Source organism: Gopherus flavomarginatus, chromosome 8 (genome assembly GCF_025201925.1).
Source record: "Gopherus flavomarginatus isolate rGopFla2 chromosome 8, rGopFla2.mat.asm, whole genome shotgun sequence".
NCBI classification, from domain to species: domain Eukaryota; kingdom Metazoa; phylum Chordata; order Testudines; family Testudinidae; genus Gopherus; species Gopherus flavomarginatus.
In genome coordinates this window covers 64,058,281-64,346,638 of record NC_066624.1, presented here as the reverse complement: position 1 = coordinate 64,346,638, position 288,358 = coordinate 64,058,281, and the positions used below count along the sequence as shown (strand labels likewise).

Here is a 288,358-nt window from a genome sequence, read left to right as displayed (position 1 = left end):
CCACCAGGCCCAGGGTGCACAGTCTATAGGTTCCCGGTTGGCTGCCTTTGAGCCAAGGATGCCAAAGGCTTCCGCCAATGAGCCCATCCCTAGAGGTGCAGAGGAGGCACCGTGTCCCCTCCTCCCCCTCCGTGCCCCCAAATCGATTCCAACTCCAGTTCCTGAGGCAGAGGCAATCAGTGAAGCAGGGCATAGGACTTCCGATGAGCAGGAAGGTCAGGAGGACCCTCTCCCTGCCCTTGGCCTCTATGCCCTGACAAGGCCGTCACAGGCACCTCCATATCCGGGCCACCCCACCATAGACAGCTGTGCCCACCAGGGCCTTCTGCGTAGGATGGTGCGCAACATGGGCCTGCAGGCCGAGGAGGTGGTGGAATCGGAGGATCCAATGGTAGACATTTTGGCCCCGGAAGGTCTGTCGGGTTGCCTTGCCCCCCATTAAACTATTCAGGCCAATGCCAAGACCATTCCCCATACAGCCAAGAGTGTCAAGCACAAGTACTTCCTGCCCTCGAAGGGGTACAAATATCTCTCTACGCACCCGCAGCCCTGCTCTCTGGTGGTTGCGGCTGTGAACGAGAAAGAGAGGCAGGGGCAGCAGGACCTAGTACTCAAATCAAGAGGCCAAGCAACTGGACTTGTTTGGCTGTGAGGTGTACTCCCTGGGGGTGGGGGAGGGGCTCTAGCTCAGGATTGCCAATCAGCAGGCAATCCTGAGCCATTATAACTTCAACTCCTGGAACTCGATGCTCAAGTTCAAGGAGCTTGTGCCTCATGAGTCCAGGGAGGAGTTTGGGGTCATTGCAGAAGAGGGCAAGGCAATGGCACAGACCTCTTTACAGGTCTCAGTGGACACTGCAGACTTGGCGGTGCACACCTTGTCCTCAGGAGTTGCCATGAGGAGCACCTCCTGGCAACAAGCGTTGGGCCTATTGCTGGACGTTCAACAGATGATGCAGGACCTGCCCTTTGATGAGGGGTGCTTGTTTGCGGAACAGACTGACTCTAGGCTACATGGCCTAAAGGACTTGAGGGTGACCATGAAGTCCTTGGGTATGCACACTCCGGCAACCCAAAAGAAGTACAAGTCCCAGCAGCCGCAACAGCACTCCTACCCTCCTTGACTGAGGCAGGACTTTTACAGGTGGAGGGGACGTAACGGCAGAAGAAAGCCTTCCAACTCCCCCTCTGGGTGAGGCCAGGGCCTGACCAAACCATTGTCTGATTCCATGCAGGCCTTTTGAAGGGAAGCTTGAGGATGGCATACCAAACTTATCCTTGGATCCTTAAGCGCCTTTTAAATTTTTTTTACTTACCCCGGCTGCGGTCTGCTCTGGGGTCTTCCAGGGCCCTGCTCCCCTGACCAAAGCTCCGGCGGGAGTGCGGCTGCCCCACAGCCCGGCTATCCAAGCTGGAGCCCCAGCCGGAGCGCAGCAAGCCCCGCTCTCCCAGCTGGAGCCCCGGCCAGAGCGTGGCAAGCCCCGCAGCCCCGCCACCCCGGCCGGAGCCCCAGCCGGAGCGGGGCAAGCCGCCCCGCAACTCCGCCTTCCCGGCCGAAGCCCCGGCCGGAGCATGGCAGCCACCCCGCAACCCCGCCTTCCCGGCCGAAGCCCCGGCCGGAGCATGGCAAGCCGCCCGCGGCCCCGCTCTCCCAGCTGGAGCCTCGGCCGGAGCACAAGCCCTACCCTGCAGCCCTGCTCTCCTGGCTGGAGCTCTGGGCCCTTTAAATAACCCCGAAAGCCCTGGGATAGCGGGGGGCTCCGGGGGCTATTTAAATGGCCAGGGCTCCAGCTGCCTCTGCCACCCCATCCTTTAAATAGCCTCTGGAGCCCCCCCGCCCCCATGTATTCTCCAGGGCTCCCTCGGCTATTTAAAAGGTCTGGGGAGGTAGAAGCAGGGGAGCCCCAGGCCCTTTAAATAACCCCCAGAGCCCTGGGATAGTGGGAGCCTTGGGGGCTAATTAAAGGGTGGGGGCTCCAGCTGCCTCTGCTGCACCCCCTGCCCTGCCCTGCCCGCACCAGCCCTGCCTGCAACCAGCTCTGCACCCTGTGCCCACAGCCAGCCCCTGCCGAACCCCCTGCCCTGTCTCCAGCTAACCCCTGCCACGCACCTCTGTGGCCCTGCTCAAAGCCAGCCAGCCCCACACACAGCCCTGCCCGCACCAGCCCTGCCCACACCCAGCCCCGCAGCCCCTGCCCTGTCTCCAGCCAATCCCTGCTGCACTCCCCTGCCTGAAGCCAGCCAGTTCCACACTCCTCTGTCTCCAGCCCTTTCAACCCCTGCTGCATCCCCCTGTGGCCCTGCCTGAAGCCAGCCCACCTCGCACACCCGTCTCCAGCCAGCCCTGCACCCCTTGCCCTGTCTGCAGCTAGATCCTGCCTCCAACCAGCCCCATGTCCACTGCTGCCCTGCAGTTCCCAGGGCAGTAACCCTGCACATCTGCTTCAATGAGGGGGGCAGGGAGCAGCTGGGATCCACACATGTGCACACCCACAGGGAGTGGCAGGGACCCACACATGTGAAATGGCAGTCATTAATAAGCAATCAACAGCATATATGATGCAATGTACATAATATACAATTTTATTATTTATATAGTTATGGAAAGAAAATAATACATGGAAGAAATAAAAGGCTTTTTTTTTTTTTTTACACTTTTTTTTTTTTAGTCATCCCTGCCAGGGCCCCGCCGAAAATGTTCGAATTGGGCCCCGCACTTCCTAAAGCTGGCCCTGCTTCCCCACCCTTTGTGAATCATTTATCCCACTTCCATCACGCATGGTCCCAAATAACCTCAGACTGCTGGGTCCTTTGCATGGTGGAAGTAGGATACTCTCTCCAATTCTGCTCCTCTCCACCCTCCCACCCCCCTTCCCCATCCCTCTTCAGGGACCCCTCTCACGAGCAGCTCCTCATCCAGGAGGTGCAGGCACTCCTTGCCATGGGAGCGGTAGAGGAGGTTCCGCAGGAGCTAAGGGGCAAGGGTTCCTAATCCCCAAGGCCAAAGGGGTTCTCAGACCCATGCTGGACCTGCGTGGGCTCAACAAGTTCATGATAAAGTTGAAATTCCGCATGGCCTCCCTAGGCACTATTATCCCCTCCCTGGATCTGGGAGACTGGTATGCCACCCTCGACATGAAGAACGTGTACTTCCACATAGTGATTCATCCGGTGCACAGGCACTTCCTGTGCTTTGTCATCAACCATGAGCATTACCAGTTCACGGCCCTTCCATTCAGCCTCTCAACAGCCCCCCGACTGTTCACCAAGTGCATGTCGGTCATGGCTGCCTTCCTCTATCGACAGCAGGTGAAAGTATACCCCTACCTCAATGATTGGCTGGTCAGGAGCCGCACCAGGGCGCAGGTGCAGACTCAACTCCACCTGGTCAGGTGTATGTTCAGACGGCTGGGTCTCTTCCTCAACATGGAGTAGTCAATCCTAGAACCGACCCAGAGGATTGAATTCACTGGGACAGTGCTAGACTCTGTTCAGGTTCAGGCCCTCCTACCAGAGTCCCGTTTCCAAGCTATCACAGATATCATTCAAGGACTTCAGCGATTCCCAACCTCAACAGCAAGAGGGTGCATGAGTCTCCTCAGTCACATGACATCCTGCACTTACGTGACCCGGCACACCAGACTCCAGCTCAGGCCATTGCAGGCATGGCTCACTTTGGTCTACCGCCTGGGACACGACAGCTTGAATTCGGTGATCACAGTGCTAGGACAGGTTCTCACTTCCCTTTGCTGGTGGCTCGACCCCCCCCCCGAGCGGTGTGCGGAGGAATCCCTTTCCACAGTCCCTTGCCTTCCTTGTCCCTGGTTATGGACTCCTCAGCTATGGAGTGGAGAGCACATCTGAGGGACCTTCAGACACAGAGCCTGTGGTCACAGAATGAGCTCTCCCTTGGTATCAATGTCAGGGAGCTAATGGCAGTGCGCCTTGCCTACCAAGCCTTCCAGGCCCAACTGCAAGGTCGCTGTGTAGCAGTTCTAATGGACAATACTACCACCATGTTTTACATCAGCAAGCAAGGGGGAGCCTGTTCCTCCCCTCTATGCCAGGAGGCCCTTCATCTGTGGGAGTTCTGCATAGCCCACTCCATTCACCTGGAAGCATCCTTTCTACCTGGAATTCAGAACACACTGGTGGACTGCCTCAGCAGGTCCTTGCACACGCAGGAATGGACTCTCCGACTGGATGTCATACACCCCATCTTCCAAAGGTGGAGGTTTCCCCAGGTTCACCACCCAATGCAACAGGAAGTGCACATCATTCTGCTCCTTCCAGGGTCGCAGCCCGGGTTCCTTCATGGACGCATTCCTGCTACCTTGGAGGGGTTGCCTGCTCTGTGCTTTTCCTCTGTTCTCTCTTGTGCACAAAGTCCTGCTCAAAATTCACAAGGAGGGGGCAAAGGTGATTCTGATCGCTCCATCATGGCATCACCAGCTACGCTACTGGAGCTGTTGGTGGATGTACTGGTCACATTGCCTCTCCTCCCCGACCTACTCACTCAGGACCACGGTCGCCTCTGTCATCCCAACCTACAGTCCCTCCACCTCATGGCTTGGAAGCTTCATGGCTGAACCCCACAGAGCTTCTGTGCTCAGACCAAGTCAGACAGGACCTCCACTAGAACCACATATCTTGTGAAGTGGAAAAGATTTTCATGTTGGTGTGACCAGCGCCATGTCCCTTCCCTCCGCCCCTCCCCCCCAGGCGCTGGTATTGCTCATCTTAAAGTACCTCTTGCACCTGAAACAGCAAGGCCTAGGGGTGTCCTCCATAAGGATTCACCTCGCTGCCATTTTGGCCTTCCACCTTCACCAACCCCATGGTTGGTCACTTTCTCAAACGCTTGGACTGTTTATATCGTCAGATCCGTCAGCCTGTCCCTGTGTGGGACCTTAACCTGGCCCTTTCAAGGCTCATGGGGCCTCTGTTCGAACTGTTGGCCATGTGCTCCCTCTTGTATCTCTCCTGGAAGACAGCTTTCCGAGTCGCCATTACCTCGGCAAGACGTGTCTCTGAGCTAAAGGCCCTCACCTCGGAACCGCCTTACACGGCTTTCCACAAGGATAAGATGTCACTCAGACCGCACCCGGCCTTCCTCCCCAAGGTGGTGTCGAGCTTCCACACAAGCCAGGACATTTTCCTACCTGTCTTTTACCCGAAACCTCATGCTAGTCCCCAGGAGCAGCGGCTACATTCCCTCAATGTCCGAAGAGCCCTACCTTTCTACATCGAGCGCACTCAGCCATTCAGAAAATTGACCCAGCTATTTGTAGCGGTGGCGGACCAGATGAAAGGTCTCCCGGTCTCCTCTCAAATAGTATTCTCCTGGATCATGTCCTGCATCTGCACTTGCTATGAGCTGGCTGGGGTGCTGACCCCAGCTCTTACCGCATGCTCCACTAGTGCCCAGGCTTCGTCAGCAGCATTCTTGGCCCAGGTACTGCTCAAAGAAATCTGCAGGGCAGCAACTTAGTTCTTGTTATATACCTTCACCTCACACTACGCCATCGTCCAGCACATGCAGGGACGACGCGGCTTTCGGCAGAGCAGTGCTACACTCAGCATTCCTGAACTCCGACTCCACCGCCTAGGTAAGGCTTAGAATCATAGAATATCAGGGTTGGAAGGGACCTCAGGAGGTCATCTAGTCCAACCTCCTGCTCAAAGCAGGACCAATCCCCAACTAAATCATCCCAGCCAGGGCTTTGTCAAGCCTGACCTTTAAAAACTCCTAAGGAAGGAGATACCATCACCTCCCTAAGCAACCTATTCCAGTGCTTCACCAGTCTGAGTGAAAAAGTGTTTTCCTAATATCCAGCCTAAACCTCCCCAACTGCAACTTGAGACCATTACTCCTTCTGTCATCTGCTACCACTCAGAACAGTCTAGATCCATCCTCTTTGGAACCCCCTTTCAGGTAGTTGAAAGCGGCTATCCCCTTGTTCTTTCAGAGAGCTGCTCCCCACAGCCTAGTGTCTTGGGGCTTGGCAGCAGCAAGAGCCAGAAGCCCAGTCCTGGGGCATGGAGAGTAGCCCCAGTTGTAGCAGTGGCTGCTCCAGGAACTGCTACTCAGCACTAGATGAGGAGCAGGAGCGGCGCAGAGGTCTAGGGCCGATCGGGCAGTAGCGCACAGCCCTGCGCATTCTAGCTCTGCCAGCCAGAGCCTATGAAATGTGCAGGGTCAGCTGTGGACAGAGGTGAGAGTCCTGGGGTCCAGATCCCGCCTACACACAATGTTTAACACCCTGTCCCTGGGCTAGAGAGAGATGTGGGAAATGGAGGGGGAGAGAGTGAGGAACAGTGCATTACAGACACGGGAGTGATTGGAAACACTCGCAATCCCAAGAGCTCCAGTGAACAGGAGAAAGAGACAAACTGATGCCTTGATTATTTCAGAACGAAGTAAAAATGCTACTACCACGTTTGTGAGTGATCTATAAGGGAGGTGACAGTGGCTGTGGCTATCTGTTTTCTACAGGCACTGACACCACTAGCTTCCATGTTTGTTGGCTACAATCTGAATGGTGAAGTCAGGGATCTCTTATGCCCTTAATTCCCTCAAAATGGGGCCCTCCTACCCAACAAGATTGTCTCATGGAAAAAATAAATAGCTTTGTCCTCTGTTAGAGACCAGGGTCCTCTTGGGGAGCTGATAGAAATGTCTCTTTGCTTGTAATCAGCAGTTCCCAATGAGTGGTCAGATTTCAGCCGACTCCCAAGGACACCTCGGTAGCTGGGAGCCTGTGACTGAGGATGCGTTTGCAGGGGTATGGGAGGGACGTTTCCACTGTGGGATTCTTCCTCTATGCAAATGCACATGCATGATTTCTAGCTGAATAGGAAAATGGACACAAACTCAGTCACCTTATTCCAAGGCATCTGAACTATAGGAAGGCTGTTTTCCCAGACACAAGACATTTGATGTGTACTTTGTATAGTACTTCAGCACACACTTTATCTGCAGGTGGCCCGGTTGTGCCACTTGGGCACTAAATGGGCACAGAGTAGCCTAAAGTGTCATCCAAAGGAAAGCATTAGAAGCCTCGTGGAAAAGGCTCTGAGTTCACCTAGAAGCAATTAGAAAAAAGCATACCACCTCCCCTCCCTGGTACTTCTCAGAGCTGTGCATACTGATGGGAGAAGAGCCATTGCTGGGGAATTATCTGGAGCCAGTGCTGCCAGCCCAAAGGGGAGATAAGAATGGTGACCTTTCCCTCTGCTCAAATGCTGACATTTGATACAAAGAAACAATAAATGGGAAATGACTTTTTTTTTTTTTTTAACTGCAGTGAATTACAGAGGAAAGGAGGAAGGTGGCTCTGATACAATTCTAATGAAGGCTGTATCTTTCCCCTGCATTAGGCTGAATAATCACTCCTGCTAATTGTCAGGCAGGGTGGGAAAAGCAGCCAGCCCTTTCATGTTCAGGAAGTGGAGCGTTGTATGCTAATATGCTGCAGAAATGCCCGGGAATCAAAGAGAAGAAAAAAAAGTTCCTGCTATTTCTAGATTAAAGAGCTCGCAGTGCTGCCCTGCCCTTTTAGGCCCCATGTCCCTGCGTTAAAGGGCCAGCTCTTCCATCACATAGATTTCAGTGGAGGCATTTCAAAGATGTTTCTATTCAAATCCTTTAAATGTCTTCAGACCATAAGGCCTTTGTCATTGTGTGGCTGCTCCCTGGGGTGTAAGGGTCTTTGGTAACACATGTTCCTTCTCTTCCAGCTTCCCAACACCCCCCGTGAATTATTTTCTGACTAACGAGCCCTGGAGGCCTCCTGGCAGACAATGACTTTTGTTGATGGCAGTTCCCTCAGGAAGGCTGTATGGCCTAGGATCAACCACAGGATGGGGGCTCAAGATAGCTGGGTTCTGTTCCCAGCTCTTTCATTAACCTGTTAAGAGCCAAGTGCCAAGTCATGTCCCTTCCCTGTGCCTCACTTTCCCCTTTGTCTTGTCTGTTCAAACTCTGAGGTTCTTGGGCCAGAGACTGTCTCACTCTGTTTCTGTGTAGCCTCTAGCAGGGCTACTATGATACCAATTTGGTGAGACTTGCCAAAGGGTCATTCTGTGAAGACATCTGACCTAGCATATGTTTGCCCCGTGCCAGGCAACTGAGCTGGGCCTGACATGCCCCGTAGGAAGTCAGAGCAGTGCCAGAGATTAATGAAGGGGGATTCTCAGCACCTCCCACTAGAGTAGTGCCAAACTCATCTTTACCTTTCCTCCTGCTGGGAGGAGCAGGGGTTGCTCATTTATTTAACAGTGGTGCAGTGCTGACTGCCTGACATTTCAAGGAGCAAGGACCCATAGGCTTAACCTGCTAGATCAAAGTGCTGTCAGGCTGGCACTGCAATGGTTTCAGTCCAGCCTAGAGGGCAACCATGTCCTGATTCAGTCAGACAACACTGACTGACATGGTTGTATTTGTGAATAGCTGAAGGGAAACAAGGAACAGAAGCAATAGAAGTCGTATGATGAGTGGAACACTTTCTCTTATACCTTAGAGTGATTCTTATAAAAGGAGATATGAACTAAAAGGCAGACTGGCTCAGCAGCTGCAAGGTCAACTCCTTCCAGTGGGTCCTGAATCAGGAGGTCTTTGAGTTAATTATCCAAATGTTCAGACTTCCTTCTGAGTGATAGTCACAGTTTCCTTGGCAGAGAACTACCAGGTAGCCAGGTTCTTATATCAGTCCTATTAGCCATACTGGCAGTCAAGCCTCTCATTCTGCAATGGGCCTTACTGCTCAGGTTGAGAGCTCTGACAAGCCATCTCTTCGATCCCCTCATGTCAGTGTCAATGTTCTGTGTTCATCCACACTTGATTGGTGATAGCCACTTCTGTGATGGTCTATGGGGCTCCCCTCAGGCCTCCAGCTATCACCACTCTGTGGGCCAGAACCCATTGTCCTCTCCCTCTGCACTGCAAGTTTAGGGGTACAGTCCTCCTGCAATTCACTGGGACCATCTCAACAGGCCTAACCTTAGTCCTGCACCTGTAGGCCACTCTCAGGGACAGTGACAGGGTCACCAGTAACAAGCTGGCTTTCACAGAGCCAAGGCATTTATTTTAAAACAAAAGCATTTCAGAAATAAACGTAACTGGTCTACACAGATGCCATGTTAAGAGGTGTCACCTAGTGTCCACATGGAGCTCTGACAGGTTCACACCCACACCCTTCCAGCAGGATTAAACCCTCTTGGATACAGTCTCACGTAGTTTTGGATCTCTGACTCAGTCCAGGCTTCCCCCATGGTACAAGCTCTTGCTTTGTCACCTGGGTTTCTTGAACGTGGTCTGAACTAGCATATACAATTTCCCCAGGGCCTGGCACTTCTCTGGTGTTGGTGGCCTGGCATCTGCAGTAATTTGCCACCATGATTTTAGTTGCTTGGGGAAGCTCAGTAGCCCTCCATGGTGGAACAGGAATCCAGTAGCTCGCTCACAAAAAGACACACAACATTAAAAGCTACCAAAGTTTATGACTAAACTTGGTCCCTAAACTGTCTGGCATATCTAGTTGCCTTTTAGAAGTTTCCATACTTCCGGGGTCTCACCTTTATTACATGCCCTGCACCCCTCTCCCCCGAGAAATGGCGATAGCAATGGTACCTGACCCGAAGCCTAGGGGAGCCCACTGACACAGCTCTCAGCTGGTGCTGCTGCCCTTTTCTTGTAATTTACCATTTCATCTCCTTCTATAAACCTGGTGCCTAACAAGCCAGCATACACTAGTCATGTGCTAGTCCAGCTCTTCTTGGCTGGATCAGTAGGTGGCATTCTCAGGCTCCTGGTTATCCTGTAAACTGAAACCTTTGGGTATGAACTTGAGCGTTGGTGCTCCCACTCCCACCTCTTGCTCACGGTGTCAGATACCCTGGTGGTGGTTGCAGGTTTCGCATAAGCCTCACTTTAGACAGAGTGGGACAGCATGTAGGTCTGGCTCTCTGGGACAGGACTTTTAGCCTGTCTGGCTCTCTGTGACAATGCTTTTAACAGCACTAGGATCCCAAAATGCTGCTAGGGGACAATTTTCAGTCTTTCCCTCAGAGCCAAATGCCTTTTGCCTGAGGCCAGGTGCCATTGGGGGTCTGGCACTGGTCTTCTGAGGTTTCCATGCTGCCAAGTGCACACATCTGGCACCAAGCCCATGCTGCTCAGTTACAGGGACCCTTGCCTTTCCCCTACAGCCACTAGTGGGACATGGAAGCCTGGGGAAGTTTGGTAAACACCAAGGAGCACAAGGTTGTGATTTTTTTTTCTTCACAGGCTCGCCCTCAGCACCTGACCCTAGCCCAAGGTGGAAGGGGAACATATTCTAGTGTGTGAGTCAGGTTTTTTTTCCCATCCCGGTTAGTCTGTCTGGTGCTGGGGCCACAGGACTACCGTGCCTGGCCATGGTGCTGTTGGCTGACATGCGCCAAGGGCAGCAGGACCTGCCATCTGTTCAAGGGAAGACTTTCTTCCTAGGCCAATGGTACCCAAGGCCATGCCATCGATGTATACACACAAACTATGATTTCCAGCCTGGCTGTACCCACAGGACCATGCCCTCTAACACCAGAACATGCATGGAGGATGCCATATTTGGGGGGTGGGGGGGAGGCAGACCAGGTGCCTACAACAATGGCATCTTCCTCACCGCATGACCATGCATGCAACATAGACACAAGCCCACACGTTGCATGCAAGCGCTGCAGTGTCTCGCTCAGTCCAGATGTATTACTTAACCTGGCCTTACAGTTTGCTGGCCTCTAGGAGGTCTATTTTGGGATGCTTGCTAACAGCTAACACCATGCTATGACACTGCTGTTCCGCCTGACAAACCCAGACTATTTATTTTAAAATAGGTTTGACCCCAATCTTTTCCTAACTGCTGGTCTAATTGTTTTTAATGCTTAAGTTGTTCATGTCTCTGATGTTGTGCTCATCTCATTCCAATGACCAAAATGCATGTCACTGTGGCTGAAACTGCCTTGTCCAGTGCAATAGACTCATAGGTCAGAAGGGACCAATATGATCATCTAGTCTGACCTGCACAAGGCAAGCCACACAACCCTACCCATCCACTTTTATAACAACCCCTAACCTAGGACTGAGTTATTGAAATCCTCAAAATTGGTTTGAAGACCTCAAGCTGCAGAGAATCCACCAGCAAGCGACCCATGCCCCACGCTGCAGGGGAAGGCGAAAAACCTCCAGGGCCCCTGCCAATCCGCCCTGGAGGAAAATTCCTTCCCGACCCCAAATATGGCGATCAGCTAAACCCTGAGCATGTGGGCAAGACTCACCAGCCAGCACCCAAGAAGGAATTCTCTGCAGTAACTCAGTTCCCATCCCATCCAACATCTCCCCGCAGACCATTGAGCAGACCTATCTGGTGATAATCCAAGATCAATTGCCCAAATTAAACTATCCTATCATAACATCCCCTCCATATACTTATCAAGCTTAGTCTTAAAACCAGAAAAGTCTTTTGCCCCCACTACTTCCCTCGGAAGGCTGTTCCAGAACTTCACTCCCCTAATGGTTAGAAACCTTCGTCTAATTTCAAGTCTAAACTTCCTTATATCCAGTTTGTACCCATTCGTCCTCGTGGCTACATTAGTACTAAACTTAAATAATTCCTCTCCCTCCCTAATGTTAACCCCCCTGATATATTTATATAGAGCAAGCATATCCCCCCGCAGCCTTCTTTTGGCAAGGCTAAACAAGCCAAGCTCTTTGAGTCTCCTTTCATAAGGCAGGTTTTCCATTCCTCGGATCATCCTAGTAGCCCGTCTCTGGACCTGTTCCAGTTTGAATTCATCCTTCCTGAACATGGGACACCAGAACTGCACACAATACTCCAGATGGGGTCTCACCAGCGCCTTATATAACGGTACTAACACCTCCTTATCCTTGCTGGAAATACCTCGCCTGATGCAGCCTAAAATCGCATTTGCTTTTTTAACAGCCGTATCACATTGGCGGCTCATAGTCATCCTGCTATCAACCAATACCCCAAGGTCCTTCTCCTCCTCTGTCGCTTCCAACTGATGCGTCCCCAACGTATATCTAAAATTCTTATTATTAATCCCTAAGTGCATGACCTTGCACTTTTCACTATTGTATTTCATCCTATTACTATTACTGAGCCGTTATGTTGCCTTGAGGGGGACAGACGTGTACTGCCTGTGATGCTGGCAGACTAGGTGCCGCCTCATGCCAAAGGACCCTAGCTTAATTGCACACTGACAACTCCATAGCTGGAATCAGTTGGATCAACTGAGTGTTAGTGTTGTTAAAATAGGTATTAGAATTATAAGACTGGGTTTAGCCTTTAGGGAATATTTGTAAATTGCTGCATGCATTAGTCTCACTTATGAGTGCTGTAGCCCTTATTGTGAGGTAATATTTGAGCAGCTGTACTGTAAAATTCTGTGACCATATGACCAGACAGCAGAGCACCATTAAGAGGTGTGAAATGCTCATCAACAGACATTGTTACATCCAGCCCAACACAAATGGTCCATTGACCCCTCCCCCCGGGGCCACAAGCCAGTGTTGTTCTGCTTCCTCCCATCAGCTGACTACAGCGCAGGAGAGGGCATTAAGAATCACAAACAAAAGGAGCACATCAGCTGGATGCTGCTTGGACGCCAGAGGGCAGGGGGGCTTAGGCATAAGCAAGAGCTTCCCCCCACTGGTTAGCCCAAGAGGACCGGGGTTAGGGTACATCTCTACTCCAATCAGGCACCCAGGGCAGGCCCATATAATCTGAGGCTCAGGCTGTACTAACACTGCAGCTCTAGGCACATGTGCATTAAAGCCCCCCTTTCACCCCCCCTCCGCAGAATACAATGGTGACCATCGCTCTCCCTGCTCAGCTCACCTCACCCAAAAGGCACTGCAGAGCAGTGAATGGGGGCAGCGTTCACTCACAGCCTAGTGCTGTGCTGCTTCTGCTGACATTTCATTCAGAGGGCAGGACTGGACCCTCCCTGCTTTATAGACACCACCACTCACTGTGCTCCATTGCATCTGACTGACTTCAGCTATAGGTGGTGCAGGAAGCGCTGGGTGGAGAGAGGCAGTGACAAGTCAGTTTTGACAGAGAGTGAGGCAAAAATCATGGGACAAGAGTTAAAATGACTCTTTCTGCAAAGTTTGGGGAATATTTTAAATTTTGACATCAGTTTTCTTTGTCCTCAGTCACCAGTCAAGAGGGGTGGATGGGCTGGGGGAGAGGGAGGGTCAGTCAGAAAACAGTTATGCAGCAGCAGAGCGTGCGTGCGTGTGTGTGTGTGTAGACCTAAGATAGAAGTGTGCCAGAAATTAACTCACTGTCTTGACCCAAACAAGGTACAGCTGAGTTATTTCAGTCATGAGAGAGATCTTCACACCAAGCTCATGTCTTAAAGCAGAGGTGACAACAGCAGATGGGAAAGCAACCCTGAGGGCAGGGAGGAACAGCCTGGGGATGACAGAACCCCAATACCATGCGGGAGAGCAGTGGCATCCCCCTCTGCAATGCTGGATGCACTCTACTCACCCCATCTCAAACAGGAGAGCGCAGAAACAGACAGGTTCACAAATGAGTGAAAATGATTAGAAGCTCGGCCCCAAGTCCACATGACAAGCGATGGGATGGCTCTGCCAGCTGAGACCTGATCCCCAATGGCTGCATCACCATGTGCTGCCAGAGGGCCACAGGAAGCCACCTGGCCTACTTCCAGCCCTAAATGCCACATTTCTGACTTTCAAACACAGGTTTTTAAAGATTATTTTAACTACAACTCTCATGCAATATTTATGCTGAAGCTACACCTCTGTCCTCTGCTGTGTCTGCAAGTCTAGATAGGAAGTACCCAAGACCATCATAACTGAGGAAATAATTCTTAGCAAGTCATTTGGTGTCATTTCATTATAAACTTTTCCTCTGGGCTAAACGCAAGGTGGATGGAGTAATATTTACTCTTTGGTACTAATGTACCTTTCAAGCTACATGCCTCTGAACCCCACTTCTAAATGTAATCTGGTCTTTTTGATCGCCCTCACTGGCTGATTGCTGTACTTTGCATCTCTCCTGCCAGTCCTAAATAGCTGACTGGCAAAGCCAGTGGGCTGAAATAGAAAGTAATCTGCAGGTCACAAATGTCTCTCCATCATTTATTTCATTCAGAATTTTTAAGTCCAGAAGGTGTGTCAAGAATTTTTTTCATGGCCTCAGAGTGCAGCCACCAACTCTTGTTGGTGGCTGCTCTGGCAATTTTTCCTAAAACACTTAAGTAACTTTAGGAAAAACAAATATGCACATACACACGTCAAAATCATTGTAATTTATTTATGTAGGGTTTTTTTGAGACTTGGTAATAAAAATAATGTACAGTGTCTTTATTCTTTACTGGACCTACACAGAATAGCTTTGCACGTTCTTGTGGGGTTTTTTTTTTTTGGCAGTTTATTTATTTATTTTTAAGATTTGCTAGCTAGGAAGGCTGCTGCTGTGAAAACCATTGTGTATCACTTTTCACAGCAGACTTGCTAGCTGGGAGGCAGTGAAAAGTGATAACCAAACATACAAATATAGCTTTTCACAGCAGGCTTGCATAGCGCAGGCAAGCCAGAATTAAGCTGTGGATAGCAAGGTGGGTAAGGAGGCAGTGGGGCCAAGGATGATGATGGGGGTGAGCCCAGGACCGGAGCCTGAAGCCCACCCGCCACCCCCAGCTGGGGATGGAGCCTGTGGCCAGAGCCTGGTGTCCACCACCCCAGGGCTGAAGCCAGAAGCCCAAGCCCCACCACTCCTGGGTAGGTGGGGAACTCGCACCAGCTGCCTGCTGCTCTGGCATTTGTGGCTCCAGGGGAGGGCTGGGCCCAACTCCTGTTGGCAGCCCCAGGGGAGGAGCCACTGCTTCCTCCTCCGCCCCCTCCCCCCCTCATCACTTTCCAAGAGGCTGTGGCTGCAAGAAAAACCTCTAGGGGCCACATGTGAGAAACACTGGTATAGTCTGACCATTTACACAACACATGCCATAGAATGCCACCCAGTGATTCCTGCTTCAAGCCTATTAATTTAAATTATGCACAAGAAGTCAAAGAGGCATTTAGTCTCAATTTAAAAACAGTGATGTAGACTCCACCACGTCACTACATAAATTGTTCCAATAGTTAATTACAGTCCCTGCTAAAAAGATGTACCTACCTTTTGTCTGAGTCTGTCTAGCTTCAGCTTCCAACCATGGGACCTCGTTATGCCATGTTCTGCTAGATTAAAAAGATCTCTACTATTAGAAATCTCTTCCCCATGTAGGAACTTGTAGACTGTGATCAAGTTACTGCAACCTTCTCTTAGGGCTTGTCTACATTACACGGTAGATCGACAGGCAGTGATCGATCCAGGGGGCGTCGATTCGTGTCTAGTCAAGACACGATAAATTGACCACCGAGTGCTCTCCTGTCGACTCTGCTACTCCACCAGGGTGAGAGGCACAGGCGGAGTCGACAGGAGCATCAGCCCTCAACTTACCACAGTGAAGACACCGCAGTAAGTAGCTCTAGGTACGTCAGCTTCAGCTACGTTATTCACGCAGCTGAAATTATTCACGTAGCTGAAGTTGTGTAACTTAGATCGATCCCCCCCAGTGTAGACCAGGCCTTAGATAAACTAAATAGACTGAGTTTCTTTACTCTCGCACTATATGGAATAATTTCCAGACCTCAAATGATCTTGTGGCTGTTTTCTGAATCCTTTCCAATTTGTTAACATCCTTTTGGAAGCATGGCCACCAGTAGCCAATAAAGGGCTCCTTCATTTAAATTCAAGTCAGAACTTGTGTTGTTTAAACTTTCAGACAATGTGTGTGATCGAAGCTCCAATGCCACAAGGTACTGAAGCATGTGACTTCAACACAGCTACGTCTGTTCGGAAAGCTCGATGTCTTGCTGAATTGGGGTCAGAGTGACTGTTACTTTAAAACTGTGAAACACGTCACTCTAATATACAGGATACAGAGTTACTTAAGACAAGCTGTGCTTCAATGGTTTAGTATTTTATTAAAGAGGAAATACATACAGCTGAAATAGGACACGCGTCGGTTACTCAAATTAGAACATATAACTTTGATATCAGAAAGCTATTCTGTAAAAGAAATCTACCTAAATCTGTGCTTGTGCGAAAGAAAACAAATCACATTTATTTAAGAAAGTAGTATTTTTCTGAAGTAGTACACACAGAGCGATCTGTTCAGAGTCTGGTTCAAGAACTGAACATAAATTTGAGAAATGTGTTATAGAATTAGCTGTTAAAACATTTGCCAAAATCTTGCCCTTCCCAATCCGCAAGCACTCCACTAAAATCCATGGGGTTCTATAGGGTGTAATACAAACTAGGATTTAGCCCATTGTGCTTAAGACTTTTAAACAGATCATGGTAAAGAGACAGACACAGTAGTTACTAACAGTTTGGAAAGAGATGTGTCCTGACAATGATGATATGGACTCTGTGTCACCAGAGGATATTAAGTTAATCTTAGTCATGACTACCTGACTAATTTTCACTAGACACTATTACAGCCCTGCTGACAGCAGGCATGTTTGCGTAAGTTCAAAGGAAGAAGGGAGGTCTCCCCCTTCAGACGACGGAGGTCTCGGGTTGCCCTTTTCAATATTCTGTTCCTACCCCCAAAATATAATTTGTAATGATTTCCACTGTTCTCTCCAGCAGGGCCCCTCTGACAATGTTAGATCCCTGAAAATACACTTAGTCATCAACAGGAAGAACCCCTCCAGGGGGCTAAATCAGCTAGACGGGTCACAAGAAGACAGATTTTCAGATTCTTCAGTCTCAAATTACATTTGACTGATTATAATACAAATTCAATAGCATTAATTAAGTTAATGTTTTCTTCCACCTATGGAATTCATGAGAATGCATAAGACAGAACACTACCAAAGTAAAAACCTTGGTTACCCTACAAAGCTAAACCCCATATTAAAAAAAAAAATAAATCCCATTTAAATAGTTTTTTTCTACAATCTTCTTTAAATGCCAACCAAACAGCATGGTTCTTGAAGTGCCTGGTAAGACGGTATCTGCTCATGCACATGGGCTGAATTCCTCATCTATTTAACAAGCATTGCACTGTTTATACACTTCATCAAAACTATAAAACCTGTTAGTTCTCCTCTCAAAGTGTTATTTTAGTCAAAAAGTACATTACTTTATATAACATATCATGTTAAATTCCTACCACACACACTGTAGTCTAAGTATTTTCTAAAGGTGTCGATTACAAAGTGTATAAAAATTAGCAATAAGTCAGCATACAGTGGTAAAGATTCTTCCATTCTACAACATAGAGTAAGAGATTCTAGTATTGATAACTAAATCTGTACGTTTATATATCCTTATTCTCTCCAATAATTTTGAAAGGTAAATAGCAAACAAAAGAATTACAACAAGGCTATGTTTACAGTCAGAAGCAGAACTGTTGTTATAACTGTACCTAACTGGTTCAGTCATACAGAACTTTTCAAAGAACAACAATACATTTAGAGGTTGTCAAGGGACTGAAGCATGTCAGAAAAATGTTTATTTTACCATCTTGCTTAAGTGTGATTTAGAATCCATCAGTGTCTAACTGTTGAACTGATTAGAGAGTACCTCTTTATCATTCTCCAGCTAAAATACACACAGACAAACTAAGGTGTCACAGACTTGTATTTCTTAATAGCACAACTATTGGTAACTGTAACCCAGTATTGTTTAACAACTCTACAACAAATACATGTACACTGGGACTTTAAAGTCTTAGTTAAGGTAGAAAATCCTTGTTTATCAAGATTTTCATCTAATCAGTGCCAATAAATTTAAATTTGGAGGAAATAGCACAAAAACACTTGAGATCAAATTAGAAAGAAGGGCTTGAGGAAAAGTGTTAGACCAATTAATCATTTTCTGTCCTGCAACTCTTCACCCCAACCTGTTGTCTTTAGCATTTGCCTTAAAAACAGACAGATTCAGACCTGGTCTTAGCAATGGCAACAGTTTGGACCAATTAAACTAAATCCTAATCAAACCAAAGATGATGCAAATACTCAGACAGATAAAGGACAGAACTGAACTATTTGTTCATCTATCCCACTCCCCTTTTAATGCAGGATGGTTCTTCACAGAACATGTGTGTTATTTTGGAACCATTTCTGATTGAGCTCTCTCTCCTTTAGCTGTCACTTCACAGCTAAATCAGGAGTGGCCTTTTTTACAACCGAAATCTCCACCTAAAATAAAAACAAACAAAAACTAGTGTGTTCTTTTTTTGTTTACATCAGAAGAAAGAATGACTGGCTCTGGCTAGATTATATATTGGCAGCAAAACAATTCACTCATCAGTGGAGTTCAGCTCAGTCCCTGGCTTTTAAGTTAGCAGGAACTTAGCTATTGTGGATGCATTATGCATAGCCTGGAAGAGGGTAGGAGGCACTTTGCACTGCTCTCTTATCAGCTGGAAGAGGGGGAACTGATAGGGTTTGAAAGGAATCACAGAACACCCCTTCCTCCAGTGCAGATATCAGGGGAGCCTTTGGCAGGAGAACAGAGGAAGTACCTCGGATCTCCAAATTAGGTGCAGATGTATGTGTTTGTGAGACAGAAGAAGAGAATAAAGACTTCTCGGCCATCAGGCCAACTGCATAACCTTCCCCATGCTGCTCTGTAATACCCCCTGTGCTGTGAAAGTACATCATAAATCTCCCGACAGAAGAAAACAGCAGGAGGGTGCAATTCTTGTTACAATTAACTGCAAAGGAAGTGCCCCAGACTAAGATAAGGCCCACTTTGTCATAAAAGCCATATAATTTTTTTTTATCGTTGCTTAAATGTAGAAGTGGGAGATCCGATTAGTGAGGGAGCGCATTAAAATTAATTGGTAGAATTAGTTATTCAAATAGCTAACTCACTGATGTGCAAGTCTTGTTACTGCTCTTCTGTGAGGAGGCTGAAAAGTCTCAAGTGCACTGGAAAAAAGGACTTATCAGAAAGAAAACAAATATAAATGCTATAAAAGCAATATTGGTTAGTGTATGTGGGACTGATTCTAACACGGCGTGTCACACGCTGGTTTCTATAGTCTCGATCACTTCCAGTTCACACTGTGAGGGCGACAGACGGGGGCATTCGTCTGGCTCCCAACTGCTGTCTGGATTATAATCTTCTTCAGAACTTAGCTCTGCCCCCTCCTCAGTGTCCTCATCACATGACTCCATAAAGGGAACCCCAACAGCATTGATCCCAGAGTCCTCAGAGCTGGAAGGGGAAGAGCAGTGATCTATTTTTGGTTTATTGCTCTCTTCTGAAATTAAGGCATTGCGAACAGCAAGCTCCTCAGGCTTCACTTTATGGGGTGCAGCAGGAAGCTGCCGCTGGACATAGCACATCTTCCCATTGATGCATTTCACACGGTAATTGTCGATAAAGAGGTCGGAAATTGTGCAGTATCGTGGGGAGTCAGGGGGTAACGGCAGCTGGAAGACAGGTGCAAACTTCAAGAAGTGTTCAGTGAGTGAGACCGAGATCTGAATCGTGTTTGTGGATTCCCTAGGTTGGACAGGTATTTCGGTGCTTGGAAGCTGTTCCACAGGAGTCATTGGCTGATAGACATATTTACCTGTAAGGAATATAAAAATAACAGTTAAAAACCATAATTGCTACAAACAGATTATATCATCCTATTAGTAATATAGAAGAAAAATACATGGTGTTTCACCAAACTGGTTTAAAAAACAAAAGAAAGCAGTCAGAAAACTCCTATGAGGAATATTTCACATTAATCTTGTCCTTTAAACAGGGATCAGTCCTGACAGATATTTCCTTTGATGAACTGAATTATTTTAACATTAAATTAGTCTATTCTTTGTCAAAGTGAGTTCATTTTGTTAGTGTATTTGCATTTCCCTTTCTCTAGTCTCAAAACGGCCTCTGTGTAGGTAGTAGATGGAATTTTAAAGCAGAAAACAAGGGAACTCCAAAGCTCTGGGAGTGCCTATGGCATTTTGATTATCTGGCTATGTAATAAGAAAATAGAATTATGTTGGTTGTATAGAGGACTCCAGTGCTGAATTGAACAGGGAGTCTGTAAAGCTATGCTAAAGAAAGAAACAAGGAGAAAGAACTGAAAACCAGTACGTTGTTATGAAAGACAGAAATCTGAGACCACTTCAAAGGACCATAAATGCAGCATTTAGTTTACATAATTACCTTCTAAAAGGTTTAAGTCTTACTATGACTTTCACAAACTATAAAGCTCAATTACAGAACAGTTACAAGCACAAGGGTTACCTAAGAAGAAAAAAATAAGCTGTAAATTATTTAAATTTCTAATGTCAGAGCTGTAAGTAGGTAAAAACAAACCTCCCTTTTTGTACACATCTAATAGAATCCTTTGGGTATCCCAAGTGCTTTAGAACCTAGCAGAGCTACATAAGCACAAGTGAAGCAAAATAGTCATTCTGTGCTTAAGAGCAGCTCAGACTGCAACATCCACCATAGGTGGAGAAGGAACACTGTTTATCCTTCATCTTTGTTTCCCTAAAAGTACCCTGGACTCTAAGCTACCACAGCTGAGCTGTAGGGACATCCGCATAACTTTTGTTCTGAAGGAGTGCACTCCCTACCATGAGTAATGGACTGTGTGCACTCAGCCAAGCCTTGGTGTGCACTAAGAAGTTACAATCTTTTGATCCAGAGGCAAAGTACCATACGTGGTCATATACCAGAGTGAATGTTTAAGTGTGTAAGCAAGAACTTTAATATCAGAAACATGGATTTTTGTTGCAGTTCCCCTCATTAGCATCTTGCTCTTTTTGACTGTCTAGAAGTCTCCCAGTGCAAACATACAGCGCACATGTTGCGCAGAGCAGAGACTTAGGACTCTGTGTGAGAACAGTGTCAGACCATAGCAACCCCAACCGGCCAGGGCAGGGAGTGCCTAATATTGCCACCTCTAACAGACACAGAGCTGGATCTAGTGACACATCCAAGCTTATGCTCCAATACATCTGTTAGTCTATAAGGTGCCACAGGACACTTTGTTGCTTCATCCATGGTTTAGTAGGTCTTGCAAACAGTCTCCTACCTCTGTACAAGCTGGGAGTCATGAAGATTTATGTACATTTTTAAACTCTCAACTTGGCCTACATCCTGATCATCCTTTTCAAAAGCCCTAATGCATTACAAGGGTGTGAATTATCACAAGGAACAGTGTCACACCAAATTCTCCTCACTTCAACCCTGCCCTGGTACAGGGCTAGGCCAGGTACCAGCAGTGGAATTAATGACTGGATCGTTTGTAGCCATCCCAGCATTGAGTGTTGTGGAGTGTAAAATCAAATCCCAAGGCCAGAAGGGACCAGTGTGATCTAGTCTGACCTCCTATGTAACACAGGCCAGAGACCTTCCCCAGAATCATTCCTAGAGCAGATCCTTTAGAAAAACAGCCAAACTTGATTTTAAAATTGTCAGTGATGGAGAATCCACCAAAACCCTTGGTAAATTGCTCCAATGGTTAATTACTCTCACTGTTAAAAATTTAATGTTTTATTTCCAGTCTGAATTTGTCTAGCTTCAACTTCCAGCCATGGGATTGCGTCAGACCTTTCTCTGCTAGATTGAAGAGCCTGTTATTAAATATGTGTCCCCCATGTAGTTCAAATAACTCCTTAACCTTCTCTTTATTAAGCTAAGATTCAAAGAGCTCGATCTATTATCATTATATGGCATGTTTTCTAATCTTTTAATCATTCTTATGGCTCTTCTTTGAACCCTCTCCAATTTATCAACATCCTTCTTGAATTCTGGGCACCAGAACTGGCACAGGATTCCAGAAGCAGTCAAACCAGTGAACTAACAGACATTGGACATGGGCAGAGACAGGAAAGAGACTGAGACAGCTTCCTCCAGCATCCCACATTTGCTTCTCTTTGATCCTTCTCACAGGAAGGATATGTCCCACTCATAGATTTCACATATTTGTGTTGAGAATTGTACCTCCGATGGAAATCCTAATATATGATCAGATATATGAGGCCCCCAGACAGTGGGATGAGATACCCTGGATGAAATAAGGTTTTCCTGCTCACTGATTCTAGGGGCTTGTGGGCATTCCAGTGCAGCTATCCATTGCTCTCTTGCTGCTCCCTGCTGCTTTTTTTTGGAGAGGGGAAGAGGGGGACTTCCCTCTCTCTCTGCTCTCAAGAAAGATGGTTTCTTCCGACCACACAAACTCTGAGTCTAGCGCATTCAGCATTCCTGCCAGCAGTTTAGCATCAGCCAGACAGAAATTATGGTGAAACAAGCACTTCTGAATTGCCCCAGAGTCCACTGCCATGGGCTGCCAGTGAAAATACAATGGGCTTTTCAGAAGAGATCACAAGAGCCAGCCTGAAAGTGAAAAACTAGTTTTGAAAAAAAAAAAATTCTACATTGTTTTCATTTAGAAGAGATCCAATGGGGATTTCAAAAGTGTTTACACAATTCTACCCCTGATATTTGTCATTCAAAATGACCATCACACTTTTAGTTTACCTACAACCAGATTTTTGGTGAACAAAAATTTTCAATTGTGTGTTTAGTAGGGTTTAATTGTGAAAGGCACACATTTTTTTTCAAAAAACATTGATTTTTGGTGAAAAAATTCATTTTCAAAAAGGACTTTTTTTAAAAAAGAAACTTTTAATTTGAAAAATATTGGCTGGCTCCAGTTTACACACAGTAGGTTTTTGTTTGTTTTCTAAAACCAAACACACTAGAAAATCAGGAACAAAGGACACAATTTAAGCTGGTTATACCAAAGGAAATCCAGATTTAAAAAAACACCACCACACACTTGTACCCAGAAGTCTACCACCACTCACTGCAGTGTGTGTAATTCTGATAGACAATTCCATTGCGCCATCGTCTGCCCAAATAAAAACTGAGTGATGAAGTTTCCCAATGCACACACAAGCAAAATCAAACTGCTTTGTCTTGGTTATTTTTAGTTTTTTTCCCCCTCACAGAACAAGGACAGTGACTGCCCTTCGCTGAGTTTTCACTGCACACCTGGCTGGACATTTTACCATTCAGCAGGTTGAACTGATGGGAATACTGACTTTACATGAAGACCCCTGGAGAATTCGGAGTAGGTTCTCCCTGAGCTCTAACCCTTCTGGCCACTGACCCCAAATCGCTGGTTCAGCCATGGCTGTTAGATTGTCTTTCTGCTAGTCTCTGAGCCCAACTTTTCAAGTGTATTATGTCCCACATTTCCCTACTCCCACCATACCAAGGTCCCCGGACTTTGTTGCCTTTAGAAAGAGTACCAACACATTCATTGTTTTCTGCTGAACATGGGGAAGAGCTGCTGACAAATGACCATGGTGGGTTGGCCATTCCTGACAACGCTGTTTAACAACCTGATCAATGACATTGTACATGCCAGGAATCTCCATCTCCTGAGCCGTGTGCAGTATGGGGTCTGCTACTGAAAATGTGTTTCAATCCACCTGTCATAGGCAATGGGGGTGCCAGTAGCAGCTGTGAGGCTCAGGCTTTGATCTCTCTCAAGCAACCCCAGGAGCTCCTTTACTGCTACATTAGGAAGAGTCTCCTTCACCCATGTGCATGGCACTATGCACACCTGTGCATCAGTATCCCACTATGCCGCTGCTTTAACCCCATTCAAAAGGCATCGAATAGGGTTGCCAACTTTCTACTCAAACAAAACTGAACACCCTTGCCCTGCCCCAGCCCTCACCCCTCCACTGAGGCCCTGCCCCCCCCACTCACTCCATCCTCCCTTTCTTCTGTCACTCGCTCTCCCCACCCTCACTCGCTCATTTTCACCGGTTTGGCTCGGGGGATTGGGGTGCAGGAGGGGGTGATGGCTCTGGGATGGGACCAGAATTGAGGGGTTCAGGGTGCAGGAGCGAGATCTGGGCTGGGATAGGGGGTTGGGATGCAGGAGGGTGAGGGCTGCAGCTTGGGGTGTGGACTCTGGTGTGGAGCTGGGGATGAGGGATTTGGGGTCCAGGAGGGGGCTCTGGGCTACGGCTGAGAGGTTCAGAGTGTGGGAGGGGTCTCTGGGTTGGGGAAGGGGGTTGAGGTGTGAGGGGGATGTGAGGGCTCCGCCTGGCGGTGAAGACTCGGCGGTGGGGGTGGGCGTGGGGATGAGGGGTTTAGGCTGTGGTAGTGAGCTCTGGGTTGGGACCAAGGATTTTGGAGAGCAGTAGGGAGATCAGGGCTGGGGCAGGGAGTTAAGGTGCGGGGGTGTGTGAAGGCTCTGGCTATGGGTGCAGACTCTGGGATGGGGTTGGGAATGAGGGATTTGGGGTGATCTTGACAAACTGAAGAAAGAGTCTGAAATAAATAGGATGAAATTCAGTGCGGAACAATCAACTGCAGAAATACAAAATGGGAAATGATTGGCTACGAAGGAGTAGTGAAGAAAAGGATCTGGCAGTCATAGTGGATCGCAAACTAATTATGGAGTCAAAATGTAAAATGGTTGCAAAAAAAGAAAAAGAAAAAAAGAGGCAAACGTCATTTGGGGATGTGTTAAACAGGAGTGTTGTAAGTGTAATTCTTCCACTCTACTCAGCACCGATAAGGCCTCAGTTCTGGGCACCACACTTCATGAAAGATGTGGAAATTGGAGAAAGTTCAGCGGACAGCAACAAAAAAAAAGGATTACAAGATCTAGGAAAAACAGAGGTGAAAGTAAGCCAGTATGGGCCGGTACGGCATACCAGTAAGAAAGTGGCTGAAGCATTCAGTACAAATGGGTAAAATAGACTAGGTGTAACTGTTGTAATCACAGCCGACAGCACTTTAACTTGGCTGTGTAGTTGTGGCTCCAGTTCTGCCAGCTCTGTAATAAAACCACCTCTGCAAGGGAAATAGCTCCCAGCGCTGTAGCACTGTCTACGCTGCCACTTTACAGCACTGAAACTTGCATCGCTCTGGGGGGACAAGAAGCAATGGAGACAAGAAGCAATGGGGACAAGAAGCAATGGGTTTAAATTGCACCAAGGGAGGTTTAGGGAAATCTTCTTAACTGTCAGGGTAGTTTAGGACTAGAACAATTTACCTAGAGAGGTTGTGGAATCTCCGTTGTTGCAGATTTTTAAGAACAGGATAGAAAACCACCTGTCAGGGATGGTCTAGATAATACTTAATCCTGCCTCAGTGCAAGAGACTGAACTAGATGATCTAGAGAGGCCCCTTCCAGTCTGACATTTCTATGATTCTATGTCTAGTTCCAATAGTCTCATGGGTTTCTCAATTTCTTATTTATGGCAACTGTCTCTCGGTGGGATCTTTGGGCCTGGTTGGTCTCTTGAGGTCCCTTTGGAGCAACTGAGTGTAGTTTCCCTTCCAGTCCATTCCTTGGGGTATCATTATGATATCCAGATTAGTAGCGCTCTTCACTCCCACACCGCAAACAGTAGTTGCATTTATCACCTTTCCCCCCACTCTAGCAGTTGGGATGGCCTCACCTCTGAAGAGCTTTCTGTGGGATGGATTGGATTGGTCTCCTTCTGTCATGATGGGGTACCTTCAGAACCAGCTTGATAACAGCCATCTCCATTTGTAGCTCTTACTTCTGCTAGGCGTCTCTTCAGTTCTCCAATCTCATCCATTAAGTTGCTGACACAAGGGTTGGTTTTTTTAAATTGGTGCTGCTATCCCGTCAGTGTCTGGCTCTCCAACAACAAAGACCTGTTGTACTACATTGGGTCTGCAGCTCTTCCTCGTGCCTCTCTTGCTACTTTGTGTTTTTCTTCTTTTCCTGCCAGTTACAGAATTTAGTTTTTCCAAAAGAGCTTTACCTGTGACTGAGCTATCTTGGAGATAGTTCAGTCACAGGTTAAGAGATTGTAAAGTCTGAATGTTGTTATTCTGCAGCCCACTGGAGACTGAAAGAAGGAACACAATTTGCATGAGGAGTGGATCGTATTTCAGAGTGGAATCAGCTTCCTGTGACGCAAGCAGTACTTTCTGTCACAAATCCAAGGCAAGTACCAGAACATCCTGAGGTATATCTTTAGGACCCTGGGCAGCACTGGAAAGATTACGATACAATTCAGTTGCATCCTTCACTTCACAGTAGGATCTTAAAATTCTCAGCTTTGGTAATGTCATGGTACTATTTCCTTCCATCTAATTCCAAGGGCTTGTTCCAGGGGTAATGGCTTTAACCACTGCTTCCATTACATCAAAGTTCTGCATAGCTCCTTCATGATCTTGTTCCTATCTGCACTAGAAAAACTTCATTCAACTTTCCGATTCAAACAGCCAATCTGTCCTGTCATTTTGAACTCCATTTGTAGCAGGGGTGCACACTGCAGAGCTCTTACTGCTGTTTCTCTCCCGCTGGGATTGCATTCTCTCCCGTTTTCTTCCTTAGTGGCCGACTGATTAGGTCCAGTGACAGAGACTTGATTAATAGATCTAATTAGAGCTAACTAGGTCTTTCCTATAACTCTGCTTCAATTCTCTCCTGAAACATTTAAGTGATCACAAATAATGAGATCTTCAGTCTATAGCTGGTAAAACTGCCTCTCTAGCTGTATGCATATATTTTCCAGCTCAGCACTAGCCACCTTTTTTTCCTGTGCTCAGTACATCCCCTGCACTACACCTACTTGCAGGTGCTAGACGTATAGCTTTTTAGATTCTGTTCTCTGGAGGAGCTGTTTTCCAGCCTCAGGGACCAGAAGCTCACAGCCCCTCCTATCTGGCTTGCCAAAGTGTAAGTATTTCAAAACGTGGATCCTGTCCTTTGAAAACACAGAATACTTTATTATTTAGTCAGTACAAACATACAGCATATGCCTGTAACGGCTCCAAAATCATGGTGTTTGTCCCCATGCCACAGCAAGGGGACAGGGAATGTCTAAAAATTACCATCTCTGGGGACACATTGAACTTATTGGAAAAACCTCCAACCACTGTGCACTCCCCCTTTGGTGTGTGCCTTACAATTCCAGGAGTAGGGAACGCAGGGTATTATTGGAATGTGCATACTACACGTGGAATGTGAATGCGGTTCCCCCTTGTGTAGGCCAACACACCTTTTGTGTTTTCGTCTGGTGTCCTTGAATGATGCCCACATCTAAGCCAACTCCTTTGTCAGGCTCTTGCTCCATTCAGAGGACTTTCTGAACTACACGTGGTTTTCTTCACTTTGTTTGAGGAAAAAGATAGCATAGTCCTAAATAAGTATAGCCAAATAATGTCATATGATAAAAACCACGGTGAATGCTGTACAGCTTAATACGCTTAGAACGGGGACTGGAACATCAGGCAACACACATTCTATACCCGATTCAGTTTGACATTGGGCAAGTCAGTTAACATCTGAGAGCTAAAACCCACAGAGATAATACCCACCTTTACGTAAAGTACTTTGAGAGAATTACATCTCAGATATTATTGTTGGGATGGTGCCATTTTATTGTGAGTTACTGTGGCTGATATGAATGAATGTGCTAAGCATGAATTTGGTATGAATTGATACGTCTGAATTTGCTAAAGGATTCTGGGGGCAGGATTCTCTAAGCATCAGATAGTTGATGTGGAAATTTACTAATTACCATTACTAATGGAAGTGCTAAAATTGCACTTGAATGGTTAATAAAGGCTATATCTGTGTGTATGTTTCAACATCGACCTTTGGAATATATCAGCCGAGAACCAGCTCACCAAGTAAAGAAAATGTAAAAACATGCTATCAGTGAGCTTGGTACAGGCTGACCTGGGTCAAAATGACCCCTCTGAATGGCATCACACTAAGGGCTCAAGTGAATGTTTGATGAGAGGGTAAACATCAATTGATATTTCGTCTGTCTCCATTTTGCAGTCTCTTTCTAAAATATTAATTAGAGAAAACCAGTAATGAAATGCCCACAGGGCATACTTCTGGAACCTGTGACTCCTTTGAGAACAAAAGGTAAAAATGCTAAGCAGAGTAAATTAGTTAGCTCCCCAATTAACATCAGAAGAGGTCCATGATGCTGTAAGACAGAAGGCCTTGGGGTAACCAAAAGCCTGCTTCAGGGCACATTTGACAGACCAAGTACCTGAGAGGGGAGAAGAAGAGAAGACAAGAAGTCTCCATCTAGGACTGGTAGCTATACCTGCTTTGTTTGCCAATCAGGATATTGTGTAAGGCCAGCATTCTTACGGAGATTTTATGTTTGAGGAATTAAGGCTTATTAGGGAGATGTGTATTCTATAACCCTTACTGTTTTTGAGATTCCTTCTCAAATAAATTACTCAAATACTCAAATAAATTAAGCATACTGTTTTCAAATTTTCACTGGTACCAGTAACAATCCACCCAGCTGTGGGCCGTTAAAGATCCGTTTCAACAATTATTATATATGCAACATGTGATTCCTAGGACGGTAGTTACAGTATAATAATGAGTTGCCTGACTGATCTATGGTGTCAAAGATTCTGGGCAATCCCCAAGTATAAAGAGGTTTGGTTTGCACTGCCTGGGTTTCCTTTTCTAGCACTGTCATTGTTCAAATACAAGGGCCCAATCCTAAAGGGAATTCTTGGTCAAAAACGTTAAGGCTCCATTTTTGTTTGTAGATAACCAAAGAAGCTCTTTAGTCATGCATTTTTCCCTCATATTTTTTACTTTCAAAAAATTAAATTACATTACAAATTTCTACCCTTCCTTTATAATCTCCCCATTCTAAGCAGAGACTTCACAGCAGGATATTGTAAGGCTGACATATCTCAGAAAGATTTCTACAAACTACAGTGGTTATGATATGAAAACAACAAAGAAGGAATACTTTAGACGCCCCCATCTTTCTCTATACATGATTAAAAAGCCACCACAGGCTCCTCAATGCATTAACAAAGTGAGTTGTATTGTGGTGAAGGGACATGCTAGCCATTACTGATTTATGCTGTGAAGTTGTACCAATGTTGGTCCTCGGATATTAGAGAGACAAAGTAGGTGAGGCTTCTGTTGGTGAGAGAAACAAGCTTTCGCGCTTATCTCAGACATGAAGAAGAGCTCTGTGTAAGTTCTAAAGCTCGTCTCTCTCACCAACAGAAGCTGGTCCAATAAAAGATAGTACCTCACCCACCTTGTCTCTCTGATAGATTTATGTCAAACATGAAAGAAGAACTTCCTGTATAGGGCTTCTCTGTTGCCAAATGAGTTCTGCTGGGATCTGGAGGCAAGAGATGAACAGAAAAGGTTGGAAAATGCCTTAAGTTATGCAACAATTTGTATAAAAGTTGCTTTATGTTTCAACAGAAGGCTCTGTCTTTCTTCAGTCACAGTCCTTCACTTACTTTGGTTTCCAACACTCATTTTTCAACTCTGTTATTCTAATTTTCTTTTTTCTTGAAATTGGACTTGGTTTACAGACTTTATAAAGCTTGTGTATCCCTCCAGCTTAGGGAGGCTGAGAATATGGGGAAATATTGATCAACGCCTTGGCCAGGTAACCTGGGGTACAGAAGGATAGACCCTTCTCCTTTCCAGTGCCAGAGCACATGGGAGACATTTATACTTACACACCAAAAAGCCAGTGGTCAGTGCAAAAGCTGTAACTCTCAAGCTCGGTCCAAGGAAAACACTGTGAGGAATCCCAGAATTGGGAGCAGGGGGCTAGCTTCACAGCTGGCTGATGCCCCTTCCCAGCGGAGGGGACAGCCCCATTTTTTGTATCTGACTTTGGCTAGTAGGCTTCATTCTCTGGTTATTAGATGTTTGTTAGATTTCCAAGCCTTAGCTACGGATGTTGGGGTGGGCAGGAGAAAGAAGGAGAAACTGATGGAATAAGCAATAAAAAATAAGTCTGTGCAAGGAAATGTATAATGCAGGGAAAGGGAGAGAGCAAGAGAAGACTTACAGCGTGCTGGAATGTTTAGTTTGTTGGGGAAATTACTGTTCACTTTAGATGGGAAACAATGTCCTCAGCTTCAGGAGTTCTCTCTGACCATTGCTAACAAAGTGTTGAAAATCCACAGATTAGTGTTTCCATTGTGAACCTGACACAGTTTGATACATACATGGGCAGCTGATCAAAACTGCTGAATTCACATTAGTGTTTACATTTGGAGTCTTTTCTTTGCACTCAAATATAAAAAAAACAACACACACTCTATGGTACAAGATATATAAAGAAAAGTCTTGAATTTCCATCTATATGTTCAAAATAATAAAGTTTATAACTTTGTCAGAGTCAGTCAATGGTGGATTCTCTGTAACTTGGAAGTCATTAAATCATGATTTGACAACTTCAGTAACTCAGCCAGAGGTTATGGGTCTTTTACAGTAGTGGGTGAGTGAGGTTCTGTGCCCTGGAATGTACAAGAGGTCAGACTAGAGGATCTGACCTTAAAGTCTGAGTCAACAGCCTTGTTTTCCCATATATAGGAGAGGAGGTGCAGCAGTCTAAATTACTCTTCTGAAAGAAAAGCTGAGAAATCAAAATGAGAGTAGGGAACAGATCAGGTGTTATCTGAGATGTTTGCTGTTCGTTACTGCATGCTGCTAGCAATGGCATAATTCACAATATGTCTCTGAAATCTGCCACGCTGGCACTAATTTCAGGGTAGAAGGAAACAGTGGCTATTCTATTAACAGAGGATTACCAGCTATATTGTTTGACCTTGTAGTAGCTGAAAATACGTTCAAACATATCCCAAGACAAGCCATGAAGAGTAGCATAATGGAGAGTTGGAATCACCTTAGGCAAAAAACTCTACAAACCTTTATACAAAAACACACACCCAGATGAGCTCTGCATGTTATGAAAAATAAATCTTCTACATAAACTGATTTCTGCTGCTGTTACTGGCACCAGGAGCATATCTTTAAAAAACAGAGAATATATTTTATTTTTAAAAAGACAGCTAGTTTTAAGCCCAAATTGATTTTTTTTTAAATATACAGACAAATGAAACGTTTGTTTTACGTGATCAGTTCTCTCTGAGAAAGCCAAGGCCACCAAGCTCTGCAGCTAGGAAGGGTCAGTCAGGATGGAAATGATGAGAAGGTATACTCCCTGAACGAATCATGTACAAAAGCTGTGACAAGTAATGTTAGCCTCCTTACTCTAACGTAATGACTGTAAATGTAACCAACTAACAGTGCTATATGCCTACTGACAAAAACATATGGGAATTTCAAAGAAAATAACCTTCAACTTATTAAAAATATCACCTCACACAAAGCAGGAATGGTTGCATTGGAGGGCATCTCCTTTCTATGGAAAAGAAATCAACTAAAGCCTAATTTACGTCTTTCTATCTTAAAGGCCAGGACCATCAGTACTTATACCAAGGACACAGGGCCTAACCCAACTCCCACTGAAACAAATAGAATCTTTCCACTGACGTTAATACAAGTTGGATCAAACCCTTAGTGAGATGTTTTTCCCCACCTATCTTTAACAATTTATATATGTTTTAATCTGCCATTTAATGTATATTTTTAACTCATAATTACACAACGAGCTGAAGGATTCTGCTACAGAAAACACTTCCACTGATGAATGCTTGCTGTAACTTACAATGCTTGTCAAGATGCAGGTACTGAACCACGTAAATGCACAGGAAATAGCTTGTTGGAACACTTGCCATTTCTGCTTTTGTGGAAAATGTAGCTCTGCTAAGAAAAACCTGGGACACATCTAAGATGTGCTCTTCTCTCCTTTTGGTACTTGGCTTCTGGTCCAAAAGATGGAAAATAATCAGGAGCGTAGCTAGTGGGGTGCAGGGGAAACAGCTGCTTCCCCTCAGCACATTTTCCAAAAGCGGCGCCTTTTTGCACAGCCAGCACTGGGCTCCAGACTCAGAATCCGGAGCTGGGTTTTGCATGAGGTCGCCAGCTTGCTCTCAGCTCCGCCCCGTTCCCCCCGCATCCCCAGCCCTGCTCGCTTGCTGGCTCCGGGGCTGCCAGGAGTTCATCAATGTTCAGTTCATCCGGCATCTCTGCCTCCTGCAAGGAGACGGGGCTCAGGAGTGCGATGGGGGGTGATGCAGACTTCGGGGGTGGCCCGGGGCCTTGAGCAGCATGGACAGCCCTCCCCCTACACACACACTTCCCTGGAGCTGCCAGGTCTCTGCTGTAATCTCCTCCAAGCTGCTCTGTGCTGGGGAGCAGATCCCGTGCCAACCCTGCCTAGTCCCCATAGGAGAGCCACAGGCAAGGGGCCTCGTCTGCCTCAGCCTCACCCTGGGGCTCCCCTCCCCCCCACGGAGCCCGCAGGGTCTCCCAGTGCCACCCCTACTGAAAGCCGCCCTTGCCATCTTGGGGAACCTGGGGCCAGAGGGTTCCTAGCTCCCAAGGCCAGAAAGGACCATGTGCTCACCTCGGCCGACCCCCAGTCCCCACAGTAACTCCTAGGGCTGAGCTGCTGGGAACCAGCCACTCTTGCTCTGAACTGGCCAGTGATGGAGATTCCCCCCGCCCCCGTGGGAACAGCGCGGCACGGCTGTGAGGAGCCAAGGGCGAGGTGACACGGCCAGAGGAGCGAGAGAGGTACAGCATGGCCGGAGGAGCCATGGGGGGGGGGCAGCACTGTCCAGCCTGTGCATTCATGGGTGGAGGGCTCGGTGCACAGAGACTAAGGAGTTCGCTGGATTTGCAACAGATAAACAACTGGGGCGGGTGTGCAGGCTCCCTGAACCGGAAGCAGGGTGCGTGTGTGTGTGGGGATGTTCGTGAGGCTGGGTAGCTGCCTGTAGGGCATTTCTTGTGCTTGCGAATGGAAGAGTTGCCGCTAAGGGGTGAGGTATAGAGAGGGAGAGGTGGGACACAGCCCCTCTCCCCAACAGAGGGAGCAAGGAGAGGCAGCACAGCCAGCTGAGACAGAAGGGAAGAGGTGGGGCCAGAGTCTCTCCGCTTCTGGCCACACTGCTCTCCCTTAAGCCTTCGAAGCAGCTGCAGCTCCGGGGCTGGCAGGCTGCAGCCGTGCCGCTTGGCCCCACCCTCACGAGCAGGTTGTGGCCGTGCAGCCCGGGTGTTGGAGCACCGGCCCAGCCTGCTGGAACATGCTGCAGCTGCACAGCCCGGTCTGGCCTGCCGGAGCAGGCTGCGGCCACGCTGCCCTGCCTGCTGGAGCAGCTCCAGCCAGGTCAGAGACATCCTCCCCTGGCCCTCCCCATATAAGGGATGGGATGGGGAGAGTGTGGGGGTTCCGGGGTAGAGGTGGGGTCATGTGGGGGGTGGTTATAGAGGTTACTCCCCTGACTCCCAGCTTCTCCCCCCAAAAAAATTTCCCCACCAGTCGCTGTCCCAGCCCGTCAGGATAAGCAGCTGGCATGCCGGGACACTTTGTTTACTTAGGTTTACCTCCGAGCCTGCAGATGCTCGAGGTAAACAAACCATCTCAGACCACCAGCGGCTTAACCTGATGGCCCGGGAGCCAAAGTTTGCTGATCCCTGAATTATAATTATAAATTTTTCATTTTTACTTATCCATCTTGGGGGTTGGCTTATAAATGAACTGGCTTATGATCGAATATATACGGTATATCAAAACAATGTAATATTGGGCTGTTAAGAAGGTACCCCTCCTAATAGTACCCACCATCACCAGATAAGCAAGGAATCTCTTAAGATGGTTAAAGAAAATTTTGCTTGATGCCATTCTGCCTGGCAAGGAATCACTTAACAGTTGTGATTGTAAAATCTATACTTCTATTGTTTTGCCTTTATGGTCCCTACTCCTCTATTATTTATCTGTATTTTTTAATTGTCTGTTGCATAACTAATTTTGTAAGATTTAAATCAATTAAGGTGGTGAGGTATGATTGGTTAAAGAATTATTTTGCAATATGTTAGGATTGGTCAAAGAATTATTTTGTAATATTTTAGTTAAATGATTGGTTAAGGTATAGCTAAGCAGGACTCAAATTTCACTATATAAACTGGGGTCCACAAAGGAGACTAGCTGAAGAAAAAGGAGGAGGAAAGACCTGGAAGAAAGAAAAAGAAAAAAGAAGAAGTACTCACCTCAAAGACACAGCCTAAGATCAGAGTAGCTAAGACTCCTCTGCACGACCATGACGCACAACAAAGTTATAGACGAGACTGACCTTGCCTGGCCAACAGGGAAAGTCCACCTGCATGATCAGGATTGGTGAGCTTAGCATGTGTATTCTGCTTGGTAATTGTTAATAAATATAAGATAACGATATTACTGTGTAAGCCTCTTTCACCGGTCTAAGATCCTGCAAACCCGCAGAAGAGTACACCCTTAGCCCTAGGAACTGGATACGGGTGGATACTTAAATTGACCAGCTTTTGCCCTGAGCCCAAGATGGCAAAGGGTGGGATACCTAAATCAACCAGGTTAGGCCTTGAGCTCCCAGAAGGGTAAAGGTGGGGTGTCCTACAGTGTGTGGTTAACAGTGCCTCTTGAGTCCTTGATCGGCGATTTCTAGTTAACAGTACCTGTTCAACCCACACATGTACCTTATGCCTCCTAGTGGCAGACACCAAGGCTATACAAGGGTATGCGGGTGAACCACCCTCAGTTCTGTCTCTACCCAGTCATCCTTTAGCGAACAACTGAAGCAGAGGGGAAGAAGGGTGGGTAGTGGAGCAGCCACAGGGACACATCTCAAAAGAGCTACAGTTACTGCATAGGGTTAGTACATTTCCTTCTTCTTTCAATAGTGTCTCTATGAGTGCTCCACTTCAGGTGACTTCTGAGCAGTATCCTTGGGCCTAGAAGAAGGGTGCTTTAGAACAGGATCCAAAACTGAAGACAGTACTGCAGAGCCATACGCTGCATCTGATCTGAAAACACACTTGCGGCCGAGATAGGCCGAAGGGAAGCACTCAGTACTGAAAATGATCTTCGCCTATGGAGAACTTGAGGTACTTCCTGTGCAATGGGTGTATAGTTATATGGAAGGAGGCATCTCATAGGCAGAGGGATGAAAATAAATCCACTTTCTCTAGAGAAGGACTTATCGTTGCTAAAGTAAACATCCTGAACTTTTGAGGCTTCACAAACTTGTTCAGTTGTCTTAGAATTAAGATCAGCCTCCAGCCTCAGTACTTCTTTGGTACTAGGAAATATTTTGAGTAGAACCCCAAGTCCCTGTAAGGGGAAGGGACCAGTTCTATTGCTCCTAGCTGAAGAAGAGAGTCTACCTTCCTGCCTTATTAGAAGCTTGTGAAAGGATCAGGGAAGTGGGATGGAAGACAGGGAGTGCCAAAAACTGGATGGTGTAGCACAATGTTATGACATCCAAGAATCATTGGTCCATGGTGATCTGCTCCCTAGCCTGATGGAAATGGACAAGTCAGTCCCTAAAGGGCAGGACATGGGCTAAAGGACACAACTGTAAAATCAGAGGAGTAGGAGAATTTGAATCCTTGACCAACCCATCAAAACTGCTGTTTAGATGATGCCTGGGTGGTCGTGGCGGGCGGTTGGGCAGCCTCTTCCTCTGAAACCTCTCTCTCTCTCTCTCTCTGAGGAGTTCCCATGGGACTTTGGTACCCCAAGAACTGAGCACAGTGTGACCTCTGGGCAGTCAGTGACCTACTGAAACATTTCTTGCTCATGCATATGTAATCTGGGTTAAAATGTCTGACAAAAAAGGGAGCAAGCTTGTTGGTGGATAAATGAGATGAGGAAAACAGATGTGCTCACCTCACCAATGGTGTTGAGCCTTGTGATTAGGTGAACCCAGGGGGATGGAAGGCTGACTAAGCCAATTGGAGGGGAGATGAGAGGAGGACTGCTCTATCTGAAGGCAGCATGGGTGATCCCCTGCCTGGTGTGTTGCCTATTTTGCCCTGAAAAAGATTTGCCAAACTACTCTGGGAGACAACATATGGTCTTGGAAACACTGAGGGGGCCCCCTACACCATGGGGACTTTTCCCACATGAGTACTGCCTGTTCCTGCCACAGAGAGGTTGGCCCCTTGGGCAAATCAGCACCTTCATCACCTCACCCCACTTAAGCAGCTTCAGGCCTGCAATGCTTCATCATGGTATGTGGGTTCCTCTATGTTACAGAACCCACTAGTATGGAATAAACTGAATTTGTGAATCCAAAAAAATCAGCCCTGGAGATTGTTTCTTGCAAGTATATGCTGTTACTGATGTATCCTCTCCAAATCCATCCTCCCCTTCCTTTATATATTTCCTCTATATTTTACCCTTGTAAATAAAGTGTACATTGACTGCTGGTTCATCCATTATGGAGGTATCAGAAAAGTACATGTATGAGATATCAGGTTAGGCATAATGGTAAGTACTGGGTCAGGGATAATTGAAACCAGAGAGGCAGCTTGTGGGTGGAGGGATAAAGGATGTGCAATTGTACGTGGCTTAACTCTTCATTTCTTGACAATGTTCTTTTGCATTTCTTTTGCAACGTTACATTATGACTGTAGCAACCTTAACTACTTCACAACAACTTTTTTTGGATTAATGGAAATACAGAGTATGCCTGCTCTATGACAATATTCCTAGCTCTGACACTATGCTAGCTGAATTAATTGTGTCTAGAACTATTCCTTTGAAAGGAAAAAAAAATTTGCCTTGGGGCCTGAATGGAGGTTGTACCTACAAGCATATAGTACTGAACTGAATTTCCATCTGGGATACCTGACAGAGGAAGAGATCAAATTATGTCTCTTAAAAGCCTTGATATGAGTGAGTGAAATGTTAATCAGCGGCTTCCTTGAGAAGTGTCTCTGTGACGTGGTGTTGCCTCTTGCTGTTAAAGTGCTCTGTGTGGTTGTTCTCCTGAACACATTTGGATTCCGACTGCTCATTTTGTAAATTGTGTAGGCAACTTAACTAGCCTGTTATGAAACTGTAGCTTTCAAAAGCAAAACAACAGTTGTCTACCCATTTCCCACAAGGAAACTGCCTCTCAGTGTAGCTGGGCCCAACCCTTGCTTTGCTGTCAGATACCGTGAGAAAGTATGGCACTACCATTGAACTCCTTTTTTTTGATATCCATAAAAGGGGAATTCTTTCCCACCAATTCTACTAAATGAAATTTTTTTTTATTAAAATAACATTAAAAATCTAACTATGGATCCTGAATTTTGTTTCCATATATTTCTTTCCAACTTTTTTTGTAAAACCACTCTTATCCTTCATTCCTATTGTAATGCTGAACTTTCTCCTACGATTGCTTCCCACCATTTTCTTTCTTATTACTTATTTCCTTTTTCACCCCGTGTATTTTGCACCCTTTCAGTAATTTCATATTACCCCATAGTTTTGTTTCTTCTCTGCCCTCAGCTCTTCCTGCACTTGCTGTGTGTCTCACTCCCTGTTCTCTCACATAAATTCCTTCTATAGATTAATGTCTGGATCAAATACACTTGCAGAAAATCTCACACTTTTTCCTTGGGGTTTTATATGTCACTGCACTTTTGTCGTTTTTATCCTCCTTTTTATCTTCTTTTCAAGGCAAATCACATAGATCTTGGTTTAGAGATTCAAATCCTTATTGCTATGGGCTTCCATTAGAGCATGAGATGCTGCCTGTCCCCTAAGTTATCCCTCCAAGTCAGGAAGTAAGTAAATTCACAGCACTGAGGCGAAACCATAGCTGTCCCCTTCTGCATTGGTCAGGCCAGTGCACTTATACAATCTTATCTTCCTGTCCATGCTAGCCAGAGATGTACAGAAAACCAGGCTGCCAGGTATTGTAGAATATGGCAATGTTTCGCAAACTGTGGATCCTAACTCACCAGTGGGTCATGGGAAGGTTCTAGATGGGTAAATCCAGCCCTGGACGTGGTGACCAAACACTGGACCTAGACAAACATACACTTCTCCCGGCCAAGTGCAGAAGGGAGGCCTCCAGAGTGGTGGAGGTTGTTAGGAGAGCAAGCCCGCACTCACCTGCATTGATGGCTCCTGGCTCCCCATTCTAAGAGTTCTGACTTGGTGCACCACTCAGACATTGCAACCCCGTATCCCTGAGTGCAATGTCTGGAGCCGGTCCCAGCCCTGTGGGACAGGACCTGCCACTGCAGGGATGAGTGCAAGGCAGGCGTGCTTCCAACCCACCTCCCACCTGTCTTTCCCTCTGCATTGGGCCAGGATTAGGGTTGTCGGCCACACACACAAAAGACAAAACGCAGCTGGTGGGTTGCCTTAGTAAAAAACATGGGAAGCAGTGATTGTGTGCGTGCACACATGCAGGGCAGGAGGGGCACATGTTGTTGTAACTACAGAATTCTTTGCATTTCTAAATTACAAATATCCTTGTCCAGAAATCTGAGGCTTCACCACTGCTGAAACATACATTTCCAACTGAAAAGCAGCATACCACACTACTGGAGTAAACTACAACAGCTACTTGTACCTGAGGGACCATGCCTTGGGCCCATCACACTCCTGAAGGTGCTGTAAGGAAGGCACCAATCTTGAGGTAAGGATTGGTGGACATGACTTTCACAGAAGAATTTTACAGAATTTGAATAAATATTATCCTGACTGTCCACATTTAAATGAACACAATATATTTAATCATGCTGCTGAAATGCTGTGAACTAAGACTGCATTAGTGCAAATGAAACAGAATTTGAACATGACCATTTTGTGTTCATTGGCCCAATTAAGGAAAAGTAACTCACAGCATAAATGTTGAAAAGATTTTTCTTTTTTTAGAAATTTCACTGTTAATAATTGAAGATGTTAGTAGCAGTCATTAAAAAAATATGTGCTAGTATTTTAAAAAAACTTACAGGTTACACAAATTATTCTAGCACCAACAGTCCTTTATGCCCAATGAACAAACAATAGAAGTGCCTGTAACAACAAAATAGCAAGACTATTTATGGCATGGTGTATAATAAAAGTGGATATTACAACCAAATAGTAAGATTACTGGTTGCATGGTTAAAAAAATAATCTAACCTAGTTTATAAGGTCGTGTATATTGATAGAGTACTTTTCAAATATTAAAGAAACAGTTTTGAAAATTATGTAGTGACATTATTAAGCAATGTGAAGTACAGACATATCCAAAACAAAAGACCTGGTAGTAATGGGGGGACTTTAACAACCCAGATATCTATTGGAAATGTTCTTAGAATGGATTGGGGACAACTTTTTGTTTCAGAAAGTGGAGGAAGCAATCGGGGGGAAGCCATTTTAGACTTGATTCTGACCAACAGAGAGGAAATGGTTGCGAATCTGAAGATGGAAGACAATTTGGGTGAAAGTGATCATGAAATGATAGATTTCATGATTTTAAGGAAAGGAAGGAGTGAGAACAGCAGAAGAAGAAAAATGGCTTCAAAAAAGCAGATTTTAGCAAACTCAAAGAACTTGTAGGTTAGACCCCATGGAAAGAAAATCTAAGCGACAGAGAAGTTCAAGGAGAGATGGCAGTTTCTTAAAGAGACAGTATTGACGGCACCACTGCAAACTATCCCAATCCAAAGGAAAGACAGAAAGAACAGCCAGAGGCCATTATGGCTTCATCAGGAGCTCTTTAATGACCTGAAAAGGAATCCTGTAAGAAGTGGAAACATGGATGAATTGCTAAGGAAAACAAAAGAATAGCACAAGCACGTGGGGACAAAACCAGAAAGGCTAAGGCACAAAATGTCTTACACCTAGCAAGGGACAGAAAAGGTAATAGGAAGAGGTTCGTTAAATACCTTAGGACAGGGACAGTTAACAGGCGGACTGCAGGACAAATCCAGACTGCCAAACACTTTTGAATGAACCCCCAAATCTTCTCATTTACTTATCATCATCATCAGGTTTTTGTGTTATTTTCTCTGGAGTCTGAACCTTGGCTATACCTTGACCAAGAAATTTGGATCTTGACAAAAAATAATTGACTACCCCCGCTTTAGGAGCAAGAGAAAGACAAAAAAAAAGTGTTAGCCCTTTACTTAGTGGGGAAGGAGAGCTAATAACATCAAGAAGGCTGAGGTGTTTAATGCCCATTTTGCTTCAGTCCTTGCTAAAAAGGTTAATGGCGATCAGATACTCAACACAATTAATATTAACAAGAAGGTGGAAGGAATGAAAGCCATAATAGGGAAAGAACAGAATATTTAGATAAGTCCAATGTATTCAAGTTGGCAGGGCCTGATGAAATTCAACCTAGGATACTGAAGGAATCTTAACCATTAGCTATTATCTTTCAGATTCATGGAGGAAGGGAGAGGTCCTACAAGACTGGAAAAGGGCAAACATGGTACCTATCTTTGAAAAGGAGAACAAAGAGGATCTGGGGAATTATAGACAGGTCAGTCTAACTTTGATATCTAGAAAGATACTAGAACAAATGATTTAACCACCAATGTGTAAACAGCTAGAAGATAACAGGGGAAATTACTAGTTAAACTGGAGAAGATGGGGATTAAAATCAGGATTGAAAGGTGGATAAGTAACTAATTTAAAGAGCAACTACAGCAGGTCATACTGAAAGGTGACCTGTCAGGCTGGAGGGAGGTTACTAGTGGAGTTCCTTAAGGATCAGTCTTGAGACCAATCTTATTTAACATTTTTATTAATGACTTTGGCACAAAAAGTGGGAGTGTGCTAATAAAATTTGCAGATGACACAAAGTTGGGAGGTATTGCCAATATGGAGGAGGACTGGAATATCATACAAGAAGATCTATATCGCCTTGTAAACTGGAATAATAGAAATGGGATAAAATTTAATACTGCAAAGTGCAAGTTCATGCACTCAGAGATTAACAATGAGAGTTGTTGCTATAAATTTGGGACGTATCAGTTGGAAGCAACAGAGGAGGAGAAAGACCTGGGTGTATTGGTTGATCACAGGATGACTATGAGCTACCATTGTGATGCAGCTGTGAAAAAAGACTAATGCAGTCCTAGAATGCATCAGGCGAGATATTTCCAGTAGAGACAGGGAAGTGTTATTGCCGTTACACAAGGCAGTGGTGAGACCTCATCAGGAATAGTGTGTTCAAATCTGGTCTCCCACGTTTAAGAAAGATGAATTCAAATTGGAACAGGTACACAGAAGGGTTACTAACATGATCCGAGGAATGGAAACCCTAACTTATGAGGTGAGACTCAAAGAGCTTGGCTCATTTAGCCTAACCAAAAGAAGGCTGAGGGGAGATATGATTGCTCTCTACAAATCCATCAGAGGGATAAACACCACGGAGAAAAAGAAGTTAAGTGCCAGTGTGGACACAAGAACAAATGGATATAAACTGGCCATCAGCAAGTTTAGGCCTGGAATTAGATGAAGGTTTCTAACCATCAGAGGAGTGAAGTTCTGGAACAGCTTTTTGCAGTTAGGGCAAAAAAACCTAACATGCTTCAAGACTGAGCTTGATAAGTTTACGGAGCGGATGGGATGATGAGACTGCCTACAGTGGTATGCAGCTGATCTGTGACTGCTAGCAGCAACTATCTCCAATGGCCAGAGATGAGACTCTAGATGAGGAGGGCTCTGAGTTACTACAGAGAATTTTTTCCCAGGAGTCTGGATGGTGGGTCTTGCCCACATGCTCAGGGTCTAACTGATTGCCATGTTTTGGGTCAGGAAGGAATTTTCCTCCGGTCAGATTGGCAAAGACCCTGTGGGGCCTTCACCTTCCTCTAAAGCAGGGGCATGAGTCACTTGAAGGTTTAAACTGGTTGTCATAAACAGATAAGTAAGAGTTAATAGAACGGAAGTACTTCATATCTCTTTTGCCTGTAAAGGGTTAACAAGATCAGTGAGCCTGGCTGTCACCTGACCAGAGGACCAATCAGGGGACAGGATACTTTCAAATCTTGAGGGAGGGAAGTTTTTGTGTGTGCTGTTAGATTTTGGTGGTTGTTCTCTCTGGGTTCTGAGAGTGACCTGACGTGCAACCAGGTTTCTCTCCAATCTCCCTGATACAGGTACTTATAGATTCAAAATAGTAAGTACTAGGTGATAAGGCGAGTTAGGCTTATGTTTGTTTTCTTTATTTGCAAATGTGTATTTGGCTGGGAGGATTTTAATTTGTACTTGTATACTTAGGTGGGAGAGTGTTCCCAGTGTCTATAGCTAAAAGACCCTGTACCTATTCCATTTTAAATTTACAAAGATAATTTTTACTGTTTTTTTTTTTAATTACAAGCTTTTCTTGTTTAAGAACCTGATTGTTTGGGTTTTCTTCTGTTGTGAGACCCCAGGGGACGGGGTCTGGATTCACCAGGGAATTGGTGGGGAGAAAGGAGGGAAGGGGGAGAGAAAGGTTAATTTCTCTCTGTGTCAGGATTACTTTCCCTCTCAGGGAGAGTCTGGGAGAGGGATTGAGAAGGAGGGGGGAAGGTGAATTTTCCTCTCTGTTTAAGATTCAAGGAGTTTGAATCACAGTGATCTTCCAGGGTAACCCAGGGAGGGGAAGCCTGGGAGAGGCAACGGTGAGGGAAAGGGTTACTTTCCTTGTGTTAAGATCCAGAGAGTCTGGGTCTTGGGGGTCCCCGGGCAAGGTTTGGGGGGGACCAGAGGGTACCAGGCACTGGAATTCCTGGTTGGTGGCAGCGCTACAGGTTCTAAGCTGGTAATTGAGCTTAGAGGAATTCATGCTGGTACCCCATCTTTTGGACGCTAAGGTTCAGAGTGGGGGTTTATACCATGACACTGGTGTAAATGGCAGATTCTCTGTAACTTGAAATCTTTAAATCATGATTTGAGGACTTCAGCAACTCAGGCAGAGGTTATGAGTCTATTACAGGAATGGATGGGTGAGGTTCTGTGGACTAGATGATCATGATGGTCCCTTCTGACCTTAAAGTCTATGAGAAAAGCATAAATACTCTATCAAAGACTATCTGGTCTTTATACCACACATAAAGATCTGACATGGAATAGTAAGTATACATGTAGCAAAAATATACTGGCACCTGAAGCCCCATTCTGTCAAGACTTTAAAACTACAATTCTGTGGCGCCAGACTTTTCCTTTCTTAATATTTGTTTTTACCTCTCAAACCCTTTCCAGTAAGAGACTTTACATAATGTCCTTCAAATTAAGTAGTCTACGTTAACCCTATTAGCATAAAAAGTGTCAATTTAAATGGCATTCAGTGAGGCAAGTCAAGCTCAGTATAAAGGGCAGTATCAATAACATACACAAGTCCATTTAAATAGCATATAGTTTTTAGGCACTAATGCAAAAATAGTGGAAAACAAAACAAAACCATGCCTCAAACTAAAAATCGTAGAGCAATAGATATTCAAAGTCTTTGTTAAATGTGAATCTGAAAAGAGTTCACAGAAACTCCACCAGTAGCAGAGTTCTTATTCAGCCAGTATCAGAAAAGCCAAGAAAGGCTACAAAGAGCATCAGCTCATTATATAAGTTTTTTTTTTTTTAAAAAGCAGCCATCAACCTACTTCTTTATGGATTGCTCAGTTCCAAGAGCCTCTATTTACTCTACAGAGTTTGAAACAGATTGATTAAAACTTCATTCCTAGTAACAGCAGGGACTTTTCCAATGCCTGTAAGAGACAAAAAGTTCAGAGAGACAATTTCCTAACAATTGTACTCAACTTGTAATTGTGGAGTATTTCCAGCTGTCTGCAGAGCTACTTTCATCACAGTGGGGAAGCAGGTATTATTGAAGCAATCCTACCTTCTTAGAAAGTTTTGACTTCACATGCACCCACCTGCAAGCAGGCTCCCTTATATAGCTGAGCCTGTTTGTATTGCTGAACAAGAACTGAAGCCTACACAAGAGTCTGTGTGCGTGGCTGGTGTATGCAAATTCAACTATGATCAAGTATGCTGACAAATAAATCAGAGTGGTAGCACACACAAAGGAGGACAGTGCCAAAGTACAAACATTTAAAGAAAATGCCGGACTAAAGCTCTTAGAACCACTGAGGAGTTTTAGGCAGAGTTTGCAGAGTAAGGTCGTAACGGGCAAGGGAGTGACATTGCCAAGATGATAAAGTGGAATTTCAATACGTAGCCTTTAGAAATTATCATGGCTTCAACTTTAGCCTTGAAGAAAAATTAGTCTAGCGGGGGTGGGGGTCTGCTTTATATCTATCACCGTATCAGGGGCAAGGTTTTTATTCCTTCGAAGACTTAAATAAGAGCTATAGTCTAAACTGGGGGGCACATTTTCAAGAGCTCAGCACCCAAAACCTCCCATTCTGACACTTTTTGCCAGATTTTCAGAAGAGCTCAGCACAGTGGATACAGAGCTCTTCTGAAAATCTGGCTACTTATATTTTGGTGCCTGAATGGAAGGTGGGTCCTTTGAAATCCAAACACTCCTTGCATATTGGAATAGCAGATGAAAAACTATACATACCTTGGGACCAAGGAGCTATATTCTCAAACTATTTTTTCAAACAAAGATTGAGCTAACCAAACAATCCACCAAGAACTATAATTGGTCCACATTACACTGGAGTTTAGTCAGTGATCAGATAAAGCAACAGCCTCTTTGTGGAGGCTAAAACATTAGGAGCAAAATTTTGTGTTGATTTGTGTGGATGATGACAGCGGGTGGTGTAGTATGTATGTTTTTGAAGAACTGTTGCAGTTGGGTCAAGTAATCCATGTAGTCTTCCTTATACAATGAATGAAACTGCTGCATGTAAATTAACTGTAGAGTAAGGGTGGTGATATCCCAATGGTCAAGGCATTGGCATAGATACATGGCACAAACATATGCTTTGCTGTAGCTGTACAATGTACACCACACAGATATAACTCATAAAGTCAAAATGGCTGAAAACTTAAAAATGGGATGATAGACAGCCAATCTCAGTGATGACTGAACTTGAATATGCTGAACAAAAAGAGCTCTCAGCCATGCTTGTAGCTGTTTCCATCGCTTCACACTGAATCAGACATTTCAGATTTCAGAGTGACAGACAGATGACACTGCTGGAATCTTATATAAATCAAGCATATATAACACCTTTTAAATTGCCTAAACTAAAGAACAGATACACTAAAAACAATCCCTAGCTGCCACACTCAGACTGGCTTTGGGTGTGTGGGGAGGCAGAGAAAGAGTATGTACTTAATATGTGAGTACGCTAACATACTGAATGGAATACTGGCAAAACTTCATGAAGGGACATCTGGTATGTATTCCAAATTTACTTAGTTATCAGTAACTATCAGTAAAAACATAAAAAAAGATTTAAAATGCATAAATACTACAACATGGGGAGGGGGGGGCATATTTTCTAGACTACCTGAAAACAGATACATTAGCAGCAATTTTTTAGATTAATGTATATAAACTCACAATATGTAGTAGAAACAACAATGGAGCCTGAAATACACACCTTCAGAATTACACAGTTAAAGTTTATTTTACTTTTATCTCCAAGAAAAAATAAAATGCTGGTGTGTCTTACCAAGTCATTTGTATATTTCTGCTAAATCACAAGATTGTACTGATACAAGCCTGCAAGTCAGCATATGTAAATGAGCAGGAAATAAAATATAAATGTTTTAAGAAATAATCCCTCATGGACAAACCCAACTCTGTTTGGTGGTGGCTTGGGGAGAACAATGAGTTCTGGGATCAGCTACTGCCATGGGTGTTCAGGTTCTGTGGGGAGCTCCTGAAAGCTGTCCACAGTGCGTCCAGTAAGTCTAACACAGTGCCAGCTTTGAAAGCCTTGAGGGCACAAGCCTTCAGGGTGCTAGCCTCAAAACTCCCATGTGAGCCTGTCAGTGCAGATCACTCTGGCATAGGCCTGCCATTATGATACATCCTAGAGATGCAGTTTAACAGCCTCAAAACATCCAGCTGAGCCGACAAGACTCAGGATGCTTCAGGATCAATGTTCCCTCTAATCTTTTACATCCATGTGCACAATGAATGCTATGTGCACCAATATAGAGGTGATCTGTGGCAGTGGTGGGGCTGAAGGGTTCAGAGTGTGGGAGGGGGCTCAGGACTGGGGCAGAGGTTTGGGATGCAGGGGGGTGAGGGCTCTGGCTGGGGGTGCGGGCTCTGGGATGGGGCCAGGAATGAGGGGTTTGGGGTGCAGGCAGCTCCGGAGCTTGGGCAGAGGAGCCTCTCCCAGGACGCGGCAGTTCCGGGGCCGGGACTGGGGGAGAGGCGCCTCTCCCCATCTGCGCAGCCCTTGATAGCTTGCTGCGCGGCCATGCAGCTTAGAGGGAACTTAGTTCAGGTTGCACTGAAATCACGCGCTCTTGGGTTTATACTCCTCAAGTGAGCCTGATGGGGGAACCCTCAAATAGCTCGAAAGTACCAAATCTGTTCATTCCAGAAGGGGGAGTGTTGTACCCCATCTGTACTCCAAGTACAACAATGCCTATCACTCATTCCACTACAAGAGTGGTGGCACAATGTCACTTGCTGGAATCAAGGATTAGAATTTTGAGCTCTGATTAGAAGCATGGACTCAAGAGTGAATATCTTCTTCAATTAATACTCTAATTCTCCAGGGAGTTTTAGAAATTTGTTCCAGAATATGGAAAACTGACATCCGCTAAGGGGAAACAATCTTACTGCATTTTTCCTTTGGCAGTGCAAGTTCCCACCTGAAATATCCACAGCTCCATATATTGTCCAACAAGAAACCTATGGGAAGTCTCGATCTGGACCCACGAAAACACTCACTTAGCCTTTTGGTCACAGTTATATATGAGATGAATAGTTTTCCCAGGGCTCTTAAAGACCACCAGGCCATTGACTTTAGGGCACAGGGACACTCTCTGTGAGCCTGAGCTTCTCAAAGGCAGGAGACAGCAGGTGATGCAGTTTCACCTTCATACAGAGTAACTAATAGTTTTCATCTGGTGGGAAATGTTTTGGTGTATAATTCTCCCTTTCTTAGGAACTTTGGAGAAAAGTGAGTAACAATTTGTATTCAATACTGTAGCTGACAGAAGAATTAACCTTGCAATAGGCATTTGACTTTGCAGTGGGTAACTTGAATTTAAAGCCTGCTTTTTGCCTATTCCTACAAAGCAATATTAAGATTTTTGTAAACATATTTACAATTACCCAAATTCAAATTTAAGATATCAAAACTCAATGCAGAAGGTTCTTTTAAACCTATCAATGTTTCTCCACAGTCTGATAAATTCTGCATATATGGGCCATCTTGCAGCTATACAGATTTAATATTTTGTTCATATTGTGATTTTGCGACTAAACTTTCAAAGCAACTAACAGATGTGTTCTAGATCTAAAATGGTATACCAATATCAAAAGTAGTACAGTAGGAACAGTAGACATCTAGTAGTAGCCCTTAGAGTTGTATATGAGAATAGAAATAAGATGTCATTCTGTTTCATTTTTATTCTCTTTGGTAAAATTAAGTTACAATAACTATTCAAAATGAGATGAAAGGCCATTAATATGGGGAGAGAAGCAACCTTTATGCTACTCTAGGCATCAAGTTGTCTTTACAAACATTTTTATGATATTAACTGGTAAAAACTCCTCTTTTCTATTTCTTACAGGCTTTATATAGCATTCTTCACCCTAGCATCTAGGTGTTTCTGCACCATTACATCCAGATACACCATCTTAATTTTCAAATCCAATTTAATCCAGTTTATCATGTGAATTCTTCTTTGCACAAAGTACATGATCATGGTGAATAAGTATCTACATGGGAAGATTTCTGATCGTAGGGGACTCTTTAATATGGTAGACAAAGACCCAAACAAATTCAATGGCTTTAAAACTGAATTTAGACAAATTCAGACTAGAAATAAAATAAAATGGCCAGAAATTGGTCCCATAAAAGATATTATCTCACCAACCTTGTGCATGTCAGAAATAAAATGTACAATTTTAACAGGGAGAGTAATTAGATATTGAAACAATTCATCAAGGGATGTGGTGGATTCTCCCATTATCTGAAGTCTAAAAGAGATGCTCTAGTTCAACTACACATTATTATCTTGATGCAAGAATTCACTGGGTGAAATTCTACAGCCTGCATTATGCAGGTGGTCAAACTACATCAGGGGTCGGCAACCTACGGTATGCGTGCCAAACACGGCACGCAAGCCAATATTGAGTGGCATGCTGCTGCCTGCCGCGGACCCGGTCCCCAGCCCCGCTCAGCCCCCCCGCCCATCGCTCTTCCCTGCGGGGCAGGAGGCAGAAGCTCGGTCCTGCAGCAGCCAAGCTTCTCCCCTCCCCCGCTTCTTCCCCCAGTGTGCTGCTTTCCTGCCCCTCCTCCTCTCCTTCCCTGCGCCAATCAGCTGATGGCCCTTGCGAGGGGGAGGGGGAGGAGGAAGAGTGGCAGCATGCTGGCTGCTCTGTAGAGGAGGCAGAGAAGAGGTAGGGATGGGGCCTTGGGGAAGGGGATGGAATTGGGCATATCCCTTCCAGCCCCCAGCCATGAGCCGCTCAGGGCAGGGGGCTAGAAGCACACCCATGAGCCGAGCACCCCAGCCCTCTGCCCTGACCCCTGCACCTCACACACACCCTCAGCCTTCTGCCCTGAACCCTGAACCCCACACACACCTCCAGCCCTCTGCCCTGACCCTTGAAACCCCACACACACCCAGCCCTCTGCCCTGCACCCCCCACATGCTCCAGCCCTCTGCCCTTACCCCTGAACCCCCACACACCCCAGCCTTCTGCCCTACACCCCCCACACACCCCAGCCCTCTTCCCTGACCCTTGAACCCCCCACACACCCAGCGTTCTGCACTACACCCCCCACTGCCCTGACCCTGAATCCCCACTGCCCTCTGCCCTGCACCCCCACAGCCCCCATCCCTCTGCCCTGATCCCTGAACCCCCACACACACCCAGCCTTCTGCCCTGAACCCCCCCACACACCCAGCCTTCTGTTCTGACCCCCGAATCCCCACACACACCCAGCCTTCTGCCTTACACCCTCCACACACCCCAGCTGTCTGCCCTGACCTCTGAACCCCCCCCCCACACCCAGCCTTCTACCCTGACCCCCCCCCACATACACAGCCCTCAGCCCTGAACGCTGACCCTCCGCTCAAGGTCTGGAGTGCCGGCTGCCAGCCCCTTGCCAGTCGGTGTCCTGGCTGCAGGCCCCGCTCAGCCTGCTGCTAGCCTAGGTGAACAGAATCCCAGGCTGGCAGTGAGCTGAGCAGGCTGGCAATGCAAGATCAGCTTTTAATTTAATTTTAAATGAAGCTTCTTAAACATTTTGAAAACCTTGTTTACTTTACATACAACAATAGTTTAGTTATATGATATAGACTTACAGAAAGAGACCTTCTAAAAACGTTAAAATGTATGACTGGCACGTGAAACCTTAAATTAGAGTGAATAAATAAAGACTCGGCACACCACTTCTGAAAGGTTGCCAACCCCTGGACTACATGATCATATTGGGCTTGTCTAGCCTTAAACTTATGCGTCTACTTAGTTTATCAGAAGAGAAGAGGTGACAATCAGTCTTTAAACATACAGACAGGGAAAAGATATCTTAGACTCATAGACTTTAGGGTCAGAAGGGACCAATATGATCACCTAGTCTGACCTCCTGCACAAAGCAGGCCACAGAACCCTACCCATCCACTTTTGTTATAGAAGTGGATGGGTAGGGTTCTGTGGCCTGCTTTGTGAAGGAGGTCAGACTAGATGATCATACTGGTCTCTTCTGACCCTAAAGTCTATGAGTCTAAGATATTCAATGTTAGGGAGATCTATATTTCCTACATACATTCGCTATGCAGGAACAACTTCTGCTCACCTGGCAAGTTTAACAGACACAGAAATCAGATATGGAAGGGATCTTTTAAGTCATAATGTGTAGCTTACTAATGAAGGATTATTACCAACTGTATCTTGTCACAGAAGTGAGCCCTATATTTAAAGACTTAGGCAGCTTTCCATTATAAGCCTTATTTTTGTTGTCCCCCCTCACTCTTTTTATAGCTCAAGTCCCTTTGTGCTGCTAAAGCAGTATACAAAGACAAATTCTTAGCACTGAAAATGGCATGAGAAAGATCCGGGGAAAAGTCAAATTGGACCCAGTTTTCAAGAAATTAAACACCAGAAAGTGTGTGTGTAATGGGGATTGTTTGAAAAGGGAAATAAATTTCAAAATCTCTTTAGTATTTAAAAGAAGAGCAGCAAAAATATTTGATTATTGCTATAAAAAATGAGATTATAAATTATGACAAATTATGTACAAAAATGTTTGGTTACTCTAAAGATCTTTATCCAGCACAAACTAAAGCGGGAACAAAGTGGGAAATATCTCCCTTGCAGCTGAAACATCTTTGGCAATGAGTTCTTGAAGAAGTCTTTTTCACAGGCAACTCAAGTTACAGTTACCCAACATTTGCCATTATATATCCCTGCTTTCAGTTGTTTACAACTTTGCCAAACTTTACCATACCAGGTTGCCTCTGGTTTATTTATTTAACATTTCAGCAAAAACGGTTCAGCTGTTTCTGAAAACAATGTAAGAGGGCAATGTTTTCCTCATGTTAAAAAACTCTCACAACTGTTTCATGGAGAAATTCTAGCACTTCCATGCTTTGAAGCTGTGCCTTTTGCCATCCGTGTGAAAATCCATCTGAATTTTGCCAATTATAAACCCTCAAAAAAACCACAACCAAAAACAGTTTGCACATGCTCAGTAGAGGTTTGTTAAAGGCTGACAGCTAAATTCTCAGAAGATTCCATCTGCACTGAGCATGTTCCATCGTCACACAGCTCCTGTGTGCTGACTGGACTGAACACATATGATCTCCACAGAGTGACTGTGCATGCACCATTCCAGAGCTGCAAGGGCTGAGCAGGACATTTCCTGCAACTGCTCCTCCTGGCTGCCAGGGACCACTGTGGCACCGGACAGAAACAGAGCAGGGAGAACATCTCTCTTTCAGTGCCCACTTTGCTGGTACTCAGACACGCTAAGGGATGGAGATGGGTTTGGGGGAAGGTGTGGATAGGAGCAAGGAAGATAGGGCAGGATCAGGACCCGGGGGAGAGGCAGTGTTGCAGGAGAGCAGGGCATAGGCAAAAAGGCTACAACCACTAGAGAACACTTTCTTCCAGAATCTAGAATTTAACCCACTATCCCAAACTCTTACTATTCCCTCTGTTGTCAGCATATAGCTGTGTAACCCTGTGGCAAAAATGTACCTTCATCCTCTAGTGGGAGGGCCACTTAGAGCATAACAGCTTACTACTGCTATCAGTTAACCTATTAACTAAAGTGGCAGAGATCTGTGCTATACCTCTAAAGGTCGCAACCCTGCCAATGACCCGTATAGGAACTAATATGGTTCCACATGACGGAATTGTCTTTTCAGTTTGCATTTGTAAAAAGTTAGGAACTTACAGACAAAAATTACTATGTTAAAGTTGCAAAGTCAAGCACTCAAAGTGAGGAAATACCAGAATTAAGGTTGCCTGTGCAACCTCAATTTGCCCCCTACGTGTGTACACATTGTGATACACTCAGTAATTGGACGATTACATACTACTATGCTTCAGTCAATAGCTTGGCCAACTGAAATAAACAAAAACTTCTTAGTTTGGTGGGAGAGTTTGGCCTCCCTTGCCTCCAAAACAGTGTCTGGATCAGAGAGAGTTTGAAATGGGATTCACTCGCTCTTTGTAAAGAGAGAACCATGTTATTGCCAAGCTGTGACATGACTGGCTACACCTAAGTTCCTTCGCAACAACAGGGAATGGATCACTTGATGATTAACCTGTTCTGTTCATTCCCTCTGGGGCATCTGGCATTGGCACTGTCAGAAGACAGGATACTGGGCTAGATGGACCCAGTATGGTTGTTCTTATATTCCCAACCCAAAAGTGCTCAAAACTCTATTTTCACATAGCAGTGTTAAAATACCACTAAATATAAAAAGTATTCCTACTCCAGAGGAAAAAAAGAAATCTAATAAGCAGAATTATAGACAGGAAAAGGTGAAGCATTCATTCAAAGCAAGTGAAAATATTAACTAGATTGGAAAAGACTTGAAAAATCATGAAGGGGGAAGCTAGGCTAGAAGAGGATGATACACAACTGCACAAATAATTAATGTTTTGGTTTGATGGCCAACCACTCCCACCTCCCCCCCCAAAAAAAACAAGACTTGGTTTGTTTGGAACCCAAACTCATTTTCTTTTGTTTTTCTTGCCAAAATGAAAACCAAAAAAATTTTGTTCAGGTTGATTCGAATCAGCGTTTTCAAAACAAAATGTTGAAATGGTTCGTTTTGACGATGTACAATCTTCTTTTGACGTTTTCGAAAAAAGTCCTCGTTTTTTTCTTTGGCTGAAACTCTTTGCCAAATCTGCAAATAAGCTTTGGGCACCTTGAAACTGCATATTTCAGCAAATTTACTATTCACCAAAAAAAATGTGGCCAGCTCTACTGAAGAACACTTGTCACATTTAGCAAAAGGTCAATTCCACTAGCCAAGATCAGTAATAGGAATATTGTGACTGCAAACAAACCTGCACAAATTAGTCAAAAATTATTCCTTGGGGCTATAGTCAAGGAAACCTATACACAGACTTATTCCAGAACGGTGTTTGGTTATACTTAATATGAAGGATGATACTGAGTTTCCAAAATCAAGAGCAGGTCAGAAGGGAGATTAAGAACCTCAAAACCTTGGCTCACTCCCCCACCCAATGTCAATAACATTGATATAGTATAAAATGGAATAGGCTCACTTGAGACCAGAAGGAAGAAATGGAAAATACCAAGAGAGAGGAACTGTATAATAATGATTGCACGTGTATAACAACTATACAGTCAGAAAAATAAAAGTATTGTTCATCAAAAGTGATACATCTAGATTTCCAAAACTAAATTTTAAATTTAAATTTTGTTTAAGAAAGACTTCCACTTTCTTGAGCCATCATATATACTTTTCAGGATTGTCACTTTTTGCTCCTCCCTTTACACAAAACCTGCAGCTTGAACAGTGCTAGAGATAAAATGCCAAGTGTTTTATGCTGCAATTTATCAACCTTCATGGGCACAACCATTGTAAGAAAAAACAGTCTGAAAACCAGCAATGTTATTTTGATTGGGCAGAGTCTCATAAAGAGAAACAGTTTTACTATGATCAATAGACTGATCCCATTAGTATTTTAGGAGGAAGAAGAATCTTTAAAAATGCATTTATACAAAAATACAAAGAAAAAAGGTAAAGAAGCTGTAAGATAAAGGAAAACTACAGTGAATCTTCCTGTAAAACACAAAAGCTTCCTTTAATAGCATAAGCTGGGACATTAACATATTGTATTTTCTGTAGACGGAAAACAATCTATTTGCAAGGCTGGCTGAAAGTATCAAAAAACAGAACTGGGAAAGCAACTTTTCTGGCTCACGATAAACAAATAGTAACCAGGACCACCTGGAGTGGGGCAAAAGAGGCAGTTTGCACCTGCCCCCCAAAATGACAAAGGGATCTCTAGGCTAAATTTGAGCCAGAGGCATTGCGATCTGACGCACAGGGTCACAGATTGCAGCGCCACTCACATTTGGCCCAGATCCCACCATTGCAACCACTGGCTTCATCACACCAGGTCCCGAGGCAATCTGCCAAGCCAAGAGCCTGGATGTGGAAGTAGAGTCAGGAATACCATTCCCACCAGCAGTGGAGCTGGAGCTCAAGGAAAGACAGGACCAAGAGCAGCCCCTGGCCACATACAAGGCAGAGACCCACCATTCCAGTAGGACAGGCAGCATCTTCACAGGCCTCGGTCCTCTCTGACCCGCCCTTACTCTCCTTGGCCTCCCATCCCAGCAGGGAGGGAAGCAACCCCACAGACCTGGGCCTACTCTGTGCCCCTCATTCTCCTCCCCTCTTCTTAAACTCTTTCATCTCCATGGTAACGTTTTTTTTTGAAGGGTGAGGGGCCCTCAGTTTCACATTTTGTCCCAGGTTCCCAAAACCTTTGTGCGGCTCTGATGATGACTCCAGTTAAGATCCATCATATTTTTTGCTACTAGAGATGTGCTTGACTGGAGGGGTTGCGGGGAAATGTGCTTGCATATGTGATGGTTATGTCCAGGAATTAAATGCTCTGGGAAGGAAATTATTAGTGAGATTCATTTTATGACAAAATGCCAATTTTCTAGAGATCATAGGTGCCGACTCCATGGGTGCTCTGGGGCTGGCGCACCCACGGGGAAAAATTGGTGGGTGCAGCTCCCCGCCCTGCCCTAGCTCACCTCCGCCTCCATTCTGCCTCCTCCCCTGAGCACCCCACGGCTCTGCTTTTCCCCCTAGCTCCCAGCACTTGCCGCCGCAAAACAGCTGTTTTGTGGCAGCAAGCACTGGGAGGGAGGGGGGAGGAGGGAGAACGTGGTGCTCTCGGGGAAGAGGCGGGGCCAGGGTGGGGATTTGGGGAAGGATTTCAATGGGGCACAGAGGAGGCAGAGTTGGGGTGGGGACTTTGGGGGAAGGGTTGGACTGGGGGTGGGGCAGGGGCAAGAGGGGGCAGGGCAGAGATGGAGTGGGGCTGGGGGTTGAGCACTCACCGGCGCTAGAAAAAGTTGGCGCCTATGCTAGAGAGTCTCTGACCTGCTTACTTAATGCACCAATAAAATCAAACTGCACTTTACAGAGAACATTTTATTAATTATTTTTATTAGCAGCTGCTAAACTCTATTGCACATTATTGCACATGTGTGACCCACCCCCTCCTCCTAACATACTGTGGTAAAATATGGACTGTCCTTGTAATAGAAAAGTTTTCACACCACTTACATACCCAAGAGATGCACCAAGTAGAGTATAGGTTTTGACAAACTTGGTCTCCCTTTCTATCATACTCAGAGGAAGAGGGCTCCCCAGTCAGCAAACCAAAATCTTTAGCCAGGTTCTTGGAACATTAACCTGAGCCTTCATAAGTAATGTTAACTTTTTATTGTAACTTTGCCCCAAGTTAAAAAAAATAAATAAATGGCCCTGGCATACTGATAAAATTTACTTTTTGACCAGCCTCAGACAGATGCAAATTATACTGAAAAACTCACTAACTACACCAGTCAAAATGTGAGAGAAAGTGCAAAAAAGTAATATAATGCAAATGTTATCCACTTTCTTCTATATAGTTGGTGTTACTGACAGAATGTCTCCTCATTACCATACTTCAAAATGCAATTCCCCCCAAATTTATCCTTGGAATACCAAAAACTTTACATTTATAAAATAAAATTATTAATACTTTACAATTAAAGAATGCATGAGTAAGTTCAAACCAAGGTGTTCATTTCTGGACACCTAACTATGGAAAGCATTTATTTGGTCTTAATTCCCATCTTATATCAAGTTAAGGTGGAGATCCTTAAATATCACAAACACTCAGCAGTGATGTACTATGACTCTAAGCCTCACTGATTGATGCTTGCACTGTATAAGTATTTGTACATTTAATGAATTTTAAGACTAGAAGTCCAACCTCCACTAGCCATAGAATTTTACCCCACAATTCCTACATCCAGACCAACAATCCACTTTCGAAGTACAGCATGTTTTTTAGAAAGACACCCAGCCTTGATTTAAGGACTCAAAATGATGGAGAATTTACACGCCTCTAAGAAATCTGTTCTACTGGTTAATTACATTCACCCTTAAAAAAATGTTATTTCCAGTTTTCAACTGCTGAATTCAAACAGTGAATTGACAAAGGCAGTTGTTGAAGCAGATTGAAGCAGGCGGAGCACATGATACAAAGAAGAGGGACAGCTGTAGGGGTATGCTGCTTGCTCCCCAAGCTTTCAGCAGAGGGATGGCTACCCTAATTCCCTCCCTCTGCACACACCACACTGACTGACTTGCACATCTCAGTCCGAGTCTGCACGAGGCTCAGTTTTAAAATCTAGGCTCGATTCTCTGATCAGGGTCTTCAGTGGCTGGCCTAAAGTCCTTGTCCGGAGCACACAAGCACCACCCTGGGCCATCACTCGCACAGTACCATGGTGAAGAAAGGATAAGGACCACAGTCCAGCAACCACTTTTTCACTCATGGCCACCACCGGGGCTGAGCAGGCTCAGCCACATCAGGGAAGGGCACAAAGCCGTTCCTGGAGTGGGGCACAGCCAATATCTACCTCCTCAGCCTCCTCTGCCTGGATCAGCACCACGGTCAAGGGCACTGAATGCATCCCCAGCCCAAGCGCAGTGCCTCACCCCGGTGCCCATAGCTCTGACCCTGCACTAGCCAACTCCCACCCTGTGCCAGCCCTGACCCCCTCCCCAGCCCCACTCTGAGCCCAGCCCAACCCCACCCCTGCTCTACTCCAGTCCCAGCCCCCTTCCCCAGTCAACCATCTCCGCTGCCCCATACCATCCCCGCTCTAGCCATGGCCCCATCCCTGGCTAACCTCATGACAGCCCCGCTTCAAACCAAACAACCCCTTTCCCCCAAGCCAGCACCACTCTGGCTTCCTCCCTGGCCAACACTGCCCCCCGGGACAGCCCCCTCCCTGGCCAACACTCCCCCCCCCGGGACAGCCCCCTCCCTGGCCAACACTCCCCCCCCCGGGACAGCCCCCTCCCTGGCCAACACTCCCCCCCCCGGGACAGCCCCCTCCCTGGCCAACACTGCCCCCCGGGACAGCCCCCTCCCTGGCCAACACTCCCCCCCCCGGGACAGCCCCCTCCCTGGCCAACACTCCCCCCCCCGGGACAGCCCCCTCCCTGGCCAACACTCCCCCCCCCGGGACAGCCCCCTCCCTGGCCAACACTCCCCCCCCCGGGACAGCCCCCTCCCTGGCCAACACTCCCCCCCCCGGGACAGCCCCCTCCCTGGCCAACACTCCCCCCCCGGGACAGCCCCCTCCCTGGCCAACACCCCCCCGTGACAGCACCGCTCTAGCCCCCAACCAGCCCCACGCCAGCCACGCTCTCACCCCCGCCAATGGCGCTGGAACAATTTGTACGGTGGTGATGCTGAGCGCCATTGAACCAAACTGTAAACCCTGCATCTGACAGGAACTGCTTCAAGCAGGGGGCGCGGCCGCACCCCCCCCCTTAGTTCCAGCTCCGACCCGGCCCCGGGCCGGCCAACTGCCCCCCCGCCCAGCTCCGACCCCGGCCCCCCCGGCCCCGCGCCGGCCAACTCCCCCCCCCAGCTCCGACCCAGCCCCGCGCCCCCGCCCAGCTCCGACCCCGGCCCCCCCGGCCCCGCGCCGGCCAACTCCCCCCCAGCTCCGACCCGGCCCTCGCACTCACAGTGGCACCAGCCCAGGTGGCAGCACCAGTGCAGGCGGAAGCAGCGGCCGTGGCTGTGGGTGGCGCAGAGCGAGCGCCCGGCGCAGGGCTGGAAGTCGGGTCTCCCCGCGCAGCTGCGGGCCAGCGCCTGAGCCTCGTCCCGCTTCTCGCTCTTCCCGGCCGCCGCCCCGCTCATGGCGCCGCCGAGCCGGGCTGAGCCGAGCCGCCAACGGGGAGCGTCCCCCGCGCCACAGGGCAGCGAGCGCCGCGGGCAGAGCCCGGCCAGCCCGCCCGGCTCCGCCCAGTGCCCGCCCCGTCGCGCAGGGGCCCGGCCAGCAGGCACCTCCCCCGGCCGGCCGGCCAGTGCGGGGCGGGGCTGCGGCGCTCCGGACCGCGCCCGGGGGCTGCAGGCGGCGGGACCGCGACCCTGTCCGGGGGGGTCCAGCGCCCCCCGACCCCGATCGCAGCTGAGGAGCCTCTGATCACCCGCCAAAGCGACCCTGCCTCCCGCAACACGGCAGTTCCCCCACAGCTCTGCCTCCCCCGCGCCCCAGCATCTCTGCTGTCACCCCCCCCCTCCTCCACAGCTGGGCAGACTCTGCCTCCCCCCGCCACAGCGGCTTTGCCCCCCATGTACACAGCTGGGTGGGAGCCACTGCCCCCCACACGCCCTATCAAGTCACTAATGTGTGTTAAGCTGAGAGCCGGGCGGCCAGGATGTGCCCTGTGCGGGGCTTGGATGATCCGGATCCCTTTGTCCCTCTGACAAGGATGCTCCATTGCTGAGTCAGGGGCGGTTTGCTATGTAACCTACTGCTGAGTGGCCTATCCCTGGCCCCACGCGCCCCCTGCCCCCCACTCCTTGTACAGCTGAACAGCATCCCCCTCCCCGCTGCAGAAACACTGCTCCTTCTGCACCCTAGCAGCCCCCTTTCCTCCTCCAGCAAATTCATAATCAGAATGATCTGCTGGGATGACAAGACATAGCAGTGCTGGCAACGTGTAGAAAAACCCAGGCAACTGAGGTCTCTGGCAGAGGTAATTCAGCATCTTCCCAGGATAGATCATCACAGCAATATTTGGGTTTTATTCCCTTGTAGCCATTTGCCATTAATAGGTCTAATTTGATGGCAAATTATATTACACTATTTCTCCTTTCATCTTATTTCCCCTAGTATGAGAGCTTTTTTTCATTTGCTTCAGCGCCAAGTGTTATTTATTATTTTTATGTATTTATTTCTGGTAACTCAAGAAAATATCACTGGTATATTACTTCATATTGTGGACACTGGAGTAGAAAATATCTTTCCATTTCAGTTTCTTTTCTCATGGTGGTTGCACAGTCATTGCTCTTTGGGTTTGCATTGTGCTTTGTTGTTCCCAGTTTGTGGTCACTGATTCTGTATTTGGGAACAGTCCGCCTCATTTTCCTGAACTCACTGCAGTGAGTTGCTTGAGAGTTGTATGTAGAGATCTGTTAAAAGTCTGTCCTGTTTCTCATCTGTTCTCCCTTTCCACGATTTGTATAGAGGTTTTGCGTTTTGTCTGATGTTTTCAATATTCAGTCTGGAGTGAGCTTGTTTCCCTACACCCCACTTCTCGGCGCTGTAGTGATGCTGATGCCTGGATGTAGAAGCAGCATGTCTTCCCTTAGTTGTCATTTCTGGTTGTGAAGCACTTTATTTACTAAAAACCCACAGCTGACTCATGTCAGCTGAGTCTGGCTCATGGGGACTCTCCTTCTCCTACCCCCACCGTCCCAGAGCTCAGGCTCCAACCCGAGGCCTAAGATCTAAACCTCAATTAAACAGTCCCTTAGCCCAGCAGTTCTCAACTGGGAGTCTGCAGCACCCTGGAGGTCCATGAGCCCTTTCAGGAGGGCCGCAGAGACTCTTGGCTGAAAGCCGGTGCCCCAAGCACCAACCCACGCCAGCGCCCCTCCCCCAAGTTGGGAGCAGCACGGGGCTGAAGCCAGCGGTACCCTCCCAAGCTGGAAGTGGCTCAGGGCTGCAGCTGGCAAACCTTCCCCCCTCCACCCAAGGCAGGGGCAGCAGGGTGCTGAAGCTGGGAGCCCCAGTGTTCCTCCCTGCTGAAGCTGGAAGTCCCCCCGACCCATACACAGCCCCTAACTACCCCATTTGCACCCTGAGCTACTCCCCTGCCCACACACAGCCCCTAGCTTCCCCCTGCCTCCACCCCTCTGGCCGCTCACAGCCCCAGCTACTCCCTGCCTGCACCCTGAGCTACCCCCTTCATTTCATACAGCCCCTAGCTGCTCTCTCCCTGCACCCTGAGCGGTTTTCAAACTTTTTGAACTGAGTACCCCTTTGAGTTATATTTTTTGGTTGCATCCCCCCACAGCCCAGACAGGCTGAGTGGCCTCCTGAGTGAGTCAGGGGATGGAGGTGGCGCTCCCTCCCTGGACTCTGCTATGCGGAGATGGCTTGAGCCCCACCAGCCCTTACCCCCCACAAAATAGAAGTAAATCTATGCCTATGCCCAAGGGTCCCCGCCCGCCTCGGCCCGGAGCCCTGCACTTCCCTCTCTCCTGCCAGGCCCTGGGATGTTTATAGCATGCTGAGGGGAGGCCTCAGCAAGAAAAAGGTTGAGAACCCCTGCCTTAGCCCAAGCCCCATGAGCCCGGGTCAGCTGACATGGTCCAGCTGAGGGTATATATTGCAGTCTAGATGTATTATGGAACGAGTATATTCTGCTTTAGTTCATATGGTACTGGAAATTGAATATGTGGTGGTGTTAATTAGGAAGGGGAATTGTCCTAGTTCTGCTCTTAACAGCCATTGCTGGGCGAGTTCTGGTTTGTAAACACATTTGTTTGCAGAATGGTAGAGTTAGGGTTTCCATTGCCATTTTCTTCTGATAAGCGCAATTAGCTGTTAAGATTTGGCCCCAGACTTTGTACCTGAGTGGCAGAATTAGACTAGTGAATACTTTTATCTAGATTTTATTTTAAAATAGTTTAAGACCTCCTTGCCTTTCCTCTTCTAATGTTTTCATAGCTAGCTTGAAATTCTTTGTGATATTTATTATCAGGGCTAGCTATGTAACACTTCAGCATGTATTCAGCATCTCTGTTTCCAAAATAACATTTTAATTTGGCCTGGGGTTTTCTTGTTTTGTTTTTCTAATTATGATTTCATTCTTTTGTAGGATGACCTCTAGAGCCTATGTCTTGCAGTGTGCTTCTGGTGGGAATAAACTCCTTCATAGACAGTGTTGCATTGGCAAGAGTATAGTCAAGTCATCAGCGTATTTTTTAGTTGTTAGTCAGAATCCTGGGCCTGAGGACTGCTCTAGTAAAATGGACTATTGATAGAACTGATCAAACAGTTTATTTGGTCAATTTAGCCTTTTATTCTGTTCATGACTTGTCTGCAAACATAATTTTTATTAGATGTTCAAAATCATTTGATGAATAGCTTTCACTAATATATTTGAGTTTATAGATTGTTCAAATTGTCCCCAGCGAATATTCAGTTGATTATTAAATACCCAGACAAAAACTATTTTAACTCTATCTTAAGGCGAGACTACAGATCAGTAACTTAAGGGCAGACATGTTACTGGGATACAGTAGTTTACCTCAAAATGAAGCATTATAAACCCAGGAAACATAGAATTATGATTACACTTAAAAGAAATGCAAACATGTTAAGGTCTGGAAATTGCACAGTTTGTGGCTCTTTCCTGCACCCTTTTCAATTTTTCAACATACTTTTTAAAATATGGACCCCAGAACTGGATGTAGTGTTTCCATATCAGTCTCACCAATGCTGTACACAGAGGTAAAATCACCTCCCTACTCCTACTCTTCTCTTTCATGGACTCCATTAGCACTTTTTGTCACAGCATTGCACTAGAAACTCAAATTGTTTAACAATTGTGACCTCTAGATCAGGGTTTCTCAAACATGGGTCACCGCTTGTGTAGGGAAAGCCTCTGGTGGGCTGGGCTGGTATGTCTGCAGGTCTGGCTGATCGCGGCTCCTACTGGCTGCAGATCGCTGCTCTGGGCCAATGGGAGCTGCTGGAAGTGGCAGCCAGTAAGTCCCTTGCCCCGTGCCGCTTCCTGCAGCTCCCATTGGCCCGGAGCAGCAATCTGCTTGTCGGTGGCAAGCGGCGTCATCCAGAGGTGTTGCCGCCAAAATGCCGCTGAATTTTGGCAGATGCTTGACCGCCAGCCAGGACACGGACACATTTAGATGCCTCCGTGGGCGCACCACGTTGGGGACCCCTGGATTAAGGCAAAGAGCAACCTAGCACACTACTTTCAACAGTTCCCCAAAAAGAAACTACCCCACAAAACTAACAACAATGCAGCCTGTCTTCAAAGACTGAACAAGGCTCCCATTCTAAGAGAAAAACTTGTAACCATCTGGTGACTAAAACTCAGTGGTGGATGGAGCCTCCCATTTCAATGGGTGCATTCCTGGTCCATGGGCACCATCTCCTCCTCTTCACCACTAAATGACCACAGCAGCACCTTCTTCCCCAACCCTAATCCTGACCTGCTGAGGATGGGAGGCCCTGTGGAGGAGGCTGGAGAGTGAGCTCATCCTGCAGCAGCGGCTCCAGCCCGTGCCAGGTTGCATCACTCACAGCAGGGAACCAGGCCCAACCCTGTGAGACAGAAGCCCCTGCTGCAGGGTTTCTGTGGCTGTAGCTACACCCATGAATTCCTGCTAAAGCTGCCCTTGCTCCCACCATACCATATTAACTGACATCACCACAAACTCACCCTAGCTGGTCAGATTTCTGTCAATATCTGGAAGAAAATATAAAACCATTGCAGATAAAGTTTTCAAGTGACATAGATTGGTAGCAAGTGATAAATAACAATCAAGACAGGTGAGAGTGATCTGGATTGCTTGATAGTCTGTGCTCAACTAAACAACTTGCATTTTAAAAGGCAGGTCAGAATGTTGTGCATACTTATAGGATGAGGAATTGTATCCTGGAAAGCAGAGACTTTGTGGAAAAGTCTTAGGGGTTATTGTAGATTACTAACCAAACAAACTACCAAGAGATGTCAGATGTGGTGGATTCTCCATGACTGGAGTATTTAAATCAAGACTGGATGTCTCTCTAAAAGATACACTTGACAAGTACAAGGCTCCTTTTGGTGGGCTCAGTGCAAGAATTTTTCATGGCCTTGTTTTGTAGAAGGTCAGACTAGAGGGTTAAATGGTCTGTTTGGGTCTGAACTGTCTCTTGTGCATGTGTACACACACGCTGAAATTGAGGGTGTGTGGATGGGGAAAAGGGGAGGGAAAGTGCAGAACCAGGAATGTACTTGACACCTCTGCTCCTCAGGCACAATGGAGCTCTCTATAGCAAGGCTAGAAATCTTCAGGAGAAGATTGCAGGATATCTCCATGGATGTTTCATTGATATCTCTCAGGAGGATTCAAGGGACATCCATGTGTACATAACACTGTTCTGCATGGCCCCCTCTGCTTAACTCCAGAGGGGAATGAAGCAGATAGCAACTCTGCTTCTCTTGATTGTACCACTACCTCTTCTAGCACAAGTAAATTAATGAAAAGTTGAAAGCTGTGTCCTGCTAATTTGGTGGTGCCATCCCTGTAATGGAAAATTTATTTACACACTTATCTGAGGATCCTTCCTCTGCACCAGGCTCACCTGTGCTCGACTACCAGCACTGACTGGACTGTGCTGGAGTCAAAAACAGGTCCTGGTTCACTGTGCAGCTGGATCCCCTGGTCACCTGCCCCCCATACTCCTCCTCCTCACTGTTCAGAACAGGGGCCTGTGACTCAGGCTCCTTGGAGATATCTACAGTGGTGTGCAGGCTGCTGGTGGTGTCTCCTCGAAGTCTGGCATGAAGCTCTTTGTAAAAGAGGCAGGTCTGCGGCTCTGCACTGGATTGACTGTTGGTCTCCTTGCTGCAGGTCCTTGGTGCAACCCTTCCACTGTGTCCTCCAAGCAATCTGCTTGTAGATGTCGACATTTCTACGGCTGGTTCTAAGCTGTTTCTGCACAGCCTCTTCTCCCCCCAGCTCAGGATATCCAGTTTCTCCTGTCTGCTCCAAGCAGGAGCATGTCTGGAGCATGTAGCCAGCACGGTCAGCTGCGTGCAACAATGGAGAGCAGATAGAGGTGTGCTCACCAAGCTGGACAACCAGGAAAAGACATTTAAAAAATTGGTGGGGGTTTTAAATGTGGGGGGAGATGGGCTTTGGTCTATGTAACTCCTGGGCAGCAGCACTCACAGTTGTGATGAGAGCAGTCAGTATCAGGTATTGAGGGACAGCTGCTGGAGGACCGTTAGTGCAGAGATAATTAATGCAATATCTACACTTGTGCTACATCAACCTCTGTATATCAACCATGGCTCAACGCCACATGGGGAGGTGGTGTTACTATGGCTGCATAATGGGGCATTTACATTGGTGGAAGATAAATTTAAATGTAGACACATGCACAATTAGGTCAATACAAGGTGGCTTACATTGACCTAATTTTGTAATGTAGACCAGTCCTAAGAAACTCCACAAACCTCAGCACTTTCCATTTCAGGTGCAAGACACTCATCTTCAGCCTGCCTTTTGCCAGTACACAGGGCACACAAAATAAAATGTAATTAAATTTAAAAAATCCTTACAGTCTTCTATCTGAGGACAGGAAAAAAGAACCACACATATGGCAGATGCTAGTTATGTCTCTCAATGTACTGCTGGTAGTGTTCAGACCAGAGGTCGGCAACCTTTGAGAAGTGGTATGCTAACTCTTCATTAATTTAAGGTTATGCGTGCCAGTAAAAGGTTTTGTGTGCCAGACCGGCAGCGCGGGCAGCAGATGGAACTCCAGACCGGCAGCGGGCTGAGCCACTCATCCCGCTGCCAATCTGGCATTCTGTCCGCTGGCCCCTGCCAGCCAGGGTCCCAGCCACTGGCCTCGCTCAGTCTGGGTTCCATCCATCCAGGCCAGCAGAAGGCTGAGCAGGGCCAGCAGCCGGGACCCCAGCTGGCAAGGGGCCGGCAGCCAGAACCCAAGACTAGCAGTGGACTGAGCCGCTCATTCTGCTGCAGTTCTGGGGTTCCGTAATTCAGACCGGCAGTGGGCTGAGTGGGCTGGTGGCCAGGACCCTGGCTGGTAGCAGCGTTCCACTAAAAATCAGCCTGCATGCCCCCTTTGGCACATGTGCCACAGATTGCCGACCCCTGGTTCAGACCATGGAGATGTTCGTGGCATATAAATCTGAATAGAACAAAATGAGAGCTACTGAGTACTCAGGACTTTTGAAAATGTCTTAGGAGACTTACCTTTACACTCCGATTTTGAAAATCTTGGCTGTAGTTTCATAACCAGGGCCAATGTTTGGGCTCTTCAGAAAAGGTTTGTACATTCGTACTATTGTGCTTGATTAGCCAAAACTAGAAGGTTGCACATTTGGTAGCTTGCGTAGGCTGAGCACCTTGCACGCACCAGGCGCTTATTGCATCTCTCCATTCCTCCCACAAACTCCGTGTGTGCCGGCCCCTCCTATTTCAGGAACTCCTGGCAGCCTATTCCCTCATGCCAGGGGCTCTGTCACCCATTCCCACTTCCACTATGTGCTAGAGGTGCTGTGTTTCCTTTCCAGTCTCCCTCTCCTGCCAGGAGATCTGTATGTCCCCTATTTCTCCCTCCATTTTTTTTTCTTTCTTTGTAGGACAGGGGTTCTCAAACCAGGGGTTGGGACCCCTCAGGGGGTCGGCAAGCTGTCAACCTCCACCCCAAACCCTGCTTTGCCTCCAGCATTTATAATGGCGTTAAATATATAAAAAGTGTTTTTAATTTATAAGGGGGGGTCGCACTCAGAGAGGCTTGCTATGTGAAAGGAGTCACCAGTAAAAAAGTTTGAGAGCCACTGTTGTAGGAGATGTGTCATTCAAGATGTCACTGTTTTAAAACTCTCCGCCCTCCCTCCCAATAGCTGACATGGGGTGCATTGTTATGCTGGAAGGTGTTGATGGCTACCATCAACTGGTTCTTTTATCTATAAACAATCACAGGTGGCTGAAGCTGTTTGGTCTGCTAACCTGATGCCGGGGGCTCTGTGGGTGTCTACCCCTGGGAAACTGACCTGCAAAACCCTGATATCTGCTACCACTGGGCAAAAAAGTGACCAGTGTACATGTGGGGGAACAATGCAGCAACGCTTGATAATACAATGTAGGTGATGACAGAAAATGAAAATCAGCTTTATTAAAAATTAATGAAACAAAGCAGAGTCTGATTTCAGATACGTCTTGAAAAGCTGCTTTTTCTAAGAAGAGAATCCGTGTGTTCTGGAGCCATGAGGCTCAACCGCCAGCGACTGGGAGCTGTGCTCTTTGCACAAGAGCAAGAGGAGTCCTTACCCCTCAGGGCTAAGTTCAGAAAAGCAAATATTTCTCTTCCTGTTCTATCTGCTGGAGACTTCCCTCCCTGCCTGCAGCACCACTCCTATCTGCAGAGCTCTTGAGCACATTTACCTTCCATGGTGCCCTTTGTACACCTGAAACACTGAAGTGCCACAGAAAGGCTTTTCTCCTGTCACTTATAGTGCACAAAGCCCTCCATGCCTTCTGCGCTGAGCAGCTGCCAGCAGTCAGGCTAGAAAAGCAGGTGAGGAGTTCTGGAAACACACACACACCCTCCCGCTTGGAGAGGAGGAACTTTTGTCTGGAGGAAGAGGTTGGAGGGCAGGAAGGAGGGGGAAAGGATGTGATCTTCCAGCCACTAGCTAATAAGCAGGTCATAGTCTTCTATGATTGTGCTGTGTATATTCCTGTTATTTTGGGGGTGGAGGTAGGTGCTGAGTGCTATCCCTTGATGCTAGCCCTGAATGCTCTGTTCACTGCATCACAATTTATTTCCAAAATGCACAGTTCCATTTTGTACCATTCTCCTCTCCCTCCAGCCAATCCAAAATCCCACAAACGTGCACTCCGTGAAGAGACCATTATCTGGGACAGTCTAATCTGTTCCCCTTGGGAGGGGAAGGTCCATCGTGTAAATGAATCCTTAGTAAACTGGATGGTTCCCAGGCGGCTCTCCCACAGGGACTAGTTCCTACATTTTGCTTTTGGTCACTAGAGGGTTCTGTGGCAGGAACAAGAGATCTGTAGCTGCTGGGAGGCAGAGCTAGGTGAGGATACCTGTCTGCAGTGAATCTTCACTGGCTCTGTCTCCCCGAGCCAGGACCCCTGGCCTACCCTCCCACTTTCAACTGTCTCAAGAGCTGCCAGGAGTTGCTCCCTCCCTCACCAGAGGAATGAGGAGAGGCAGGCAGTTAAGAACACCAGCTGTTAGGATCCAGCAGTCAGGTGAGTGCAGCTTGTCAGGAAACAGTCAGCCAGAAGGGGTCTCCTACCAGCAGCTTGAGGGCATGTGTGGTGCACTAGTGAGATGGGAGGGATGGGTGCATTGTGAGCAGGGAAAGGAAAGCGACAGCAACTACCATTAGAGGGAGTAGTTACTCTGCTCAGCTGAGCCAGACATTATTCTTCAACCTGCTGTGCTTTGGGTTTGATTGGAACAGACATCACTGATTATGGCAGTGAGAGATACTTTTCACCACTAGACAAGTGGCTGAACGAGTAGAGCAGGCTGCAGGGACATCACAGCTTACTGCTCTGGTGTCCTGCATGGGACATCCACTCCTTCAAGGGTGGACTTCCCACGAACACCAATTTCTTCAGAAAAGCACTGGGTTGCATTCTGGGAATGTCAGGATGGGCCTCAGAATATTTTTGCAGTTTAGCCAGAATGCGAGGTAACCCAATGGTGGAAGCATAAAACATGGGGCCACCTCTGTGCTTTGGCCACCCATAGCCATGGATGTAGATTACATCAATATCTTCTGGGGCAGAAGCTATTCCATCATCTAAGATCTGGAAGCCCTCATTGATGAGGGTATACAGACAGCGCTCCAGGATTTCCTCCTCGTCTATGAAACGTGCCTTAATACGATGGGCATCTCTATACCCAATCAGGAAATTGTGAAGCCATGGATCTGGATTAGCTATTCTAGCCCCAGGTTTCTCATATTGGTACCAGCCCCTGCCAGTCTTCTGGCCATACCTTCCATTCTCACATAGAAGATCAGGCAGTGGGCTGTATCTCCTCCTGCCACGCAGGCGAGCAGGAGTTCCTGGAGCCAGTTCAGGTCCAGTCAGACCCTGCCCTTTCCGAGATCTCCAGCCCACATCAAGCCCAGCAAGATCTAACATTCGGAAGGGCCCCATATTGAAACCAAATCCCTCTAGAGCTTGATCTACTTCTTTTGGTTTACATCCTTCTTCTAGCAGAAAAACTGCCTGTTCAGCATAAGGAGCCATCATTCTGTTCCCAACAAATCCAAAGCAATTCCCTACTACAACCCCTATTTTGCCTATAGTTTTGGCTAAACCCATGGCAGTGGCAATGGTGATGGGCGACGTGTGACGACCATGGATTATTTCTACCAGTTTCATTACATGGGCAGGTGAGAAGAAGTGAGTACCAATGACATGGTGAGGGCGACTGGTGGCTGAAGCAATCTCATCAATATCCAGGGCAGAGGTGTTAGTGCACAAGAAGGACCCTGGCTTGCAGACTGCTGACAACTTATGGAAGATCTCCTTCTTCAGTGCCATGTCCTCAAACACAGCCTCAATAACTAGATCTGCATCCTGTAACACACTGAAGTCCACAGTGAACTGGAGAAGGGCGGGATCACAGGCATCTGGGCGTTGACCAATCCACTGCATTTTTGAAGCCTCACGTTCTAGAAGGGATGTCACAGCTCTTGCTCCTACCTCCAGCTGCTTCTGATCCTGCTCTAGAGCTACTACGGACATCTTGGCCTTCACCAGAGAAGTCACAATGCCTCGGCCCATTGTTCCCAGTCCTAGTGATAAAAGCAAGAGAGAAACAGAGACTGTAAGTACCAGGAATTGTTAAGTACACCTCTGCAAATAGGCTCCTTTGGTACTTCAAGCACGTAAAGTAGGTCTCTGTGCAAATAAACGGGGGAGTGTAGATGGGAAAAAAGTAAATGGAAAATTGGGGGGGAAACATTTTAATTCTGTCTTTGAGAGCACTCAGAGTGCTAATTGGAGCACTGTTTGAAAAATGAAGATGTAACAGCAAGCTAATGTCTATTCAAGGATGTAGAATCATTTTGCGGTGGTATCCAGAGCACATATATCCCTGCGTAATTTAAGTCGTTTCTCCAATTCATACATTATCATATGGGAGGTAGCTGGAGCAGGGTAGTAGAAATCAGGGAATCTGGATTCTATTTGCAGCTCTGCCATTGACTTCTAGTGTGACCCTTTGAAAGGCACTTTTGAGTACCTAAGTTCTCCAGCTGTAAATTAGCGCTATAGAACTTTCATCTATTTTTGGAACATGCATGCAGAAAACTGTCATACGTAAGCAAGAGGAAACAAACTAGAATTTAACCCTAGTGAAGTACAGAACTTGATCTTCCAGACTCTGTGCTACGTGGAATTTCAAACTCTAGAAATGGAATTTGGCATTTGATTTAAAATTAGAATATCAGCCAGGAAAATCATTAATTGTTACTGATACTCTTTTTAGAGTTTATGATATAACCAATGTAATTGAAGGGGAAGATGTGGCACATGTAGATGTATTTAAAAATTGTTTCCTATATCAGAAAGAGTATGAGAAGAAATTGTACAAGCAACCAGACAGACCAAGAATTTACAAAAGATTATTACAGCTATTGAAAAATGATATAATAAAGTGATAATGAAGCCATATAATCAACTTATTAAAGACTTTTCAGTAATTCAAGGAATTCTGTTTAAAGGCATAGGGTAGTAATTCCTTTAGTGTTAACAGCAGAGATATTGAAACATATACATGAGGGACATTTAGCCATAGAAAAAAGTAAAGGTAGAGAAAGAGAGGTTCTGTATTGACCACAAATGAACCAAAACATAGAGGTTTACATAAAAGAGAGTGACATACATCAAAAATGTAGAAATGCTCAGTCTAAACAGCCTATTACATTTATTCTAGAAAACAAGACTTTGGTCTAAAGTAGGTTTCCATCTATTTGAATATAAAAGACATGCTTATGCTATAGTTCTTGATTATTTTTTGCATTTTCCTGAAATTGCTATACTAGAAAACACTTGTGCCAAACAATTCATTAATAAAATTAAATCAGTTTTTGCATGGCATTCTCAATGTGGTAATGATTGATAATGGACTTCAATTTCACTGTCAAGAGATTAAGTTTTGCCATAGCATATGATTTCAAGCATATTACATCAAGTCCAGGTTACCCACAATCTACTGGGCTAACTGAAAATGCTGTTAAAATAATACAGATATTACAACAAATGTTAAATTTGGATAATGGGAGGGATAGCTCAGTGGTTTGAGCATTGGCCTGCTAAACCCAGGATTGTGAGTTCAACCCTTGAGGGGGCCATTTGGGGATTGGTCCTGCTTTGAGCAGGGGGTTGGACTTAGATGATCTTCCGAGGTCCCTTCCAACCCTAATAATCTATGATTCTATGATCCTCCAAAGGACAAAGCTGAAGGAGCAACTAGATGGGTAAGAGGAGAACCAGGTGAAGACAGAGTCCTGAGAGCTAAGGAAGGACAAAATTTCAAGAAGAGCATGGTTGATTGTGTTGAAGGAGTCTGACAGATCAAGGAGGAGAAGGATGGGATACTGGTTCTGGGCTTTGGCTAGGAAGAAGTCATATTACAGACTTTGGTGAGAGCAGTTTCAGTGGAGTGCAAGGGGTGGAAGCCAGATTGGAGAGGGTCTAGGACGGGGTGGGCAAACTAAGTCCCACGGGATTGCTGTCAGGGCTTTGGATCTGGCCTGTAAGATTGCCCGCAGCGGGGCTAAGACAGGCTCCCTGCTTCCCTAGCCCTGCGCCACTCCCGGAAGTGGCCAGCACCATGTCCCTGTAGCGCCTGCGGGAGAGGACTCCACGTGCTGACCTTGCCTGTGGCCAATGGGAGCTTTGGAGGAGGTACCCGCAGGGCAGTGCACAGAGCCCTCTGCTCCCCACTCCCTCAGAGGCTGCAGGGACATGGTGCCAGACACTTCTGGGAGTGGCCCAGGGCCAGGGCAGGCAGGGAGCCTGCCTTAGCCCCGTTGCACGCTGCAGCCACCCCGGGGTTGCTCAAGGTAAGCGGTGCCAACAGGGCCGGCTCAAGGCACCAGCTGACCAAGCATGTGCTTGGGGCAGCACCTTGGAGGAGTTTTTTGTTTGTTTTTGTTTCCACCAGGCAGTGCTTGGAGGGGGGAGGCATGTTTTGGCAGCGTGGCGCTCTGGGGGGGGGGGGCTTGGGCAGCGCAGCATTTGGAGGGGGCTTCGGGCGGCGTGGCGCTCCGGGAGGTGGGGCTTTGGGTGGCACAGCGCTTGGGGAGGCAGGGGCTTGGGTGGCGCTCGGGGGGTGGGGCTTGCGTGGCACTTGGGGGGCGGGGCTTGCGTGGCACTTGGGGGGGGTTACGGCAGGGTGGCGCTCTTTTTTTTTGCTTGGGATGGCAAAAAAGTTAGAGCTGGCCCTGGGTGCCAAGCCGGAGCCCACACCCCAACCCCCTGCTATGAGCCCCTTCCTGCAAACTGCACCACCTCCCACACCCCAACCCCCTGCCCCAGCCCTACATTCATGGCCCTGCATGCAATTTCCCCACCCAGTGTAGCCCTTGGGCCAAAAAGTTTGCCCACCCCTGGTTTAGGACATAACTCCAGGAGAGGAAGTCCAAACAGTGACGGTGAACAGCACAATCCATGAGCCTAGACATGAAAAGGAGCTAGGGGAAATAGGAGGAAAAAACCAAAAAGTGCCATAAACATGCTTTAGGCTCTCCTATCTTAAAAATCCTACCCTGGACCCCACTTGCCTCTCCAACTACTGCCCATCCCTCAACTCCTTTAGCTTGTCCTTTGGAGGATTCTCCTCATCCCTTCTCCAACTTCTTCTGGGGGTTCCACAGAGCTCTGTCTGAGGACCTCTCCTCTTCTCCCTCTGTACCTTATCTCATCCATAAACATAAATTCAACTATGCAGATGATTGTCAGGTCTACCTCTCCACTCCTGTCCAAAGTAAAATCTTGGCCTGTGTCATAAACAGATAGCTAAGGGTTAATGTCTCTTTCACCTGGAAAGGGGTAACAAACAACACCTGACCAGAGGACCAATCAGGAAACAAGACTTTTTCAAATCTGGGTGGAGGGAAGTTTTGGGTGTGAGTCCTTTGTTCTTGTTCTGTTCTCTTTCTGGGCTCTGAGAGTGATTTTTCTATCTCCAGGCTTTCTAATCTTCTGTTTCCAAGTTGTAAGTACGAGGATAGTAAGACAATAGGTTTCTATTGTTTTTTTGTATTTACATGTGTGTAGTTGCTGGAATGTGTTAAATTGTATTCTGTTTGGGGAAGGCTGTTTATTCAGTTTTTCTTTTAAGCAAGTGACCCTGTATATTGTCACCTTGATACAGAGACCATTTTATGTCCTTTTTCTTTCTTTTTATATAAAGCTTTCTTTTTAAGACCTGTTTGAGTGTTTTTCACTGGTTAAGGCTAAGAAACGCTTATGGATGTCTAGCCATCAGCTCAAAGAGAACATGGCTAGAACAGAGTTCTTAGTCTCCCTCCCAACCCTCTTTCTCAACCACTGTGGACACTACCACCATCCTGCCTGTCCCTCAGGCCTGTAATCTGGCTGTCATCTTCAACTCATACTGTTCTCTACATCCTCACACCCAGGCTACATTTAAATCTTGCAGACTCTTTCTACATAACATTGTTCAGAAACGGTCTTCCCTATCCATCCTCAATTCTAAAACTTGGGTTCAGACTCTCATCTTGCACCTTGATAACTGCAACATTATTTTCCCTGTTCTTGCCAAATGCCATCTTGGCCTACTCACATCCATTCAGAACTCTGCTGGAAAGATCAGTTCCCTAGCTTATTTCTTTGACTATGTCGCCCCTGCTTTTTGCATCCCTCCACTGGCTCCTGATTCTCTAGCACATCAGACATACGTTACATGTCTTCATTTTCGAGGCTGTTTATGGCCTAGCCCCACCCTACCATTCTCTTGTTTGCTATTGAAACGTTGATTCTTGCCTTCAACTAGTCCATGATGCCAGCCTCCATTGCTCATTTGTCAAATTTTCAAACAAACACCTTTGTGCTTTTTTCCATGCTGCTCCTCATGCTTGGGAGGAGCTCCCTGTAAACATCTACAAAACTAACTCAATATCCTCCTTCAAATACTTCATAAAAACTCTTCTTTGCTGCAATGCCTACAAAAAACTTGACAATGGTTGGGCTACTGGCCCACTGCCTATCACTCATATTGTCTCATTGTACTCCCCTGTCTTTCTCCATGTTTTGTCTCTTATACTTAGACTGTAAGCTCCTTGGGGAAGAGACAGTCTTGTTCTGGGTTTGCGCAGCACCTAGCACAATGACTAGGGCTCCTGCATGCTACAGTAATATAAATAAATCAAAAATAGTCTGAGAACCACATAAAAAGTAAAATGCCAGTGGAGTTTAAAGGTTTTTTTCATGTGCCATGCACTCCTATAAAGCAAAGGGGAACTCTGAATGTGAGCACTGTTAACATCCAGAATAAAGCCACAACTAGACAAGGTCTGCAGTAATTCTATCAAAATGATTTTTTTAAATCCAAAATCCAGGGGACTGGGTTTTCAAATGAAAGTCTATCAGCCAAACAAAGAAACACAAACCAAGGGGATTAAAAAATTAATCTAAAGCTGCTTTATGAAGAATGAGCTTGTTTTACTGATGACATAATTTCAGCCAAGTCTCCATAATGCAGGTCAAACAAGGTGGAGTATTTTTTCCACAAGCAGCCTGTCATCACTGATGTGGCTCTACCGCGTGTTATACATACAAACGTGCTACGCAAAACATTTCCTATCTTGACAACAAGAACAAAGATTTTGAAAATGTGTTTTCAAACACAGCCATTTTACTTCTGATGGGAAATATCAGCAGAACTCTTATTTATGCCTGTGTTGGCTCCAATGTTGGAAAAATAAGATCTGTAACATCATAATCAAAGTTAACATACCACTAAAATTTCATTTACATAACCAACAAAGGTAAAGTAATTTAAAATGATTGTACATGTCCTTCTGTCCATTCCCATAAACTTAATGCATACAGAATACAGATGTTAACACCAAAAACATGCTGCCAGCCTGCTGCCCCTCCTCCCACCTCCACCAGATCTTTCGTCAACAACTAGGGGTTTGAAAGTGGATTCGGCATCAGGACCTCAGATCTTCCACTGGTGAGCCACAAAGACTATATTTTGTCCTAGGCAGTGAGACATCCTTGTGGTACTTCATCCTCTAGGACGCAGACCTGAGCCCATGGATAAGACCTGAGCTTGCCAAGTTCATTTTTGGCCCAGAATAGTTGGTTACCACGTTACTATCTTCAATGGCCTGTATGAAAGGAAGTTTTCAGTAGCACGGTGGTAAGAGAAGTGGAAACATCTGGAGCCTTGTTACACTAGAATACCCAGGAGGGATAACACTTATGGGTTTTTTTCTAAAATTGAGTGGTCGAGACATGGGGAGACTTGGACATTCAGCAGGTTAAGAGGCGCATCTGCTGATGACACCATTAGATCCTCTTTGGTTGTAAGGCTGGTGATCTTGAGGAAGAATGTACACCTCTGCTCCAATATAACATGACCCAATATAACATGAATTCGGATATAACGCGGTAGAGCAGTGCTCCGGGGTGGGCTGGGAGGGGGCTGCATGCTCCAGCAGATCAAAGCAAGTTCGATATAACGCAGTTTCACCTATAACGCGGTAAGATTTTTTGGCTCCCGAGGACAGCGTTCTATCAGGGTAGAGGTGTATATGTGATGGAGTGTACTCCCCACACTTGCCCTGAGAGGGTAAATTAGGCCAATTAATCTACTGTATAGGCAGCACCTGGAGGAAACCCAGGAAGTGCTAGGGCCTAATTGGTTGATGAAGTCCAGCTGGGGGAGGAGCTGAGCTGGATTTATAAAACCAGGAAGTTGGCAACAGACAGGGCTGTAGGGAAGTAGGCTGCAGTCACTCCTTGAGAGAAGGGAGGTGTGTTAGCGGCTAGAGAGTAGTCCATAGTTACTTCCTGGGAGAAGGGAATTGGAAGGCTGGTGAACCCAGAGAAGGGGGACATGGCAAACGCCAGGTAGAGGACAGTGGACTGCCTGAGACAGTTTGTCCTGGAAAGACTTGATTACACACACTCAGACACACACGAGGAAGGGGAAACCATGTAATGACAGTCCTCCAGAGGAGGAGGCTGCAATTCCTGGAGCAAGAGGGGTCTGCAGGGTGAGAGGAAGACAGAAGAGACACCATCAAAGGAGGGTGCAATGTCTGGCTGGAGCTAATCCTCAGAACGACCAGGAGGAAGTGCCACCAGCAGTGAATGCACTCCGTCATGACAGTATAACAGAACAGAAAAATGGTAGAGAATCGTCAGGACTCTCTGGGGTGTGGAGGGACCTGGGGGAAAGAAGAAAAAGAAAAAGTAACTTCTGCTGAGATGGTCCAAAATGACTGAATCGCACCTCGAACTATGCAGTCTCCAGCATCAGAAACCCAGGGATGTGACCAGCAAACACTCCAAGTTGTATGGATTGGGGTGCTTCCTCGGAACTGTGTGCTCAGGGATTCAGGGCTGTCTTCTCTCATTTCCTCTTAGCTATCTCAATAATAATAAACCAAGCTCTTATCAGAACTGTCCTAGCATATTTCACACCCATTGCAATGCCAACAGCAGCAGGCTCATGTCTTCCTCAAAAATACAACCACCACATCAGATCTTCCCCCTTTCAGTTCTTTGCCATACAGCCAAAAACTACTCTTCTACCCACTTCATTATACAATAAATATGTACATGACAAATCCACTTGTTGGGCAGATTGAGCAAATCATGGTTTTCAGTTATTGATCAGTCATATAAGATACAACTAATATAGAGTGACTCCGTATATTACAGAAATAGGTACTAAATTCAAACTATATTAAATTGTAATCTGACTTTAAAAGTACAATTACATTAAAAATGCTACATCAGGGAAATGCTTTGTGGCATGTTCAGAATATGCAAGTATTGTTCCAGTGGTATGTTTAAAAGCATGCAGAACAAATGCTGGCAGACTGATGTAAATTGAGGCTGCTCCATTTCAATGATTATTTGGGGTTAATATTTCTGGTTGAAATTATTAATGTGACATAGCAGGTGAACAGTAGGGGCAAACAGGGGACTTCTGTATGGAGTTCACAGGAAGGTGCATGAGAGGTTCTCTTTCTAGGTACAGTTCTATGCTCAATAGTGTGATGGCCAGCAACAGATCAGTGATTGCAACCTGCAACAGATGGGGAATGTTTTTTTTCCTGCCTGAAGCCAGAAGGGACTTCCTGGGTACAAAGTGTGAGTTGGTGATTGCGCTGGAAGGAAAGATTTCTTGTTTGGAATTACAAAGACTGACACTGCAGAGCATCAGAGAGGATGTAGAGTACTGGAACAACCAGATTCAGGAAGCATCGTCACCCCAGAATTAAGGAAGAAATTAACTGGTGTCCAAAGAATGAGAGAGTGTGGAAATCAGAGAGTTAATAACCACCAGAGCAAGAGATCGAGCTGGCATTCTACTCTGTCGGAGGCAATGAGGACAGGCAAGCTGTAACTACCAGAGAGGACTGGAAGGAATTCCACACAGCTAAAATTATCCAATCAGCTTCTCAGCATGGGAACTGCAGAAAATGTCTCTGAAGAGACAGCTAGTCAAATGGAACAGGTGTATTGGACATTCCTGAGAATGGCTGCTCAGCTCAAGCTGGAAGACTATCAAGTGTACCTGTGAAGAGATCTCCAGCCATCCACAGAAGACAGATAATACCTAGATGGGAATGCTATGCAAAGGAGAATGGAAAGAACATTCTGCAAAGAACAGGCAGATAGCAGGATGGTGTGCTGCCTTACTGGAGCCAAGACATGCGACATCACTCTAAGATTGACTAGGCTTCTGAACTCAACAGGCAAGAATCCATTGGCCTCAATGACATTGTTTCACAGGATACCTTGCAGACTATAGACAACTTTACAGAACTCAGCATGGGGCTGAAGGAGAATATTCAAGTGATCTCTGAGACCTTTCCTGTCTCATGAGCAAAGAAAGATGGAAGTCAGACATTCCAGAGGTTAACTGCTGCCAGGGCAGTAATGTAAGATAGAGGGTTTTGGTTTCGTGGAACATTGAGCATTCATTTAGTACAAAATCAAGATGTCAAAGCACCAAGGGACATGAAAAGAATACATTCTTTAGTTGCCTATACACCAAAGCTAGGAGCCTGAGTAATGAACAAAAAGAATTGGAATTGTTCATTTATTAACATAAATTTGATGTAGACAGTGTCAGGGTTCCCTCCCCACTCTTAACTTTAAGGTAAAGGTGTGGGGACCCACATGAAAGACCTGCTAAGCTTATTTTTACCAGCTTAGGTTAAAACTTCCCCAGGGCACAAATTCTCCCTTGTACCTTGGATTAGGCAATGCTGCCACCACCAAGTGATTCAAACAAAGAATCAGGGAAAGGACTACTTGGAGTCCTATTTCCCCAAAATATCCCCCCAAACCCTACACCCCTTTTCCTGGGGGAGCTTGAGAATAAACAAGATGAGCAGAGACCAGCCTTGGGTTTTTAGGATACTAAAAAAACCAATCAGATTCTTAAAAAAAACAGAACTTTATTAGAAAGAAAAAAGGTGAAAAGAGTACCTCTGTAAGATTAGAATGGAAGATAATCTCACAGGCAATCAGATTCAAAACACAAAGGGTTTCCCTCTAGACAAAACCTTAAAGTTACAAAAAGAAAAAACAGGGATACACATTCCCCCCAGCACAGAGAAATTCACAAGTCAAAACAAAAGATAATCTAATGCATTTCCTTGCTAAATACTTACTAACTCTATAGGAGTTGGACTGCTTGCTTCTTTGATCTGTCTCCGGCAAAAGCCACATGGAACAGACAGACAAAGAACAGAGAAAACAAAGCCTCCCTCCCCCTCCAGATTTGAAAGTATCTTGTCCCCTTATTGGTCCTTTTGGTCAGGTGTCAGCCATGTTACCTGAGCTTCTGAACTCTTTACAGATAAAAGGATTTTTGTGCCTCTGTCTAGGAGGGATTTTATAGTACTGAATACAGGAAGGTTGTTACCCTTCCCTTTATATTTATGACAACAGTATTACTGAAACCAGGTGGGAAGATTTGCATGATTGGAATATTAAAATCAATGGTTATAATTGGGTTAGGAAGGGTCTAGTGGGCAAAAGTGGAGACGGAGAGTAACTCAGTCAAAAATGGTATTGCCTGTTTCTGAGTCTCTGACAATTAGGAAGTAAATTATCTTGAATGCTTGTTATCATATGGATCTATGGCTAAAACACAAGAGGGGTGTCTGCTACGGACACCAAATCACACTTGGAGATAGGATGACCAAAAAATAAGACCGATTGCCTACTGGGTCAGACCAATGGTCCATCTAGCCCAGTGACCTATCTTCCGATAGTGGCCAGTGCCAGATGCTTCAGAGGGAATGAACAGAACAGGGCAATTTATCAAGTGACAATCCTTGAGCACTAATCTATAATGTGCAGGGGGGAAAACCTGGGCTGTAATGAGGGTCTTCAATCTAAATGACATGTACTGGAGGTTTCCTGCTGCCAATACTAAAAATGTCACTGGAGTTTCTATAAGTTATAGATGACAATTTTCTAACTCAAATAGTATTGCATCCAATCCAGGGGGATTCTATATCAGACTTCACCTTGATAGATCATGAGGAATTGATCATAGAACTAAAAGTTAGTGGTTGCTTACGTGCAAGTAATCAATAAACTTGGTGGTTTAGAAAGGCCAGTTTCTAATGGAAACAATTATGAGCCAAAACAACTGCAAGAAAGAAGACATGTATATAAAATGGAAAAAGGGGAAATTGTTAGCAATGAATATAAACTAGAAGCTAGAAACTGTAGAAAATGGATAAGGGATGCAAAAGGACACTGTAACAGGGTCCACTCACCACTCTGGTGCCTCCTTGTGGGTAGCAATCAGCTCTTGTCTGGCCTACCACCCCCTTCCATTGGTCATTCTATTGGTTGCCCGCCGTAGCTGAGCTTCATCATCAATTAGCCTTATCAGTCAAGCCTAACTCTCCCCTCCAGTGTTAAGATTAACTAGCTTTTTCTGAGCCACCTTAACCCCTTCAGGGTTGGTGTAAAGTGCATTTCCCATCACAAACAAAAAGAGAATTCTATAGCCAAAAGAGTTAAGGACAATAAGAAGAGTATTTTTTAAAAAGTTTATCAGGAGCAAAAGGAACCTTAACAATGTTATGGAAGATGGAAATGGTAGAACTGTCAATAATAATAATGCAGAAAAGGCAGAAGTGTTCAATAAATATTTCCGTTCTGTATTTGGGAAAAAGCCAGATGATACGTTCATATCATATGATGATGGTGACTGTCTTTCCATTCCACTAATATTTCAGGAGGATGTTAAGCAGCAGCTACTAAAGTCAGACATTTTTAAATCAGCAGGTTCAGAAAACTTACATGCAAGAGTTTTAAGAGCCCTAGCCATGGAGCTCTTGGGACCATTAATATTGGTTTTAATAAGTCTTGGAATACCAGGGAACTTCTAAGTGGACTGGAAGTAAGCTAATGTTATGCCAAAATTTAAAAAGGTAAAAGGGATGACCTGAGTAATTATAGGCCTGTCAGTACGACATTGAACTTGGGCAAAATTATGCAATGATATGATGATGATACAGCACTCAGTTAATAATGAATTAAAAAACAGAATGAATGACAATGAACAGGGACTTAGGGAAAACAGATCTTGTCAGACCACCTTGATATCATTATTTTATGCGATAACAAGTTTGTTGATAAAGGTAACAGTGTTGATATTGTCACAGTTCAAGACAACTGCACCTGTATTCCACCGTTGCGATTCCCTGATGGCATCCACTTTTAGACTCCTGACTCCTCAGCCATGGTTTCTCTTGAGCAGAGACCTATGCCTCACTCCCTCCCTGACCAGGCATTTTCCAGGCTGTACAGTTCCCTCCCTGCATTCTAATATTCCCAGCAAGCCAGAGTGCCTAAACAGATCATGTGTATGCTTTGCTTTCTAGCCGAAAGGTATGAAAAGCTGTAATTGCCAGCAATTACAACTTACCACACAACTCTTTCTAAACACACACATTTATTCCTAAAGCATTACAGTGAAAACAGAGGTCACCTCAACTTCAACCTTAGGCTCTAGCAGGTGTCAGTTCTTCCAATCCTTCCACAGGGACCGTTCCCTCCCCTTTGAACAGAAGATCCTGTCCATTTGCTAGATCAGAAATAAGGTCCTGAATCAGTTTAAACTCTGGCTATTTATCCAAAATTCCTTTCTTTGTTGGTCTTTGGAGAATCCAGTTTGAACTAATATATGTGAGCCTCTCCAGATGGTGGTACTTCTTTGGAGATGTCGCAATCTGAGTGAATTTGCCTAATGACCCTCATTTGTTCTTAGATCTTGGAGGAGCTGTGGTTACTGTCCCTCATGAAATTACATACAATCCCTCCGCCACAAAGATACATCAACTGAATTCGGTAAGATCTCCCAAAGATATTGTAGGACATTGCCATTTCTGTCACAGTTGTAATATACTTAGACTCCTGTAAGGCATTTGATTTGGTACCTCACACATTTAGATTAAGAAACTACAATGATACAAAATCAATATTGCACATTTCAAATGGATTAGACTGGCTAACTGGCAGGTCTCAAAGTGTAATTGTAAATGAGGAAAGATCATCGAGCCGATGAGTTTCTAGTGAGGATCTGCAGGTATCCGGTTTTGACCCTATACTGTGTAACATTTTTATCAATGACCTGGAAGAAAACATAAAATCATCACTGATAAAGTTTGAAGATGAAGATTTGAAGATTTGGGGAGTGATAAATAATGAAGAGGACAAATCACTGATACAGATTGATTGGGATTGATTGGTAAACTGGGTGCAAGCAAACAGTATGTATTTCAATACAGCCAAATGTGAGGACAAACATCTAGGACAGTGGTTCTCAAACTGCTGATCTGGACTCCAAAGTGGATCATGACTCCGTTTTAATGGGGTCGCCAGGGCCATCATTAGACTTGCTGGGGCCTGGGGCTGAAGCTGAAGCCCCAGTCCCACCACCTATGGCCAAACCCAAAGCCCGAGGCCAAAGCCTGGGCTTCAGGCCTGGGCAGTGGGGAGGTTACAAGCCCCTACACCCGGGGCTGAAGCCCTTAGCTTTGCCCTCCTTCCCCGCCCCCCCCCGTCCCCCTGGGGCAGTGGGACTCAGGCTTTGTCCCCAGCTTGGGGCAGTGAGACTTGGGTGGGCTCAGGCTTCAGTCCTCTCTCCTGGGGTTGTGTAGTAATTTTTGTTGTCAGAAGGGGGCCGCAATGTCATGAAGTTTGAGAACCCCTGATCTAAGAACAAAGAATGTAGGCCATCATTCAGGATGGAGGACTCTCTTGGGAAGCAGTGACTCCGAAAAAGATTTTGGGGTCATGGTGGATAATCAGCTGAGCATGAGCTCCCAGCATGACACTGTGGCCAAAAGGCCTAATGTGATCCTTGGATGCATAAACCAGAATCTTGAGCAGGAGTACAGAGGTTATTTTACCTCTGAATTTGGCACTGTGGTGACTGCTGCTGGAATAGTGCATGCAGTTCTGATGTCCACAATTTAAGAAGGATGTTAATAAATTAGAGAGGGGTCATGAGAATGATTAAAGGATTAGAAAACATGGCTTATAGTGACAGACTCAAGGAGCTCAATCTGTTTAACAAAGATAAAGTTAAGCAGTGACCTGATCACAGTCTGTAAGTACCTACATGAGGAACAGAAATTTGATAATGGGCTCTTCAACTGAGCAGACAAAGATCTAACATGATCCAGTGGCAGGAAGTTGAACCTCAACGAGTTCTGACTAGAACTAAGGTGCAATTTTTAAAGTGAGGGTAATTAGCCATTGAACAATATACCAAGGGATGTAGTGGATTCTCCATTACTGGAACTTTTAAAAGGAAACTGGATGACTTTCTAGTAGATGTGCTCTAGGTCAACCACAGTATTTAGACTTGAAGAAGGAGCCACAGTTCAGGGCAATCGCATCAGTATTTCCCCTCCAGAGTCCAGCATAGGTACCCAGTCTCAGGCTTCTAGCGCCTCTGCTGTTGCCTTTCCTGGGTGGAGACAGGTGTCCCCCTCTCTTCTGACTGGGGTATTCCCAGGCTGTACAGTTGCCTGCCTTCACTGTATCATCCCTAGCACAATCTGCCCAAATAGACTTGCTTGGTTTCTCTTCAGAAACAGTTGTTAGGTATCACATACCACTTCCCACGCAAACCTGCTATGTTCGTAAGGTAACAAGCCTTACAGAGAAAATATATTAAAAACAATAAAAAGAATCTATATGCATGCTAAAAAGCTTATCAGAGTTAACCTCACTCCTAAGACAGGCTCTGGTAAGAGAAGACCTTCAGTATCCCACCCAAGGGGGATTCCTTGTGGTTACAAGTTAATCACAGCTTCAGCTCAGAACAATCATCCAGCCCTTCCAACCCTACCCTAAGGATTGGGGCCCTGCATGGTCCTGGAGTCCTGTCCATTTGCTGGATCAGGGAGAAGGCCCTGAGCCACTTAAAAACCAGACTATGTATCCGACCCTTTCTTTGTCAGTTGGTCCCTGGAGAAACCAGTTTGAACTAGTATATCTCTACAGAGGGTAGCTTCAAATGGTTGCTAATGGAGGAAGTACATTAGCATCCCCTTCTCAACTGGAGAAGGTACATACAATGCCACAAGAACACATACACTATTATATTTTTGATACAATCTACCCTAAAGGCGTTAACCCTCATTCAATAAGGTTTAATTTAACTCAGTAAAGTTTATCTTAATTCCTGAAGGTTTGTTCAGCATATTTCAGGACACCGTCAGTCTGTCACAGCAGGAATTAACTCAGAGAAGTCCAATGGCCTGTGCTATGCAGGGGGTCAGACTCCATTGATCACAGTGGCCCCTTCTGGCCATAAAAATCTATGAGCCGATGAATTTCCATGAAAGAGTGAGGTTTTGCAAATGACTCTTATCTAAGTGGGATTTATCCCCCAAACAGCAGAGAATCTCAAGTCTAAGCTCTGCTTCCTGTCACCTATTCCTTCTTACAAAAATGCAAAATGGGATAGGACAAATAATATTTACATGAATTCAATCATTTTGCTCAGCAATGAATAACAAGATAGACCCAATAGTACTCCATGCTGCTTGCATAAATGCCATCTCACCAGTGAAGGACCTCATGACAATTTAATATGAGCTTGTTGAGAGATTAAGATTTAAGTACAGATTTAAGTACAGTACTTAAAGTCCAAAGATTCATGTAGTAAATGACCATTCAATATATGACATTAATTAACTCAGCAAAACAAATGAGGAAAAGGGACAGTTCAAGAAACACCATCTGTAGCTTCTTCTGGCGGAGATGAGCTTGAAGAGGGCTCTGAGTGCACTGCAGGAAATGAAGATCCTGTATATGATAACCAGACGGGGAAAAACAGTGGCAACCTGACTGGATATCTCTAAAATTGAAATGGACACTTTCCCAGTTTTCTATTCTTATCTAGCCATTTTACACAGAGTGTAGCAATCAACATGCAGAGCAGAAGGTTGGTGGTGGTTTGTTTTTTTTTTAGATCTGTGCAGTGCATCAAAGGGTTTTATTTAAATTGCACTTATAAAAATTTAATGAAAGCATTATCTTCCCGGGGGTAGGGTGCAAAATGGCAAGCGTGGATCATGATGAGATGAAAGCTTCTTAAAATGCAGCTGTCAACAAAACATTTTTGTATTAATATATCTCTGACAAACACACACTCACTCTCTCTATACACACACACTCACAGATGACAAAACTGGACTAGAAGAAGAAGAATTTCATACAGATCTCTGTTTATAATATGGAATTAAGTAAGCTCTCAGGACAACACTATTTCAAAATGAAATCATCTATATATGAACTGAGTATGAATCTGTAGCTGAAGTGATATCAGGATAGCTGGAGGTAGGAGCACACAGAAATGATCTGATACTATGGGATCACCTCAATCCTCACTAGCAGAGGTTTATACTGTTACAAGCAGTTAGTACTAACAGTTTTCCTTCCTAGAATATACCAATCTTGTGTGTTTTAACTTGGGAGGCTGGAGGAGCTCTGCCTCCATGAAAGCGGGTATCCCTGGAGGGTATATGCAGAGGCACTGATGCCTCCAGAGGACTCTTCCTCAGGTCTTCCATCAAAGGTAAGATCTTACTGCAATGAGGCCTTTGGAAGGAATGGAGAGTAAATTAAGGGGGAAGCTGGGCAGCTTCAGGACTCCAAAGCAGCTCCCAGAACCCCGTTGTAGGAAGTCATTCAAGTTTCCTGGGGCTGCCATGGTCCTACAAGGTACTCAACATTATTCCATTGTTTCCTTTCCCAGCACTCCTGGGAAACGCCACACTTCTCCAATTCATTTAGACTGGCATTTGCCATGCTGGCAAGCAGGGCCAGCTCTAGGCACCAGCAAAACAAGCAGGTGCTTGGGGCAGCACATTTGCAGAGGGTGGCATTCAGGCCATCTTTTTTTTTTTTCCCCAGCTCACTTCCTCCCCTCTCACAACCCTCCAGAAGCGGAGCCACGGAGCAGCTGGTGATCCAGCATGAGAGCTGAGAACCCATGGGACTCTAGGAGCTGTAGTTCCTTGCCTAGCTCCCTGCCTATAGAGCCAGCCCTGGAGCGGGGAAAGAACTACATTTCCCAGCAATCCCTTGGCAGCTATCAACAGGAAAGGGAGGGGTAGGGAGTGAGGTAGCTGAGCCATGCTGCAGCTTGCTGTGAGTGGAAAGGGGTAGCACTGTGAATGGGGAACAAGTGTGCCCATGGAATAGAAGGCTTTGCCCCAGGTATCTCCTTCAGACTGGATTAGGGATACTGGTGTGACCTCACCTTGCAGCCCCTAAAGAAGGAATTGGGTGGACTAAATGGACAGTGCCCTTCTCTATCTGAAGCCTAGCAAGGGAGGTATGTGGATCCCACTAGAATTTAAAATGAAAAGTAAGGGAGGGGAGGCTCTGGACCTGGGCAGCTTTAGATACAGTACCAGGCACGTAGGAGGATTTCCACTTCTGAGCCATAGAAGCAGAAATTGACTTTTCCTTTCCAGATTTAGCTAATATTCAGAAAGGGAATCTAGCACCTGCCTTCCAGATTTGAACAACCTCAAAATTCAGGAGTGCTTAAGCTCAATTCAGGCAGCTGTTACTTCATTTCTCCCAAATCAAATATATGATCCATTGTAACTTACTGTAGAAAAAGTAGGATAAAATTGAGCAAGAAATGCTTCCCAGTGGTTTTTAGGATTGGAATTGCTATTTTCAACAGCCATTGCCTTTTTTTTTTTAAGTTTTATTTGTTTAAAAGGAAGACAGTGATATTGCATTGGCAAATTCCCCATAGAAAGAAAGAGTGAAACAAAAGAACTATAAAGGCACCTCAACTTTGCCTCATCTATGTAGGACAGTCTTATAATATGCACCCAGATATCCTCCAATCACACAAGCTGAAAATTGTTCCACTTTACTGCAGTTCTGTAACCATATGGGAACCAATCTTGTCTGTGTTCTGTGCACATCCAAAATTCCTGCTGAAAGACCCGCCCTGGGAGTGAGTTACCAGTGACCCAGGCCTAGGACAGCAGGATGGTGCAGGTTGCGGGGAGAGCCCAGGGCTGGGGCAGCAGGGAGGTGCGGGGAGGGCACTGGTGGGGGGAAAGGGGGAAGCCCAGCACTGGGGTGGTGAGGCGGAGGGGGAGAACCCAGGGCTGGGGCAGCAGGGGAGTGCAGGGGGGAGCCCAGGGCTGGGGTGCGGGGCAGCCAAAAATGTTTTTGCTTGGGGCAGCTAAAAACCTAGAGCCAGCCCTGCTGGCAAGCACACTGGATCTCACCAACTTACCTATCACAGCTACTTTTTGGATGGGCTGAGCTGAAGCAGTTTTCCAGGAAGCTCCAGAGGATGTTGTCCACTTCTGTGCTGCTCTCTGTGCGAAGAACACATACTGCAGTGCTTTGGCCTGGCCTGAGGGCAACAGGAAGTTAAACAACTCTCTCTCCTTCCGAATACCTTCTGTGAAGGGTAGCTGCACAGAGGCCTTGACTGCTTGGACACACATCTCTGGAGACAGACACCCCCGAGCCTGCTTTTTCACTTTCACAAGAGCCTCTCTGAGAATGGCATCCATGTTGGGCAGACTTTGAACCTGCTTCAGACTGAGTCTGCGAGAATTTAATGGCTGACCTGAGTGGGAGAGTTGAGAAATATAGTTACAGAACTGGCAAGCTTACCGTTTTCCTGGTAGACAACAGATTTTTTCTCCTTTCTACATGGAAGTCAATGCCTTCTGCTGGTTCGGTTGATGCTTGGTGTGTAAAAATTTCACGTGACACTGGAGAGTAATTTGTAAAACGTCTAAAACTCTTCTTCCATTTCCTGACTTCTCTCACAATTGTGATTCTCTAAATGCACAATCTCCAGATGTTCCAGCAAGGCAAAATTCCAAGCAAGCACTTCTCCTCAATTTCTGATGCTCACCGATTCAGGAGCATAAACCACCAAGCATGCAGTATTCTCTGTCTCCATCTCTCCATTTCCCATACCCCTTTGCTAACATCCGTTTCCAGTGTTGTAGTAGTAATTAGTTTGCAATTTACTTTACTACTCAGACACATCCCAGTTAGGGGTCTGGTCCACAGGGTGTTCATGTGAAAGATTTGGGAATGTCATTTGTTTCTGTATTAATTCTGACTTAACAGCATGAATTTCCCATGACACTTTTGGGAACATTCAACAGGATTACACTCTACCAGAGGGCAATAAATGAATAGCCAAGGGCAGTTTGTGTCTACACACCAGCAAGGGGCTAATCAGAGTCACACCAGTGCATAAGTTATTAAAAGACACTGGTTGCTATGGTGATGGCACAAAGGGATTTTAATTGACCAAAATAAGTTACATTTCAGGCACCCCCTCCAAAAATACAAACTCTTCAGGTCTTTATTTCATTTTCACTCACACAAACTCCCTGTGTTCTCAGGGGAAGTTTGCCTGATTAAAGATGGAGAGAAAAATAAAATAAGAACCTCAGGATCCATTCCATTCATGCTGCTAAGGATTCACATGGTGCTTTACAGCATCACAGCATTGTACAGACCATTAAGTAATTAGCCCTTCCAGCACCCTGAGACGTAATGCTGGACGTTGCCACACCAAACACAACAGAGTAGTTCACAGTGGGCTACCACTTATGATATCAGCTCAAAGACAGGAGCAGTTACAGACACCCACACCTGGCTGTGATCTCCTTGCCTGGTGCCCAGAGAAGCATAATAGTTCTGTGGTCTTCCACTGGAGTTTCTTAGCCCCTGCAGCATCAGCCCAACCAGAGGAGAGCATTTGCTTCAACGATGGCAGATTACTAGAATCTGCCCACCCAGCTGTTCCACTCTCATGGCATCATCTTAGCTATGACAAAGCTTGTGCAGCTGCCTTTCTGGCCTGTCAGCCTGAAGAGACAGAAAAGCAGTAGAGTAGTGCCCACTCCATATGAGCTGCTGAAATGCAGAAACACTAGTGGAGCCATAATGGCAGCTGCCCATCTCAGCTCCAGTTCTTCTTTCAAGCCAATAGAGCATTTGAGAAAAATACTAGGCACATGATAGATTGATTTCCTGGGCATGAGATACGTTAGACAGCCAGGAAACAAAGAGCTTTTTTTAAAAAAGTTCAAATTTATTTAGTGAAAACTTGTGAAGAATCCAAAAAGAGAAGGAAAAATACCTCCTGTGCAAGCAGCTCAGCTTTTCTTCAGAGTATATCTGAAGAAAGATTTCTGACTGAGATTGAACAGATTTTGGTTCAACCTTCCAAAACTGGATGGTTTCATTCTTCTCCAGCTTTATTCTTATTTATTCTCCTTTCCTGAATCTACAATTTTTACCTGCAAATCTGCAGTCCTCAATGTCAGGCCATATATACAGTGGGTTTTCATCTGCTACTCAAAACTGTACTTCGGGATTTGTGGGAGGATCTAATAACTGAAAACAACTGATACTGATGAGCTATACTAAGAGATTTTACATAAAATTTCTGTTGATTTGAGAAGGCCCATGGAAAGAGATGCTACCATATGCTATGGGAGACATTCAGCATAGCCCTAAGGCAGTGACTGTCACTTGTAGTTAGGAATATCGAGACTAAAGACCGGACAAATAAAGTTCTTTGCACTGGTGACAAAACATAAGTATTTAACACCCTGACAGTGCTGCTGGAACAATTTGTATAGTGGGGCTGCTGAGAACCATTGAACTAAACTGTAAACCCTGTATAAAATGGAAACCACTTCAAGCCAGAGGGTGCAGCAGCATCCCCAGCACCTTAGTTCTAGCACCTATGCAACCTGATCAGATTATCATAACAGAACTCCCTGCTTAGATTGTAAAATCTTTGGTATAGGGACCATTTTTTATTCTGTGTCTGTACAGAACCAAGCACAATGGGGCCTTGACTAGTCCTTGACTGGGGCTCGTAGTTACTATCACAATAAAAATAACGAAAACGATCAGCACCAAATTACTAACACAATGAGAAATAACGCAAATCCAAACCTGTGAGGGAGAGACCAGCCCAGGCCACTTCTGGCCTGGTAAGGAAAATAAGGGAAACGGGGACAAAGGGCAGCATTGTCAGCCACAGCTACCTGGAGGGCACAAGAACCCTCAGCCAATGAAAGCTAAGAAAGATATACATTACCAGCAGCTATATTCTAAGTGGTACCAATTAGAAGCCAAGGATGTAAAATGTCCCGATCTGTAAAATTTGCAACAACCATAACTATCATGCCATTAAAGTAAGAGAGATAGGTGCCTAAATTCTTGAAAAATTATTCGGCTCCACGTGCGAGACCCAACCCCGCAGTCTGGTTCCAACACAATGAACTTCCAGACAAGGGACTGAAGACCAGCTGCTAAGATTGGTCCCCACTCCCTAGGCCACCAGAGACAGGAAGCACATAAAAGGAAGGCAGTGCCCCCAATCCATCAGAGGGACAAATGCCGTCCCTTGCTCTCAATTGCTCACCTCTGATCAAGCCAGGAACACCACTAGTTGGCTCAAGAGGGCAGTATGTGCATCCCTCTTTGTCTAGAGCAGTAGGCAGCCACAGTGGTGAGCCTCAGATTGGGACTGAAAAGAGGCAAGGCTACTGGGAATATCCCCCGAGGATGGTTGAGAGATACAGTTGGTTTGTGCCTACCTCCAATGGTCACCACTGAAGAGTCAGGATCTGCCCAGTTACCCTGCAATTGTATCAGTGATACCCATAGGCACCCTTCTACTCAGACAGGAGACACACATCACCACACCTGGCAAATGGGCACTCAGACTTCCTCTTTCCCACCTACAGCCTGATGCCAGGAGGTGCTGCTTTGACCCAAATCTGCCTCAGGTTCTGCTTGGCTCCCAGTGTGGCTGGTCTTTGAAGAATATGTGCCTTCCTGCACTGAGAGCAAGCGAATAGCCAAGTGACAGTTGAATGTCAATTTTCTGGTGCCATCCAGTGGCCAGACTGTGTAATGCAGTGCTAAATTAGCAGCCGGGACCATTACTTAAAAAAAAGCAAACCAAAACAAAAAAAACCCCAGCCTCATGAAAGAACATTCCACTTATAAATTACAGCTTGCAGCTCTTCAAGAAATTCACCTATGTCTGTAGTTTTCAATGTAGTCTCTGTTCCTTTCTTATAATGGATATTTTCAGAAGTAAGTATATTTATTTTGGCTGAAAAAGCTAAGGCTTGAAGACTATGTTAATTTACATGACCTGCAGCATATAGTCTTGATTTTCACTGAATAAGTAAACGTGGAGTATTACTTCTGTAGATGGTATCTGTGTATTCTTATCCTTAAATACACAAAACTGTACCTGAGTAAGTGTCCTTCGCTAGATGAAGGATGTTCCTCCAACAGGGGAAGACTGTATAGACAATTCTGTTAAGCACATATTATATTAAACCAAGGAAGCCTTGCACAGTACCAACCATTGTGGATGAAGGATGTTCCTCCAACAGGTGAAGACTGTATAGACAATTCTGTTAAGCACATATTATATTAAACCAAGGAAGCCTTGCACAGTACCAACTTATCAGTATGAAATCTGAAAGACTGAGCTTTAGCCATAAAATCTACAGCATGAGCAGACAGCAAAGCTCTGAAGGAAAATAATCTCCAAGTTGACTTTTTGAAACTGATCTTCCATTTACTTGGCTAAATATCTGATCGAATATAGAAATTCTAGCAGTTCCACCACAAGTTATTTTACATAAGCAATTATCCAGCTTACATGTGAAAAAAGGTTCTTCACCAGTCCTATCAGAAAGTGTGCCTAGTGTTATATGCAAGGATAATGGACTCAAATCTTGGTATTTCTTATGCAACTTGGTTGTTGGTTCCCATAAGATACAAGAGCCAATTGGGAAGCACTCACAGAAATTTGAGCTCATAAGTTCAGACCAAGTAGCTGAGATGGCTGCATCTTTTTTTAAGGTGTTTGGCATGGATGCTGCTGGTCTGCCATAGTATGACAGACAAGTATACAAAGATCCATGTCATAAATCTATCCTATGATTTCTCTGTCAGCTCATTCTTTCATCTTGCTCAGGGATTATGCAGTTAAATAGTGTACTGACACATTTTCAGATTTCAGTGTTCTCCAACAAGGCTTGGTGGCAAATCCTCAGAGTAGGTGGGAAATCAGGGCTGACTTTGAAAATGCTGTCTGGGAAAAATAGACAGCTGAAGCAGATACCATGAAAGCTGTAAGGAAAGAGTACATAGCAGTTTAAAAAGCCCTGAGCTTCTTGCTATAATCCTTGTTTGTTACAGTATTCATGGAGTTAATTTTGTTAGTCATTGAGGATGAAATTGAAGTATAGAAATTTTCTAGTAATGACAATAGATATGTAAATCCCAAAAGCAAATGGCATCAAAGAACAGAATGTTGGATGATTCATCTAGTCCTGAGGTTCTCCTCTGAGGTCATGCTGGCTTTCACCATTCTCAGTCACTGCACAATGCATAACTAACTTGTCACAGAGAAGAAAATAAGCATTCTAATGTCTGGGGGTTTTATCTGATTTCAAATAATATTAAGCTGAAAACCAGAGTATTTGCCAAGTCTAGCAATGTGTCTACCAAAGTTACAGATCTCTGCTATAAACACTGGTATAGACCCTACACAGGGTCATCAACCTGGAGCATACTTCAGAGTGAATCCATTGCTTCTTGGAAAGACATTGCTGAGAAGGGTGAGAACTTCTCTAAAACATAGGGGAGGGACAAACATGGAACCTTCATCTAAAACAGGCAGGTGGGGTTGATGAGCAGAAGTTTCTTTGCTTTGCTTAGAACCAACAGCAAAGTATATTAACACATATCTCTAAGAGTTTTATATTTCCATAGAACTTGGTTGTCTGAACAAAAAAAGAGAGAGAAAGAAGGACTGCTTATGGAAATAATTGATTGTTGCGAAAGATAAAAATTGAAAAACTTAAAAATAACCTGAACACAGTGAGAGGGGAAAGTATCTATTGCAGGAGACCACTTCTGCTAGAGAGCTCTTGGACAAAATGTAGGTGAGAATGCTACAAAACACTGATCTTGAGAAAGAACCCATAAATTAAATAATGTTAAAAAATGGTGCATACAGTCAGGGCCAGTGCAAGGAAGTTTCGTGCCCTAGGCGAAACTTCCACCTTGTGTCCCCCCCGCCAGCCCTGGGGCGCCCCCCCACAACCCCCCCACCCCAGCTCACCTCTGCTCCACCTCCTTCCCGAGCTTGCTGCCCCCGCTCTAATTCTCCTCCCAAGCTTGTGGCACCAAACAGCTGATTGGCACTGCAAGCCTGGGAGGCGGGAGAAGTGGAGCAGCGACCACATGCTCGGGGAGGAACGCTGTAAAAAAAAATTGGGGGCAACTGCCTAGTTTGCCTTAATGGTAGCACTGGCCCTGCATACAGTCATCTAGAATTCTAGATTCACCCTTTGGACTAAGCTAGCTTTTGTTGGCATAGCTCTTGGCACAAGGCCCGAAGGTCCACTAGGAAAGAGGCTGCAGCAGGGCAAAGCGTCTGAGACCTTCTTTGTGCTGGGAAGAGGTGGAAGTGGACAAACACAATTCCTGAAGAAGGTGGGGTGTTGACAGAAAAGGTATGTGGCCAGGACAGCCAAGGAGCGTGCTGACTCAGTGATTCCTGGCTTGGCTCTCATGTGCAAAGCTCCGGCGGAGTTCATAGAATCATAGGACTGGAAGGGACCGTGAGAGGTCATCTAGTCCAGTCCGGTGCACTCATGGCAGGACTAAGTATTATCTAAAACCATTCCTGACTGGTGTTTGTCTAACCTGCTCTTAAAAATCTCCAGTGATGGAGATGTCACAACCTCCCTAGGCAATTTATTCCAGTGCTTAACAACCCTGACAGTTAGGAAGTTTTTCCTAATGTCCAACCTAAACTTCCTTTGCTGCAATTTAAGCCCATTGCTTCTTGTCCTATCCTCAGACGTTAAGAAAAACAATATTCTCCCTCCTCCTTGTAACAACCTTTTACATACTTGAAAACTGTTACCATGTCCCCTCTCAGTCTTCTCTTTTCCAGACTAAACAAACCCAGTTTTTTCAATCTTCCCTCATAGATCATGTTTTCTAGACCTTTAATCATTTTTGTTGCTCTTCTCTGGACTTTCTCCAATTTGTCCACATCCTTCCTGAAATGTGGTGCCCAGAACTGGACAATACTCCAGTTGAAGCCTAATCAGCGCAGAGTAGAGTAGAAGAATTACTTCTCATGCCTTGCTTACAACACTCCTGCTAATACATCCCAGAATGATGTCTGCTTTTTTTGCAACAGCGTTACTCTGTTGACTCATGTTTAGCTTGTGGTCCACTATGACCCCCAGATCCCTTTCCACAGTACTCCTTCCTAGGCAGTCATTTCCCATTTTGTATGTGTGCAACTGATTGTTCCTTCCTAAATGGAGTAATTTGCATTTGTCCTTATTGAATTTCATCCTATTTAGTTCAAACTGTTTCTCCAATTTGTCCAGATCATTTTGAATTTTAATCCTATCCTCCAAAGCACTTGCAACCCCGCCCAGCTTGGTATTATCCGCAAACTTTATAAGTGTACTCTCTCTGCCATTACTAAATCATTGATGAAGATATTGAACAGAACCGGACCCAGAACTGATCCCTGCAGGACTCCATTTGTTATGTCCTTCCAGCATGACTGTGAACCACTGATAACTACTCTTTGGGAATGTTTTTCCAACCAATTTTGCACCCACCTTATAGTAGCTCCATCTAGGTTGCGTTTCTCTAGTTTGTTTATGAGAAGGTCATGCAAGACGTATCAAAAGCTTTACTAAAGTCGAGATATACCACGTCTATCACTTCCTCCCTATCCACAAGACTTGTTACCCTGTCAAAGAAAGCTATCAGATTGGTTTGACACGATTTGTTCTTGACAAATCCATGCTGACTGTTACTTATCACCTTATTATCTTCTAGATGTTTGCAAAGTGATTGCTTAATTATTTGCTCCATTATCTTTCTGGGTACATAAGTTAAGATGACTGGTCTGTAATTTCCTGAGTTGTCCTTATTTCCCTTTTTATAGATTGGCACTATATTTGCCCTTTTCCAGTCTTCTGGAATCTCTCCCATCTTTCATGACTTTTCAAAGATAATTGCTAATGGCTCAGATATCTCCTCAGTCAGCTCCTTGGATGCATTTCATCAGGCCCTGGTGAGTGAAGACATCTATTTGTCTAGGTAATTTTTTAACTTGTTCTTTCCCTATTTTAGCCTCTTCTGACCCTATCTCATTTTCACTTCGATGCTCTCCTCAGAAGAGGCACCGAAGCAGAACAGTGGTGAAAACATTTCCTGCTTCAGTGAATTTGGCCTAGTGACCTTTAGGTTCTAAATGACCTCTTTATAGGATTGCCATATCTGATGTATTTCCCTTCTCCACAGCTCAGCCTCTTCTCAGACAATGGCAAAGTAACAACAGCTTATTGCTAAAAAAATGAAGAAATGGGCATTTAGAGACAGATTTATTGGGTCATTATGCCTGGCTGGGGTTTTGCCATTATCAAGAGTTCTTTTAGAGCAGCCAGTATTGATTATGCAGCCGAGCTGTGCACAGCAACAAGAAGCCTGGCTGTCCAAGAATGTATTTTATATGGAAAGTGTGCTTAGTCCTCTTATCAACCCAGAAAACCACCTGGAGAGGAAGCAGTGCTGTTCCTCAGGGGTATGGAAGGGTGTATGTTTAGTATGCATGAGCTATAGGGAATCTTTAACTGTATTTGGCCCCATCTCTCTGCCTCATCTGAATTTGTTGAGTGCTTTGACGCTCACCGGCATATTTTAGTTTTTCAGACATGCTTCAGGAAAAGAACTGCTCTCTATTTAAAGCTTGTTTTCTGTGGAATTCAAAACCCAGCAAAGATGCAGGAGATTGAAATGGTATTTGGAAAAGAGCAAGGGTGCTCTTTTCACAGCAGGCCTTCTTCCAGTTAGCACCAGCTGTTCTCCTTCTGGCCTGCTAACCTGACTAGGCTGAGCTGTTCCTCACCAATGGGCTCCTTGTCATTATTACACTTCCTCCCTTACCTGACACTTTGTTTGCCAAGTGGATTGCTGCATCAATTGTGTTTTCTTCCACGATTTCGTCAATGATGCCCAGCTTCAGCGCTTCAGCAGCCAGCACACGTTTCCCTGTAACGAAGAAATGAGGTGGCTTCAGCTTCCTCCTGTCAGAGATTTCATTTCATTCCATTTGATAAAACTTCTCTATTTGGCTGGCCTGAGATATGTTCCCAGTTGGGATGCATTAGTCACACCAGACAGGAACATGCACTGCTAACTAAATCATTAACTGGCTTTGCTCTGGAATGGCAAAAGCAGGTGTGCTGAGATAACACAGACTGGGAAAAAACAAAGGGGAGCTAGCAGTAAAAATTGAAGGCTGGGTATATCCTGTTCTGTCAGTTTTCTCCTGTTCTAATTAACTTTGAAGCTGATTATATACCTTATATTTCCCCAGTTGTGCTCTCTCAGCAAAGCAGGGTACTGAGGAGCAAAACCCCTTTCATTTAAAAGTCCCACTGTTTTATTACCTAAAGGTTTCAGTAATCTACTGTGTACAGACAAAATGGCAACTCCCTCTTACAAGAAAGAAAATGGTAATAAAATATCAAGATATATTTACAAAGCCATTCCTTTTGTCCCCCAGTTAGACCACAGCTAATTCCATTCTGCAAGAGATGCACAGGTATGAGCACATGCACACATGAATGTACCATATAGTGTCACACATAAGTATGCCTTGGGAGTGTCTGCAGACATTGTGTCTGTGCATTCACACATATATACAGTCTATTCTAACATTCTGGCTTTGTCTAAACCAGCATTTAAAGGTAAGACTGTGTTAGCTAGCTCAGGCTAACATCTTCAAAAACTCAAGTTAAGACAAGGCAAGTTGTTTTGAATCAACCAGATTAGCATGTGTTAAAATACAATTTGCATTGTCTGACTAGAGTTTTTGAAGATGTTCAGTAGATTGAGCTAGTTAAAATGATCCCGTGTCACATCTTTCCATCCTATTCTAAACAAAGCCAAAGAAATTTACCTGTGGTGATTAGGTCAAGTGCGGCTGGGACCCCAATCAGTCTGGGGAGTCTCTGGGTTCCTCCAGCACCTGGAAGTAGCCCAAGGGTGACCTCTGGAAGACCTACCCAGGCCTAGAGCCAAGTGAAGGTAAACAGAGGGTCTAATTAAAGAAAACAATAATTATATACTATATACAAAAGATGCACGCACAGCAGAACCACAGTCACACTCCATTCCTTCTAGCAAACTGCTCTGCGGAGCCCCAGAAAGGTGCAACTTGTGTTTTTCAGCAGTTTATAACTCTGCTAAATCTGGATACATTATAATGGGAAAAGTAAAAGAGACCCCCCCCCAACTCCACAAACATCACCTGCTAAGTTTCAGGTTCCAGTTTCAAAAGTAGGGACACATTAGAGCTCTTTCAAAGAAATTGTTAAAATAAAGTTCAACATTGGCAAAATTGCCTATTTCCCCCCAACCTAATTCCTGAGAACAGCTGGATTATTTTTGTTGAAACTTAAAAAAAACCAAACCACCATTCACATGATTAAAGTTTAGCAAATTATAAGCAACTGAAATTAGGTGATTATAATGGAAGTATTTGGTAATATTAACTAGGGGGGTGGCCACCTACTCTGCCTCTATTTGTAAACTTTCAAAAGAACTCTAATGCCACAACAAAGTAGTAGAAACTTGAAGTTTGGTAGGGATATAAACTTAGGTCACAGATCTGCCTTCAGTAGTTTGGTGAACACCTGTGATGATTTGATGAAATATGCCGGTTTAAAGGTGCTGTTTTTTCACTGGGCACTATTGGCACTCATACATTCATCAGCTGAATGGAAATTCAGGCTTTCAATATTCCATTGGTTTTCTACATGTGTGCATGAAAAATTTGAGTGGCCTTTTGCTTTTAATGTGTAGGTACATGTAGAATATGATCTGTGCGATTGTGTATGGGATGAGGCATGACTCCATCATGGGTAAGTATCCCAGTGTGCCACATGCCATCCTACAGTGCAGTGCCTTTTGGGAACTTCTTGCAATGTGTTGTGGGATAGAAATGACTCACCTAGGGATCTCTAGGAACTAGGAGTCAAGTTCCCAGCATGCACCTTTCTCCATCCCATAATGCCATCCATATCCTAAAATGATTGTGCTTTTTTTATTTCCATAAACCCACGCGGCCCTTTTCGCTGTCTGCCATCTCTGACAGAAACCTGGAGCCTGCAGACGTCTGTGCTATTCTCATGAGCACTGCAAATACAGGACACACAATTTTCATGTATTTGCAAATCCACAGGAAGTACTGCAACAATGGGGGACATGACGATTTCTTGGAGGACAGTTTGCTGAGGAACACAGTGAAATAATTCAAGGCTTTTGGTGGCATTCATGGAGCAGTTGCAGATGGTGGAGTGCTGCTTCTCGGCCTGTGAAACAAGCACTGGCTGGTGAGATTGTATCATAATGCAGGTTTGGGATGATGAGCAGTGGCTGCAGAACTTTCGATTGTGAAAGGCCAAATTTCTGAATTTGTGTGCTGAGCTCGCTGCAGCCCTCCAGTGCACGGACACCAGAATGAGAGCTGCACTGACAGTTGAGAAATGAGTGGCAATCACACTATGGAAGCTTACAATGCTGGATTGCTACTGGTCAGTGGGAAATCATTTTGGAGTTGGAAAATCTATAGCAGGGGCCATTGTCATGCAAGTGTGTAGGGCCATTAACCATCTCCTGCTATGCAGAACGGTGACTCTGGGCAATGTGCACAGGCCATCGTGGATGGACTTGCAGTTTGGGGTCCCTGAACTGTGGTGGTATGATAGATGGAACACACATCGCTATTTTGGCACCAGCCCACCTTAATACAGAATATATCAACAGAAAGGGCTATTTTACTATGGTTATGTAGCATTGGTGGATCACTGGGGATGCTTCACTGATATCTGTGTGGGCTGGTCAGAGAAGATGCACGATACTCGCATCACTAAGCACACAGGATGGTTCTGAAAACTGCAAGCAGGAACATTCTTTCCTGACCAGCGAATTACCATTGGTGCTGTTGAAATACCAATAGTGATTCTGGGAGACCCAGCCTACGTCTTGCTTCTCTAGCTCTTGAAACCAGATACCCGCTACCTCGACAGCACCAAAGAAAGATTCAACTACCAGCTCAGCAGGTGCAGAACAATGGTTGCATGTGCTTTGGTAGACTGAAGGGATGCTGACAGTGTTTACTCACATAGCGGCCTCTGATGTCCTGCATAATATCTGTGAGCCAAAAGGGGAAAAGCTGCTGCCAGGGTGGAGGTGGAGCAGCTGTGAGCAGACTTTGAACAGTCAGACACAAGGGCCATTACAAGAGCTCAATGTGGAGCTATATGGTTGAGGGAGGCTTTGAAAGAGCACTTTAATGATCACTCACAGTAGTGTTCTATGCTTGTGCAATCTCTGGACCTGGAGCTCCGGATGCTACTAAGAAATGTCTAGTGCTTGCTATGCATTTATAACTATTACTGTGTGTTTTACTGAAATCAGGAGTTCTGTGGTGCTGTACATTTACAAGTACTGTATGCTTTGAGTACCATTTCACATTCTCCAATATGTGTTGTGAACAGATAAAGATAGTTTTGCTTAAAAATATATAGAAATGTATTGAGTGGCAAAAACAGTGCAGAAAGACAATGAGCAAAACACAACAGGCAATGCAATACAAACTTTTAACACAGACTAACAGCATGGAACTTTAAAATTGGAAAAGCAGCAAACATACTTGTCCATTTCAGTGCACAAATGTAGTCCCTTGTGGCTACACATATACCAACTGTGGTTCTCACAGACCAGTGGATGTGAAGCTGTGGTTTTCCTGGCTGTCCCTAGATGAGAAGTGGTAGGGGCAGGGATGCAGGCTGTGATGCCACATGGTATGTTGGGGGGTGCAGGGAGCTGCTAGCATAGAGTTCTCTAAGGACTGCAAAGGGTGGGAAGTCTGGGACTTTTGGACCTGTAGGTCAACTAGGGTCTGCAGCATTTGGGACGTGCCACGTGTCCTGCGTAGTCCTCTTCCTTCTCCTCCTCATCAAGGTCAGGCGTTCTCATGGTGTGGAGGGGGCAAAGGTTGCAATGGCAGCAGCTGCTGATAAAAACAGATATATGTGTCATTGGAATTACAGTCACAAGAGAAAGGGGAAGATAAGGATGGGGAGTTGAAACTAATTCCCTTAAAAACTTTTTAAAAGACATACTTATTGACATGTCAGCTTTGGAGCACGTGCACAGCACCGCTCTCCAGCCCCAGCCATAGTCGGTATGCCCACCAGTGGTGAAGGGAGAGGAGTTGAAGGAATTTTGGTTTCATGAAACAATAAAATGTCGGTGCCTATTTCAATGGGTACAAGCACAGGGCAATGATACTGAGTATTAGAAGTATTTTTCACCAGTAGTGCTGGTTTTAGCTGATATCTCGCTCCTAAGGGTCACAAAGGCACAGTGAGCACAGCTGCTACTTGTGGCTCAAAGCTGCCCGGATCTGGATGTCACTAGCCTGTTTACTGCAGAGGTGCCAGCCAAACTCATCACAGAGTGGCATGGGAGAGTGTCCCACCACTGAGGAAGAAATAGGGCAGCCATCCCTAGAAACCTTTGGCAGAGGATCACAGAGTATCTCTATGAAAGTTTTATCAAGATTTTCCAAGAGGATGCAGCGTACGTAAACAAACTGCTCCGCATGAAGCCTCCCACCTAACCCAACAGGGGAATGAAAGCAAATACCAACTCAACCTCTGTGTGTTGTACCTCTACCTCTTCTTGTACATGTAAAATTGAAAAGTTGATATTCGTGCCTTGTGAACTTGGATATGGCCTGGTGCCGTCTTTAGATTTAAACACTGTAAGAAATAATGCATGCACACACTTACCAGAGGTTCCTTCCCCTTCATTGGCCTTGTCCGTGCTCAGCTGGTGGGACTGCCTAGACTGCGGTGAAGTCCTGAACAGGTCCTGGCTCATGGCATGGCTAGATCCTTCCACTGCATCTCCCCCCTTCCCTGCAACTCCTCTTCCTCCACCAGCTCCTCATTGTTTGGGTTCCTCCAGGGTATCCATGGTGGTCTGTGGGGTGCTGAGGGGATCTCTACCAAGTATGGCATGCAGCCAGTTGTAAGAGTGGCAGGTTTGCAGCACAGCACGAGATTGATAGTTGGTCTCCTTGTCTCTGTGATATGTCTGGTGCAATTCCTTTACTTTGACACTGCTGCTGATCCCTGTTGTACCCCTTTCCCTGCATCCCCAGTGCAAATATTTTTGCAGATGTCCACGGTTCTACAGCTGCTCCATAGCTGTGCTTGCACAGTTCTTCTCCCTATAGTCCCAGGAGATCCAATATCTCCTGTCTGCTCCAGGCAGGAGCAGGTCTAGCGTGTGCAGCCGGCATGGTTGGTTGGGCAGTTGCACACAACAAGAGAGAGCTATTAGGTGTGCTCATGAGGTGGGCAATCAGGAAAAGGCATTTCAGATATATGTGGGTAACTTTATAAGGGCTGGGGGGGCTTCTGGTCTTCGTGACACCTGGGCAGTGGAGTTTGCAACTGTGACCAGAGCAGACACTGTTGCAAGGAATGGGGCATAATGGGACAGCTGCTGGAGGATTGTTAGGATGGACCCATGTCATGCAGTGTCTACACTCGCACTGCATCCACCTCAGTAGGTTGACTATGGCTCTATGCCAGTCAGGGAGGTGGTTTTACTGTGTCATCGCAATGGGATACTTATGTTAGCTGGAGACAAATTTGTGTGTAGACAGATGCACAAATCGGTTGACACAAGGTGACTTAAGTTGACTTAACTTTGTAGCGCAGAGCAGGCCTAAGTCTCACTCTTCCTATGCACCTACTCCCTTACTCCCAAGGGTAGTGTAGAGAATGGGAGGAGGTGGGGATGACGCTGTTAAGTGGGATCCTCAGCAGGCAAATGACGCATTTAGTTATGAGCTCTTCCCTCTAGCCTTTCTTCTGCTCCCAGGAAGGTCATGCAGCAGCACTCTTATTAATTCAGCCTCAGGTTCCTCTGGGCTCCCTGTCCAGATCTTCCCATTTCCCCTTGCATTTAGAGCACCTCTAAGCACTTTACGCTGTGTAGGACCTTGTGTAGGAGGACATACCCTTCTAATACATTCGTTGCCCTTTCTTGGACTCTCGATGGTTAACAGCATGTTACCTGTGCATGTGCAACCCTGTAGTGACAGCCCAATGCCACCTCCAGTGCTCCTCCCAACGCCATGCCTTCAATGGCAGCCACCACTGGCTTTTCACTTCTCTCTATTAGATCAATTACTGATGTCAGACTGGGCCTGTCTCCTGCCTGAACGGAGGAAAACCCTCGAATGTCAGCACCTGAGGAAACACAGAGGAGCTTAACAAGACCATGAAACACTTGTCATTGCTTAGCACACCCTTCCTTCCAGACAATTAAGCATTAATACTGACAGACTATGGGCTCCTATTCAATCCTGAACTTGAAGGACAGCAGCCACAATGAACAGTTGTGTGGAGTAGGTTGGATGTGGTGAAGAAAGCAGTGAAAATAATCAAACCCACTCATGAGCACAGAGGATCCCTTGAGGAGAACCCTGATCTCAACCTTCTCTCTGGGCCTAGTCATAAAACCTTCGGGATAGATAAGCTACAACTAACTCCAAGGCTGGCATAATAATCACCATCAATATGAAGCTAGCACTGAAATTCCCAAAAATGTTTGGTTAAAGAAGAGGTCAGGCTGACAGTATGCAGTCCAGCTCACAGCTGAAGAGCAATATTACCCTCTCCATGAACATCCCACAGGTTACACACTCTGGAAGTGAACATGTAAGGGAACCAGACACTTAGTTCCCCACTGGATTCTCACTCCCCACAGGCCCCCGGCATGTGGGGTCTGCTCTTTCCCCACCTGTTGGGGAGACTCAGTGGTGGCTCAGCTGGGGAGAGACCCCTACTGCAGCAGCTGCCATCACAAGACACCTCTACCACAGCCTGAGAGTTTCGGGGGTAGTGACAGGTCTGTACGCAGACATAAAGCCACATGGCATAAAATAACATGGCAGCCGTGCATCAGGGAGAAGGTGAGGCTGTCCTGCCACACCCCACCTTCGGCATACAGCAGCTCTCAGTTCTGGCCCTGGATCCGTCCTCAGCCCAACTCCTGGGACTACTGGGGGCTCTCAATGCCAGTGAAAGTCACAACTTCAACAGTCTCGATTTGCAGCTCTGTAAAACAGCCCTTTCCATTTCAGGGCAAGAGGCAACACTATGATATGATGAGTCGATAGTTTCTCTTTGCAGATTACCTTGATGGGGCTACACTTAATTAGCTCCCTGCAGGGAGTGCCTCCCTGAGTTGATCTCAGATCATGATGAGAGTTACCCCTGCAATCACAGGCCACTGTCTGCCTCAGCAGAGCCTCTGCCTATGGGCAGTGTGTGAGATGCTCTCTAGGGGGCAGCAAGAGACTCTCTAGGCTAGTTATACTCAGGCCTCAGTGGTTCAGAAGCCAAATTAGTGATCAACATTACCCAAAAGAGCCAGAGTAATATGAGTTCATGGTTTCATTTACTATAGTACTGTGTATTCACATTCAAACAGTATGATGGGGAAATGTTTATATATTTATATATTTCTCACAGCAAAACTACTGACCAAGTAGTATTATTTTATCAACTGCAATTGGTTAATAACACAGTAAAAGCATCCCGATTGGTTAACCACTTAGATTGGTTAATAATTAAATCACACCATGTTTTAATACTATGTGCTGCAAAGAGCTGCAGGAGATACATTAAAGTGACACTTGCAGCTCTTGAGCCTCAGTCTGAGTATCGCTGCTCCAGGCAAAGGGTGAGGGATCCCATCTGCCCTTCCCAATTCCCTTGCCATCCAGTCCCACTCCACAGGACAGAAAATCCAGGCTGGGACGAAACTTCACGAGGAAACTTCCCAACGCACAAGGAAATTGAATATAAAACAGGAAACACCATGCTGGGAATTTTGAGTGCTGGGATTCTAGATTGGGGAAGCACCAAATGAGGAGAATGAACTTTTAGTTTAGTTGGAGGCTGATCTAAGCAGGTAGAAAGTACATGTAAAGATCTGAGTACCACCTAATGTCTGTAGAGCCCCAGTGGGATGAAAGACTTTGGAGAAGATCTGAAGACTATGTAACTGTTGCAAGGTCCTAGTTCCTGGAGACACCAATCTATAAGTGCTGAAGAACTAAAGAGATTTTTTTTTCTTTGTATTTAAATATTGTGTATTTTTCAGAGGTTGGAGTCAAAGTTTCTGCTTTATATATAGCCTCTATTCCTCACCCATGTTTGTAAACACTAATGTAAACAAATCCTATATTTAATGTTACACAGTGGGAGGGCTGACTACATGTGAAGATATAAAAAGAATCCTCTGTAGCCTAATTTGGTCTATCTATTAAAAACACTACATTAAAGACACATCTAGTCATTGTTGACTGTTACTGCTAGAATAATGTAAGCATAGTGAGACTACAGATCATGCTTCTACTCTAAAGGATCACAGAATTGTTCACCATGATACTTTTAATTACTGTGAGAAAATTCCCATGAGAGGCTGGAATAATTATTGACTCAACATGTGTGTATATACTAAATAAAGAGAGAATCTTACCTGCACTGAATGTCCCATTTGTCCCACAAATCACAACAGCTTTCACAGCAGGATCTATATCTGCTTTCTTCACTCCTTGCTCTAAAGCCCGAACAACTGCAGAGCTAAAATAAATCAGAGAACCATCAACTGATACTTACCCACACCGAAAATCTGAGGCATTCACATCTAGCCTCTTCCTCCTCTCCCCTCCTCTGTGAAGTCCCACAGGGCCCCTCTTCTTCTCTCCTCTTTCCAGGTGATCTCATTGACTCATGCTTACCACCTGTACACTAATGACTCACAGATCTACCTCTCCACTCTTGAGCAGCCTCCCTCCATCCAGTTCCACACCTCAGCTTCCCCCTCTGGTTTCTTCATCAACTTAAACCACGATGGAACTCCTGATCTTTCCTCCCAAGTCCTCCTCACTCCCTCTGCTCTGTCTGTACCATTGATCCGGTCAATCAGGACTGCAACCTGGGGGCCCTCTGGAAGCATATGTGCTATCTCTCCCCTCAACCACATGGGCTTGGGTAAAGAAACCGAGGGGAGAAGACCGCCAGAGACTGAAGCCAGCAAGACCAGCTTAAGCAGGGACCTGTGGACGCTGGTAATGACATCAATATTTTGGACAGTTTTGATGGGGCTCTCTCTCCCCTGTCCTGTTTGGCTGTTTGCTGCAAGCCCTCCTTCACAGTGTCCTCATCTCAGCCTCACTGCACACATGCCCCCTGACCTTCAATGTCTTCTCCCCTTCCTTGGTCTTTCCATTTAGACAATCTTTTCCCATCAAAACCCCACCCGAAAAAAATTAAAAAAAATTGTGTAACTCTCATGACATCTGCAGCTATCACATTGCACATTCTGCCTGGAGTGTCTCTTTGGGGTGTCAGAGCTCTGGGGCAGGAAGCGTCTGCTACTATTTGTATAGTACCTAGCACAAGTGGGCCCTGTTCTCAGTGTGTCTCGATGCACTACTGTAGTAAACAAAATTAATAATAATCTCAACTCCAACCTGTCTCTCACCCATGTGGCCAAGCTCCAAACTGAAGGGACATATAAATGGGAAGTAGCCCAGGGCAGCGGACTTATACTGGCTGCTGGGAGGACCCTGCTGGTGTTAAGTATCAGCAGGGTACCCGTGTTAGTCTGTATCCACAAAAACAACAAGGAGTCTGGTGGCACCTTAAAGACTAACAGATTTATTTGGGCATAAGCATTTGTGGGTAAAAAAAAAACACTTCTTCAGATTCATGGAGTGAAAATTACAGATACAGGCATAAATATACTGGATAATGAAGAGAAGGGAGTTACCTTACAAGTGGAGAACCAGTGTAGACAAGGCCAATTCAGTCAGGGTGGACGTGGTCCACTCCCAATAACTGATATAGGTGTTGCTTCCCACAGGGATGTGGAGTGGGAGGGCCTGGGTCTTCCTACCAAACCCCCTTAAGTGACAAGGCCCAGGTTCAGGTGGAGAGCTGAAGATTCCTGGCTTAGAGTCACCTCTACTACCCTAACAGAGAGCAAGGATCTGGAAGTCAGGTGTGCTAACTGCTCTACCACCTGGCCCTCCAAGCACCCAGCACATCATCTAAGGTACTATATGTATGACAATCAGCAATTAACAAAGGGCTACATTGCTAATGGCTCTGAAAGCTGAAATCAGATAATAAAACCAATTTTGTCATGATGCAGGGAAACAGACTAGATGACTCACTAAAGGTTCTTTTCAAAGAATATAATTATACGTAGCTGGATATCAAACCTTTCTAACTCAGCCATTTCATCTTCTATGGGATGAATGCACATTAACAAGTTTTTGTATTAGCCCCTTTGTCATATCAGGTGCTGTGGTGAAAAACAAGACCTCAGGCTGTGTCCTGTGTTGCATTCCTACTCCCATGATATCAACTGTACCATTTATCTCCTCTATCAGCAGAGCTCTGGACACAGAAGCACCAAATTCAGCCACTGCTGGACAGATTAAATAGAAGAACATAATGAAATATTACCATAATTTGTAAGCAGGGGAAGGAGGAACAAAGCCCCACACATATAGTACAAAATGTGATATTTTACGCCCATTCAGTTATTCTTCTGAACACACTGTGCAGAATAAATGCACAGAAGCAGAAAGTGCCTCTGACGAAGAGGCATTGAATGTGCTCTAAGCATTTCTGTGCCTGCGGTGTGCATATGATCAGCAGTTATAACATACTGAGTGTGCTCAGAAGTGTGGTAAACAAGGAGTTAATTTGCATTGGGGAGAGATTTGGGGGGTTTTATGCAAGAAAGTGTTTGTCACAGGTTACCTCTTCTGCCAAGCCTAGGGAAAACAGTCACTTGAGGCTGATACCAAGGGGCAATTCTACCCTCCATTCCCTGTCTTTCCTATCATAGCCCAAAACAGAACTGATTTTCCCAGGGAATAACTGACACTCTGCTAGTACATAGCATTTCCTTTCCCCTCACACAGCGTGTAGCTTTCATAAATGGGATCATACTTTTTTTTTTTTGTTTAAAGAATTCTAGCAAGAAAAACAATGTTTACTGAAAGCAGGACAAAGGCCAAGAGCAACACCTAACTCTCCAATAGCCTCTCACTCTTGTCAGGTCCAGACAACACACTTGCTCCCATGACAGATGCAACAGGCCCAATGTACACAAAGTTAGCCACATGCACCCTTTATTAAAATGTGTTTCCAAAAATACATTACCTACAATGAAGGTTCCTAAAATAAGTAATTATAATAATGCACAAGAACATCAGAGTTGAAAAATGAGCATAAAAGGAATAGAAGTGGCCAGTTATATTTACACATATGTCATTCCCATGACAGTATACCCATTCAGTTAACAATGGTGTGAAAATTCACCGTACACATTCCTACAACTGTAACCCTTTCAACATATGCCTATCTAATATATGTATGTATTTGGGCAAAGTTTATATAATGAGAAATATGTTCAGAGAGTTCATAAAGGTGCATGTGGTTGACTGATTGTAGATATATTGAAAGGTACATGGTGAATTTTCACTTCACTACTGTTAACTAAATGTATGCCCTGTAAGGTAAGAGAATACTTATGAAGATGACCTTAACTTGCTATTCCTATTTCTTTTATACATAGGGTTTTCTTAATTGTAACGATCTTGTCCTGTATTTTATAAACAGCTTTTATATTATTTCTAGTAGCAATTTCAATGAAGTTGGTTAAGCTTTTTGAGTGTGAACTTCATTCAATTTTTTAAAAAGATAAGAAGCCCTGAAGGTTAACTAGGCTGCCTCTTAAAAAAAAAAAACAAAAAGGAGTGCCAAGAACAAAATTGTTCTCTGTCAAAACACGTAGTATTCACAAGATGGGCGCGCCTCTTCTCAGATGTTCACAGCAGAAGGGTTTCCCTTCTGCATACTACTTAACATACACAGAAAGGGAAGAATGGAAGGTGTGCAAAAGTTTAGCTGTCCTGTGAATCTACTAAGATGTACAATTTTGCTGCATGTCTTGCATGACTATGTATCTGAGGAGGTGCACTAGTGGATGCACAGATGCATAATTTAAGACCACAAAGGACTACTATGCACTATGGTAATACAAATAAGCATAGGCGGCAGGTTATATGGGCTTGAGGTGCCCGGGCTCCAGGAATATTCAGGGCTGGGGGCCCTGCTCCAGCAATATTTGGAGCTGGGTCTCTCTCCTGGCCTTGCCTGGATCGGGTCCTGGCCTCGGCCCCCGTGGGTCTCCCCACCACCACCCCACCGTGTCCCTGCCTGGAGCGGGTCCCGGCCTCTGCCTTCCACCCCTCCCCCTGCGTCCCCCCTCCGCTGCGTCCCCTGCCTGCTTGTGCTGCCGGAGAACGGCTCCCGGCAGAACTGCTGTCTGCTGCCCCAGGGTCCTAGCGCCTGCCATCCACTAATGGCAAGGCAGGCTGCCCTTACCCTGTCCTTCTGCCCTAGCCCTAGCCTCTCCAACGCCCCAAACCCCTCATTCCCAGCCAGAGCCCTCATCCCTCTGCACCCTAATCCTCTGCCCCAGCCAGAGCCCTCATTCCCCTGCACCCTGAGCCTCTGCCCCAGCTCTGAGCCCCCCCGCACCATGAACCCCTCATCCTCAGCCCCAACCCTTATTCCCCTGCAGCCTGATCCTCTGCCCCAGCGTGCACCACCTCCCCCTTCCTACACCCCCACCCCAGCCTGCACCCAAACTCCATCCCAAAGCCTGCACCCCTCACCCCCTCCTGCACACCCACCCCTTGCCCCAGCCCAGAGCCTGCACCCAGCACCCAAACTCCTTCCCAAAGCCTGCACCTCTCCTGCACCCTAATCCCCAGCCCAGGACCTGCACCCCAGATCTCCCCCCTGAAACCCCACCCAGAGCCTTAGGCAGGTGGAGGCGGAGTTTGAGGGGGCGGAGTTGGGGGGCGGGTTCTGGGCACCACCAAAATTTCTACAAGCTTGCCTCCCATGCAAATAAGAATAATCTAGCCTAGCTCCTGTATATCACATTTCATGCTGTTACCCAACCAAGCCCAATGACTTGTGCTTTGCTAACGCTTATCTTCCCCAAAGACAACCAGTCTTGATTTGAAGATATCAAGAGGTGGAGAATCCCCCCTTCCTGGGGTAGTTTGTTCCAGTGGTTAATCATCCGCACTATTAAAGAAGTGTGCCTTATTTCCACTTTGAATTTGCCAGGCTTCATCTTCCAGCCATTGGCTCTTGTTCTGCCTTTCTCTGCGAGATTAAAGAGCCCTTTAGTACCTGTTATTTTCTCCCTGAGAAGGTACCTGTGACATTGCACTCCATATGTTTTAGGGAAATATGCTTATGAGTGTAAATATGATGTAACTGGAATATGCTTTATGCAAAAGGTCTCTTGTAAGGTATCGTTACAAGGGTTATAACCTACTGAATATATTCCTCCTGTTTGTATACATGTAACATTCTTGTATCTGAAGCTAGAAATATAAAGTATAACTCTGAGCATTTATTGTAATTATGCAAGGTGTGGGCCATTAATGGTAGTTTAGAATCTTGATGGCTCTCATTTACTAGGACAATTGATTGTAGATGGTTTATCTACCTGCAACCTTCCTGGGTTCCTGCAAGCCAGCTCTGGAAGAACGGAGGCTGGGGGTCACACAGGACATGTGAACATGTCACCTGATACTGGAATCCATCTTAAACCTGGTGCTTTTCCATTTAGAAGGAGGGGTGGGGACCCAGAGAAACAAAAGATTCCTGCCTTGGGCCAAAGCTATAAAAAGGGGTGAAGCAGGACAGAGGGGGCTGCCAGTGACTTGATAACAGTGAAAACCACTAGTTTCCACCTAAGATGTCTGCTAAAACTAACAAGGACTGTACCAGGTTAAAGGATTGGGCCCAGACTAGGAAGAAGTCTAGCCTGTGAAATAAGATTATTGGAAAATCTCTGGGGGTGAGATAAATCTCTGGGGGTGAGATATTATCTATAATCAGTTTCTTAATGTATTAGGCTTAGACGTCTGTGTTTTTGTTTTATTTTGCTTGGTGACTTACTTTGTTCTGTTATTACTTAAAACCACTTAAATCCTACTTTTTATACTTAATAAAATCATTTCTGTTTATTAATTAACCCAGAGTAAGTGATTAATACCTGGGGGAGCAAACAGCTGTGCATATCTCTCTATCAGTCTTAAAGAGGATTGAACAATTTATGAGTTTACCCTGTATAAACTTTATACAGAGTAAAATTGATTTATTTGGGGTTTGGATCCCATTGGGAACTGGGTGTCGGGTGCTGGAGATAGGTGACCTGCTAAGCAGTTTTTGGTTAAAGTCTGCAGCTTTGGAGGTGTGGACCAGACCTGGGTCTGTGTTGCAGCAGGCTAGCATGTCTGGCTTGACAAGGCAGGGTTCTGGAATTCCGAGCTGGCAGGAAAAATGGGCTCAGAGGTCATTCCAGCAGGTCAGGTGACAGTCCCAAGGGATCTCTGTAACTGAACCTGTCACAGTACCTGTCATAAACATACAGTAAAGGGTAGCATAAAATCCCTCCTTTACCTGTAAGGGGTTAAGAAGCTCAAATAACCTGGTTGGCACCTGACCAAAAGGAACAATAAGGAAAGAAGATACTTTCAAATCTGGGGGGGGAGGGGGAGGCTTTGTTTGTGCTTTTGTGTGTGTGTGTTTCTTCTTGAGACAAAGAGAGAGATCAAACAGGTAATCCAGCTCCTTCTAAAATGATACATCTAAAATTCCAGAAATTGTAAGTAATAGCAAGGAAATGAGTTAGATTATCTTTTGTTTTAGCTCGTTAATTTTCCCTGTGCTAAGAGGGAGGTTTATACCTGTTTTGTAACTTTAAAGTTTAGCCTAGAGGGGAATCCTCTGTGTTTTAAATCTTTTTATTACCCTGTAAAATTACCTTCCATCCTAATTTTACAGAGGTGCTTCTTTTACTTTTTTTTTTTTTTTTTTTAATAACAAAGTTCTTCTTTTAAGAACCTGATTGGTTTTTAGTGTGCTCACCTTGTTAACCTATTTGGTTGGTACATTATTGTCAAGCCTCCCCAGGAAAGGGGGTGAAAGGACTTGGTGGGGGGGATATTTTGAGGGGGACAGGGCTCCAAGTGGCCCCTCCCTGAATGTTTGTTTAAATCACTTGGTGGTAGCAGCAATACTGTCCAAGGATAAGGAAAGGAATTTGTGCCTTGGTGAAGTTTTTAACTTAAGCTTGTAGAATATAAGTTTAGGGGGTCTTTCATGAAGGTCCCCACATCTGTACCCCAAAGTTCAGAGTGGGGAGGAAACCCTGACAGTACCTATATACTGTTATCAAGTCACTGCTCAATCTTTTTTCTGATAAACCAAAGAGACTGAGCTCTTTCAGTCTCACTGTAAAGCATTTTCTCCAGTGCTCAAATCATTTCTGTAGCTCTTTTCTGCAATGTCTCCATTTTATCAACATCCCTTTTCAAATGTGAACACTGTCTACGGAATCCCAGTATCAGTTGGAGAGCTATTCTCTTGTGGTCAAGAAGAGCTGGCTTCAATTTTTGTCAGGATGATTTTCTGACAAAAAATACCCTTTTTGCAAAATGGATATTTTCCATTTTGCTGCATTTTTTTTCCATGGAGGTCAATTAAAATGAAAGCACCCTGCTGCAGGCAGAAAATGAAATTGACAGATGGCTGTCAAGGCTCTGGGGCCTAAAAGGCACAGAGCCAGGGCACTCAGCCTCCCTACCTAGCTCTACAAAGTTAGACAAGAACAGAGCTGGGGTGCTCAGCTCCTGTGGCTCCAGGGTTGGAAGGAAGCTGAGAGGATGAGCACGCCAGCTCTCTGGCTCTCAGGCAGCCGGGTAGGAAGGCTCTTGTCAATTAAGTAAAACTGACAAGAGTCTGATCCTGCCCTGAAGGGCTTAAAACAGCCCAGGAGAGGGCTGTGGCTGAGGCAAGAAGCCTGGGCTGATTAGGAAAAGTAGGCTCAGCTGTGGCCATGCCCCAATCAGGCCCAGCTGGCCTCTATAAGAGGCTGTGAGCCAGAAGCCCAAATAGTCTCCCTCTGTCTGTAGAGGGAGAAGGGTCTGGCTGCAGGAAGCTAGACACAGGGGACCTGAGTCAAGCAGGGCTGGGGAAAGGCTGAGGAGCCAGGGAGCGCCAGCCTGGAAAGCCCCAGGCTGCAGCCTAATACTGGGCTAAAAGGTACTGGGGGTTGCAGAGGGCAGCCCAGGGGTAGGCCAAGGCAGCAGGTGCAAACCCAACCTTGCCAGTGATGAGTAGGCTGATACTGTAATCTGCCCCAGGGCGCAGGTGGCTAGGTGATGATGGGCAGTAGCCATATACTGAGGCAAGCTGGGGATAGTAGGTGGGGGTTCCCTGGGGAGGGGAGACCCTAAGACTGAGGGGATTACTGCTAGGGAGCAGTACCCCATGTAAAAGGGCACCGGGTCCAGGGACGGACATGGTGGCCAGAAGACAGGTGGATCACCGACCTGCAGAGGGTGCTCTGGAGCTGGAATTGAGCTAATTCCCAGAAGTCACCAGCAGGAGGTGCTGCAGGGGTGAGTCGACACATCTACAGACATCAAAATTAGAACCTCAAAAAGTAGACCTTTTAAAATTCCTTCAAAGTCCTAAACACATTTAATTTCCAGAATATTATGCATTCTAAAAGTGGGTAGTATTTTTGGTTATGAAACACATTTTTCATCCCTAACAAAGAAAGCTGAAACTTCACTTTGAAAATCTCAGAGAAAAATTTAGTTGATGATGATACTCAAGTACTTGTGCTTCTTTAAGCCAGATTGGGCTGCCTCCTGCTTTATGCAGACTCCCCAAAATGTATGTGTGCCATAGGTGCTGGAACTAGGGTTGTGGGGTGTGTGTGTGTGTGTGTGTGCGCTGCAGCACCTCATGACTTGAAGTAGTTTCCATCATATACAGGGTTGACAGTTTGTTTCAATGGCTCTCAGAGCCTTCACTATAAAAATTTGTTCCAGCACTCCAATGTGTGCTCCTTTTTCTTTGTATCAAAATGGTGAAGGACTGTACACATTTGAGTTAATTTCATGGATGATTATAGTACCTGTGGTTAGATGTTCGGTGTGTGTGTGTATGTGTGTGTGTGTTTTCTCCTTGTGTGCTGCCCCAGCTCTGTGCAGACAGATCTCAAAGGAATCACTCAATGACCACAAGATCCATTAAGGTACAAAGGCGCCAGGTTTATTGTCAACAAAGCATAGCACCTGGCAGACTCTACAAGGATACTAAGACATCAAGGGAGGCGGATATCATAGGCTGGAGGAGGCTGAGCCTATCCAAACAGCCACATGTGACCTTGCCCACGCTCCGCCCTGAGTTCCCCTCCTGCTTCCTGTTCTGCTGGCAACTCTTCCCGTGTGCCATCGCTGCGCTGCCTGCCCTCCTGGAGCTGCAGGCCTGGGGAGGCTTGGATCACGTTGCCGTGCTGCCCGGCACTCCGGGGCTGGGGCCGTGCTGCAGGTCTGAGGGCACTAGCCTGGGGTGGGGGCCAGCCAGAGGTTGCAGTGGGGGGGACTCTGGGCTCTGTCGGGGCACAACAAAGGGCCAAGTCTTGGGCAGAAGGAGCAGGGTGGGATGGGAGCTAGCCTCCCTGAGCCAGCGGTTCACGCGCTGCCCATGTAAGACATATATGCCCATGACAACGGACGCAACTCAGTGATTGGCGACACTTTCCATTCCCCCCCTCGGCTGGACAAAGATAATCCCTCTGAGATACATCTTTATACCCTGATACAAACAAGTTACGTACTGCCCCTGACATGGCTGGTTATCACCCACCACCTTGTACATGTTGGTTTGATTAAAACATCTTTATTGTGCACAGTACTGTTCTGCTGACTTTATCTTTTAAAAGGGGTCCGTGTGTTCCTGTTATCCCTGAGGAATGTTTTTGTACCATCCTTGATATCAGGATATGTTTGCGTGAGTATGCTATGCTTAGTATTTATTAGGAATGTGTATTTCTGCAATATCAGCCCTGTTTTGCCAGATTCTGTGAGCAGGTCTTGCCTCATACCAGGCCTCTGATACAAGGGCTTAGGTCTCAGGCTCTCTTCCTACTACAGTACCCACACAAGGAATTTTTTTATTTTAAGTAATTCAACTGATTTTTACTGCATTATAAAGTAAGCAGGTTTATGTTTCGACTAGGGGTTGGCAATCTATGGCACACGTGCCAAAGACGAAACGCAAGCTGATTTTTAATGGCATGCTCCTGCCTGCCGGGGTCCTGGCCACCAGCCTCGCTCAGACCACTGCCGAACCCAGGCAGGCAGCAGTGTGCCATTAAAAATCCTGCCCGGCCCGCTCCTCTCCACCCCTCCCGCCAGCATTTGCACATGCTTTCCTGACCTCCACCACTCCTGGTGGGAGGTTGTGCTTCCGGGTTAGCGTGTCCATACCGCTACTTAGTGTCTGCGGAGTCTGAGCGGCCCCAGAAGCGGCCTCACCGGTAGGGGCAGGAAGAGGGATCCGGCCCCACAGGAATTGCAGCACCCACGAGGCCTGTAAGTGGGGAAGGGTTCCGGATACCAGCTGAACCATGCACTCGCCTGTCCAGAGCACGGTCGGCTCCGCTCCCTGGACTCAGGTGCTGGGATGAGCTCAGCTCTGTACTGGGGTAGGCCGTGTCCCACAACCCAAACCCGAGCCCGGGGACTGCGGCTCGCTGCCCACTGGACCCTGGGAACAGGGCCGGCTTTAGGAAGTGCGGGGCCCAATTCGGACATTTTTGGCGGGGCCCTGGCAGGGATGACTTAAAAAAAAAAGTGGAAAAAAAAGCCTTTCATTTCTTTCATGTATTATTTACTTTCCATAACTATATGAATAATAAAATTATATATTATATACATTGTATCATATGCTGTTGATTGGCTATTAATGACCGCCATTTCACATGTGTGGGTCCCTGCCACTCCCTGGGGGTGTGCACATGTGTTGGTCCCAGCTGCTCCCTGCCCCCTCATTGAAGCAGGTGTGCAGGGCTACTGCCCTGGGAACTGCAGGGCAGCAGTGGACATGGGGCTGGCTGGAGACAGGGCAGGGGGTGACTGGAGGTAGGGTGTGGCTGCAGGCAGGGCAAGGGGTGTGGGGCTGGTTGGAGACAGGGGGTGTGGGGCTGGCTGGCTTCAGGCAGGGCCGCAAGGGGGTGCAGCAGGGGTTTGCAGGTCTGGAGACAGCGGAGTGTGGAACTGGCTGGCTTCAGGCAGCGGGGTGCAGCAGGGGTTGACTGGAGACAGGGCAAAGGGTGCGGGCTGGGCAGGGTGTGCAGGGCTGGTGCGGGCAGCAGTGTGTGTGGGGCTGGCTGGCTTTGGGCAGGGCTACAGGGGTGTGTGGCAGGGGTTTGCTGGAGACAGGACAGGGGGTTTGGCAGGGGCTGACTGCGGGCACGGGGTGCAGAGCTGGCTGCAGGCAGACGGGGGCCAGACTGGTGTGGGCAGGTCAGGGGGTGCAGCAGAGGCAGCTGGAACCCCAGCCCTTTAAGTAGCCCCCAAACCCCCTTCTACCCCGCCCCGGACCTTTTAAATAGCCGCGGGAGCGCTGGGGAATGCATGGGGGAGGCAGGGCTCCGGTGGCTATTTAAAGGACCGGGGTGGCAAAGGGAACTGGAGCCCCGGGCCCTTTAAATAGCCCCCGGAGCCCCTCACTGCCTCAGGGCTCTGGGGGTTATTTAAAGGGCCCAGAGCTCCAGCCGGGTTCGCGGGGCTTGCCGCACTCCGGCCGGAGCACGGCAAGCCCCGCCGCCCTGCTCTCCCGGCTGGAGCCCCGGCCAGAGCGCGGCAAGCCTCGCCACCCCAGCTGGAGCTCTAGCTGGGAGAGCGGGGCCGCGCCGCGCTCCCGCCGGCGCTTCGCTCAAAGGAGCGGGACCATGGAAGACCCCGGAGCAGACCGCAGCCAGGACCGGGGTAAGTTTAAAAAAAAAAATTAAAAAGTGCCTAAGGCGCAGGGCCCGATTCCCCGGAATCGGTCGAATCGGCCTAAAGCCGGCCCTGCCTGGGAACAGCTGGGTCATGCCTCTTTCCCCACCCCGAGGTCACTGGACCCTGCTCCCCTCTGGCATTGAGGGCAGAACCCAGGAGTCCGGACCTCTAATCTCTGTCTCCCGCCCCCCCCCCCCGAACAACTAGAGCCCAGCTGGAAACCTAGGAATGCAAAGTCCTCGCTCCCAGCACTCCTCCTCCGAGCATCAGGCATCAGCCCCTTCTTGGAACCCACGAGTCCTAACTCCCATCCTGCTCCCTGCCCTACCCCCATACACCTCCCAAGCCCCTGCCCTGATCCTTGCACCCCCCTCACACAGCCCCAGCCCTCACCCCTGCTCCCCCCATGACCCCAGCCCTGACTCCAGCACCCCCACAAGTATCCAGCCCCCCCCTACACCCCATGCCCTGACTCTTGTACCCCCCTCACATGCCCCAGCCCCCTGGCCTGACTCCTGTACCCCCACACATCCCCAGCCCCCACACACCCCATGCCCTGACTCTTGCACCCCCCACATCCCCACCTTGAGCACCAAATAGGAGCTCCTGCACCCCCCCCCCCCACCACACATTCCCACCTGCACTCCTCACATCAAATGGGAGCTGCCCAGGTAAGCACTCCACACCCAAACCTTCTGCCCCAACCCTGAGCCCCCTCCCTCATTCTAGCTTCTGGTCAGACCGTACATCCCACCCCCCAGCCTGCTCCTTCACCCCCAGCCCTGTGCTCAGTGCACTCCCACCCTCAGCTCAGTGCAGAGAGGAAGAGAATGGACTCAAACCAGGGAGAAGGTAGATACCCACTGTATGTGGGCAGGGCCGGGACCCCAGACCGGCAGCAGGCTGAGTTGCTCAGCCCGCTGCCGGTCTAGGGTCCCAGCCTCCTGCCCCACTCAGCCCACTGCCGGCCCCGGGTTCTGGCTGCCAGCCCCTTACCAGCTGGGGTCCTGGCCACCAGTCCCACTCATCCTGCTGCCGGCCTTGGTGAACAAAACCCCAGGCCGGCAGCAGACTGAATGGGCAGGCGGTGTAAGATCAGCATTTTAATTTAATTTTAAATGTATCTTCTTAAACATTTTGAAAACCTTGTTTACTTTACATAGGACAATAGTTTAGTTATATAACATAGACTTATAGAAAGAGACCTTCTAAAAACCTTAAAATGTATGACTGGCACGCGAAACCTTAAACTGGAGTGACTGAACGAAGACTTGGCACAGCACTTCTGAAAGGTTGGGGACCCCTGGTTTAGACAAACAACCAGCTGATTCTGCATCATCGCCAAATTCCTGGCCAGTGCCAGAGTTCTGCTAAGCCAGGACCAGAGTACAGTGTCAGGGTATCTCCGCACCCCACGCGTGGGTGTCCGAACGGGGCACACCCCGCACTGCGCTACTGGGGTTCGGCCGCCGAACCCCGGCCTGCCCCTGCTGCGGCCGGAGGTGCTGGAGCCCAGCCCCAGGCGCGGTGCACGGGCGGGCGGAGGTGCCAGCTCTGGCCACCGCCGCACAGGCGCAGCAGGAAACAGGGGTGCCCCGTTGCCCTTCCCGGCGCTGCAGCGCGACCCCTCACCCCCAGGAGCTGCTGCCGGGCTCCCCCACTGAGGGGGCAGTGAGTGCGGGCTCCCCGAGTGCGAAGGGTGGGGGCAGGGAGTGCCGGAGCCCCCCCAGTGCGGGGCGGGCGCGGGGGGGCAGGAAGCCCCGGCTGTTACCTCAGCGCGTTGAGTGGGGGCTTGTTCAGGCGGATCACGGCCACGGCCCCGCGCGCGTATTGCTGCGCCATCCCCGCTGCGAGCGAGCTGGACTGTGACCGGGGCGGGGCCCACCGGGGGCGGGGTGGTCCCGCCTTCCCTGGCGGCTGCTGCAAAGCCCCGGAGAGCACCCGTGTGCTGCTAGCGACTCGGCGCAAGGCACGTCCCCCCCCCCCTCCGGAGCACCCCGCCGCAGCGTACAGCCCCCCCAGCGCCCCGCCGCAAGGCACGTCCCCCCCTCTCCGGAGCACCCCGCCGCAGAGTACAGCCCCCCCCAGCACCCCGCCACAAGGCATGTCCCCCCCTCTCCGGAGCACCCCGCCGCAGAGTACAGCCCCCCCCCAGCACCCCGCCACAAGGCACGTCCCCCCCTCTCCGGAGCACCCCGCCGCAGAGTACAGCCCCCCCAGCGCCCCGCCGCAAGGCACGTTCCTTCCTCTCCGGAGCACCCCGCCGCAGCGTACAGCCCCCCCCAGCACCCCGCCACAAGGCACGTTCCTCCTTCTCCGGAGCACCCCGCCGCAGCATACAGCCCCCCCCAGCACCCCGCCACAAGGCACGTCCCCCCCTCTCCGGAGCACCCCGCCGCAGGGTACAGCCCCCCCAGCACCCCACCACAAGGCACGTCCCCCCCTCTCCGGAGCACCCCGCCGCAGAGTACAGCCCCCCCAGCACCCCGCCACAAGGCATGTCCCCCCTCTCCGGAGCACCCCGCCGCAGAGTACAGCCCCCCCAGCACCCCACCACAAGGCACGTCCCCCCCTCTGTGGAGCACCCCGCCACAGAGTACAGCCCCCCCAGCACCCCGCCACAAGGCATGTCCCCCCCTCTCCGGAGCACCCCGCCGCAGGGTACAGCCCCCCCCAATCTCCGGAGCACCGCGCCACAGGGTACAGCCCCCCCACCCCAGCACACCGCAGCAAGGCACATTCCGCCATCTCTAGAGCACCCCACCGCAGTGTACAGCCCCCCCGCCGTAAGGCATGTCCCCCCTCTCCCCGCAGCACGCAGCAGCACCACAGGGTACACGCTTAGGCAGCAGGTTTGTATGATTTTTGGTGGTGCCCAAAATGGTGATGCCTCCCCCCGACTCCTGCCCTGTAAGCCGATATATATATTTTATTAAATAGTGTAAACATGGACTGGAAGCTGTAAGCATTTAAGTTTCTCTTTATTGCACAGTATCGCTATCAGAAAAATCCCTTGTTGATTATTAGTGGTCCTACAAACCAAGAATTTGTTGCTGGGATAAAATGAATCTACAATGCCTCAGCACCACAAGATTACAAGCATCAATTAAAGGTGGAAAGTCAGAAGCAGCACTTGCCTGCTTCAATATACGGTATTATATTTTGTGGGAATGTTCTTAATGTTTTATCCGAATACTGTGTGGGTGCCTCAGCTTCCTCTGCAAGGTGCCAACTGAAGGTGTTGGGGACAAAGAGATCAGGTGGCCTCCTTGTCCGGAAGAGACACAATGGCCAGAGGAGGGAGTGTCAGTTTGGAGCTGGCTGGAGAAATGGGGAGATGCCCAGAACTTAGATCTGGGCTTCCCACCCCCCAAGATGGACCTGACTGAGGGGTCCTGTTTTCTGTACCTACAAGCTCTGTTCTAGACTGTGATCCTGTCATCTAATAAACCTTGTTTTACCGGCTTTACTGAGAGTCACGCCTGACTGCATAGTTGGGGTGCAGGGACCTCTGGCTGCCCCAGGACCCCGCCTGGGCGGACTCACTGCGGAAAGTGTATGGTGTGGAAGGGCATGCTGAATGCTCTGAGGTCAGACCCAGGAAGGTGTAAGCGTCTTGCCCTGGAGACAGTATGCTCAGAGAGAGGAGGCTCCCCCAGAGTCCTGACTGGCTTTGAAGAAGTGGTTCCAGAGCATCCCAGCATCCCCTTCCACACCATGAGCTTCCCGGAAGTCTGCACAGGCACTAACACTTCCCTCCTCTGGCCTTTGTCTCTTTTCCAGGCATTAGGAGGCCACATGAACTCTTTGTTCTCCAACACCTTCAGTTGGCACCTTGCAGGAGAGCGGCCCAGGCCACCAGTTGCCCGGAGACAGGATTTCGGCCATTCTCTGTGCAGACAGCATCACACTGGCCCTCTAGGGCTCTGCAACAATCACACCCCCTTATCCCACCATCTAGATTGTTAAGAAATGCATAGGGGAAACAGGCACCCACACAGTATTCAGAGAAAACATTAAGAACATTCCCACTTCATAACACCTGTATACAACTAGTTGTATACTTGAAAGGGTGTAAAATAATCAAGTATTGTGCTAAACACAATGATACTAGTTAGTAGGGGAAGCAAAAGTGGATGGGAACCTGGGAGGCAGTGACCATGAGATGGTTGAGTTCAGGATCCTGACACAAGGAAGAAAGGAGAGCAGCAGGGTATGGACCCTGGACTTCAAAAGCAGACTTTGACTCCCTCAGGGAACTGATGGGCAGGATCCCCTGGGAGAATAACGTGAGGAAGAAATGAGTCCAGGAGAGCTGGCTGTATTTTAAAGAATCCTTATTGAGGTTGCAGGAAAAAAAATCCCGATGTATAGAAAGAATAGTAAATATGGCAGGTGACCAGCTTGGTTTAACAGTGAAATCCTTGCTGATCTTAAATGCAAAAAAGAAGCTTACAAGAAGTGGAAGATTGGACAAATGACCAGGGAGGAGTATAAAAATATTGCTCAGGCATGCAGGAGTGAAATCAGGAAGGCCAAATCACACTTGGAGTTGCAGCTAGCAAGGGATGTTAAGAGTAACAAGAAGGGTTTCTTCAGGTATGTTAGCAACAAGAAGGAGATAGCTAAGTGAAAAGGTGGCATTGCTGAAGCATTTAGCAGGCAATTGAAAACTCGTAGCATTGTACTGTCCCTGAGAACATTGCTGAATTCTGAGCACTGGGTCTGCAGCTATTCAGCAGTGAGACTGAGGAGACATAACTGGCACCTTAAAGCACCTTTACCCCCCTTCCTTCACAAGCTGCACTAAGCACAGTTTCACAGCCCCAGGCACAACACTGGGGGGGGGGTAAGTACAGTGGGGTGGGGCAATAACCCAAAGTCGCTCCTTTGCCTCCTGGTCCTGCTGCTCCCTCAGCCCCCTCCGCTGAAGAGAGACCACAAGAAAAAAACATCCCCCCGCCTCCCCTTTTCCCTCCTTCTCCACCAGCACCAGCCGGCCTTCAGAAACCCCCTCCCTGCCGCGTGGCCGCCTTGCTCTGCACGGGGCTGCCTGGCCTGGGACCAACTGGGCTGCTGCTCCTCAGTCCCCCGCCGCACTGGGGGAGGCTGCACTGCCGCCCCTGCCCACCCCGGCTCAGGGAGCCGGGCAGCTGCGGGCGGGAGCCGCCGCCTCCTCCTCACCCCCGGGGAGCCCGGCAACCAGCCCATGCTGCCTGCAGCCCCGGAGCCAGCAAGCAGGGCTGGGGCTGCCGAAGGCTGGTGCGAGCGAACAGCCAGCTGGCGGCCACATGCAAAACCCGGCTCCGGATTCCGAGTCCGGAGCCCAGTGCTGGCTGCCTGGAAAGAGGTCGATTTTGGAAATGTGCTCAGAGGGGAGCGGACGCTTACCCCCCCCCCCCCACTATGCTACTGGGTGAGAGGAGGGATGCTCCGGGGCAGGGAGTAGTGGTGGTGGCAGGGGCCGGTGCCTGCTCCAGGCAGGGCCAGGGAAGAAATCCAGCTCCAGATATTGGTGAAGCATAGCCCCCATCCCTGAATATTCCTGGAGCTGGGGCACCTAGAGCCCATATAACGTGCCGCCTATGGGTACATGCCCCCTCTCCAGCTCACACTACCACTGCTACACCCCCCCCAGCATTGAGAGACAGTCACTCTTCTCAGAGCACACCTCCATTACATACCCCCCCCAAAACAGGTGCCATTGGGTACAATGCTCCCGCAGAGTGCATAACTGCCCCACCCCAAAGCATACCAGCCCCCAGAGCGGACAAACCACCCACCCCAGCACACTGCCACTGGCTACATCCACCTACATCCAGTCCAGAGCACATTGCTATCGGGTGCGCCACTCCATCAAACCATGTATTCCTTGTGTCCCTAGACCTGTGCTGGTAGAGTAGGTGGCTGGCTCCTGTGGGGGAAAGGATTTTCTTTCTAGAGTTTTCTGCTGCAGGATCTTGAAAGGGCCAAGGAATCAAAAGTCCAGCATGCAAGCAGGTCTGTCCCAGCAGAGCTGCTCTGTAGAGAACCATACCTTTTGTCCCACTGAGTAGGTGGGGCCTTGTTGGTGGTGCTGGTCTGCATTCCATTTATAGTCTGCTCTTGCTTTTTCCAGGTATCCCATCACTTCTTCCCAGTCCCAGTGCATCTGTTGTATCAGGTCTCAGGAGGCCAGGTTGGGAGAGGAAGTGAGTAATTGCAGGTGGAATTGGGTGTGGTATCCATAGTCCTATGGGCTGAGTTGTTGTAGGCAAATTTTGCATAAGGGAGAAGCAAAGACCAATCATGCTGGTGGTGACTGACGCAGTACCACAGATACTGCTCAAGAATTCTGTTGTCTCTTTCTGTTTGGCCTTTAGACTGTGGATGGTATGCAGAGGAAAGACAAGTGCGGACTCCCAGCAGGCACAGCACCTTGCACCAGAACCATGTCATGAATTGTGATCTCCACTCAGAGGTGATGTGTTTCAGAAGGCCAGACAGAATACGTGGCTAATCTATAGCTGGGCTCTCTCTTTTCAGCAGAGGCGAAGCCTGTGCAAGGGATGAAGTTTGCCATTTTGGAAAAGTGGTCCACTACTATCAAAACTGTTGTGAAATTTTTGGATTCTGGTAATTCTACAATGAAGCCTATGGTGCTGACCAGGGTTGAGTGGGGTGTCCAAGGGTTGGAGACCATAGGGCTTGTGGCTTGGTGTCTTGGCGCAAGCACAGACATCACAGAAGGCAATTGTTGGGTGTATCTGGGGCCACCAAAAGGAGTGAGCTATTAGTCATTGGATATTGAAGCACCCCAATTGTCCTGCTAAGGGAAAAATGTGGCACAACTGCAGGACTGCAATTCTTGCAGGTCCAGGGGGAACATAGATACAGGCCTTTACATATGTGATCCCTTCCTGGAAGTCATGCTGTTGCTTGCTTGTGGATAATAGCCTGTTCATCAGGCAGAATTTCCAAGGCAAAGGCAGAGTATATCGATCTGAGTATATCCTGCTGATGAGCTGCACTAAAAAAGTTCAGCGATTTGAGAATGAGGGTGGGACCTCATGAGCTAGAATCATATCTTTTGGACAGGGTGTTTGCCTTGCAATTTTTGGATTCGGGGCAATAGGTGCTAATGAAATTGAATTGTGAGAAAACCAGCGCCCATTGAAGCTGTGACAGGTTTAAGGGTTTTGCCCTACGTGTATATTCCAGGTTCTTATGGTCTGTGAATACCTGGACTGGGTGGCAGGCTCCTTCCAGGTAGGGCTGCCATTTTGCAAAGGCAGTTTTTATCACCAGGAGTTCCTTATCAAGTATTTTATAGTTTAGCTCTGTGAGGGCGAGTTTCCTTGAGTAACAAGCATATGCTGTACCAATTGTTTGGAACTAAGTCACTGGGAGAGGACTGCCCTGATCACTGTACTGGAGGCATCAGCTTCTACAATGAAGGCTTGTGTGACATTGGGATGAGCCAATACATGTGTGTAGTAAAGGTTTCAGTTGATTGAATGTATGCTGGGCCTCAGGAGACCAATGAAATTGGGCATTTTTCTGGAGGAGAATGGTGAAGGGCTCAATGTGTTCTGAAAGCTCAGGATAAATCATTGATAAAAACTGGCAAACCCAAGGAAGCGCTACGAGTTGCATACTATAGGTGGAGTCAGCCAATCTTGGATGGCTTGGACCTTGTGTGGATCCATCAGGTTCCCTTCTGAGGATAAGATGAAGCCCAAGAACTCCATGGAGGCCTGATTAAAGGCATACTTCTTGAGGTTGGTAGACAGACCATGCTGCTGTAAGCTTTCCAGGACCATTTGGATGTGAGCAGTATGCTGTTCAAGGTAGCCAGAGAAAAAGAAAACTGGAAAAAAAACCCCAAAGATTTAAAATCATGTAGCATCATACAAACACCCACATGGGTCATCAGCAGGGTTGGTACCTTTAGAGCCCACCACACAGACCTCTGCCACTTTGGCTAGTGGAATAACTGATAGCAGAAATAGATTGTCGTCCTATACAGCACTAGAGGGGATGGTACACTTTGCCAGTGGGTTTCAGATATTTGCTGACAGCAGAGGAATGGTGTGACTTGGTAATCTTGGATTCCATTCCAGGCTCTAGTAGGCACAGACTCTTCTGCCCATTCCCCTCAAGTATGAACTCTGCTCCCCATACCCCTCAACCTGTCCTGTCCCAGTCCCATTTTCTTTACCTAGCCAGTTCCAGTGTGTACTTCTCTGATTTCTCATCCCAGTCCCAAACTCCTAGCCCAGCAAGTCCTAGAGTAACCCCTTTGGTCATCTCCCTATCGTCCCGTCTTCTCCCCACTCCCAGTTGCCTTGATAAGCAGTCTCAGTTCCATCCTCCCAGTTCCTTGTTCCCCCACTGGTCTCCAGTTGCAGAAACATCAGCTATGCCCACTCTACTAATACCATGGCCAAGAAAGCCAAATGTGGTGTATCAAGACAGAAAAAGGGACACTGCAGCTGAGAGAGTCTGGTTGGAAAGTGTTTGGAGCAGGAGGCTGGGTGTTCTCTTTGGAAGGCCCTCCATTATGGAAGTCACAGCCAATGGAGATCAGGATGAGCCTGAATCTTGCTACCTTGAGGACAGAAAGTAAGAATCATCTGTTTGTGCAAGCCTTCTTTCATACTAGGGCAGCAGAATGACTAGCAATAGCTCTGTTGCAGAAAAATAAACTAAAGCAAACCTACTTGGGAAGAATGAGGAGTATTTATGGCACCTTAGAGACTAACATTTATGTGGGCATAAGCTTTCATGGGCTAAAACCCACTTCATCCGATAAGTGGGTTTTAGCCCACGAAAGCTTATGCTGAAATAAATTTGCTAGTCTCTAAGGTGCCACAATTACTTCTCGTTCTTTTTGCTGATACAGACTAACATGGCTACTACTCTGAAACCTACTTGGGAAGGTGGCAAAACAGCGGTGGGTGGACAATTTGATTCTTTCTTATGGAAATGATGCAACTCTTAATTGTGAATATAGCATCTGGACACTGTACCAAGAAGGGCACATTAGAAATACACAGATGAGGCACCGATAACCCTCTGGTACAAAGCAATGACACACATTCACCCTGTAAAGAAATAGATATCCAGCATAGAATAACAAACACCATACTGTGCTCTGAATGAGGCAGGGATCCTCCCCTCCCCACCTAGGCACATAGCAGTGAAATACAGACACACATGTATGTATAACCAAAAAAAAAAGACACAAAATAATGAGATGCAAACTCTTCCCTCTCCCACCACTGGTAAAGAGCAATGAGATACACACCATCCACCAGGTATAGAGCAATGAGACATGGGCACAGAACAATAAACTACCGAATCCTCTGTGGCACAGAATCATGAGATACAGTTCTCCTCCCCACCACCGCCAAAGAAGATAGACTTCACTCCCTAGACATCATCATACTATATGGACTTCCTGGTAGAACAGTGAGATAGCAACCTGCACCCTAAAAAGAGCACCATAAGATACAAACCTCTCCTGCCACAGTGCAATGACGTATGGAAACCACTCCTGAGGTTGAATACAATATGATAATATATTCCCACCTTTGGCACAGAGCAATGAGATAGTGACCTCACTTTTCCTCTCAAAAGAACAGACCAGAGTTCAGGTACACTGAAATATTGATTCTCACATAATCACAAGGCAATGATATCCATACCCAGTGGCGTATTATTGCCTAGGCCGACAAGGCCAAGGCCTAGGCCTAGGGCGGCAAATTTGCCGGGGCAGCAAATTTGAGCACCCACGGAGAAGCTCCCCTCCTCGCCACGCCCACCCACTCCAGCTCGCTTCTGCCTCCGCAAGCGCCCCGCCACATCCTGTTTCTCTCTCCTGCCTCCCAGCGCTTGCGCCGCGAAAACAGCTGTTTTGCGGGGCAGGGAGGCGGGGAAGGAAGGGGAACACGGTGCGGTGGGGGAAGAGGTGGGGCCGGGGCGGGGATTTGGAGAAGGGATCCAGTAGGGGCAGGGAGGGGGCGGGGACTTTGGGGAAGGGGTTGGAATGGGGGTGGGGAAAGGGTGGAGTCAGGGCGGGGCTAGGAGCAGGTCAGCAATTATTTCAGGGCCTAGGGGCAGCAAAATCATTAATCCGCCACTGTCCATACCCCACCCTCTACTCAGGCCCAGTACAATGAGATAAAATCCCTTCAGCTCCTAGAACAAAGTTGTATGATATGGATCCCTCTCTCCCAGCACAGAACCTACCAATATGGACTCCTACCTTAGGCACAGAGATATGAGAGCTGATGCTCTGCATTCCCTACCTTTCCTATCTCCTACTCCACGTGCTGCAGGTGTTTTTCAAGTTTAAATAATTAACAAAAGTCCCCAGTTCAAATTAAGCATTTTAGTGGTTGCCAGAATCATAGCTTAATGGTTGCTGGTTTTTTGTATGTACCCACTGCTTACAGGTGATTTCAAAGTTCTGAAATATTTGAGTGGTTTCAGTGTAGCACCTTCTGGAAAGAGTCAGTATTGCAGTTCTTGCTGAGATCTCTTCCTGATGTTTTAATGTTTGAAGAAAAGTAAGATTCACTAGTGATTTTCAGTTGTGTACACTTGCCATTAGAAATGCAGAATGACAATGTGTGATTTTGTATGCAGTGTAGTTGAAGACATAGGCGCCGACTTCTACTGACTCCCCTGTGCCCCTGTCCCCGCCCCTACTCCACCCCTGCCCCGTCCCCTCCCCCATTCCAACCCCTTCCCCAAAGTCCCTTCCCCAACTCCGCCCCCTTTCTGCCCCTAGTCCGACTCCTTCCCCAAATCCCTGCCCCGGCCCCACCTCTTCCCCGCCTCCTCCCCTGAGCACGCCACGTTCCTGCGCCTCCTTCCTCCCTCCCGGAGCTTGCTACGCTGCCAAAGAGCTGTTTGGCGGTGGCAAGTGCTGGGAGGTAGGCGGAGAAGCTGGGACGCTCAGGCGAGGAGGTGGAGGTGGAGGGGAGGGAGAGGAGCTTGGCTGCCGGTGGGTGCAGAACACCCACTAATTTTCCCCCTTGAGTGCTCCAGCCCCGGAACACCCATGGAGTCAGCACCTATGGTTCTAACCATGTTGGTTCCAGGATATTAAAGAGAGAAGATGGGTGAGGAAAAGTCTTTTATTGGACCAACTTCTGTTGGTGAGAGAGACAAGCTTTTGAGCCACACAGAGCTCTTCTTTAGGTTTGGGAAAGGTACTTACAGCTAAAGGCAAGGTGTTTAACAAAGGTGTTAACAGACCACTCTACTTTGAATGGTCCCTTAGAATATGTGCTAACTACTTATGCTAAACAATCTGTTCCACCTTGAATCAAACTGTACCATAGAATCTCTATGGCTAGAAATTCCATGAGTGAATAAAAAGAGTACAGTAGTAGGAATATTCTACCAGCCACCTGATCATGATGATGTCTGTTAACTACCCTGGGAGATTAGAGAAGCTATAAAAATAGAAAACAATAATAATAGAGGATTCCCGTTATCCCCATATTGACTGGTTACATGTCACCTTAGGACAGGATGCAGAGATAAAACTTCTAGACATCATGAATGACTGCTTCTTAGAACAGCTAGTCCTGGAGCCCAAAAGGGGAGAGGCAATTCATGATTTAATCCCAAGTGAAGCGCAGGATCTGGTCCAAGAGATGAATGTAGCTGAACCTTAGTAATAGCAATCGTAATTAACTTTAAAATTCTTGTGGGATGGAAATACCAAAGAAGCCCACCGCAGTAGCATTTAACTTCAAGAAGGGGACTATACAAAAATGAGGAAGATAGTTAAATGGAAATTAAAGTAACAAGAGTAAAATGCCTGCAAGCTGCATGGAAAATTTTAAAAAACACCATATTAGAGGCTCAAATTAAATGTATTCCCCAAATTAAAAAAAAAAAAAGGTAAGAGGAACAAAACAAAAAATGCCACCATGACTAAACAGCAGAGTAAAAGGGGCAGTTAGAGGCAGAAGGAATCCTTTAAAAATTGGAAGTCAGATCCTAGTGAGGCAATCAGAAAGGAGCATAAACTCTGACAAGTCAAGTGTAAACATAAATAAGGCAAGCCAAAAAAGAATTTGAAGAGCTATTACCAAAAGATACAAAACTAAGGGCTTGGCTACACTTGCAAGTTAGAGCACATTAAAGCAGCCCCAGGTGCCCTAACTCCTGAGATGTCCAGATGTTCTACATGCCTTGCCAGTGTGGACTCTGCAGCTGGAGCTCTCCTGGTAATCCACCTCCATGAGAAGCATAAAGCTTGCTATGCCCCAGCTGAAATGCCCAGGTGTCAGTGTGGATGAGATGTTGCATTACTGCACTGTGATTGGCCTCCAGAAAAATCCCATAATCCCCTGAAGTCAAGTGGCTATTCTTCTCATTGTTTTGAAATTGTCTATAGGCATGTGGATATCCCCTTTCAAAGTTCCATTTCTGACAACCGGCATGCTTATCTGCTGCGGGACAAAGCAAACCATTAGTGTGGAATGCTGCTGTTGTGAGTGTGTGTGAGAGAGGTAGGGTGGGAGGGGGGTCTGCTGCTGTCTGAACTTACAAGACAGCATGCTGACACGCTTTCAACCCCCCAAAACACACTGTCTCTCCACATACACACAACACACTCCCTGTCACACTCTACTCCCCACATTTGAAAAGCACATTGAGCCACTTGCGGACTGGATAGCTACCACAATGCACTGCTCTTTGTGGCGTTGCAAGAGCTGCTAATGTGGCCACACCCGTGCACTTGCAGCTGACAGTATAAACACAGGGCAGTGTTTTCCCTGCTGCGGTCTCTGATGGCTGGTTTAACTCCCAGCACTTTACATCTGCAAGTGTAGCCAAGCCCTAAGAGAAAAAAGTACATCAGAAGCAGGAAACCTGCCAAACAATCAGTGGGTCCACTGATTTAGCACCTCAGTTGAGGTGCTAAAGGAGTACTCAGTGAAGACAAGACCATTGTAGAGAAGGTAAATGAATTATTTGCATCAGTCTTCACTGCATAGGATGTGAGGGAGGTTCCCACCTGAGCCATTCTTTTTAAGTGACAAATCTGAGGAACTGTCCCAGATTGAGGTGTCAGTAGAGGAAATTTTGAAACAAACTGATAAATTAAACAGTAATAAGTCACCAGGACCAGATGGTATTCACCCCAAAGTTCTGAAGGAACAGAAATATGAAATTGCAGAACTACTAACTGTGGTATCAGCAGGTGGGTATTGTAGTTGTAAGAATGCTTGATAGAGATCTTGTAGGTGTTTGTCTCTGTTTGAGGGGTTGGAGCAAATACAGTTGTATCTTTGAGCCTAGCTGTAGACAGGGGATCATGTGGTGTGGTCTGGATGAAAGCTGGAGGCATGTAGGTAAGTATAGCGGTCAGTAAGTTTTCGGTATAGGGTGTTGTTTATGTGACCATTGCTTATTAGCACTGTAGTGTCCAGGAAGTGAATCCCTTGTGTGGTCTGGTCTAGGCTGAGGTTGATGATGGGAAGGAAATTGTTGCAATTATGGTGGACTTCCTCAAAGGCTTCTTTTCCATGGGTACAGATGATGAAGACGTCATCAATGGAGTGCAAATAGAGTAGGGGCATTAGGGGACGAGAGCCGAGGAAATGTTGTTCTAAGTCAGCCATAAAAATGTTGGCATACTGTGGGGCCATGCGAGTACCCATAGCAGTGCCGCTGACTTGAAGATATACATTGTCCCCAAATGTGAAATAGTTGTGGGTGAGGACAAAGTTCAGTTAGCAGGTTTGTCGTGACATTACTGGGGATACTGTTCCTGACGGCTTGTAGTCCATCTTTGTGTGGAATGTTGGTGCAGAGGGCTTCTTCATCCATAGTGGCCAGGATGATCCTTGTTCTTTTTCCTAAATTCAGTATTAGGCACATTGGTTGAAACTATAGTGAAGAACAGAAATATCAGACACATAGATGAACATTATTTGTTGGGGAAGAATCAACATGACTTTTGTAAAGGGAAATCATGTCACCAATCTATTAAAATTCTTGGAGGGGTGGGACGCTGGTAGATCAGGTGACAGCTCATGCCAAGGTTCCTAGGCCTCAACTGAACACTATCAAATGCATAGCTGGAAAACAATCTGACTCACCTGTGTGTTAGTATTGCTAAATTAGGTATTAGACTAGATTTGTAACGTGTTTAGACTTTATGGGCTTGTCTACATCAGAAAGTTGCAGCGCTGGTGAGGGAGTTACAGCGCTGCAACTTAGGAGGTGTACACATCTGCAGGGCACCACCAGCGCTGCAACTCCCTGTTTGCAGCGCTGGCCGTACTCCCGTTTTGTCTCGGGTGTAGAGGATCCAGCGCTGGTGATCCAGCGCTGGTAATCAAGTATAGTCACTTACCAGCGCTTTTCTTGACCTCCGTGGAATAAGCAGGTATCCCAGCATACCTGAGGAAGCCTCTGGTAATCAAGCTGGTCTCCTTCCCCGGTTTGCTCTCGCGTTCCCCGAACCCCGAGCAAGCAGGTCTCCTTCCCTGAGGTTTGCTGGGTGGTTCCGGGAAGGCGAGAGCAAACCGGGGAAGGAGACCAGCTTCGCCGCGGTTTGCTCTCGCGTTCCGCGAACCACCCTGCAAACCGCAGGGAAGGAGACCTGCTTGCTCGGGGGTTCGGCGAACGCGAGAGCAAACCGGGGAAGGAGACCAGCTTCGCCGCGGTTTGCTCTCGCGTTCCGCGAACCACCCTGCAAACCGCAGGGAAGGAGACCTGCTTGCACGGGGAACGCGAGAGCAAACCGCGGCGAAGCTGGTCTCCTTCCCCGGTTTGCTCTCGCGTTCCGCGAACCACCCTGCAAACCGCAGGGAAGGAGACCTGCTTGTTCGGGGAACGCGAGAGCAAACCGCGGCGAAGCTGGTCTCCTTCCCCGGTTTGCTCTCGCGTTCGCCGAACCCCCGAGCAAGCAGGTCTCCTTCCCTGCGGTTTGCAGGGTGGTTCGCGGAACGCGAGAGCAAACCGCGGCGAAGCTGGTCTCCTTCCCCAAAACCCCTTGAAGCCGCCGAACAGCGCTGCAGTGTGGCCACATCTACCACCACTTGCAGCGCTGGTTGCTGTAAGTGTGGCCACTCTGCAGCGCTGGCCCTATACAGCTGTACTAATACAGCTGTAACAACCAGCGCTGCAAAATTTTAGATGTAGACATGGCCTTAGTCATGCTTGTAAGTTGCTGCATACATTAGTCTCATATGTAACTGTAAAAATGTTTGCTCTGAAACTGCAAATCCACTGAGGAAAGAATCATCACCAAGTGTGAAATTCTGGTTTGCACTGTGATCTATTACTCACAAGTGCTAAGCTCATCAGGATGATCCCATCACAGTTGTCTCCAGCACCAGACAACACAGCTTCAACCTCCCTTTCTTATACAAACTTATTTATAACTTTTTAAAGTGACAAAGAGACTTGTGGCACCTTATAGACTAACAGACATTTTGGAGCATAGGCTTTCATGGGTGAATACTCACTTGGTCAGATGCATCTGACTTTGTCGTGCATCTGACGAAGTGAGTATTTACCCACAAAAGCTTATGCTCCAAAACGTGCGTGTCAGTCTGTAAGGTGCCATAGGACTCTTTGTTGCTTTTTACAGATCCAAACTAACATGGCTACCCCTCTGATACTTCTAACTTTTTGTTATTTTTTCTTACACATATGTATTAGTCTCTTGTTTCCATGTTAAATCTCCTCAACATCAGTTCAAACCAGTCTTTTCTAGTTTTTTAGTTACTTTGTCTTCTCTTTTTCTCACAAACATGATTACTCTGCAATTTCTTACACATGCACAACACTAAACATGATTACTGTGCAGTTTCTTACATATATGCCGTTCTGCTTATCCTTACGCTGTTAAATGTTATCAGAATGTAAGAACAGCCGTATTGGGTCAGACCAATGATCCAGTAACATGTCTTCTGACAGTGGCCAATGCCTGATGCTTCAGAAGCAATGAACATAACAGCAATTATCACATGGTCCATCCTGTCGTCCAGTCCCAGCATCTGGCAGTCAGAGGTTTAGGGACACCCAGGACATCCATAGCCACTGATGGACCTATCCTCTATTAACTTAATTTTTTTAAACCCAATTATACTTTATGCCTTCACAACATCCCCTGGCAATGAGTTCCACAGGTTGACTCTGCATTATGTGAAGTACTTCCTTTTGTTTTAAACCTTATGCCTATTAATTTCATTGGGTGACCCCTGGTTCTTGTGTTTTGTGAAGGGATAAATAACATGTCCCTATTCACTTTCTCCACAACATTCATGATTTTATAAACCTGTCTCATATCCCTCTTTAGCTGTCTCTTTTCCAAGCTGCATAGTCCCAGTTTCTTTAATATCTCATATGGAAACTGTTGTACCCCCCGCCCAATCATTTTTGTTGACCTTCTCTATACCTTTTCCATTTCTAATATATCTTTTTTGAGATAGGGTGACCAGAATTGCATGCAGTATTCAATGTGTGAGTGTACCATGGATTTGTATGGTGGCATTATGATATTTACTGTCTTATCTATAACTTTCCTAATGGTTCTTACCATTCTGTTAGCTTTTTTGATTGCCGCCACTGCATATTGAGCAGATGTTTTCAGAAAACTATCCACAATGACCCCAAGTCCTCTTTCTTGAGTGCTAATAGTTAATTTAGACCCATCATTTGTATATATAGTTGGGATTATGTTTTCTAATATGCATTATTTTGCATTTATCAACATTGGATTTCATCTTCCTTTTTCTTGCCCAGTCACCCAGTTTTGTGAGATCCCTCTGTAATTCTTCACAATCTGATAAAGATTGAACTATCTTGAGTAATTTTGTATCATCTGCCAACTTTGCCACCTTACTGTTGATCCCGTCTTCCAGATTATTTATGGATATGTTGAACAGCACTTGTCCAAGTACAGATGCCTGGAGGACCCCACTGCTTACCTCTCTCTGACCATATGCTCCTACCTTTTGTTTAATGTGTTTTAACAGGTACTGATTCATGAGAGGACCTTCCCTTTTATCCCATGACTGCTTATTTTGCTGAAGAGCCTTTGGTGAGGAACCTTGTCAAAGGTTTTCTGAAAGTCCAGGTACACTATGTTCAGTGGATCACCCTTGTCCACAGTTGTTGACTCCCTTGTCACACAGTTTGGAGTGGCTCATGAGCAAGAATACTAACTTCAGGCAGACTGTTAAGAAGCAGGGCACAAACCCCAAACTGGTTGTGAGTTCTATACTTAGATCTCAGCAACCACATAACAAGTGTAAACTCAGGCACCATAAAGCCTTAACATGGAGTCACAGAGCATCTCCTTGGACATTCTGATCTCTCTTGCCCCCACAGGCAAGCTTGCCTCTGGTTGATGGTCATTTTACACCAAATATCACAAAATATTCAGGTTACTCCCAGTCCCAATGGATCAGTCACACCAGGTCAATTTGCACTTTAGATTTCACACTGAACAGTTGTTGCCAATCCTGTCGTAAACTAAGGATTTATTAACAAAGGAAAAGAAATAACAGTTATTTACAACTTTAAAACAGGTAAACAGTTGCACACAAATGAGTTGCAGTCTTAGGTTTCAGATAGTGATTGAGCTGCTGATATATGCCAGCTCTATAAGTCTTTTAGGGCTAAGACAGGTTAATCCTAGAAATCTCTTGCTTATGTTTAGGAATTTTTTTCCCTTAGAGTCCAAACAGCATAAAAATACCCTAATTCCTTCTTGTCAAGGGTTTTTATCCCCATCTCCCTAGAGTTCAAGCTGATATGACAAGTGCTTTTGCATCCCATTCTTCAAAGGTGTGCTGGAAGCAATCAACAAAAGTCCTTGTTCTTTGATGGCTTACAGTGGTCCATTTGGATTCAACAGGCCTCCCTGATGGGCTGGAGATAATCATTCCTCACCGCTTGCTAAGTAAGTGCTTTGCCTTAATAAAGATTTATTAGACCCATCTGCTAAGTACATTATTCTCAAACCAACATTCTGACGAGCGAGGCAGTTTGCTGATTGGACTAACACCCAGTATACCAGAGACTGTGATGTAAGGATATTGAGGGGTTTAAGGCATTTTTAAGGGACAATGGAGTCACTGGGGAGATATGTAGATAAGTATCTGACTGGACATGGTGGAAGTTCCCTTAAGGAGATGAACATCTTCACAAGACAAATCAGCTTGAAGCAGTGGTTAAACTTCTGGAAGACAACTTCTTTAGCAAAAAAAGATTGCTATAAGAGAAAAGGGTAAAAACTGCAGTTGTTCGGAATTTGATAGTGACAGCCAGAGCTTTTATGAAACAAAATGGAGCATTGAAACTGGAATGTAGAAAATATAAAACTGAAGTTAAATGCAGGCAATTGAGATTCAAGAATTGAGAGACAAGGTCACTGAGCTATGGGCACAATATGTTACAAGTTCTGAGGCTTTGACTGAGAAAGCTCAAGAATGTGAGTCTCATAAGGAGCAGAACGGTGCTCTGCAAGCACAGCTAGAAGCAGTGCAATTGGAGAATACAGAACCAACAGTGAAACTTTTGGAAGGAGAAAGCATTGATGTGGATAGTATTGTCTGAGGAGGCTCCACCTCCTTATAATCCACTTTTTCTTTCCTTGAGCAATCTGGACTCTAAAAATGCCCCTAAGATGCCTGTCCCTTTGAAGCCGTAATCACATCCACAGTCCAAAATAATCAGGGTGAAGGTACACGTACAGAGGTGAAGGTTAAACACCTTTCACTAGTGGAGGTATCAGCCATAATGAAAGAAATAGGCCCTTGTCCCAGAAGCAGGGGCACAGAAGAAGTGGATTAGGAAACCTAGTGAGTGGGTTGAATTTTGTGATCTGTCTAGAGGAGATTGGGGGAGAATTTTGCAAAAGGGAGTCGGTTCTGAGGTTTGGTTGCATATTCCACAGGGTTATAGAGGTCTGTGACCGTGCCAGTTCCTGTGTTCAGAGATTATCTGAGTTTTATTTGGATCTGATGCAGCAATCACCATTGCCAGTGCTTGCTAAACTGAAACCTAACAAGCCCCCTGCAGAATATTAGTAATTTATGTGTGTGCTTATTCACTGGTTATGAATAATCCATTTTGTGATGATCCAGACTACCCATAACTTGTTATAGATTAACATTTTGAAGTAGCCAAAGTAGTAGTTAAAATGGTGTTTGATAGGGAGTTGTACTAACGTTCAGACTTTAGCTGAAAAAGCAGAATGTGCTTTTTGCCATGTGCTGTAGGGTAAGAATAAGGACCCAGTGGATGAGACTAAAGCACACAGGGTTGAAAGTGGCCAGGAATCCAAGCTAAGAGTAGTACAGGATATTGTAGAAGGTGTGGTCGAGAGACAGGAGTCAGCCATGAGTGCCCATGGATTCCCTCTTATGAGGTACAGAGGTGTAATGAGGTACTGAAGGAGGAGGTGCAGAGGCTTCAGGAGCTGACCTTGGGGATGGGGAGTGGTCTACCAACTGGAACCACTTTCTCCATTCCCCGATAGGGATACCAAGCCTCCTCCCACTCATCCAGGATTCTTACCTGTATTACCTTGTATGAGCAGGGATGTCCCCAGGTGTTATCAGTTATAGGAGGCATTTGTAAACAAGCTTTGCTTGATGCTGGGGTGTCTGTCTCTTTTTTTTTTTTTTTGTTACATAACTGCACTCAAAAACAAAACAATGTAAAACTTTAAAGCCTACAAGTGCACTCAGTCCTACATCTTGTCCAGCCAATCACTAAGACAAACAAATTTGTTTACATTTACAAGAGATAATGCTGCCCTCTTCTTATTTACAATGTCACTAGAAAGTGAGAACAGGCATTTGCATGGCACTTTTGTAGCTGGCATTGCAAGGTATTTACATGCCAGATATGCTAAACATTCATATACCCCTTCATGCTTCCATGCTGATGACACTTTTTTAAAAAAGAACGTATTAAATTTGTGACTGAACTCCTTGGGGGAGAATTGTATGTCTCCTGGTCTGTTTTACCTGCATTCTGCCATATATTTCAAGTTATAGCAGTCTTAGATGATAACCCAGCACATGTTGTTCATTTTAAGAACACTTTCACTGCAAATTTGACAAAATGCAAAGGTACCAATATGAGATTTCTAAAGATAGCTACAGCACTCAACCCAGGGTCTAAGAATCTGAGAGGGATAAGGTGTGGAGTATGCTTTCAGAAGTCTTAAAAGAGCCACATTCTGATGTGGAAACTATAGAACCCAAACCATCAAAAAAGAAAATCAACCTTCTGCTGGTGACATCTAACTCACGATGATGAAAATGAACGTGTGTTGATCCGTACCGCTTTGGATTGTTATCGAGTAGAATCCATCCTCTGCATGGACACATGTTCCCTCGAACGGTGGTTGAAGCCTGAAAGGACATACAGATCTTTAACTCATCTGGCACATAAATATCTTGTGATGCCAGCTACAACAGTGCCATGAGAATGCCTGTTCTCATTTTCAAGTGATACTATAAACAAGTGGCAGCATTATCTCCTGCAAATATAAACAAACTTGTTTGTCTGAATGATTGGTTGAACAAGAAGTAGACTGAGTGGACTTGCAGGCTCTAAAATTTTACATTGTTTTGTTTTTGAATGCAGTTTTTTTGGTACATAATTCTACATTTGTAAGTTCAACTTTCATGATAAAGAGATTTCACTAAAGTACTGTACCTGTATTAGGTGAATTGAAAAATACTAGGACTTTCATCATTTACACTTCACTTCTCAATTTCTTCTGCATTGGGATGATCACTACTGCCTAAAGCCCAGTCTGTGTTGCTCTGTTTCAGATATTTTCCCCATCAGATTTGCTCCTTGCTGCAAACTAGGTTGCAGTTGAGCTTTTCGCTTCCTATACTGAACTCCTGAAGGCTTCTTTGGGGGCATCTTTTATTTTCTATGGGGAAAACAGACAGCATTAGAGAGAGCAAATGTCTATGTTCCTCTGTCTTAGAAAGTCATTAAACATAAACATGGCAAAAGAAGTAACAACATTTCTTTTATATTGATAGGGGTTCAATAGATATCTGGCATCTCATTAAATATGTTAATTAGTCACTACTTACACTTTTCAAGTCTTAAAACACAAGTACAATTACACAATAAAACTAGGTTCACAATATCACAGCGGGGCTCTCACTTCATTCTTATATAAAGGCATGGTGGACAACATTCTGGGAGGTTCAAAGAAAATGTAGTTTCTCAGAAAATCTGGAAAGTTCCATGAGATTCACAAAGGTCCAGAACATTCTAGGAAGTTAGTGAAAAATGAATCCACATAGGAAATGCCCTGAGGCATTTTACTTCAAACATTCTATTTTCCCTTTTGTTGCTAACAACAAAAACAGCACTGAGAGCCTGGTGCGCCCCTGCCCCCCCAGCCAACCCTCCAAGCCAGGCACCCCAGGCGGTCACCTGCCCCTAAGTGTGGCCCTGGGCAGAGTAAGGGGCAGAGTGGAGCCAAGGCTGGGCTGGGGGCAGAATGGGGCTGCGCCTGGGGCCAAAGCTGGGCTTAGTGAAGCTCCCTCTCCACCTCCCCAAATATTCCTCCACATCCCCTGGGAGGAATGCCCACAGTTTGGGGACCACTGTGGCAGAAAAACTGTAGAGTCCAGAGGAGAGCAACAAACATGATAAAAAGATTTAGAAAATCTGACCTGTGAGAAAAGGAGGAAAGAAGTGGGCATGTTTAATGTAGAGACAGCTGAGGAGGACACACCAAGTCCATTAAGGGCTGTTAGGAAGAGGATGGTGACTCACTGTTCTCCTAGCGTTGCCAGCTTTCTAATCACACAAAACTGAACACCCTTGCCCTGCCCCTTCCCGTGGCCCTGGCCTCACCCACTCCATCCCCCACCCTCACTCACTTTCACTGGGCTGGGGCAAGGAGTTGAGGTGTGGGAGGGGGTGAGGGCTCTGGCTGGGGGTGCAGACTCTGGAGTGAGGCTGGGAATGAGGGGTTTGAGGTGCAGTGGGGGGTCCGGTCTGGGGCCAAGGGGTTGGAGTGCTTCAGAGGGCTCTGGGCTAGGACAGAGGGATGGGGTGCAGGAGGGGGTGTGGGCTCTGGGATAGGGCTGGGGATAAGAGATTTGGGGTGCAGGAGGGAGGTCAGGTTTGTTGCAGGGGGTTGGGGTGCAGGCTCCAGGAGGCAGTTTGGTTGCAGGAGGAGGTTCCAACCTGGGGCAGGAGGTTAGGGTATGGGAGGGAGTTCAGGATGCGGGCTCTGCCTGGGCGGCACTTACCTTAGGCAGCTCCCAGTTGGCAGTGCAGCAGGGCTAAGGAAGGCTCCTTGCCTGCCCTGGCTTTGTGCAGCTCCCGGAAGTAGCCGGCATGTTCAGCTCCTAGGCCGAGGAGCCAGGGGGCTCTGTGTGCTGCCCGCAGGCACCGCCCCTGCAGCTCCAATTGACCTCGGTTCCTGGCATAGGCACTGACTTCCCCTCTGCCCAATGGGTGCTCGACCCCCACACCCGACTCCTCGCCATGCCCCTGAACTGCTCTCATCCCATTCCTGGCCAATGGGAGCTGCAGAATGGGGGAGGGGGAGCTAGGGGTGGGGACAATGCATGGAGCCCCTGTGGCCACCCCTGTGCCTAGAATAGGGTTACCATACATCCGTATTTTCCTGGACATGTCCGGCTTTTTGCTTCTTAAATCGCTGTCTGGGAGGAATTTTTTAATACCTAAAAACATCTGGAATTTTGCCACATTGGTCGGGACACCCTTTGTCCTGATATCGGGGACCGCTCACCTCACCGTGCGTATCAAAGTCCTGGGGCAGCTCTTGGCGCCTGCCCACTGGCAGGAGCCTGCAGTGTGGGCGGCCCCTAGGCATAGAGATGGAGTTTCCGCGTGCTGCACCGGCTCTCTCCTGCCCAATCAGAACTGTGGTGGTAGGGCTTGCAGGCGCTGGCAGCGGGCAGAAAGCCCTCCACCCCCCCGACCTGACCCAACTCTAGAGACCTGCTGGATGCTTTCTGGGAGCCGCCCCAGGTAAGCACTACTGGGACTCCCTACCTCGCCCCCTGGCAGTTCCCTCTGGCTCATCAGGTTGGGTGGGGGCGGAGGGCTCTCTGCACGCTGTTGGTGCCTGCAAGCCCTGCTTCGGCAGCTCCTATTGGCACTTTTCCCGGCCAATGGGAGCCACGGAGCTCGTGACTGTGGCGGGCGCAGCTCATGAAGACCTCTCAGCTGCCGCTGATCCTAGGAGCCAGAGGGACCTGCGGCAGAGGGGGCGAGTAGGTGAGTGGGGCAGGGTGAAGAGGCGAGCAGTGAGCCAGCAGCGGGTGGGTGGGTGAGTAGGCAAGCGGGGGCTGGGGTGGTGAAGAGGCGAGCAGTGAGGAAGCTAGTGGCTGGCTGGCTGGCGGGTAGGTGAGGAGAGTGAAGAGGTGAGTGGGCAGCCAGCAGCAGGCGGGAAGCGAGCGGCAAGGCAGCCAGTAGCGGGCGGGAGCATGAGGAGTGTGACAAAGTGGAATGTTCATAATATTTTCTCTGAATACTGTGTGGGTGCCTCAGTTTCCTCTATGCAGTTCTTAAGTATCTAGGTGGTGAGAAAAGGGGGTGTGATTTTTGCAGAGCCCTAGAGGGCAGATGTGATGCCAGCTGGACAGAAAATGTCTGACACTCCATCTCCTGGCAACTAATGACCTTGGCCCCTCCTCTACAAAGGTGCCAGCTGAAGGTGTTGGAGAACAAAGAGATCAGGTGGCCTCCTGGCCTGAGAAAGAGATAAAGCCCAAAGGAGGAGAGGCTGGAGAGTTTTTCAGTTTGGGGCTGGCTGGGGACATGGAATGAGTGCAGATATGGGTGTCTGGCTCACTGCCCCCCCCCCCAAATGGACCCACCTGAGGGGTCCTGTTCTCTGTATCTACAAGCTCTGTTTTAGATCGTGTTCCTGTCATCTAAAAACCCTGTTTTACTGGCTAGCTAAGAGTAACATCTGACTGCGAAGTTGGGGTGCGGGACCTTCTGGATTCCCCAGAACTCCACCTGGGCGGATTCGCTGTGGGAAGTATACGGAGGGGCAGAGGATGCTGAATGCTCCAAGGTCAGATCCAGGAAGGTGAAGCTGTGTGAGCTTCTTGCCCTGGAGACAGTCTGCTCACAAAGAGGAGACTTCACCAGAGTCCTGACTGGCTTTGTAGGGAGCAGTTCCAGAGCATTGCCTGGGGTCTCCGTGACAAGGTCACATCACTTATACTTTTATATACTCAATATAGATGACACATTGCACACAGCATATTTAACAGGATAACAACACATTAATACAATGTGGGTTGGTGGATACTGGTGCAAATACCCCTCAATGGAGTGTCCTCTTTTTCAAATGTTCAAATATGGTAACCCTAGCCTAGGAGCTGGACATGCCAGCTTCTTCTGGGAGCCACGTGGCGGCAGGGGGCCTTAGTCCTGCTGTGCCACCGACTGGACTTTACTGGGCCTGGTCAGCATTACCAACCAGAGCCACCAGGATCCATTTTCAACCAGGCTTTCTGATTGAAAACCAGACATCTGGGAGCTGTATGAGCTCCACGCCTGCCAAGGTGTAAGCCGCAGTAAAGGAGAGTTAGGTTCAGTGCTCAGACCAGCCCTTCACGCTCACGGAGCTGGGCTCTGGGCCAGGCTCCCCAGGGAGGGCAGGCTCTTGTGAGCGCAGGCTGGACAAACGCCCACCCGGGTGGTGAGAGGCATCACTTCCGCCCATATCTAATTTCAGTGTCAGTTTCTGTCTCCGCCTGCAGCAGGGAGAACATGGGCGCCCCACCCGCATTCCACCCATCGCAACACTTGGGATCGCTGTTTATGGCCCACTACGAAGAGCCCTTCAGCCAGCAGGGTCTACGGGAAGTGTGTGTGTTTGGGGGGCCCCCGACTCCCCTCTGCTCCCCAGTCTCTGACAGGGGCGGGGCGGGGCGGAGCGGAGCTCCCTCCTCCCCACTATGAGTGGCCGACCCTCCGGCTGGGCCCTTTGGAGGAGCGCGGTCATGGCCAGTGCAGGGCTGAGATTGGAGGAGGAGCTGCGCACGTGACAGAGGCTTGCTGGGGAGCAACAAAACGGTGCAACTCTTTCCCCCCCCGCGGCGCGCGCGTCTGGATTCCCGAACCCTAATGCGCACGCGCTTGGCTCAGCTGTTTCCCCCGCTGTCATGGAGCCGGCAGTGACGCTCCCAGCGTCGGGATGGCTTTGGTTGTGGGCAGTGCCTTGTTTCCCGTGGAGGAAATGACGCGTTTGTTGACGCAGCAGGTAACGTAGCCGGTGGTAGCGGCTGGGCTGCAGTGGCTGGGTGCTCCCGGTGGGCGCGTGTAGCCCTCGGCTAGGTAATGTGGGGCACCTACGCCAACGTCGGGAGCGGGTGTCTGGAGGGCGTGTTGGGGGCGGGCAGTACCGCGGGCATGTGGCGGGGGAGAGGGAGGAGGCGGAGCCAAGTGGGGGGGCGGGCTGAACCCGAGCAGGCAGTCTGTTGGGGTGTAGTGTGAACTCAGAGTCCGTCCCAGGGCAGTGGGTGGGAGAATGGGTTGGTGAGGGGTATGTATGGGTATCATCGGGACCAGTGGGGCAATGCCACGAGAAACAGAAGAGGGAGCCTGGGAAGGGCAGTGGCTAGGAGGTTGTAGCCTGCTGTAGAGTAGATGAGATTGATACAATGGCTGTATTGTTCCTAACATTTCAGAGCTCCAACACTGCCTTTTATTTCTAGCCCCACCTGTTTTTCCAGCCACCCATCAATCCCTCACCCACCTATAGGGTGCCCAGACTGCAAGTGTGAAAAATTGGGATGGGGGTGGAGGTGGAATAGGAACCTATATAAGAAAAAGACCCCAAAATTGGGACTGTCCCTATAAAATTGGGAGATCTGGTTACTCTACCCACCTACACCCTCTTCATTTCTCACCAAATGCAAGGTACCCTGTGATGAGAAAAAAGAAGCTGATAGGCAATTAGAAGAAATGCCGAGTAGCTTTCCAATTCAGTCATAGCGCTGAAGTTTGTCAGTAGTTCTGGAAGGGACTGTCATAAGCTACTAAGGGTACGTCTTCACTAGCAACATTAAAGCGCTGCCATGGCTGTGTCGCGGTGGAACCAGTGCTCTAAAAAAACCACTTCCATGAGGGGAGTAGCTACCAGCGGGTGCACTGTCTACACTGCCACTTTACAGCGCTGAAATTCCTGAGTGAGAAAGTGGCAGTGTAGACATGGCCTTAGTTACATCCTATATTAGTTACTGTATATAATAGACATAAGTTTTGAATTTCATATGTTGTCAAAGAGAGAATGTATTCTCCTGGGGACTCACTAGGCCTTTAGCCAAAGTGTTTCAGTTCAGAAATTAAGCCATATATTTAATTCAAAGTCCTGAAACTTCAAAGCTCTTGGTAATATGAGGATATATACAGATATTTTCAAAAGGAGATTATAGGCCAACCCCCTTTTCTCTTATTCTAATTAAGACAGATTAGTGTTTGTGGTCTCAGATTAGATTAAACAGATTTTTAGAGAGACTTGATTTGTTTCAGTTTTCCCCTTCTCATGGCATCGCTACAGTGCAATTTTCAAGTTTTGGGATGCCTTAAATGTTCATTTCTTACACTAACATTTCTTTTTTGTCTAATCTTAATTCATTTTAGGATAATTACAGCATCCCTGTAATGTTCTTTAATTTAAGTTACTGATATGTATGGTCAACCTTAACTCCATCTTAATGTAGTTATTTTTGGCTGGGAATTTCCTTCATTATTTTAAATTATAAAAACTTAATATGTGACTCCTAACAAAAAAACAAAGAGAATGCCTCCATGCAATGTTTCTAATGATCTGGAGATATGAAATATCAGTCTTAAATGATTAAGCTTTAACTTTTAATGGGAAAGCCACTAGCGGCACAAAACAGGGAGAGTGCACTGGCCAATTTATCTGGCTTACAGCCAATTTCAATTACTGGAGCAGTGCAAAGGACCCAAAGTGAGTCTGGTCCTTACTTTTCAATTGTTTTAGTGGTCTATGTTAGTGAGACTGGTACTGTGTGAAGTTGGGGCAGAGAGAGCCCAGTTCCAGAATCACAGTGTTTCTCTGGTTTAAGATTATCCCCCTGTGCCCCAGAATCAGTTCTGCCAGTAGTGCTGCTTTAATATGCTGTGGAGCTGAGGCAGCAGTACCATGATGATAGTATTGATGTCTGAACTAGCATGCAGCCATGGAATCTTTAACGAGAAGTCACAGTTGGGCCAGTTTATCTACCATTGGGAGCTCTTGATTCAATCTTGATCATAGCACTGCTCATTTCAGCCAATAGAACTGTTGTTAATAACTTAATGTAATTGAAACTTACCTGGGAGATTTCAGCTAGTTGTAATTATATGGAAACTTTGAAGTGTGTCTGTTTTAATATATTTGAGACAAAGAAAATCCTGACACAGAATGCTAAATTTGTTAAAGAGCCCATCTTTTAATTAATAATTCATAAATAAGTTCATAAGCTAAGATTTCCTTGTCAACTCTTGGAACATTTATTTGTATTAGGGCTATCGATTAATGGCAGTTAACTCACACGAATAACTAAAAAAAATTAATCGCGATTAATTGCATGGCTTAACAATAGAATATCAACTGAAATTTATTAACTACAGTATTTTGGATGGTTTTTCTACATTTTCAAATATATCTATTTTAATTACAACACAGAATACAAACTGTACAGTGCTCACTTTATATTATTTTTATTACAAACATTTGCACTGTAAAAGTGATAGAATAAATAGTTTTTGTTACAATGTTTTGGTTTTGAGTGCAGTTATGTAAAACTTTAGAGCCTACCAGTCCACTCAGTTCTACTTCTTGTTCAGCCAATCACTAAGAGGAATAACTTTCTTTACATTTACGGGAGATAATGGTGCCCACTTCTTAATTACAAGGTCGCCCGAAAGTGAGAGCAGGCATTCACATAGCACTGTTGTAGCTGGCGTCACAAGTTATTTATGTGCCAGATGCGCCAAAGATTCATATGCCTCTTCATGCTTTGTCTGTCTTTCCAAAGGACATGCTTCCATGATGATGATACTTGTTAAAAAAAGCATTCAGTAATTAAATTTGTGACCGAACTCTTTAGGGGAGAATTGTGTGTCTCCTGCTCTGTTTTACCTGCATTCTGCCGTATATTTCATGTTATAGCAGTCTCGGATGATGACCCAGCACATGTTGTTCATTTTTAAGAACACTTTCACTGCAAATATGAAAAAATGCAAAGAAGATACCAATGTGAAATTTCTAAAGATAGCTACAGTACTCAGCCTAAGATTTAAGAATCCGAAGTGCCTTCCAAAGTCTGAGAGGGACGAGATGTGGAGTATGCTTTCAGAGATCTTAAAAGAGCAACACTCTGATGCGGAAACTATAAAACCCAAACCATCAAAAAAGAAAATCAACCTTCTGCTGGTGACATCTAACTCATGATGATGAAAATGAACATGCACTGGTCCACACTCCTTTGGACTGTTATCAAGCAGAACCCATCATCAGCATGGACGCATGTCCCCTGGAATGGTGGTTGAAGCATGAAGGGACATATGAACCTTTAGTGCATCTGTCGTGTAAATATCTTGTGACCCTAGCTACAACAGTGCCATGCAAACACCTATTCTCACTTTCAGGTGACATTGTAAACAAGAAGCAGGCAGCATTATCTCCTCTAAATGTAAACAAACTTGTTTGTCTGAGTGATTGGCTGAACAGGAAGTAGGACTGATTGGACTTGTAGGCCCTAAAGTTTTATGTTTTGATTTTTGAATGCAGGGGTTTTTGTACATAATTCTACAATTGTAAGTTCAACTTTCATGATAAAGAGATTGAACTACAATACTTGTATTAGGTGAGTTGAAAAATACTATTTTGTTTTTTGCAGTGCAAATATTTGTATTCTGTATTGTAATTGAAATCAATATATTTGAAAATGTAGAAAGTGTCCAAAATATTTAAATAAATGACATTCAGTTGTTCTTTAACAGCATGATTAATCATGATCAATTTTTTTAATCACTTGACAGCCCTAATTTAAATATTTTTGAATGTTTTCTAATATATTGATTTCAATTACAACACAGAATACAAAGTGTACAGTGCCCACTTTATTTTTGCTGACAAAAAGATGGACATCCTGATTAAGGTCCAGTGGCAGTACCCTAGTGCCTAGGTTTTAGGAACTGAGAGAAACAAAATTTTTTATGGCAGATTGCATTGATATTTAGTTTGTGTCCATTACACCTGGGCCAAAAAAAAATTAGTACAAGCTCTGACTCACTCAGAAGCTTTTTGCACCTGGGTTTCCTCTTTTGATGCTCATGTATTTACAATTAGACGGTGGCTCTGGGTACAATGAGTCACCTTCGTCTGTTACAAATTGATGCGTCCACTTTATGGCAGAAGAGTGGTCTTGTTTTAAGCATAAGACTGTGTTGGGAGGTCTGGATTTTATTCAGTCACTTCCACGAGCTTCCTGGGATCTTGAAACCATTTTAATCTCTATTCCTCAGTTTTTCCATCTGTAAAATGGAGATAAATGACCTAAAGAGGCTTAATTCATTAATGTTTAGAAAATGCTTTGTCGCTTTGTAGAAGGGCTGGGAGGTGGTGGTGGGTTAGGTTTTTTGTTTTCCAGTGCACTTCACCACCCTTCCTATTTTTCAGCAGTCTGATTTGTGAGCTCAGTACCGTAACATGGTGCTCATTTCTATATAGCTTTATGGCCAAATTCTGCTCTCAGATATGCAGGCACAACTCTAGGTGAAATTTGTGAGTTTTGTTTGGGTATCTGAGGTCAGGATTTAGCACTTGGATTGTGACTTCTTCATAGAGTTCAGGGGCTTAATCTGGGAGCTTTTCTTGGCTTCTTTGTGTAATGCTGATGGCCATTGTTGAAGGCCTGTTTAAACTATAAAGCTACCAAGTTTCAAAGTAACCTGCAAAAACATATGAGAACTGAGGTGTGTAATTTCTCAGCCCTTAATTGAATAAGTACAGGGACTGGAACCGTCACAGAGATTTTTCCTGAACTGTTGGTCAATGATTTGAACTAAAAAGGTATAAATACCTATATTTTAAGACCATTTTCTGATCATCTAGTCCTGTGGCTCTCAAAACTTTTTGTATTGGTGACACCTTTCATACAGCAAGTTTCTGAATGCAGCCCCCCCTATAAACTAAAAACAGGGTTTTTTAATTTTATTTAATTTAACAGGGGCTCAGGCTGCCAGCTCCACTCCTGGCAGGACTGACACTTTGTGACCCCCAGGTAATAACCTTGTGACCCCCAGGGGGTTGCAATCCCCAGTTTGAGAACCCTTGATCTAGACTGATCACCTCCATAACGCAGAATAAAAACAGAGTTTTAAACGGTCTGATTAAAAATCCCTTCCCTTCTCAGTCACACTTAGGTTATATGCGCTTTTGGTACTTGTGATGTTTTTCTGTTGCCTTTAGAGTCTTCCAGGAAAGTTGGGGTAGCATGAGCTGAATTTCTAGTGTAAAAATACAGGCAAAAGGGAGGAAAAATTGTCTGTGGTAGAGTGGAGGAAGGGTATGGAAATAGCCTCTCAGTCTCCTTTACACATAATAAACAAGGAGACACAATTGTTTCCTTTGCAGATCACCTTTAATTGGGGCCCTGTGTATTCCGTTGCAGAATTCACCCCTTGCTGCAGAATTATGCTCCAGAATTTCCACTTTAAATGTAAAGAATATTTCTAGCCTTTTGGCTGCAAAGAGAACCTTGAAAATTTTAACTGTATCACAAATATATTCCTGAGTTTCCATGTAGCCTGAAACATCAGGTGTCAACTGCCCTTTTCATTAAAGGGTTGTTAACTCTGAAACTTAAAAATGACAGCTGCATGTTGAAAACTGAAACTGTGGGGACAGTATAAAATGAAACTAAATATCACAGAGGTTGCAGCACTGACTATATTTATTTTTTATATTTAATGCATTAAGATTCTCCATTAAATATGTATCTGAATCTTCCTCAGAACTCCCAGCAACAGTAACCGCAGAATGTAGGGACCTTGCTTTAGAACATAGATCTGTTTTACTGTGAAGTGAACGAGGTCTTGCTTTGAGCAGCTGTGACTGGCCAGGCTATAGCATGGTTTGGTTCAGCTTGTGCAGATAGGGACAAATGTTATTACCATATTAAAACAGTGTATTAGCCCTGGTGAAGACCCAGTCTGAAGCATGGCGTGTAGCTTTTTAAACAACTGTCTGTATCACAGTTTGGCTTCATTCAAACAAATGCCATGCTATAACTTGGTTTTGGCACAGCCAAATTAAATTACTGTCAAACTAGGTTATTCTGCCTACAAAATGGGCCTTTCTGTGAGTGTGTTCCTTCTCAGTGACATTCAGTACTCTTAGTGTGAGTGGAGGCTGTTTTGCTATTGAAAGCCTTGTCATAGTTTCTTAGCACTATATATGCTATAACTTTTTTGTCCCATTCATGCTACAAACAAAACACAATCATCGTGTAGCATGGACGGAATTAGCATGGTCTAGGTTTACTTGCTGGCACGGTTAGAATAGTCTCTGAGACCTTGGGAAAACCAAATACCACAGAACTACTCTACAGTTTTTCAGCAGTACATGAAATCGCAATGTCCAAAATTAAAAACCTAAAGCCATGTAAATGTAAACGAATAAAGTGTGAGAGGGAGCATGGGCTGGGAGTCTTGAGACTAATGTTCTGTTCCTGGCTTTGCCACTGAACTGCTGTGTGACCTTGGGGAAGTGCCTTCACCTGTCTTTTACCAATAGTTGCACAGCGCCTAATGCAATGGGTCCCTGAGCTCGATTGATGTTATGATGTCATGATGTTAACAGAAAACCTCTTCTTGCTGAAGCAGAACTGTGGTTCTGAGCAGAATTGTCCACTTTGATTTGATTTGAGATGAACTTTTATGGAACCGTCAGAAAACAGGAAAAGTGCAATATGTCTGTAACTGTGTGTGCTTTATTGGAGATATGTACATTAAATTGGCATTCTTTTCAGATCTCCAGAATACCAATTTCTGTGAGGAGCACCAAACAGAGCAAATTAACAGAAACACATGGACCATTAAGTCTTCCAAAAATGAGCAAATTCATACCTTTCTACTGGAACCCAGAGTGTCTTGAAAAAGGTAAGGAGTTAATTTTGTTTGCTCTCTAGGGCAGGTGAGGTCTTCAACCCTTTAGGGTCTTGATCATGCAGAGTGATTAGGGTAGGTAGACCTTTACATCAGTGCAGAATGCCTTTGGCTTTCTGAAGGAGTGCATGCTGAAGACAAATATGGACTTAGGATCCCCTATTTTGAAAATCTTAGCCAGCATTCTCCACTTCCTGTCTTCTAAATGTTTGCATGCTATTTAAACAGTGGCAACATCTTGCCTAAGAAATAGCTGCGTGTTAGTGATGGATAAAGACTCACAGCTCATTGGGATCTGTGGCAGGGCACTGCTGGGGGAGCCTCAGTCAGCTCCTGCCACTCCAGTCCCCATCAAGGGAAATGGATTGGGGCTGGGTAAATAACCTAGGTTTGCATAATCACTGACTGCACCTGCGAGCCTCAGTAGACAGGAGCTATAAGGCTGGAAGGAAGTGAGTGGAAGGGGGGCGGAGACCAGCAGAGATGGGAGGCAGAAGCCTGCTACTCTGTTGCTGACCAGGCCTGTGTTAGGTCATGCCATTGTAAATAGTAGGAAACTGGTGGTGGGAAATATCCACAAATAAAGAGCCTAGATGTTGCACCAGCTTGGAACCTCCCTGAGTCTGGGAGGGCCAAAGGGCTGGATATGCAGGGCGCAATGGGCACCCTGTTACAGGATCTTTCAGACTGAATGCTGTTAAATAAATGTTAGCTTTGTCCCCCATCCTCTGGTAGTATTATGAAGGGCTTTGAGCTCTGCCGATGAAAAATACTATGTAAGTGCTAAGCATTTTCATTTATTATTTAATTCTTGTCTCTGTGAGGCTACTATTGTTTGAGGATGGGACCAGGAACAATGCTAGCCTGTTTGCTTCCTTGATCCTGATGTACTTGTTCTTTCAGGTCACATTGAGCTGTGGCCACATCTTCATTCTCCCGCTTGCTAGTGTTAGGGAAAGCAGGGCTAGAAACATCACTCTCTGTTCTGGGAGTCATAGGATTTGGACCTTCATTGCCACATAAATCAGAGAGAGTTGTTTGAGGCTTGCTGCTTCTCTCTCTGCCCTACCTTCTGCAGAGGCCAGGGTGGTGGTGCTTTTCCCTCCAGAATCCTTGTGAGTGACGGGTGTTTCAAATGTCACTGGGTCTCAGTTGAGGGGAGGAGGGAGCCATCTCCCAAGTGCCCTGTAGCTCTATCTGGTGTGAGAAGCCATTGGATATATTTAGACCCCATGTTAAGCTCAGCATTTCCTAGTCCGATTGGGCGAGCTGAGTGCCAGTGCTCTATTGTGTTGCCCAGCCTGGAATTCTTGATCTTTTTTCACCTCATGGTATTGAAGTTCCTCAAGAGACTTTTACACACTTGCCCACCAGTCAAAGAACCTGCTCCTGCTGGGGACTGGTCCTCCTGAAGCTCATGGAACCTCTGTTTGAGCCTCTCTTGGATGTTCCTTTCACCACTCTGAAGTTGGTCTTCCTGGTGGCTGACACTTCAGCCACAAGAGTGAGTGAACTTCTGGTGCTTATGGCCCAATCCCCTATATGACATTCCACAAGGACAAGGTGGTGCTAAGATCTCACCTGAAGTTCACAACTAAGGTGGTCTTGGAATTTCATTTGAGCCAGTCAGTCTGCCTGTTTTGTTACTGAAACCACACTAGATGCTGGGAGAAAAGAAGCTATAGCTCTTGGTGTTACCAGGACTTGGCTTTTTATTATATTGACAGGACCAAACCGGTTAGAATATTGTCCCTTCTGTTTATTGCCACAACTAGATGTTATAAATGTCCATGCATCTCGCTGTAGAGAACATGGAAATGAGTAACGCAGCATATCTCGCTGTGTGCCTGGCATGCTGCATCCACTGAATATCACTCCAACAGAGCTCAATCAACATCCTCTGCCTGCTTCAGGAATGTGCCAATATCTGAAATCTGTAATGTGGAGAAACCCACTGACCCTTGTCAAACACCATGCCTTGGACTTAGCTAGCAGGTCAGATGCCACATTCATGAGAGCTGTACTTCAGTTACTGTTGGATGCAGCTGGAATGCTTCATTTCCTGCGATCCTGAGAGGATGCTGCCTTCCAGTCACTTCCAGTGGGATCCACAATCACTCATGCCGAAAGAGGAAAAAATGTTGACTTACCCTCTGCAGTAACTGTGGTTCTTAGAGATATTGTAGTCAATGTGGATCCCATGTCCCACCTCAATCCCTGAGTCCTCAGGTACCATGGGTTTCAAATTGCAAGGGAACTGAGGGAGGGTCACAGGTGCCCTGCTGTTACATGCACCTATAGTGCAAACCACAGTGATGACAGCATCTCAAAGAACCAGTTTTACTGTAGTACAAGTAGGGTGCCGTGTCTGTCACAGAGGTCACGGATTCCATGACTTCTGCAGCAGCCAGTGTGGCTGACCCCAGGGCTGCCTGAGCAGCTGGCTCTGGAACCAGCTGCTTCGGCAGCCTTGGGGACAGCCACACTGCCGCTGCTATAGCGGCTCTGCAGCCAGCTGCGTGGGCGGTCTCGCAGCCAGCCACACAGGCCACTGCTCTGGTGGCCCCAAGGAGCTGGCTCCGGGGACCACCAGAGCAGCTGGCAGTGGTACTGACCCTGGGGCAACCCCCTCCTGGCGGTGGCCAGAGCATTGGCTACTCTTTCCCCCCCCCCCCCCGTGGAGCACTCCAACTTTTGGCAGCACCTGTTGTTCCCCTCCCAGGGTGTCCTTCCTCCCCTGGATGCCCTTCCCCTCCCCCCCCAGGGCACCCTCCCCCTCATGTCAGTGGTGGCTCCCCCCCATCCCCGGCGCTCCCTCCCCCCGGGAAGCGGTCCCCCCCAGGATCCCCCTTAGGTGGGGCTGGAGCAGCAGCAGGCCCCCATGGGTTCCCTCCCCCACAGTGGGGCCCCGGCTTTCCCCCTGCAGCGCTCCCCCTCCCACCTCCCCCAGCCCCAAGATTCAACCATGGACAGGTCATGGGGCCCTGATTTTTTTTTTTTTCCTGTGACCTGTCCATGGCTTTTACTAAAAATACCCAATTAAATTGTAGCCTTAAATATAAATTTTAACCTTTTTGGTCCCCTCCACCTCCAACCACCACTTGTGTTTTGCCATACAAACAGAAGCAAAGGAATATGTACTTAAGCACAGTACCATTACTGTTGAACTTTGCCTCTGCTGGAATTCCCCTGTTATTTCAGGCATATCTATTTGTGGGGTTTCGGTAGAACCTGGTTTCATGTGACATAATCATTGAAGCATATCACTGCGTATCTGTGTACCTTGACCTTTGGATTTTTTTCCCAAGGGAATGCACAAATACAGTAACTCACAGCAAGTATTTAAAAAATGAGACTGAATCATGTTTACAGAAAAGTCTTTGTATGGATATATTTTTTGTAGTGAGAGCTTGTGGTGAAGAACTGGAAATAAAACTGTATCCGTTGCTGGCTGTAGTATTTTTGAGTTCTCTGAATGGAAAAAATGGCCAACTACTTCTTGTATTGTGTCTCCACTCTTGTAAAGTGTGTGTTCAAATAAATAAGAGACTTTTTGGTTCTCAGAGTTGGGGGGGGGGGGATATGAAATGTTCTCAACAATGCCAGTTAATGTTAAACTTAAAGTTGCATAAGTGTTCCCATTTTAAAAGTCTTTCACTTGTGTGTAGCTTTCAAAAGTGTTTTACCATTTGTGTTTAATATTGGCCATGTTTTCTCTCACTGTGTGACTTCTTGATGGCTTTGGGCTAGCCACTGTCTCAGTTTCCCCTTCTTGGGCTCCTGATAACTTCAGCATTGGCTTTAAGGTGTTGAGTGACACCTTCTTGTGGGGGCTGGTTTATTAACAAAGTTCAAAAGAAAACGCAAGAACTCTTCCCCAGCCTTCCTAGCTGCCTCACAACCCTTGGTGCAAGGTTCTTAGTCCTGTCCCTGCTGAGGCTTTCTACTAAGCAGACCTGCTCTCTATCAAGTAGCAGTTCCTAACAGGGCTTCCTACCTGGAGTCTCCTCTCTTATCTCTGGCTCTCCACAGGCTTTCGTCTTTTCACCTCAAAAGGCCTGATTTAGCCACATGAACTTCTTGTAACTTAGCTCATTCTCTCTGCCTGTAATTGTGTTACAGGTAGGGCTGGACTCATCTCCCCTTAAAGAGGCCAGCCTCCCTGTGCACTGTGCCTTTTGGTTTTGGGTGACAATCTATTTTGATTTGGCTGAATTTTGTAAGGCTTTATAAGACCTCCTTGGTGCACATGCCATGATTTCTATTCATAACAAGTATCTTACTAACTACAACAGTGTTCCAATCTGCACTCCGCCTACAAGCTCAAGGTAGCCCAGTGAAAATTCTTTTTATTGTGCATGACCATGTGTATGGAGTTTGAGCTGTGAAGGTGTTCATGAAACTAGGCAGGATGCTGATTGAGAGCACTGAAGATGGGAGGTTATAATGGAAGCATTTAGGCCTCTTTATAACTTCCATTACACGCTCCAGCTGGAAGTTAATATCTGTATATTTCTATTAAAATTCTTTGCTAGAAGAACAATGAGGTTGGCAATTTAAGTGTGCACTGTTCTGGAAACATCAGTCTTAATGGTATAGGCATAACTGACCCATTGTGCATATGAATTATTATACAGTCTCTAAAGACATGATTCCATATCATTTTTCCCGCAGGACGCCTGCCTCTTTGAGCTGCTTGGACAGTGAATGAAACTGGGTTATGTACTGACTAAATCCCATCTTCATTCAGTAGAGGTGATTGGCCTCCTGTGAGTGATGCAATGACCACATATTGATCAGTGATGATAAAATACTGAACAGGAGCTACGTTCATTGAGTACCAGCCTACCTGTGCAGTGAATAAGACATGGTTGCTGTGTGGAAAATGGCATGTGCTCATGTATTTTGAGACTGTATTGTAATGCGTATGTGTACAGGGCAGAGGTGAACATTAATATCCCCATTAACTTGGCATTTCCTGTCTAGTGGGTAGCATGCCAGGCCACGATTTGTCAGCTGCTCCTCTCTAGACACCTGCTTTCCTCATCTGCCATCTTTCTCTGGAGGGCTGTGATCAGCAACAGATTGTGTAAAGAAAGTTGCCCTGTGACACCAAGAGTGCTAGGAAATCAAAACACTATTTTTTGACACTGTTGAAAAAGTCAGAGCTGCACCACGGACGACTAGCATCCCACTGCATTGGTGGTGACAGGTACATAGGCTTTGCAAGTGGTTCTCACCCCCAGCCATCAGTGCTGAAAAGGAATCTAAACCAAAGCTTGTAGATAGGTGTGTTTAATGGCCAAATTAACCATTTAATTGGCTCTTTGAAGGTTGATTTTAGTTGTCCTGGTTAAGAGGTTGTGTTTATCACGTTCGCGCAATCTCCTTTTAGTGTTCCGAGTACTCCTTATACTTGATGGCATATAGACAATGCACTCCCTGCTTCTTAGCAAGCACATCACAGTGTACTTATCTGTACTTCACAATTTGCCAGGTTGTTCTTTATGTGAGTTAAAAGCTTAAGCCCCTTAATGAGCTAAATCTGTTATGTGGAGGGTTTCCAGTATGCTGGACAGGTTTAAACAGGTTCAGTAGAGTTTGTAGCCAGTCACTTTGAAAATTGCTAAGACATTCCTCTTAGGCTCTTGCACTGTGAGCTAAGCTATGCTTTCCCAGTTTGTTTTGACACTTGCTTGTCAGTTCAGTAGTTGTAGCACTGAGTGAGCTAGAAGCCACTATCCTAATAGATTAATAAAACTATACTTATAGCAGGAATAGGTGAGTTAGAGCTGCTTGAGTTTTATTTAAAGTCAAGAGGGGGAGTGTGTGACCCTTCCCTTTAATCAGCCGATTGGCAAGTATTACTTTAACGGGAAGTGTCATGGGGATGGCCTTTTAAATGCAGAGTTGTCCCCTTCTGGTGGCAGAGCAGGAGTGGATGCAAGAGGGAAAGCTGCTCCAAGTGGGTTTCTGCTCTGTCTTCAGTTACATGGTAGTGGTGCATTTGTTTTAGATTGGGGCAATGGGTTAATTTCTAGGCATGTACATCGTTTTTCCTGTTTAAAGTCCTTTTAAGACTGTTGTTAATGCGGAATAGCTTGTGTGGACCCCAAAAATTTGTCTGTGGAACTGATTTCTGCAAGCTTCAGCATCTCTCTCTGCCCCTTCCATTAAAGGGAAAGAGTCTGGGAGGCCCTGCAAGGGTTAGTTCAAAAACCCTTGTTACATATTAGACAGTTGTGTGTGCCCTGGGGTTCACGCACAGTGTGACAGAGGTCTATAAAATCATGACTGGTGTGGAGAAAGTAAATAAGGAAGTGTTATTTACTCCTTCTCATAACACAAGAACAAGGGATCACCAAATGAAATTAATAGGCAGCAGGCTTACAACAAACAAAAGAAAGTATTTCTTCACACAATGCACAGTCAGCCTGTGGAACTCCTTGCCAGAGGATGTTGTGAAGGCCAAGACTATAACAGGGTTCAAAAGAGAACTAGATAAGCTCAAGGAGGATAGGTCCATCAATGACTGTTAGCCATGATGGGCAGGGATACCCATCCCTAGCCTCTGTGTGCTAGAAGCTGAGAATGGACGACAAGGATGGATCATTTGATGATTTCCTGTTCTGTTCATTCCCTCTGAAGCACCTGGTGTTGGCCACTGTCAGAAGACAGGATACTGGGCTAGATGGACCTTTGGTCTAACCCAGTATGACTGTTCTTATCTTATGTTCACTGGCTCACTCCTGCTGGAGCAATACAAAGGGCCAAACTCTCAAAGCATCTGAAATGTAAAACTTTCTTGTAATTTACCTTATTCTCTGTAAGCGTATAGTCTTTTTGATGGAAATTCCCTCCTATACAGTTCCTGAGATGGTATTAATCAAGGTGTTAATTTTCCTTATTGTGTAGGGGGTGGCGGGGGACAAGTGTTTTGATAGTCATTTTGGGGTGACTCTTGATAAAGTTCAATTCTGTTTCTTATGAGTTTGTTTTTAAGACAAGGCAAAACCAGAGGAGAGGAAAGAGAGTGTAACAGATGTCTGTTTCTTGTTCAGCTGCTGGGAAACAACAAGCACAGTATATGGTCTTATTAGCCCTTCAGCACTTGGCAAAACTTTTACCAGTATCAGGCTGCTTGAGGCACTACTATTCGGAGCTTTCTTTTTCATTACAGCAGTGTTACAAGGATGGGTTTATCTTGGCTGAGACAGACTTTTACTAGATAGACAGCAAAAAAGAAACAGAAGTTGTACAATTGGGAAGTTAAAATCACCCTAGGGAAGGGTTGGCAGCAGGTTCACATGCCAGGTGTTGTTCAGGATTCATTCAAACCTAATAGATGGAGGTGATTATCATCTGACTCCTTCTCCTCTAGTCAGGACGTCTTTCAGGATCATGCCCAGTGGTATGATGGGTGCATTCCTTGGTCACAGCAGTTGGTGTTGATAGCAGTGATGATGAAGTTCACTTCCTCTCCTTCAGTTTAGGACCTTTTAACTATCCAGTCCCCAATCAAGTTGCTAAGTGACGGGCCCCCCCGCCTTGTCTAGAAAGGGGTGGCAATATCAGCCATCAAAAATAATATTTATTATTTGTACTGTCATGGACATGGACCAGGACCCCATTGTGCAAATACGGAACAAAAAGAATTTTGCCAAAGAATGCAAAAGAATTTGCATTCTAAGTATAAGGCAAGAAACAACAGATGGACTGGGAGTAGAGAACGATGATGAGACAATATTGGTTAGCATGACAGGCTGTCTCTCTGCACATCAGTGGCCTAACCATTCTCAAGTTTTTTGGAGGCAACTGAAAAAAGATACTGAGGTGGATTTGCAGATGTTTACAGGGAGCTTCTTTCAAGCCTGCAGGATAACAAGAAGCTGGCATCATTGGCTGACTGGATGGGGGAGTCAACATCTTGATAATGAGTGATGAGTAACATGTGGTTTGGCCATGAAAAGCCTTGATAGTGAGGAAAAATAGCTTGTGTTTGATGCAGTAGAGAAGAGGGAGCCAGTGCAGGGATGCAGGGACAGGGCGGACATGGCCGAAGTGATGGGGTAGGAAAATGATCCTTGCACCAACATTCTGAATGGATATGAGCAGGCAAGATTGCATTTGTCAAGGGCAGAGAGAATATTGCTGTAGTAACTGAGCTGTGAGATGAGAGCCTGGACAAGAGTTTTAGCTGTGTGGCGGGATAAGAGACTATGTCTTAGAGATGTTATTTGGAAAGAATCTGCAAACATTAGATTTACCCTCAGGGATGGCTCCAGGCACCAACTTATCAAGCAGGTGCTTGCGGCGGCAACTCCGGAGCAGGGCGGCACTTTCAGGTATTCCACGGCAATTCGGCAGAGGGTCCCTCACTCCCGCTTGGAGCGAAGGACCTCCCACTGAATTGCCGCAGGTTGTGATCACGGCTTTTTTTTTTTTAAATTTTGTTTGCTGCTTGGGGCGGCGAAACCCCTGGAGCCGGCCCTGTTTGCCCTGGATCTGCGGATCTAGAGAGACTTCCAAGTGAAAGATGATACCCAGGTTATGTGGGCCTGTGAGGTAGATTCGATGGTAGTTGAATTTGTGTTTTGTGAATGACATTATCCAGAGATAAGGTGTAGAGGGAGAAGAGAAGGTGATCAAGGACAGAATACTGTGGAACGCCCTCGGAAAGTTAGAGGGCAAGAGGAGGATCCTCTGAAGAACACGCTGAAGCAGCAATTAAAGAGGTGTGAGGAGAACAAGGAGAGGATAGGTTAATGGAAACCAAGGGGAGGAGTGTGGTCAGTGGTGGCTGTCCGGTCACAGAGGATGAGACTGGAGTATTGGGTCTGAGCTTTGTCTATGAAGAGGTCATTAGAGATTTTGGCGAGAGCAGTTTCAGTGGAGTGCAAAGGATGTTTGATGGATTGTACAAGCAGAACTCCAAACAGCGATGTAGACAACATATTTAATGAGCCTAGAGATAGGGTGGTAGTTGGAGAGGCAAGTGGGGTCCAGGGTGGTGGTTATTTTTTAAGATAGGAGACACTAAATCAGGAGTAGGCAACCTATAGCACAGGTGCCGATGGCGGCACACGAGCTGATTTTCAGTGGCACTCAGACTGCCCGGGTCCTGGCCACTGGTCTGGGGGGCTCTGCATTTTAATTTAATTTTAAATGAAGCTTCTTAAACATTTTAAAAAGCCTTATTTACTTTACATACAACAGTAGTTTAGTTATATATTATAGAGTTATAGAAAGAGACCTTCTAAAAATGTTAACGTGTATTACCGGCACGCAAAACCTTAAATTAGAGTGAATAAATGAAGATTCGGCACAGCACTTCTGAAAGGTTGCCGATCCCTGCACTAAATCATGCTTGTATTATGAGGAGAGTGAGCAGTTAGGGAGAGGAGTGAGGGTATGAGAGTGGGTATAAGGGAGATTAGAAGATGGGATAGGGTCACTGTGGCAAATAGAGGACTTAGAAGAAGACAGCAGATGAGAAATTTCTGCATGTGTGACAAGGAAGTAAGAGGAGAAGGGGGAATCGTACATGTGCCAAGGAAGGAAGATCGTGTGATATTTAGGCACATTTCTCTTGAAAGAAATTGGCTAGAGCCTATGCAAAGAAAAAAGTGGAGGCAGGAGAGAGGGAGGATTTGAGGAGTGAATCAAAGATGTCTAAAAGGTGGCTGGGACTGAAGACATGGGATTCAATTAAGTTGGAGAAGAAGAGTTGTTAGCTAGGAAGATGGCAGAGCTGAAGGAGGAGTGAACAACATTATAATGGAGTAAATCAGCCTGGACATGAGATTTCTACCAGAGATGCTCCGGCAGTGCACCACCTTCTCGTGTCATTTTACCGCCTTCTTGATTTGTTGCTATAGCAATTTTATGACTTTACCAGAATCCCTGGAAACCCCTTATCTGTTCTTTTAGTTTAAACATGTTTTGTTTGTACTAGTTTCTTTGGCTACATCTTTAACTTATTTTAGCAGTAGTTTTATATAACAGATGAACTGAACTTTTGTTACTTTCATCTGTTTTTAACAACTCAGTGTGATGGGCTGGACCCCTTGGGAAGCCACCTGATGTGCTGAGATACCACTGAGTCTACCTGTTCTGCCAGCATGGGCTCCCTTTAACCTGTTCTGCCGAGCCAGGCTCTTAAAAGCTCCTCTAACACACACACAGGCAGGGCCACACCCAGCTGCAGATCAGCTCTGGGAAGGCTCATCTTAAGGGACTTGCTTCAGCACTCAGATGTCCACCTCCTTTGGAGTGCAGACCCAAAGATATATTATGAAATTTGCCCCTTCCCTCAGTGTGGAGGGGGGATGCACACTTCTTCTCCCCCAGTTAGAAATTACAGAAATTGGGTTTAATAATAAACTAAACAAATTTTATTAACTATAAAAGGCAGGCTTTAAGTGGTAAAAGAGGTAACAAACAGAACAAAGCAGATTACTAAACAAATTAAATCAAGCATGCAAACTAAGCTAGTTTCACTAAAGAAATTGGTTACAAATAATATTTCTCACTGTAGATATTGTTGCAGGCAGGTTGCAAAGTTTCTGTGGTTCAGAGTTCCAGTTATATTTCTTTTCAGACTAGACCCCTGTTTCAGTCTGGATTCCCTGCTTGCTTTCCCTTCAGGTGGCTTTTGCCATCTTTCTTCTTGGACAGACAGGCCATGGAGAGGAAGAGTCCTGCTTGCCTTCCTCCCCACCCTTAAATAGGATTTACATAAGGTGGGACTCCTTTGTTTCCCAAACTTGACCCTCCCCTTTCCCTTACAGTGGAGAGTTACAAGAAGTCCCAGATAATGTTTTAGTATCAGGTGACAAGACTACCTGACGCTGTAGTATCAGTGTCCATGAGTCAGTGGCAGTATGGAGTGTCCACAGGAAGGCAAAGTCCATTGTCCTCACTGATGGGTCATCCGCCCTGTCTGGCTTTTCCATTGTTATTCCTGAATCATAGAATATCAGGGTTGGAAGTGACCTCAGGAGGTCATCCAGTCCAACCCCCTGCTCAGTTTTCTAAGCAGGACCAATCCCCAACTAAATCATCCCAGCCAGGGCTTTGTCAAGCCTGACCTTAAAAACCTCTAAGGAGGGAGATTCCACCATCTCCCTAGGTAACCCATTCCAGTGCTTCACCACCCTCCTAGTGAAAAAGTTTTTTCCTAATATCCAGCCTAAACCTCCCCCACTGCAACTTGAGACCATTACTCCTTTTCCTGTCATCTGTTACCACTGAGAACAGTCTAGATCCATCCTCTTTGGAACCCCCTTTCAGGTAGTTGAAAGCAGCTATCAAATCCCCCCTCATTCTTCTCTTCTGCAGACTAAACAATCCCAGTTCCCTCAGCCTCTCCTCATAAATCATGTGCTCCAGCGCCCTAATCATTTTTGTTGCCCTCCGCTTGGCTCTTCCCAGTTTTTCCACATCCTCCTTGTAGTGTGGGGCCCAAAAGTGGACACAGTACTCCAAATGAGGCCTACCAATGTCTAATAGGGGAATGATCATGTCCCTCGATCTGCTGGCAATGCCCCTACTTATATAGCCCATAATGCCATTAGTCTTCTTGGCAACAAGGGCACACTGTTGACTCATATCCAGCTTCTTGTCCACTGTAACCCCTAGGTCCTTTTCTGCAGAATTGCTTCCTAGCCATTCGGTCCCTAGTCTGTAGCAGTGCATGAGATTCTTCCATCCTAAGTGCAGGACTCTGCACTTGTCCTTGTTGAATCTCATCAGATTTCTTTATTTCCCAATCCTCTAAGTTGTCTCAGTCCCTCTGTATCCTATCTCTACCCTCCAGCATATCTACCACTCCTCCCAGTTTAGTGTCAACTGCAAACTTGTCCACACCATCCTCCAGATCATTAATGAAGATATTGAACAAAACAGGCCCCAGGACCGACCCTTGGGGCACTCTGCTTGATACGGGCTGCCAGCTAGACATGGAGCCATTGATCACTACCCATTGAGCCCGACGATCTAGCCACCTTATAGTCCATTCATCCAGCCCATATTTCTTTAACTTGCCAGCAAGAATACTGTGGGAGACCGTATCAAAAGCTTTGCTAAAGTCAAGGAATAACACGTCCACTGCTTTCCTCATGCACAGAGCCAGTTATCTCATCATAGAAGGCAGTTAGGTTGGTCAGGCATGACTTGCCCTTGGTGGATCCATGCTGACTTCTCCTGATCACTTTCCTCTCCTCTAAGTGCTTCAGAATTGATTCTTTGAGGACCTGCTTCATGATTTTTCCAGGGACTGAGGTGAGGCTGACTGTCCTGTAGTTCCCCAGATCCTCCTCCTTCCTGAAGTGTTAGCAGTGGACATCACCCAAAGTAGCATAGTTGAAATACAGAATCATAGTCAATATTCCTTACTTCAGGTAGAGAAATGATACAGGCATACAAATAGGATAATCGCATTCAGTAAATCATAACCTTTCTAATGATATCTCACATGAGCCATCTTGCATAAAGTATATCTGTTGTCATATTCATCTCATAAGCATATTTTCATAAAAGATATGGAATAACATGTCACGCTTGGGTCACAGGCCTTTGCACACCAGCAGCCTTTGAATGCTGTTTCATTTCCCATCTCATTTCTATATACATTCTCCTCCTGTGGTTCTCCATGGGCATTTCCTTTCCTTGTGTATGCCTGCCATGCTGCTCTTGATCAGCAAGTGGCTTGCAGCACTCCTCTCTCCTTGCTCATCCTCCAGGCCTCCACTCACCTCCTCTTCTCTTTCCAATCCTAGAGTGATCTTATTCTTCAGTGTCTTCCTAAGCCAGTTGAGCCTATATCTGAGGCACCATCTTTTGAACTCTGCTGGTATACAGCCTTCATCCTACTGTTTTGTCTGGTGTGCTGTAGCACCATTTTAAAAGGAAACGAACAGTTAATAAGTATATTAAAAGCTAATATACTTCCTTCTTGTGTTTTTTTTAAATGTTATTTAAGAAAATAAGGATGCCTTATGCAGCTGTGTGTTTTTTCCTAAGTTCTTTTAGTTTTGCCCATGTTCTTTCGCATCGTTTCATCCCATCAGCTGAAGAGCTTCAAGGTGGGAACACACAGTGTAATGATAAATATATTTATCCTGCTATGGATCTTCTTTGTTGAACAATTTTTAACTCATGGTGACAAACCTTCCTTGCTGGGTATATCTGAACCAATAGCTTCTTTTCCAGTCTTTTTGCCTCCACAGAATAGAGCAGATGTTTCCTCCTCTGTACTTTGACAGAACTCCTGCAGAGAATCCTTTCTTAGTGAAATGAATTTCCCCTTGATTTTTTTTATGGCAATTTTCCCTCTCTCCTGGGGTGATTATGGAGAAACTGAACTGAGTGGCCTGGAGAGGGGCTTTTATGTAGCCATATCTGCAAGTAATGCGTTCTATTAGGTAGGAAACTCTGTCCCATCCTCATGGATGATTACCTGACCTCAGATATTCATGCCTTTGTCACCTCCCATCTTGACTACAGCAGTGTGATATACCCAAGCATGAAGACTTCAGCATTTAGGAAACTCCAGCTAGTACAAAATGCTGCCGCACATCTCCTTAGCTACATGGGTTACTATGAGAACATCAAATCCATCCCACTCCCTGTAGAATAGTCAAGTTTAAGGCCTTGGTCCTTATTTTCAAGACATTCAGTGGCCTGGAGCCAGGATATTAAAAGAGGCTTAAAGCTCTGGGATAAGGACAGTGGTTGATATTTCTGCTCCTCAGGTGCAATGGCACATTGGGCTCCTCTGTGCAGCAGAAAGCTTTTTCAGGGTCTGGTTCGCAGCTGTGGAACAAATTCTTTCAGGAAGTAAGAACCATCCCAAACCTCCCCGCTTTTCACTCCAAGTGCAAGGTGCACTTCCTTGAGCTGCCTTCCATAATATAAACACAGAGCAATGTTGACATTTAAAAATCCCCCAATAACAAAAAAGTGTGTGTGTGTGTGGGCGGGGGGTGCATGGCAGACTGTGGATTGGGAAGAACATTTGTGCCCTTGAATGAAGTTATATCTGCCCTTTTAAAAATCACTAACATACAAACCTAGATAATTCTTCCTCTATGCCCTGAGCCTGCAAATCAGCCCTTGTCAGTATGTTTTAAAAAAAACAAACCCTCCACCCTCATCCCCAGCATTCCTGGTGGAGAAAGTCCCTCCTCCTCCTGCTGAACCAGCATGGCTGCCATCTGTGCTGCCATGTCTTGGTATTAGGGCTCCATAAACAGATCCTGAGATTTCAGCAAGGCCTTATGAATCTTCTCCATCCCCACAAAAAACAAAACAAAAAACAATGACACTAGCTAAGTGGTAGGTCTCAAAATATAATTGTAAATGGGGAAACGTTATTGAGCGGGTGTGTTTCTTGTTGGGTCCTGCAGGAATTAGTCCTTGGTCTAACGCTAATTAACATTTTTATTAATGAACTAGAAGAAAACATAAAAATCAACGCTGATAAAGTTTGCAGATGACACACAAATTGGGGGAGTGGTACATAAAGAAAAGGATAGGTCACTGATTACAGAGCAATTGCTTGGTAAACTGGGTGCAAGCGAACAATATATACATCTAGGAACAAAAGAATGTAGGCCATTCTTCCAGGATGGGCAACTCTATCCTGGGAATCAATGATTCTGAAAAAAATTTAGGGTCATGGTGAACAGGAATGCCTCGTTCAATGCTGTGGCAAAAGGGATAATGCGATTCTGGGATGCATAAACAGAGAAATCTTGAGTAGGAGTAGAGCGGTTAATTTGCCTCTGTATTTGGCACTGGGGTGACTGCTGCTGGAATCCTGTGTCCAGTACTGGTGCCCACAAGTCAAGAAGGATATTGATAAATTTGTAGAGGGTTCAGAGAAGAATCACAAGAATGAAGAAAGGATTAGAAAACATTCCTTATAGCGAACCAGGGATCACTCAATGAAATTTAATAGGCAGCAGGTTTAAAACAAACAGAAGGAAGTACTTCTTCACACAACATACAGTTAAACAATGGGACTTGTTGCCAGAGGATGTTGTGAAGGCAAAAGTATGTCTGGGTTTAAAAAAGAATTAGGTAAGTTCATGGAGGAGATATCCATTAATGGCTATCAGCTAAGATGGTCAAGGATGCAACTGCCTGCTCTGGGTGTCTCAAAGCCTCTGACTGCCAGATGCTTGGACTGAACGGCAGTGGATGGATCTCTTGGTAATTGCCCTGTTTGTTCATTCTCTCTGAAGCATCTGGTCTTGTCCGGTGTCGGAAGACAGGATACTGGACTACTGGTCTGGCCAGTCGTATATTCTTATGTTCTTATGGGAAATAACTGACTAGGAAGGAGTACTGCAGAAAAGGATCTGGGGGTTATAGTGGATCACAAACTAAATAAGAGTCCACGATATAGTACTGTTGCAAACAAATGAACATCAACCCGCTGATAGTCTAAAGTCAACAGAATGCTTCACCAAGAGGATGTGCCTTAGTTCACCTCCTAAAGATCAACAAAGTCAGAGTTGGGTGGACTGTTGGAGAAAGTAGGTTCTGCAGATAGAATCCCTGAGAACCCAAGTGTCCCTATCCAGATATTTTCAGCAGACCCTTTCTATTCATTAATTTTATCTGGATTAAAAAATACTTTTACATCAGTTAAGCACCCTAAAATGTAATGGATAATGAACTCTGCTTAAGGACCGAGTCCAGCACGCACTGAAATCAGTGGAAGGACTCCCATTAATTTCAGTGAGAGTTGTATCAGGCACTAAATGCATACTTAAAAAATAAATAAATAAAGAGGCTGGCATGGAACTCTGTTGTAAGACTGGTGGTGATGGTGACACAGTTACACTGCCATGCTGGATTAGAGTTCAGGATTTCATCTTAGTACCTGGGTTGGCAGAAGCTGGGAATGCAGCAAACACAGCAAGCTCCTCCCTTGGAAGGAAGCATTTCATGTTGCTTCCTCCTAATGGTAGCTAAAGCCATCTTCAAGGGTGGGGCTCATTGCCTTTGAAGAGAGCTGTATATTGCTTTTCTCAGAAGGACTCTGCAGAATAAGGTCTTGGAATGTGGGGAAAAGCGAGGGGATCCTGAAAACTTTTATAAGGACCCACCCTAAGGGGAAGAAAGACTTCTGGGATTCACAGGCGTGCTCTGTATTTTCTTTGCATCTCTCACTCTGCAAATGTGTTGAACTCGACCTTTGAGAAGTTACTGATAAGCTGTTATCAGCTAGGAGTTAAAATAACAAACCCTCCCACCTTGCTCAGTTAGATAGAAACTCCCCAGGCCAAATTAATGTGTACAAATGTTATACCAATCCAGGCACGACAGCCTGGCTGAGGACAAAGTTTACTCTGTGAAGAAATCAGCAGCAGCTGGTAGTTTCACACTGTTTATGCAGCCTGTCCCTGTACTGTAAGTATTTCTTTTTACATAGAATATTTCGTTTGGAACTGAATGTGGTATTGTGAATATGAAATTACGTTCATAGTCTTGTTAGAAAGATAGGCTCATTAAGGGATCTAAAACTGAACGCAGGAGAAATCGTAGCCTTGTTTGAAGTCATTGGCAGCAACCCCATTGACTTAGGTAGGGCCAGGATTTCACCAAAGATTATTTGTCTCATGTGACTCTTTTAATTTCCCATTCCTTTAAGTCATGTTTTCAGGGGACAGTATTTTAACCCAGACCGTAATAACAGTTCTGAAGATATTTTATTAGGACAAGTAATGCTAGAGTGAAAGAATTTCTTTTAATTCCAAAAGAGAATTAAAAAAAAAATGCAGTTAGTCAGCAAGTGTGTTGCATTGGCCTCTATAGGATTTTTTTTTTTTTGTTCCAGTCTGTAGAGCTTGGAATTAACCCAAATGTTAGTTCATGACATTGTTTACTGTATACGCACATTGTAAACAAATTTATATTTATTAAATATCTTAATAAAGTATATGCATTTGTTCAAAACTCAATCCTGTGAGTTGTTGAGTACATTTAACTCCCACTAGCTTGAATGGGCATTGGAGATTCTCAGCACCTTGCTGGAATGAGGCCTAAAAGAGGCATGTGTAAAGTAAAGGGTAAACCATAAAACAGAAGCATTGGTAGACTGGGGAGCAGGTTTAACTGACACGCCGGTACAAGTGATGAAGACTCTGATATCTGCTCTGCTGTAGGATGCCTGGGGTTCCTAACCAAGAATCAGACCAGTTCTGGACTGAATGTTTAAAATCTGTACTAGAAAAACATTGATGTTTATGTAAAAAAATTCTAATGGTATGTTGCCACTTTCTGGCATTTATATCCTCCACTGTTTATAGTCTACTGCTCTTAATTTTGTATATGCCTGGGCTTTCTTTTAACTGCATTTAGAACTATACTGAAATTATCCATCATTTGTTCCTTATTATTATAATGCTTTTATTTAATTTAACATTAGTCTTGCTTTTGTATTTTTGTTTCATCTCTGTGGATTTACATTTTGTGGAGCAGGAAAATAAAGTTTGATTTATATACTCCATTTTCCCTCTTGAGACATTTAAGAGTATGGTGTACTGTAATCACCTGTTCTTTCCATCGATTAACAACTTTTTTCTTTTTCATTCAGATTCTTGACATTATTAGATAAATATCAGTGTAGCTTTTTATATTTAAAATAATTTGTTACAGACCTTTCTAAAATTCCACCTAATCCAAATGAGCCCATTAAAATATCGTAGTATACATTCTGAGTATTTTACTCTAATTTTCATTTTCAGGAAACTCCATTTGCAAACTCCTCATTGCAGTTAATACAGTAACCCAAATTATAATGATACCATCTCATAATAACTTTTTATAATTCTTCATAAGTACAATTCTTTCCAGCTAGAGTAGATACGCTACTGTAGGAAGTGTAATCAGGTTTATTTCAGGCCCTGTCTACACTGGCAAGTTTGTGCACAGTAGGGCAGCTTTGAGCGCTGTAAATCCCAAGGTGTACATACTGCCAAGCCACTTAGTGTGCAGTAACTGCACAGATGCAGCGCTCTAAAAAAACCACCCGGATGAGAGGCGTAGAGCTTTCTGCGTCGGGGCTACAGCACTGTGGTGCCAGTGTCGATACCATGGTGACCACAGCATTGCAATTGGGCTCCTGGAGGTGCCCCACAATGCCTGTTCTCATCTCTCTGGCCATTGGTTTGAACTCTTCTGCCCTGCCCTGCTCTCAGGTGACCAACTGTCAGCCCCACCCCATATATTCCTTTGCAAATTTGAAAGTCCCCTTCCTGTTTGCTCAGTGATGCGTGGAGTGGTCTCAACACATCTTTCCGGGTGGCCATGCCTGCTCCACGCACCAGGTGGTGCTCCGCTTGGAGCAATGCCGAGCTGCTGGACCTCATGGGCATTTGGGGAGAGGAGGCAGAGCAGTCACAGCTGCGCTCCAGCAGTTGGAATGATACCACCTTCGGACAGATTTCCAGATGCATGATAGAAAGGGACCATGACCGGGACACATTGCAGTGTAGGGTAAAAGTGAAGGAGCTGCAGAACACCTACCACAAGGCACAGGAGGCAAATCGCCGCTCTGATGCTGCGCCCATGAGCTGCCGATTCTACAAAGAGCTGGACACAATATTCGGTGGTGAGTCCATCTCCACTGCGAAGGACCCTGTTGGCTTGCGTGCCAGTCAAGAGTGGACCGAGCCAGGAGGAGGCAATCTTGGATGAAGAGGGGGAGGGGGACCCCGAGGCAGAGGATGACTCAGAGGCCAGAGATGCATGCAGTCAGAAGCTCTTTTCTATCCTGGAGGAGCCTAGCCAGTCACAGCAGTCGGAGCTTGGCAAAGCACAAACAGGAGAGGAGACCCCTAGTAAGTGAATGTGATTTTGGAAATTGCTGAAGCGAGTTTTTGGGGGCAGGAGGGTTGCAGAAAGTGGGCTTGTCTCCCACCTCATGCCTAGCCTGAGCAGCGGAACAGGCTGTTGATGCACTCCTTCACTTGATGGGAATCTCCATCAGAGATCTCCAGGAAACTCTCGTGAAAATATTGGGCAATCTGCTGCTGCAGGTTCCTCGACAGAGCTGCTTTGTTTCTTGCCCCATTAACTGTAACTTTCCCGCACCACGATGGGTGGGGGAACCATTGCTGCACACAGGCAAGCCGCATCAGGGCTGCCCAGAGGGAGGGGCAATTTGCCCCGGGCCCTGCAGGGACCCCCACGAGAATATAATATTCTATAGTATTGCAACTTTTATTTTTATGGAAGGGGCCCCCGAAATTGCTTTGCCCCAGGCCCCCTGAATCCTCTGGGTGGCCTTGAGCCACATAGGTGCCAGGGCGGAAGCCACAGGCTTAGGAAAGACCATCCCTTGATTCCCTGCTCACCCTCAGCAGCGAGATGTCTTCCATAATGATCACCTCCTGTGGAAAGTGTGATTATCAGGCCCCACCTACTGTGCTGGCTCTCCTCAAGTGCCCAAGAGCCACCAGGGCCGGCTTTAGGCCAATTCAACCAATTCCCCTGGATTGGGTCCCGCCCCTAAGAAGGCCCCGCACCCAAGCCCCAATACTGTGTACTGGCAAGAGCCGGTGCGCTGTACCGGGGTGGCCTGGCTTCCCTAGGGGCAATTTAAAGGGCCTGGGGATCCCAGCAGGGACAGAAGCTCCAGGCCCTTTAAATTGTCACCAGAGCCCCACTGCTGGAGCCCTGGGGGCTATTTTAAAAGTCCGGGGCTCCCATTGCTTCTACCGCACTGGCCCTTTAAATAGCCACCGAAGCCACATCGCTTCCCCAGGGTTCCCACGGCTATTTCAAGGGCCGGGGCGGTAGAAGCAGGGGAGCCCCAGGCCCTTTAAATAGCCCCTGAGCCCTAGGCTATTGCTGCTACCCTCGTGGGGGAGGGAGGAGGAGGGGGTACTCACCGTACAGGGTGGGCTGTATCCTCTGTATCTTCAGCTCCTTCCCGCAGCCAGCCCCTGCTGCACCCCCTGCCCGCACTAGCCCCGCACCTCTTGCCCTGCGTGCACCAGCTCCTGTCTGCAGCCAACCCCACACCCCGTGCCGGCAGCCAGCCCGTCTCCAGCCAGCCCTGCACCCCCTCCCTGCCTGCAGCCAGCCCCACATCCCCTGCCCACAGCCAGCCTGTCTCCGGCCAGCCCCTGCCGCACCCCCTGCTCTGCCCGCACCAGTCCCGCACCCCCTGCCCTGTCTCGAGCCAACCCCTGCCGCACCCCCCTCCTGAAGCCAGCCAGTCCTGCACTCCTCTGTCTCCAGCCCTGTCAACCCATGCCACACACCCCTGAGGCCCTGCCTGAAGCCAGCCAGACCACCCCACACACCCGTCTCCAGCCAGCCCTGCAGCCCTTGCCCTGCCTGCAGCCAGACCCTACCTCCAGTCAGCCCCTGTCCTGCCTCCAGCCTGCCTCATGTCCACTGGTACCCTGCAGTTTCCAGGGCAGTAACTGCACACCTGCTTCAATGAGGGGGGCTGAGAGCAGCTGGGACCCACACATATGCACACTGTAGGGTGACCAGAAAGCAAGTGTGAAAAATCGGGACGGGGGTGGGGAGTAATAGGAGCCTATATAAGAAAAAGACCACAAAATCAGGACTGTGCCTATAAAATCGGGACATCTGGTCACCCTAGCACACCCCCAGGGAGTGGCGGGGAGCCAGGGAGTGGCAGGGACCCACACATGTAAAACGGAGCTCATTTCTAGTTCAGGCCCACCTTTTTAAAAAAGAACTTTAGGTAGGGTTAACATACATCTGTATTTTCCCGGACATGTCAGGCTTTTTGGTTCTTCATCCGGGAGGAAAATACGGACGTATGGTAACCCTATTGGTACAAAAAATACATACTGTGGTACATCCCTTAAATCAGAACTTTTTAATAGGGAACCAGTTGAGAATGAATGGCTTTTTTTTTTACATGTTTTTTCTTTTTTTTAAGTTATCCCTGCCGGGGCCCTGCCAAAAATGTTTGAATTGGGCCCCGCACTTCTTAAAGCTGGCCCTGAGAGCCACGTGCCCAGTGTGCAGCAGGGTCCAGGAACAGTGATTTACCCTGCCCCTGTGGCTACTCACCATTTTGGGGGTCTTGTGGCTCGTGTGTGCTTGCCTGGGGTCAGCCAGTTAGTGACAGGTGTGTGAGTACTGGCTGTGTTTTAAAGCACTGAAACAGTGTTGTCTGTGTTGCAAACAATACTGCTTCTGTAAAATGTTGCATTTGAACTTCACAGAGATGACCTTGGGAGCCCAGTCTCCCTCTTTGTTTTCGATGGCAGAATGGCTGCGCAGAATTAGAAAGTTCCAAGAAGAGCTAAGGAGGACTTTATGCGTGAGGTTATGATGCACTCCGCCACCGAGAAAAAAGAATGAAAGGAGTGGTGGAACAGCGAGAAGAGGGACCAAAAGGAGAACGTGGCACACCAGAAACAAGCCTCGGAGTGGCTCTTAACAGTTATGGAGCACCAAGCGGATACACTCCAGGCGATACTAGCTCTTCAAACCGAGTAGCTCCGTGCCCATCATCCCCTGCAACCTCTGTCGCAAAACTCTTTCCCATGCACTCTTTCCTTCCACACCCCCAGCCCCCCAACACACACCACCAGCACAGTGTTATCAACCTCCTGGCTCCACTCTCTACCCACAGCATTCCACTCCTCCCTCCTCACAGTCAAGCAATGTGGACTCCCACTACCCACTGCACTCAACACCCATCCCTCTGCAGTTTGGCCCTGCTGAAGTACAGCACCCATTGCTTTATACTCCAAAGGAGAAGGTTGGTTGTGATCCCTGGACATACACAAATCTGTTGCCGTCTAGGGACCCCTCCTCCTCTTGAGACCTTCCCTTCTGTCATCCCCCATCACCCTCCTTGCTGATTATTTTTTTCATTTGACTCTCTCCTCTGGTTGTTTGCTTTCAAACAAACACAATTCTTTTATTGAAAGACATCTTTATTCTATGAAGTGAAGCAAAAAAGAGCACTGCAAAGCAACATATAATTATGTAAACGTCCCTTTTTGCATCATGTGCACCAATTACCTCCTAGCATTACAAACACTGCAATCTCAAGCATAGCAACAAATATTAGTGGCTTTCAGCTTCAAATTGCTGCCTCAAAGCATCCCTGATCCTTATGGCCCTGTGCTGCGCCCCTCTAATAGTCCTGGTCTCTGGCTATTCAAACTCAGCCTCCAGGTGTTGAACCTCTGCGATCCAGCCCTGAGTGAAGCCTTCACCCTTCCCTTCACAAATATTATGGAGCGTACAGCACATGGCTAATAAGCATAGGAATATTGTCATTGGCCATGTCCAGCTTCCCATAGAGGCATCGCCAGCAGGCTTTTAAACAGCCAAATGCACACTCCACAGTAGTCATGCACTTGTTCAGCCTATTGTAGAACTGCTGCTTGCTGCTGTCAAGTTGCCACATGTACGGCTTCATAAGCCGTGGCATTAAGGGGTAGGTGGGGTCTCCCAGGATCACAATGGGCATTTCAGCTTCCCCTACGGTGATCTTCTCATCAGGGAAGAAAGTCCCTGCTTGGAGCTTCTTGAGCAGGCTAGTGTTCCGAAAGATGCATGCTTCATGCACCTTTCTGGACCAGCCTGCATTAATGTCTGTGTAACGCCCATGGTCATTCACAAGCGCCTGGAGAACAATCGAGAAATACCCCTTGTAATTAATTACTCGGTGGCTAGGTGGTCTGGTGCCAGAATTGGAATGTGCGTGCCATCGATTGCCCCTCTGCAGTTAGGGAAGCCCATCTGTGCAAAGCCATCCACAATGTCACGCATTTTGCCTAGAGTCACGGTCTTTCGGAGCAGGATGCGATTAATGGCCCTGCACACTTCCATCAACACAACTCCAACGGTTGACTTTCCCACTCTGAACTGGTTAGCGACCTATCGGTAGCAGTCTGGAGTAGCTAGCTTCCACAGTGCAATCGCCACATACTTCTCCAACAGCAGGGCAACTCTCATTCTGGTGTCCTTGCGCCGCAGGGCTGGGGCAAGCTCATCACACAGTCCCATGAATGTGCCTTTCCTCATCCGAAAGTTCTGCAGCCACTGTTTGCATCCCAGACATGCATCATGATGTAATCCCATCACTCAGTGCTTGTTTCCCGATTGCAAAAGCGGCATTCCACTGTGGTCAGCACCTCCGTGAATGCCACAAGCAATCTCCTGTCATAGCTAGTATGCGTGACGAGATCAATGTTGCACTCCTCTTGCCTTTGTAGTTTAAGGAATAACTCCACTGCCACTCGTGACGTATTGGTCAGTGTGAGCAGCTTACTGGTCAACAGCGCGGGATCCATTCCTGCAGCCCAAAAGAGGCAGGGTAGGGTGTGCGGTACACAAACCGTTGAAAGATGGCACCAAATGTGGATGGAAGCACAGGGATTGCTGGGATGCGAAACAATGCATCACGGGGCATTGGGACAAGATCCAGGATGCCCTGCAACCCCTTCCGCCTTCCCACAAGTCTTATTGACAAAAGAGAAAGAGATGCCCTGTGGGAGAGCTGCTCAGAGTGCACTTCTCCAAATAGTGCCACAAGTGTGAACACACTATTGTGCAGGAAGCGGTCAGTGTGAACACATAACAGCAGTTTTCCTTTGGTGCTTTCTGAGAGGTGCTGTAACTTGGCAAGTTTCGACGTACCCTCAGTAATGCTTCTTCTGTCTTTCTACAATTTTTTTTTAAATTACCGATAGTATGAGATAAAGCCCATAATGACCTCTGTGGTTGATAATCTCCATTGAGTGGCAAATTGTCCACATTTTCAAGGAGCTCACATACATACTATTGTCTCGTTAACTTGTCTCATCTGCTTGTTGTATCCATTCTTTGTCACTCATTTTATACTTGAGTGTGAATTAAAACTGATATAGTTATTTTGGTGCAAGTCTGTGTGTGATCACTCAATCTAAGTCAGTTTATTGCTGACTGCAGCCAATTTTACTCCAAAATAGGAGTATCCATAAACAGACTTGCACCAAAATAATTACATTTTAATCATACCTTTTGTTATGTCAGGCATGTGTGGGACCATGAATCTTTTGGATCTAGACTGTTCTCAGTGGTGACAGATGACAGAACAAAGAGTAATAGTCTCAAGTTGCAATGGGTGAGGTTGTCCCTAATATCCAACCTAAACTTTTTCACGAGGAGGGTGGTGAAGCACTGGAATGGGTTACCTAGGGAGGTGGTGGAATCTGCCTCTTAGCGTTTGGTTGGGCAACTCCCACCTTTTCATTATCTCTGTATGTGTGTGTGTATATATATCTCCTTACTATATGTTCCATTCTGTGCATCCGATGAAGTGGGCTGTAGCCCAAGAAAGCTTGTGTTTGTTAGTCTCTAAGGTGCCACAAGTATTTCCTTAGAGGTTTTTAAGGTCAGGCTTGACAAAGCCCTGGCTGGGATGATTTAGTTGGGGATTGGTCCTGCTTTGAACAAGGGTTTGGACTAGATGACCTCCTGAGATCCCTTCCAACCGTGATATTTCTTATATATAGTTGTCTGTAGGGCTCCATTGTTGAAGCTGATTGTGGTGTCCAGGAAGTTTACTACTAGTGTGAGAGTGTTCTAAAGAGGGTAGTGGATGTCTGGTGGTTGTTGAAGTTGTGATGGAAATCTATGAGGGAGTTTAAATCCTGTGTCCAGGGGATGAAAACATCATTGAAATATCTTGGGCATATCATTGATTTGTGGTGCATTTGTCCAGAAATTCTTCAGGGTGGCCCATGAAGAAGTTGGCATATTGGGGAGCCATCCTGGTACCCATGGCTGTTCCCATGGTTTGGACAAAGTGTTTGTCACTAAGGGTATGGCTACACTTGGAGATGTGCAGCGCTGGGAGTTACAGCTGTGTTCGTACAGCTGTGTAGGGACAGCTACCAGCGCTGCAGTGTGGCCACATTTGCAGCGCTGTTGGGAGTGGTGCATTGTGGGCAGCTATCCCAGCGTTCAAGTGGCTGCAACGTGCTTTTCAAAAGAGGGGGATGGGGTGGAGTGTGATAGGGAGCGTGGAGGAGACAGAGAGAGTGGATTTTTGGAGCTGACACTGTGTCAGCTCCCTGCCTTGCAAGTTCTAAGGACTGGAAGATACACAGCACCTACCTTCAATCATTTTAAAAGTTTTGACCCTTCCCCCACCTCTCTCTTATTCACTAAATGCAAATTATGCACTCCTAAATAGCCTTCAGACCACATAAGCAGCTGCTCAACACGGACTCCCCCGTCCCCTCTAGCAAACAGCTGTGAACATTCCAAAACAATTCCCCTGCCTCCCCTCTCTCGCTCACTGGAGCAAAGAGCAGCTGTGTTTGTTTTTTAGATAAGTAGCTCCGGGGAGCTCGTAGTTCAGCCATTTTTCTGGTTTGTTGTGGACAGGAATTGTGGGATACCTCCTAATACCCTGGAGGCCAATAACAGCGCTTTTGGTGGCCACACTTGATGAGCAGCGCTGCATCACCAGTGCTGGAATCACTACACCCCAAGCAGACCAGGTGTACAGCCAGCGCTGCAGCCAGGGAGTTGCAGCGCTGGCTGTGCTTTGCAAGTGTGGACACAGAGTGAGTTGCAGTGCTGTAACCCCATCACCAGCGCTGCAACTCTCCAGTGTAGCCAAGCCCTAAATGTAAAATTTATAATGGGTGAGGATGCAGTGGATGAGTTTGATGTGTTTGGGTTGGATTTCTGAGTGTTGTCTATTATCTTGTAAATATTTGAGACTCCACTGCTATGATGATCAACACACCTTTCAATATCTATGGGTCCTTGTAGTGGGGTAGTCACCTCGCTCTGGTTTGGAAGGGGTTAAAAGCAGCCCTGTGAAGCCAATCACGAGTGGGTTCGAGACAGCCAATATAAGAAGGGCTTCTGGGGAAAAGAAGTGAGTCTTGCTCCAGCAGTGGAGCAAGAAGGACCTAGCTGCCTGGTAGAGACAGGGGTACCTTGGACAGAGCGGTACTGGGAAAGAGCAGGCTGAACTGGGGAGCTCTGGCCTGATGACCTTCCAGGCTGAGGCCTTGCAGTAAAGGCCTGAGGAGGTACTAGGGCTGCAGAGAGGCAGCTAGGCCAAGAAAAGGTAGCAGGTCAAACCCCCTTACCAGTGATGAGTGGCCACTTCAGACTGCAGTTTGCCCCTGAGAGAAGGGGCTAGATGATGACTGGCAGTAGCCACTGAGGGAAGGTGGGTATAGGGGGGTTGGGGTTCCCCTGGGAGGGGCTACCCAGAGTGTGGGGGCACTGGTTTGGGGTAGCACCCCAGTGTAAGGGGCACCGGGGTCCAGGAGGGACATGGGGCCAGAGGTGGTAGAGACAACAGGGCAGGTAACCGAGGGTGATAAACCAGCCTGAGGAGGGCATTCCTGAGCTGGATGAGCTAATTCCCAGACTGACCAGCAGGAGGTGCTGTGCTGGTGAGTGGTTACTCTACGACAGTCCTACACATGCCTGTCACAACAAGTGGTATATCTCATCCAGTGCACTGAATGGCCCAATAACAAATGTGTGGGTGAAACTAGACAATCACTATTCTCTTGAATGAACTCACACAGAAAAATGATAAACAACAAAAACAACTCATCACCAGTGGTTGAATGCTTTTCACAGAGCAATCGCACTAAATCTGAACTCTGTCCTTAAGCTGAAAGGAAACCGGAACCAAATCTTAAAAAGACAAGCCAGGGAGCTTAAATTCATAACATTGCTAGATACTTAAAATCATGGACTGAACAGAGACACTGGATTTGTGGCTTATTACAACCATCTATAACCCACTTAACACCTCTCCAGGCATTGGGGGGAGTGAAGTTAACGGTCCACTTCACCTTGAATGGTCCCTTCAAATATGTGCTAACTGTTGATGCGAAATAAGCTCTTCCATCTTTGTTTAGCTGTGACACTCTGAATACATTTCCCAGACCTAAAGAAGAAGCTTCTCTTTCACCAACAGAAGCTGGTCCAATAAAAGATATTACTTGCCTTACCTGCCTTGGTGACCCAGGGACCAGCATGGCTACAACTGCACTTTATACAATAGATGTAGAGAGACATGTTGCGATGTGCTGTCCGTATGCGTGCACAGCACATTTCATTAGGATGTGCACCTAGGGAATTTTATTTATTTATTTTAAAGGCGAACATCATAAAGGTTGGGGTGCAGGAGGGAGTGCGGAGTGTGGGAGGGGGTGTGGTATGCAGGAAGGGGCTCAGGGCAAGGGATTGGGTCAGAGGAGCAATGTGGAGTGCAGGAGGGGGCTCAGGGCAGGGGGGTGGGGTATGAGGTGCAGGCAGGGAGCTTAAGGCAGGGAGTTGGGGTACAGGAGGGGTGCAGGGTGCAACAGGGCTCAGAGTTGGAGTACATGGGGTGCAGGGTGTAGTGGGGCTCAGGACGGGGTTGGAAGTGCAGGAGGGGTGCGGCAGGGGGCTCAGGGCAGGGAGTTGAGGGTGGGGTGCAGGAGGGGGCTCAAGGCAGGAGGTTGGGGTTTGCGGTGCAGGCAGGGGGTTCAGGGTAGGGGGTTGCGGTGTAGGAGGGGTATGCAGTATGGCAGGGGGCTCAGGGAAGGGAGTTGTGGGGCAAGATGCAGGGGGGGCTCAGGGCAGGGGGTGGGGTGCTGGAAGGGGCTCAGGGCAGGAAGTTGGGGTGCGAGGTGCAGGCAGGGGGCCTAGGGCATGGGGTTGGAATGTGAGGTGCAGGCAAGGGGACTCAGGGAAGGGAGTTGGGGCGGGGTGCAGGAGGGGGCTCAGGGCAGGGGGTTGGGGTGCGAGGTGCAGGCAAGGGGCTTAAGGCAGGGAGCTGGGGTGCAGGCGGGATGCGGGGTGCAGGAAGGGGGCTTGGGGCAGGACGCAGGAGAGGGCTCAGAGCAGGTGACTGGGGTGCAAGGTGCAGGCAGGGGGCTGGGGTGCAAGGTGCAGACAAGGGGCTCAGGGCGGGGAGTTGGGGTGCAGGAAGAGTATGGGGTATAGGCAGGGGGCTTAGGGCAGGGAATTGGGGGGCAGGGTACAGGAGGTGTTTGGGCTCCAGCTCGGCACTGCTTACCTGCAGTGGCACGCTCTCTGCCTGCCTGCCCTGGCTCCACGCCGCGCTGCTCACCACGTCCCTGCTTTGCCCTTGGTGGGCGGGGGGAGGAGGGGACAAAGAGCTCCGCGCGCTGCCCTTGCCACGCCGCCAGGTACCTCCCCCAAAGTTCCCATCGACCGTGGTTCCCTGTTCCTAACAATGGGAGCTGCGGGGGGCGGTGCTTGGAGCAATGCATGGAGCCCTCTGTCCCACCTTCTGGGGCCCCAGAGACATGGTGCCATGCCGGCCGCTTCTGAGAGTGGTGCGGGGCCTGCGGCACCACAGGGGGCAAATCTCGCGGGCTGGATCCAAAGCCTTGAGGGGCTGGATCCGGCCTGCGGGCATTAGGGTGTGCCTGGGTACACCCTGTGCACATGCCTATGGTGCTGTCATGAATGCAATGAAGGTCAATTCTTGAATGAGTGTGTTGAAGATAATATCGTTGAAAACTATTAGAGAAAGAATGAGTGTACATTAGTGCAATGCTGGCACAGGACTTGAAAATTGAGTGCCAGTTGAGGTCTTGAGGTGATGTAAATTTGGAGGCATTAGGTCAAGCTATTCTGAGATGCAGTACTCTCCAAAAGATCTGGTTTTGTTTTGCTTTTAAATCGCTTTCTTATATTGCTTTTTTCTGTGTCAGGTATGAATTTTCTCTTAATGTATGGTTTCCTTGCTGCTTATTGTTTGCTGTGTGCTGAGGGGAGAGATTTAAAGAACTTTAAGTTGAAAGGGAATTAAGAAATTGCTTTTCCTATTATATATTGTTTTTAATTTGCCATTTTCATAATTTGTAAAGGTCAAAACATTTTAATGAATAAAATTATTTCAATTGTCTGCAAGTGAATGAAGACATTCATAGTTCACAATTATATGATAAACAATTTATTCAAATAAAACTTGATCTGTAGCTTGTTTATGAACAGTTCATTGTGAGTATTCAGTATTTATAATTTGAACTGTTTATATAAACACACGTCTCACATGGTGTGTTTCTGTTCCCAGTCTTGAAGGAATGCAACACTTAGAACCAGGATTCTAGTGTGAATGTTCACAATTAAAAATTCTGTGAATATTTTGCAATATTCATTTGAAAGCTGCCTGTTTCAGAAAACATTCCTATCAGTGTATTAACTTCGTAGAACAGTTACAGAAGGCTAACACACAAGGGGGTGAGGGAATGGAAATTGCTCTGCAAATAAAGTGTTTAGTCAGAAGCAAATAGATTCCAGTCTCTCCCGTGTCATAAGTAAAGGTATCTGTTCCGGTTTTATATTTTCTCTCTTGAAGTGATGTTACAAACTTCCAAATACCTTATGATTTGTTATATAGAGTCTGTTTATAGGACTTTGACTTTATGTTAGAAAGATCTAATTTCAGTGTAAATCCAAGTATTCAGACTTGAAATAGAGTTAGTACCATGTAATATTTTCATTTTCAAAATATGTAAACATACCTGTGATCTGATTCTGCAATGACTTGACATGTGGTGGGAGTAGTTTGTTGACTTCAGTGGGGCTGTGCACAATGCCTGAAGTTAAGCAGATCCCCGTGTCTTTGCAGGATAAGGTCCAGAGGCATTTGTCTTTTAGAAAGTAAAGTCTCTGACCATGGTAAAAAAACTGTGCTAGACTTACTGAATCCCATCTTCTATATCTGTATCCAGTGCAGAGATTTTGGTACTTAAAGCTGTTCTGAAAGAAGGCTTTTTTCCCCTTTTATAACATGATTTTTTTGTTTGTGTAAAAATAAAACTCTTTCCCCACACATCTGTGTGGAGGGGGAGCTAAGGGTTGGAGGATCTTAATTATTAGTACTGGGTCTGCTGTGAAGAAGTCTTTGTCTGTCTGATGTGTGTTTGTAGCAGTAAGAACAACAGGCCATTTTGAGATGATTGTATCCAAAATTTATTATGTTCTGAAACTGACATGCCTTAACTGCATCAGCCCGATGAGCCATTGGCTTGGAGGAATTTTGACTTTTTTCTGGGAACTAGCACTATTTGTAGATAATGGGAAGATGAAAGTTTTCTACAAGTGTTTGAAAGGTGTAAACACGAAGGAAGGAGACTGATAGGGTTGTACACTGGGATATAACCAGGAATGATAGAATATAATTGAGAGAGAAAATTTAATAATGAATATATGGAAAAATGTAATTTCTAAAATCCATTTGATGTGGCATATTCTTCCAAGGAAAGTGCCGTAAGCTCCATTACCCAAGACACTTATTCATTTATTCCAAGGCTAGAAGAGATCATTGTGAGTCTGAGCTCTGGTATAACCCAGACCATAGGACTCCTCCCCCCCTACCCTCCACACACACACACACAAAATTTCTAGAGCATATCTTTTGGAAAAACATCCAATCTTGATTTAAAAATTGTTAGTGATGGAGAATCTACCATGACCCTTGGTAAATTGTGCCAGTGATTAATTACTTTCACCAGCAATAATTTATATCTTCTTTCCAGCCTGATTTTGTTTAGCTTCAACTTCCAGCCATTAGATCATGTTATACCTTTGCCTGCTAGATTGAAGAGCCCATTATTAAATATTTGTTCCCTCTGTAAGTACTTACAGACTGTAGTCAAGTCATCCCTTAACCTTTGCTTTGTTAAGCTATTAGTGCCATTGTACAAGGCACCGCTAAGACCTTGTTTGGAATACTGTGTACAATTCTGGTTACCAGTGTTCTAGAAAGATTAATTTAAACTGGAACAGGTGCAGAGAAGAGCTACTAGGATGATGAGGGGAGTGAAGGGTTCATCTTATGTGAAGGGGCTGGGTGAGCTTGTTTAATCTAGCAAAAAGAGGGCTGAGAGAAGGTATAATTGCTCTCTGTAAATATATCCAGGAGTAAATTCCAGGAATGGTGAAGAGCTTTTTAAGCTAAAGGACAATGTTGGCACAAGAGAAAAATGAATATAAACTGGTAATGAACAAAATCAAACTGGAAATCAGAAAAAGTTGTCTAACCATCAGATTTGTGCGGTTCTGGGACAGCCTCCCAATAGGAGTTATGTGGGCAAACAACTTAATTAGTTTTCAGAGAGCTAGACAAATTTATGAGTGGGATTGTATGATGGGATTGCTTGTGATGGTGGGGCCAGGGCTCAGAAGCAGTGTTCCCTTTAATTTTTCTCACATATATGCAAAATGAATTTTGTTATGTGCACCAAAACGAAGGTTGCGTGTGACACATCACCTCCATATTGATGCATATAACTAAATTAATGTGACGGGATGGGGCTGAGAGGTTTGGAGTATATGAGGGGGCTCAGGGCTGGGGTAGAGGGTTGGGGTGTGTGGCGGGGTGAGGGCTTTAGCTGGGGGAGTGGGTTCTGGGGTGGGTCCGGGGATGAGTGGCTCAGGGCTGGGGCAGAGGGCTGCAGTGCGGGAGTTGGGGATGAGGGCTCTGGCTGGTGGTGCAGGCTTTGAGATGGGGCTGGGGATGAGCAGTTTGGGGTACTGGGGCTACGGTGGGGGGAAAGGACTCCCCCAGCTCTCTCTCCCTGCAGCAGCACCTGAGCAGCACCTGGGCTGGGGGGGTTAGGCCCCTTTCCCCCGACCCTGGCAGCTCCTAATCTACCTATAGTACAGTTGCCACAATTATCTGGGTATATCTCATGTAATCATTTGCCTGTCACTGCAGGAGCCACTGGCATTGGTGCACTGCAGTCCCTCTGCCTGTGTCACATAATAGTCTAGTAGTCTGTGTCTCGTAATACTTTGCTCTAATTTAGGTTGTTGGGTTTAATGTGTGGGTGCTAGTGGCCTGTGTTATACAGAGTAAATGATCTGGTGGTCCCTTCTGGCCTTAAACTTAGTGACGCGAAGCTAGATATAGTGAGCTTCTTGAGTCTATCATTATACGGATCAGAAAATATCTTTATTCATTCTTGTTGATGTTCTCTGAACCCTCTCCAATTTATCAATACCCCTACTGAATTTTGGATACCAGAACTGCATGCAGTATTCTAGCACAGAGGTTTTCAAACTCTTTTTCTGGCGACCCAGTTGAAGAAAATTGTTGATGCCTGTGACCCAACGGAGCTGGGTATGAGGGGTTTGGGGTGTGGGAAGGCTCAGGGCTGGGGCACAGGGTTGGGATGCTGGGGTGAGGGCTGTGGGGTAGGACCAGGAATGAGGGGTTCAGGGTTTAGGGGGGCTCTGGGCTAGGGCAGAGGGTTAGGGTGTAGGAGGGGGTCAGGGCTCTGGGCTGAGGGTGCAGGCTCTGGGGTGGGGCCGGAGATGAGGCGTTTTGGGTGCAGGAAGGGGCTCCGGGTTTGGAAAGGGCTTAGGGCTAAGGCAGGGGATTGGGGTGCAGACTCGGGTGGCTCCCAGTCAGCAGCGGAGCGGACAGCAGCTGGTCCGGCTCCTAGGCGGAGGCATGCAAGCGGCTCTCGCCTGCAGGCACCACCCACCCCCAGCTCCCATTGGCTCGGGGGGGCCAGTGTGTGGAGCCCCATGGCTCTCCCACCTTCAGAGCCAGACCTGCTGCTGGCCACTTCGGGGGCGCAGCGCGGTGTCAGTACAGGTAGGTACTAGCCTGCCTTAACCGGACAGCATTGCCGACAGGACTTTTAACAGCCCAGTCAGCGGTGCTGATCAGATCCGCCACTACCCAGTGCCTTACATTCCGCGACCCAGTACTGGGTCACGACCCATTGTTTGAAAACCACTGTTCTAGCAGCAGCCACAACCGTGCTGAATACAAAAGTATAAACTCTCTTCTCCACTCAAGGTCTCCCTCTTCATGCATTCCGGGATAGCATTAGCCCTTTTGGCAACAGCATTGCACTGGGACTTCCTGTGCAGCTGATTATTCACCATGACCCCAAAATCTTTTTCAGAGTACTGCTTCCCAGAATAGAGTGCCCCATCATGTAATTCTGGCCTACATTCTTTCTTCCTAAATGTATATATTTATATTTAGCCATTTTAAAACACACGTTTGCTTGCGCCCAATTCACTAAATTACTCTGTATTAGTGACCTGTCCTCTTCATTATTTACCACCTCCCCAGTTTTTGTGTCCTATGCAACTTACTGGTGATTTTTTTTTTTTTTGTATTGGACAGGAAAATGTAGAACAAAATATGTTGTGGAGAACAACTCTGTGCTATCAGTTATTGTACTAGATGATCTAATAGAACTTTTCTACCTTGGACTTGTGTGCTTCTACTTAAGAGTGAAAGAAGAATAGCTAACATTGGATATGCTCGTCTGTATGTATGTGTGACTCATAACTGTAGAGGCATGTCTTCACCCTACAAGACTGAAATGTTCCTCTTGGCATTACTGATACACTGCTTTATTTTGGGTGAACTTAGAGACAGTTTATTCAGGTCCATTCTTGTTTAAACACAACACTGAGTTTTTTCTTTTATGTCTGTTAGTTTTAGAGAGAAGAATCCAGTGTTGGACTGTCTTAGACCTTACGCTCAGTGCAGCTTCAGAGAGCAGTTTGGTTTATCTGACCTGAAGCAGAAGCATATGGACAATAAGCCAAGAGGACATGGGCTTTCAGTGCACTTGGAAAAATGATCCAGCATCAGAACTGGTTTGTATTTAACTTGTGGTAAGAGTGTGAATAACTTCAATAGATATGAATTCAAAGAGCACAATTTTCTGAAAGTGTGGTCTTTAATTTTCAAGTATATCTTCTTCTACTTCCTAAATGATGGCCACCTGCCATTCCTCTTGTACATAGACATGTCTAATATGGAAATTGTATACTTGTGTTAATATAAGCTATAGTGCACCTGGCTAGGCTCAGTTCTGATAGGTGTGGATAGGGAGGGACAAGCATTTAAAGGGTGCCCAAAGCCTGTGGGCACACTTTCAGCTGAAGGTTTTTGTCTGGTCTTTGCAAATACAACTTGAACTCTCTGGGCTGTTTGGGTCCATCACTGATCATGTATTCTCATGGGACAGCTTTGGGATAGTGCATTTTTTCATTTCGTTTTTCCTGGAATCTGACTACTTTTCTCTACGCATTCTTTGTCACAGTAAGTCATAAGAACAAAAAGTCATGTCTTTTTAACCTCAGGAATATGGCTACTGGTGAAGAGTACTCTGATTCTTCAGCTAGTATAGAATATAGTGGCTCACTTCCTCAGATGAGCAAATAACACCAGTGCTCCATGATTTACATTGGCTATTTGTTTCTGGAGCAATTACGGGAGAGAGCTGTTCTGCCACTGCTATTGAGATCTGGGTCATTCTGGCTGTCTGTTTCAGAGTTGAAGCATGCCACAGCCAGTGGAAATGCGTTGTCCTAGTCACATGGAAAGAGAAAATGCTATGGATGTGGATTAATTAGGCTGCAGCTTTATTTATTAACTTATCTGGGAAATAACTGGCAATAGTTTGTACAGTGATTCCTTCCTTAATCATTTCTACCTGGTGGAGGGCTGCCGTCGGTCCCCCAGTCCTCCACAGCTAGTCCTAGCCTGGTGCTGGGACCCCAGCACTTTCCTCTCATATAAGGGTTAACCCCATTTCCTCAGTCCCTTATCTCCTCATAGTGCCAGACACTAGGAACCCCAACCCTGTTCCCCAGCTTCTTTAGAGGATGTGTTCCTCCTAAGTCTCTTTCCAGTTCATCAAGGAACTGGACTATCTACGAAACATGAACTTGCACTGGATGCCTGCCAACCGGTAAATTGCAACAACTTGAACCTTACTTCCTGACCTACCCCACAGAGTCACTGAGCTGCTGTGGGGAAGGCAAAACCCAAAAAAAAAACCACTCCAAAAAACCCACGCTGTGCTGGCCAGACTGGTGGTGAGGGAAAAATTCCTTCCCAGTCCCCAAAGAGGTGTTTAATGCAGTAGCTCAGCAGTTCTTGAACTGCGGGTGGGGACCCCAAAGTGGGTTGTGACCTGTTTTAGTGGGGTTACCAGGGGTGGCATTAGACTTGCTGGAGTGGAAGCTGAAGCTTGAGCCCCAAGGCCAAAGCCCTAGCCCAACTGCCCAGGACCGAAGTCAAAGCCCAAAGGTTTCAGCCCTGGGTGGTGGGACACAGGTTACAGGCCCTCCACCTGGGGCTGAAGCCCTTGGGCTTTGGCTTTGTTCCCCCCATCTGAGGTGGTGGGGCTCTGGCTTTGGCAGGACTCGGGCAGGCTTAAGCTTCGGTCCCCCCTCCTGGGGTTGTGTAGTAATTTTTGTTGTCAGAAGGGTGTCGCGGTGCAGTGAAGTTTGAGAACTCCCGCAATAGCTGCAACATACCAGAAAACCTGGTCCTATGCTAATCCCAGGGGCAGGAGATACTAATGAGGTGTGAGAGGGAGCTCAGGCTGGAGGGACAGGGTTTATATATTCTTTCACATATGTGCAGGGCCAATGGCTTACCTATCTCCCACTGGCCTGCCCATTAGCTCAGGTGTTGCCTTCCCTCCCTTCCCCCGGCCACTCCCTTCACCATCCTGAGGAGAAAGAGTGACTACCCTTTTTTCCCCCACCAGTCCAGACAAAGCTCTCCACCTTGAGTTTCTGCAGTTGGAATGGTCTGTGGGGGGCCTGTGTATCTGGAACTTCCTGCCTCCAGCACTCCTGTTTGGTAAACTTCAGGTGTGATGTAAGGCCTATTTGTTTGGCTAGGCTAGTGGATCATTTTATTGTGGAAGTGGGTATTTATTAGCAAGCAGATTTACAATTTTTTTTCTGGATGTAATGGGCCTCAGTGATGTGCTGGTGGACATCAGTGGGTGCCTGTGTATGTTATTTCTGAACATTCGCATGAATGCTCTTGGTACTATTGGTTGACTGCAATTTAAATTCGTAAGGTGATGTCTAAATGTGGGAATCCCTTTTGTACAAAACAACAACTGGATCCATTATTACTTAATCTGTAAAACTTTTTTACAGTGACAATATTGTGATCATTTCATGTCTGAACCACTGGAGGAGATTACCAAGTGATGGGATAAATACTCCATCACTTACAACTTTTAAATCAAGACTGACCGTCTTTTACAAAGACGTCACATAGTGCAATCGCAAATTGTGCTCGATGCAGGAGTCACTGGGTGAGATTCTGTGGCTTGTGATTAGCAGGAGGTCAGACTCTGTCTCTTTTCCCAAAGGAAAGAAGAATTCTATAGTCTAAAATTTTTCAGATGTGCCTGCATGTGCCTCTGGTATTTCGGAATACATATGTGGTCTTCAGCATCTCTGCAGTACTATATGTAGATTAGGTAGTGATATCATAGAAGTGTATGCCAGCTGTTGCTAGATCATAGCTGTAGTCTTTACTGTTTAGCTTTGTCTATTTTATATGCTGAAAACTACATAAAATAATTGTTTAAAATAAATAAAAATTGGGAACTGACAATAGAATCAGATATCACCAGATAACGATCTAGTGTTACACAAATGCTTAGGTGAAGTTGCTATTTATTTTCAAAGTAGGAGATACTTGATATATGTAGCAATAGAATAACATCCGTTTGATTATTATACAAAATATGTGAAGTTTTAATTGCTTTAGATAACAGACTTGTTTGATTCAACCAAATGGAGAACAGGTTAACTTCAAAAGTACAGATTTTTGAAAAAGTACTTTATGGTTCACGCAGACAAAAATTGGGTTATCTCCAGTATAAATCGTTCAATTTTATTAAAGGGAGTTTAGTCATCTAGCAATCTGAATTGCAGGCACAGGTTCCTTGCATATGTTGTAAAAAGGAAATGATGTGTATACTTTAAGAATTAAGAACAGGGGAATGCTTTCATGAGAGCTAAGCATCCCTATTTTCTGTACATATATTCATTGAAATGTCTCTTGTCCTTGCCTTTGAATTGTGAGTTATCATCTAAACAGTTTTACTGTTTTGGTTAGTGCACAGGAATGAGCATAATATGGGAAACTTCCATTTCTTCTGGGAATGGGCCTGAAAAATGGTTTTACTAATAAATATTCTCATTTAAATTTCAACATGAAATTCTTGAGGAAATGTGACTTCATGAAGAGAATACTATTCCATTCGTTTACTATTCTGTAATTAATCAGGGTTTGTGGTTAAGGTGGAATCTTTTCACTGGGGAAGTAGAATTGCTTCTTGAGTTGAAACTGACTTTATCCTGGTGAAAGCAATCAGGTATTCAGACGAGAGGCCCAGACCTACACAAAACTGGTCTTGCTTCATCCGTCCAATGCTACTTTCATTCATCCATGATGGTTTCATGACTTAATATTTTCAGTTAGTAGAGCATGTGCTTCTTGAGTACCTGAAGGAAGAAATTGAACTGGATCCACTAGTGCTGATGGTTCCAGTGGGCATGTCATCTTTCTCACCTGATGAAGCAATCACTCCATTATTTCCATCACTGCTTGACAACTACAGGCAATGCCAGGAGCCTTTGCAGAGAGTGGTGACTGAACTCCAGATCCCTCTTGAAGAGGGCCATGACATGCAACATAAGCTTCTTGACATTCTGCAACCATCTGGCCCTAGCAGAGCATCCCTCCCAGTGGACGAGGCCATTTTGGAACGTGCCAGGACAGTGTGGCATACCTCTGTCTCCTGTGCTCCCAACCTGAAAAGGGCCGAAAAATGTTGCTTCATGCTAACTAAATGGGTAGAGTTCCTGTTTACCCCTGTTGCAACCCAGACCAGTGAGGGGTTGTGTCACTCCCTGCCTTGCAACTCTGGGTGCCTTAAATGCTATGCTGCTGTGTCTAACAGTCCAGACATCAATAACCAGCCTACAAACATGTAGGTCACACTTGACTTCCACCACTCAGTTACTGTTCGCAGAATGACACCAACTCCCGCCAAGCCCCAGAATTCCCCAGTACCATCGCCCTGCAATGTCCAGCCCACTCCTGGAACACTCACAGAAGTTACTGTGTTTCTGGCTCCTTTAAAGAGACAGAAACAACAGCTTGTTATCTTGACTGGAGTTAACAATCACTTCGATCAAAGGACTTGGTTGGTTTAGATAAAAAGTAAAACAAGGTTATTTAAGCAAAAAGAGAGAGACTTTAAGTGAGTTCAAGTATATGAGATAAAGATCGGAAGGTTTATAAACAACTCAAAGTAAAAATATGCTTTATAATGGCTAAGGCCCAACTTAACAAGCTGCTGGCTTTGTTTGAGGTAGTTTCCTCACCAATCTTCCTTTTCCAGCAGTGGCTGACTAGCTCTTAGTCAGGTCCTCACAGAATCCAAGGCACTAGTTTTCCTTATCTCCTTGGGTGAAGGATAACTTAGTGGTTCTGTGCCCTCTCTTTATAGTCCAGTAAACCTTTGAAAAGTATCGCTCTCAAAGTTCATTGACTCCTGCTTCAAGGACAGGAAGGCTTCCTGGGGGTGCAGTATCCATCCCCCATTGAGATTAAGTGATCACATTTTTCCCGCTTGTTCTGATGCCTTTGTTTGCCTGTGATACAAATATACTTTTGTCTTTTGGTTATACCTTGCTCAATTTATATGGGAGACGCATTCAAACAGGCAGAACCTCGTTCCTTTATCTGGAAAAAAATCTGTTTATAATTTTCCCTTGCCATGCCTGGTTTAAACATATTTTAGCATAATTCCAGCATAACTGTATTGTCCTTTGTGGGCTGACCATGCATGCATACATACATACATACATACATACATCATGCAAGAATATCAGTGATCAAGGAGTTATCAGTTTTCCAGCAACATGTTACATGACGCCTTTTAGATGCCGATTATAACAGTAATGAGTTGGGGTCCATTGAGCTGGTTGGACTAGGTGAAACTCACTGCTAGATACCTTGTGAGAGCCCTTTGCCTTCTGGCATAGGGATGCTCTTAAGGTCATACCTACTCAGCGCTCAACTCCTTAGTAGTGCAGGCACCCATGGAAAGATCCAGGCTACAACACGCTAAATCAGCTTCAGCTGACAAAGGCAGTAAATGTCTTGACCTTCTAGGGAGGAAGGTATTTTCATCAATCAGCCTCCCATTCAAAATTGTTAACTACCAAACCATGTTAGCAAAATACTGTTTCACAAATTATTGTAAATAGGTGGAATTCAAGGACAAACTTCCCCAGGAGGACAGGGATCAATTTCAACCCCTCATCAATGAGGGCAGACTGGTGGCTAAAAATTAACTCCAAGCAGCAGTGGATACAGCTGGCATTGCATCTAGAATTATTGCCATAGTTGTTATGAGGTGAGAATCCTGGCTTCACTCTTTGGGGTTCTCTAGGGAGGTCCAAAATATCATTGATGACTTGCCCTTTGGTCTAATTGCTTGATTGAGAAGACTGATTACTCACTACTCTTGCTTAAAGACTCCAGGACAACCCTTCACTCCCTGGGCATCTACACCCTGGCCCTGAAGAGAAAACCACACAAACAAGCTTATAAGTCCAGACCCTCTCCCTCAACCGTTTTATCATCAGTGCCCTTACAAACCACCACACATATCAAAGGGTGCAAAGACCCGGATATGTGGCTCCCTCTCTTCAACTGCGACAACTCAACCAGGGCACTCAAGACTGCATACCTGAATTAGATGCCATCCTATACTGTCCCCCTAACTTGTGGTCGCTGCCTCGCATACTTTGCCCACAACTGAAGGGTAATGACAGACATGTGGGTGTTAAAGATCATTCACTCTGGCTAGATGATTGAGTTTTGCACATCCCAGTCGCAAGCCTCCTTCCCCACCTCTCTTCAGGGACCACTTCCTAATAGAGGATCTCCATGTGAAAGTGGGCTCTTGTCTTCAGGAAGGGGCTATAGAAGGGCCACCTCAACATCAAGGGAAAGAATTCTACTCTCCATATCCTTTAGTGCCTCAGAAAAATGAAGGATGGAGACTTATTCTTGATCTACAGCAGCTGAATGTTTTTATTTGAAAATCAAAATTCTGCATTGTCATGGTATAATTCCCCACTTTGAACCTTAGCGTTCAAAAGATGAGGTACCAGCATGAATTCCTCCAAGCTCAATTACCAGCTTAGTACTTGTAGCGCTGCCACCAACCAGGAATTCCAGTGCCTGGTACACTCCGGTCCCCCAAAACCTTGCCCGGGGAGCCCCAAGACCCAGACCCTTTGGATCTTACAGAAGGACAGTAAACCCTTTCCCTCACCGTTGCCTCTCCCTGGGTTACCCTGGAAGATCACTGTGATTCAAACTCCTTGAATCTTAAAACAGAGAGGAAAATTCACCGTCCCCCTTCCTTCTCTCTTCCCCTCCCAGATTCTCCCTGAGAGAGACAGTAATCCTAACACAGAGAGAAATTAGCCTCTCTCTCCCCCTTCCCTCCTTTCTCCCCACCAATTCCCTGGTGAATCCAGACCCCGTCCCCTGGGGTCTCACACCAGAATAAAAAAACAATCAGGTTCTTAAACAAGAAAAGTTTTTAATTAAAGAAAGAAAAAACAGTAAAAATTATCTCTGTAAATTTTAAAATGGAATAGGTACAGGGTCTTTTTAGCTAAAGACACTGGGAATACCCTCCCACCCTAAGTATACAAGTACAAATTAAAATCCTTTCAGCCAAATACACATTTGAACTCCTTCCAGCCAAATACACATTTGCAAATAAAGAAAACAACCATAAGCCTAACTCGCTTTATCTACTTAGTATTCACTATTCTGAACTTATAAGAGCCTGTACTGGAGAGAAATCTGGTTGCACATCTGATCCCTCTGAGCCCCCAGAGTGAACAACAACCAAAAAACTAACAGCACACACAAAATTTCCCTCCCTCAAGATGTGAAAGTATCCTGTCCTCTGATTGGTCCTCTGGTCAGGTGATAGCCAGGCTCACTGTTCTTGTTAACCCTTTCCAGGCAAAAGAGATATGAAGTACTTCTGTTCCATTAACTCTTAACTATCCGTTTATGACATGCATGGTTACATTAGCATTGATAATCCCCTTCTTGGAGGAAAGCAAACGGTTCATGGAACTCAACATTAAAGATGCTTGCTTTCATGTGGATATTCACCCATCTCACAGACAGCTCTTCAGATTCCTGATAGGAGAGGAGCACTACCAGTTCAGAGTGCTCCCTCTTGGACTGGCAACAGCACCCAGTAGTGATGGTCCAGATGAAATGAAATGGTTACACCATCTTACTGTATCTGGATGACTGGTTCCTGATGGGCAGATACAGCAAGGAGGTCCAGTCAGTGACACTGTTCTTGCTTTGTCTTCTGGCATCCTTGAGTGTCTGTGTAAACAATGAAATGTCCACTTTGGCCCCTGTGAAAATCATAAACTTTATTTGAGCAACCCTGGACTCTACCTCAGTGAAGGCCTACCAGCCTGTGAACAGATTTCAGACCATGAACAGACTGATAAAACTGTTCACTATCAGACCCTGCACCATAGTCAAGGACTGTCTTTACCTACTAGGCCACAAGGCTGGGTGTACCTACGTAACACTATTTGCTGGGCTTCACCGCTTTTACTTGCAGGCCTGGCTCTAATCTGTTTACTCACCAGGTAGAGACAACATGAATACCAAAGTGACAGTCCCTCCCAAGGCCACAGCTTCCCTCATATGACGGACGAACCTGGGAGATGTGCATGCAGGAGTGCCTTTCCTTCCACCTACACGTGACGCGACCATAATCACAGATGCATCCCTGAAAAGATGGGGAACCCATGTGGACGCTCACACTGTGCAAGGCACATGGTCTCCTTGGGAGGCCAGAATGCATATCAGTCTTCTGGAGGAGCATAGTCTGCCTAGTATGCAATTCCTTCCACTGTTTTGTCATATCCAGATAACGTCAGATAATGTGATGAATGTATTTTACATAAACAAAGTGGAGCAAAATCTCTTCCTGTCTGTACAGAGTCGCGGAGTTTATGCACAGAATTCTCTGGCCAACAATCTCAGCAGGCACTTCTCCACAGACCCCAAATGGGAGATACATAACTCCCTTCTGAACCTATGCTGCTCTAGAGTAGGACTTCTGGGGTGATGCCCTTCTGTTATGCTATACAGACTGTATGATACATTGGTTTTTCTCCCCTTTGCCCCCCTGCTTCCTCAGGTTCTATGAAAAATTCTTCATGACAGAGCCCAGGTCATTTTGATTGCACCCCGGTGGCCCAGACAGTTCTGGTTTCTGGACGTCCTCCAGACATCAGCCCATCCTCCTATCAGTATCTGACCCTTTCTAGATCTGTTGACTCAGGAGAACCGCAGGATCAGACCTCCCAAGCCAGACCTTCCTCATCTCACAATATTTTGAGGGGTGTCAGACCTAGAGCTATCATGTGCAGAACCCGTTTGAACTGTTCTCGATCACAACAGAAAAGGCTCCACCATATAATGCCATCTAGCTACATGGAGGTGTTTCTGTAGAGCCAGTTACCCTTAGAAACAACAGGCATCCCTGCTGTTTTAGACTATCTCCCATCCCTAAAGATCTCAGGACTTTCCATCAACTTGCTGCATGTCTACCCAGCAGAAATCAGTGCCTTCCTCCTCCAATAGAAGGCCACTCTATATTTTTTCACCCTACCATAGTTCTGTTCCTGAAAGATCTTATTAGGACCTTTCCACCAATGGTGAAACCCACACTGCAATGGGATCTCAACCTGGAACTCTCAGTACTTACTGGAATACCTTTCAACTGATGGTCACCTGTTCCATGTCATCATATCTGTTCATGAAGGTCCACTTTTTAGTCGCTATCATATTGGGCAGTAGGTGAGTGAACTGGGAGCACTCGTGGTTGACCTGCTATGCAGTATATTTCATAAGGAGAAGGTTCCCTTTGTCTTCTGCCAAAATTCATCCCCAAGGTAATTTCTGAGTTTCACGTGAACCAAGCTATTCAGTTACCAGTTTTCTTTCCAAAACTTCATACTTCCGGTGAGGAGAGGAGACTGTACTCTCTCTCAACATCAGAATGCCAAATCATATCTATCTGCAAAGAATGAAACCCATTAGGAAAACAGCAAGGTTATTTGTTGCTATGCCAGAGCAATCAAGAGGACAAGCTCTTTCTTTCAGAGATTCTTTAAGTGAGATATCTGGCTGCATCATTCTGTATCAACAGGCAAGTACTCTTCCTGCAGATAGGGTGAGGGCACAAGCAACTTCAACAGCATCTCTTCAAGAAGTATCTGTACTGGACTTTTGTAAGGTAGTTACCTGGAGTTCCATCCACACCTTTTATGAAGTGTTGTTTCTCTTCAGCAGATGCAACTATTGGGACAGCAGGCATCTGTATACCATCTGCATCCTCACATCCTTTTACTGTTTGAATATTGTTTGAATATTGCTTACCAATCACCCACATGTAAAATACATATAGGGACCAGCATTCAAAGAAGAAATGGAGGTTATTTCGAGATGTGTGGTCTCTATCAGTATTCCACTAGTATTCCACTAGTATTCCACAGTATTCCACAGTATTCCACTTCCCCTCTGCTTTGGCTTTAGTTTGATTCATGTTAAGAGGAACTTGAGAGGTGTTGGTTCACAGTGCCCCTTATGCTCTCTTGGCTCAGAGCATAGGGAAGCAACTTCACGGGTGCGGCTCAATGAACATTCCTTGCTAGAAATCTCTGGTCTCAGGCACCTGGAACACATGCGTGACCATGTGTGGAATACAGATAGGGATCACGCATCTTGAAGAACCTCCAGCTACAGGACAGTAACCTCTATTTGTATTTAACAACATATTAATTAATATTTTCTAACACAACTAATTTTTTCCAGGATAGGCAAACCCCAGGTGTGATATAAAATAGGGGCTCCCTGGAGGTAGTCAGGCTTAGCAGTCCCCTGGTAGTTGCCAGCTGCTCTCTCTCTGCAGTGAATGCTTGGTAGTATCTGGCAGTAGACATTAGGGTGAGCCTGCATGACTTTTACAAAAAGCAGGCATTTAAAAATGCTATGCAGCATCCTCTGAGGCATTCTGCCTGTGTATGCCTTGCACAGAATGCCTCAGAGCACTTCTGCTTGGTTGCCATGCTGTCGCAGACCCCAGTGCATTTGGTACCAAGTTTGATGTTTTGAATCCAAAAAGCATGTGAACAAGTGTTGCACCGCTTTAAACAAAAAGAATTAAACATTCACTTGAATAATTCCAAGGCAGCTGACAGCTTGGTATATTTTTTTAAACAGCATGATCCATTGAGTAGGAAATTGGACTGAAGTCAGGAGTGCTAGGTTCGGTTCCCAGCTCTGCCATTGCCCTGCTGTTATCTTAGGCAAGTCATTTAATTTCTCTGTGCCTCTGTTTCCCCATCAATAAAATGGGAATAATTTCATTTACCTTCATGTGTAAAGCAAGTAGAAGCATTGACCATTAAAGATAAAACAATTGATACCTGGATGATAGATCACATCTACCCTAAAAATGGTTGAAAGATTGCCTAGTTGCTTAGATTACCAATTACAGTATTTGGAAAATCAAGCCTGTGTCAGAAATGCCAGATATATCAGAGTCCCAGGGAAAGAAGTTGAGACAGGTTTAGTTTTGCTGCTATAATCCTATTCATGTTAAAATGCACCAGAGGAATGAGAGAGGAATCCTGTGGAAATAATTGTATAATCATTTTTAATTTCATTATCACATAATGCTTATATGGCAGGGGCTAAATTAAGGTTCTCACAATTTGTAACTTTTGAGTGCTTGACTTTGTGACTTTAATGATCTTTTTACTTATTTTTTTGAAAAGTCACTGCCTACATAATATGAATTTTAACCCCAAAAAGAGGGTTCTGTGGCAGAAGCTAGACCTGAGGGCACTGAAGATTTAACTCAGCAGGACATCAAACTTCAGAAGATCAGATTCACTGTTTGTTGCCTCCCTGCCTTGCTGTTAAGTCTGAAAAGTTTAACGCCTCATTTATTTATCGACAGATTAGGGCCTTTATTGGAGAAGTATGCAAAAGCCCTTTCCTTTCTGAGGTCATTAATACCCTTTCAGGATCCATAACCTCATTCTCTGCTAGAAAGGCACAGGTACCCACAGAAGAAATGCTGGGCTGCTAGATGTCTGAACATTTACAGTTTTACCCGGCATCATGAATTTGAGATCATTCCTCCCTTAGAAACAGCACTAGGCAGTTGAGTCCCATGTGCTGTGGGTTGGGGCTGCTGTGCTAGGAGTTTTGGTTTAAAGATTTGGAGTTACAACTTGTGCGTTTTTTGCTCTGACTAGAGGAATTTCTTCAGTTCCTTCACACAGACTGCTTCCCTGTGCTTTGTTCACACTGTTTGTTCCCACCTTCCTTTTGTTTATGGACTCAACTTTCTCCAAATCTGTCTTTAAGACAAAGCTCAAACTTTTTTTTCCTCCCCTCTCCTTTCTTCCAGTTCATTTTTCTCACTGTGCTGCCACTTGGTTCTTTGTCTCTTCTGCACTGGTTCTAACTAGGAGCTTTCCCTCTGCTTGTGTAGCACAGAAGGCAGGACAGAACTCTGAGTCATGGAAACTAGATTAGCTCCCATCTACCTGAAGAAAACCCTCCATTCACTTTGCCTTTCAGGAAGCCTCCCAACCTCCTGTGTTACCTACCTTGCAGAGCACAGGAAAATTCTCTGAAACTGGGGAAGAACGTTTTTTAACCTGGCATTGACCTTTCTCTGCCTTTGGTTTAAATGTTGGGAAAGATAATGTGTCTGCAGGGACTTTTTGCTCTGTGGGTCTCCTTGGCAGTTCTCCTCAATGTGATATATCAGCTGGCCAAGAAGATTATGAAATCTAGAAAGGGTCTCTGTTCAACTTCTGCTGATGCTGGTTAGAGGGGCTCCTCTGCATCTCCTGTCAAGAAGGGGAGGTCTCTCCTGTTCTCTTCAGAGAAGGGAGTAGAGCTAGAAACAGTGCAGTCACAGCAGTGAAAGACTTGGCTCAAACCCCCTCCCCCAATGTCTGCTTCAGTAATGTTGGTATCATCTTTTCAGCAACGAGGAGACAAAAGCACAGGTCCCCATGGAACCAATTCTCTTGGAAGGACTCTAAAGACTCCTTTTGAGAAAACACTAGTGATCCAGACCATATCAGATTGCTCTTCCAGCTAGGTTCTAGTATTGACCCTCGGGCAAAATGTGGCCACACAGAAATAAATCCCTTTCCGGACAATGTTCTCTTTTGGGGTCATTCAGAACAAGCCCTTCAGAACACCAGTATAGCAGGTGCTCTTACCTTGAGACTGGAATGTCTTGGTGTATTTTTTAGTGCTTTCCCTTATGGTAGAGGAGTTTGGCTTCCACTCAAACAATGAAATCTTCCCTTTCCAGGGCGTACAAAAGTAGCTGAGTAGGCTTTCAGTTTTCCCCAGGGGTGAACACTTTTCCCTCAGACTCATTAATGCCATGTTCTTTATATCTGTAGTAGTTGCCCTTCCACCAGGACTAAGCATGGTAATGCAGTACTTTGAAGGATGGAGCTTCCTCTGACCTCACTGGAAAACCTAGGAGTCCCTAAATAAGCACAAGTACAAACTCAAGATGTCAACCCCAAAAAGCTCTCTTCCTTCTACGTACTCCTATGCCCTGCAGTTCTCTTCTGTTCTGAGCTTGAAACAGACCTTTGTGTAGTCCTTCTGTTCTTCCCAACATGCCTCACAGCAGACTACAAATGTCAGGGTCCCTATGACTACATCTCCCAGAATTCCTTTGCTTGAGAGGCCAAGTCCAAGCAACAAGTGAGCTGGTGACCCCTGTTATTAAAGTGACCCAGGGACACTTGTTTCTTCAACATCATCATTTTTTAGTAAATTTCCAGATGAACCAGCTAAATCTTTCTCAGAAAATTCAACATCTTTAAGTTAGAATCAACAAGGAAATAATCCACTGTCAAAGAATACTCCAAGGATTTGGAACACTTTCTATACCTGGTGCAAGGCTGAAAAGCTGAATCCAAAGTTTCAGATTCTAGAACTTCAGCAGAATGGTTTATTTATGTGGCTTGTAGTGACCAACCTCTCTATACAAACATATATATCTCTCTGATTTTGTCTATCCTAGGAACAAGTAAACTCAGGGAGAAAGCTCTATTACTTACTCTTATATTATTTCTTAAAGCAGCATCCCTTCTGAATCTCCAAGAAATACATAAAATGGTTTAGTGGAAACTACTTCTAGTTTCAGATGCTATTATGAAATCACCCTTCAAGGTACTTCCATCTGTATCTCTCTTCTGTGTCTCCATTAAATGTACTTCCTGATCTCTAACATGCCTGCAGGTTGAATTTCAGAGCTGGAAGCTTTGTCTGTGGGGTATTTTTCCCCACAGGTAAAGCTGTAGACTAGTTAGAGCTAGCCTTTATTGCAGAAGTAAATTTAAATTCTGTGTTTTACAACTCCCAGGAAATGTTGCTTCCCTTTTTTTTTTTTTTAATCCAAAACCCAAGAATTTAAAAGGAAGGATTGGCACCTGCTTAATGTCTGATGAGCTATCAAAATATGTGTGATAAGGACAGAATTGTTCAGAAAACCAAAAACATATATTTGTCCCCTACTGTCCTACGGTTACAGGAAAGAAAGCATCTATAACCTCAATTGCTGAAACTTTGTGCATGGGCAGTTTACCAGGTTAAAGGTATGAATCCTTTGGGATTCATTAGAGCTATCAAATGAGAGGCATTTTCATTTTTTGTGGACAGAAAAGTCCTTTGAATCTGATGAAAAAATTGCAAGGCTGCTACATGGTAATCAAGGCATATTTTCTCCTGGCATTACAAGCTCCCTGTAAAAGCAGCGGTGGATGCAGCCTTTGGCAGAATTCTGCAGGCAGTTACTCCCTCACAAATCACTTATTATATAATGTTGTGTGCAGCTATTCTAAAGCTCTTTCTCAGGGTTTGATTGTTGTTGAAAATCTCATTGTTGGAACAGTGAGTTTAGATACATAGAGGGAGAGAGGAATTTGCCCTCACCTGAGATTTTTTTCTCCTAGAAGCCAGGTTTGTCATCTCCCTCCAATATACGAGGGGGAGCAGGGGACACCGGCCTTAGATTACCTTAGCCTTCTACAGACTTTCCTTTTACTAAGTAGAAAGTTTATGGTGCAAACTGTTGGAGTTATTTTAGCACAATCCATTTGTAGATATAAATTCAGATTTCAGCTCAAGGAATCCATCTCACTAAGGCAGGAGTTCTCAACCTGAGGTTTGAGAACAGGTATCAGGGGATCAAGACCACCCTGTATTGCTAAAAAGAAGGGAGGTCCTGGCTACATCCCAGTCACATGGGAAGGAGATTCCATTGTGCTAAAGGCTTCCCTCAAGTAGGTGGAACCAAGCCAGTTCTAGTAATTGACAACTCTGTCACAAATTCCTACAGTTTTAAGGCCAGAAGGGACCATTAGGTCATCTAGTTTGACCTCTGTTATACGGCCTCACATTTTACCCAGTTACCTCAGTTTTGAGCCCAATAACTTGTGTTTGGCTAAAACATCTTCCAGAAACTGTTTGATTTGAAGACATCAAGAAAATCCTCCACTTCCGCTAGTAGTTGTTCTAATGGTTAATCATTAACACTGCACACATTTTTGACAATGTTTCTAGTTTGAATTGGTCTGGCTTTCTCTAAAGAACCCTTTAGTACTCAGTATTTTCTCCATGTCAAGTAGGGTGACCACATAGCAACTGTGAAAAAACGGGACTGGAGATGGGGGGATAATAGGCACCTATCTAAGAAAAAGTCCCCAAAAATGGGACTGTCCCTATAAAAATGGGACGTCTGGTCACCCAAATGTCAAGGTACCTATACACTGTAATAGTCACCTCTTGATCTTTTTGATAAGGTAAACAGACTGCAAGACATTTTCTGTAGCACTCAAGTCATTTTTGTTACTATTTTCTGCACTATCTCCAATTTTTCAACATCTTTTTAAATTTTGGAACCAGAACTGGATGCAGTATTCTGTGTACTGAGGAAAAATCACCTCTCTACTCCTGGTCACCACTCTCTTCTTTCTACATCCAGGGACTGCTTTAGTCTATTTTGCCACAGCATAGCACTGGAAGCACATGTTAATTTTTGTTGGTCCATTACCACCCTTTTATCCCTTTTGGAGTACTGCTTTCCAGGATACAGGCCCCCATTCTTTAGGTATGGCCAGCATTTCTTGTGCCTAGATGTATAACTTTGCATTTGGTATGTTAACATGCATTTTGTTTGAATTGACCCAGGTTACCAAAAAATGTAAATGGCTCTGTATGACTGCCCTGTCCTCATTATTTTTTACCACTCCACCAGTCTGTCATCCACAAATTTGATCAGCAGTGATTTTATATTTAGTTCTAGATCATTGATGTCAATGTTGAATAGCATCAGGCCCAGTGTTCCCTCTAATTTTTTTCTTCCATGTGCGGAATGAATTGTGTTATGTACACCAATATGGAGGTGACATGTGACATATCACCTTCATATTGGTGCACATAACAAAATTCATGTGGGTAGGGGTAGGGCCGAGGGGTTTGGAGTGTGGGAGAGGGCTCAGGGCTGGGGCAGAGGGTTGGGGTGCAGGGATGAGAGGTCTGGGGTGCTGGAGGGTGCTCAGATGCTCTGATGGGGAGAGAGGACTCCCTCAGCTCTCTCTCCCTGCAGCAGTGCCTGGGTTGGGCCGAGGGAGGTGCTTCTCCCCACCGTGGCAACTTTGGGCGTGGGGCTGCAGGATAGGTGTCCCAGCCCCACCAGGTCTGTGCTTGGAAGGAATGCCGCTTCCCCAACTGCAGCAGGTCCCCAGGCGGGTTCCTTAAGCACCTGTGTGGTGCTAAATAGGCTGCTCAGCAGCCGCACAGCTTACAGGGAACTTAGATCAGGTCTACTATCTATCCCTGTGGAATCCTATTAGACACCCCGCCATGATTCCTGATTGATAACTACTTTTTGAGATCAGTCAACTAGCAAGTTCTTAATCCATTTGTGTGCTTTATTGATATTGTATAAAGTCAAATTTGTAATTAGAATGTCATGTTGTAAAAAGTAAAAAATAGCTTAAAAAATCCTAAATTTCTTACATCTGTACAGTTACTTTTATGAACCAGACTTGTAATATCATCCAAGAGTGAAATCAGATTTATTTGACCAGACCTATTTTCCATAAAACCATGTTTACTGACATTAATTATACTCCTGTCTTTTAATTCTTTTTATCAATTGAATTTCATATCAGCTTTTCTGTTGTTTTGCCTGGGATTGATATAAGGCTAATCAGCCTATATTTACCTCATCCTGCTTGCCATTTTTTAGAATGACATTAGTACTCTTCTACTCTTCTGGAATTTCCATGGTATTCTAAGATTTATTAATGTAAGTGAGCCAGACATCTCCTCAGCCAACTCTTTTAGGACTGTTGGGTGCAAGTTATCCAGGCCTGCTGATTTTAAAATGTTTATGCCTAATGGATCTTGTTTAACATCCTCATTGGTTAATAAATGACTGGAAAGTACTCAATATACCTATATCGCACAAGGGATGATGATCCTGCTCCTTTCCAAATACAGAAAAGAAATATTCATTGTACCCTGCATTTACTGAGTTGTCATTAACAATTTTATCATATCCATCTAGTAATGGAGCATATCATTGCTAGGATTTCATTTGTTCCTAATATACTTAAAAAATTCCTCCTTATTGTGCTGACCCCGCCAGCCATGAATTGTTCCCTGATGTCTTTAGCTTCCCTTATCAGTTTTCCATACTTCGTAACTTATTTATATTGATTACTGTCTCTTTCCTCTTTTTTCCATGTATTTTATATTGCTTTTTAAATTTCTAGTTGTTGCCTTCACTTTGCCACTGAACCAGGATTCTTTTAACCAAAGTTATCCTCTTTCTTCACTGTGGATTTGTGGCTTTTGGGCCATCTAATAAAATCTACTTGAAGAACTCTCAACTTTTGTTCACGTTTTCTGTCTAAATTTTTCTTCACACATCTAGCTTACGGTTCACGCGCTGTGCTATACTACGTGTCTGTCTGCCTGTGCACCTTAACTGCAGGTCAGGGTGGTTTTTGTTTAGTGTTTTTTGCCAATAGTGTAAATTCAAAATGGAAATTATTCTCTCTGTAAAATTAATGTAAACAGCAACTGCTGTGGCTATCTAATTGGGGGTCCAGGATGGAGAGGATTTTGCCCTGGTTTTCAGAAATGGGTGTGCCTTTGGCACAGGTGCTTGGCTGATTTGCTGTGATGTGTAGATGAAGTGTCCATTGTGCCTGGAGGTCAGGATGTGGCTGCATTTAGAATCCCGTTCATTTAGATTTTCAGTCTCTGAATTTCCTGATACATATTACAGATTTCAGTCAATCCTTTGTATTGCTATAATATAGATTCTGTATTCTGCTTGCAGCTGCCTTCCAATATATGCTTATATTTTGGTTATTATTAACTTATAATACCCAGGAACCGTTAATTCTGGAAAAAAAAATGGACAGAAGTAAGTCCTTTTTCTGCTTACAAAATACATTTTGTTTGTATAACAGATGGTGGTTATTTGGATATGCTTTTATCATACAGGGCATATGGCTGGACAGAAACTCATAAGAGAAGTCACTAAATGGAATTATAGCTTCTGTTCCTTTCAGCAGAATGGCGGCAATGATGTATTTTATCAAATTCCTCTGTGTATCTCAGTCATTAACAATGATGTTTCATTATCATCCACACACACACTCTCACTCGCTCTCGCTCGCTCTCTCGCTTGTGCCCCTCCCAGCTGGTAGGCTCTGTGTCATAACCCTGGGAAGCTCTGTTACAGAGGTCTGATTGGTGGGCTCTGTTTATTCTGTGATCAGATTCTTCTAAAAGAAGGCAGGCCATAGCTGTCTGAAGCTGATTGGCTGTCCCCCTCTGACTTCCCCCATTTCCCTTTCAGAGCACACAACACAGAAAGCTCCGTGCTGATTCCTAACACAGCCCAATTTACATCCATTCATGAATCTGTGACGTCAGCAACCTTCTGTGCTCCTTTTTCAGTGGCTGCAGGATTGTGTGGCTGGAATTTCCTTTTATTTTGCTAAGCTCTTCTTTTTACCTTCCATCTTTTTAAACCAAGAAAATGGACCGTCATGTGTAGGAATTCTCCATCCTTGTGAGTATTTCATCAAATGCTTGTGGGGGGCGTCTATGGGTGTGTGTGTAATGCCAGTGTTACCTTCTCATCATTTATTTGATAGGGGCAGATGGATGGTGCATTTGTGATGTGGAGAGACTGAAAAAATGATGCTGAGGGAGAGGCGGGGAGAGAAATCTGAAACCATAATTTAGCCAAGAGTGTGTCTGAAGTCGACAGCTCGTTTTCCTTTTGCTTGCCTGCATGGTAGATATGGACATTTTTCATTTGCAATCTTGTATGTTATCCCTTAGTGCTTTCTGTGCCTACCTTTTAAAGGGGGAGGGAATGAATGTCAGTGAGGAATGGCCATATGAAAAGACAGATATTGGGGTATTCAAGGAACAAGAGAATTATTACTGGAGACAGAATAGGAAAAGCAAAGCTGGCTTTTTACCTGCTGGGCAAGTGTAATCTTTCCTCTCTGCTGGCTATTCAGAAGTTTTGCTGTCATGTTGTTGTTCTAGAAATGGATAATTTAAGATATATTTTTGAGAGGATGAGGTAGCCTGTGTAACGTGGTGAATATTTTGGCTATAATTTTGTCCTTTTAAATAGAAGCTTTTAGCTGTTTGTTTCTTGTTCTGGACATACTTATCGCCAGATTCTTTCATTCTTACATTGCGTAGAACCTCATTTGGGAGTAGTCCCATTGCAGTCAATGGTGCTAATCGTTGAGGGCTAGACTGATACTCTTGCTCATGTTGAAGGGTGCTTCATATTATGAATAATCCCACTGAAGTCAATGGGAAGTCACACTGTGAATAAGGAAATCAACAGTCTGGCTTGTGATTTTTAGATCAGTGGGAAAGGTGAATGCCTGAATTTTGAGTTTGAAGGCAGCAGTGTCAGAGCCATACCTTTTGGACAAGCTAATTTTGGCTGTGATTGGTCCTTATGGTGTCGGGGAAAGCTGAAGGGAAGCGTTTTATTATTTTCCTGAAATGGCAGATCAAAATGAGAACATCTGACTATGTGGTGAACATAAAAAAAAAAAAAAAGAATAAAATAAGTAAGTGTGTTGTCAGTTACACTTTGCAAACACGTTCCCTCTATAGTCACTACACACACCCCGCCTGGGATGTCCTACACTGTTGACAGTCAGTTGCAGTTGAAAAGTTAGGGAATTACGCGTAGCTTTGTTGATGATGATCTAGGAAACTTTCAAAGAGAGCCGGGAGATCCTATTGGGTCTGTATGTATCTGGCTTTTCAAAATATCAGTGGACAATAGAGCCCAATTTGAGAATCAGTAGGCTTTTCTACTTTTTTTCTTGACTGTTTGGACTTAATTTGAGGGGTTTGTTCATCTCACTTCTGATAGCTCATTTTATATTCCATGTTGGACTTCATAGGTTAGATCAGATAAGAGGCCTGATCTGGGATAATCTTTGGTTTAGATTTCCCTTTGTCCCATACTGGCTTAGTATACTTCAACTCCTCACTGTTCTGATTAATTTTCAATTTAATTACTAGAATTATGAAATTATTATTTATAGCATCAAATGGGTGTGAGGCACTCCTAAAATTTAGGCAACCATGCCTACAGCTGAAAATTGTTTTCAGAATTTGTGTTTTTCTGTCTCTTCTCTCAAATTCATACTTTTCTATTTTTGTCCTCTAATTAAATGAGTTGGCAAGTGGATGATACTGGGTTTGTCTCCAGTGGCCTGGAAAATTTAGGAATTATTTATTTGTAAACTACTGTATAGCTAAAGTAGATTTCATTGGTTAAACCAAACTGTTTAAAGTGTGGTTCTATTCTAGATAGTAACAATGTGAAAATGGATTGTGGCATTCCATGTTTGCATCTCAGTGATTTCCAGAGCAAATGTGCTAAGTTCATAGTGATCAGACCTCAAGGATATGTTCAGTTTGAAGAGAGCTCACAAGTTCTGGGGGTATTCTCTTCGTAGGCCTATTCAACGCTTTGAAATGGTGTAATCTTACAATGTAAAAGAAATTCTTGAAGTGCAAACACTGTATAAGTGAAAAGATGGGTTTATTGTCAGCCATACAAACTCCTCTTGGGATCATAAAGTCAAGCTGGGTTCTTTCCATTTCTCACATCATCTCCGGTAATAAAGATCTTGTAAAACATGGTGAATGCTTGTGTCTACACTGCAGTTGGGAGCATGCTTCACAGTGTAGGTAGCCAAACGCATGCTAGCTCTGCTTAAGCTAGTGTGCTAAAAATAGTAGTGTGGCCTTGGCAGCACAGGCAGCGGCTCAGACTCGCTGAGTACAAACCTGCCCAACCCCCAGGGCATGCACTCCAGTGGCTAGCTGAACCTTCTGCCTATACAGCTGCAGCCACACTGCTATTTTTAGCATGCTAGCTTAAGGAGAGCTAGCGCATCTGTCTACCCAGGCTGAGAGGCACACTCCCAGGCATTGTAGAAAAAGCCTGAGGGTATGTCTACATCTACAATTTTGCAGCGCTGGTTGTTACAGCTGTATTAGTACAGCTGTATAGGGCCAGCGCTGCAGAGTGGCCCCACTTACAGCAACCAGCGCTGCAAGTGGTGTTAGATGTGGCCACACTGCAGCGCTGTTGGGCGGCTTGCAGGGGGGTTCGGGGAACGCGAGAGCAAACCGCGGGGAAGGAGACCTGCTTGCAGGGGGGTTCAGGGAACGCGAGAGCAAACCGCGGGGAAGCAGGTCTCCTTCCCCGCGGTTTGCTCTGGTGTTCCCCGAACCCCCCCGCAAGCAGGTCTCCTTCCCCGCAGTTTGCTCCGGTGTTCCCCGAAACCCCCGCAAGCAGGTCTCCTTCCCCGTGGTTTGCTCTCGCGTTCCCCGAACCCCCCTGCAAGCAGGTCTCCTTCCCCGCGGTTTGCTCTCGCGTTCCCCGAACCCCCCTGCAAGCAGGTCTCCTTCCCCGCGGTTTGCTCTGGTGTTCCCCGAACCCCCCCGCAAGCAGGTCTCCTTCCCCGCGGTTTGCTCCGGTGTTCCCCGAAACCCCCGCAAGCAGGTCTCCTTCCCCGTGGTTTGCTCTCGCGTTCCCCGAACCCCCCTGCAAGCAGGTCTCCTTCCCCGCGGTTTGCAGGGGGGTTCGGGGAACGCGAGAGCACACTGCGGGGAAAGAGACTGCTTGCGAGGGGGTTCGGGGAACGCGAGAGCACACCGGGGAAAGAGACCTGCTTCCCCGCGGTTTGCTCTCGCGTTCCCCGAACCCCCCTGCAAACCGCGGGGAAGGAGACCTGCTTGCGGGGGGGGGGGTTGGGGAACGCGAGAGCAAACCGCGGGGAAGGATACCTGCTTGATTACCAGAGAGGCTTCCTCAGGTATGCTGGGATACCTGCTTATTCCACGGAGGTCAAGAAAAACGCTGGTGAGTGTCTACACCTGATGACCAGCGCTGGATCCTCTACACCCGAGGTTCGACCGGGTGTACGGCCAGCGCTGCAAACAGGGAGTTGCAGCGCTGGTAATGCCCTGCAGATGTGTACACCTCCTAAGTTGCAGCGCTGTAACCCCCTCACCAGCGCTGCAACTTTGTGGTGTAGACAAGGCCTTAGTGACATTTGTGCTCTTCGTTGCTGTCAGTGGGTTTTCCAGTTGTAACTAACTGGAACTTTTTAAAGAATTCTCTATGTGGCTATGCAGAGCCAAACAGGAGTAGATTTTTTTTTTTTGGTCATTTTAAAGTGGAATTTCATTTTAAATCAAGATACCAAATTTTGGGAGGGGCTAGTTGTAAAGATGTAGTGGCTTAAACGTGAGCTCTTCAGTTTTAATGGTCAAGGCATGTCTCTACTATATCTTGATATGACCATCTCCAGTAAAACTATAATTTGTTTGAACTGGCGAATCTGATCCTTCTGCTTTCTGCTCTCTGCTGCCAGCTTGGTGTTGGAAGGAAAGCATAAGGTGAGCTTAGATGGGGGAGGGAGCAGGAGCTTGTGTAGTCGATTGGAGTGAGGATTCTTTCCTTATATATGGAACTGGGTTCGAGGAATGGGAGCCTCTGTCTGTCCTCCCCATGCATGGAGTGGTGTTCTCCCCTCACCCAGTCAGCTGCTCTTGTACCTCCAGAACCATGTGGAGGGGAAAGGAAGGAAGTCAGGAGCATGCCTGGCAGGACTGGTTTTAGGACAGAAAGCTAGCAAAGCCAGCCTCACAGCCTAACCACAGTAGTAATAATAATGCTTAGCTCTTACCTAGCCCTTTTCATCACAGCATGGGTTGGCAGCAACAGCCAAAACGTAAATATTAGGGTTGGGCCAATGAGGAACTCTTATTCTTAGAGGTTCTTGTCCAGGATGTTGTATGGTCTGGCTAATGCAGGAGAGCAGGCTGGATGATTAGAGGGTCTCATTTCTGGCCTTACAGTCTCTGAAACTTTCTCTGCTTTGCGTTGACTTGCACCCTACATGATGACAGCATGTTCTAGTGGATTAAGCATAGGACTGGAAACCAGCCTGTCCCAAATTTTAATCCCATGTCTGATACTGTCTCAGTATAGGGTACTAAACAAGTCACTGTGTCTGTGTTCACATCAGGAAATTATTCTTTCCTTCCTTGCAGGTCTGCTGTGATTAAAATGTAAAATGCTAGTAAGTGCTGAGTGTTATGGTAAATTACATCCAGATGGAGTCCTTAAGTGTTCCCTTCTATTGGGTGCTGCTGTTTTCTCTGTGTACCCATAAACCCCGTCCTGTAACCAGACTCCTTGGGATTACACACAATCCAGTAATAACTATTTGCATCTGTATCACTATTTAATAGTTGTAATATTTAACACTTGTATAGCTCTTTAAATGTGCAGTGCATCATTACTTAATGTCTGCCCCAGAACCAAGGTTAGACATGTGAGTGAATTCATCTGAGAATAGTCCCAGTTCAAAGCCTAGCAAGAGCCATTGAGATGATGGCCGTTATCCCGACCCACCTTATGCTGAAGCCCAAGCCTTTCACCTACACAATTCCAGCATAGGTTGTCCAGCACATTGTCACTGATGTACAGAGATCTTCCAGCTAGATCTTACGTGCAGAGATCTGCCAGATAGCAGGCTAATTAGGAGAAATGGGTATAGACTGGATACTGAATGAGCGATAATTTGGCGCACAGCTTGTCTTCCCCATTAATGCCAGTATCTGCACATCACATACTCTTTGGTCACTCCAACTGATTCTACAGTTCATTTTCTGTGGTGTGGCAGAAGGTGATTTTTGTTGCATTAGGCCATGTCTACAATACTACTTATGTTGGCAAAACATACGTCTCTTAGGGGTGTGAAAAAACACACCCCTGAGTGACACAAATTTTACTGGCATAAGTGGTAGTGAGTATGGTGCTATGTTTACAGGAGAGCTTCTCCTGCCGACATAGCTACTGCCGCTACTTGGGGGTGGTTTAATTATGTTGACAGAAGAACTCTTTCCCATCGACATAGAGCAGCTACATGAGAGATCATGTAGCGGTGCAGCTGCATTGGTACAGTTGTGCCGCTATAAGGTCTGTAGTGTAGACATAGCCTGAGTTATGAGAGGAAGACATTTTGTTAATGTGAGATACCATCACCTAAGCTCCAAGAGGCTCTTTTGTTTCTACTCCAGAACCCTTTATAGCTTTACTACTCTCTCAAAGTGAGGGCTATCACGAGGAAATAGAAGTTCCTAAAAAATAAATTATTAAAAAAAAAAGTTTCAGCTGGCACTTGCTGAGTTCATATTGGAGAGAGGCAAGCAGAATATAAATAGATATTGTACAATGGCATGTATAAAAGCTGCATATGTAAGTGGGGTCTGAATGAGCTCTCTGCTGACATCCGGTGGAGGGGGGGGACTTCAGCAGCTGGTCATATTTGCATAGACATTCCTACTCTGCGCAGGTGCACAGCAGGTGGAGCTGAATTGCCAAAATGATCAATTTTGGCTGATTTTGGGTTACAAATCACTAATATTTGAAAGCAGGGGTGTGGTGGGGTGAAGACTCAGTGGCGTGGCGCCTCCTGCTGGCCATCTTGGGAATTAGCTCTTTCCAGCCTGAAGCACCCTCTATAGGCTGGTGTCTTGCCTGCCGCTGGCCCCGTGTCCCTCCTGGACCCTGGTGCCCTTTGCCAGGGGTTCTGCCCACCACAGTACCCCCTCGCTCAGGGTCTCCCCTTCCAGGGGAACCCCTAACCCTCTAAACCCACCTTGCCTCTGTGGCTACTGCCAGTCATCATCTAGCCCCCACTCTCTGGGACAGACTGCTGTCTGTAAACCACTTATCATCGGCAAGGGGATGCCTTTGCCTTTGCCTATCTCTGGGCTGCCCCTCTGCAGGCCCAGTGCCTGTTTGGCCTTTTTGGCAAGGCCTGCAGTTTGAGATTTTTCCTGACTAGAGCTCTCTAGCTTGCTTCCGCAGCACTGCCCCATCTCAGGTACCCTTCTCAGCTCCCAGGCAGCCAGGTCCTTCTCTCCGAGAAGCTAGAGAGAGAGTGAGTCTGTGTTAGTTTCTAGTCCACAGCCCTTTTGTAAGGGCCAGCTGGGCCCTGATTAACCTGGCCACAGCTGTGGCTGCTTTCCCCATCATTCTTCCTTTTCCTAGCTGCAACCCTCTCCAGGGCTGCTTTAACCCCTTTAGGGCTGGAGTGGGATGACCACCCCACTACAAGGGGTAATGAAGTGTTATCCTTATTGTACAATTAAAGGGCAGCCGACATAGCTCCCCTCTCCCTCTACTGCACCCTACTTGCAGTTGGCTGTCCTTGGTTAGCAAAGACCCAGAATTCAGAGTTGCATTCACAGTGTTTAGCTTCCAACCGGGGGTGGAAAGAAATACCTCTGCTGCCACCCCTGCAACTGGCTCACAGCCACTGCTGCCCCTCTGTGACATCAAGTTCAGAGGTTCTGCCACTTAACGCAGCTCTTAGTGATATCAGCTCTCAGTGATTTCAGCAAGTCATAGACTCATAGACTCATAGGTCAGAAGGGACCAATCTGATCATCTAGTCTGACCTCCTGCACAAGGCAGGCCACAGAACCCCACCCATCCAATTTTATAACAACCACTATCCCAGGACCGAGTTATTGAAATCCTCAAAAATGGTTTGAAGACCTCAAGCTGCAGAGACACCACCAGCAAGCGACCCGTGCCCCACGCTGCAGGGGAAGGCGAAAAACCTCCAGGGCACCTGCCAATCCGCCCTGGAGGAAAATTCCTTCCCGACCCCAAATATGGCGATCAGCTAAGCCCTGAGCATGTGGGCAAGAGTCACCAGCTAGCACCCAAGAAGGAATTCTCCGCAGCAACTCAGTACCCATCGCATGCAACATCTCCCCGCAGACCATTGAGCAGACCTGTCTGGTGGTAATTCAAGATCAATTGCCCAAATTAACGATCCTATCATAACATCCCCTCCATATACTTATCAAGCTTTGTCTTAAAGCCAGGAAAGTCTTTTGCCCCTACTACTTCCCTCGGAAGGCTATTCCAGAACTTCACTCCCCTAATGGTCAGAAACCTTCGTCTAATTTCAAGTCTAAACTTCCTAATATCCAGTTTATACCCATTTGTCCTCGTGGCTACATGGGGAACCTCACTGAAAGTGCAGTTTCTGTGCTGGCTTTCACTGCAACACTGTGTGCCCACAAAGGTGTAAGCTTAGCCCTTGGTCCTGCTCAGTAGTGATGTCAGCTGCAGGAATTACCAAACAGAAGGGCTCTCAATTGAGGCTAATCAGCTCTCTCTTTAAACACTGGAGAGGGGCAGGTCAAATGGTGTTTGGGACTCTTTAAGCAGAGTCCACATCATCACATAGGTATATCTGTCACCAAGCACTCATCTTCACTGGCATTTGGCATCCCTACCTCCTGCTTAGGAAATGAGGTTCAGCTTCGGGTGACCCTCTCAATCAGAGCATGCTAAGCACAGTTGTGCTGCCCTTTACTTATAAAATAGGGATAATAATGTTTCATTACCTCTGCATTCAATACTAGAGTGATTTGTAACCCCAAACCAGCCAAACTTGATCATTTGGACAAAGCCGCTTCATCTGCTGTGCACCTAACCAGAGTGGGCATGTTTGTGCAAACACAGTCTGCTCCTGAAGCCTTCTCCTCTCCCCTCCTTCCCCACCTCCCCCTGGCTCATCACTGGATGTCAGAGGAGAGCTCATTTGAACCCTGCTTATACATAGATTGACTTAGTATTCCACAAGAGAAAATATATACTTAATGCGTGAGCTGTGATAAAGTAGAGATGAGTCTCTGGCCCTTTCTGATTCTCTGGATATTTATTGTTTATAATAAATGCACCTCTTATAGTGCTCTTTATTGACAGATCTTAAAGCAAGTTACATAGGAGAAAGGTGTATTTATCCTCGTTTCATTGCCATAGAGACACTGTAGTGAAATGACTTGCTCAAGGTCACGCGGCAGTTCAGTGGCTGAACCAGGCATTTATAAACCAGGTCTCCTGATTCCCAGTGCAGGCCTCTGATAGGAACCTGAAAAAGAAGTTTTGTTTTAAGTCCCTGCTGTCATTAACGTATGCCTCTAAATGAATCAGAGATGGATTATTGCAAGATCAGTAAAACATACTGGCCAGATTTTCAAGAGAGACTCTACGTTGGGGTCTACAGTTTTGAGTGTCACTAATTTGCACCTGTAAAAACCCACATTTGCATACATCCCAAAATCAGACATGTAATTACTCAACTTTGCATGTTCAGCTGCCATATATACCTGTGGCCTGATTTTCCTGGAGATTCACCTTTGCAGCTCCCACTGAACTCAGTGAAAGTTATGTGCACACCAGGATGATTGGGTCCCTGTGAACTGGGTTTTTTCCCCTGCAATATAAGTGGAGGCCTCTTCAAAAGTTTGGTTCTTATTAGACAACATTTTCAATTAAATGTCTCATCTCTCTTTTTCCCCAGTGAAACTCTAGAGTAAATATATACTCCCAAAGAGTAGCTCTTATATCATGTATTAATTAAAGTAAGAAAGGGTGTGTTGGGAAGAAGGGGATTCATGCACAGTTCTGTCTTTCAAAGCATGTAGAAAATAACTGTGTACCCAAAGGGATGTGGCAGGCTTGTGACTGCCTAGACTTTTCTTCCATGGAAATTAAAATATAAAATCATATCAAATGGGTCAAAAGAGATCAAACTGAATTCCGATTCCTTGATTTGTTCATTGGGGTTCCTAAAAATAATAGCATTTTATAGTGCTGTCCATCTTCAAAGCCCTGACAGACATGAATTAATCCTTACAATACCTCTGTAAGGAAGACATAGTGTTTATCACAGCTAGTGCAGGCAGGGAAATTGCTAAAAAGTATATCCCATTGGCTAGTGCTGGAGTCTCATTATGTGATCACATGTCATAATGCAACAGCACCACCATGGGACACTTAACGTTGATGTACTGGTGTCTGTGAATGTTTTCTGGCTTTTGTGGTCATAAACTATTTCCATTTAAACAATGCAATAACTTTTGTGCATTCACTACTATAGGTCTTAAATCAGGCTCGGGGGGCGGGGGGAGGGCAGATTTCTGTAGGGTGGGAGAAGTGGGAAAGTAGTAGAGCCAGCAGCATATCCAAGTCCATGCTAGGAAGTTAAAGGGTTTTTCATACTATGGAGACAGCTGAAAAAGGTTGAGTAGAAAAGGGAGAGAGACTGACTAGTGGTCAGTCCTAAATTTTGATCCAACCCAGCTTCCAAAAGCAGTAAGTGGTATGTACCAGGAACAAGAATTCTTCTGTCATCAAAGGTGATGACCCCTTCCCCCAAAGATGTATTTTAGATGATGATATTTCTGTGGTTGTATTTTAGGACTATAATGAGTGTAGAAATCATTATGTGGCATCATTTGTTTCCTATAGCATTGCCCTAGAACTGCATAGCTCAATGGGAATGCAGAACCCTGGGGTGTGTGTGTGTGTGCGTGTACAATTTTAACAGATTCAAAAATACCCAGAACGTGACATGAGAAGCATATATATGTGTAGTGTAGTGTAGTTCTGCTTTGTATTTCACAAACCGCTTCTTGTAAAAGATGCTTGCATTAGCAGTTGATTTAGGACCCAATCTAACTCTCATTAAAGTCAATGGAAAGAGTCCCATTAAGTACAGTGGGAGCTGGAAGCAAACCTACTGGTTCAAATACCCCTGCTTGGCATTTAACCCTTCACTTACACTTGTACTGTTCAAGTGGAAACACAGTTGGCTCACACACGTAAGGAGTAAGGTCATCCCAGCACTAACGAGAAGTCCTCGATAAAGTGTGCTTCTGGCTGGTCAGAGGAACAGCCGGATTCTGGTTAATCTCTGGTGTGAGGTGAGCAAGAGGTTCAACTTTAGCAAGAAAGAGCACAAGAAATGATTATGTCGGCAAAGCTACATTTGAGTGGCTCATGGCTTTGGGAATCGACTCGACCAGCTATTAATGGGGAGAATGAATCAATCAGCTCAGGACCAACTGCCACAAAGTCAAGGATGCTAACAGCGCCTCTGGAAACTCCCCATCTTCTTGCCACTTTTACAAGGAATTCGACTGGCTCCTGGGAACTTCTGCAACCACTGGGCCCACTGTCTGCACAACAATCTGCTGAGCAGAGATGTGACTCTTATAAGTCCCCAGTCACAGCCACCAAGGGATGGTGGACAAGAAGTGGTCCAGGTGCTGAGGTGACTGCAGCACACTCTGGGTCTGTATTCAGAGGAGCAGAGTGGTCCTGGGGGACAACCTGCAATGGAACCTGCAGAAGAGGCTGGTAAGTTTCTGATGCCATTTTTGTTGTTAACATATGGATGGGAGGGATTTCTGGCTTATAGCCATATTGAGTTATTAATACAAGCCAGGTTTATAGTGTACTTCTGTTCAGGGTGGAACCTACATCATTTCTGTAGTGCCCTCCTCTCCTCCCCCAGCCACCACGTGGGATTCAGAATGGACACTGGGAGCTGAGAAAAAACAGTTAAGACGTTATGATATTTTTACTAATTACTCACTGATTGTTAGAAATATGGCTTGGGGCACCACAGTGAGGAGCCTCACATACACCTCCCTGCTAATACAGCAGCACCTTGTAATTCGGCTGTACCTGCACTGTTTCAGACCTCCAGTTAACTGAGTCAAAAAAAAGTTGGTTGTAATGAGTCCAAGTGCAACCAGAGTCTGTATTTGGTTCACAGCTAGCTAAATCCAATTACAGTGGAGGGTGGCTGCACGTCTGTGTTAGGAGTCCCCATGGCTGGCAGTCAGTCAGGTCTGTACATGAATTCAGGATGCTTACAAGGAGGCTGTACTACATCTTTATGCTGCATCAGCATCTTATCGATTTTAGCATGGATTTTCACCCATTGCTGCCTGTTGAAGAAAGTGACTCTCTCATGGAGTTAGGAACTCTAGACCATTGGTTACCTTCTGGAGCAGAGCATACTTATTAGGGCCACCTCTGTAGTTCATAAGTCCCCTCCATTTGGATGCCTGCTAATCAGTCACTAGGTGCTTTAAAATCTCCTTAGCCCACAAATGGCTGTCCTCCACTGGCCTGGAACAGAAGTTCATACTTCCACCCAGGGACCTCAAGAATATCAGTGTCCTCCAGAGCTTGCCCTGCCTGAAGGGATTGTAAAATCCATAGCTAGTGACAACATCCTCTTGCCCTGGGAAAAGTAGTGAGGATTTATAAATCATTGTAATTGAATGTTGTATTTGTATCTTACCCTGATGTGTGATGGCTTCTGGTGCTGCTCCATCTGGAGTAGCCACTATTTTGTGTGAATAAAATAAATCCCATTGATTAAAATGTGTAGTCTTTTGACCTGGAAGTAAAGCAGCTCACTTAAAAGAGTAGAAATGTAATTTTTTTATCATGGTCAGATGATAATGTGTTCTTCCATTTTCCTTTCAAGGCCATTTCACTTCTGTAGGGCAAGTGCACGGCTCCAGGAGCCTGGGGGAGTAGACACCTCCAACTACTTGCAGGGACAAAGAGTTCAAGATAGATGTGTTGATGGGACAGATTCTTGATAAAACCGGTCAGTAGACTGTGTACCAAAAGGACCAGATTGAGTACCAGAAAGAGGAAGATGCAAGAAAGGTGGAGAGAGGATGCATAGCACGAGGAGCGATTGGTGACACAGTTCTTGGAGCATGACCCCAGGTTGAGGAAGGAAGAGAGACCACAGCAGAAGGAGCTGTTTGAGCATTTACTTATGGTTGTGGCCACCAGACTACAGGTTGCAACATCTGCTCCACTCCAACATTCACTTCCTGCTCCATCCCTATGTCCTGAGTCCCCTCCATGTTGTTAGGTCTTGCAGACCGTGCATCCTTTAGACAGTTCAGGAGTTGACTGGACCATGTCACAGCCAATGAATACTATTAAAGGGAATGTTCAAATGTACACTGTGCTTTCCTCCGCTCCAGTCCAGTTGCAGGCTGCGTGTGCAAAATATACTAGAAAGGTCAAGGAGAACAGAGGAACGGAAGACCCCCAGAAACAGCTGTCAGTCGTATTTGGAAACATGCACTGTTCACTGTTTTTGCACTGTTTGGCTATTGTGTTGTATGTTTGCATGGCAGCTGGTCCGCATGTCTGGGTTTTACACTGGTATTTCATGTTTAAAATAAATATTAAATTTGCACACATGGCTTCTTTAGCAAATTTTATTATACATAATGAAGTAGAACTTCATCACAGTACCCTATAAGCTGTGGGTTCAAGTACATGGCTGGCCTCACTAAAGAGTGTTGTTTTTTTTTAAAATGCAATGTCCTATTAATCCATAAGCATAAAAAATGTCCATACATTTCAGCACAGTGAGCAATACACTGTGTGTAGTGGTACAGTAAAGTGTTTACAAAACACACCCAAAACCAGAACAATTACAAATACCCTTTCAGGCCCCCCACCTTCCCTCCTGGTTCATAGGACCGTGTAAACCTATTATGTGGGTTCATGAAGCATCCTTGATTTCCACTATGCATGTGAATGCAGCCCTTGTAACAGATGCACTTTCTAGCTGTGTATACGAGTCCACTCTTGGTGAAAAGGTTTTCCCTTGTCCCCATAGACACTATGTATAGCACAACAGGCCACAACGTTGCAGACGTTGCACAATGGCATCCAAAAGGTTCTGAAGGCAGTGCCAATGATATTTCAATTTTCCAAATGCATATTCAACCACCATCGTATAGCCACTGAGTATGTAGTATGAAACTTCTTTTACTGGGGCTTCTGCAAACAGGATAAGGTTTCATAAGTCATGGAAAAATAGGTTATGCAAGGTCTTCTAGAATAACAGTGGGGACAGTGTTTCCATTTATAACTGTTATTTGGTGGGAATAGTGTCCCAGCTTGTCCACCAGTGTGGTCCACTTATGGAGAATGGGTGACTATGGCAACAGGCATGAACAACATCAGAGGGGTCGTGCAGATATAGATTTTAGAGATTAAGGCCAGAAGGGACAACGAAATCATCTAGTCTGATCTTCTGTATATCACAGGGCACTAACACCCACACAGTAAACCCAACAACCTAAATTAGAGCAAGCATTACAGCCCCCAGGAGGCTAGACTATTCTCTGCCACATGCAGAGGGACTGCAGTGCACCAATGCCCATGGCCCAGCAATGGCAGGGAGATGATTAAATGGGATATACCCAGATAATCCTGGCAGGTGACTTGCACCCAGACACTGCAAAGGAAGGTGAAAAACCTTCAAGGTCACTACCAAGCTGACCTGGGGGAAAACTTGTTCCCAGCCACCCGCATGGTGATGAGCTAGACCCTGAGCATGTAAGCAAGAACCAATCAGCCAAGCACCTGAGAGAGAGAGAGTTCCATGCCAATTTTGCAACCTGGCCTACCCTGTCCAATGTCCCATCTCCAGACAGGGTTATTTCCTGATGACTCAGAGGAAAAAGACACTCTCCTACCCCAACCAAGACACTGGGTGGGGAGAATCCCTTCCTAACTCTTGCAGATGGCCAGGTGAAACCCTGAAACCTCAGCTTTTAGGAACATAAGATATTAACAGGAAGAGCATCCCAAGCAACATTATCCTACTGTCCCACTCATAAATTTGTCCAGCTCTCTCTGAAAATTAAGTTGTTTGCCCCTACAGCTCCATAGCCTTACTCCTTTGGTGGTTACAAACCACCTGCTTTCTAGCCAGAATTTGTTCATAGCCAGTTTATATCCATTTGTTCTTGTGCCAACATTGTCCTTTAGCTCTTTACCCTCCCTAGTATTTCCCATTCCCCATCCCTTTCCCTCCCCCCTGACCCATTTATAGAAAGCAATCATATTCCTTCTCAGCCTTCTTTTTGCAAGTCTAAAGAAGCCACACTCTTCTAGTCTCATCTCATAAGATAAGCCCTCCATTCCCCTGATCATCCTAGTAGCTCCTCTCTGCACCTCTTCCAATTTGAATTATTCTTTCTTGAACATGGGTGACCAGAATTATACATGTTATTTTAAATGAGTATTACCAGTGCCTGTACAAAGGCATTAATAATTCCCTTTCTCTCCTGGAAATACCTTGCCTGATGCATCCTAGGATCACATTTACCTTTTTCAGTCACATCACATTGGTGGCTTGTAGTCACCCTGTGATTGACCCCCACATCCAGATCTCTCTGCTCCTCTGTTGCTTGCAACTGATGACCCCTAGCTTGTAGCAGAAATTCTTATTATTAGACCCAAAGTACATGACCTTGCATGTTGTACTATTTCATCCCATTTCTATCACTCCAGTCTTATAGCGCTTCCTGTCTAATATTTGGATCCTCTTCTGTATTGATGAAGATTAGTCCCAAGACCTCGATCTTTGTGGAGCTCCACTAGTAACCTCTCTCCAGTCCAGTAGTTCAGCTTTCAGCACAACCTGTTGTCTTTTCCCCTTTAACCAGTTTATCTACTTTCCAATTTTTGTACTGATCCCCATCTTCTCTAACTAATAATCCCATGTGGTTCCGTGGAAAATGCTTTACTGAAGTCCAAGAATATTAGAGCTGCTGCACTTCACTTATCTAAAAAATCAGGTTTTTTTTCTCAAAGAAGGAAATCAGGTTAGTCTGGCATGATCTACCGTTGATAAATCCATGTTGCATTCCAGCCCCTTTAGCTCTGTGAATTTGGTTATTCTTTGTTTCACAATTTGTTCTGAAACCTTGTCATACTACTGGGTCAGACTAACAGGTCTGTAATTGCCCAAATCACTCCCCCCTCCTTATATATAGGTAGGACATTAGCCATTCTCCAGTTACATGTTACTAAGCCAAATAGATAGATGTATTAAAAATCCTTGCTACTAACTAGACTAGCAATCTCAAGTGCCAGTTCTTTCAATATTCTGGGATGGAAGTTCAGTCCCCCCCAGTGAGTATGCATAAGCTCTATGTGTTCTTTATTATTATCCTTATTGAAAACTGAAGCAAAGTATCAGTGAGTTTTGAGGCCATACCTATATTAGACTTTTGTCTCCTTCCTATCCATACTGCATAGCAGCCAAATTTCATCCATCCTTATTCTCTTTTTATCTATATAACTAAAAAACCTTCTTTCTTTTAATGTCCTTGGAAAGTGCTGATTCAGCTTGACTTTTAGCAGTTCTCACTTTATTCCTGCATTTTCTAACCTCCATGGTGTAGCTTTCTTTACTGTTCAACCACTTTTTCCATTCTGAATAGGCTCTCTGCTTACTTCTAATAGGCTTTTTAAGGTGGTTCTTCATCCATGTGGGTCTGGAGCATTTCTCTACAAGTTTTTTCTCTCTTACTTGATATTCTTATTTTGGATTGTTTTGGATAGCTGATTTGAAGAAATTCCAAACCTCCTCCCCATTTAAATCCTTAAGCTTTTCAGTCCAGTTGACTTTAACTAATTCCCTTTACTTCCCGAAGTCTTCCCTTTTGAACTTAAAAAGCCTAGTTGATTACCTGGTTTTGATTATCCTTCCATTTAATTTAAACTGAATCAATTTGCGATTACTCAATCCAGAGTAATTCCTACGACCAACCCGTCTATGATGGCCTTACCAAAGCCAAGTCTAAAATTGCATCAACTCAAAAATCTCTGCCAAAAGATTTGCCAGTGTCTCACAGATGCTCTACCTGATTCCTGAAATAGGAGTGACCCAGTGAGCTGCAGAAATTCTTCCGCCAGATCGGAATCCATGTTGATGACTCTTGCTGCTGGGAGCATGCGTCTCTGAAAATGGCTCAGCTGGATGTGTCAGTGGGCTCAAATCTCTTCCTGTCAAATCATGAAGTATGGACACACAAGGTGTCCCACAGTCCACTATGAACCAAGCCCTAGAGTGGCGATAGCTGGTGAGGGTGCTGGGAAGGAACCCTGGGATAAGCTAGGGTATACCACCAGAAGCAGAAGGTCTGACTCGAGTCTGCATCATGCAGTATGAAGATGTCAGCAGTGTTGGGTGGCCCATGCTTACAGTGCAGTGTGGATGCTTAAGTACAAGCTTGAAAACACCAAATCTGGAAGCCAGGTCCCACAGACACAGGCTTTACTATGCAGTGGAACCAAAACCACAATGGCAGAGCATTCGTTATGGTCACAGATGGCATTTACCTGACTGAGCTGTCCATTCAGAATAGATGGTTACTTTTGAGTACTGTTGTCATGCCAAACCCTCAGATGTTTGGCTTCAGTAGGCGATGTGTGTGTATGTGGCTGCTGTTAATGTGTCTCTCTGTGTATGTGTGAGAAGCTCATTTATGAAATGAAAGCCACCAAGAGCAGAGATGGAATTTGGCTATTTAGCTAGAGAGAATTTCCTCTAAATTCCTGGGTTTTTCCCAAATGTGACTCAGCTGCTCTTATATTCCCTTCTGGCTGAACTGCCTTTTCTAATGCTTTTAAACTGCAGCTAAAGACCATCTAATGTGCTGAGATATCAGGGATGTCAGGTCTGGCTCTTCCATAAACAAAGATGCACTTCCTGTTTCCTTCATTCAGGGAGCTAAATTGTAATGGTGTGGATGGAAGACTGTTTTCCATGCGACTGAGAATAATTTACAGAAGCTTGTGCTCATACAAAATTATACCGTGCTTCAGAAATTCTCTTGTAGATTTAAAATATCTCTTTTCTTAGCTGCAAGAATAAGCATGAGTTGATCAAAATAGCTTAGCTCAAATCTGAGGTTTTGCCTTGCAACCTGCTGCTGCAGTTGCATTCAGTGAAGTCTGCATAGCTTAAATACATGCATAATCCTCCCCGAATACACATACATCTCAGAACTTGAAGACTGTTTCTGCAGAGGCTTTATTAAGTTTGAAAAACAGAATACCTTAACTAGTGATGGTATGATTGGCTGTAAGGTTCTAAGTGTTTACAGAGACCGTTTTGCTGTTTTTAGCAGTGTAACCCAGTATGTTGTACATTTCCTTTACTCTCCTCTACCTAAACACACAAATCTTCAGATCTAAGCCTGGCTAAATCAAACTACTATTTTTTCTACCTTATATCTTGATGTCAGTGACTCTAAAGATGTTAATGTGGTTCCTTGCTAAAGAAGTCCTTTTACAGAATACCGTTTTTTAATCATGCTGGTCCAAATCTTCTTTCTCCTCTTGACAAATAGATTATCACTGGATTGCTCAACAGCATTAATATACTTCTGGTGTAAGAATAAGGTATACATTTTAATACCTCTAATTTACCTATTGTGAAAATACCATTGCAGTTTCACAGTTAAGATTGAGTTGAATTTTAGTTATACCGCAGGGATTCAACTACTCAGTTACATGTGAAGAATACAGCGTATTCTCCCCAGAATTATAGCACTTGCTCTTTAAGGACAGGTTTGATTTTCTGGGCATTTACAAGTAAATCCATTAAGTTATTTAGTATTTAAAATTAAAAATGGGTGTACAATGAAGCAGAGAAACTGCCAGCTAGCCCTGCCCCATTATACCTGCAGCCAATTCTAAGGGTAGGTCTACACTACAGGATAATTCCAATTTTACATAAACCAGTTTTATAAAACAGATTGTATAAAGTCGAGTGCACGCCGCCACACTAAGCACATTAATTCGGCGGTGTGCGTCTATGGTCCGAGGCTAGCGTCGATTTCTGGAGCGTTGCACTGTGAGTAGCTATTCCGTAGCTATCCCATAGTTCCCGCAGTCTCCCCCGCCCCTTAGAATTCTGGGTTGAGAGCCCAGTGGCTGATGGGGCAAAAATCATTGTCGCGGGTGGTTCTGGGTAAATGTCGTCAGTCATTCCTTCCTCTGGGAAAACAACGGCAGACAATCATTTCGCTCCCTTTTTCCCTGGATTGTCTTGGCAGACGCCATAGCATGGCAACCATGGAGCCTGTTCAGCATTTTTTTTTTTTTTTTTTTTTTTTTTTTTTTTTTTTTTGCAGTCACCGTATATGTACTGGATGCTGCGGACAAAGGCGATACGCCAGCGCTACGCAGCAGCATTCATTTGCTTTTGCATGATAGCAGAGATAGTTACCAGTCGTTCTGTACCGTCTGCTTCCAGTGTAATTTGGCAATGAGATGACGGTTATCTGTCCTCCTGTGCTGTCTGCTGCTATCATGGGTGCCCCTGGCTGAGGTCAGCCAGGGGCGCAAAAGCAAAACTGGGAATGACTCCCCGAGTCAATCCCTCCTTTATGGTTTCTAAAAATAGTCAGTCCTGCCTAGAATTTGGGGCAAGTATACTAGAGAAGCAGTGTATCAGAGAGTACAGCTGCTCCGTGTCAGATCCCTCAGAAATGATGAGCTACATGCCATTCACGGGTGGTGCCCCTGCAACAACCCCACCCATTGCTTCCCTCCTCCCCCAACCTTCCTGGACTACCGTGGCAGTGTCCCCCCCCATTTGTGTCATGACATTATAAAGAATGCAGGAATAAGAAACAGTGACTTGTTAGTGAGATAAAATGATGGGGAGGCAGCCTCCCTGTGCTATGACAGTCCAGGCAGGACATTAAGCGGTGCGGGGGAGAGGAACCCAGCATCCCGCTGCTATGATAGTCCAGGCAGTACAGAATCTTTTCTTTACACAGGAAAGGGAGGGGGCTGATGGAGCTCAGCCCCCTGTGGCTATGATGAAGACGGTTACCAGCCGTTCTGTACCATCTACTGGGAATGACCAGGAATCATTTCTGTTTTTACCCAGGTGCCCCTGAGGCCAGCCAGGGGTATTCAGCAGTTATCAAGCATGTACTGTCTGCCACCAGGGAGAGGAGAGGAGCGGATACTGCTCTTCACTGCTGCAGCATCGCGTCTACCAGCAGCATTCAGTAGACATAGGCTGACATTGAAAAAAGTCAAGAAACGATTTTTCCCTTTTCTTTCACGTGGGCTGGGGAGGGAGTAAATTGACGAGCTATTCCCTGAACCACGCCGGACAATGTGTTTGACCCTACAGGCATTGGAGCTCAGCCAAGAATGCAAATACTTTTCGGAGACTGCTGTGGACTGTGGGATAGCTGGAGTCCTCAGTACCCCCTCCCTCCCTCCATGAGCGTCCGTTTGAGTCTCCGGCTTCCCGTTACGCTTGTCACGCAGCACTGTGTAGCCTGTAGATTTTTTTTCCCCAAACTCTTTGGCATTTCGTCTTCTGTAACGGAGCTCTGATAGAACAGATTTGTTTCCCCATACAGCGATCAGATTCAGTATCTCCCGTACGGTCCATGCTGGAGCTCTTTTTGGATTTGGGACTGCATTGCCACCTGTGCTGATCAGAGCTCCACGCTGGGCAAACAGGAAATGAAAATCAAAATTTCGCGGGGCTTTTCCTGTTTACTTGGCCACTGCATCCGAGCTGAGATTGCTGTCCTGAGTGGTCACAGTGGTGCACTGTGGGATACCGCCCGGAGACCATACTGTCGATTTGCGGCCACACTAACCCTAAACCGATATGGTAATACTGATTTTTGCACTACTCCTCTCATTGGGGAGGAGTACAGAAACTGATATATAAAGAGCCCTTTATATCGATATAAAGGGCCTCATAGTGTGGACGGGTACAGCGTTAAATCGGTTTAACGCTGCTAAAATCGGTTTAAATGCATGGTGTAGACCAGGCCTAGGCCTGCAGGGTGGAGAAAAGGAGAGATCCTGGCTCATTTGGGGGCTGACTGGTGCAGCTAGGGCAGGAGCTAGCTGCTTCCCTATGTGAGGGGAAGGATCACTCACCTGCCCACCAAGGCAGCCACCAGGGAGGAAGCACTGTCACCCTGGCCATGGGAGACTGTGGAGGAGACCTAGGAGCCTTCAGCTCTGGAGGCAACTGAGTGGGCAAAGCCCAGCGACGGTGTAGGGCTCAGCCTGACCAACTTGCAGCTGCCCTGCCTGAAGGAGACTGAGACCGTGACAAGGTGCTGCTCACAACCCATGAGAGGACCCTATGGGAAGCAGGCCACACAGCTAATTGGCTAGAGTGGCCACACCCCAAAATGAACAGACACTGGTAGGAAGTAGCCCAGGGCAGCAAATTTGGACTCTTCCAAGGAGGTCTGTCCCTGTTCTAGGATTGACAAACACAGGGCCCTGGTCTGGGACTTGGTGGAGAGGGAGGGCCCGGTCCCCTTACCTGTCCCCCGACCTTAAAGATCGAGGCCCAGCAATCAAATAAGGGGCTGAAAGCCATGGGCTCTGCTAGGCTGTCCAGCCCGCCAGGCTTGGCACTGGCTTCAGGTGAAATGGGGCGGGGCTCACTGAGCCGAAAAACTCTTTAACCCTTGCTGTGCTGGCTGGCAGTTTCTCTGCTTCATCGTAGTGTCCTTTAAGAAATTAAGCTCCTGATGTTAGCCCAACAACTTAAAAAAATTGGATCACTGTAGTATTATAAACAATTGTGAACTACAGGGACAAAGTTCTTTAGAAAAAATGAATTTGAACTTTTTATAAAAACATTCCTAAAATGTCTCCTTTTGAAAGGTACCTGGAGACAGAGGGTGAAATCTTGATCCCATTGAAGTGAACAGGAGATTTGCCATTTACTTCAGTGGGGCCAGCATTTCCCCTAGAAGCTTAAAGCACATTCTACCAGTTCAGAAGTTTTATTATCGGCTAAGTGATCACTTACACAAACTGTCTAAGTCTGAAGGGGGTTTAGTATTTTTATTTCTTTTAAATCATTAAAACAATTTTAAAAATAAATGTCTATAATCTCTGAAACCCCAAGTAAATGTGTAGGATGACTCTGATTAAAGGAAGTGACAATTCTTCTTCCAGTGGTGTCCCTGTGGCTGCGCCACTCTGTGTTTTGGTGCGTCCCTGCTCTGGACATCAGAGATTTCTCACAGCAGCACTTGGTCAGGGGAAGGGCGCTCACAGGAGTTGTCTCGTGCAACTGTTGGCACCTCCTGTAGCGTGTGCACCCCCGATTGCCCCCTCAGTTCCTTCTCATCTGTCCTCGGCTGCAGACGGAGCTCTGCGGCACTGCTCTCTTTGATACTGTCTGAAAGAAAAAAGTAAAAAAAAAAAAAGTTACAAGTTACATAGGAACTTATTAGTCAATACTTAGTTACATTGTTTAGTTAGTCTTAGTCTATACATAGTTACATAAGTTCCTCTTAGAGGTTTTTCTGAAAAAATAAAATGAAGAAGAAAGAAGACTTTTCTCTGGCTTAACTCCCCATTTGGGAACAGTTTCTACAGTTTACCATTACAATTAACTCCCACCCTTATCTCTCGAGGTGGGGCGGGGCTTAATTGCAATCAGGCCAGGCTCAACAGGATTTAAAAAGTATGACTCCTGCTGTGAACTGATGCCAGTCCCTGACGGCCACGCATCCTGCATCTGCTATCTGGGAGAAACTCAGATCTTCCAGAAATGCATACATCGCACCAGCTTAACAACAAGAGCAAGATATGACAGGGATCTCCACTTGAAAATGCTTCTGCTGGAGAAATCCGTCCAACCTCCGCGAGAGACGTCCTCCAGGAATCTCATAAACCGAGATCCCTGAGCTCTAATAAGGCTCTGACTTCCAAACTGTCAGGAAGCGAGCCTTGACCTCTCTGGCAAGGGTCTCTCAGAAAAAGAGAGCTTCCCCAGTGAGGTCTTTGTCCTCAGTGCTCCACTCATCCAGAGTGAGCACTTACAAGGCACCAGGCTCCTCCAGCACTGTCCCTCAGCGGACCCCTGCTGAGCCCCAGTGCGCGGCACCGGAGTTGAGACATCAGGTCTCCTCCACAGAACCAACTACCCTGGTGCAGAGTGCGGCACAGGCAGCGGCACCGCAATCAATGCTGCTGCCACCGGCACCGACCCAAGACTTGATGCTGGCTAACAAACCAAACCCGGCACTGGTAAGGACTCCGACGGTAGACCGCAACCCCATGGCAGGACCAGCGCAACTCCTGCATACTGAGGACATAGCAGTTTCTTCAACACCGTAGTCACCACTGCTCGGCACACTCTCCGAGCTAGCATCCTTCATCTCCTGCACCACTCTCCATGCATAGTGGTGAGGAAGGAGAGAGACGTGCAGGACAACTGCTTCCCCTTTCAACGTTCATCCCCATCACAGATGAGACCTACATGGAACGCTGTGAAGCCTAAGCCTCATCTTTCCAAGCATTCACAGCCCTGGTATGCACAGCACTGGCCTTACCCTTTACCACCTTACCCATTGCAATGGCCACAATGAGGTCCTTGGCCCACATATCAGAACCCCTCTTCTGGTCCCCCTCCTTCCCCAGCACCAAGAGGTTCCAGAGTACACCCATCATTACCACACAGAGAAACCTCTGACCCCCCCGAGACAGAGAGAGAAGAGGAAGAGATACTATCTCAGGCAGACCTGGATGATTCACTGCCTGCCCCATACTCATCTTCTGCATCAGACGAAGCAGTGACGCCATCTACCCCTACGACACCAGATGACCTGAAACAGTTCCAAGAACTCTTCAAAAGAGTAGCAAACAGCCAAGAAATTGGCTTCCATAGGTGCAGGAGAAACAACATAAGTTGTTAAAGATCTTACAACCGGCATCATCGACCAAGATTGCCCTCCCCGTGGATGAGGTTATAATGGAGCCTGCGGAGGTAATATGGCAAACACCAACCAGCATCAGCACCACCGACCAACAAAAGAGCTGACAGAAAATACTTCGTTCCAGCCAAAGGCATGGAATTTTTGTTTTCACACCCTCAGGCCTGCTCTCTGGTAGTAGAGGCTGCTAATCAGCACAGTAAATGGTCTCATTCTGTTCCTCACTGCAAGATAAAGAACACAAGAGACTGGACCTCTTTGGGCGGAAAGTTTACTCATCAGCCACCCTTCTGCTTAGAATTGCCAACTATTCTGCTCTGCTAGCAAATTATGACTACTCTAACTATAGTAAAATACAAGAGCTCGTGGAGGACCTCCCCGAGCATAAATGTCCTCAGCTCAATGCCATTATCAACGAATGTCAGTTAATAGCCCGCACAGCGCTGCAAGCCTCAATGGGTGTAGCAGACACAGCTGCCCGAACAACTGCAACAGCCTCCCTGATATGTTGGGGTGCCGACTTGGGTCATCACAATATACAAGGCAGGTGGTCTGCAACAGAAACCCGACTACATATCAATCTCCTGGAACTCCACGTGATACACAGTGCATGCTGACACTTCCTCCAACTCATATGAGAAACCTCAATCTCTATTCTCACTGACAATGTAGCGTGCATGTTTTGCATCAGTCGGCAGGTCTCACTTGCTATGTGTAGAAGCCATGAATTTATGGAACTTCGGCATCTGCATCAATATAAACATCACAGCCTCATATCTACCAGGGTGCCAAAACACTACAGCCGACAACCTCAGCAGGCACTTCTCACAGGAACACAAGTGGGAAATCCACAACAGTGTTCTCGGCATGATGTTCCAAAAATGAGGTCACTCAGTAATCGACCGTTTCACCTCAGCAACAAATCACAAATGTCCACTATTTTGCTCCAGGGCAGGCCTGGCACCAGGATAGTTAGGGGATGCCTTCCTCATCCCATGGAACGCATCATTCATGTATGCCTTCCCGCCAATACCACTGATCCCATGCATCATCGTCAAGATATGACTCAACAGAGCATATATCATTCTTCTTGTCCGCACATGGCCCTGACAGACTTGGTTTCCATACCTCTCACATCTAGCAGTCTGTGCTCCACAACTGCTGCCTTTCCAGATGGACCTACTTTCTCAGAACAAGGGCCTGACGCTCCATCCAGACCCAACGAAACTCCATCTCAAAGCGTGGCTCCTCTCTGGTTCCAACGTGGGGAATTGAACTGTTCGGAGAAAGTGAAACAGGTATTACTAAATAGCCGTTGCCTCACCACTGGAAATACTTACTGCGACAAGTGGAGAAGATTCTCCCTTTGGTGTCAGCAAAAACAGTGGGACGTGACTGTGGCACCTCTAGCTATGATCCTAGACAGCCTTCTAGACCTGAAGGAAACAGGGTTAGCCATAAGTTCTATTAAAATACACCTGGCTGACATAATGGCCCTTCACAAACAAATAGAAGGGGCTTCAATATTCACTCACCTGGTTACATGGCGCTTTCTAGCAGGTATACAGAATATGTACCCAGAAGTACACCAACCTGCACCACCATGGGATCTCAATCTTGTGCTCAAATGTCTCACAAGACCACCCTTCGAACCTCTAGCAACCTGCTTCTTCCTACATATGTCAGTGAAGGTCACATTCCTAGTGGCAATCACGTCTGCCAGATGTGTCAGCGAAATAGGAGCATTGATGGCTGAACCACCGTACATTGTATTTACCAAAGACAAAATCATGTTACGTCCTCACCCAAAATTCTTGCTCAAAGTGGCTACAAATTTTCATTTTAAACCACACACTTACCTGCCTTCTGTCCGAAGTCACATAACAACTCTTGAGAAGCAACGTTGCACATGCTAGATGTCAGATGGGCTGTAGCCTTCTACTTGGACAGAACTAAACCATTTTGCAAGTCACCAAGACTATTCGTCTCTGCAGCAGAGCTCTCCAAGGGCTCTACAGTATTGACTCAGAGACTCTCGAAATGAGTCTCAACCTGTATTAAAACTTGCTACCATTTGCATCACAAAGAACCCCATGTGGGCATCAGATCCCGCTCAATGCGAGCCATGGCAACATTGACTGCATTCTTGAACAGTGTCCCCTTAATAGATATTTGTTGAGCTGCAACCTGGACGTCGCAGAACACTTTTGCAAAGCATTATGCTATCACCCAGCCTTGTCTCAGACTCTATCATTGGCCTCACAGTGCTCTCATCATTGTAAGTTCTTTTCTTTCTTTATATTTTATAGTCTTAAGTGTATGTTTTATACTTGTTTCTTTCATTAGTTTCCTAATTTTTAGGGTAACTTCAGATTTTACAGATTATTTTCATTAAGAAGTTTCATTTAAAATGCTTATCTATACTGAAGAAGACAAGTTCAGGCTTCATTAATATCCTCACTGCCTGAACAGCTCACTCAGACGCAAAGTAGATAGGGAAATAGATTGTGCTGTATTTACAGCCATCACCTCACCTTGCACAAGTCAAGAAAGTGGAAATGCCTCAAATAGGCTGTACTCCTCTATCAGCTTTTGCTGTGTGAAGACAATGAGACATTTGCTGGTAAATCATTTATGTACTTTGAAGACCCCACCCTTAGGTACCTAAATGGGAGCCTAACATGAAAATGTTGGCCTGTGCGCATAAAAAAGTTCACAATAACTTTGTTAATAACTTTTCATTGTTAACAGTGAAGCAATTTTGTTTTCAAGTGACAAAAATTTTACGCTATGAAGAGAAAAGCTTTTAACAAAAATTTTAGCCCCTGATGCTACAAACATGGGCTCAATCATGTGAGTAACGTACCTGCTCAAATGTTTGTAGGAACAGGGCCTTTCTTTTCAATGTTTAGTTTTTTGTCTAGAGCAGTTTTGTAAAATTTAAATTAAATTCCCTACCACCTTGTCATGGGGTCTGCTCCCTACCAATGACAAAGATGAGAGTGGTGTTAATTCAATCAACAACTGACTAAAAATGTTGCCTGTGGCCAGGGCCGGTGCAACCATTTAGGCGAACTAGGCGGTTGCCTAGGGCGCCAAGATTTGAGGGCGCCAAAAAGCGGTGCCCCCAAAATTTTTTTTAAATGGTTGCAGCCACTGCTGCTGGAGGGGTAGTCTGAGCTGCCCGCAGCAGCTGCTGCCTGCAGCCGGCAGCCCAGGGCGCCCCTGGGGTCAGCGCGCCGCCGCGGCAGGCCAGCAGCCCAGGGCGCCCCCGGGGTCAGGGAGCCGCCCCGGCAGCCCAGGGTGCCCCCGGGGTCAGGGAGCCGCCCCGGCAGCCCAGGGTGCCCCCGGGGTCAGGGAGCCGCCCCGGCAGCCCAGTTCGCCCCCGGGGTCAGCACGCCAGCGCGGCAGCACACAGCGCCCCCCGGGTCAGGGAGCCGCCCCGGCAGCACACGGCGCCCCCCGGGGTCAGCGTGCCGCCACGGCAGCCCGGCAGCACACGGCGCCCCCCGGGGTCAGCGCACTACCGTGGCAGCCCGGCAGCCCAGGGCGCCCCCCGGGGTCAGCGCACTACCGCGGCAGCCCAGAGATTCGGGCTGACGGCGGCTGCGCTGACCCAGGGGAATCCCTGAGCTGCAGGCAGAGGCTCAGAATCCCTCTCCCTCCCAGAGCAGGGGCTCCAGCCTCTGCAATTTTTCTCGTTGCCCGGCTGGGCAGAGCTGCGCAGCTCTGCTTAGGGCACGTGGCAGGGGCCCTGCTACAGCGACGCAACACCAGGGCCTCAACTTCTGGAGGAAAGCGGCGGCTGCCCCTTGGCTCAGCCTCCACGTCAGCCCCAGCGAGGGGCACGGAGAAGAAAAGAGCCTCAGCAGTGGTCTGGTGGAGTGGAGGAAGAAAGAGGACCCCAACGCTCATGCATTGGGCAAGGTAAGCAAGTGCCTCCGCATTGGTCGGCCTCAGGTGCCTGTGCTCCTGCCCTCTTGGTCCTTGGCTGGTCCCTGCTCCTGCTCCCCTTGTGCCTGGATGGTTGGAGAGAACAGCAGCCTGCAGAGCTGAGCTGCCCCAGTGCCCCCAGGCACCCCCCTGACCCCATCCCCCGCACAGCCCTGACCCCCAGCTCCGAGCCTAGTCCTTCTGAGCTGGAAACCCCCTCGACCTCATCCCCCCACAGCCCTTACCCCCAGCTCTGAGCCCAGCCCCTCTGAGCTGGACACCCCCCTGACCCTATCTCCCCACATCCTTGAGCCCAGCCCCTGTGAGCTGGGCACCCCTGAACCCAGAGCCCAGCTCCCCACCCAGCCATGGGCAACAACAGCACCATCCCCAGGCAACGACAGCCCATTGGTACCAACTATCACAATCACCCAGCAACTGCCCATTATGTAATTGCAAATGTATACATACCATTACAGCTTTTAATGTTTTTAAATAATGTATTTAGTTTATTTTCAAATTATTACAAATTAATTTTTGAATGTATTTCACTAGTTATTTTTTACATTTCCTAATACATGTTACTATAGTATTGCAAATGTTTTATGGAAGGGGCCCCCGATTTTGCTTTGCCCAAGGCCCCCTGAGTCCTCTGGGCGGCCCTGTCTGAGTTTTAAGCCCTGCTGCTGTGTTTTGCCTGCAACAGGCAGGCCGAAGCCTGTGAGTGACCCCCATAGCAGCTGCCTGAAGAAGTGCTTGGGGGAATCATGCAGAAGGAGCGTGATATTTGTTTGAGTTCTCTCCTCATGGAGGCTGTGCTCCACTTGGTGCAGGACAGCAGTCTCAGCAGGACTCTAGGCCCAGCACCTTGCCTCAGTTTGTAGATTTGTAGTGCACCCATCACCAGGCTCATTCTGGCACCGCTACCCCTCACCAGTGCCCAAGAAGCAGTCAAAAAAGTTGGATGGACTGGTTAGGTTAGTGGTCATGCTGTTGCTTGGCCAGTGTAGAGACCACTGAATGCATAGTATTCCTCTATGATGTTCTGTCCTGAGCAAAATTGGCATGTTGTGAGGTAGTGCCTGTGAGGGACAGGTGTCTGTTTATGTATCCAGCCATCATGTCTTAGGTCTTCTTAGGGGCGAGCTTTTCCATCCTGCTTTCATTGGTGACATCTGTGATGCTCTGGTAGACATCTATGAAGACTATACTCTGACAGGATCATCTGGCAACACATCACAAGTTGATGCAAAGGCTCTTACAAAAGCCATTTCTAGTTTCAAGTTTCTTGTTTCTCTTGTTTTATGGTATGACATATTGTTTGAGATCAACATAACTAGCAAACAACTTCAGGCAAAAGAATTTGATATATGTGATGCCATTAATCAACTTGGAGAAACCAAGAAGTTTCTTGTGGGCTGCAGAAGTGACGCAGCCTTTGAGAAAACATTGGTAGATGCAGGTGAACTTGCGGAGGAGTTGGATGTACCGGCACTTTTTGAACCAGATCCAATCCGTATTAGAAAGAAGAGGAAGCAGTTCATATATGAAGCAGATGACGAACTTATTTATGATCCGAAAGAAAAATTCAAAGTGAACTTTTACTTTGCAGTCATTGACACAGCAATACATTCAGTTGAAGAAAGATTCACATTGATGCAGCAAATCAGTTCAGTATTTGGCTTCATATATGATGTTTACAGTTTGCAAAATAAAACACCAAAGCAAATTATGGAACATTGCTTGAATCTGGAGAAAGCTTTGCAACATGGTGAATCCAAAGATATTGATGCCTTTGACTTGTGCAGTGAATTGCAAGCTATTGCAAGACTAGTCCAAAGGAGTTATCACCGCAAGATGTATTGAACTTCATATGGGAAAATAAGCTGACAGACAGTGTCCCTAACACAGTTATTGCTCTTCGCATCCTCTTTACTCTCCCAGTTTCTGTGGCCAGTGGTGAGCGAAGCTTCTCGAAGCTCATGTTGATAAAAACATATATGCGAACATCAGTGTTGCAACAAAGACTTGTTGGGCTATCTACCTTGTCAATAGAACATGACATTGCTCACAGCATTGACTTGGAGGAACTTGTTTCTAAATTTGCTAAACTTAAAGCACGGAAACATAAATTCTAAATCATAACATTTTACTCTGTGACCGTGTATTGTGTATAATGTATGTGATTTTTGGGGGGAGAGGAGGGCGCAGATGGAAGTTTCACCTAGGGCGCAAAATATCCTTGCAGCGGCCCTGCCTGTGGCAGCAGAACCCTCTCCCCACTGTAGAGCCTTATGGCCCTGCAAAGAGTGCTGGAGAGTCCACATGTGTGCATATCAGGCTTCTTAGTGGCAGTAACTTGGTATCTTTTATTAATGAAATTAGAAGATTGGCTGATAAAGGTAATAGTATTGATATAATAGATTTCTGTATGGCCTGTTACATGGTACAGCAAGATATTTTGATTAAAAAACTAGAAGGATATAAAATTAACATGGCATACATTAAATAGACTAAAAGCAGGCTAACTGATGTAGGCCTTGCATGAACAATGAGTGAAAACAGAAGTTAATGGACAAAGCAAGAATTCACAGGTGGCCTTGTAAATAACATGTAGTTAGCAGATAAAGAAATAGTAAGACAAGTAAGTGACAAGTTTGCCACTGCAACTTTATTTACTAGCATATTATGTAGCTTGTGGACAGTTCAGGATTTGTTTATGTATTATGCCTATGTTAGTCTATGTATATAAACTGATTTATATTTATGTGCTTTTGGATTTGTAGTAAACCCCCTATACCCACCCTACTGCATTTGTGCTTGATCACCTCAGTGTAGTGTTGCTGTGTGCCAGTAAAGAAACTTCAGTGACAAGTCTGGATTCAAACCAAGTTTTTGGATTCCAGGGACCGGGATAAAGTGTTCTCCCAGAACTGAATGAGTGTTCTGGATAAGCCGAGTAGGAAAGGTCTCAGAGGGAATGTAATATAATCCGGGAAGCATCATAGAATTGGTCTCGGAGGGAATGTAATTGCAATCTGGGAATCATCATAGAATTGGTGTGTTTCTAGTACGGTCACTCAGGGATTGGTTCTTGGCCCTGCAGTATTTAACCTCTTTATTAACGACCTGGAAGAAAGCATAAATTCATCATTGATAAAATGTTGCAGATGACACACAAATTGAGGGAGTAATAAACAATGAAGAGGACAGGTCAGGTCACTGATTCAAAGCAAACTGGATTGGTAAACTGGGTACAAGAAAATGTGTTTTTATATTTATACATCTGTGAACAAAGAATGCAGGCTATACTTACAGGATGAGGGAAGCAGTCACTGGGAAGCAGTGACTGAAAAAGATTTGGGGGTCATGTTGAATAATCAATTGAATGTGAGCTCCCGAGGTTATGCTGTGGCCAAAAGGGCTAATGCAATCCTTAGATGCATAAACAGGGGAATCTCAAATAGGAGTAGAGAGGTTATTTTATCTCTGTATTTGGCATGCTGGAATACTGCAATCAGTTCTGATGCCCACAATTCAAGAAGGATGTTGATTAATTGGAGAGGATTGAGAGAAGCGACATGAAAATGATAAAAGGATTACAATTCATGCCTTATAGTGATAGACTCAAGGAGCTCAATCTATTTAGTTTAACAAAGCAAAGGTTAAGGGGAGACTTGATTAGAGCCTGTAAATGTCTACATGGGGAACCAATATTTAATAATGGGCTCTTCAACCTAGCAGACAAAGATATACCATGATCCAATGGCTAGAAGTGGAAACTGGACAAATTCAGATTGGAAATCAGGTGTAAATTTTTAATGGTAAGGATAATTAACCATTGGAACAATTTGCCAAGGGTTGTGTAGAGTCTCAGTCACTGATGACTTTTAAATTAAGATTGGAAGTTTTTCTAAAAATATCTACTCAAGGAATGATTGTGGGGAAGTTCTATGTCCTGTGGTACACAGGAAGTCAGATTAGTTGATCACAGTGATCCCTTCTGGCTTTGGAATCTGTGAACCTATGTGTATGGGGGAGTACAGTCTGGCACAGTGCTTTCCCAGAACTGCTCTCATTCTCCAACCTTCTGTCCTTCTCAGTACATCTGATTTAAAGCCAAAAGTCAGTGTAACACTACTGAGTTTTAATTAACCAGTTTATTATTATGTATGTCTCATTTAATCTTTTATGCAATCTCTTTTTGCTGTTTGAGTAAAAGTTTGAGCCACTTTTGTTGAGAGACTGCTTTTCCTTACTAATTTTTTTCCAGTACTAATTTCTCCCTATTGTTACTCACACCTTCTTGTCAACTGTCTGTAATGGGCAACTCTCTTATCACTTGAAAAGTTATTTTTCCTCCCTTGGTATCCTACTGTTAATTGATTTATCTTGTTAGATTGACCTAACACTTGGTAAGGCACCCCCATCCTTTCATGTATTTATACCTGCTCCTGTATTTTTTACCTCATACATCTGATGAAATGGGTTCTAGCCCACGAAAGCTTATGCCTGAATAAATTTGTTAGTCTCAAAGGTGCCGTAAGGACTCCTGGTTTATTTTGGTGATACAGACTAACATGGCTACCACTGCAACCTGCTTTTTCCTTAATCTCTTGTCTGATCTTTTAGATCAGGGGTCGGCAACCTATGGCACGCGTGCCAAAGACGGCATGTGAGCCAATTTTTAATGGCATGCTGGAGCCTGCCAGGACTCCAGCATGCCACTAAAAATCCTGCCCAGCCCGGCACACTCTCCTCTGCCCTCCACTTCCCCTGCGGGGGCAGGGAGCAGAAGCATAGCCATGCGCAAAGGGTGGGCAAATGGCCCCACTCTCCTGGCATGGCAAGCCTCGGGGTCCACGCTCCCGGGCCGGAGCGCGGGGCGGAGCACAGCAAGCTACCGGCCCCTCCCCTGCCTTCTCCCCTCCCCTGGAGCCCTGCCACCGCGCGCAGTGCTCTGGGGGTCGGGGCTGCGTGCTCCTGAGGGCAGCGTTTTGCTCTGCGGGGAGGCAGACACGCTCCCCGCTCAACCGGAGGGGCAGGGCTGTGTGCTCGTACAGAGCAGCATATCTAGCTCTGTGTGGAGCCTCATGGTAAGGGGCCCAGAGCTGGGGGGGTTGGATAAGGATGGGGACAGGGAGCAGGGTGGGTTGGATGGGGCGGGGTTAGAGGTAGGGGGGTTGGATGGGGCATGGGAGTCCTGGGGTTTGTGAGGGGGCAGGGGGTGAATAGGGGTCAGAGCAGTCAGGGGACCGGGAGCAAGGAGGGTCTTGGAGGGGAAGTTAGGGTGGGGGGGTCTCTGAAGGGGGTGGTCAGGGGACAAGGAGTGGGGGGGTTGTATGAGTTGGGAGTTCTGGGGGTCCTGTCAGGAGGCAGGGGTGTGGAAAGGGGTTGAAGCAGGCAGGGAGTTGGGGGGGTTGGATGGGTTGGGAGTTCTGGGGGTCCTGTCGGGGCAGGGAGTGGTTGGATAGGCATGGGAGTCCCGGGGGTCTGGCTGGGGACAGGGCTGTGGATATGGGTTGGAGCAGTCAGAGGACAGGTAGGAGGTAGAGTCCAGTCTGGGGACAAGGAACAGGGAGGCTTAGATAGGGGTGGGGTCCCAGGAGGGGGTAGTTAGGGAACAAGGAGCAGCGGGGTTGAGAGTTATTAGGGGGGCAGTCACCCAGCACTCTCCCCTGAGCCCTGACATCCCCCCCCACACACACCACGCCCTTTGCCCTGAGGCCCCCCCCCCCCAGGCCCTGCCCTGAGCCCTGTACCTTCCTCATACATACCCAGCCCTCTGCTTGACTCCTTCATCCCCCCCACCACCCGCAACCCTAGCCCTGACTCTGGCACCCACACCCATACCCAGTGCCCCCTCTGCCCTGACACCTACGCCCCCTCACATACCCAGCCCCCAGCCCTGACTCCAGCCCTCTGCCCCCAGCCCTCTGGGTCCTGGCCACCAGCCCCACACAGCCCGCTACTGGTCTGGGGTTCTGGCTGACGGACCCTTGCCAGCTGGGGTCCCAGCCACAGGCCCCGCTCAGCCCTCTGCTGGCCTAGGTCAACAGAACCCCAGACCAGCAGCGGGCTGAGTGGACCAGCAGCGTAAGATCAACATTTTAATTTCATTTTAAATGAAGCTTCTTAAACATTTTGAAAACCTTGTTTATTTTACAATACAACACTAGTTTAGTTATATAATATATAGACTTATAGAGAAAGACCTTCTAAAAAAACATTAAAATGTATTACCGGCGTGCGAAACCTTATATGAGAGTGAATAAATGAAGACTTGGCACACCGCTTCTGAAAGGTTGCCGACCCCTGTTTTAGATCAAGCCTCATTACTGGGGAAGCAGCATTATGTTTAGGTTGTTTTCCAGTATAAAAGATTCTGGAGATTTTTATTTTATTTTTAGAAGCTCTAACACCTCAGTTGTTTGCAGCAAGCTTTGGATTTTAGTAAGGAGAAAGTCCTGGGGCCAGAGGAAGTGCCCTTAGTTTGTATCATGAAATTCTGTTCAGGCTTGAATGAAAGATGAACTATTGAAATTTTTAATTTCCTTTCTCTTGCTTGCATTGTCAATAACATGTTGGGAGTCTGCCAAAATTCTAACTAAACATAAGCTCTTCTAAGATCATCATGACCATGCTGCTGCAAACATCACATAGCACGCAGTGCTGGAAAACTTGAGCAGCTTCTCTGGGAGGGAGAGAAAATGAGATGGACTCTTCCTGTCCATCTCCCCAACCCCAAAACAAGCCCCAGTGGCCAATCCCCTCCCCTGCCCTGGAATGGTAACCTGCTGTGAGTGAATGTAGTTAGTCCTATAGCACAGACTATGCTATTTAAAGTTCAAACCCTGATGATGATGCATGATGGGGTTGTTAGAGGTGCAACAAATATAATTTACATTTACTTTTTTCCTTTAAAAAACCCTAGGAGATGGCATGCAATTCTTTAAAGAATGTTATTTAGGTTGCAAAGTCAAGCACTCAAAAGTTAGGAAATGCCAGAATTCAGCTTGCCTGTGCAATCTTAATTCAGCCTCCTGTGCTCATGCATTATGATAGTCTTTAATTACACAATTACATACTATTTTTGTTACTTTGAAGTACTTGACTTTGTAACCATAGTAGCATCCTTTTAGTGTGTGCTTTATGTATAAAACTGTACGTGTATTCAGAGAAAGAGATGAATGATACAAAAAAAAACCAAACCCCTCAGGCTTTTGAACTTCCACCTGTGGTGGTATTATTATTTTATCTGTGCAATGTGCTGCTCCCTCAAAGAGGGGTAGAACTCAAGCTCAGGGGTGACGATTTTCAAACATCCTGATGTTAGCTGTCTAACACCATATTTAGTCACTTGAATTAAGTGGTCTAATTTTCAAAAGTACAGAACGCCCAGCACCACCCATTGAGGTTCTGTGGTCTCCAGCCTCCTCCATTTCTTCCTTTGGTGACTGTTTTCAGACTTCAGAACCTTCGTTCTTTGCCTAGGGAAACTTTTCTGGCTTTTTAATCAAAAATCTCCCGTTGACATATTGAAATCAAGGCGAGTCTTTCCATTAACTTCAGTGAGATTTGGCTTGGGCCCTCACAGCAGAGAGAGTGTGATAAGCATTTTGTCTCTAACTAGTGTGTGATGGTGGGATATGTCTGTATAAAAGGAGGAACTCTATTTTGTATTATGTGCTGAACTCATGTCTAATCCAGCCCAGCCACGGTTAATGAATTGCATTCCTGGTAACTTCCCTTCTCAGGAAAGGTACTTGACACCAGCACTGAGGAACCATCACAGAGCCATCAGAGGCTATAATCCTGGAATGGCTGTCTATTACTACCCTACCTCCATGGAACAATGGGTGTTCGCCCCCCTTCCCCAGATTGGAGCACTCCAGGGGAGCACATGGCAAGGAGAGGAAGACTTTTTAAAGAGGATGTGCTGCTCTGAGCAGGGGGTCTGACTGTGACCACATCAGCAGGAGAGAGAACACATAAGGGACGGGGCGGGGTGGGGGGTAATAGGAACCTATATAAGGTAAAGGCCTTATATCAGGACTGTCCCTTTAAAATTGGGACATCTGTTCACCCTAGCCTGAAATGGTGACAAACCTTGGACTCATAGAAGGGACACAGATCAGACTAAGGGAGGCTTTGTCTCTGGACTTCCGTTGTGTTTGAAGAGATCTGAAAGTCTTGATGCTGTCAAGAGTAAAGTGACTTTGGTCAAGAAATTTGTTTGCTAACCCTGTGTTCTTTGATGTCCTTGAAGGGGCTGAACTAGAAGCCAGAGTGACCACATCAAGGTGGAACTCTGGAGGAATGCATGTAAGCCACTGGGGGGCTCAGGAGGTCTGAGGCACTGGTTTCAAGGTCTGGGGTGGCTGGACCGTCCCAAGGGAAGGGCTCAGACAAAAGGTCTGTCCTACATAGCCAGAATCTTTACCCAGACCCAGATGACATGGAAACATGTGAAACTGAGCAGTTAGGTCCACTTAGAACAGACTGGTGTCTGTGCAGGGGGGTACTGCACCTGGTGATAACATAGTGGACACAGGCCTTTCCTGTAAGAAGACTCTCAGGTCAGCCTTTGCCAGTTATTTGAATTTTCCAGAAAAGACTCATGGTGGGTAACCCAGAGGAGAAATAATAAGGACCATCCTATTGATGATGTGCACTAAGTTAAGTGTCAAAGGGAACAAATATTGTCATTTTTTAACTTCAATAATCATTTACCAAATATCATTGGGCCTCCAGTTTTCAAGTTAAACTCACTATCAGGTCTTCTTCAGAAAAGAGCACACAACAGAAATACCATACAGTAGTGATTACGAAAAGAAAAAAAATTTCTTATCCCATTTTCTCTCATTTCAGGTGCTGGGGCCATTTGTGGCATCTGAATTTTGTATCGTTAGTTCTCTAAGCACTGCATCTTACTACCTGCTTTATGCACATGCATGGCACCATGGCCAGTCCTCAGGAGCACCTGAGCTGGCCTTCCTCTACAAACTTGATCAACAAAACTTTCAATGAAGACAAAGACTTCAGTGGGATACATGGTGATCATGTGCCCACCGGAAACCATCCTTCACCTGAGATCATAGAGGATGTGCTAGAGAAGGGCTTACTTCAGGCAGATCTAATAGAAAATGTTGGCAGTCCAGTCACCACAGCGGTGTTGACCAGCGTCAGCGAGGACTCTAGAGACCAGTTTGAGAACAGTGTGCTGCAGTTGAGAGAACAGGATGAAGCTGAAACAGCTGTGCCCCAGGGCCACAGTAACACAATGGATGGAGAGAATAACAGTGGGACAGATGACATTAAAATCCAGTTCAGCAGATCCGGGAGTGGGAGCAGTGGGTTTCTTGAGGGACTTTTTGGCTGTTTGAGGCCAGTATGGAACATCATAGGGAAAGCATACTCCACGGACTACAAACTGCAGCAACAAGGTAAGCCTACGCCACAGAAATGCTCCCAGTGCATTTCTTCTTCATTTCTTTTAAAATTGAGTTTGTGAGGATGAGGGTGCTAAAAGCAATTAAATCTTTTTCCCAGCTTTCCACATGACCATTTGTCTGACACTCCCATATCTAACACAAAGAGTTGCACAGAAAAGTTACTCCGTAGTGAACCACAAGCGTGGAATTGTATAAGCTAGAGTTGGAAAGGACCACTTACATGATCTACTCCATCCCCTGAACTGGGAGGTGACAGACATTGAAGTTGAGACAATTATTTAAATTAGTCAGGATTAGAGAAATCTACAGGAAACCTCAGGGACATAATCAGGTTAGGTGACTGGACAGCGCATGGCTGATTAAAAATAATGTTGACAAATGCAAGGTAAGGTACAGTGGAGGAATAGTTGGAACTGCTCACAGACCTTCCACCATACAATCTTAATGCAGGATTTTCCCATGTTGTATGTATTAGCTAGTGTTGTGTCCAGTCCGGTACTAAATATCTGAGACATTGGGGCTTCCATCACTTCCCTTTGAGAATATTCCACTGCCTCACACATCTTGTTATCAGGAAGACTTTCAACATTTAAAATTTTGCTCCACTCCTTCCTTTTATCTCCCCTCCTTCCCACGCTGAACAATTTTTCTGTGATCTTGGTGTTTACACTTTTCATATATTTGTGGACAGTTATCATGCTCTGCATCCTTTAATTCTGATATAAAAGAGCAGGACAGAGAGAGGTGGTGTGAGAACAAATGGATCACCAAAAATTGTGGATATTAATGAAAATTGTTAATATGTGTTAATAAGGTTATGAGCTTCTGGCCTATGTATAGTATATCTTTCAAAATATAACCTGTCTCCAGCTTTGGAAAGGAAAAATGCACATTATAACGAACAAGCTGTCATTTGAAATAGGAAAGTGTGACGAGGTGAACTCACCCCGCACTGGACTGGGAATGATTAACTCCTCACTGGGGGCAGAGGAAGCCACACCCCCACGTCCCTATTGGGCATGCTCCAGGAGTAGCACCAGTATAAGAGGGAGCAGCCCAGCTCAGTCTGGGTTGACCGCTGGAGAGGAAGGATGCTCCTTTCGAGCTTCTACCCAGAAACCACTGATGCCCCGGACCGCAGAAGCCAGAGGAGCCAAGACCCAAGCAGATACCCATCTACCTGTGGATGCCCCAGGGAGGTCTGAGCTACAATCAGTTGCACCACCCAAGGAACCCAGAGACCCCAAAGTCGCGCAGACTGCCACCAGGAGTAACACAATACGAAGTAGCCCAGAGGGGGACTATCCATCCAGTTGAGCAGGGAGGACCCAGTCCCCCTACCTGTCCACCACCCCCATGGGCCTCTAGGCCACACAGCCCTGCCTGGAGGGCAACTCTGTTGAGTCTGGCTGCCAGGCCTTACTGCCTCATGAACCCAAGTATCTCTGTTGACTGTGGCCGCTAGGCCTTGCTGCCCTACAAACCCAGGGTATCTCTATGGACTTTGGCCACTAGGACTCACTGCCCTAAAGAGAAGAGCTAGCCCCGACATAGATCATGTGACCCTACCACCCTGTGGATCAGGGCAATTACACTGGGCCTTAGAGCCCTGCCATTTGAGGCAACTCTATGGACTTCAGCCCTTAGGTCTATCTGTCTAGAGACAGAGGGCAGCTTGAAGGATGGGGTGAACTCACTCTGCACTGGACGGAGTCTCCCCCACCCTGTCAAAGAAAGTAAAACTGTTGTAAGGGTGTCTGCTAATGTTACTTTGGCATAGAGCTGTACTGCACATCACTGTGTTGGATCCAGACAGATACTTGCTGTCAACCAAATAATTTACTGGAATATGGACATTGACCAAGCGATTTATTAGATATGTGGTGAAGAACACCTACATCAGTGTGTGAAAATGGGTTATGTCTAGACCCCAGAATTTTTAAAAATACTGACAGTTTGGTGAAACCCGCTAACCTGCGAGATTCTGTGATTTTCAGGAGAATGAATGAATCTGGACTCCCATTAGCTGTGTCAGATGAATTGGTTTTAATGTTGATCCCTGGAGGACCCCAGAGGATATGATACAGGGAGGAATAGCAGAGATATCGATGGCTAGAACTATATCCAAACATCAAAACATGGCTCCACAATCTAAACAGCTGAATATGACTCCAGCAACTTCACTTCTGAGCTAAGTTCCTGATAGAAAGGAGAGAGCAAAGGATGGGCCAAGCTGCAAGATCTTGGCATGCAGGAACACAAAAAATGACCTGTAATGTAATTCTCTATGTCTCCAAGTCTAGTGTAAGGGGATCTGCTAATGAGAAACAACAAAACCACAAAAACACAGCTGTAAATTCCACCTTGGATGATTGAACTGAACTTGATTGAACCCTGACTGAACTGAACTTCTTATCTTGAAAATCAGTCACTGCTAACTCTAAGACTCAGTTGGGAAATCCACATCTACCCTGCGTCTACCTGATGATTAGTAGAGGCTCTTGTAAATATATTTTCTTCTACTGAGTGGCAGTTCCATTAATTGACATTAAATACTTTTTACAAAATACATAAATCTGTTCCTATTCATGGGAAAGACAGTTCTAAGTCTCCTGTTTGGGGTTGAGTGTGTGCTATTGGTGAGTTCCACCTTTTCCTAGAAGAGGAGAACAAAGATGAGACAAAATTATGGTGGTCAACAAATAGCTACAACGGTGGTGCTCTAAGGAGGGCTTTGGGATGTTTGACCACTGGGAGGCATTCATGGACAGAGGACTGTTATCGTGGGATGGATTCCACCTGAGTAGGGAGGGAAATAGACTTCTGGGATAAAAGTTGGCACAAATGATAAAGAGAACTTTAAACTAGGAACTCGCAGAAGATGGTTGGGAGATGCTAATCTAATCTCCACACTTGATTTTAATGTTACAAGAGAGGAAAATCAAGTAATAAAGGATAGAGCAATGGAGAAAGGAACAGTAGTGGGCATAACATAAGAGGAATGATAGCTTCGTTGGTATTAGTACTAACAGTCAGGTAGGTGGTACTGGCAGTAGAATGACTGTATCCAATTGGGAAAGGAATGTGGGCAAAGCCAAGCAGCAGCAATTAAGATGTTTGTACACCAATGCATGGAGCCTGGATAACAAAATGGAGGAACTAGAACTAGTGGTGCAGGAAGTGAAACAAGATGTTGTAAAAAGCAACAAAGAGTCCTGTGACACCTTATAGACTAACAAATGTATTGGAGCATAAGCTTTTGTGGGTCTGTACATCCTCTGACAAAGTGGGTATTCACCCATGAAAGCTTGTGCTCCAATACATCTGTTAGTCTATTAGGTGCCACAGACTCTTCATTGCTTTTTACAGATCCAGACTAACACGACTACCCCTCTGATACAAGATATTATAAGGATAACAGAAATATGGTGGAATAGTAGTCATGACTGGAGTACAGGTATTGGAGGATGTGTGCTGTGCAGGAAAGACAGAAATAAAGGCAAAGTTGGTGGCGTAGCATTGTATATTAAAGATGAGGTAGACTGTAAAGAAATTAGAAGTGATTGAATGAATAAGACGGAGCCGTTTGGGCCAAAATCACTTTGGGAAAGAGAGCTACTAGAAGTTCCACTGGGATAATGTTTGGCATATTCTGCAGACCCCCAGGATCTGATTTGGATATGGATAGAGACCTCATTAATATTTTTAAAGAAATAAATTCTATTCGGAATTGTGTGATCATGGGAGACTTTAACTTCCCGGCTATAGCTTTGAGGACAAGTGTTACTAATAATAGTAGGGCCCAGATTTTCCTGGATGTGATTGCTGACAGATTTCTTCACCAAATAGTCAGTGACCCAACAAAGGTGATTCCCTTTTAGATTTGGTATTGGTGAGTAGTGAGGACGTTGTGGAAGAAATGGTTGTAGAGGACAACTTTGGTTAGTGATCATGAGCTAATTCACTTTGAACTAAATGGAAGGCTAAACAAAAACAGATCTGCAAGTAGGGTCCTTGATTTCAAAAGGGCTAACTTTAAAAAAAAAAAAAAAAAAGTGGGGGGAGAATTGAACTGAACTGAAGAACTCAAGGATCTGAATGTGGAGGAGTCTTGGAATGACTTTATCAAAGTTGCAGGAACTATCTGAAGCCTGCATCCCAAGCAAGAGGGAAAAATTCATAGGGAAGTGTTGCAGACGCAGCTGGATGAGCAAACATCTCAAACAGGTGATTGAGAGAGCTCCTACAAGGAATGGAAGATGGGATGGATGAGCAAGGAAAGCTACCTCTTGGAGGTCAGAAAGTGTAGGGATAAAGTGAGAAAGGCCAAAAGCCAAGCAGAGTAGGACCTTGCAAAAGGGAATCAAAACCAATAGAAAAAGATTCTATAGCTATATAAATAAAAAGAAAACAAGGAAAGAAGTGGGACCACTAAGCACTGAGGATGGGGTGGAGATCAAAGATAATCTAGGCATGTCCCAACACCTAAACAAATACTTTGCCTCAGTTTTTAATAAGGCTAATGAAGAGTTTAGAGGTAGTGGCAGGGTGGCTAACGGGAACAAGGATATTGAGGTAGAAATTAATACATCCAGGGTGGAAGTCAAACTCGAACAGCCTGATGGGATGAAATTGTGGGGTTTAGATAATTTTCATCCAAGAATACTAAAGGAAATATGAAATGAAATTGCAAGCCCAGTAGCAAGGATTTTTAATGAATCTGTATACTTGGGGATCGAACCCGATGAATGGAGAATTGCTAATATAGTTCCTATTTTTAAGAAAGGGGAAAAAGGTGATCTGAGAAACTTCAGACCTGTTAATTTGACCTCAGTTGTATGCAAGGCCTTGGAACAAATTTTGAAAGAGAAAGTAGTTAAGAACATAGAGATGAACGGTAATTGGGGTAAAATACCACATGGTTATACAAAAGGTCGACCATGCCAGACCAACCTGATCTCCTTTTTTGAGAGAACTGTTTTTTTAGACAAAGGAAATGCAATAGTTCTAATCTACCTGGATTTCAATAAGACATTTGATACAGTTTCACATGGGAAATGATTAGTTAAATTGGAGAAGATGAGGATTAATATGAGAATTGAAAGGTGGATAAGAAACTGGCTGAAGGGGAGACTAGAGACTACAATAGGTCATACTGTCAGGCTGGAAGGAGGTTACTAATGGAGTTCCTCAGGGATCAGTCTTGGGATCAATCTTATTTAACATTGTTACTGAAGACCTTGACACAAAAAGTGGAATCGTGCTAATAAAATTTGTGGATGACACAAAGTTGGGACATATTACTAATATGGAGGAGGACCAGAATATCATACAAGAAGATTTGGATGACCTTGTAAACTGGAGTAGTAGAAATGGGATGAAATTTAATAGTGAAAAGTTCAAGGTCATGCATTTAGGGACTAACAACAAGAATTTTTGCTATAGGTTGAGGACATATCAGTTGGAAGTGATGAGGAGGAGAAAGACCTGAGTGTACTGGTTGATCATAGGATGACTGAGCCACCAATGTGATCTGGCCGTGAAAAAGGCTAGTGCAGTCTTAGGATGCTTCGGGTCAGATATCTCCAGTAGAGACAGGGCAGTGTTAGTACCATTACACATGGCACTGATGAGATCTCATCTGGAATACTGTGTGCAGTTCTGGTCTCCCATGTTGAAGAAAGATGAATTCAAGCTGGAACAGGTGCTAAGAAGGGCTACTAGGATGATCCGAGGAAAGGAAAATCTATCTTATGAAACTCAAAGAGCTTGGCTTGTTTAGCCTAACCAAAAGAAGGCTGAGGGGAGATATGATTGCTCTCAGTAAATACATCAGAGGGATAAATACCAGTGAGGGGGAGAGAGAGAAGTTAAGTGCCAGTGTGGACAGAAGAAAAAATGGATATAAACTGGCCCTCAAAAGTTTGGGTTTGAAATTAGACAAAGGCTTTTAATGATCAGAGGAGTAAAGCTCTGGAACAGCCTTCCAAGGGGAGCAGTGGAGACAAAAAATCCTAACTGATTTAAAGACTGAGTTTGCTAAGTTTATGGAGGGGATGGCTATAATGAGACTTCCTACAATGGCATGTAGCCGATCTATGACTGCTAGCAGAAATTATCTCCAATGCTTGATGATGGGACACTAGATGGGAAGGACTCTGAGTTACTACAGAGAATTCTTTCACAGGTGTCTGGCTGGTGAGTCTTGCCCACATGTTCAGGGTCTAACTGATTGCCATACAATATTTGGGGTCAGGAAGGAATTTTACCCCCGGTCTGATTGGCAGAGACCCTGAGGGTTTTTCACCTTCCTCTGTAGCATATGGCACGGGTCACTTTCAGGTTTAAACTAGTGTAAATGGCAGTCTCTCTGTAACTTGAAGTCTTTAAATCATGATTTGATAACTTCAGTAACTCAGCCAGAGGTTAGGGGTCTATTACAGGAGTGGATGGGTGAGGTTCTGTCACCTGCAGTGGGCTGGAGGTCAGACTAGATCAGAGGTTCTCAGACTTTTTTTTGCTGAGCCCCACTTTGAATATATTTCATGCTGTGATGACACACACACCCCAAAAGTGAGAGCAAATTACTGTGCATACTCATAGGACCACCAAATTAAGTGTGTAATCATTGGTTGTTTGAAGGAGCATGTGCTGTAGCTGGCAGTTGGAGGCTGAGCTACAAAGGAAGGTTTGAAAGCTAGAAGCCTCTGGTAATTGGCTGAGCCTTAACCAGTGGGCAGGGCATTCACTCAAGCCAGGGCTTTATAAAGCCGTGCGCAAGCGACCAGGGGCTGCTAACAGGGAGTTTCACAAGGGAGTTTGGAAGGGGAGTAGGAAGGGAGTGGGGTCCCTTGTCGGTCCTATCTGTGACCCGTTAGTCCCTTGAAAACCTATAAGCCAAACTACATCCAAAACCTTTCTCTTTAAAGCAGAGCAGAGCAGACAGGGAGCTGCAGACAGGGGAGTTTGAGAGGGAGTTTGACAGAAGGAGACTTACGATGGTTAAGAAGACCCGCAACACCTGTGGCAGCACTGCTTCTGTCTCCTCCACCTGCGCCTGTAGCCAGACAGAGCACCAAAGCATGGATGCTTCTATCCAGATACTGGTGTGGTTTTGCAAAGACTGTAACTTGCAATTTCCACTTACTGATATCCAGGCGATGGGGGGGCATCCAATGTGAAAGGTGCCTACTGGTGGAATCTCTCAGGCAGCAGGTGGGAGAGCTACAGGAGGAGGTGGCTAGGGTTGAGGAGCATCCATATCCACGAGCAATTCCTGGACAGTGTCCATGTGGAGACAGCTGAGGTAGCTGTCCCAGTTCACAGGACTGCTGACACACCACTGGTGGAGGAGGAGATGGCTCAGGGTGGGCACTGGCAGCTGGTTACTTCTGGCAGCGGGCAGTGTTCCACCCCTGCTGCGAACCCTCCCGCTGTGGTAATAGATAACCGTTATGCTCTTCTTGATATAGGAGAGAAGGAATCACCCCCTACAGTAAAGGAGGAGAAGCCTCATACCCCTAAGGCTGGGAGGTCTGCTGCCACCACTGAAAATAGGAAACGTAGGGTAGTGGTGGTCAGAGACTCTCTGCTGAGGGGGATGGAGGCGCCCATCTGTTGCCCTGACATTTCATCTCGGGAGGTATGCTGCCTGCCGGGGGCCCGTATCCGAAATGTTACAGAGGCATTATCGAGGATTATCCGACCTTCTGACTACTACCCCATGCTACTCTCCATGTGGGCACAAATGATACTGTGAGGTGTGACGCTGAGCAGATCAAGAGTGACTACAGGGCTCTGGGAGTAAGGGTGAAGGAGTTTGGAGCGCAGGTGGTATTCTCTTTGATTCTTCCTGTCAAAGGTAGGGGCCTGGGCAGAGACAGATGCATCATGGAGGTGAATGCCTGGCTGCAAAGATGGTGTCGCCAGGAGGGCTTTGGCTTCCTCGACCACGGGATGCTATTTGAGGAAGGACTGCTAGGTAGAAATGGCGTTCACCTTTTGAGGAGGGGAAAGACCCTATTTGCACACAGACTGGCTAACCTGTGAGGAGGCTTTAAACTAGGTTCGACGGGGACAGGTGAGCGGGGAACATGAAGACCTGGCAGATGGGTCGGAAACAAGAGGGAGCGTGGGCTATAATGGCAGAGAGAAAGGAGGGTCAGGGCAAAACTGGGAGGCAAGATCAAACCAGTATCTTAGATGCCTATATACAAATGTGAGAAGTATGGGTAATAAGCAGGAAGAACTGGAAGTGCTAATAAATAAGTATAACTATGACATTGTTGGCATCAGTGAAACTTGGTAGGATAATACACATGATTGGAATGTTGGTGTGGATGAGTATAGTTTGCTCAGGAAGGATAGACAGGAAAAAGGGAGGAGGTGTTGCCTTATATATTAAAAATGTACACACTTGAACTGAGGTGGAGATGGACATAGGAGACAGAAGTGTTGAGAGTCTCTGGGTTAGGATAAAAGGGGTAAAAAAACAAGGGTGATGTCGTGCTAGGAGTCTACTACAGGACACCTAGCCAGGTGGAAGAGGTGGATGAGGCTTTTTTTAAACAACTAACAAAATCATCCAAAGCCCAAGATTTGGTGGTGATGAGGGACTTCAACTATCCAGATATATGTTGGGAAAATAACACCACGGGGCACAGACTATCCAATAAGTTCCTGGACTGCATTGCAGACTACTTTTTATTTCAGAAGGTTGAGAAAGCTGCTAGGGGGGAAGCTTTTCTAGACTTGATTTTAACAAATAGGGAGGAACTCGTTGAGAATTTGAAAGTAGAAGGAAGCTTGGGTGAAAGTGATCATGAAATCATAGAGTTTGCAATTCTAAGGAAGGGTAGAAGGGAGTACAGCAAAATAGAGACAATGGATTTCAGGAAGGCGGATTTTGGTAAGCTCAGAGAGCTGATAGGTAAGGTCCCATGGGAATCAAGACTGAGGGGAAAAACAACGGAGGAGAGTTGGCAGTTTTTCAAAGGGACGCTATTAAGGGCCCAAAAGCAATCTATTCCGATGGGTAGGAAAGATAGAAAATGTGGCAAAAGACCACCTTGGCTTAACCACGAGATCTTGCGTGACCTACAAAATAAAAAGGAGTCATATAAAAAATGGAAACTAGGTCAGATTACAAAGGATGAATATAGGCAAACAACACAGGACTGCAGGTGCAAGATTAGAAAGGCAAAGGCACAAAATGAGCTCAAACTAGCTATGGGAATAAAGGGAAACAAGAAGACTTTTTATCAATACATTAGAAGCAAGAGGAAGACCAAGGACAGGTAGGCCCACTGCTCAGTGAGGAGGGAGAAACAGTAACAGAAAACTTGGAAATGGCAGAGATGCTTAATGACTTCTTCGTTTTGGTCTTCACTGAGAAGTCTGAAGGAATGTCTAACATAGTGAATGCTTTTGGGAAGGGGATAGGTTTAGAAGATTAAAATAAAAAAAGAGCAAGTTAAAAATCACTTAGAAAAGTTAGATGCCTGCAAGTCACCAGGGCCTGATGAAATGCATCCTAGAATACTCAAGGAGTTAATAGAGGAGGTATCTAAGCCTCTAGCTATTATCTTTGGAAAGTCATGGGAGATGGGAGAGATTCCAGAAGACTGGAAAAGGGCAAAGATAGTGCACATCTATAAAAAGGGAAATAAAAACAACCCAGGAAACTACAGACCAGTTAGTTTAACTTCTGTGCCAGGGAAGATAATGGAGCAAGTAATTAAAGAATCATCTGCAAACACTTGGAAGGTGGTGAGGTGATAGGGAATAGCCAGCATGGATTTGTAAAGAACAAATCGTGTCAAACCAATCTGATAGCTTTCTTTGATAGGATAACGAGTCTTGTGGATAAGGGAGAAGCGGTGGATGTGGTATACCTAGACGTTAGTAAGGCGTTTGATACGGTGTCGCATGATATCCTTGTCGATAAACTAGGCAAATACAATTTAGATGGGGCTACTATAAGGTGGGTGCATAACTGGCTGGATAACCGTACTCAGAGAGTAGTTATTAATGGCTCCCAATCCTGCTGGAAAGGTATAACAAGTGGGGTTTCGCAGGGTCTGTTTTGGGACCGGCTCTGTTCAATATCTTCATCAATGACTTAGATGTTGGCGTAGAAAGTATGCTTATTAAGTTTGCAGACGATACCAAACTGGGAGGGATTGCAACTGCTTTGGAGGACAGGGTCAAAATTCAAAATGATCTGGACAAATTGGAGAAATGGTCTGAGGTAAACCGGATGAAGTTCAATAAAGACAAATGCAAAGTGCTCCACTTAGGAAGGAACAATCAGTTTCACACATACAGAATGGGAAGAGACTGTCTAGGAGGGAGTATGGCAGAAAGATCTAGGGGTCATAGTGGACCACAAGCTAAATATGAGTCAACAGTGTGATACTGTTGCAAAAAAAGCAAATGTGATTCTGGGATGCATTAACAGGTGTGTTGTAAACAAGACACGAGAAGTCATTCTTCCGCTCTACTCTGCGCTGGTTAGGCCTCAACTGGAGTATTGTGTCCAGTTCTGGGCACCGCATTTCAAGAAAGATGTGGAGAAATTGGAGAGAGTCCAGAGAAGAGCAACAAGAATGATTAAAGGTCTTGAGAACATGACCTATGAAGGAAGGCTGAAAGAATTGGGTTTATTTAGTTTGGAAAAGAGAAGACTGAGAGGGGACATGATAGCAGTTTTCAGGTATCTAAAGGGGTGTCATCAGGAGGAGGGAGAAAACTTGTTCACCTTAGCCTCTAATGATAGAACAAGAAGCAATGGGCTTAAACTGCAGCAAGGGAGATTTAGGTTGGACATTAGGAAAAAGTTCCTAACTGTCAGGGTAGTTAAACACTAGAATAAATTGCCTAGGGAGGTTGTGGAATCTCCATCTCTGGAGATATTTAAGAGTAGGTTAGATAAATGTCTATCAGGGATGGTCTAGACAGTATTTGGTCCTGCCATGAGGGCAGGGGACTGGACTCGACCTCTCGAGGTCCCTTCCAGTCCTAGAGTCTATGAATCTATGAATCCCTGCAATCAAATGCACTGAAGCCTTTCAATAAATGTAAAGTAGGCATATTTCAATATTCCAAGTAGAAGACTGCCAGGAGAAAGTGAAGCTGAGGGTGGGTGGGTACAGCAATACCATACCAGGCCATCCTTACTTCTGCACTGCTGCCTTCAGAGCTGGGCAGCAGCCCTCGCTCTCTGCTCCCCAGCTCTGAAGGATCGTGGCTGCCAGCAACATTACAGAAATAAGAGTGGCAATACCATACCATCTCACGATGCCGTACAATAGCCTTGTGACCCTCTCTTGAGTCGGGACTGGCAGTTTGAAAAGCGCTGAACTAAATGATCACAATGGTCCCTTTTGACCTTAAAGTCTACGAGTCTATGTGTGTAAATAAATATGATGGCTACAAATGTTCCTTGGAAAATTTTAATTGTTTGTTGAATAATAGAAAATCTAATTTTTAGAGGAAACTGTCCAGACTGCATCTTCCATAAAATGCCATAGTCTCCCTGTCTTGATGATGCATCCTGAGTCCCTTGGACATGGTGTGTCATGGGAATGTAGTCTTGCTAGGGAACCTTGTCCATGCAGGAGACTCTGGTCAGAAGACCCTGTTGCAGTGTTGCGGAAGAATATCTGAATCAAGCTTTTTGGATTTTTCATGTTTGAATTTTGTCAAAAAACTTTCCACTGAAATCAGACACAGCACATTCCATGATGCAATCTGCTTCTCTGGTGGAATGTTCTTGTTTGGTGAAGGCAGTTTTTAAAATCACCAGAGAAGTAGATTGCATCATGGAACAGGCCATCCAGATACCCAGGAGAACCTGCTTCAATACAGGGGGAAAAAATCCCACTAGCCACACTCCGCTAGTTGTCACCTGTCACCCCACACTAGACTTCATATGAGGTATCATCAAACAATTACAGCCTGTATTTGATGGGACCACTTTCTGATAGAAATCTTTCCCATACCTCTTCTTCTGGCTTTCAAACAACCCCCCGCCCCCAACCTCATGAAGCTTATCAGAAACAAGCTCCCCATAGACCAGGACTCACCAATTCAAAGTTACCAGATTCTGCCAGAACAACAGATGCAAAACCTGTAGACGTCTCTCCACTGCTACAATGATCAATACCATTTCAGGATCCATAGGTCTTATGCATGCCTATCACAATGTGTAGTGTATCTCATGAAATGCCCAAACAACCACTGTGTGGGTGAAATGAGACAATTACTATGCTCTCGAATGAACTCTCACAGAAAAATGATAAAAGACAAAAACACCATACCTTTCATGGGCAAATACTTTTCATAAAGCATCACTTGATGTCTGACCTCTCAGGCCTCATCCTTAAAGGAAATCTGCACAGCACCTTCAAAAGAGCCTGGGAACTTAAATTCATAACTCTGCTGAACACTAAAAACCATGGACTTAACAGAGACACTGGTTTTGTGGCCACTTATAGCAACTTGTAACACACACTGCTTCCTAGTAACCCACCATTCTTCTACTTCAGAGGTGTTAATTGTATTCTTCATTTTAAGTGGTCTCTTACAACATGTGAACCATTTATGCTTAACAGTCTATCCCGCTTGTATTTATCTTTGACACCATAGTTTCCTTCTCCAGACCTGAAGAGGAGTTCTGTGGAGCTTGAAAGCTTGTCTTTTCCATCAACAGAAGTTGGTCCAATAAAAGATATTGTCTCATCCACTTTCTCTCTCATATCCTGGCACCAGCATGATTACAACTCTGCAAACAAATATATTAACTGACATTTCCCATTTAATTATATGCCTTTAAAAATTAGAGATTCCTAGATCCCAAGCCCATTGTGATCGTCTAGTCTGAACTCCTGCATTACACAGGCCAGAAAACTTCACCAAAGCAATTCCTAGAGCAACACATCTTTTAGACAACACATCCAATCTTGATTTAAAAATTGTCAATGAAGAGAATACACTACAACCCTTGATAAATTGTTCCAGTGCTTGCTTACTCTCACTATTAAAAATGTATGTCTTATATTGAAATCAAGGTGATAAAAACAGTATATATCAAAGTACAATATGTGGGGCAGAGTTCAAGTTGCGATGTGAAGAAACATGCATTTCTTTGTAGTTCTGAAGAAAAATGTGTGTGTTTTATTATGTGGTCAGTGTAACTCTTATAATGTACTTAACTTATCTTGCTTTAAGTACTTGGGTTTTCCAAATGATGTGTTAGGCAACTTAGTTGTTGTCACTGAGCAACCTTAGCTAGCTTTTTAAACAGTTTTTAGTTTTTATACCAGTGGTTGGTAACCTGCAGCCTGCAGGCTGCATGCGGCCAATCAGGGGAATCTGATTGCGAGCCGCAGGTTGCCCACCACTGTTTTATACTCTGCCCTCTGTTGGCTCCATATTTATTGCCTTCCCTTCTATGCCCTGTTTTACCCCATTTAAACAAAAATGATGAAAGTCTAGAAAACATGATCTATGAGGAAAGATTGAAAAAATTGGGGTGGTTTTGTCTGGAGAAGAGAAGACTGGGGAAGGCAGGAGGGAACATGCCAACGGTTTTCAAGTAGATTAAAGTTTGTTACAAGAAGGAGGGTGAAGAATTGTTCTCCGTAACCTCTGAGTGTAGGGCAAGAAGCAATGGGCTTAAATTGCAACAAGGGAGGTTTAGATTGGACATCAGGAAAAGCTTCCTAACTGTCAGGGTGGTTAAGCACTGGAACAAATTGCCCAGGGAGGTTGTGGAATCTCTGTCATTAGAGGTTTTTAAGAATAGGTTGGACAAGCACCTGTCAGGAATGGTCTAGTTATAGCTTAGCCCTGCCTTGAGTGCAGGGGACTGGACTAGATGACTGATGAGGTCCCTTCCTGTTCTACACTTCTATGATTCTGTGATTTTCCCATAGAAAAAACCTTAATTTGTTTTAGCCATTGTGGATTTTAAACGTTTCCTTTTATTGGAGTGTTTGGATTGTCTGTAGTTATATGTTTAATGTTGTACAGCCCTCCTCCTTCCCTCCTTGAACTTCACCGAAGAAGGGACACTCTCCAAATCCTCAGATGTGAAAGTCTCTAGTATATTAACTTGTTGTATCGCATCAGCAGCTCACAAAGATTTTGAATGTGTTACTGAGCTACTTGGTGAAAAGGTCATAAGAGATGACAGAGGAGCTGACAATTGCTGTCTCTGGTATGACCGTGCAGCAGAGCACTGCATGAACTTGGCGATCTTCTAACATGTGTCCCTTGCTTGTGTATTACCAGATACATGGGAAGTTCCATTTGAGGAGATCTCAGAGCTGCAGTGGCTGGGCAGTGGAGCACAAGGAGCTGTCTTCTTAGGCAAATTCCGAGCGGAGGAGGTGGCTATCAAGAAAGTGAGAGAACAGAATGAAACAGACATCAAGCACTTACGGAAGCTGAAGCATCCTAACATTATCGCCTTCAAGTAGGTCATGACTTCTGTTATCTAGATAATTACTAGAAAAGTAATAACCTGTATTTTCCCAAGAGAAGACGTTGTTAGCCATCATGTCCTAGCCAATTGTTGAGTTCCGAGTACAGGAATTACCTTCTGGTTTATCCAATCTTCTGTAGTTAAAACGAAACGTATTCTGCCCCTCCTCTCTCAAATAGATATGTAGTGTTGTGGGCACTGTTAAGTGGTGTGCAACACTCCAACCTAGAGAGGTCATACTGACATTCATACACACAAAAACACAGTCATGTGAACTTCGCACATCTACAGGAAAAGAAAAGTCCAAGGAAACTATTGCCACAGAGATTTCCCCCTGCACAAAGCCCATGGGAAACTTTTCCTGTCCATTGGGGAGAACCTCACTACTGGGAAGGAGGCAGGCAGTGCATAGAGCTGTAGTCAGGCAGAGGTGAACAGATCTGATCAGAAGACCAATTCCTCTCCCCATTGAGTGAGTATGAGTTGCTCCTTTGTCTGTGCTCTGCAGGCTTCAGCTATGCTTAGTGAAGCTATTTAAAGACAATGGTGAGAACCAAGAACATTCAGACAAGAGAACAGGAACAGCTTCAGGTTTATGGTGAGCAGCAACAACTACCAGTACAAAATGCTCCCTTTCCAACTGGCAGCAATCGGTGGGTGATGACTGAGTGAGTGGTTGGGGTGGTGCCTAATCCATGTCACTGGGGCATGCAGGTCTACCTTTATCTAGATGACAGGCATAAGAGCAGTCTCGCAATTGGTGTAGCTTGCACCCTGTAGAAGGCGCATTCTCTAGTCATAACTGTCTGGGAGCGAACAAAGAAAGATCTACTGTAGTCCATATTCAGGTTTTAAAATTCCCAGAGGCTACCAAGGATTCCTCCTGGGCTGTAGCTTGCCTGCATCAGGACAGGTTCAAGGTCTCATCCTAGGAGCAGATCTTGGCAGGACAAGTTTGCAAGGCTCTGTGAAATGTGATTTGAGAGAGCTATGTGATGGTGTGCTCTCCTCAGCAGGTTGAGGACTCTCTGAGATGGCCCATACGCCAGAGAATGTCTTAAAGGACATGGCCTTTTTTCCAACCTGCTCTTTAGTTAAACCCTGACTTTTCAAGGTACTTAAGCACAAGCCTAACTGTGTTATGCGAGTATCCCATGAAAGTGTGAACACTCACGGCAACTTGTGTTCTATGTTGCGCACGTGTGTTTAAATCAGAAGAGCTCTGAGGGTGCTTCTTCCTCTCTCTCACAGCAAGTGAGGAGGATTTCCTTGTCAGTGTCTATTGAGTGCTAAATCAGGGCATGGCTGATGCACTGATGGAGTGTGTGCTGTGCTGGTGTGGGCCCATCCACCTGCACATGTACTGTAGTCAGCAGCATACGTGGGGATTGGAAATGCTGCTTTTTAGGGGACAGAATGAGGTATTCTGCACACTGCATTCAGCCTGGTCTGGCAGGATGGTGTACGGACCCTTCCTAAAGCCAGAACCTTATTGCTTCCCTCCAACAATGTTCTTGCTGCAAGGGCAGAATTTTGCCATTAAACACATCTGAATTCATGTTATCGCAAAACATAAAGGCTAGAGCTCCTGCAGTGCTATCAGTTTCTACAGCCCTCGTCCTCTTAAAGGACTGGAATGAATTGTACTTGAACTAGCAACAGATCTTCTCGGAGCAGGAATAACACTAGAGTGTGCATTAAGCAAAACCACGTCTTGGAGATCTGTGGTGTAAGTAGGTAATGTATTACTGGAGTTACTTAATGGGCATGGTTAATATGCTCAGTGCTGTACAAAACATGGACACAGTTCATGTCCTAAGAAGACAAACCATATAGTACAGACAAATAATCTAAGTAGATTTTACTCCTAACTCCATTTGTTATCCAAGTGATGCTTGCAGATACGTCCCAACCTAATTTAACTTTTGCTGCAAGAGGATTTTTGAATAGTACTAAAATATATGGTGGACAGAAATGATTTCCTTACTGTAAGGAGTGTTAGTAAGAATTTAGCTCCAAATGGAGTGGAGATGAACCCTTATTCTGTTAACCTGGCTGAAAACTAATACAGGGTCCAGGTTAGAGCTGCTTCAATGTGGAATTCCTGCTGATTCAGTGGGAGCTTTTCACGTGATGCAACTGTAAAACTGAGCCCAGAGTGACTTAGTGGAAGGCAAGCCAGCCAAACGAATTATGTGACAAGTTAGAAGGTGACTGCAGTGGTTGAATGAACTCAAGCCGTGTTTCTCCAAAGCGTGTCTGACAAGATATGGAATAAATATAAAACCTACTATTTTGACCTAACTTTGACGTAGGAAAACCACACAAACAAATACAAACAAACCTGAAGTAAAAATGAAGTCTAAGTCCTGATGACTGGAGATGGATCTGTTTTCTGTAATCTTAGTGGGAAGGGAGGAGGAGAAAATGTAGAGGAAATAGTAACAGAAATATTACGTTTAAGCTAATAGTGTCACATTATTAGCTGGTTAATCAAAATGCTGGGGGACTAATGGGGTCTCATAGAATGGAAGTTTTCTGACAGAAGGTTAGCTCTTTTCAGGCATTTTGGCAATGAACTACACTCAAGTTTGTGTTTGCTATGTGTCTGGTGTTCCAGAGCTCTTTCTGACTGAGCATTTACTAAGGCATGTTTTCTGTTTTCCTGTGAAGCATCGGAAGCTCCTGTCATTGCTTGACCAGGAGGCTCTGTAGTCTGATCTGGACCTGTATGGCAGTGTCTGCTTTTCTTTGCCTATATCCCTGGAGAATGAAAGTCAATACTAAGGCCTGGTCTACACTGGGGGGTGGTGTCGATGTAAGATACGCAACTTGGAATACCATAGCTGAAGTTGACGTATCTGATTCCGACTTACCTCCCGTCCTCACGGCGTGGGATCGACAGCCGCAGCTCCAACGTTGACTCCACTACTGCCGCTTGCTCCGGTGGAGTTCTGGAGTTGACGGGGAGCATGTTCAGGGATCGATATGTCGCGTCTCGACGAGACGCGATATATTGATCTCTGGTACTGCGGGTAGTCTGGATGTACCCTAAAACATAAAAGCCAAAGACATAAACCTACAGAGCAGCTTCTGCTTCTATAGGGAAACTTAATTTCTCCACATATGAGTCTGGTGCACAGTTGACACGTTCCAGAAAAAGAACAATGGTCTAATTTTCAAATGTGCTGAGCCCCTACAGCTCCCTGCCATGAAAGTCAGTGAGCTGTGAGCATTCAGATCACAATGGTATATTTTTGAGTTCAGAGAATCCCTTTGATACTGACTGGGTTTGATTTGCAGTAATGTGTATGGTGTTTGTGTGTGTTCTCTGACAGGGGAGTTTGCACTCAAGCCCCATGTTACTGTATTATCATGGAGTACTGCGCACATGGACAGCTCTATGAAGTGCTACGAGCTGGTCGGAAAGTCACACCTCGGCTGCTTGTGGACTGGTCCACAGGGATCGCAAGTGGAATGAATTATTTACACCTTCATAAAATCATCCACCGAGACCTCAAGTCACCAAAGTGAGTCCTTGGGTGCTTAAAACTAAAAAAGTAGATTTTTGAGTGAATTCCTCCAGCAAATGGATATCGAGCTAAATCAGGGGCCCTTAAACTGTCTCATGGTCTGGCCCATAACTTGAGAGAGATTTGTCCTGTGCTTCCTCTGATTTGTTTTTAACTGCATGGACCGTCTCTGCTCCCATTTATACTAGCAGAACATCCCTGTGGCAACTGAACCAGTTGCTTACGTGGGAACGTAATAGTAGGGAAACAAGTCTGCTAATGAGATGGCTGTTTTGCCCTTTTGAAAAAGTGAATCACTCTGTCTCCTTCTGCTCTTTATTTTGTCTGTCCTTCATGTCTGTTTTACTCTGGTCTCATCCCCTGCTCTCATGAATGTGTATCTTCCTCTTCTCCTACACCTGCTCCCCTGCTGATACTGCCCAGCTGCCTTATCTCATTCACCCTGGACATTGCTTCAGCCTCACCCTTCCTTCACTGTTTACAGCACGCGGTGTGACTGGTTCTGTTGTTGTATCTGTATTTGACTGTAAATGTTTTAAATGGTATGTTACTTTGTTTGGGCAGTGAGGTTATTATTACTACATCACTTATTATTTTTATTGTTGCTAGTTTGAATATCAAGACAAATTTTCCAACAAATAGTTCTACATTTTCTGTAATTGTTATCTCTAATTATACTGTATGCCAGGGATTGGCAAACTTTGGCACACAGCCCACCAGGGTAAGCACCCTGGTGTGCCAGGCTGGTATGTTTACCTGCCGCATCCTCAGGTTCGGTTGATCGTGGCTACCACTGGCCGCAATTTGCCATCCCAGGCCAATGGGGGCTGTGGGAAGTGGCGCTGGCTGAGGGATGTGATGGCTGCCGCTTTCCCCAGCCCCCATTGGCTGGAGCGGTGAACCGCAGCCAGTGAGAGCTGCGATTGGCCGAATCTGCGGATGTGGCAGGTAGAGAAATCAGCCCAGCCCGCCAGAGTGCTTACCCTGGCAGGCTGCAGGCCAAAGGTTGCTGATCCCTGCTGTGTATAGTATATACCGGTATATGGCTAAGTACATCTTCCATCTTAGTAGTCATTTTGTGTTAAAACATGCATTTACAAGAAGTTTGAAAGTCCCCCAAATATAGTCAACCTTGATGTTCCCAGTTATAACTCTGTCACAGTCCCTTTACACCTGGATGGACTTTGGCCCTAGAATTTAGAATCAGAGTTTGGAAAAAAAATCAAAATAATGTTATGGTACCTCATCTGTGAAGCTGCAGAATTATTAACCCTGTACTCTGACCCTGTCAAACAGCCTCACCAATGCTTCATACTGATTTGAAACTGAGTGTTTGCTAACAACAGCTGTTGCACTAAGATCTTGAGTGACTGTGGTTAAAATTGAGGTTTTATAAGGAAATGTTTGAGCTGCATTCCAAGAGGGTGGAGGTTTGTTTCCAGAACAGTGTAGTTTTTGGGGCAGTGGGTTTTAGCAGTGATAGAAACCAGGAGCCCTTTATCAGTAGGGTTGGAGACAGACAAGCAAAAATGTTAGTGTAGATTGCTTTACTGATTTTATTTCAGCACTACCTCATTTATGATGCAAAGCAGGGAAGAGGTAATTGTGACTTCCTCCCGCGTTGGCAGAACAACTGGATCTGGTGGAGTTACACAGGAAAAAGTTGTTCTGGACAGAGGGAGAGAATTTACTGAAACTAGCAAATTAATTAAATTTACTGATCAAACTGTTTTAAAGCTTTAGTTCCTGGCTGCTAGGGTCCAGATAAACCACTAATTCCTACACCCTCACTTTGCCCATTGATAACATAGGTATAGTTTATATCAGGCAGTGTTAGTAGATGACAAAGAACTTTAATATCCACTTCTGAAAGTTGCTATGGAAGTACAAAGCATTTTCTCATTGCTGATACCTTGTGTTTTTCCCTCTCTTTCCAGTGTATTAGTCACTCATACAGATGCAGTAAAAATTTCAGATTTTGGTACATCTAAAGAACTCAGTGATAAAAGTACAAAAATGTCCTTTGCGGGCACTGTGGCTTGGATGGCCCCAGAGGTGATACGGAATGAGCCCGTCTCTGAAAAAGTGGATATCTGGTAAGCACTTCTGTCATGTTAATTATACATCTTCACCTTCCTTTCAGCCAGTCAGATCTTCCCATTATATAGCATTACCAGCACTCTTTCCTCACCAGAAGGTCTGTCTCACTGCTCTCTACTGGACTTTCCATTCTCAGAGATGCTGCTAAGTATTATATGTAGGATCCTACCAAATTCATGTCCATTTTGGTCAATTTCACTGTCATAGGATTTTTAAAATCATAAATTTCACGATTTCAGATATTTAAATCTGAAATTTCATGGTGGTGTAACTGTAGGGGTCCTGACCCAAAAAGGGTGCGAAGGGGCGCAAGGTTATTATAGGGGGGATCATGGTATTGCCACCCTTAGTTCTTTGCTGCTGGCAGCGGCGCTGCCTTTAGAGCTGGGTGGCCAGAGAGCAGTGGGTGCTAGCCAGGAGCTCAGCTCTGAAGGCAGTGCCACGGCCAGCAATAGTGCAGGAAAAAGGATGGCGTGAGAAGGTATTGCCACCCTTACTTCTACACTGCTGCCTTCAGAGCTGGGCCCTTGGCCAGCAGCTGCCGCTGTCTGGCCACCCAGCTCTGAAGGCCGCGCAGAAGTAAGGATGGCAATACCACAAACCCCTCCAATAATCTTTCAACCTTTTGGATCGGGACCCCCAGTTTGAGAAACGCTGGTCTCCCTTGTGAAATCTGTGTATTATAGAGTAAAGATACACAAAAGACCAGATTTCATGGGGGAGACCAGATTTCACGGTTCATGACACATTTTTCCTGGCTGTGAATTTTAGGGCCCTAATTATATACTCCACAATGAGGAGTGGGGCTATGAAAGCAATAAAAATTCAGTGTATGTAGATGTTTATGATGTTGAGAGATGAAGGTCCTTAGCACTTCACAGAAGTGGGCCCCCAAAACCTGTCCCTTTAAGAATTAAAACAGTGAACAAACACAGGATCATGTTCTTCTGTTCCATGCGACGTTGTTGTAGCCAGGTTGGTCCCAGGATATGAGAAAGACAAGGTGGGTGAGGTAATATCTTTTACTGGACCAGCTTCTGTTTGTGAAAGAGACAAGCTTTCGAGCTCACACAGAACTCTTCTTCAGGTCTGGAAAATGTAGTCAGTGTGCAAGGATATGTAGAGAAAGAGATAGAAGGATGCCATTCCTTCTGGGATATAGTATTTTGGACTTTGAAACTCACTACCACATCTCTGCATCTCAGGCTAATTCTAGCTTCTGGAACGGTTATTCAGTGAGTGCTTTTCTTTGTCTCTTGGTTACTTCTCTTTTGCCTTTGTACTAACCATTTTAGCATCAGTTTACTATTTTATGATGCTCTCTATGTGGTTGATAGATGGCAGTTATTCCTTGCTACCTTTTGTGAATTATGACTTCTCCCTGGAGCCTTGGATTCATTACAGGAGAAAGGCAAATTTAGTTTTCTTACCTGTAATTTTCATTTCTTGTAGTACTTGTGGCACCTTAGAGACTAACAAATTTATTTCAGCATGAGCTTTCGTGAGCTACAGCTCACTTCTTCGGATGCATAGAATGGAACACACAGACAGGAGATACATACATGTTCTCTGTATGTATAAATATCTCCTGTCTGTGTGTTCCATTCTATGCATCCGAAGAAGTGAGCTGTAGCTCACGAAAGCTCATGCCACAAGTTACTCCTGTTCTTTTTGCGGATATAGACTAACACGGCTGCTACTCTGAAACATTTCTTGTAGTGTGGATTGCCTGCTCTGGACAGATTCTCCTTATACTTTTCTAGCCATGATTGGCTTTAACACAATTCTCATTCATCTTTCTTCAAGTTAGGACTAGAGGGAATCTCCAGTGGAGTCTGAAATGTCCAAATAGTGGCACCTACACAGTGGCTGTTTGTTTCCTCACCTTCACATTGTAATAGTGGGGGCTGTTTTGTGTTTCATTAGCTTTGGAAGCATTTGTCTGCAGAGGGCATGGATAGTTCAGCAAACACGCCAGCAGGTGGAGTGTTTGCTTTAAAAAAAACCCAAAGGAAATCTGTTAGCTGATTTATCATGAATACACATAAATTCTCACTTTGTCCCAAAGCAAGGGAGCTCTGATCAACAATGATTACAGCTAGGAAAACTAACTTTGCCATTTAGTTTACTGGAATTGGCAAGACTATGACCTTCCATTGTAGATTTTATCCATATTCCATTGTATTTTGCTCATAACTTCGTATCTTTTTGAGATTAAAAACCCGAAAAGGAGGAGGATTTGGTTTAGCTTTTCAGTGTAAAGTGAAAGTGAAAACCGATGCAACTGTGGATAAAAGGCTAGGGCTTAGGACAGTGGCAGAGAGAGGCTGCACAAAGTGTAAACTATATCCCTGGATAACACCCTTATCTAGTTAAATATATGAACCATTCTTGAATCCATTTTCAAAATCCAAAACCAGATGTAACCTGCTGCCCATTTTGATAACCAAACAGAAAGTCTGAGTCTGTTACAGAATTTTTTCTGTGTAACTCACTGTGAAGGTTTGTCCTTATGTTTCTGCAACAGGTCGTTTGGGGTAGTTTTGTGGGAGCTGCTTACAGGAGAGATTCCATACAAGGATGTAGATTCCTCAGCTATCATCTGGGGAGTGGGAAGTAACAGCCTGCACCTTCCTGTCCCTTCTACCTGTCCAGATGGGTTCAAAATCCTCATGAAGCAAACATGGTAAGAGCCACATCTCCTGCACAGACTTGGTGCTTGATCCTGCAGTCCTGGCTCTGCCAAACTCCCAATGGGGTCAGTGGAAATGGTGCCTGAATAAGAACTGGAGGGTGGGATCCAGAGCAAAGTTCTCTTTTTAAAAAACACCACTGCTGCTGAGAGAGCAACTGTGTGCTGGTAGCACACTATGCTGGATTTGACATCCCGTGTCCCGCTGCCATGAAGCAAAATGACTTGTGACCAGTAAGGCATTGGAGTTCGTACAAACAGCATGCACTTACTTATGCTGTTGATGTTGAAAGAGACAAGGGTGGTCAGAGAAAGGAACTCAGCGATGGAGAGATCAGACATGGCAGGGCTTGGGGAGGACCAGGGCAAGTGAGAGAGATGCTGGAGAGCAGCAGATCGAATGGGGAGGTGAGGGTGAAGAGGCAGGTGGCCAAAGGCTCATCCTGACCATGGCTGAGTACAGGAGAACCAGGAGTCACTCAGAGAGGACTGTGGATCTGGAGCTAGGTGAGTGGTACGGAACAGCTGCGTGGAGGGTGGGAAGAGAGGAGAGTTGAGTGGAGTGCTGTTCAGAAGAGGAAGAGGGAAGAATTGGAAGCAATAGGAACAAAGGAGGAGGAACCCAGTTCCCAGCCTTGGCATGGTTCTAGGTGGCGAAAGAGGAGAGACTACGATCTGCAGGAGGGGCAGTCTGGTCTCTGTTTCTGCTGGGAACTGGAGAGGTGCACCTTCTCTGTGCTGTAGCTAATTATCTGTGTCAATTTGAGGATGATGCTGCCTCTTGGCTCCCTGATCCATATTATTCCTGCACTCAGGACACCTTCTCAAGCCCCTCCCTGAAAATTCTGCAGTCTGAGGGTGAAAATATCCAAATTAGCAAGAATGTTTAAGAGCTTGGAAGCCCCAGCAATCTTGTCTGACTCTGTCCCATCTGTGTTAGCAGTCATGTCTCCCCTCTTTCTGGTCCTTTATATGGGGAATCATCATTGAGTAGGTGTGTTCCAGTGGGGTCGCACAACACTCAGTTCTTGGCCCTACACTGTTTAAGATTTTTATCAATGACCCAGAAGAAAAACAAAATCATCACTGATAAAGTTTGCAGACGCAAAAACTGGGGGAGTGATAAATGATACACTGATACAGAGTGATCTAGATCACTTGGTAAACTGGGCACAGGCGAACAATATGTGTGTTGATATGGCTAAATGTATACATCTAGGAACAAAGAATGTAGGCTACGCTTGCAGGATGGGGGAATCTATCCTGGGAGGCTGTGACTCCGATAAAGATTTGGGTCATGGTGGATAATCAGGTGAATAGGAGCTCCCAGTGCGATGCTCTGGCACAAAGAGCTAATGCAATTCTGGGCTGCATAAACAAGGGGATCTCGAGTAGGAGTAGAGAGGTTATATTACCTCTATATTTGTCACTGCTGCTGGAATCCTGCATCCAGTTCTTGTGCTCACGATTCAAAAAGGATGTTGCTAAATTGAAGAGGGTTCAGAGAAGAGCCTGAGAATGATTAAAGGATTAGAAAACCTGCCTTATGGTGATAGACTCAAGGAGCTCAATCTATTTAGCTTAACAAAAAAAAAAGTTAAGAGTGACTTGATCAGGGTGTATAAAGACCTAAATGGGAAACAAATATTTGACAATGGGCTCTTCAGTCTAGCAGACAAAGGTATAAAATGATCCAGTAACTGGAAATTGAAGCTAGCCAAATTCAGACTGGAAATAAGCTGTAAATTTTTTCACAGTGAGAGTAATTAACCACTGGAACAATTTACCAAGGGTTGTGGTGGATTCTCCATCACCAGCCATTTTTAAATTACGACTGGATGTTTTTCTAAAAGAAATGCTTTAGGAATGTCTTTGGGGAAGGTCTATGTCCTGTGTTATACAGGAGGTGAGACTAGATGATCTCAATGGTCCCTGGAATCTGTGAATCCATTAATACAATCCTGGCAAATTCTTTTTCATCTGTTGGCTCTACAGCTACCAGCTCTTGGAGCAGTACAGTCTATGAGCTGTTCGTTAGTTAAGAATTGCATACCTCCTCGTGTGCACAGAAACCTCTCTATTTGACATGCAGACAGATCCACCTATTTTTTGACCTGCATCTCATACCTGCAAGTTTGACATCAAGTTTTCCCAAGGAAATATGTTTTTATTGGGGACCTAGCTGCTTCTGTCAAAATGGCTGGTCATGAGCTAGTTATCGAGATAATCCAGCTGCATGCTGGACTGGGGACTTTACCCATGTGGTTGTGGGTCATGTTCTCCCTCTTGCCAGGTTACAGAGCTCAAGGTCTTGTTCTTAGGAAGGGCATTAATGCTGAGTCTTCATCCTTCAGGCTCAATAATGGCAGGGAATCCCTAAGGGGAGTGGAATATGAAAGAATCCCTTGATTCTCCTACATTAGCCAAGATGAGCAGCCATCCGTTCTGGCTAGTATACTAGGAAAATGAGGAAGAAACCATGCTGTGATGCTCACTATTCTTCAGTGACCTGTAATTTTCAAGAGGTGCTCTAAATATGTCAGTCAGATTCAGAAACTCAAGGGACACCTGGCTGAAATCTAGTCGGTTTCACCAAATGAGTTAGAGTAGATTCATTTTCTGCCTGCCTTGAGCCACCTGTGACGTTTGTGATTCTTACAATCACAGTTTCCTGTTTTACAAATATTCTCTCTGCCCTGTTGTTGTAGAAGGGAAAACTGACTACAGTGCAACAGTGAAAGGGCTTACACACAGCAAGCTGTCACGTGCTCCAAGGAAACACACTGGGTGGGAAAGAGAATTTTTTACTCTGCTCTTTTCCAGCTACAGCAATCTAAGGCCTGGTCTACACTGGGGGGAGGAAATGGGGGGGGTCAATCTAACTTATGCAACTTCAGCTACGTGAATAAGGTAGCTGAAGTCAATGTACTTAGATCTTCTCACCGCGGTTTCTTCACTACGGTGAGTCGGCTGCTGCTGCTACCTCGTTGACTCTTCCTGCGCCTCTCACTGAGCTGGAGTACAGGAGTCGACAGGAGAGCACTTCTGGATTGAGTTAGATGCAATAAATCTAGTGAAGACATTCCCATATGGTTAATTGTATCAGTAGGGGGTAAAACACTTTCAGTGTGATTTTAACTCTGTAGCATGTCCCCTTAACTTGACTTTGTTGTTCTGTTCAGGCAGAGCAAGCCCCGGAACCGTCCCTCTTTCCGACAGACGCTGATGCACCTAGACATTGCATCTGCTGACGTTCTTGCCACCCCTCAGGAGACCTATTTCAAATCTCAGGTAAATACAGACTGGCCATAGCTGGTGGTGCTTGGAGGACTACGGGGTCTCACAGCTATTACTGATTCATCCTGGAAGCCAGACCAAGTGGGACTCCAGCCCAGGATGTAATGGGTTGGTTTGTATCTGAGAGGGAAAAAGAGAACTAGGGCAAGGACGGGAGGGTTTTGCAAGGGAAAATGCAATAATAAGCCAACCTCAGAAAAATCTTAGGCTGAGGCATATGTTTTACTATTTATGTTAACAATAAAGGCTTCTGCTAGGAAGGGATTATGCTTTGGACACAAACCGTGTGTGTATGCACCTGCTGTGTTCAGAAAACAGAGTGGGGACGTTTGTACCAGAAGTGGTGTTTCCAGACACCCTTTACCCAAAAGACAGAAGCGAAAGAAGTCCTGAATAGCACAACAATAGCTGCAGCAGCTACAAGTTCAGCCTGCAGCCCAATAGGCCTTTATGCAATTTACAAATGGCTAGCAAGCCTGGTCTGCAGTCCGGCATTTATAGCAGTTTACAGCATTTGCAGACCAGACAGACAGAACAGTATCAGCAAGCTCAGGCTGCAGCCAAGCCACAGCTGTCCTAGAGCAGGGAGACAAAGACAGCTGTGCAGAATCTCCAGGGTCCCAGCTCCCTGACCCTATCAGCTGCTCACAGGGTGACAGACAGGGATGATCCCCTCTGTCCTGTATGGTGAGCGAGCACACGAAGTATGATTCTACACATTAGGGCCACGAGGGCTAGTGACTTCTTTGGAGGGTTAATACTGTGCCAGTAGACACACTACCAGGCCTCATAGACTTGGGAAGTGACCAAACACTCATTAGGATAGAACTACAATTTGCAGCAGAGCTTATGTCCATGGGGTTCCTGGGACTCTTGGCAGCAGCTTGAGACCTTGGGACTAGGGTCCTGGGTGGGCTGCACAGTGCGAAAATGCAGGCATGCCCTGGCTTTGATTTGTGGGGGACTGATGTGACAGGATGGGAGGGCTTAGTGAGAAATAGGAATATTCTGCTGATGAAGCATGAAGCTGTGAATCATGAATCAGGAAGCAGACTAGGTAGGGTTCATTACGCAACCCGCTTGACTGTATGTGAGGGAGCAGAGGCAGAATACAGGAGTCCTATGGGGACCACTTTCAGTCCCTGACGTCATAGTTCCCGAGAGAACTGCATTTCTCACTCCTTCGTGACCTCCTCGAAGGCAGGCACCAGGCTTAGGTCTCTAGCTATCATCTTACTTGGGGCAAGGTTCTGTGACTTTCTCCGTCCAGAGCAGGGAGTTAGGCTGCAGTTCACTATGATCATTTTAGCAACCCCGGTTTAAGTTCAGCACCTGCCATCCTGGTCTTTTGGGAGCATTGACAGGGTTAACCAGTGATCAGCCAGCCTTTGTAGGCTTCATAAGTATTATTTATTCAGAACAAAGGCATTACGGAGAAAACATATCTTAAGATCACTAAACAGCTCATATGCAATCTTAGCTTACCAGGCAGTCACCCAGTGTTGATGGCCCTAGTGCCTGCAATAGCCACTTAGAGCTGGGATCTCACAGTATGCACTCGCTGAGGGACAGTGAATGTTGCGGTTTTATGGCACAATTCAGATTTAACTCAGGGGCCGTGTGAAATGATTTTGAGACTCCTAATGCCAGGTGGACATTTGCTTCCATATGATGTGCTTTGTAGTGTCTGTGGGGGAGCCGGAACCTGGAGAGCGCTTCCATACTTGCAGGGTGGGTGAAGTTTAAGAGTCTCGATAGATTGAACACAGATAACAGGGAATTTTGCAGGTCAGGACTGAGTATGTTGCAGAGCTGTGTGTGGAAACTTGCATGATGCCTGTTTGCGCTATACCTGGCTCTAGGCGGTACTACTAGGCATTGCTGGGGGCAGCCCTAATGCTGGAATAGCAGAAGAGAGCTTCAGGCCAGGACTGGGATGGATGGGCTGTAAGGTGGCTCCGTACTGCAGGCGTGTGGCAGGTCAGGACAGAGGTTCTTTGGTGGACAGGTGATCAGACACGTGTAAATGGTAGCCTGAGTATGGGAATGACCTAGTAATAGAAGAATGAACTCCTCTGCTGCAGAGTTGTCTCTGCCATGAATCATGAAGCTGTATAACCATGAATATAAAATGCCATCCCACAGGCTGAATGGAGAGAAGAAGTAAAGAAGCACTTTGAGAAAATTAAGAGTGAAGGAACTTGCATACACCGGCTGGATGAAGAGCTAATTCGTCGCCGAAGAGAAGAGCTCAGGTCTGTCGAGGATCTCACCCCTTACCTCTCTACCTGTCGAGATAAACCCTAGTGACAACGGGGCCATAGAACATTGCTAACTTACCCCTCCCGCGTTCTCAAATAAGACAGGTTTATTTTGCCCTTCTTGGGTCAGGATCCCCGGGTTGTCCAGTTGAGCCTTAGTTTTCCTTTCTTGTTAACAGGCACGCATTAGATATCCGTGAACATTATGAGAGGAAGCTAGAGCGAGCCAATAACTTGTACATGGAGCTCAGCGCCATCATGCTGCAGCTGGAGGTCCGCGAGAAGGAGCTCATTAAGTATGTATATCTGGGGAGAGGGGAGCATACATGCACATATGCTTGTATACAGGAGATGGTTCTGAACTGGGAATAAACAGACTACTCTGCATGCCTTCGGATTGAGCCTCTAGCAGCAAGCTTCCAGACCTGGATAAAGGACCAGGCGGCTGAGTCTCTGCTTGATTTCTCTAAGTCATTGTCCAGATTGGAGGGCATTCTTTTTAAGGATGGTGAATGACAGACTCCTTATTGTAAACATCCTCCATTTCATCCTGCAGCTGATGACTGAGAGAAGAGAGCTTTCATATTTTGCTACCAGCTGTGTTAAATGGTCTCTTCCATCAGCCCCTCTGTAAAGAGGGGAGACAGTGTTCCCTAAACTGTGTACCAGGGCCACAGATAAGACACCTGCTCCCTGCAAAGAAAGTAGAAAATAATTAGGCCCTTTGTAAGTGCAAAACACACCACACACCTTGTCAGTCCGTGAAACAAGCACACAGTGTGTATCACCATTTATGCAATAGTTGCTTCTTCATCCAGCCAGAGGTGGATTACAATTTTGTGGGGTCCTGGGCCAGAGCAATTGCCCCCACTCCTCCACCCCAGCGCTCCTGCCAAGAAGCAGGATCAGGGTGCAGGGGCTTTCCCTGCTTCACCCGCCTGCCCAGCACTCCTGCCAAGGAGTGGGGTCAGGGCTTGCCCTGCTCTCCCTGCCTGGCATTTCTGCTGGAGAGTAGTATTGGGGTGAAGAGGCTTGTCCTGCTCCACCTGCCTGGCGCTCCTGCTGGGGAGTGGGGGTTGGGATGCAGGGGCTTGCCCTGTTCTGCCACCAGACAGGCGGGCAGGGCAGGGCAAGCCCCCACGCCCCAACCCAATTGGCTAAGGCCCCTGGGCATGGGCTCCGTTAGCCCAGTGGCTAATCCGCCACTGAATCCAGCAGTAACTTCCATTTTACAAAGAGGAGACTAGGGATTTATTCTTTGTTCTGTATTTCAGACGGGAACAAGCGGTGGAAAAGAAATATCCTGGGACTTACAAGCGTCATCCAGTCAGACCAATAATCCACCCCATTGCGGTAGAGAAGCTGATGAAGAAGAAGGGGGTCTCTCATAAGCCAGGGAGCCAGACAAAACGGTAGGAAACTTCTGCACAAAACAAAATCCTAGCCAGGGAAGCAAGACCTACACAAGAGAGTGACAGTGTGGTTCGTCTTGGAAATGTGACTGGGTGAAAATGGCTGATTCCTGCACAACAAAGCTGCTTCCTTTGCGTGTTCTGTAATATGCCTGCTTGCTTCAGTGCCAAGCGGGGTTCTGTCCTTTGAGTCCTGCAAGCAAAGCAGAACCAGCACAGCTAAGAGTGAGTAAGCTGAACTCTAGTCTGACTGCCACACCATAAACACAGTTGTTAATTAAGTTCATGTTGTAGGGACAAATTCTGCCCTCAGTTACACGTGGGCAGCTGTGTTGAAACATTGGGTCCACAGAATCTTTTTATTGGTGTGATACAGGAGCCAGAAAGAACCCAGCATGACACTCAGAACCCCATGAAGTCTGCATGGCTGGCAGGGAGAAACAAATGTCTTCTAGTCTGAGCAAATGTAGTGCCGGCTCGTTGCTGGCCCTGACGCTAGTGCAGGAAGGAAAGTGGAGAGTGGCCAGAAACAAGATCCGAGTCAGCTGGAAGGATGGCCTTGTTGCTGAGGCACCTAACTCGTCCCCACAGTCCCTGCATGACCTCAGGCAACACTCATGCAGATCGATTTTCAGCCGTTTTCCCTAGTTTTGTATTCCTCGGTTGTTGGGATTCTACACCCTAATTAACAATCAGTGATTAATGTTTATTCCTGTGTAGCTGAAATGATCTGACTGCTTTATTGTCTGTCTTGTGCTACCTGGAGACCCCATTGTGCTGGGACCGGCCCAGACACATCAAAAGATACAGTCCCTGCCCCAAAGTTTACAAGCTAAATAGACAAGACAAAGGGTGTGGGAAAGGGATAGAACTTACAAGCAGATGTGTTAGTGCCGTGATTTATTGGTGGGAAGTTAGTGGGTTTTTAATTTAAAAACAAAAGAGACTTTATTAGGAGGGGGTTAACTAAATGGAAAGACAAAGCACTGTGGAGGAGAGAAAGGTAGGAGAGGACTGTCACTGTTTCTGGGTAACTGCTCCTGTGCTCCCTCCAGGGCATCTGCCTAAGGTTTCCAGCTCCCAGCTGTCACCTCTCTTGGGCGTAGACCTGAGTTTCTCTTCCTCCTAACTGAGCATTTTAAGGCTGCACAGCTCCCTGCCTTACACAGTGGTGTCCCCAGCAAGCCAGTCTGCCTGAAGTCCAGTGCCTTTCTCTCCAAGAGCCAGTGTATTGCCAGCAGTTACAAATTACCACACAGCTCTTTCTAATCAAGCACATTTATACTTAAGGGAAAGGCATTACAGAGAAAACATTAAAACAATAAATGTTCCAGTAGAGATGCTAAACATACCAAGAGTCCCCCATCAATCCATAGGAGGCCCTAGTAGGCCAAAATATTTCCAGTCCTTCAACATGGATTGGGGACTTTGGACATAAGGTCCTGCTGGATCAGAAAGAGGGCCCTGAGTCAGTTTAAACACACAGCTTTTTTATGCCCAAAGCCCTTTTTTAGTCATTTGATCCCTGGAAAACGGAGCTTGAACCAGTATATGGAAGCCTTCCAATTGGTGGTACCGCTCTGCAGATGTTTAAAGTCGTGAGTGATTCCCCTTTAATCACCCCGTGCTGTTTTAGTTCCTGGAGGTGCTGTGGTAACGCTCCTGCATCAGTAGAACACAATCATACGAACCATCCCAGGCCCACAGTGATACATAAACTTAACACAATATGTTCTGCCAAAGATACAGCATGCAGTTGTGATATCGGCCACAGGGACCGGGGAGGGTGGTAGGAGAGACAGGTGAAAGAGACAGAGGTGAAAGGGCCATGAGTGGGGATAGAGGGAAGTGAGTTGGAGCCAACAGCCAATCAGCAGAAGGGAAAGAATGTCCATAGACTGTAGAGAGCAGGGTCTGGTGCAGCTGCTTGTCGTGCTTCCTCCTGCTGACTGGGTCACTGGTCCCGGAGTGATGCCATGGGTTAGTTCTACCTTCAAAGTTAAATCCCTGTTTTCATCTGTCTCCCAGGCCAGACCTGCTGAAATCAGAGGGCATCTCCAGTGCAGAGGTGGCACTCAATGGCTCACCAGTCTCAGGAAGTCCCAAAATGTCAACACTCAGTAACAAAGGCCGATACCGCTGCAAACCACGTCACCGACGAGGGAACAGCAAAGGCAGCTATAATGAATTTGCAGGGATCTTGAAAAATCAACCAGCACATGACAACTCACCCCAGCCACCTCATCCTCATCATCATCATTCTCATCTTTCCAGCCTACAGCAGCACCAGCAGCATAGTCACCCCCATTACCATGGCCATCACCCCAGGCTAAACATCCAGGGGCAAGACATCGCAAACTGTGCGAACAACCTGAGGTACTTTGGCCCTGCTGCAGCCCTGCGGAGCCCCCTCAGTAACCATGCCCAAAGGCACATGTCCGGCTCCAGCCCCGACCTCATCTCTACTGCTATGGAAGCAGATTGTCGGAGGAATCTGGAGAATGAGGAACACAAGGTTGATCACTGGCAATGTTGTAAAGCAGACCCACACAACCCCTGTCCTCAGTGCAGACAGGCGAACGGTGGCCAGAAACAGATGCCGTCCATTGAACCAGGGATGAACCACCCTGAATCAACAACGTGTGGTCCCTTGTACGAAAAGGCCCAGCTTCCTGAAAAGATGGAGGAGGAGGACTTCAACAGCTGCAAGTCAGTGTCATTGCTAGACACCCCTCAACACCAGGCTGCTCCAGTGCTACCTTGCAAACCCAGACCTATTCAAAAGGTAAAGACGACAAAGTCGTCTTTAAAATAACAGTAGTCTAATATTTAAAATTTTCCAGAAAAAAATTGTACAATGTGGTATAGTATTGTTTGAGAGAGAGTATCTGACTCTGTTAAAAAAAAAAAAAAAAAAAATGGCAAAACAACCAAAAAACACTTTGTATGGCAATCCATACACAAAGGGGCAGAGTTAAAGTTGTGCATGCAACTTTAATTTTAATTTGTGTGCTTTGTTTTGCAACCTTGACATCCTTTTTAAAGTAGTTTTTATTGGGAAGATTATAGGTGGAGGTAATAGTACTGCATATGGTTAATGTGGCCTAACACATCCCATTATAAGACTCTTTTCAGTTACATATAACTTTGCCAAACATTAACTGTTTGGACTGAAACTTACAAGGCCAAGTGTCTGACTAAAGGTTTTGGTTTGTTTTTTTTAAAGAAAAAGAAATCAGAAAAAATGGTCCAGCCATTTCTCAGAACAGAGTCAGGGAAAATTGTATTGTTTTGCCTATGTTTAAAAAAAATTCTTACAACCATTTCTTTGAGAAGCTTTTAGTTCCTCTACTATGCTTTGGAGCAGGAGCTCCAAATTTGCCGCAGATGCTGCCCTAGTGTCAGCAAAACACCTTTTGGAGTTCCTGTGAGATTGTCTAAATTTACCCAAGTTATAAGATTCCAAAAGTTGTGATTTGTTCTTTCTATAGAGGCTTTGGCAGCTAAATACCCAAAGATTCTGTCTGCACTGAGCATGCTCCAGCCTGGAGCTGAAAGACTCTCCCTGCAATTGCTCTGTTTTGCAGCCTGGGAGTGCTTTGGTGCCAGGAACAAGACCTGAGAGAAGGGATATAGTCTTCTGTGCTCTCAATACTTCCCCTGCTGGCACTCAACAAGGGGGAGATGTGGGAACCGGCCTGGCTGGTATGCAGAGAACAGAGGAGCAGGGCTTGGGGAGGTGGCCAGTGGAGAGACTGGGACAAGGGTGGGGACTGGAACCAGGGCAAAGGGGATTGAAATGGGACTGGGTTGTGAAGGTAAAGTGAGATTGGTACTGGGAGAAGCATAGGGTGGTGGGGCCAGGCACAGAATATGTCAGCCTTTGGGGGAATAGGACCCAAAGGGTCTCAACACTGAAGTGCACTCCTTTAAAAACCCGGAATAGAGTGGAGGATTCCCGATTCTCAACATTTCCTGTACTGGCAACAAATAGCTATGAAACCCACTGACAAAATATATGCCTCATTTCCCTCTTGTGACTTGTCCATATGGAGGATGACAACCTACTACTGCTATCAGTTACTTCGTTAGCTAAAGTGGAGGAAGTTAGTGCAGTGGATCTAAAGCTTCCAAACCTTACTGATGGCCCATGTGGTTGGCGATATGGTTCCACATGATGGATTTGTTTTTCCAGTTTGCTTTTTAAAGAAGCCCTAGAAAATTACACACACAAAACTACATTAAAATAACATTATTAAGGTTGCAAAGTCAAGCATTCCACAGTTTGGAAATGCCAGAATTCAGATTGCCTGTGCAACCTTAAATCAACCTTCCTGTGTGTATGCATTATGAGACGGTCTTTAATTACGTGATCACTTGCTATTTTTTTTCCACAAGACCCCTGCCTCGGTCAGTACACAGGACGAATCATTGCTCTGGGGATGAACCATTGTTGCTTTTTTCTATAGGGCCCTATCTCATTTGTTGTGGAAGTTGGAAGGTGTTTAGTGAACAAGGCAGAGAATTGCAGGAAGAGAAAGGATGGTGTCATGGTTAAGGCAGTCACATAATTAAAGAATGTATCATAATGCATATACACAAGGGAGGCAAATTAATGTTATGCAGGCAGCCTGGCATTTCCTAACTTTTCAGTGCTTGACTTTGCAACCTTAATAATGTTCTTTTAATGTAGTTTTTTGTGTGTAAGTTAATAAAATAATCAATTTTTCAAGAGATAGGAAAAAAGATATAAGAAGGGAGGGTCACGACAGAAAAGGACAAGCTATATTGGAGGAGAAATACAAAGAGTATTTGTATGAAGTCTGCCAGGAGGACATTAGATTTTGAGAAAAATACCAGACAAAGTGGTTAAATCTCATTTGTAGTCAAATCGTAATAAAAAAAAGCCATGCTTGATCATTTCTTGGCTGGATTATTGAGCTCAGGTCAAAGCTGGCTTGCTCCCAGCTTCCAATGATGACCTTTATGGGGGGGGAGGGATAGCTCAGTGGTTTGAGCATTGGCCTGCTAAACCCAGGGTTGTGAGTTCAATCTTTTAGGGGGCCATTTAGGGATCTGGAGTAAAAATCTGTCTGGGGATTGGTCCTGCTTTGAGCAGGGCGTTGGACTAGATGACCTCTTAAGGTCCCTTCCAACCCTAATATTCTAGGAACAACTCCTTGTGAGAGTGTTATTTTTTTAACTGCTATAGTCCTTTTGATCTTCCATATCTCAGGCTTTTTCCTCTCCTGGTAGTGTCTCTTAACAACCCTCAAATGTTTACGGAGAAGTGGCTTATCTTCAGCTATTCTTTTCCTTTCTGCTTGTTTTCCCATTAGCTCCATATTAAACTAAAACTATACAGTAAACCTCCCCATAACCCGGTCAACATCCAGTATTCATGATGATTAATGAACAGTTCCAATTCTGTCACAGTTGCCTTTTTACTTCCTTTAGAATCTGGTGTACTCTCACTTTTAATTTTCTCAGATACCTCCCCTGCTTCTATGCATTATTGACTAGAGTCAGCTAGCTTATTCGGAGAGTTATGAGGACTATGTGACTGTATCCTTATTACTCTAATTCTGCTTGTTTTATTTCTTCTGATTATACTCCACTGCTTCTAATTGCATGATAAACCTTTGAGATGTCCCCAGAATCCAGTGCTGTGTTTCAGGCTACCTCATTTCCATAAGTTTTCTTTCAGTATTTTTGTCATGTTATATTCCTCCTAAATACTGAATACTCCTAAATATCACTCCAAAATACTGTACATCTCTCCCTAATGATATAATTTTGGAACCAGAGAATTGGAATAATTTTCATTCAGGTGTGACCTTGTGGCTGTCAAAGAATATTTCAAAACTAGGTACTAATAATTCTACAGTAAAGCACATTGTGTCCCTGCTGAATTCTGTATCTTTGGTCATCTTGTCACTTGAGGACTGTAAAACTGTGCCAGTCTCTGGCTTGTCTATGCAGGGAAATTGATTGGCAAAACTCTAGTGGCAGAATTCTACTGCTGTAGGTAGCTATGATAGTATAATTCCCCATGTGGACACTGTTCTGGAAAAAAAGTGACTTTGTTTCAGAAAAATTACCCCACTGCAAAACACAAAGGACCAAGTCACTTTTCTTCTGGAATAGAGCATCCATATGGGAGTAATGCCAACATAGCTATAGCAGTATAATTATACTGCCAGTCAGTGTCCCTATGAAGACAAGATCTAAACTCTGTGTTAAATGTCCCCATATCAGAAATATTGCTGGGATATTCCAGTATCTCAGAAGTTGCCCTGGCTGTTTTAACTCAGACCTTTATAATATTCGCGCATGATGACTCTAAGACCCGATTGGTTGGATTTCCTGTTACATTGATCAGCAGTCAAATGTCTCTGTCCGTCCAGTGTGAAACATTTGCCACATCTCAGAGTTTTCCTGCACCATTCCGCTTTTCATAACTTTTAGCTTGTAGAAGTTTTTGACTCCTTATTTGTTTGGAATGCTGTAGTTCATTCCCTTCCTTCGTGGGCCATGGAGAGAACAGATTCTCTGAACGGCCTTCAGCATGCTCCGAACGCTTGCAGCTCTGTATTATGACAATTAATATAATTTAATCTCATGCCTCATGGCTTCAGCTGTTCACCTGCATGGCTCAGGGAGGACTTTTTCCTCTGATGCGTAATTAGCTGGACGTATTTTGAGGGTTAGGGGTTTTTTGCCTTCCTTTGAAGCAGCAGGGATTGGCTCTGGCTGCAGACGGAACACCAGATTGGGTGGACCAAATGATCTGGTGTAGTACAGAGAATCCTGTATTTTAGATGCCTGGTTGGTGTGGCTTTGCTCATGTGCTCTGGATTTAAGTGATCACCAGATTAGAGATCAGGATGGAATTTTTCGCCAGGTTAAATTGGCTGGGACCTTTGAAGGTTTTCATCTTCCTCTGCAGCAGGGGGGATTGGTTCATCTGCTGGGATTGTCTTAGCATACGTTATTGGTGGTGCCTCGGTCCCCCTGTTCTCAGCCTGTGACACATAGCAGCTTAGTCTCTTGAGGACTGAAATGTTTAGTCTACTCAAGATACTGGGCTCCATATGGTGGTAACTGGGTGTGAATTAATGGTCTGCGATTATACAGGAGATCAAAGTAGATGATCTAAGGGTCCTTCTGGCTTTAAACGCTATGAAACCTTTTGGTGCAGTGGCTTTTGTACCAGAGAACCAAGTGGCAGCTAGGTAGCTGTTTGATTGTTTGTTTTAAATCAGTTCAGTAACATAGTTCTCTTTCCCCTGCCAGAGTGGTGATGACTCTTCAGAACAGGAAGAGGGAGAAGTGGACAGTGAAGTGGAGTTCCCACGGAGACAGAGGTAAATAGCTAAACCCCGCCAATCCTTCCTTGAGTGGTAAGCAGAAATCCATTTTTATTTTTTAATCTGGCTCAGTTTCATATCACTTAACATCATGGCATTGTGCTGGGAATTCTGAGCCTTCTGCCTCAGCGTGATAGGGCCCTGCGAAATCATTGCCCAAGTTCCGGCATGAAATGTATCCAACCCTGTAGTGATACTCTGTCAAGGGCTTGGCCAGTTCTGTGGTGATCATCAGCACCATAAACTATGGCAAGAGCCGGATCCGGTCCAACTAGCTACAAGCTCAGTCACATGAGTGTCCCCTCTGTGATGCCTCATGCTGTGCCTGGCTGTTTTCAGCCCCCTGCAAGTTGCAGGCCTCCCCAGCACAGCTCCTCTCCATCATGGGCTTGTTTGGGCAGGAACCTCACCATGTGTGATCAGTGCAAGAGGCTACTGCTATCCAGGCTGGTATCTCCAATGTCTGTACTGTTAAGCTTGAAACTGCCAGGGTCTGGCATCCTCAACAGAATCTTTCAGAAGTTCTTTATCAGATTTGTTGCTGCAGAGGGCAAGGGAATGACTCCAGCATCTGGGCTAGAACAGTGCAGCCTTGATTACACGGACGTCACTTCATCAAAAGCCTGGTTATCAGAAACAGGGTCAGGTCCTCCCCATAAGGCAGGGATCATGACCCCCTTTGAGAAAGTGGGGCTTGGGTAATTGAAGGCAGGGATCCTGGAGAGGAGCCCAGGGACTAAGGAGGGGAGTCGAGTGAAACATTTTAAAGAGCATTAGCTACATCCAACTGCAGCCCTTTAGTTAGGGTCTCAACTACAGTAATTTGGCTCACACAGTTTATACTGAATTTCTCTACTCAGCCCCTTGGTTCCTTCCCATGACCTGTCACCCAGATTCCACTCCACCTCCAAGATCTCCATTCTGCTCCTATTGGAGGAATTGGTCTGCTGGCTTTGGCTGCTCTAGGCAGGGGCTCCTCCACTGTCCAAACATTTTAGTCAAGGGTTATGAGTGTTCCCTATGACTTGCATAGTGTTAGAAATTGCTAAATCTTGTCTCGAAAGGATTTTCACATGAGTAAAAGTGGAAAAGGAGGGTGTCAGTACCAAAAGCACCCTCATCTGCCCTTGTGTCAGCTGTGCTATGGGTGTCCTGTGATTGCTATAGAGATTTGTGTGTGAATTAGAGCATGCTCCCCAAAACATATCTTCTCCATAAGGAAAAGAGAGCTCGGAATGAGTGTTCCAGAGTGGAGTAACAAAGGTGCACCTATGTCTAACAAAATATTGCAAAGTAGGATGAAAAGGGGATTTAAAGGATTCACATTTGTGGACAGTGTAGTAAAATCTGGACCGAGTGGCTCAGAGAGTATAGAATCTGGCCTTTACCACCTTCTGAAGCTGTTTGCCACTGCCAGGTGTGAAGTATTAAAAGCTCTTCTCCTGGGACAGACCCCATATTCCTTCTGATTAATCCTGCAATAAAAGGTGAGGGCAAGTGTTCATAAAACCACCATCAATTGTCATGGAAAATTCAGCATCATTTCTTCCCAGGCAGCTGGAGCAAATAGAGAATGGGAACCTTGGTGTAAATTAGGTGACTCAAATGGCTAGTGGCATTTCTCAGCATGTGGAATGAAATCTGCTGTACAGTGCATTCACTCAGCACCAGGGGACATGACCTGCTTTCCTGAATAATCATGAACCATTGCCACGTAGAAAGTACCCTTTTTTAGTGTGGAGGGGCCTCAGGTAGGATATTTATATGGGGTCAGTGCCCATCTAACGCCCACTCATTGCCCAGCGGGTTTTCAGAAGTGCTGTGCACTTGACAGCATGCAGGGACATCAGCCAGATAGTGCTGCTTAGACTGCATAGAGGGGCATCTGCTGTGATTGTGCAGCGATTCAGTCCCAGTGGGGGAGGTAAGCTGAGCAGTGCACTGTGCTGCCCCTGGGCATGCTGTGTTGAGGAAAGCGGCAGTGGAACATATGATCGAAGAGGCTTTGAACAGGGGATCTGCCAGAACGAGTAGCTGTGATTTTCCCAATGCAGGAGCGTGCTGAAAACTGCACAGTGTTAATGCAGAAGCAGGGAGGTGGGAAAGGGGCGAGGACATGTTCAGACATTGTGCTGTAGTGCTTGAGCAGTTGTACAGTTTCATAAGGGATATATGGAAAGTATTCCAGTGCTTCAGATTTATTATAATATCTTTTGTAGTAGTACCTAGGAGCCCCTGTCAAGGATCAGTGCCGCACTGTGCCATAATTAAGGCTAAAGCTAGCTTCACTTTATAAGCCTCTCATGGGATACAGTCACTGTGAAGATGCCTCCTTCTGGCTGCTTTAGGCATTAGCTCCTTCCAGGTCCAACATCCCCTTCTGTTGTTCATGTGCCATGCATCCTCCCTCTCTACAACTCAGGGTGCTCTCTCTTTGTGGTTTGATCCTCTGGCCAGGTCACTCTACTCCTTCCTTTCCAGGGTAGCAAAATACCACTGGACAACTGCCCCATGGCATTCTTCTGCTCCACTGCCTTTCTGGGCCACTTCCCCAGTGACTTATAAAGGAACCTGGGCCCACCCTATACTCTGGGTTCCAGTCCAGGGACCCTGTGTCTAGCACCTGTGGTCTGCTTGCTCCCAGACCCTGCTGCTATTTCCCCGGACTCCTTCCTGCATCTTCTCGCACCCTTCCCCCCACCTGGTTTTACGAACCCAAACTCCCTTCTTCCAGAGAGTGACTGCAGACTACTTCCCCTGCAGCCCTCTTCTGCTGCCAACTTCCTGGCTTTATATCAGCCCTGCTTGTTTCTTCTCAGATAGGCTCCATCATCAATCAGCCTTTCAAGCCCTGGCTCTCCCTCAGGTGCATCCAATCAGGTTAATCAACCTAATCTAACTTGCTCTGCCTTCTGTGCAGGGTAGACACCCCATCACAGAGCCCTTCACGCCCCTGCCTCCTCCAAAAAACACCTTTTCCTTCTCAAGTTCTCTGTAAAGAGACCATTCCCTATGAAATTTAGCATGCCACTCCTCAGCCCCAGCAAAAGCTCTTCTGGGAATTTTGTAAAAATCAGAGAACAAGCCTCAAGTTCAGGTTTTGAAAATTTGGATCATGTCATTCACTTTTAAACATTTTCCTAATACTTTTTGTCTCAAACCATAGCTGTGTGCTTGCAATCTTGGCAACTTGTTTTGCTGTGTTTGAATGTTGCTTTGTTTTGAATAATAATAATAATAATAATACTTGGGGCCAACAACATATGGTTAGCCTGTTACCGATGCATAGAGCAGATTGAAAAAAGTGGGAAGCCTCTATCATTTTGTACAGAAATGAAGGTGACATCACATCTAGCAACCCCTCCAGCCCTCATCAATTCTGCCTCCTCCAACCTTACCGCTGCTTTTCCTGCAGCTCCTGGGGTTTCTCACCCCTCTCCAGGGCCTGGGGCAGGGCTGCAGTAGGATCCCCACTGTCCCTTCCAGGTTGAGTGCTGCGGGGAGGAAGTACAAAGGAGCTGTCCCATTGTTCCCAGGGTTTAGAGGGCCACCCTGAGCTATTTCTGCTCCCTCTTCCCCTCCCATTTTGTGAGAATGGTTTCAGCTTCTGAGGGGTGGGGAGAGAACTCTGATTGGCTGTTTACACCTCTGGGGTTGGGGAAAGGAGCCAGTGAGAAGCGGTTTTCCCCAGGCAAGGCTGAAATATTTACCATCAGCGACCCGGCTCCAGCTTGAGAAGTGTTCTTTGCTGGCCCCCTTGCCCTGCCTAGTGAACTTTACAAAGGTGGAGGATGGGACTGGAACTACCAGAAAGGTGGCAACTGAGGGGCAATTGGAGACCATCCTAACGCAGTCTCCTACAGAGTGTTCAATGGAAGTGGGTTAGCTTGTCAGGGCCAAGCTCCTTTGGGTATGACGTGGAGCAGCTCGGCCAATAATGTGGAGTAGGGGAAATGATTTACCAGTATAAACAGAAACATTGCAACGCAGGGATTGAGCAAAGTGAAGCTAAGCTGTTCTCCTGGGCTTGCAGGCCTCACCGCTGCATTAGTAGCTGCCAGTCCTACTCAACCTTCAGCTCTGAGAACTTCTCTGTGTCCGATGGAGAGGAGGGGAACACCAGCGACCACTCAAACAGCCCAGATGAGATGGCCAAGAGGCTGGAAGACCAGCTAACTGAGAAGCTAGAGGACATGCTGTCCCAGACTCCGGAAATCCCCATCGAGATCTCCACTCAGTCTGATGGTCTTTCAGACAAAGAGTGCGCCGTGCGCAGGGTGAAGACACAGATGTCATTGGGCAAGCTCTGTGCAGATGAACACAGCTGTGAGGTGAGTGGGGCCTTCAGTACTCCCCTTCCTCTTCTGTCAGATGATGAAAATAACTAGAAGCCATACAAGAAATCCATATGACTAGAGGGGCAAAAGCCTGGGACTACGCAGAAAGGGGCAATGAGAGAGGTACTGCAGAGAGAGGGTAGACTGAGCACTTATCTTCACCCTGGAAATTGAAAGGCAGCAAATGTATAACTGATAAAAGTTACACAAGACATAATTAGCATGTGGAACTCATTGCCACTAGATATTGTTGAGGCCAGGAGCTTAACAGGCTTCAGAAGATGAGAGATGATTTATATGACTAATGAGGCATCCACAGTTACATTAGATAGGATGAAAAATCAGAATTTAAATAATAAAATGGAAGGGATATAAACTAGGGCTGTCAAGCGATTAAAAAAATTAATCACACAATTAATCGCACTGTTAAACAATAATAGAATATCATTTATTTAAACATTTTTTGATATTTTCTACATTTTCAAATATATTGATTTCAGTTACAACGCAGAATACAAAGTGTACAGTGCTCACTTTATATTTATTTTTGATTACAAGTATTTGCACTGTAAAAAAAAATATTATTTTTCAATTCACCTAGTACAAGTAATATTATGCACTCTCTTTATCATGAAAGTGCAACTTACAAATGTAGAATTATGTACAAAAATATGCATTAAAAATAAAACAAGGTAAAATTTTAGAACCTGCAAGTCCACTCAGTCCTATTTCTTGTTCAGCCAATCGCTCAGACAAACAAGTTTGTTTACATTTGCAGGAGATAATGCTGCCTGCTCCTTGTTTACAATGTAACCTGAAAGTGAGAACAGACGCTCTCATGGCACTGTTGTATCCGGCATCACAAGATGCTTATGTGCCAGATGCGCTAAAGCAGTGGTTCTCAAACTTTTTTACTGGTGACCCCTTTCAGATAGCAAGCCTCTGAGTGTGATCCCTTTATTAATTAAAAACACTTTTTAATATATTTAACACCTTTATGAATGCTGGAGGCAAAGCGGGGCTTGGGATGGAAGCTGATAGCTCGTGACCCCCCCAGCCCATGTAATAATCTCTTGACCCTCTGAGGGGTCCCGCCCCCCAGTTTAAGAACCCCCGGGCTAAAGATTCATATGTCCCTTCATGATTCAGCTACCATCCCAGGGGACATGCGTCCATGCTGATGATGGGTTCTGCTTGATAGCAGTCCAAAGGAGTGTGGACAGACGCCTGTTCATTTTCATTATCTGAGTCAGATGCCATCAGCAGAAAGTTGAATTTTTTTTTGATGGTTCGGGTTCTGTAGTTTCCGCATTGGAGTGTTGCTCTTTTAAGACTTCTGAAAGTGTGCTCCATACCTCATCCCTCTCAGATTTTGGAAGGCACTTCAGATTCTTAAACCTTGGTTTGAGTGCTGTAGCTATCTTTAGAAATCTCACATTGATACCTTCTTTGCGTTTTGTCAAATTTGCAGTGAAAGTTTTCTTAAAATGAACAACATGTGCTGGGTCATCATCCAAGACTGCTATAACATGAAATAAATAGCAGAATGCAGGTAAAACAGCAGGAAACATGCAGTTCTTCCCCAAGGAGTTCAGTCACAAATTTAATTAACCCATTATTTTTTTAATGAGCGTCATCAGCATGGAAGCATGTCCTCTGGAATGGTGGCCGAAGCATGAAGGGGCATACAGATGTTTAGCGTATCTGGCACGTAAATACCTTGCAATGCCAGCTACAAAAAATGCCATGCAAATACCTGTCCTCACTTTCAGGTGGCATTGTAAATAAAAAGAGGGCAGCATTATCTCCTGTAAATGTAAACAAACTTGTTTTTCTTAGCAATCGGCTAAACAAGAAGTAGGACTGAGTGGACTTTTAGGCTCTGAAGTTTTACATCCTTTTGTTTTTGAGTGCAGTTATGTAAAAAAAAAATCTACATTTGTAAGTTTCACTTTGACTACAAAGAGATTGCGCAACAGTACTTGTATGAGGTGAATTGAAAACTACCATTTCTTTTGTTTATAATTTTTACAGTGCAAATATTTGTAATCAGAAATAATATACAGTATCTCCTCACTTAAAGTTGTAGTTAGGTTCCTGAAAAATGCGACTTTAAGACAAACAATGTTAATCGAATCGAATTTCCCCATAAGACTTAGTATAAATAAAGGGGGGTTAGGTTCCAGGGAAATGTTTTTCGCCAGACAAAAGACTATATTATATCTATATCTCTGTGTGTGTGTGTGTGTGTGTGTGTGTGTGGTGGTGATGATGATGATGATTGTGAAACTTGGTTGAGGTGGAGGAGTCAGAGGGTGGGATATTTCCCAGGGAATGCCTTGCTAAATGATGAACTAGCAATTGTCTGAGCCGTCAAGGGTTAACTCACACTGTACAAGGCAGCAGGAATGGAGGGAGGGGAAACAGCATGGCAGGCAGAGACACATACTGTGTGTGTGGGAGAGAAAGATGCACATTACCCCTTTAAGTACGCTGCCCCCACTCTAAGTACACTGCCTTTTTAAGTAGATCAGCAAGCTGAGAGAGCAGCTGCTGCCAGGAAGCTCCATCTTTCCTGAGCCCTCTCGTGTGTCCTCCCTGCTCTATGGAGATGGGGTAAACGGGGAGCAGGGGGAAGGGAGACACCCTGACATTAGCCCCCCCAATTTCCTCCCAGCAAGCAGGAGGCTCCCAGGAGCAGCTCCAAGGCAGAGGGCAGGAGCAGAAAATGGCAGTGGGGGGAGGGACAGCTGAACTGCTGGCAATTGATAGCCTGCTGGGCGGCTGCTGCACAGGGAGCTTAGGGGAATGGGGAGCTGATGCGGGGGCTGCTGGTCCACCTTGGTTCCAAGCCCCCACCAGCTAGCTGCAATGGGCTGCCCTTCCTGCAAGCAGTGGACAAAGCAGGTGGCTGCCAAACGACATTATAAGGGAGCATTGCACAACTTTAAACAAGCATGTTCTCTAACTGATCAGCAACATAACAACGTTAACTGGGACGACTTTAAGTGAAGCATTCCTGTACACTTTGATTTCAGTTACAGCACAGAATACAATATATATGAAAATGTAGAAAAACCTCCAAAATATTTAATACATTTCAATTGGTATTCTATTGTTTGACAGTGTGATTAAAAGTGCGATTAATCGTGATTGGGTTTTTTTATTGTGATTAATTTTTTTTTTGAGTTAGTCACAGCTGTTAACTGTGATTAATCGACAGCCCTAATATAAACCTCTCTATTTTGGTCAAATGTCAGCCTAAGTGGTCAGAATAACTTCCTCTAGGGCAAGTTATTCCTCATTCTCCACTAGGGAGTTTCTTGCACCTTCCTCTAAAGCAATTGGTGTGTTCACTGTTGGTGACAAGAGATTGCTCTTACTAGATATGGCATTTCCTGTGTGCCTGTGTTCTCGCATCTTTCTTACTCTGCCTTCCCTCTTCCCCTAACTTCTAAGGTTTTAGGAATTTTGCATTAGATTGGCCTATCAGCTGCTCCCTTTCCGGTTCTGTAAGTGAGACAAGTGGGCATGTGTGTGGGGGAAGGTCCTTGCTTTCCCTTTCCCTGTTCCACCAGTTTTACACTCTAGCCAGCAGGTCTCTGTAGCTATGTGTTGGGGATCAGAGGTGACCTTCTGTGGATACTCAATGCCCCTTGCTGGCTGCCAGAAGACAAGAAGTGATAGACTCACTGATGGGGACCTTTTCCTATCTCCTACTCCTCCACCAATCAGCTGCTGATCCTGCCAGTGCAGTCACTCTGCAGTGCAGGAAAATCACTAAAAGAGTTTCCCTGTCCTTTTGCCTTTCAGAACCAGGCACAGTTCGGAGAATCGGATTGTGACTCTTCCGAGGGGGAGTGTTCTGATGCAACCGTCAGGACCAATAAGCCCTGCAGTTCTGCTACTTGGTAATGGCAAATTTTCCACGAAAGCCCTCCTGATACTGGCATTTGGATTCCCTAAGACTCCCTTCATTTCCCCCTCCCCTCATACTTTGACAAGAAGAGAAACTGATTCTCCTTCCCATCCCAGAAATGATCTGCAATAACTTGAATCTCTGGAAAAATGTCCAAATGAAATTAATTCTCACTGAGCATTTCAATCAAGAATGGCAGGGATGTATTTTATTGAAGAATCTAGCTACTGTAACATTGATATTTATTTTTTTTTTACATTTTAACACTTTTTACTGTAAAGAGTGGACTATATATCAAGAGAGACAATAATTTGTTGCAAAAAAGTTAAGAAAGCAAGCAAATGAAAGACACACTTCCTTGTGAGTCTTACATAAATAGCATGATGGACACATCAGGATCTACTGCTGCTCTCCCAGGGGACCAGGCCTCATGGCCCTAAAGGTTGGAGAATAGATAAAGAGAAACAAACCAATCAGTCTTATCAAATGAAGAAGCATAAGAGAAACCTTGCTCAAAGGTAACCTATGAACAAATGGCATTCAGTATAATCAGCTGGGTCACTTTTAATCAGAAAGTGGACATGTTCCTGGAGAAATTTGGTACCAAGGTGCTTACATCCAGGGTCTTCTGAATCAATACATTCCCCCAGGAATGTGATAATGGGGGTTAATTTATGGGGTTTTGGTTTATTTTTTAATCAGCATTTTGTTGTGAGATCCTGCAGATGTATTCTAACCTCATTCTCTCTCGAGACTTGGTATAACAGCACTTTTTACCATCACCAATCATCTTCACTATGGCAGACAAAGCAATGTGAATTTCCAGCTGAGCAGAGAGAGATCTTTCAGCTGCAGAGTGCCATTTTCCCACAGTTTACTTCCTCTCCTTACTTCCTATTCGCCCATTTGTTTCCTTCAGTTAAAAAAAGAAAAAAAAAAACAGTGCTGGAAACAAAAGAAGCATGGAAAGCACATTCTGCAAAGCCTGAGGACTAGTCTGGGGAGGAAACCGGAGACACCTGTACTGAACCTTCAGAGGCAACCTATCACAACATCACACAGCTGGCCAGCGCCAAGGGAGAGAGCTGTGTATTGGGAGTAAACCAGGCAATACATTGGCCTGGACAACAGTATCAACCCTCCTTTTGTTCTCTTTATTAATTATTTGGTTTTGGAAGCATTAACAGCTTCCTGCCTTTCGTGTCAGGCTTGGTGTAAAACAGAAAGTAAAATTTGGACTCAGTTACCTAAGGAAGGGGTGGGGGTGGGAGAGGAGAGAATGCTTGATTTTGGTTGTGAGTGTGTTTTATGTGGGGGACCTCAGAGTGTATCCCACTCCTTTAAATTCCAGCCTGGAGGAGAAACTGACGCTTTGTGGGGGTATCTGAAAGGCAGAGGCACTGACATTTGAGTGACCGACCTAGCACTCCCAGGGGCCTCACTGGGCCTTCCATTCAGAAACAAACAGCTCCATTTAACTGACACGCAGAACAAAGATTTTAGTCCGTTTTTCAGTTATTTTCCCTCTGGAACAATTTTAGCTCTGCCTCAAGAGACCTGGGAAAGGCAGCTGCTCTTCCTCATGGTCTGGCTAGCGTGGCTAGAGCAGTGTGTCCTGGGGAAATCAGCCCTCTTATAGAAGCCATGCACAAGCCTCAGATGACCGGCAGGAATGGATTGTAGGCAGGTTCTTCTGTTGCTTTATTTGTTTACATTTTATGTTAAAATGTTGATTTGAACGTAGCCTTGATAATTTATAGCCTAGGGCAAGAATGAAGGAAAATGTTTTGCTTATACAAAGAGCAGTATTGTATAAGTTAAATTATTCCATATTTTAAACTTTTGTAGCTGGACTACATGTAGATCTTAAGTTATTACATTATTTTATTTATTAACTTTTCTGTAGATCAGAAGGTTGGCTTTACTGCTAGCACAATAGTTCTCTCCATGTGATGTTATTTCCTCCTTGTGCATCATAGAAGGATGGGAGCAGAGCTGGATTCAGGGGCTGTCAGTATTTGCTCCCTTGCTGTGACCTCTGCTGGTGCCATGCAGAGAGCACAGTCATTCTGGAGGCTGTGTCAGTCTGGGCTGGCCTGCAAGGCATAGGAGGAGATACTCAGTTTCATGGGCTTTAGAGATCTTCCACATGGGTGAAACTGTGCAATTTGAGTTTGCTCCTGATTAACGGAGGGACAGCAGGGTGTGAGTGTTGAGGGGGGGGGGGCAGATGGAGTGAGGGGAAAGGGTTGGACAGGAGCGAGTGCTTTATAGTGAGAAACTAGCAAAAAGTTCTGAGCGAGCCTCTGGAGAGGCATTCTGGGCTGCTAGTAGAGAGCAGGGCATCAATTCTAGTGGTAGTGCTACAGTAGAGGTCCCAAATGCTCACATAAAACAGCTAGATAAAGGAGGAGAGAGGACCAGCAGCCGTCCCATAGCAATTGAAGACAGGGGCCAGATTGACCACCACAAATGCAGCGGGGACCAGATTCAGTGTGCCAGGGATGGGGGGGTTCACCCCAAAATGGAGTGCTGATGCCTGGCCCTGTAGAGAGCTTTAAGCTCCAGCAGAGGCTATGCTGCTAAGGGTGATCTGGACTGTGATGTGCAGAGAGGGCACCCATGTGCCGAGCCAGCCCTGCTCACCTGAGATGTCAAGTGTTTTCTTAAGAGATTGCTCATTTCCCAAGGCAGCCATAGAGCATAGGCAAGAAGGGACCGTCTGATCTTATGCTGTAGACTGCCAGAGCCCTGAGTTAGATGCTTCGACTCCATAGCAATCAGACCCTGCCTGAGAAGGCATGAAGGATTCCCTGGTTCCCATAGGAGTTGTTTTGCCAGCACACAGAGATAGTGGTAGCCCCTGGTGAGTGACATGAGGGAGTTCTCTGAAAGTTCTTAGACTTACAGTAGCACCTGCTAACATATACTGAGAAGCACATGAGTTTGTGGCCCTACCTGCTTTCTGTACTACATGCTTCTTTAGGCTTCTTCATGGCCTTGCCTTCAACCACATTGCTGAGCTCCACTGTCTGTCACAGTCACTCCTCACTCTCGTGGAGAGGCAGTACAAAATCATCCCTTTGGTGTGAGCACTCTCTGCCCTAGCATTGGTCTGCTGCCCCTGTTCATACTCAGAGGCACTTCCCCCATTACCTGCTGGCAGGTATCTGAAATCCTGCCAACAGCTAGTGCCTCCCTCAGGACTCCTGCTAGTGTTATTGCTCCTTGTGCACTGGTAGCATGTGGACAGCAGCTATGCTGTAGGAGATGCCAGGCTCTCCTGGGTCATTCCAACCCTAACATTCTATCATTCTATGACTGGATCTTGGTGTGCATTGTGCGATAGCTCAGGCAGCCCCTTGGTGCACCTGCGCTTGTCTCCATCCCAGAAGGTTCAACATGGTCTAGTTTTGCATCTGCCTTTAGTTGAAGGCATGCGCACTTTTCCCAGCAAAGAGTATGCCATGCATGTGAGGATGTCCTGGCACTGAAACCCCTGGCCTAAATTCCACACACACTCATGGCAGCTTCCTTCTAAAGTTCCAAACCTCTATATACCCTGAAACAACAGGTAGATAAAAAGGAAAAACCTACCAGAGCCAGTCATCCCCAATGTTACTGGGCCAAGGATCAAAGCAGGAAGCGGTCAGGTGTAGGTCAGAAGCAATTTTAAGGTCCCAGATCTTGTCATCAAAGCTAAATGCAGAAGCCGTGAAGCCCTGGAATCTGGATATTTCAGTTCTTGCTTCTGGCCCGAGATATCGGGCCTCAAACATGCCACACTGTAGCACATAGAACAACTATTATTTGTGGAAGTTTCCACTCTATTATTTAGTCCCCGTCAGACTAGATGACCTTATGGCCCTATCCAGCCTTGAACTATGATCGTTTCTGGGCTCCCCTTGCTCAGGGTGCGGCACACTCGGATTCACGTCACTCAGGCAGGCTGCCTTTCCAGGCCAAGGGATGGAGCAACAGCCTGAGCTGTTTTTAAAAACTCCTTGATACATCAGTGAAACAGTTTGCTCTGTAAACCATGTCTTATCCAGCATAGGATGCTGCAGGGCATTCAGGGGTTTGTTTTGGGGTTCTGGCTTTGCAACTCATGAAAAGTGCTGCTATAACTGATAGCACATCTCATTACCACTGTCCCTCCTTAAGGGTAGGGCCTCACACATCACTGTATGTCTGATTCCACAGCACTGGGAGCTTTTGTAAATAGTGTGCAGAGGGTGAAAACCAAACCAAGGTATAGGAGTAGGATAAAAGTCCTAGGGCTACAGGTGCTGGCGCTCCTGAGGAGTGGTAGGTACCATATTTCTGAACGGGGGTTGAGTTTATGAAGGAATTCAAGGAACAAGGTAGCCTGAGGAATACTGTAGTAAGGATCATACTCTGACCCGTGACATGAATAAAATCCATGCAGCTGTGCCAGTGTTGGTGCAGTCTGATGTGCCAAGGTAGGAAGGAGCAGGCCAGGTTTTGTAGTCCGGGCAATAGCTCTGTAACGTCTGCAAAGGAATGTGTCCATTTGTATTGCAAAGTCTAGACTTCATTCTCTGGTTAGACTGTAGCTCTTAGGAAGGTGAGATCTAGAGGCCAAGGCTGTAAGCCCAGTGTAACCTCACCAAAGCATGTTGACTTACTGTGGATTTACACGGGTGGAGCTGAGCGCAGAAGGTGCTGCTGTCTGGCTTGAGTGCAGAGTTTGCACGAGGGGATTACAAAGGGTGAGCTGCACGCAGAAGCGCTAGTAACAGTGCCATTCAGCCTGAGCAAGGGCAGGCTCGAAATGCCCAGCGAACAGCCCCCTGCGTAGACGGGCTACTTGATTTTCTTTTCTTCCCTATAAACTGTCCTTCCCAGGAGAAGGGTGAGTTGCGGGCTCACTGCCCACTCCTCACCCAGCATGGCTTCTGACAGCTCCTCAACACCAGCCTGGCTTCTGGCGTTTATGGTTAATGTTGTTTTTCCCACTGTGTGTTAAAAGTGACCATTTCATCTCAGCCCTTCCCGGTGTGTCTCATCTCCCTTTCTCTCCTCCTTGCGCTGTGGCTTCCTGATACAAACTTGATTTCTGTACTGAACAGTGTACAGTGATGGGAACAAGAATGAGTGTCAAAGCAAACAAATGCATGGAATAAAAAGCCAGTGTACTTCAGTACGTCCTGGGCTTGGCCTGGCATCTGGGTGGTGTGTTGTGTCTGAAGAATTTATACTAGAAGTTGTTGAACTAACAGAAAATGGCTGATCAGTTAAACTGTCTTTGAAGTGAGCTGTGTTTCTGACTCTAGCTGTCCTGGTTCTGACCAGAGCCCCTGACTCTCCAGCCAGGCTGGCAGGGCTTGTCTGCGTGTACATTCCCAGCCATGGGAACATGGCCATGAGCACTGTATTTTTACAGAAGTGCTGTTTTTCATCAGCTGACACAGATCCAGGCTCCACCACCACCTGCACCTCAAGCCATTCTTCCCCCCACAAGTAGTCTTGGCTCTGCCTCCCCGTGAGCCCTCCCACTGGGCTTACCCACTGTCCTCCCTCCAGTCAAGTCAGGAGTGGGGGGGCACCCTCTTTCTGTCCAGAGTAGGGTTTCCCCTACCAAAACCCTCTCCTGCCAACTGTTCTGCTTTGTACTTTGAAAAAATTTTCCCGTCCCCAAGTCACCATTCAGAAAACAGTACCTGTCCAGTCATGAAAGAAAACAGCCATACAATCAGAGAGGAGAGCTGGACTTCAGCCTCTTAGGGTCCCACGCATCCTTTTGTCGAATGGCTCAGCTGTCACATATTATGTTCACAAGCCATGGATGATGATCTAGCAAACATGTCAGGTCTGGTTGTGGCACAGTCCACACCATGGCAGCCAGAGAGCACAGACAGACATGCACACCACAGAGTCAAACCCTGCTTGGTAGGTGAGAGTTCTGTGCTCAGGGGCTGCAGGAGCAAATACTCGGCTTTGCACCTGTTATATATGCTGCAGGGACAAACAACCCTGGAGCAAAGGAGGCTACGAGTCAGCCCTTCTGGAAATCTACCCACACCACATGGGTAACCAGCCGCTCCAGGCCAGCTGTGCAGTCAGTTCCACTGGTGCTGACACAGGCCATTATGCCGGATTCATGCAGATGTAACAGCAGAATTGGGCTCAAGGACTTGAACAAACGAAGGCTGCTCCCAGCAAGGTGGGTACGTCTCTGCCTTGGAGGGTGATGGGCAGAGCTTTCCAGCAGAGGGGCAACTTAGCTGAAGCCCTGCAGTGACTCAGTGTAACAAGAAGAGCTCGGGCCCTTCTCCCTGCTTGTTCCTTTCTTAGCTGCTTCTCTCTAGGCAGGAAGCCCTAGTTCCAAACGCAAGCCCTGGATCCCTGCTAACACTGTCTGATTTAGCCTAATGGAACCAAGCTGCCTTCTAAACACCCTCCAGCTCAATTTCACTTCCCTGGGGGTGGCACTGGCAGCTTGCCGCAATTGTAGGCAGGAGAGATAGTGCACTGAAACCACAGGGCTTCTCCCTGCCACCAGGAACCTCCAGGAAGAGCAGCAGAGCACCCATTTCTTACAGTGCTGTCCCCTTGCAAGTGCGAGCCAACAAAGCTCCAAGTCACCCACCTCCAAGGCTTTCACTACCTTTCTCTGTCTGGGGGTGAGCTCAGTGCTGTGGTGAAACAAATTAAAGCTGCACGCTCTTTCTTTGTCTCAGATGGGCCTTGCTCCCTCCTTGACAGGGACCCATTACATCTCAACAGCTCATGTACCAGGAGAAGGCACAATTGCCTCTGTGAAGACTGCTTGACATGACATGTCAGGAAACTAAAATAACTAGATAAGCTACCAAATACAGATTTGGAAAGGACATTATGAGAGAGCTCAGAACCTAGGAGCAAGGGTGCATGTCTGAAAGCAGCCACAGCTTGGTGCCACACGTACTTTTTAAAGCAAGTACGGCTTCGTGCTGCGCGTGTGCTAGACAGCAGCTGCAGTGTGTTGCTGGGTGTCTGCCCAGCTGTTTCCACCTCCCATGAGAAAAGGAGAAATCAGAAAAAACTTCATTTGTAAAAGGAGACAGATAAGGCCAGGCCCGAGGCCTCCCATGCTTGCCCTCCTGCCTTATTAGCCAGTGTCTTATCTAACCTCAGCTGTGATGGTACAGTGCTAAAGGAGCTATTCATTAGAGCTGTGGTTCAGGAAACGCTTGGGAGTCTGTCCACCCTTTTTCCCAAGCAAGAGGCCTCGTCATCATCTGGCAAACAAGCACAAAAGATACAGTACTCTAGTTGAATCTGTTCCCTGTTAAGAGGTGTCTGGCCCTAGGTACATGGGCATCATGGTATATTATTAACAACTCACCTTAATGCACCTGATGATATGCTGTCACAACTGCTGTCCATGGGCTATTTATGACACCATGTAGGGTGCCCAATGGCAGGATGCTGTGACAGTTGTCAGGTTCCTTAAGTTGACAAGGCCTCAAGGAGTTTCATGTACAGTGCTTTCACCCTCTCACAGGTCTGTAGTAACAGTTCCCCTAGCATCTGCGAGACACCAGCTCCACTTTTATGTAACTTGGAAGGGGGTCTGATAAAGCCTGAGGTGGGAGCTTACATCACATTACCTTAAGCCTGGTTTCTGGTAATGTTCTAGAGGGACTTAAAATGTTGGAGCAGGAAGTGCTGGGCTGCAGGACCATTCCCCCAACACTTTTCAACCACACTAAATTTACTCAAACAAGAGGAAAGGCTGGTGTGATGGGGTGTTCACCCCATACCAGCCTCTGAAAGGGTTACGGTGGCTACATAAGCCAAGCAAGCACTTGGGCTGCACCTGGAGGAGGAGCCAGGGAACAATGAGAACTAATTAAATGATGAAGCTCACTCGGACAGGGCTGGTATAAAGTCAGGTAGCAGAGGGCAGAAAGGGGCTGCAGAGAGGAGGCTGCAGTCACTCCCTCTGAGGCTATGGAGAGCATGGAGCTGTCCCAGAGGGCAGGGCATACCCAGAGGAAAGTGGAGAAGGAGCTTGCTAGAGGCAATGTAGGAGGCAGTCCAGGACAACAGTAGGAAGGCGTGGGACAGCGCAGACCTTAGCCAGTGACTGTAAGGTCCCTGGGCTGGAACCAGGCGTAAAAGGTGGGCTCAGGTTCCCCTACTAGCCATTGAGGAAGT

The 288,358-nt window shown here is 45.8% G+C and overlaps 4 protein-coding genes across 7 annotated transcripts in view; 1 reads left to right on the top strand and 3 right to left on the bottom strand.

The window, feature by feature from the left end:
- Positions 1-78,971, bottom strand: part of PPP2R3A (protein phosphatase 2 regulatory subunit B''alpha) — a 767,863-nt gene extending 688,892 nt beyond the window's left edge. Inside the window, exon 1 of the mRNA XM_050965378.1 lies at positions 78,967-78,971. The gene's annotated coding sequence lies outside the window, so the exon portion shown is untranslated. The remainder of the gene's footprint in view (positions 1-78,966) is intronic.
- C8H3orf70 (chromosome 8 C3orf70 homolog) lies at positions 16,038-57,389 on the bottom strand. Its single transcript, XM_050965687.1, has 2 exons — positions 57,161-57,389; positions 16,038-19,668 (listed from the first exon to the last, which is right to left on the bottom strand). Exons 1-2 carry the CDS (start codon positions 57,333-57,335, stop codon positions 19,112-19,114), a joined length of 732 nt encoding a protein of 243 aa, XP_050821644.1. The 5' UTR covers positions 57,336-57,389; the 3' UTR covers positions 16,038-19,111.
- Positions 65,343-116,035, bottom strand: EHHADH (enoyl-CoA hydratase and 3-hydroxyacyl CoA dehydrogenase). 2 transcript variants are annotated; one of them, XM_050965438.1, is made up of 7 exons: positions 115,940-116,035; positions 102,735-102,838; positions 100,260-100,435; positions 95,062-95,173; positions 94,044-94,148; positions 85,273-85,614; positions 65,343-68,035 (listed from the first exon to the last, which is right to left on the bottom strand). In XM_050965438.1, exons 1-7 carry the CDS (start codon positions 116,008-116,010, stop codon positions 66,765-66,767), a joined length of 2,181 nt encoding a protein of 726 aa, XP_050821395.1. In that variant the 5' UTR covers positions 116,011-116,035; the 3' UTR covers positions 65,343-66,764. The 2 variants fall into 2 exon arrangements, with proteins under 2 accessions (XP_050821395.1, XP_050821396.1); XM_050965439.1 differs by lacking the exon at positions 100,260-100,435 and having other exon boundaries at positions 115,940-116,026.
- Positions 116,036-139,367: 23,332 nt separating this feature from the next.
- Positions 139,368-283,480, top strand: MAP3K13 (mitogen-activated protein kinase kinase kinase 13). 3 transcript variants are annotated; one of them, XM_050965399.1, is made up of 16 exons: positions 139,368-139,438; positions 146,226-146,355; positions 179,831-179,994; positions 234,200-234,774; positions 249,079-249,262; positions 252,610-252,801; positions 254,742-254,900; positions 257,432-257,590; positions 260,779-260,887; positions 263,039-263,148; positions 263,334-263,450; positions 264,429-264,566; positions 266,595-267,351; positions 271,863-271,933; positions 275,970-276,267; positions 280,087-283,480. In XM_050965399.1, exons 4-16 carry the CDS (start codon positions 234,273-234,275, stop codon positions 280,186-280,188), a joined length of 2,898 nt encoding a protein of 965 aa, XP_050821356.1. In that variant the 5' UTR covers positions 139,368-139,438; positions 146,226-146,355; positions 179,831-179,994; positions 234,200-234,272; the 3' UTR covers positions 280,189-283,480. The 3 variants fall into 3 exon arrangements, with proteins under 3 accessions (XP_050821356.1, XP_050821355.1, XP_050821358.1); XM_050965398.1 differs by having other exon boundaries at positions 139,416-139,512; XM_050965401.1 differs by lacking the exons at positions 139,368-139,438; positions 146,226-146,355; positions 179,831-179,994 and adding an exon at positions 198,140-198,446.
- Positions 283,481-288,358: the final 4,878 nt, after the last annotated feature.

Excerpts from the sequence above, each read along its gene's own strand:
- MAP3K13 (XM_050965399.1), top strand. The coding sequence starts at position 234,273 with ATGCACATGCATGGCACCATGGCCAGTCCTCAGGAGCACCTGAGCTGG. Across the intron at positions 234,775-249,078 it reads CTACAAACTGCAGCAACAAG|ATACATGGGAAGTTCCATTT; the intron begins GTAAGCCTACGC and ends GTGTATTACCAG. Across the intron at positions 254,901-257,431 it reads TCTGAAAAAGTGGATATCTG|GTCGTTTGGGGTAGTTTTGT; the intron begins GTAAGCACTTCT and ends TTTCTGCAACAG.
- EHHADH (XM_050965438.1), bottom strand. The coding sequence starts at position 116,010 with ATGGCGCAGCAATACGCGCGCGGGGCCGTGGCCGTGATCCGCCTGAAC. Across the intron at positions 102,839-115,939 it reads CCCCCACTCAACGCGCTGAG|CTCTGCAGTTGTTCGGGCTT; the intron begins GTAACAGCCGGG and ends GATTTATTTTAG. Across the intron at positions 95,174-100,259 it reads ACAGGGTTGCACATGCACAG|GCCTGGGTAGGTCTTCCAGA; the intron begins GTAACATGCTGT and ends ACTTGGCTCTAG.
- C8H3orf70 (XM_050965687.1), bottom strand. The coding sequence starts at position 57,335 with ATGAGCGGGGCGGCGGCCGGGAAGAGCGAGAAGCGGGACGAGGCTCAG. Across the intron at positions 19,669-57,160 it reads CCACCTGGGCTGGTGCCACT|GTAAATATGTCTATCAGCCA; the intron begins GTGAGTGCGAGG and ends TATTCCTTACAG.